The 288,358-nt window shown below is 38.1% G+C and overlaps 1 protein-coding gene across 1 annotated transcript; it reads left to right on the top strand.

The window, feature by feature from the left end:
* The first annotated feature begins 110,917 nt into the window (after positions 1 to 110,917).
* On the top strand, positions 110,918 to 278,094 carry LOC306865625 (ciliary neurotrophic factor receptor subunit alpha-like). The gene is made up of 9 exons (XM_079410346.1): positions 110,918 to 111,128; positions 167,467 to 167,548; positions 201,916 to 202,149; positions 236,100 to 236,217; positions 240,843 to 241,009; positions 243,831 to 243,994; positions 268,224 to 268,413; positions 272,354 to 272,471; positions 276,950 to 278,094. Coding segments are annotated over exons 2-9 (1,074 nt in total). The 5' UTR covers positions 110,918 to 111,128; the 3' UTR covers positions 276,951 to 278,094.
* Positions 278,095 to 288,358: the final 10,264 nt, after the last annotated feature.

Raw genomic sequence — 288,358 nt, 5'->3', positions numbered from 1 at the left:
ACCGTCAACGAAAAAGACATGTTTTAAGCTTATGCAGACATTTTAGCGAGTACGCGGCCAGAAAAACAAAAATACAACATCATTATTTTAAAGGCTACATTACTTTAAAGGTAATTTATACTGTCAAAACAATGTTTCCAATACTTGCAAACGTGGATAATAAAATCATTTCTTGAAAATATGCATTTTACCTGCTTATTTTCGCTCCGATTGGTCCTCTGTGAACTGATAAAAGTGACTCTGGTCGTGCTGTCGCTCCACTGTGCTTAGAAGAGACTGTATCCTTGCGCCAGAGCGGGAATTATTTTCTAATATTTAAAATCTTTACAGTTATAAATTTAAATGTACGCTTATTTTCAGTAAAGATCAATGACATATATTATGATATGATACTATGTGAAAAAAAAAATCCAAACTAAAAACTGAATGTAACAGGACTACTTTGTCAAGCGGAAGGTGTTGTCAGAAGATCATTTGAGAGTGTAGGTCCTGTTTGAGACCGATATAAGTCCAGAGTTTGGAATTTGTAAAAACAAATAATAAAAAAATTTCTAGAGTTTGTGTTTGTAATTGTCCCTGCTAAAATGTGCGCAGTAAAAGAAAAGTGCATTTTGATTATGCACAGGGTACATTGTAATATTGATAATTCACACATTTTCATTTGAAAAAATGATTTTGATCAGATCCATAAAATATTAAACAGTTATATTTCTTGTTTAAAAAGTGACCATTAACCAAAAGTTTAGAGGTGTAAAGATGTTTTTAAGTGTGAAATCATTTTGCCCAGATAGATCCCACGATGGTCCCATATGTTCAAATCTATATGGGTCCCACATTGTGAAAAACATATGGGACCCACATAAATTGCCCATTTTCAGCCCATGCCCACATAGATCCCATGAAGGTCCCATATGTCCAAACCTATATGGGTCCCACATTGTGAAAAACATATGGGACCCACATAAATTGCCCATTTTCAGCCCATGCCCACATGGAACCCATGCTGCCCGGGTATAACCTACATGGGGCCCACATATCAATGTTGGCTGGGGTGTTGCTAGCTTGTGTTAGTATGTTTCTAGCATGTTGCCAGCATATTTAACACTTGCTGATATTTTTAAATATGTGCCTAGGAGTCCATAAGAGTGTTATACAGGTCACTTCCTGTTGCCAGCAGGTGGCGCTATGACTATAACTAAATATGGGCATGGGTATGTGTTCAGAACTGAACTCCTATCAAACGTGTGACGTTTAGGACAGATCGGACATTGCTTGCCTGATTTATAGCAACTTCCTGTTTCATGGCGAAATATCAAATTTTGTCAGGCAGCCAGGGACACGCCCCTTGACAAAAACTCAAGATCTTCGCAATTTAGCATCGCAAAGGCCTTATGATTACACTCAGCAAATTTGAAGATGATCCGATTAAAACTGCAGGAGTTCGTCAAAGTACGAGGCCTGGAAATTGCAAAAACTGCTCAAAAATCGTACAGGACATTCAAAATAATGTACTTCCTGTTGGGTTTTGGATTTTGTTCCAAAATACTTTTTTGTAGGTAATGGTGTGTTACACGTGTGTACCGATTTCCGTGCATGTACGTAAAACATAGCTCGAAGCGCACTCTTTTGAAATTTTACAGGTGGCGCTATCGAGCCATTTTGCCACACCCACTTCTGAAACCCATATCAGATGTACATTTTCGCCAGTTCTGACCATGTTTCATGAGTTTTGAGCATGTTTAGGCCCTCAAAAATGCGATTCACTTTGGAGAAGAAGAAGAAGAAGAAGAAGAAGAAGAAGAAGAAGAAGAAGAGCAATTCCAATAGGGTCCTCACACCATCGGTGCTCGGGCCCTAATTAAATGCACAGAAATTCCTTCATGCAAAAGGGCAGTTATGTGAGGGAATGACTTGTATTATTAAGTTGGCTCAGACATTTGTATTGGGTTTGAGAACAAAGTGGTTGACGATCTTCATGATTTTGTTGAATAGATGCAGGACGTGAGGTCACGTTTCATTTGAAAGAGTGCACAGTGGGTGGATTAGGTTGTTAATGAGGCCTTTGCAAGCAGAACAAAGGAAGCAAATTGCTGCTCTAAAACACTGAGTGTTTTGTACTTTGCAGACACGTCTGTCTTTTGCTAACAAAGGAAGTGCCTAAGCCTGTGACTTTTATTCATCAATTATTTATAAGCTTACAAAACACAGGATTTATGAGTATTCCCAGAATTAAACCAAGGCTTCCATAACTATTCATTTTGAGTCAACGACATGATGCTTAGTTTTTTATTTATTTATTTTTTGTCTGGATTTATTAATTTATTAAAACACACATCAAAGAAGCAATTCAACCAACAAAGTCATGTGGTATGACCAACATGTCAACATATGCATTGCAGAAACAAAACACAAGGAAACCATAGAACCATCCTGCAGACCATCAAAACTGTTTACCAAGGTCTCATAAAATATCACAAAATTTGACATATTTATGACAAACCAAGGTTATAAAATGTCATGTGGTGTGACTCCCAAAAACATAATCCTTATGAATTAATAATAATTACCTTGAAAATGTACTTATTTATTATTTATTACACTCATATGTACTGGTACTTGTATTTTTTGCTTGATGGTTACACCACATTTTCCCCCGGTTTCACAGACAAGGCTTAAACCTAGTCCTAGACTAAAATGTAAATCTGAGCTGTTTCAACTGAAAGAAACTTGCACTGACTGATCTTAAAACACGTCAGTGCCTTTGTTTTGTCTTAACATGCACACCACTAATGCTTTTTTCTAAGGCATGTTTATAAAAATGACTTAAATGTCCTAATTAAACTATGGCCTAATCCTGGTTTAGGCTAAGCCCTGTCTATGAAACCGGGCCTTGGAGTCTTTCATTTAAACTTTTCTTTAAATGGTATACTGTATATCTAAAACATCAAAACTATATAAAACCTACATGAATATACAGAGTAGGCCTGAAATAAGGTCTGTGGTGAACATAAGATCAGTATATTTGTATGTTTTATTCTGCTACAAAAAAATCCATCAATAATACCCCTTTGTTATTTTTTAAGCTTTTACTTGTCTTGTGAAAGGCACTACAGAGCTTGTTGGGTCATTAAACGCCATAACACAGAACAGATAAACTCATTTACTCACTATAGTCACTTTCACAGTCTCACTGTGCTCATAATCACGCTTTTGCAAAGTATTCTGACTCAAATATTCAGATTATATGTTTTTGAAATAAAATTCCTTTTGGGTTTTTGTCAAGGGAATCATAGTAATGCTAACTTCCGATCAGCCTACACAAAATTCATCATCCCTACAGTGTACACTGTACATATGTACACAAGATAATGAGCACCTTATGAAACACATGTGCATGATCAGTAACCAAATAAACAAACAAGAACATTTTAGAAACTTAGGAAAACTAGAAACAGAAACTAAACACAGGATCTGTGAACAGGGATGCAAACAAATTATACTTCAAAATAAGGGTCTACATACATAAGTGAGACATGACATCCTAGAAATGCACCAACCGTTTTACATTTTTGACCCATCCAATTCAGGTTTTGGAGTCTGATGAGTTGAATCAGGTGTGACTAGAAAGACTTTGAAAAGGAACAGGGTTGGGAAACACAACATTATAGTGTACAGCTTTCCACAAACTGAAGCAGTACCTGAAACGATTGTCTTTCTTAAATAATTGTGTTCCCATGTTCTTCAATGAAATACTAGTTATTTATTTAATAGATTTATCTTTGCTTGTTTGTTACCCCTCTCTCTCATCCCATGTGGCAGATCGAAGGAGGGAGATATTTGTACCGTGCAGATTAAATTGAGATCAATGTGGACTAGCCAAGCATGCCCTTTCTTTTTGTTTGTTTATATCTTTTTATAATTGCATATTTCTGCCAATACAACTTCCACCAAGAAGCAGCTCACTTTCAATTATTTTGCAGTGGCCCTTAATGTTTCATCATCAAATGATATTGGGAATGATAGTGGCTTCGTGTTTCTGGTCTCTTTGTTCCTACTCATATGTATTGTCTATATTCGGAGGGCTCTCATTCAATTTCTCTGTTTCTTGCTGAATATTGTGGTCTCTCGCTGTCAAACACGATTGGTAACAAACTTCAGTGTGAAGATGCTTCAGATTTAAAGGGTTAGTTCACCCAAAAATTGCATCATTTATTCACCCTCAAGATATTTTAATGGTTTTGAAAGAAGTCTCTTATGCTCACATAATAAAAATACAGAAAAACAGTAATACTGTGAAATGTTACAGTTCTCTTTTAATGTATTTTAAAATATAATTTATTCTTGCAATGGCAGAGTTAAGGGTAGTGATGTGTTTAGAAACACTAGTAATATTACATTATATGTTTCCTCTCTTCTTTTTGCGGTTTAAAATATTGAGTCTGTCCAACAGCTAGCAATGTTTGACTTCCTCTAAAGCTTTAAAGTAGAAAATCCCAGTTAAAGCTCCAATCTACAGGCTCTGTAGCACCAGTTTGGTGGTCTGTGCCACGCTGTCTGGTGGCTCTTTCAATAGCTCGCTCGCTCAAATCTTATCTGGACTCTGGAAGACGGTGGTGTGCATCCACAACATCTAACGCCTTGCACAACATCTGCTGCTTTGCACAGTACAAGGCTTCAGTCACCCTGAACAGATAATCTTCCGTGTAGCTCGTTTCAGATCTTCATAAAAGCGGCAGATGTGAGGTGAATATAAATACATTTACATCAGCAGGCAGAACATTCACTTTAAATGCCAAAAAACCTGAATATGGAATATACTGTATAACTCAAAAGTCAAAGTTTTATGCAACTTCATTTTTTTTTTTTAAACATAAGTACCCTTGTGTCTTAATTGTATTGAACATAAACAGCAGGAGTTGTCTCCGTCAGCTTCTCCGATTAAGAAGGAATCCAAGCCACCGACCGCGAGCGATATGGTGGACAAGATGGTGAACACTGTTACACACTTTGAGGACATTCTAAGAACCGAGTTGACAGCGATGCGGAATGAGTTCGCTTCTCACATGTCAGTTGTTCGGTCGCTATGCTCTAAACGGGATCTTCTTACAGGGGAGATGAGAGAACAAAAGAAAGTTGTCGCAGATCAGGATAGATGCATTGCCGCGCTCGAGCAACAGATTGTGAACTTACACGATTACAATAGGCGCAGCAATTTGCGTCTGGTTAGATTGCCTGAAGGTTGCGAAAAGGACGATCCTCTGGGCTTTTTGAAAAGAATCGCTACTGAAGTGGCTGCCGTCTCTGGTGGGAAAAGAGATTGAAGTGGAGCGAGCGCATCGCGTGTACACAAGGCTCTCCTCAGATCACGCTAAACCACGGGTTTTCATCTTTAAACTGCTGCGGTACATTGACAGGGAGCTCATTCTGCAGGCCGCCAGACTTCATGCCCCAGTAAAAACTTCCGACGGAGCAACGCTGTCTTTCTTTCCAGAATTTTCTCCGGTCACCACAAAAAGAAGTTAGGAAGGAGTTGAAAAACACTGGCATCCAGAATTTTCTCCTTTATCCTGCAACGCTGAAGGTCATTCTCGGTCAAGGTGAACCTAAAATGATAAACTCCCCAGAAGAATCAAGAGTTTTTCTCAGATCCTTTTCATCTACCAACTCCCAGTGAACTTCAGCTGGGCATTTGCTGTCTAATAGGAGAAAAGATGCTCTAAATCAGGGGTGCCCAACCCTGTTCCTCGCGATCGATTGTCCAGCAAAGTTCATCTCCAACTCTAATCAAGGGCAATGTGTAACCTCATCCTCGTTGGTGGATAGTCGGCGTTTATTAAACCCTTCTGCTAAGTCTTTCACTTTCTTTTCTGCTACTCATAAATCCTATTCGCAAATTTACTATATTTTAATTGCTACTTCTTTATCTTCACCTGTTCGTGATGCCGATATCTGTTCCTTCTCTTTGTTGGATCATGATGGAAATTTGTACAGATTTGTGCAAATTTGTCTCTTTTGCATCGTTTCTGTCCAACCTTGATTCACCTAGGCTGTCAGATTCAGATTCGGAATACCTGGCTGAATCGATCACTCTTCAGGGGCTGGAGTCAGCAATTCGATCTATGAACAAGGGGAAATCCCCAGGAATAGATGCCATTCCAATCGAATTGTATACTACTTTTTGGCCGGATGTAGGCCCCCTCATGTTACATATGATACATTTTTCAGTTACTTGAGGCTCATTTCACCCATCTATTAATATAGCTGTTAATTCTCTTTTGTTAAAAAAAGATAAAGATCCGACTTCCTGTTCTAGTTACCGGCCACTTTCTTTGATAGGGACTGATGTTAAATTATATGCTAAAGTACTATCTCGTTGTCTAGAGAAATTTATGAATAGACTAGTTCATCATGACCAAACAGGATTCGTTAAATCTCGCTCAGCTTCGGATAACTCACGCAGGTTATATCATATTATTAATTCAAATAATAGTTTATCCTCCCCTTGCGCAGTATTATCTCTAGATGCGATGAAAGCTTTCGACCAGCTAGAATAGAACTGTTTATGGGCGGTTCTACAGCATCTGGGTCTGGGATCGAGTTTCATAAATATGATAAAAGTTCTGTATGCCAATCCAGCAGCCACTGTTCTCATAGGTGCTGTTCGCTCGAACCCATTCTTTATACATCGAGGTACTCATCAGGGTTGCCTGATTTCTCCTTTGTTATTTGCCCTATCCTTGGAACCCTTAGCTCAAGCGGTCCGACAATCTGAAACTATTTCTCCCATAATTATACGGAATACTCATCATCATATTTCTTTGTTTGTTGATGATATCTTATTGTTTTTGGAGAAGCCGTCACATTCTATTCCTCATGTGTTGAATTTATTTGACCATTTTGGATCTCTCTCTGGGTTTAAAATTAATTGGAGTAAGTCATGTTTACTTCCCCTCAATTCTAAAATCGATTCCATGTCCCTCTCTATATCTATTCCATTGGTTCAAAACTTTAAGTACTTGGGGATAGATGTTTTTCCTTCCCTGCAGGAAATTGTCTCAAAAAACTATAATGGTATTCTAGCCAAAGTATCCTCAGATTTGGAAAATTGGTCTCGTCTTCCTACTTCTTTTCAGGCCCATATATCGGTGATTAAAATGAACGTTCTCCCCGGTTTTCTTCCATGATTCCTCTCACTCCACCGGTTGGCTACTGGAATAAACTACATGCATTTTTTTCACGGTATATAGGGGATGGGAAACATCCTCTTATTAAATTGACTACCTTACAACAATATAGATTACATGGAGGTCTTTCTTTCCCTAATTTTATACTGTATGCTCAAGTCTTTTCCCTCCGCCCTTTAGCAGTTTGGTTTGATCCTGACGCTTCTGTGTCTTGGAGAGCATTGAGGAATCTATTGTTTATCCGTATAAATTGAAGCATCTTGTTTTTTCAGGAGTTCCGCTTAGGCAGAGTAAATCTTGGTTTGGTCCCATTGTAACCCATCTCCTCTCCACATGGAGGGATGTTGAAAGACGTTCATAACTATTTACAAAATGGCATAGGCATTCGCCTATTTTCCACAATAATAACCTTTTGTCAGGTAGTACTCCATTTCATTGTCCGCAATGGACTCATAATAAAGTAAACACTCTGGGAGATATCTATGATTATAGTGGTTTAAAACCCTTCCAGAATCTAATCTTAAAACTCAATATAATCTGCCAGGCACCTCCTTTTTTATGTATTTGCGCATTCGATCGGCCCTACGGGCATATGGGGTGCCTTGGAACTATCAACTGCCTGTTCACCCTTTGCGCAAACTAATCCTTCCTTCTGAGGAATCTCCCTCCTCTGCTTCAGTCATCTATCTCTTTCTTCTTGAGCATTCATACAAGCCTTTATCTATTACAACTGTTTGGGCTAAGGATCTTACTGAGGATGTCTTCTAAAAACCCGAATCACCAAATGATTAATTGGAAATTGCTGCATTGGGTGACTCCAATGAAAGTTTTTTATGAATCTGTCGTCTTTTCCTAAGTGTTATAAGTAGCCTACTATTTTTCCCAAGGGTAGTTTCTCTATGTCCAATTGTGTTCCAATAATGACATACTTTTCATTTTTCTGTGAGCCATGGCTTTAATGAAAAGGTTTTCCTAAAGTCTCATTCTAAAGAAATGTCCTGATTTTCCAAGTCAGTATTCAAGTTATTCCTCTGATGAACTCTGTGTTCTAAGAGTTTACATTATTATAGTAAGTGTCAGTAATTTACCTATCATCTGTGTATATATGCTGAGACAACTTGCATTCATTTACAGAAGTGACATGCAGATGAAACGTAGGAGGAAATGACATGTTTCTTGCATATTCATGTGTCAGATGCTGAATAATTAGTTCCTAGAAAGTGCTCAACAATTTCAGCACAAAATTAAGTGAACAATTTCTTAGTTGATTTCTGCATAAAATATCTTAATCAAAGGTCGTATGATTTTGAAGTCTAGCAAACATCATATTGTTTTGCATGTTTTTGGCTGTTCTCCAGCATTCAACATACTTCAGGGCAGATTATGTAAATCTGTTGACTGCGGCCTGTGGAGTTTAATTTGACGCTTGGAAATGGTAGTATATAGCTTCCTTCTGAAGTGTCAGACACTGATTTGGACATGGCCTATTACTGTCAGACAGACATATTTTAGATGAAGCGAGGCACTGATCAAAGTAAAAACAAATGTGCATGTTCATTATGCAGCAGTTTACATGTTGTGTTTAGAAAAAAGACTTTTGATACCTCCCAAGAGAAAACTACTTAAAGGGATAGTTCACCCAAAAATGAAAATTCTTCAAATTAAGAACACAAATTAAGATATTTTTTGATGAAATCTGAGAGCTTTCTAACGCTTAGACAGCAAGATAACTGACACATTCAAGGCCCAGAAAGGTAGTAAGGGCATCATTAAAATAGTAGTAGCAAATTGTAGGGAAAAAAACAACAAAAAAACAACAACAAACAAACAATAATAACAACTTTAGGCAAGGCAAGTTTATTTGTATAGCACATTTCATACACAGTGGTAATTCAAAGTGCTTTACATAAAAGGAAATAACATAGTCATTAAAAAAAATAATCACAACAATAAAAACAAGGAATTTAAAAACAAACATTCTCAAGCTTTATTCAAACTCTTCCGCACTAAGTGAAAAAACCTTCCAAAACACCTAACTATTCCACTACTTCACCCCTACTTACTCTGACCATCATAAACCAACAAACAGAACTCAGAGGCCCTTCTTTCAACTGATTTACCAACACACTTGTCTTTCTTTGACCACATTTTTCTTCACCATCACAGCACTTACTTTAGCCTTCTGTTTAAACTTTTAAAATTATATAAAATATTATTTAAAATGAAATTAAAACAGTTAAGAATATAAAATTATTATACATAAAATACAATGCAATCAGTTCAGATGTAGCACAGTGTCCATTCAACAAATGCACAGCTAAACAGATGAGTTTTGAGTCTGGATTTAAATATGGCTAATGTTTTAGCACATCTGATCTCTTCTGGAAGCAGGTTCCAACTGCGGGCGGCATAAGCTAAAAGCAGACTCCCCTTGTTTTGTGTGGACCCTTGGTATTTGTAACTGACTCGATCCTAATGAGCTGAGTGGTCTGTTAGGTTTATATTCAGTGAGCATATCTGCAATGTATTTAGGTCCTAGGCCATTGAGTGATTTATAAATGAGTAAAACTACTTTAAGATCAATCCTAAATGTAACTGGAAGCCAGTGTAAGGACCTGAGGACTGGTGTGATATGCTCAGATGTTCTGGTTCTAGTCAGAATCCTGGCAGCAGCATTCTTAATGAGCTGCAACTGTCTAATTGTCTTCTTTGGAAGGCCGGTGAGGAGAACATTACAATAATCCACCCTGCTTGTGATAAAGGCATAAACAAGTTTCTCCCAAGTCTTGACTGGAAACAAAACATCTAATTCTTGCAATGTTTTTGAGATGATAATATGCTGATTTAGTTACTGCTTTGACGTGACTACTGAAACTAAGGTCTGTCTCCAGAATCATCCCAAGATTTTTGACGTGATTTCTAGTTGCTTGACCCCTAGAGTCAAGGTATGCATTCACCTTGAGAACTTCATCTTTGTTTCCAAATTCAATGACTTCAGTTTTCTCCTTGTTTAACTGAAGAAAGTTCTGGCACATCAAACTGTTAATTTCATCAATGCATTGGCAGAGGGAGACAGGTCTATAGACATTTGGAGATAAGGCTAGGTAAATCTGGGTATCATCAGCATAGCTGTGATGAGCAATTTCTTTTTGTTTTTTTCTCATTATTTGACTTAGTGGGAGCATATACAGGCTAAACAAGAGCGGTGCAAGAATTGAGCCTTGTGGGACTCCACATGTCATGGACGGCCACCTAGACTTATGCTCTCCTATACTCACATAATAACCTCTCCCTTCTAAGTATGACCTGAACCATTTGAGTACCATTCCAGAAAGCCCGACCCAGTTTTCCAGTCTCTGTAGAAGTAAGATATGATCGACAGTGTCAAACGCAGCACAAAGTAGTAGTACCAGCACTGATATTTTGCCAGAATCAGAATTAAAGTGAATATAATTTATTATCTTAATGAGTGCTGTCTCTGTGCTGTGACGTGCTCGGAAACCAGATTGAAAATTGTCCAGGTATCCATTTGAGTTTAAATAGCTGTTCGGCTGATTAAAAATGACCTTTTCATTAATCTTACCTATGAAGGGAAGATTTGATATTGGTCTATAGTTGCTCAATATGGTGTTATCAAGATTGTGCTTTTTCAGAAGAGGCTTAACAACTGCAATTTTCAGGGAGTTTGGAAAAGTCCCAGAAAGAAGTGAGGCATTCACCACTTCTAAGAGATCTGCTTCTAAACAGCTAAGCAAACTTTTGAAATAAGATGTGGGAAGTGTGTCAAGTTAGCAGGTTGACGATTTAAGGTGCTGTAATTTTCTTCCAAAATGTTGCTATCAATTGCTTCAAAAACAGACATATTTACTTATTTTTGAAATTGTGATCAAATCTGTGTGGCCTCTGCATAACTTGAAGATGTGCCAATCACCTTTCTGATATTATTGATCTTCTCAGAAAAGAAGGAAGCAAACTCATTGCATTTGCTATGCATTTCACTGAAGCATTTCACTGGTAATTTGACTTGTGGAGTTTGTTAGTGTCTCAACAGTAGCAAAAAGAGTGCGAGTGTTGTTTAAGTCACTCTTAAGTTACTCTTATAAGGTTTGAGAAGAAGGTCTGTCTAGCTGTGGCTAGTTCCACATTGAAAGCATGAAGGCTGTATTTGTAGATGCTATAGTGAATATCAAGTTTTGTCTTCCACCACATCCGCTCAGCTTTTCTGCATTGTCTTTTCATACTCTGAACTGTTGTTGATTTTCTCCAAGGTGATTTCTGTCTGCCAGTCTTATTACTGACTTTTTCAGGAGCAATATCATCAATAACATTCTTAACTTTTGAGTTAAAGGAATCAAGGAGAAGATCAACAGAGTCTGGAAAAATGCTTGGTGTTAAAGATATAGCCTCCATAATTAGTGCACTAATGTTCTCGTTAATGAACCTGTTTCTTACAGAGACAGATCTAGATTCAGTGGTAGCAGATATCATTATATCAAAGAAAATACATAAGTGATCAGATAGTGCTACATCCTTAATAACAATGGATGAAATGTTTAGACCTCTACTGATGAGTAAATCTAGAGTGTGTCCAACTTTAGTCAATAATCTCTTCCGGTCTGTCTCTGTCACCATTCACAGAATTTGTGTGAACTTTTACTTTAAGACAGGATATTGAAAAAGTTAAGTCAGGTCACAAAAAAACTGATGATTAAAATAGTTCATTCCCCTTATCTGCCTTAATGGCGCAGTCTATTTAATTTGCCTCAAAAGAGCAACGCACCAGCAATGCGCCTTAACATACCTCGTTCTCATGAGCTCACAAATTTTTTTTTATTTATTAAACCGTGCAAACGTAAGACATGACAATTGTACACACAAAAGTTTGCCATGATCCTGCTGTCAAGGTCTCACAGCTTAAGATGTTCTCAAAGCTTGTCAGGGAGGAATTGTAGTTTTTGCATGTGCTGTCCTGGAATAATACGTGTGCGAGTGTTTTATATTCAGAAGAATCCAAAAATATCTTAACACCCACTTGACAGATAAAAATTTTTCAGAGCAGTGTGTGAACAATGTTTGCATTGAAGAAAAACGGTATTGAAGGATACAGTTCCTCCTCTCCCATTCCCCATCCTCTGTTATTTCCTGTTGTATCTTCAGCCAGTCAAAATTCACACTGAGTCTTTCATGTAGGGCATGGACATTTCTCCGTTTGTGCAAATAACCGGCCATATCCCTGTATCAATGAATAATGTTGCTCTTTCCGCCAGAACAGAGGTCTCAGACCTTCCAAAATGTTCTTTGTTCTCCTCCTTTTTCTATCTTCTCTCTCTTCCCCTTCCTACTTCTCCCATATGATGAATACTTCCCCTCAGTGAGTGTTTAAAGAAAACACCTGATTGGAAAACAGCCACCAGGCCGCCAGGGAAAAAATTAATTTTGAGAGAGAGTGAGTGAGATTTGCACATCATAAAAGCATACGGCGGTAATGAGGCCAGAGGCAGAGCAGGATTTCAGACGTCAGATCACTGGCTCACACAAAGCCAAAACAAATATCAATCTCCGCTTGACATTAATGTTCCTTGTCATAATGGTATTTAGAATATTCAGTCAAAACTCTTTTTTTTTTCTCCGTGTGCTCAATCAATATTCATCCTGACATAAAGATAATGCTTTCATATGTGTAACATTTAATCAATGTTAGTTTCAGCTATAAGTGAATTACAATCGGTCACAGCTGCAAATAAACATTTTCAATCAAAATATAATCTTCTCCAACTGCACAGGGGAAGTTACTTTTAAAAGTAATGCATTACAATATTGCGTTACTCCCTAAAAAAGTAACTAATTATGTTAGTTACTTTTTTATGGAAAGTAATGCATTACATTACTTTTACGTTACTTTTGCGTTACTTTTTAAATATGAGCAGGGCTTGATTGTTTTTACTACAAGACGTTCTAATTATAGCAAATGTAAAAGCCCTTTCACACCAAAAAGTGTAATGAATAAACCTCAGGCTGAAGGAAAAGTAAATTCATGTCTGTAAAGTAGAACACAGGAGAAGAAGGTTTAACACTCTTCAGCAATAAAAAAAACAATGAAGCACAATTGTTAGTTTATCTAAAGTCATTTTTGCTTTTTTGCTAGTATGGTTGAACTGGATCATCAAAAGGTCAGCAGCAAAGACATTGATTAATAAAATGGGATTAGATACATTTGTGTTGTTTAACATATTTAATTATTGCAGTTTGCGTCATATTCTGAGTTTTGCATTTCACTGTTTTAATTCATTTTGATGAATACTAAATCTGTTTTTTTTTGCGAGTGAGATGAATTAATGCACATTCACATTTAGTCTAGAACTACAGTAACAGCATGTTCACACAGCACACTGTCAGTCAATAAATGGGAAAAAAGTAACTGCCGTTACTTTTTTGAAAAAAATAACTCATATACTTTCTTGTAAATTAAAAAGTAATGCGTTACTTTACTAGTTACTTCAAAAAAGTAATATTATTACATAACTCACGTTACTTGTAATGTGTTACCCCCAACACTGGCTATTGTTGTCATTACATTTTTACATTTTCTATAATGCTGTTTGTGTAAAGGTTGCCACCATGATTCAGGGTTGCTAGGATGTTCTGAGTGGAACTTTAGTAGAAAGTCTCTTATTGTTTCTAGGGAAATGCTATTTGGTTGATAAAGTAAGTAATGCTGCCTTCTAGGGCTGGGTAAAAATATTGATTTCTCAATTTTAATCGATTCTCATTTTTAAGAAATGATTCAGTTTCTTAAATCCCAAGAATCTCAAGAAGGATTAGCCCGTTTTCAGTTAATGGATGGAACATTGTAGCGCACCTTCCATCTTAATAAATCACAGTAAGCTTTATGCTTCGTTACTTTTGATAACGAAACAAGCGGGTCCGACCGGCGCCGAGAATGGCTGCAGGACCGGATGGCTGCTTGCCGGAACTGGATTACCTTCCCTGTTGGAGTCGTGTGATTGACTATGTGCTTTTTGTTGCTGAGGTGTTTTTCCTGTTCTCACACTGTACTCCCATACGAGCATAGTCTGTGAATATTTTTTTTTCTCCCTGCTTTCCTCATGTCATGCTGTATCTCTTCCTCACTCTAAAACAAATTCCTCGTATGTGTAAACATAATTGGCTAATAAAGCTCATTCTGATTCTGATTCTGAAAATAACAATATTTTTGATATCGAAAAAGTCTTCGATTTCAAATTCTGTCCATTTTATTACAGTAGTCAAAGAATAAATGCCATTTTAAATGACATAATTTAATATGAAGTGACAGATTGCTATGGCGCCTCAGTTCAAGAGAAGTGGCAATACGAAGAGCACAGGGACTGATTGTCTCCTCCGCTTCAAAAGAAAAATGAACTGTAGAGAGGAACATTTTGCTAAATATATGCACCCTATAATGTATTCATTATCATTTTTTACTGTTCTTCAATATTTAATTTATGTTTGAATTAATCCGTAAATGTTTTTTGACACCCATAATTTAAATGTGTGTATATATATATATATATATATATATATATATAAAACAATGAATTGGAGTAGAAACATAATTAATATGCAATTGTAAAGTTAGTATTATAATTTTAGTATTATAAAAAAATAATAATTGCGTGTAATTTAAGAGTTTGTATAGAATTCAGTTATTTTTGTCTATGCATTTTTGCCTTTATTAGGATAGGATAGTTTAAAGCTGACAGGAAGCAAAGTGGAAGAGAGATGGGGCAGTATCGGGAAAGGTCCTCAAGCCGGGAATCAAACTCGGGACACACAAGGCTATCAGCACTGACATATAAATCAGTACATTTTAAACTTCAATATTATAGTAATGTTGTACCAACTGACTCTCATGTGTGTTTTACAGCATTAGTTGAGAGATTTTTTTTTTCTTTGAGAAAATTTGCCATGCCCTGTACCTGGTATATACCTGCTATATATATTCAAAACGCAAGCTTGCGACTCAAAAGCGAATCAAATTGTGAAATTTGTGTCAGAGGCCAGAGGCAGAGCACCTAAATGTGCTATCAGAAATTTCCTACTACCCGCTTGTGAACTTGTACAAGATTGTCACATTCAGTGCTTTGTTGTTGGAAAGAACAGGAATTATTGAGGACAGCACATTCCTGAGTTCATTCTTATTGGGGAAATCTTATTAACTCCAAAAGATATAGGAGACATTTAGTCAAAAGATTTTCATCCAAATGTAGCTTGCCATTCACTGGTAACCATGTACACACTCAAAGCGCAGTCTAGCGCAGTGCTTCAAAGTCGCATGCTTTGTACTATAAAATTGTATACTTTGTACTATGAAAAGGATATTTTATATCTGAGAACTAATTGTTATCGTTTAGCACGCTATTAAAATCTATTTGTGAACAGAATATTAACAATAAACATGGTCTAAACATCTTAGATGCGTAGCTTTCATCGTGTTGTAGTTTGGGAACAACCCAACTAGTAATGTGTTCAAGTTTATGTCACAATAACAGTTAACTAATGCAAAAAAGAAACATTACTTACTCATCAGATGGATCTTCTCTTCTGGATAAAATATTGTTCTTCTTTTGAGGGAAATCCAGCCTTTACTCAGCGCGTCTAACTCCCAGAAATGAACAGTAGCCGCGATGAACGACTCCTCGATCTTTGTTTATGTTTGAGTTTACGACTCGCCCAATTTGGAAACGCAGATATCAAAATCATCTTAGAGTTTCCCATTTGTAAATACGACTTGTGTTCATGTCCAATTTCCAACTGGAAACTTATATTTACTATAATTCCGATAGCATGTGAAGGTCATCTGCTAAGGTCTTAAAGGTAGGAAATTGCTTTGTATTTTAACATGTTGCTTTGTGGTTGTCGGGACGTTACTATTTGGTTGCTAGGGTTTGGTTCCCTCCTTCAATTTGAGTCTATAGGATTTTTATGACCATTTTGTCACCAGATGATATTACAAATCTGATCTAATTGCATACTTCTCCTTAACAAGCTGCATAGTTCGTGTTTGTAGAACAAATGTAGTAGGATGGGTCAAAGTTTATGAGCAGCAACCACCACCAATTAGATGAAAACCACCTTTGTAACTTCATGAAATCTGCACAAAGCATGAAACAAATACAGTCAACGAAACTTTTTAATCAAGGTCAGGTGAAGGTAACTTTGCGGAGTAGATCAGGCAGCTCTCCACTGCTTATCTGGCACTACATTTCTGTATTTTCTCTCCTACAGTCAGAGCAAACCCTGAAACGGCAACAACAACAGCCGTCCTCATTGTTGGCTTGGCTTATCTCTGCCTGTCCTTGCCACTTGCACAAAAAACCCAGTGTTTACAGTGCACTGGATTGAGCTGTCAGCTTTCCTAATTTAGTCATTTACCCAGCGTGCTTGCTGACTTTTCTAGACTGAGGTGGACGTTCGGTTTATACAAAGACACATGTGGCTTTATGTACCATGCCGTGTTGCGACATTCATGAGAATAAAATGGAATCAAAATATAGATGCGTAAACTGCACGTGTGAGCTCTGCCATTCACGACAGACACAAACACGAGGCTCTGGGATTTGAGCGTATCCTTGTGGGGTTTGCACTCATTCTTTTACACTTTTATTCAGCACCAAACAATGGAAATTCAGGCAGTCGTTTTGTTTACATAGAGTATTTATTTATTTTACTTTCAAAACCGCTCCTTCAAACTTGTTGAGAACCTTTTTGTGCTCTGTGTTCACTGAAAAAAAAAAAAAAAAAAAACTTTTATCTCAGCATTCACAGCCCCCTTGGATTCTTCAAAATACCAAGTAACTGACCGCTGAATGAGATATTGCAAACATTCGGGTTTGCAAGCATTCAAGGAGTAATTGTAGCCAAGAAGTTGGCCCTCATAATGGAACTACGGGATGGAAATTACAAAGATATGATTTCATAATACAGCAAATGTCAAGCTCTATAAAATTTGCAGTGAATTTGAAAAGCAACATATGGTCATCTTGAGAAACAGGCCATGTATGGATTCAGACCACATTACTTGTAAATTCTGTATGATTTCACTTTTGCGTGCTGTGCATGGAAATAAATTCTAAACAATTCTTTTCATCCAAGTTGTTACTCAGTGCTTCAAAAAAAAAGAAGAAAAAAAAAAAAACACCCTTAAACTTAGATGGTTAGAATGTTTCAGTGCTTTGTGTTAAGCAGTGTTTTTGTTGTTACCTTAAATTACAAATTATTTTCATTAATCCAAATAAAGCTGAAATAAGATTTTTTCTGAAAATTCAAGTGCTAAAATTATGAAAACTAAAACTAAAACAAAAAACAAAAAAACAAACAAAAAACATAATAATAACAAGCACATAAAATATAATTTAAAATATTAATACATTTTTAAATAGTGTATAAATAATAATAAAATAACACTGTTTTAAAGCATTTGCACTGAATTGTAACTTTTGGGAAGTAACTTGGTGTTTAAGTCCAGAACTGTATTTTCCATAAGTATGCACACATTTTTGTGTTCGGTTGCATAGCAACACATTTTGCAATGATGGATATTGTCAATATTACGTACTGTAGATTTAAGGAAATAACAAATGCAAATATGGGTGCTGGCCAATCACTCACGGTTGCATTTGTGAACTTGCATAAATTATGCCTACAGTATGTTTCTTACCTAACTTGTGTTTTTGGACACGAATGAATCCTCAAAGCTGAGCTGTTTTTAGAATTTTGCTATGCAGTTGCTCAAGTGATCTGGATGGTTGCTTACTGGCACAAATCAGAAGGCCTCACCATCAAACTACTGTGCTATTCTGATCCCTGTAAAGTCTAAGCATTTATTTCTTGTTTTATCATCTACCAGGTAAAAAATTATTTGCTTAGGAAGCAATAGCACACTTTACTTCAACAGGCCACACAATTTGAGGTCCCTTCATTCAGGTTGTATCAAACACAGCTAATAAAAGTATCAGTGAAAGTCTGTAATGCCAACTGTTTCCTTCAATCCTCGGTACAGCTTGAGATATTTGGTCTGATGGTGTTCGACTCCTCAGAATGAGGCCTCAACGGTGGCTCAATCAGGCAAGACCGCATAATTACTGAAATGTAAGACGGTTGGCGATCGATTAGACCCATGCTATCAGAAAAGATCAGCAGTCTGGAGCAAAAATCATCAGATGCTATTCGGAGAGACAGGCACCAGGAGTGCAGTTGCATGGCTCAACTCCATTGATCTCACTGCACCCGTGCTGTTACTACAACAAGATCTTACTGATTGTAAGAGCTGTGGGTGAAACTGATCGAAGTGTAATGATCAATTGATCAGAGTGCTCCATTTTTATGTTTTTTTAAATCTGAAACGAAATTGTGTAAGTGTAGTTAGAATGTGCCACCTTAATTACAGTGCTTGTAAGGGTATTGATTTTTCTCAAACATTCTGGTAGGCTTTGTTCTAAACCTTTAATCGTAATTATTAACCCCCTGCAATAAATTCAGCCTGAACCACTGAACTAAACTCCATTTAATCTTTTCTGTTAAACCTTTCCATCCTTTAAAAAAAATAAAAATAAAATAAAATAAAAAAAAGGTTAGCTTTGAAAAGTTTGAAAATCTCTCACGCTCTTATTTGTCAGGGTGTAAAACAGTTGAGTATTTTTGCTTAAATATGACTTAATATTTTTTTTTTACCCAGTTTCTTTTCATATGGAATGCACCAAGTAAAAATCAATAACTATATTTTGTTGTTATTTAACCTATAGTGTGAGCGATATTGCAGTAGATTGCAGCAATATGGTTTGGAAGTAAAAATACAATAAAAAAATAAATTTATAAAGAAAAGGAATTAAATAACGTGTCAGACCTTTTATGAGCTCTGAGGCTGAGAGATATACTTATGTATTAATCAGTGGGATCTATTTTTTAACATCAAAATCATTTGGTTAGCAGTTACTGTCAAAACACTGTGAATTAATTAATATAATTACAGTTTAATTATAAAATGTTAAATCCTTTGTAAATAATTATTGATGTTCTTATAAGGGAGTGGATTTGTAATATTGTAGTTATAAAATGAGTAATATTTAATCAAATTAATCAAATAATTTGATAATTAAACATATAAATGTCTGATTATTTTTTGCAGACACAAGCACTGAATACATATCAGAAAAATAAAATAATATTTTCATATATTAAAATAATATATTAATAATATTTTATATAAAATGATTAGAACACTAGTATTTTCACCAGCTAAAAATGGTTTTAAGTCATTAAGTTAGTTATTTCTATCTTTTGCTGTTGTGTCAGTTTACATTTCCAAACATTCATGTTGACATTAATTGTATTAATCCAGTGAGATTTGTGTTTGCACAAGGAGTCTGACAACGGCCAGTGCTCCACACAGAGATCTGATCTGATCATCATCCAGTCTGTCTGGAATGACATGAAGAAACAGAACAAACTGAGACAGACTAAATCCAGAAAAACTGTGGCAACGTCTCCAAGATGCTTCAAGAGAATTCCAGAGTTTGCCATTTGTAATTATGACTTTGGTGTTTATGTGCACCAACATACCTCTTTGTCACGCACCATAGCTAAATTCATTACATTAAAACTCTATCCCCCTGTTTCACAGACAAGGCTTAAGCTAGTCCCAGACTAAAATGCATGTTTGAGCTGTCTCAACTGAAAATATCTTACTCTGACATGTCTTAAAATATGTCAGTTTCATTGTTCTGTGTCAAGATGCACACCTTAATGTTTTATTCTAAGGCATTTTTGTAAAAGTTGCTTAAATATCTTAATTTAACTAAGGCCTAGTCCTGGCTTAAGCTAAGCCCCATTTGCGAAACCGGGCCATTATCACTTCACTTTTAGAATCATACACTTAAAAACTGCTTCAGACATGTTTCTTAGCATTTCATTAGAGAAATGAATGAATGGTCCCTCAGATTGCGCAGTTTGTTGACAAAGTGTGCTCTTTATTTCTAAATTAATTGATTTTCACCTGGTAGATGATAAAACAATAAAACAAATGCTTAGACTTTAGCCATATCTAGAGACCAGAATATCCTAGAGACTTGGCAATGAGCCCATAGATGGGTACTCTTATTTATCAATAAATAACTATTATACTGTTTGAAATAGACCTTTCAGTATCAAATGCATGTGCGTGTGTATATAGCATTCAAGTAAATAAAGCTGCACTCTTCTTGTGGCTTAATTTAATGTACCTAAATGCTTTAGAAGCTTTTCATATGTATGTATAAGTGTACCATAAATTAAAGGATTACATGAGAGCCACACCTTGTGTATGAACACTTGTATACTACTCATATCATGCTAATGTTCTACATAGAACCCTTATGTTTTCCCTGTCATTGTTAAATGTATGCATACCCCAGATTTTGTGACCTTGATCAAACCACTTAACCCCAGGCTGTTCAAGGGTCATTATATGTAACACAGGTACAGTAAGTCACTCTAGATAAAAGCATCTTATAAAAGACCACCTACTTAGTATGACAATCGAGCGCTCGAGCGCTTTCTACTATAAATAAGTCAAGAAAATTCAGGTAAGAGCGCTGCATGGTTTGTAATACCAATATGTCTGCGCAAGGACACAGCACCCTTTCCCAACTTTGATTCAAACAGCTTTAAGCTAATATGAAATGGTAATATTGCCATAATTACTCTGACCTACATAAGGCATAATTCATATTCACTGTATCAAAGTGCTCTTTTGACCTGTCTCATATTCCCTCCTGCTGTAGAAGGTCAGGTAATATAGCAGCCCACCGCTGCCAAGCTATTGCAATATGTCTCTAAAACATAATATTGAGCTCATTACATCACAAATGTCAGGTGTAACATTTGAGTCATTAATTCAACAAGGGATCAAAAATAAAGTATGGATTTAATGAGTGAAACCACTGAAAAGGACAGTGCAGTAAAGCTATACGTACAATCATCTGACGCTACAACCCTTACAAACTTCTCAAACTCCTCTAAAGCACTTGCTATAGCAATTTGTTACTTTGTAAACACTCTGACTTTAGGAAGTTGTGCAGCAATCAGATTATAACTGGTGATTCCAATCAACTCTTGCCATTTTTGTGCACAGTATGCATTAAACGGTCAGTGAATGAACTGTAGGCAGCCTGTGGACTGAGTCTAAAATGACTGTAGAGCTAAAACAGAAACAAGGGCCATTAAAAGCATAGTAGAGGACACAGACTGCTGTGGATCAAAGGAAACAATCTGCAATCTGGATGCAAGGCAGACCTTGATCAAATACCACAAGCGGGGGTTTCTGATATTCAAAGACTTGAAAAGCAATTGGACCTAATACTGGTACTTGTGGCACTCCATGCAAGTTTGTGTTCTGCAATTAATGCAACAACAATAAAATATTATACATCATACAAAAATACAAGTGCATGTTTAAGTTAAAAACTAAATTGTGAATATTTCATACCTTTGAATATTTTTATGTATAATACATACAGTATATACATGTATAAACATATTCATATAGACATGTATAAACCTATTAAATAAACAACACCTCCTTACCTCAGTTCTCTACAAATCCTACAAGTCTATGCTCCATCCGACCAGCTAAGATCATTGAAGGAGTGATGCCTTGTTTTACCTTCACACCAAGGTAAAACGTAAATTTCCAAAACCTTCATCCTCTCTCTTCCTCTCTGGTGAAATGAGCTGCCAACCTCCACCTGAACTGCTGAGACTACATTTTATTATAATTAATTATTTATTTTTGTGAATACACCTATAATCATCATTATTTTACCGTGACGTTTGTAATTTTGCTGTTTGGTAAATGGGTAGCTGACAGTTACATTAGAAAATCTATTGCAGCACCTGTGTAGGCTACGTCTTACGATGTCACCAGAGAAAAGGATGTTAGAAAAGAATGAGAATGGCTTCAAACACCTTTACAATACTGAAAACAAAATATAGATGAAATATAGCTAAATAGAGTGGTTTATTTGAATAAGACCAGATCTCATATATGTCTGACAGAAATCACCTGAAGTGATATTAATATTGTAGGTTATTTATATAATATTAAACAAGACTGTATAGCAAACACTTTCCATAATTCTCCCCTTAAGCAAAGCACACAGATATTACCTCTGTGAGAATAAATTGCATGTGTGTGTTTTTCTGCACTAGGCAAAACCTGAAGCCATATGGCTGATAGTAATATGAATGATACGGTTAAGCTGAGAAACCTGTGATTTTCAGCAAAATAGGATGCCTTGTTAAATTTGCGGTCTGATAACTAATGACCTGTAATAGTCACTAGATTAATGACCTGTACCTAAGAGCATGTCAGCAGAAAAATGTGAATTTAAATGACATTTAATGTGATATGCATCATTTCATATCCATAATATACAGCATCATTCAGCACTTGATTAATGATCTCAACATATGGAGTAAAAAGCCTCAAAGCAGATGTCTGTGCTGCTACAAAGGTCACATGCTATGCTCTCAACCAGAAATATCCAATGGTTGCAGGAAAGTTGCTTTTATAGTGTTCCTGATAGTATAGATCCACAGACGTGTATTTGTGAGTGATGAGTCATGAGTGCTATTCAATGGATTTTTTGCTGTATTGTAGAAAATATAAGTAAGATTGGGGCTAGTTGTCACACTTTTTTACTGAAGTGAATATTTTCTTAGAATAGATTTATTTTTGAAAGCCAAATTCTGTAAATTTAAACAGAAGAAACAAACAATAAATAAATACATAAATAAAACTGAAATATGTTCCACTCATTTGAAATAAAGAAGAAAAATAAAATATTATGCCACAAAATATGTAAATATAATATACACTATTTAATGCCTTGTCAAATGTAGAAGGTTAAACAATTGTGAAAACAAACTATTCATGAAAGTGATGAATAGTTGAGGACAAAAATATTTTTAAAGGTATAGTTTTACTTACTGTATGAATGTCAGAGAAAGCTGACAGGATAAAGGTTCAAGAATGTAAATTAAAATGATGCAAGGTTGTTTGCTTCCATCCAAACTGCGGCCAAAAAACAAAAGAGACTAAATAAGGGTTTAATTCCTTATTCCTTAAGAGCATTCCTATGCCCTGTTTACTTCAGAGGGGCAGAGCTCTAGAATTCTGGAGGGAGCAATTGCCTCATAATGTGATCATTTGGAACACACTTGGCGAAGAGACCAAATGAAAGACACTGTCATTATGTTCTCTTTATCTCCACCCGAAATGTTACTATGACAACACAGTGTGACATCCATCACCCCATTAATTAGCTATCTGTATGACAGAAATCTCTTATTTATTGCTGTTACTTTAATTGCTGTTAAATTGTGCCCTCTTTTCATGCCCTATGCTGAAGGCAATCACAAAGTTATGTTATCTACTATTAAACACATTTTCTACCCATGAAACAATTATTACAACTACAACTTAAAATGTTTTTCATGTTGGTCTAAAATGTAATATATGACAATAAATCAAACTATTCCACTTACATTTCTAGGTAAACTCGAACTCTCCCACCATCCAACTCAAATGAATCAAGAGGGCTTTCTGTCTGGGTCACGTGATCTTAAACGCTAAAAATCTTTCCAAGTTCTATCAGCTGTATCCATTTGAACCAGTCAGCTTTCAGAAAATAATTTAAATAATTAAACAAATTAATTATGTACACCCTGCATCCCCATATTTTCTCACTGGCAAGTCCCCAACTGAGAAACTCGGAGAAAGCTCTGAATTTCCCGCTCTTGATTACGTCTTTGCAGTGGGAGTCATGTGCTTTCAATTCATAAATACGATCTTTCCGACGTGACTTTCTGAACCCACCCTGGACAACATCTAAAGAAAAATTTTAATTTTGAGAAATAACTTGCTAAAATATCAATGGAGTGCAAATTAGTGATAGAGCTGCAGGCATGGCCATATAGGTATAGTTGAGTTGAAGTGGTGGTGGTTGAGGAGAGGCCCCCCAGATTATTGTAAAGTGCTTTGGGTGTACAGAAATACACAATAAAGCGGTATATTCATTCATTCATTCATTCTTTTTTTTTTTTTTTAAATTCTGTTTATTGGGTTTTTCCAAGTTAAACACAACATACAAGATACAGAATAATCCAAATATATAATTCCCATATAGACTACCCTATAACATACCCCAGACCTCCATCCCATAGTGCCACAAATAAACCACAAGTAAAATCAAACAAGAAAACAGAGATAATTAGATAGTATCTAGTCATTCTGTCCTGTTATGCCCAAATAAGAAAGGAAACTACCCCAGAATTTGACAAACAAATCTTGCCTTTTTTTCAAACGAAATGAAATTTTTTCCAAAGGTATATAAGATGATACTTCTTTGATCCACATAGAAGAAGAAGGTGGTTTGGAATCTTTCCATCTCAAAGTTATACATTTTATGGCCGCTAAGAGGGCAAGCCTAACAAATCTCAAATTAAGCCCTTGTTGATCGAGTAATGTGATGTCCCCTAAAAGAGTAAGTCTAGGCTCTCTAGGCACATCAGTGCCAGCAACTGTGGCAATTATCTCTAAGACCTCTTTCCAATATACTTCCAAGTCAGGACAAGACCACAGCATATGTAGGAGAGTCCCTCTATCTGCTTTACATCTAGGACAAAGCTCTGAATAGGAGCTTTTAAAGGAGTGCAGTCTAACTGGGGTATAATAAACTCTATGTATCACATTAAACTGAATCAGTTTATGACGAGTGTTAATAGATAGTGTCTGAGCATCCTTACATATTGTTTCCCATTCATCATCAATGAATGAGCACTCCAAGTCTTTTTCCCACTTAGATTTGACATCACAGATATTACCAGCCATCAACTGCAACAACTTGCCATAGAAAAATGAAATAAGACACTTAGGACCTTTTTTCTCAGACAAGATAGCCTCAAGAGGTGAAAAAGGGAGCTTGGATAAACGGCCACCTTGCTGGGTCTGAATGTAATGTCTAACTTGTAGGTATTTAAAAAAAAATTTAGAGGGAAGGTTAAATTTCTGTTGTAGCTTCTCGAAAGACATGAGAGTGTCCTCCTCATAAAGTTTGTCGAAGGTTTGAATGCCTCGATCGTACCACTGTTTGGCTATGCCATCTTTAAGAGCAGGGGGTAGAAAAAGATTGTAATAAAAAACAGTGGATCTGAAGAGAGTCTGCTTGCAGTTCATCTTTTTTCTGAGGTCTGTAACAATTTTAGAGGTACCAACGATTTGTGGATTAGAGGTCAATTTCTTTAAACAGTTTATAGAAATAAAAGGTATTGCAGCAAGAGTTATACCCTGTACCTGGACCTCTTCTAATTGCCGCCATGCAGGGGGGGAAACAGATTTTGATTGCCAAATCCAGACTATGCGCAGCTGAGCTGCACAATAATATAAATAAAAATCAGGCAATTTGAGTCCACCATTCTGAAAAGGCATACACAGTGAGCTCAATTTTACCCGCGGAACTTTCCCTTTCCATAAGAACCTAGAAATACTTCTGTGAAGATCTTTAAAGAAAGACTTTGGTAACACAGGAGGGAGCGCCTGAAACAAATATAAAAATTTGGGCAGCACATTCATTTTTATAGAGTTTACCCGGCCAATTAATGAAATAGGAAGAGATTTCCATCTAAGTCCTTTTCTACTCTTTTAAGCAGGGGGGCATACTTTAAGTTATATTCATTCATTCATTCAAGTTAGATGTGAATCTCCATTCATATAACGTTATTTATAACGGAGTCTATAGAATTGATTCTATTCTTGATTTGTTCTGTTTGTTTACGGTATTGACAAGTGTTGTGTTGGCAAATTATCAAAGATTACATTTCATAATCAGCATACATTTTGTAATTTGGGTAACACTTTATTTTGATGGTCCCTTTTGAACATTCTGTTGACACTAAGTAATGTTGCAACTATGTGTCAACAAAATCTCATTAGAGTATTAGTAGACTGTCTGCTTCATATCTGCTAATTCTTTATTGTGAGGGTCTCCCAACAGACACTCTACTGTACATGTCAACTTATTCTAACCCTAACCCTATCAATCTACTAATACAGTACTAACATTCTAATGAGTGTTAGTAGAAATGTGGGTGCAATGTTACTTATAGTCAACAGAATGTGTTAAAGGGACCATCAAAATAAAGTGAAACCGTAATTTGTGTACATGAGCATACTGTGCCCTATATTTAATATCACTGATAAATTATTTATTGACAAGGGAAGTTAACGTACACCAATTTGAAAATCATATTTCCCCTCATATAATTTTAGCAGTCAAGTGGGGTATTAATATCAGCTGTTTATAATCAGAACTATCTAGATCAGATTTGCTGATGATTCAGTCTTTTGAATCGGTTCTTTCTAATCTAATTGTTCAGAACTGGTGTGCAAAATGTTTTGAAATCGGCCGCAATTTAGTTTGATTCTTTCAGACAGTTCACTGAGGCGCTGAACTCTCACACCAACATAGTAATGGGATACCAGTGGTGGAAAGAGTACGAAGAAATTGTAAAAGTATTGCTACTTAAGGGATAATTTACTTAAGTACAAGTAAAAGTACTGAAAAATAATATGACTCAAGTAAGAGTAAACAAGTAGTTTGCTGAAAAACTACTCAAGTTACTGCATTACAAAGTACTTTAGTATTATTTTTCTATTTTACCCAAAATAAGACGATGTGAGCATTATGCAGCAGGGTTAACCCTAACCCTAACACCTAGGAAATCCCTTATATGGAAAAATGCATCAGATAAATAACATGCAGAGATGCTTTGACTGATGAAACATAGAAGACAATAAACACACAACGGCAATACAATGCTAATTGACATAGCTTGTATCACAATATAGAATTGTATAAAATATATTTTCCATCTCACTGTGATAAGAAGCAACCACAGAAGCTAATTGTATCAAACAAAACTGATGTTATATAGTGATTTTGGAGCAAAACATTATATTAGTTATGTTTGACGCTATGTTAAGCAAACATACTATCTATTCCTGTTGCCAGGAACAAATGTTTTATAACTAATTTTGAAAAGTACATTCACATATAAGATTATGTGGTTGTTTTTCAGAAGGGCAAAAGCAAAGAAGGGTAAGTGAAGGTTTAAAAGAAAATAAATGGTTTAAAACAGTGGGAATTGAAAGGTGCCAGTAAAAAAAAAATTATGTGGGGTATGGATAAGGTTGGTCATCGTTAAAATTTTAGTGATTCCGATTCTTGTCAATTCCATTTTAAATTCCAAGGTAAAAAAAAAAATAAAAAAAAAAATAAAAATCTTAGACATCATCTTATTGCAAAATATTTAATTGTTAGCTGAATACTATGAATGAAAATCAAAAGGCGATACAACACTTACACAAGGATCTGTGTGCAGCAGACAAAACAGCCCATGAGTCTTCTTGACTTGAATGGTTTAAAATCACATTGAAAGTGTAGTTTGTTATAATAACAAAGGTGGACTCCAGGTATATTTTTCGGTAGGATGAAAAAAAAAAAGATTAGATTCTGGATTAGGATCCTTAAGGTCAGGAATCGTCTACTTGTTATAGAATTTAAATTTTGATTCATCTAATTGATTCTTGTGTGCACATTTTAATATGGCTTTAAACCATTCAAGTTTTCTATCATTCTATAATTTATATAATTTAAATCATTCTGTTTTCTGTACTGCACACATAGGGGCGTAGCCATAATTTCAGAATTGAGGGGGACAGAAATGTAAAAAAACAACAAAAAACAAAAACAAAACAACTTTTGTCTAATTGAAAGGCTTTATATTTTTTTCCTTATGTATTTTAATTGGCTAATAAATCAAATACACTGCTGGAGGATAACCGATAATTTGTATTCTATAATTTTTTTTTTTTTTTTCTGTATTTTCCAAATGAATACAAACATAATAAGGCAGAGCAGTTTTTATACTGTAATAAGTGTTTTTAGCACTGTATTATTCATATACTATATTAATTACCTGTCACAGAACGGCCAGGCTCCAACGTCACCCTGATCACTTGCACCTGAACTCTGATCACCTGTGAACTTGCCTCTTGTTCTCTCTCTCTCTGAGTGTTGTCATCTGTGTCCTGGATCCCTGTTTGTCCTTCCTGGAACTTCACGATGAAGCGTCGAGGTGTGTGGTTCCCATTCATCCACGAGCTCCTGTCAGAAAACACCACGGTTCAGTGAAAGTCTCATCCCCATCATTCTACATCTCTGCATCTGATACTTACCGTTGATATCTCCTGCCTTTGCTCATCTGTCCAATAAACCTTACCTTTTTTATATCCCAAGTGTACAGTCTGCTTCTGTAATATTACCTGAAATTACCTTTTTTTTTTTTTTTTTTTTTTTTTTTGCTTCAGCGAGATCGGGATGCCTTTTGTCCATATTAGGGATTTCCTGCACATCATAAGGTATTATGTATTACGACCTACAAGGCCGTTTTGGACTTGAGAGTTAACTCCACCTGACTGAGGTTAGGTGGTAACCTCCTGCGCTCACATTGCTGTCTTTTTGCTGGACCTATGATGTTTTGGTTAGGTTCTATGTTTATAGAAACTACCTTACTGATGGTACACTGAGTACACTCTTTCCCCGAGGCATGAGTGAGAGGTGTTTTTTTGCATGTCCTAAGTGCTTCTAGCTCTGAGGAGCAACATCTCTATGCGTGACCTAGGCCCCATCATTCTAGAACGAGGGCCGGGGTGCCACTGCTTGCTATGCAGCCATATTGAGTTGTACTAAACTCCTCTCTATTGGAATGTCTGATCCCCCTCTTTGGGCTGGATCCCATTTCCCCTTGAGCCCTACCTACACAGTGCTGTCTCCCCTGCTAGGGTTTAAGTAGACAGCCCACTCTCTGTGGTCTGGGTAGTCTCAGTCGGTCCCTCTCTGGTAACTTTCCTAGGTGCATGGCTATCTGAGGATATCTATGTGCTAGCTCAGGGACTTCTTCTCTCCCTGAGGTTTTTAAGTAGTGGTCTCCCTGAGCCCTTGCCTAGAGTGTGCTTCTCCCCTGCTAGGGTGTAAGTAAATAGCCCGGTCTTGTGGCAGCTATTCCTAGAGCTCTGTGATTCAGCAGCCTCAGGTTGTTAGGCCTCTATGCCTCCCTATTAGGTTGCTCTGCTTGTTGGTCGAGCTAGCATTGCTCCCCTCCCCATAGAGGGTCACCTATGAGCATGCTGCTCTGTTCCGAGCATCTGAGTTTCTCTCTCATCCTGAGAATTGGATGCTCTGCTCTGTGGGATCGACCGTCCAATCATACCAACGGGTAAGGCCCTTTCTCCATCTTCCCCTTAGGCTGATCTCATGGTGTGTTCGGCAGTGCTCCCCTCACTCCGCCGAGGGTCTCTTACGAGCACACTACCCCTCCCTGAGCGTTGGAGTTTCCCTCTCATCCTGAGAGTTGAGTTCTCCACTCCCCAGAGCTCCGTGAGTCAGTAACTTCAGATTGTTAGACCTCTCTCTGCCTCCCTGTTAACTCTCTGGGGTCTAAGGGTGTTTTGGGGGCCTGGAGAAGTTTTGACATACCCTGACATTTTTGCTTTTTTCAGTTGCTTATAAACATATAAATGGATAAAGTCTAATAACACTGTAAACAGCACAAAGTGGGCTACAATAATATGTTTGCAGCATTTATGTACATGATTGTGTTTTTGAGAAAGCAACGTTTATGCGTGTTTAGTGAAAAACTACATTTTTTAAGTCACTGAAATAAGGCCATAAAAAACATACAGAAAATTTGTTTACAAGACTTTTGAGAACTGGATCTTGTAGTCTAGAGTTTTTGCTTCAAAATAATGTGAAAATCATCTTGTTTTGTTGCTCACAGAAAACAATATATTGATTTAAATTGTCACTTAAAAGTCACTTAAGGTTAAAGTCACTTTTTGAGTAAAAAAGGTCTATGCGAGAAGGCGTCAACCTTCACATTCACACCTGCGAAGACAAAGGCCCTCATAATGAGCTTCATAATGAGCCATTTAGTCAAGTATGTGACTGAGAGGGAAGAGTTACAAGAAAGAATATGAGGACAAAATAAATTTATATATTTTTTGTTTGTAGTTTATTTAGAATATATTTAGCTATCACTCAAAATAACTTGAGATTCACTTGCGAGTGCAGAACATTTTATTAGGAACAATCAAATCTGACTTTCAAAGCTGACTTTTTAGCATCATTATTCACACAGTCACACAATCCTTCAGAAATCATTCTAATATTCTGATTTGCTGCTCAAAAAAAAATATATATATTATTATTATCATCATTATTGAAACAGCTGAGAATATATATATATATATTTTTTTTTTTATTAATAGAAAGTTCAGAAGAACAGCATCATTTGTAACATGATAAATGTCTTTATCATCACTTGTATGCTAAATAAAAGTTTTAATTCGTATATATACTGACTCCAAGCTTTTGAAACTGGCATTTTCATAGTGTTTATTGTTTATGTACTCTGAAGAAAAATCTTCCAGAAACAGAAAATAGCCGGGATGAACTTGTTTGTTTACGGCGTGGAGGCGATGTGGGCGTTTACATTCGCAAGCGCCTCACGTGGATGTTTGAATCTGAAAGGCGCGAACGGCGCGTGGGCGTGACCGCATTAGTTATAATGAGTTGACACGGGAAAACTGGACACCACGTTGGTTTCATACGGATTGCTTTAACAAAGAATATATGTTTTGGACGTGACTTACTTCATTTAAAAGTAGACATTTCAAGCTTTCTATACATTTATTTCTCATGTATTTGAGGCGAGTATTCGCGGAGATTCATGTTGTTTTATTTACGTGTCTGTGAAGAGAGGTGACAGAGACAGAGCCAGCAGAGAACGCACCCTGTTTATTTTCTCTATTTTTTAAAAGCATATTGTTTTGTTGTTATTATGACTATACTCAAATAAAAGTAGACCCTTTGCAGTTTCAAAGGATACCTTGTTCTTATCTGTACGATCAAAACTCGTGGAGTATTTTTAATTCTTTTCACGTCATAAAGAAAATACGAGACAGCCGGCTTCGACCCCAGGGGGTTAAATTGCTCGCTTTGCTCCCTAAAACGGTGTTTACAAATCCATGTTATGGTAAGTGCGCATGCTAGGCTCTGTGCACTTTCTGAAAGCCACGTTGTGGTAAGATCGCACATCAAGTGTTTTGCGTTCTTTCTAAAATCCTGTACAGTATGGATTACGCGCTGCGGCATCGTGCCCTTTCACTGGGTTGGTTAGGCCCCGGTTTCGCCTTGGGCTCCACTCTACCTATTTTTCTCAGTGTTTCTGGGCTTGAACAGTGGGTTATTACCAAGGGTCTGTTGAGACAGTTCCCTCAGAGAGCTCGTGCAGAGCAAGCGGTAGCCCCTGGGTGACAGGCCATGACCTAGTTACTATCTTAGGTGCTTGGCCGTATCCCCTTAAAGGAATCTTTCTCTGATTCTAAGCCTTCAAGCTCTACCCTGGGTCCGGGAGTCTCGGCCCCTAACAGGTAAGTTTAGGGTATGCAGCTCGGGTCTTTGGCCGAAGGGGGTAATGTCACTGACAGCTGTCAAACCGTCCCAGGAGCAACTCCCTTAGCTTGGTAGAGTTGGTACTTAGTGCTCGCCCTTGTGCTTGGCTTGCACTCCCCTCAGCATGGTGGCGTGGGTATTCCGTTCCCCATAGCGACCCCTAGAGGACGCAGTTCGAAGTTCCCTTGAAAGGGAACGTCTCAGGTTACGTATGTAACCATGGTTCCCTGAGTAGGGAACAGGACACTGCATCCTCTAGGCTTTGTGCCATGCTTCGGACACAAGCTTCAGATGAAGAAGTGGATGATGTATTTTCCAGGCGCCCTTTATACTGTGGTCGCGCCGGTAGTGATGTCATAGGCTGTCGCCGGCCAACATGTGGTGTTTTTGTATGTATGCTTCAGACACGGGTCACGCTGACAGCATTCCCCATAGCGACCCCTAGAGGACGCAGTGTCTCATTCCCTACTCAGGGAACCATGGTTACATACGTAACCTGAGACATTTTGATTGGTTTTGCACCCGAATCAGACCTGTCTGTTATTGGCTGAATCGCAGGGCTCCACCCCAGGAGTTTGAAAAGTGCCCGTCAAACGCCGGCTCACTCTTTTTCCCCATTGGCGCCTTTTTTTGTCTATTTTTTTGTCGGGTTTTTTTTTTGTACTTTGTAATTTTAGAGAAAAATTAATGTAGCGAAGCTGAATACTTTAGTTTTATTCTACTCAAGTAAAAGTACCACAATTTAACTATACTCAAGAAAGTAGAAAACATGTCAAAATGTACTCAAGTACTGTAACAAAAGTATTTGTAATTAATTACTTTCCACCTCTGCGGGATACTTTATAAGACAGAAAACAAAAAGAGCACCGGATGAGGTAAATAACTTATCTACAATACACTGTAGGAAATAAAACTTACAAACGCAGCTCACTGCTCACTTTTATAATTACTGTAGATACCATGTTCTGAACATCACATCCTTTCTTTTTCCCTCAGATGTAATCTATCTAGTTGGTTGAATGAAAATGTTTGGACTTCATATCTAAAAATTTCCACCAGCAAGTTTGTTAGCTAGACAGTTAGCATCAGCTAACAATATTTACTTATTTTCAGTATGGTTATGAATAAACATTCATATCTGTCTACTCGGTTAGTTGATCTAAACAATATAAAAATGTATACTGTTGATAAACAATATAAAAACACACGTCACATAGGGCTAAATGCGTAGCATTTAAAAAAAAAAAACTGCTAAATTACAGCAGCGGGGAATATGAATGTGCATGACTTTTTTTTATTTAATCTGTGTTATTTTAATGTTTTGTTTTTTGACCTAAAACATAGAGACACTGACATTGATCTGTCTGCATTCAAGCATTTCAATGGGCTTAAATAGATTACCCTTTACAGCCGATTTAACTGACAATTTTGACCTAAATATGATTTTCAGTTACAATAATTAATCCTAAAATTCGACATTAGTAACTTACTTTTAGCAGCATCAGTTGCACGCGCACGCGCACTCACAAGCTCTCCCAGTTCTTACTTGTGAGTTCAGTTCACTACAGACTCACTCCAAATGGATCATTTGAATCAGTGAGTTGTCGACTCGAGAACAGCTGCAATCGGATCATTCCAATTCGTATCGATATGTTTTATGAAATGTAGTGAAGTAAAAGTAAAAGTCACTCAAAATAAAACTACTCCAGTAAGGTACAGATACTTGAAAAATGTACTTAAGTACAGTAACGAAGTAACCACCACTGTGCAAAACTCACTTATACATGTGGTGTGAACATAAATGTGTGTTGGCAGTGTGTGTACACAACCACTCTATAATGATAAAAATCCACCCAGTGGTATTTTTTTCATCCTTATAAGTAATATCCCCATTTTCAAATCAGGCCATTCTCAGCATCTTGTCGGTGTGACGTCACACCGACCAAGGCCACTCCCACGATAGTTGATTGACACGGTCGTCTTACCTTAGACCTGCCCTAAATGAGTTGAGTGAGCTAAGTAAACTGTAAACAGTCTGACCACCATTGTGTCGACTCTGGTGCAGGGGAAGACAAGAATGTCTCCTAAGCAATTGAGGTGTTTTGTTGTTGGATGTAATAATGAACATAGCAGTCATCATTTACTCCCGACATCTGAGCCGCTGAAGATGCAGAGGATTAACATTTCTATTGTTTTTGAAGGAAATACGCAAGGAGATCTACATAAATGTGTCTATGTTCGCACAAATCATTCTTGATCCAGCTTCACCTACAGCAGAAGAGAGTATAAGGGTTTTGTATGCATCTTTGCAAATCGCCTTTCTTAATAATGTGGTAGTTAGCAACTTTCACGGCTAAATGCAGCTAAAGTAAACTTTACGGCTGGTCAAACCACAGAAGAGAGGGGTGGGGTGAGCAGAGCTCATTAGCATTTAAAGGTAAATGCAACAGAACAGTTCGCTCTAAAAAGCGCTGATTTTGACAGGGTGAAAAGGGTGGGTTTTTTACACCACCACTGATAAATTTTAACCAAAGTATGTTATAGACTTCTCATTAAGACCATATCAACTTGTGTATGTTTTTTTTTTTTTTTCTAGGTAATTTTAAGAAATTTAAGCTAGACAAAAAGCCAGCATTTTGTACTCGACAAGAGTAAGTCTAAAGCTCACTAAATGTGAACAAATCTAGTGCTATGGATGCAATACTGAGGTTATCTGAGGTTTACAATCAATAATTAAAAACCAATGAGGAAGCTGAGATTAGTGACATCTGACTTCTTATTTCTATTGATGACAGGTCCTCATGGCAGTAACAAGAATTCTTCAGATCAGATAACCAAGTACACACACAAAAGGTGTACTCTACACTTTGATGATCACTCTGCGTCTCAGGTACGAGTCTCTTTGAAGTTCTGCAGATGAAAGTTTGAAGACAGGAGGAGCTTTTTGTTGTCTTACCTCTAGATAAATGGGAGGCAGGACGTACAAAGGCGATGCTTGTGGAGACCCAAAGTCAAGAGATTTGCGTTCGTAGGGAATAATATAAGTGTCTCATCCAAGGTAACTTTCAAGGATTGTGCATATCAAAGTCGTCTCTTGACATCAAAGCCACTCCTTTGACATGTCTAACTAAACACCGCAGATTTGTGTGTGTTAATGTTCCTTGCTAGCGCAGAGAAAATAATAATGCAGATTGATGTATTACATCACAGACACTCTTAGAAGATATCACCAAGCTTCAAGGTAGGAAAAAAATCATAGCACTCTGCAAACTGAAGATGTTCTTTCTTTGCCTAAGGATGATTTATGGAATGGGTTGCTTATTTAGCCTATGAAAGGTATAATGGATGGACTGTTTTTTTATTTTTTTTTATTACATTCTGTATGGTATGACAGCTTTTAAGACTGAAATGGTGACTTAGTTGTCTTAGTAGCCATTGAGGTATTTAACAACATTAAGATACTTAAACTATAACAACAACAACAACAATAATAATAATTTAACTGCATCGTGGTGTATATATAGTGTACACAGACTTTGTTTTTAATGTCATTTTAATATGGTTTGTACTTGCACAGTACAACTGTTGTACCCTTGCTTTATATATATATTTTTACTTAATGCTTTATGATTATTATTAATAAATGAAATGAATAAATACGATTTTTTTGTAATTATGGAAAATAAAAGAAATGTTGTTTTCCTATGCATTGTAAACATAATGAATGAATGGTTGTTGTTTTTGTTTTTATTTTCATTACTATTTTGCAATACTGACCAGTAAAAACTAATAGGCCCTACAGCTAATATAAGTAAAAAGTTCTCAAGAGTCTCAAGCTTGCTGAAGACGTGTAAATAGAACAATAGAAGAAAAATACTATGTTCCCTATCAGTCGGTCACTCCGAGTCACGTCGGTGACCGACGAATTGGGATCTCGCTTAGAGAGACCAATCCCCTACGAGAGTATCTAAACAAGCCAATGGATATTGGCATGCGATTATTGCATCCAGCTGCCGCTAATCACAATGTGAGTATAAGTAGGCAGCGGGTGCAGCGCATATTCAGCTTTTCGCTTCGGAGCCGAGCGTTCTTCGTTCTGCTCCTGACCAACTCTGCATAGGTGTCTGCAAGTCAGTGTGTTGGTGTGACGGCGCGTCAGCGGCGGTGGTCTCCTTCTGTCGAGTGGGTTGCACACATCGGATTGCACTACCCTCTGAAAGTGTTGCAAGCGGCCATCTCCCCTGTGCGCTTCAGCACACTAAAAGAGTACTTTTCTCTGAAAGAGCATTCACGGGTGGAACGTCTTTTTAAAGACGCGTCTTTTTCAAGATGCCTTTCCACCCGTGCGTTTCTGGATGCGGTCGTTACCTGGCGCCGGGTGATGGTCACGATCGTTGCCTCTCGTGTCTGGGCCTTGATCACGCTGAGGCAGCTTTCGTGGATGAGTCATGCTCTCACTGCGGGAGTATGAACATCGCGGAGTTGCGGACCAGGCTCCGTTTCCTGCAAAGGGGCGGAGTGCCCGTGCCCCTGCCTAGATCTAGGGCTCCCCCTGGCGGCAGCCGAGGGACCACTATCTCTGACAGTGGCCGGACTGGTCTTACGGTGACAGTGAGGAATTCCCCTCAGGGGGGGGTTCTTTTTGCCACCGGCACTTCGCAGCCTGTGGAGCTGCCAAGGGAGCATGCTGGACCCTCTCATGGAGTACCAGCTGTATCCTTTGGTGCTCCCCTCAGTGACCAGATGTCAATCGCTGCATCGGAGGGTGAGTCTGCCCTCTCTGGAGATGATGATTCGGCACCGTTGCCACCCTCTGGGCGGTCAGCGGTTCCGGATTCGGATCCAGAGATGGTGGCTATGCTTGCCCGGGCCGCCGAAAGGGTCGGGCTCGAGTGGAATCCTCCACCGCGTCCCGAACCCTCTAGGTTGGACGATTGGTTTCTCGGGGTGGCTCGCGCTGGTTCTCAGGGCCCCACCCCGGTGCCTTTCTTCCCGGAGGTGCATGATGAGCTCACTAGATCATGGAAGGCACCTTTTACTGCCCGAAACCGGTCTGGTGGTTCGTCCTCCCTCACCACCCTTGATGGTGGGGTAGCGCGGGGGTATACGGGCATCCCGCCGGTGGAGCGGTCAGTTGCGATGCAATTGTGTCCGACTACTGCTACCACTTGGCGTGGGGTTCCGTTGCTCCCCTCCCAGGCCTGTAGGCACTCGTCGGCCCTGACCGGCAGTGCGTATACGGCTTGTGGCGAAGCTGCTTCCGCCTTACACGCTATGGCGTTGTTGCAGGTTCATCAGGCTAAGGCACTGAGAGACCTGCACGAGGGTGGTCACGACCCAGAAGTTCTCAGAGAACTTCGTACCGCCACGGACCTCGCGCTACGGGCGACGAAGGTTACGGCGCGGTCTCTGGGCCGTGCGATGTCCACTATGGTGGTCCAGGAGCGCCATCTCTGGCTGTGTCTGGCGGACATGAGGGATGCGGAAAAGAGACAGTTCTTGAACGCCCCTGTGTCCCAGGCCGGCCTTTTCGGCGACACAGTGGAGAACTTTGCCCAGCAGTTCTCCGCTGCACAGAGACAGACTGAGGCCATCAGGCACATCCTGCCCCGGCGTGCAGCTGCTGCCTCCACCCGGCCGCCGGTGGCAGCGCCTCAGCCTGCTCGTCGCCGAGGGCGGCCACCTGCCGCCGCCCCCGCTCCCGCGCAGCAAACGCAGCAGCCTCCAGCTAAGCAGCGCCGTGGAGCCGGCCGCAGGGCAACCGCCCCGCCCGTCCAGGCCCCCGCCAAACCTGGTGGCAAGCGTAAGAGCAAGCGGCCCTGAGACGGGCGACCCAGAGATGGGGGGTGGATGCTCTTCGGGAGATGGTGAACGCACCACTCCCTCCCCCGGAGGAGGGCCGGGCGGAGAATCTTTTGTTTCTTTTTTCCCCGCCACTGACCTCTCGGTCAGTGGCACCCAAAAACTCGACAAAAGAGCAGTTTCCTCTATCTCTGGGTCCCCCGAGGGGACGGGGAGTTGTGGACGAGTCAGTCTTGATCCACACTACCCCACCTCTCTCGCCAGTGAGCAGCTGCGGGCGGTTCGGGAGTGCGGTCAACCGTACTACCCACGCACCCTCTGCCAAAACGCAGGTTGGTGTTCCACACACGCTGACCCTGCTTCGGACCGGCAAAGAGACGCCCGAGCACGGTCCCTGCGTTTCTCCTCGCTGCCCCGCCGCGGGTACGTCAGTGGTTCCGCTGGTGCCACTTGTACGGTTTCTGGGGGCCTGGTTAGGGCTTCCCAGTCTGTCTCGTTGGCTCCGCCAGACCATCAGACTCGGCTATGCGATTCAGTTCGCCCGGCGTCCTCCCAAGTTCAGGGGCGTCCACTTCACTTCAGTGGAAGCGTTAGATGCTCCTGTCTTGCGCGCAGAGATCGCAGTCTTACTGGCGAAGGATGCGATAGAGCCGGTCCCTCCAGCCGATATGAGGTCGGGGTTTTACAGCCCCTACTTCATTGTACCCAAGAAAGGCGGTGGGTTGAGACCGATCTTGGATCTGCGTCTCTTGAACCGGGCTCTTCACAAGCTTCCGTTCAAGATGCTCACGCAGAAACGCATCTTCGGGTGCATCCGTCCCCGAGATTGGTTTGCAGCGATCGACCTGAAGGACGCGTACTTTCATGTGTCGATCCTTCCGCGCCACAGGCCATTCCTGCGGTTTGCGTTCGAAGGACGGGCATATCAGTACAAGGTCCTGCCCTTCGGGCTGTCCCTGTCGCCCCGTGTCTTCACGAAAGTTGCGGAGGCAGCCCTAGTTCCCATGAGAGAACAGGGCATTCGTATTCTCAACTACCTCGACGACTGGCTCATACTGGCTCAGTCTCAGGACCAGTTGTGCGAACACAGGGATTTGGTGCTCTCACACCTCAGCCAGTTGGGCCTTCGGGTCAACTGGGAAAAGAGCAAACTCTCCCCGACGCAGAGGATCTCTTTTCTCGGTATGGAGTTGGATTCGGTCAGTCAGACAGCACGCCTCACGCAGGAACGTGCTCAGTCGGTGTTGAACTGCTTGAATGCGTTCAAGAGCAGGACAGCGGCCCCACTGAAACACTTTCAGAGGCTCCTGGGGCATATGGCAGCTGCAGCGGCAGTCACGCCGCTGGGGCTGCTTCATATGAGGCCGCTTCAACACTGGCTCCATGGCCGAGTCCCGAGGTGGGCGTGGCAACGCGGCACTCACCGGGTCCAAGTCACACCGGCCTGCCGCCGAACCCTCACCCCGTGGTCAGACCTTTCGTTTCTGCGGGCAGGAGTGCCCCTGGAACAGGTCTCCAGGCATGCTGTGATTTTCACGGATGCCTCCACCACCGGCTGGGGTGCCACGTTCGACGGGCTTGTGGTGTCGGGGGTTTGGACGGGCCCCCAACTGCACTGGCACATCAATTGCCTAGAGTTGCTAGTGGTACGTCTGGCCTTGATCCGTCTCAGAAGGCGGTTACGAGGCAAACACGTACTGGTCCGCACGGACAACACTGCGACCGTTGCGTACATCAACCGACAAGGTGGTCTGCGCTCCCGTCGCATGTCGCAACTCGCCCGCCACCTCCTCCTCTGGAGTCAGAAGCATCTGAGGTCGCTTCGTGCCATTCATATTCCGGGCTTGCTCAACCGGGCAGCCGACGAGCTGTCACGAGCTGCGCTCCCCGGAGAGTGGAGACTCCATCCCCAGACGGTCCAGCTGATTTGGAGACGTTTCGGACCCGCTCAGGTAGACCTGTTTGCTTCTCTAGAAACCTCTCATTGCCAGATGTTTTACTCCCTGACCGAGGGAACACTCGGCACGGATGCACTGGCACACAGCTGGCCGCGGGGCCTTCGCAAGTATGCATTTCCCCCAGTGAGCCTTCTCGCACAAACAATATGCAAGATCAGGGAGGACGAGGAGCAGGTCCTGCTCGTGGCGCCGTACTGGCCCACTCGGACTTGGTTCTCAGAACTAGTGCTCCTCGTGACAGCCCCTCCTTGGCAGATTCCTCTGAGGAAGGATCTACTGACTCAGAGACGGGGCACCTTATGGCACCCGCGTCCAGACCTCTGGAAGCTACACGTCTGGTCCCTGGACGGGACGCGGAGGTTCTAGGTGACCTACCCCAAGGGGTAGTTGACACCATCACTTCGGCTAGAGCGCCGTCCACGAGACAGGCCTACGCCTTGAAATGGAACCTGTTCGTCGAGTGGTGTTCTTCTCACCGAGAAGACCCCCGAAACTGCCCGATCAGAGTCGTGCTTTCCTTTTTGCAGCAGGGGTTGGAGCGAAGGCTGTCTCCCTCCACCCTTAAAGTCTATGTGGCTGCGATTGCTGCCAACCATGACCCCGTGGAAGGGAAGTCGGTGGGTAAGCATGACTTGGTCATCAGGTTCCTTAGGGGGGCGAGAAGGTTAAATCCTCCACGGCCCCCTTCTATACCCTCTTGGGACCTGTCTCTGGTGCTCAAAGCACTACAGCAGGCCCCATTTGAGCCTTTGCAGTCAGTTGAGCTGCAGTTTCTTTCAATGAAGACTCTGCTCCTGCTTGCATTGGCCTCCATCAAGAGGGTAGGGGACCTGCACGCATTTTCGGTCGACGATTCGTGCCTAGAGTTTGGGCCGGCTGACTCCCAGGTAATCCTGAGGCCCCGGCCTGGCTACGTGCCCAAGGTTCCCACTACTCCCTTCAGGGACCAGGTGGTGAGCCTGCGAGCGCTGCCCTCGGAGGAGGCAGACCCAGCCCTTGCTTTGCTTTGTCCCATCCGAGCGCTAAGATGCTACGTTGACAGGACACAAAGCTTCAGGACCTCAGACCAGCTCTTTGTCTGTCACGGAGGCCGGCAGAAGGGGAAGGCCGTCTCCAAGCAGAGGATGGCCCACTGGATAGTGGACGCCATCACCCTGGCTTATCAGGTACAGGGTGTGCCCTGCCCGTTCAGGTTGAGAGCTCACTCTACTAGAGCTGTTGCATCCTCCTGGGCGTTGGCTCGTGGCGCCTCGCTGGCAGATATTTGTAGAGCTGCGGGCTGGGCGACCCCTAACACGTTCGCTAGGTTCTATAGCCGTCGTGTGGAACCGGTTTCCTCCTGTGTTCTCACCTCAAACGGGTAGAAGCACTGAGAGGTTCCGTTTTCGGGTCGGCTTGCTAAAACTGCTCCAGAGAGTCCGTACTGTAGACCCTGTCGAGTTCCTCCGTCCCCTCGGCAGTCAGATGTGGCGGAGCATCTGACGCCAGGCCCTCACTCGCTGAATCCATGAGAACCGGTAGAGGGCTGGGTTCCATATGAAAGGCCTTTTTGGACCCCATATGTGTATAGTCCACGGTATAGCCTGAGAGCCCGTGTTTCCCCGGCAGGTCTTCTGCCAATCTCCATGAGGTACAATTCCTCTAATTCTCCATATGCGCCTAAGGTTGATATGCGTAATTGCTCCGAACCTCCTACGGGAAGGGCGAGCTTCCGTAGCGTCCGGTTCCAACTAGAACGGGTACGTTTTCCCAGTGTTATCCAGTCTTACTGAGTGGGTAGTGCCATGGCAGCAGTAGCTGGTCTTCTGCGGTAGCCCTGACCTGCGCCAAAAAATAGGGGCTCAGGAGGCTTCCACAGGACACTGGAAGGGGCAGTACCCGTGGCCTTTTGGTAGGGATCCCAATTCGTCGGTCACCGACGTGACTCGGAGTGACCGACTGATAGGGAACGTCTCAGTTACGTATGTAACCCTCGTTCCCTGAAGAAGGGAACGGAGACGTCACGTCCCGTCGCCACGGCTGCTGTACCACCGCTGAGCGGCCGGGTCACCGGCTCGGCTCCTCAGCGAAAACCTGAATATGCGCTGCACCCGCTGCCTACTTATACTCACATTGTGATTAGCGGCAGCTGGATGCAATAATCGCATGCCAATATCCATTGGCTTGTTTAGATACTCTCGTAGGGGATTGGTCTCTCTAAGCGAGATCCCAATTCGTCGGTCACCGACGTGACGTCTCCGTTCCCTTCTTCAGGGAACGAGGGTTACATACGTAACCGAGACGTTTTGTATACAATGCCAAATGCTCTAATTTGTTGTCAGGTAAGTCTGCCCAAAAATATTCAGGTAGGAAATACTACACAAAGTGAATAATCACAAATATAAAATGCAACACTGTATAAATTAAATACACATGGCTTTTTATTAAATAAAAAAAATATATTGTCATGAGCGGTGAGTAATTTTCCCATTTGTTGATTGATTACTAATAATGACAAGTATATAAGGCTGCTATTACTTTAAGACCTAATGTCAGCCACAATATTAAAACCATATGCCTAATATTATGTAGGCCCAAACCATATAACAAAACAGCTCTAATGCGGTGAGGCATGAACTCCACAAGAGTGTGTCCTGTGGTCTCTGGCACCAATTCATTATCAGCAGATCTTTTAAGTCCTGCAAGTTGTGAAGTGAGGCCTCCATGGATTAGATGTGTTGGTCCAGCACATCCCATAGATGCTCAGCCAGATTGAGATCTGGGGAATTTGGAGGATAAGGCAACACCTTGAACCCTTGTTATGTTCCTCAAACCATTCCTGAAGGATGTGTGGAGTGTGGCAGGTGCATTATCCTACTGAAAGAGGCCGCTACCATCAGATCATCAATGAGCCTTAAATTCCCATGACCCTGATGCCAGTTCACAAGTTGCACCAATTCTGGTAAATACTGACACCGGGAGCTCCATACAAGACATGCCGTTCTCGAGATGCTTTGAACCAGTCGTCAAAGTCACTCATACCTTTTTGCTTGCTCATTTTTCCTGCTTCCAGCACATGAACTTCAAGAACTGACTGTTCACTTGCTGCCTAATATAGGTGCCATATAATCAGTGATATTCACGTCACCTTTCTGTGGTTTTAATGTTGTGGCTGATCAGTTTGCACATCAATTGAGGTGAAAGAGGTATAAAAACAGAAATAATTTCAAAACATACATTATATGTTTCCATAAGGTCACTTTTTTTTCAGAATTTTCTAACATTTATACTAGATTTAATTTTTAAGTGCTGAGAGGTGTCCCCGTATTCAAGTCTGTTCCTGCAGGAAATATTCTGTATTCAGTGGCAAAAGAAAGTGTTTTCTTCAAGGTCTCAGCAAGAACAAAACATTGTATATAATAATAACTTTTTCATATTAAAGGCTAAAAGGTTGTCTGATAGGGATGTAACAATTCACTCAACTCACAATGCGATACGATTTGATTTTCTCACAATAATTTTTTTTCAACAAAATGAGATTAAAGACAAATTTTAAATGAAAAGGTGCCCTTTTATTATTTCTAAGACAAAATGCTGCACATTTCTTTGTGAAATTGAAATATGCCAAATATTAACATTTAACTGAAATTTTAAAACAAACCCCAAATCAAATAATAATACAATAAAATAAATCTCTTTCCATTTAAAATGAGGCAACCACTGGATTTTTATCATGATTCGAGCAAAGATGCTGCATGCATGCAACAGGAGCAGTTTTCGATTTAAATTAGATTGTATAATTTCAAACTTTGAAGCAAAACAGAATGATCCGACTTTAGCTTAGTGAAACTATTCTACAGAAAACATATCTAAATGAAACAAAAACAGCAGATGAGTGAAAATGCAAATTCACTTTCTGACAGCAGGTGGCGATGCGGCAACGGCAATACAGCGCTGCACTTATAAGCACTACTTTAATATGCATTATACAAATAAAATAAACTGCCATCTAAACTTGTCTGAAAACAGTCAGTTCCCCTCAGAGATACATTCACATAAACCCAATTTCAGCTTACTTGAATCGTCACATTTTTATTGATTTTCAACTGGCTGGGTGTATCGTTACAGCAATATTGTCTGAAAATGGATCCTTTGAGTTTATTTAATTTTAAGAAATGGAATTTTACTGTAAAAACTGACATTTGAAGTGGCGTAAATTATTTTTCAACAATGAATTCAAGCAACTGAGAAAAAAATATCTCTAATTAGTCTCTAATTAGTCAGGACAATTTCTATCTAGATTCAAGATTCAAGATTTTTATTCGTCACATACACAATTATACAGAGTATAACCAGCAGTGAAATGTACAAAGAAATCTAAATGATTGGATGTAAATGATTGAACAATTCGACTGAATTATGTTTGTATTCAGCTTGTTTAATTAAAGCTAATTTGTGTAGACTTCATGAGAGTTGAAATGAACTCGCACTGAATGAACAATGCAAGGTAGGTCAAGCTTAAATGAAATTCTGTCAGTGTTCTGTCACGACAGACTTGATGTGTCAACTTATATTTAATTGCCAGTTTCGGACTTACTTTGGGAAATGTTTTCTTAGTCTTCGCTTGGCAGTCTTTGCTACAGTTAGAACTGAATATCTCTGTGGTTTGGTGAACATGCCTGTTGCATGAAGAGTGGGAAACAGATCATGCTATAGCACTAAAAAGCAGCCTGGCTTTTTTTTAACGACAGCATGAAAAAAGAAACCGCCTTGAGAGTTAAAGTCACTAAATTTCAGTGGTAACAAATTACAGGATTTCTGTAAGCTGTATCGTTTAAAAAAGGATGAAAGTTCCGTCTTTGGCAAACCACCACTCTTAACGGACCTCCCATTGAGTCTACTTCTGAGATGACTTGCATGTGAGTCACATGTAAAGAGAATAGTGTAAGAAATGATCATATGATTTATTAAAATCTTCGGTAAATACATATAAATAACAGTTTATTAGTGGCAAATATCACAGTTCATTTGAGGAAATATCCAAGTACATGAACCATATTCATAGAATATTTGGATAACCTACTACACTGCTTTTGCAGTGTGAGAAATGTTTGTAAAGTAGTGTAGTGAACACTGACCTCATACTTTTGGCAGTTTTGTCCAGTGTTCTTATTAAACCAAGATGCTTGATGCTTCCATAATTTACGCTTCATACTGCTAATTAGCTTTTTTCACTCGTCCAGCAACTTGTCCCTAATTGTACTTATACATAGTACAATACTGTCACCTTTAAAATGAATTACCCACAAATGTAATTACACAGCTGATAATACAGTTGATAGCATTTAATTTTATAGCTCCATCTGAGGAAGCAGGCCGTCCCCACTTCCATTTTTGTATTTATGCATATGAATTTCAAAACTTGAAATTCAAAAGCATAGCGATGAGGTAGTTCATTCATCAAGTGTGTTGTGCTGAAATCATCAACACATCAGGAAAGTGCAATATATACTTATAATATGCATTTATATTGAAGCTAACCGTAATCTATGTAATGTAACACATTTTTAAGGCAATTCGAAGTGTAAATATATGCATTGTATTTAACTGTACTTATAAATTAAACTATTTAAAAGTCAAGGAAAAACTTAAATTTAAGCAGCAACTTTAACCATGAAAAAATGAAAATAATGCATATGTTGTGTAATTAAGAAGATGCAATTAAGATGCTCTTTATGAATTATTTACATTTTAAATCCAATAGAATTATTAAACTAATAATAAATAATTGTGGACAATTTGAGCATTGCTTGTCTGTGCAAAACTGATTCTTGGCTGTGGTTTGTACAATATTTGCAAGGGCAAATATTAGGCCTGGTTGCTAGGTTATTGCCAGACTGATGCTAAGGTGTCCTGGGTGGTTATTAGGAGGCTGTTACTTACTACCCCAAGGCAGAGGAACCCAGCCTCAAGTCTCTATGATATTAGTCCATAAATATTTTCTATGGAATAAAGGGATTTCTGAACCTTAGCAAGCATCACTAATACATGATATTTTCTCGGATTATTTGATCTCTAGTCAGACACCCGCTGATGTACATCACAGCGATATCACTCTAGATTTCATCTCTTTGAAAAAGATAAAACTGGACATTTTTCCACATTTGTTTGTGCTTGATTTGTCTTGTCTTGTACTCTGTTATTATCAGCTCTGATCAAACTCCTCTCATGTCAGAACACATCATGTATTACAGGAGATAGTATCAACAAAACGTTTGAATTAGTATTTCCCTGGTTGCTGAAAATATCTATAGAACTGGATGGGTGGCTGGTAATTTCATAATGCGCATCGAAAAATGTACAGTTCTTTTCTCTCAGCTCTCTGACTATTAATTCATAAGTGGCTCCATATAAAGAAATTAGCGGGAGCCGTCCTTTCATTTCCTTACCCGAGGCTTACAATTACATCTTTATTTTTATATCCAGATTATAGAGATGGACAATTATTCGTGGCATAAAAATTCACCAAATCCACAGACATTCTTAGCTGCCCCGAAGAATTAATTTCACACGTTGAGGCAAACATTCTCTTCTGGAGTATAGCTTGCCAGTATACATTCTCGCAGGCTGTAAAGTAATGAAAATGAATTGGAAACCATATTATAACGCTGAGATTCAGATCCAGCTCTCTCTGTCTGTTACTGAGGCTATAAAGAATCCAATTTGCTGAAGGGCTAATAGAGAGCACGGCACAATGGGGTATCTGTGTGTTCATTCATATCTATCAGCTGTCACTGTATTGGTCTCGCTCTGTCAAAACCGCAGACGACTGCAAAACACCCTGCTGTGCAGTATAAACCTCTGCAAATAAACACAAAACACAAATGTCTGTAATTTTCTGTGCTTAATGTCAAAGTGGCTATGTGTAATTTTATGATCTTATCTCTGTTTAATATGCATGAGGCCTGGTTCACACCGTGGCCAAACAGTGCTAAAAGATGCATCGGCGTACCTACAACAGCATGCTGGTGTCACACTGACAGTGTTTCTGCTTTGCTGCAAATAATTATATTAATTATTTCTTTTAACAGCTACCATAAATTGTAAAATGGTTATTGTAAATGTCCCTTTGAGAATTATTCCAAACTCGATCATGGGGAAATCAAATTTGCATGAGAAGAAAGACCATGTTTACTTCCAAATGGTAATTGATCTATATGGAACTTATTCCCAATCCCCAAATGTCATTTTAAACTGCTTAAATCATCTGGATTCCATCACTTTGTGTGGAACCAAGTACTCCAGATGTCTTATTTCAAACAATGAGTGGTTTGCTCCAGTGTTTTGTGTCTCTATTGTGAAATATTGTGTTGATAAATAGGTTTTTAGTGTGTTTTCACATAGTTCAACATGTAGATTAACAGAACTGTATATTCTGCTTTATGTCTGTGAAATACAAATGACTTTTGAAAGAATTCTGATCTCAAAGTCTTTGGACGTTCTCTTGCACCACTTTGAACTCATCAATCAGTTTTGTTCAGTTCTTTCAGATTAAAGTTATAGTTCACCCAAAAATGAAAATTTGTAGATGTCCGAGATGTAGGTGACTCTTTTTCTTCAGTAGAACAATAAAGAAGATTTTAAGATGAAACCGTGCTCCTTTGTGATTCATAAAATGCAAGTCAACAGCTACTGGCATTTTGAGAGCCATAAAAAGGATTTCAAAGATCACAAAATTAATACCTATGTCTCCCTGACAATATATTGAGGTATTATGAAGCGAAACAATCGGTCTGTGCAAGAAACGGAACATTATTTACTACATTATTACCTGTAATCCATAGCCTTCTGTTCAATTCACTAGTTTCAATAATCATGCAATTATATTATTAAAGCACCCCATAATGATGCGAAATGTGAATGTTTTACCTGTCTAACACTGAATATACTTGTTTTCATCAGCTCTCCTTTTTACATAAACGTTGATAAACCATAAAAATGTTCATTTCACCCCTTCTTTCATGTTCTCGGTTCACACATGCGCATATCAGCGGCTCATCTGTCTTCGGTCCGAGTCAGAACTGTTTCCTCGGTTCAGTGACTGTTGGAGGAGTTTATTCATCATAGGATCAGATACACCGATATTTTGGTTTGATTCGGAGTGACTGTCAGGTGTCCAAAAAGTATATTTTTATTAACTTGTAGATCTGTGCAACCTTTGAGCCTTGAACTGTTTCAGATGGTTCAGTCCAATTTTCACCAAAAAGAACCAAAATAATGATTCAGTTTGTGAATCGGACATCACTCCATTTGCCTGTGGCTCTGGATTACAGGTAATAATGTCGTAAATAATGTTAAATTTCTTGCACAGACGATCGTTTTATTTTATGAGACCACTATATATCAGGAGCCACTGGTAGTAATTTAGTGTACCTTGATATGCTTTTCTCAAGGAAAGAGTCACCTACATCTTGGATGGCCTGAGTGTAAATAAATTAGCAGCAAATTTTCATTTTTGGGTGTTCCTTAACTATCCCTTAAACTTTGCCCTAAACGGCACGTACTAAGAAATCGTCAGACAGGTGGTGTCTCTCTTAGTGGGCAGTTCTTGGCCAGGATCATCTGATATTTGGACCCTTCTTTATGCCGCAAGTCAGAAGTCTGGCTATGTGAAATGCGACTCTGTTGATGACGTTAGGCATGCAGAAGTGACGCATTTCACCTCCTACATCCACAACATAAATTACTAGCTTTTTGTGCTATCAATTTTTCTAAGTTCCAAGCTATCCATCAAATTGAATCGTGCTTTCCGGTCTGTTTGTGGCTTATTTGTTTAGGAAATAAAGAATGGAATTGGCAGTCTGTCACACCAGCCTGCAGTGGCAGCAGCTGAAGTTTTTAGAGCCGGTAATGATGTCGGCTCATCAGTCTTTGAGGAGTTGGAAGCGCTGATCCAATTGACTGATTGTAATAGGCCCTGACTTACGGCGGCCAACACTGTCCTGGCGGCACAATTTATATTCCCGCACGTCAGAATAGAGCTCTGCAAAAAACTCTGTGACCACAAATGGGCCATGATCAAACAACCTTGCCCACGTTTGGCCCTAATAGGAGGCCTTAACTGTCCCTGAAACTAGGACAATAACTTTAAATATTTTATTTGGTCTTCTGGAAAGGACTGACGCATTAAAGCTAGAACATCCTGTCAGACTGACACTGATGAAAGGAGAGAGAAAGAAAGAATAAAGACGTGAGAATGGGAGAGAAAATTTCTCATTCACATTTACCCAGTTTTTGCGCTTCAGAAGAATCTTTAAGTGTATGGAAGATCAAAGAGACACCAAGAACTCGCCGTACCCAAGCATGTCCGAAACTAGCTTCTAACAATGGAAACACTGGAGAAGCTGATGCATCACAAAAGATGGAAAGATGCTTAAATAAACAAGACGACAGAACAAAGACATTCTCTTAATCCCCAAAAGTGAAATTGACTGACATTTTATTCATGAACTACGACTGCATAAAATAGCAATTCTGTGTCTTAACCAGATTTTTCATGTCCTGAACAAGTTTCCAGCAACAGGAAATTTGTGAAGGCCAAGTAATCAAATTTTTATTTTTCTTCCCACTTGGTCAGGAAGACTTGTCTAGTTAGCATGCAGCAATTAATCCCAGTTGCCTTGTAATGTGACTTTTAGGTGTGGGTAAATCCCAAGGGATCAGACTGCTATAATAACATTTTCTTTTTCAATACTTTTTTTTTTTTTTGTCTTGATTATTGTATCAGGATATAGCACTTGTAGCTCCCAGACAATTTTGACTTCATGCCTCCAGACAAATATGAAAATGTATTTTAATTAATTAAATAAAATGAAATGCTTATAATAGAATACATGTATTCAAGTTCTAGTATTTAACATGGATTGTAGTTTTTGTATGAATCATTAGGATAAAATATCAGCTACATGTCATTGACCCATATCGCTAATATTTTATTATAGTACACCAGACGACTCTTAAAATGTGAAATAGACATATACATGTCTACTGCCTTTGATGTCACAACTCAGAATAGGCACTAGTAAAGTGCTTAGGATTATGCATGTTCTTGTGGTGCCATTGACATTGCATGATGATATTTTCGCTCCATTGAATTTCATGTGTATGGGAATGTGGGAGACTGGAAAATGAAAGTCAAAATGCATTTTTCTGAATTCAATAATTCAAGTTTTGCAGGGAGGTGGAGTACATTGTATATATTGTTTTACATTTTGTATTTATTATTTGATATATGATGATTTTTTTGTTTGTTTGTTTTTTTTTGTTTTTTTAAAAAGACGCCAGTGAGTCTAAAGAAGTGTCTCATGCTCAAAGTCTACTGTGGCTTTAAGTGATTGCCTAAAACGTTCTGCAGTCCAGTGAACAATGCTGGCAGAAATGAAACAAATAGCTTTATTATAGACCTCCTTTATTGATCTGAAATTAATGACATCACAATAATGGACCAACATGCACAAAATTGGCAACTCATTTAAATAATAGTGCAGCAGTCTGGAGACAACATCTGTTGGACAAAAAAAAAAAAAAAAAAAACCTGTGTAGACTTTGTGGTCAGAATTTCTGTACATCCATATTTGTGTAGACATTGTGGTCAATGTCAGACCATCCAAGAGTAATGTTGATTATATCATGTTAACTCTGAAAACAAAGAGGAATATGTAATTGTCCTCAAGGATATATGTGAGAGAAAAATGCTCACAATTGCTTCTACAAGGCTTTGAAGTGTTTTATTGTCACTCGTATCTGAATGTTTTTTATTGCAAGTGCAATGCTGTATCAGATGCGCTACCAAGCAAGTTTTCTACATCAGAAAAGCCAAACATATGGGGTTGAAAATGCGTTAGTTTACAAATCATGCACTGTGGCAAAAGTGTGTTGGGTCGTAATATAGAATTTTGCAAGGAACCACACAAATGTCTTTATAAATCAACATCAATGCCCCTGAAAGTTGGTGTTTTGCTGCCACTAGTATTTGCTTCAGCTAGAAAATTCAGTGAAATGTATTAGTATGCTTTTGAAGTTTTGCACCAAAAAAAAACAACAACAATACAACAAAAAAAACTTATAGGTAAGTAGAACATTAATGGGTAGTTTCTAGGGTGGTCTAAGTTATTGTTAATTGGTTGCTTAGTGATACAAGTCAAAAGAGCCCACCCACAGGCATCTATTGTGGTCTGTATGACCACTGAACCATTTTACCTTGTAAACTGATTTTTTAAACTGATAAACACCTGCATATCCTGAATGAAGTTGTGTAGACTTCAGCTAATCGGAATCACATTGCAGCTGGTGATCTCAGCCAGTTCTTGGCAATTTTGTGTGTAATATACATAAAGTGGTCTGTGAAACATCCATGCATGTGCTGTTGAGACGACGTGGATATAATGGCTCATACTGTCATAACATGCATCCCGTCAACCTTTTGCTCATCCTGCTGTGATTTAGCAGCATAATCAACACAGCATTTCAATGTATGATATTGCTCTTGTGTGTGTTGAAGAGGGTTCAAGGACCTTAAAGCTCTTTGAGATAAATCATGTTGAAAATTATCAGTGAGTCTCTTCATAAATATTAGTGTTCCTTCTTCATCTATGGGCACTTTTGGCCTGTGGATAAACTTGCTAAATCACACTTTTCATCCTTGTTAGTTAATTGTCTAGTAATAATTTCTAACATACGTATGCTTTGTAAAGTATTTTTTTTTTTCATTTCAAACTATTTTCAGATGAATTGGCCTTAGAGTAAATTACATTTGAAACCTTATATAAAATACAATTAAAATGGATCATATGTTTCTAATTCCATAGCTAACATTTCATGCCCTAAATACATTTTGCTAAATACATATCCACAAATACATATGTATATATACATACAGATACAACCCGTATTCCGGAAATGTTGGGACTTTTTAAAATTTGAAATGAAAAATTAAAATGAAAACTTTAAGACTTTCAAATCACATGAGCCAATAGTTTATTCACAATATAATGTAGAGAACATAACAAATGTTTAAACTGAGAAATTGTACACTTTTATCCACTAAATGAGTTCATTTCAAATTTGATGCCTGCTACGGGTCTCAAAAAAGTTGGGACGGGGACAACAAAGGGCTGAAAAAGCAAAACATTTAATATAGATTCACCTGGGAGAACATTTAGCAACTAATTAAGTTAATTGACATCAGGTCTGTAACATGATTTGCTATAAAAGGGATGTCTTAGAGAGGCAGAGTCTCTCAGAAGTAAAGATGGGCAGAGGCTCTCCAATCTGTGAAAGAGTGCGTAAAAAGATTGTGGAATATTTTAAAAACAACATTCCTCAATGTCAAATTTGCAAATCTAATCTAAACTAAAGCTCTATCATGAAAAAAGGAAGCCATACGTGAACATGGTCCAGAAGCGCCGGCATGTCCTGTGGGCAAAGGCTCATTTAAAATGGACTGTTTCAAAGTGGAAAAGTGTTCTATGGTCGGTCAGACGAGTCCAAATTTGACATTCTAGTTGGAAATCACGTCACCGTGTCCTCCGGGCTAAAGAGGAGGGAGACATTCCAGCGTGTCATCAGCGTTCAGTTCAAAAGCCAGCATTTCTGATGGTATGGGGGTGCATTAGTGCATACGGTATGGGGTGCTTGCATGTTTTGGAAGGCACTATGAATGCTGAAAGGCATATAAAGGTTTTAGAGCAACATATGCTCCCCTCCAGATGACGTGCATTTCAGGGAAGGCATTGTGTATTTCTTCCTCCTTGAACTGCCACCTTAACGTGGTGGAGGGGTTTGAGTACCTGAATGAACCTAGGAGCTATGTTGTCCGGGGCTATATGCCCCAGGTCGGGTCTCCCAAGGCAAACAGGTCCTAGGCGACGGGTCAGACTAAGAGCGGTTCAAAAACCCCTTACGATGGAGAAAAATCAGAGGACCGTGACGTCGCCCGGTATGGCGCAGCCGGGGCCCCACCCTGGAGCCAGGCCCGGGGTTGGGGCTCGTATGCGAGCGCCTGGTGGCCGGGCCTCCCCCCATGGGGTCCGGCCGGGCTCAGCCCGAAGGAGCGACGTGGGGCCACCTTCCCGTGGGCTCACCACCTACAGGAGGGACCGTAAGGGGCCGGTGCAAAGAGGATTGGGCAGCAGTCGAAGGCGGGGGCCTCGACGACCCGATCCCTGGACACAGAAGCTAGCTCTAGGGACGTGGAATGTCACCTCGCTGGCGAGGAAGGAGCCTGAGATTGTGCGTGAGGTTGAGAGGTTCCGACTAGAGATAGTCGGGATCACCTCTACGCACGGCTTGGGCTCTGGAACCACACTCCTCGCCCATGGTGAGAGGCGGCGGGCTGGTGTGGGTTTGCTTATAGCCCCCCAGCTCAGCCGCCATGTGTTGGAGTTCACCCCGGTGAACGAGAGGGTCGTTTTCCTGCGCCTACGGGTAGGGGATAGGTCTCTCACTGTCGTGTGTGCCTACGGGCCGAACGGCAGTGCAGAGTACCCGGCCTTCTTGGGGTCTCTGGGAGGGGTGCTGGAAAGTGCTCCAACCAGGGACTCCGTCGTTCTACTGTGGGACTTCAATGCCCACGTGGGTAGCGACAGTGACACCTGGAGGGGCGTGATTGGGAGGAACGGCCCCCCTGATCTGAACCCGAGTGGTGTTCAGTTATTGGACTTCTGTGCTAGTTACAGTTTGTCCATAACGAACACCATGTTCAAGCATAAGGGTTTCCATCAGTGCACGTGGCACCAGGACACCCTAGGCCGTAGGTCGATGATCGACTTTGTGGTCGTTTCATCTGACCTGCGGCCGTATGTCTTGGACACTCGGGTAAAGAGAGGGGCGGAGCTGTCAACTGATCACCACCTGGTGGTGAGTTGGATCCGATGGCGGGGGAGGAAGCTGGACAGACTCGGCAGACCCAAGCGTACTGTGAGGGTCTGCTGGGAACGTTTGGCCGAGTCTCCTGTCAGAGAGATCTTCAACTCCCACCTCCGGCGGAGCTTCGACCGGATCCCGAGGGAGGCTGGAGATATTGAGTCCGAGTGGACCATGTTCTCCACCTCCATTGTCGAAGCGGCCGCTCGGAGCTGTGGCCGTAAGGTCTCCGGTGCCTGTCGAGGCGGCAATCCCCGAACCAGGTGGTGGACACCGGAAGTAAGGGATGCCGTCAAGCTGAAGAAAGAGTCCTATCAGGCCTGGCTGGCTTGTGGGACTCCTGAGGCAGCTGACGGGTACCGACAGGCCAAGCGAACTGCAGCCCGGGTGGTTGTGGAGACAAAAACTCGGGCCTGGGAGGAGTTCGGTGAGGCCATGGAGAAGGACTATCGGCTGGCCTCGAAGAGATTCTGGCAAACCGTCCGGCGCCTCAGGAGAGGGAAGCAGTGCCCTACCAACGCTGTTTACAGTAGAGGTGGGGAGCTGCTGACCTCGACTGGGGATATCGTTGGACGGTGGAAGGAATACTTCGAGGATCTCCTCAATCCCGCCGTCACGTCTTCCATTGAGGAAGCAGAGGCTGAGGGCTCAGAGGTGGACTCGTCCATCACCCAAGCTGAAGTCACAGAGGTAGTCAAGAAACTCCTTGGTGGCAGGGCACCGGGGGTGGATGAGATCCGCCCTGAGTACCTAAAGTCTCTGGATGTTGTGGGGCTGTCTTGGCTGACACGCCTCTGCAGCATCGCGTGGCGGTCGGGGACAGTGCCTCTGGGGTGGCAGACCGGGGTGGTAGTCCCTCTTTTCAAGAAGGGGGACCGGAGGGTGTGTTCCAACTACAGGGGGATCACACTTCTCAGCCTCCCTGGGAAAGTCTATGCCAGGGTACTGGAGAGGAGAATACGGCCGATAGTAGAACCTCGGATTCAGGAGGAACAGTGTGGTTTTCGTCCGGGCCGTGGAACACTGGACCAGCTCTATACCCTCTACAGGGTGCTGGAGGGTTCATGGGAGTTTGCCCAACCAGTCCACATGTGTTTTGTGGATTTGGAGAAGGCATTCGACTGTGTCCCTCGCGGCGGCCTGTGGAGGGTGCTCCGGGAGTATGGGGTCCGGGGTCCTTTACTAAGGGCTGTCCGGTCCCTGTATGACCGAAGCAGGAGCTTGGTTCGCATTGCCGGCAGTAAGTCAGACTTGTTCCCGGTGCATGTTGGACTCCGGCATGGTCCTCAGCCGGTTCTGGGGAAGTCGTGGCCTAATGGTTAGAGAGTTGGACTCGTAATCGAAAGGTTGCGAGTTCGAGTCCCCAGCCGGCAGGAATTGTAGGTGGGGGGAGTGAATGTACAGCGCTCTCTCCACCCTCAATACCACGACTGAGGTGCCCTTGAGCAAGGCACCGAACCCCCAACTGCTCCCCGGGCGCTGCAGCATGGCTGCCCACTGCTCCGGGTGTGTGTTCACGGTGTGTGTGTGTGTGTGTGCATTTGTTCACTACTGTGTGTGCGCACTTGGATGGGTTAAACGCAGAGCACCAATTTCGAGTATGGGTCACCATACTTGACAATACGTCACGACTTTACTTTTTTTCATAAGTTTTATGGACAGAATTTCTAGGCGCAGCCAGGGGCCGGAGGGTGTCAGGTTTGGTGACCACACGATTTCGTCTCTGCTTTTTGCAGATGACGTTGTCGTGTTGGCTTCATCAAGCCAGGACCTTCAGCAGGCACTGGGACGGTTTGCAGCCGAGTGTGAAGTGGCTGGGATGAGAATCAGCACCTCCAAATCCGAGGCCATGGTCCTCAGTCGGAAAAGGGTGGTTTGCCCACTTCAGGTTGGTGGAGAGTTCCTGCCTCAAGTGGAGGAGTTTAAGTATCTTGGGGTTTTGTTCACGAGTGAGGGAAGGATGGAACGGGAGATTGACAGACGGATTGGTGCATCTTCTGCAGTAATGCGGTCGATGTACCGGTCTGTCGTGGTGAAGAAAGAGCTGAGCCGCAAGGTGAAGCTCTCGATTTACCGGTCAATCTACGTTCCTACTCTCACCTATGGTCATGAGCTTTGGGTCATGACCGAAAGGACAAGATCCCGGATACAGGCGGCTGAAATGAGCTTTCTCCGCAGGGTGGCTGGGCGATCCCTTAGAGATAGGGTGAGAAGCTCGGTCACTCGGGAGGAGCTCAGAGTAGAGCCGCTGCTCCTTCACATTGAGAGGGGTCAGCTGAGGTGGCTCGGGCATCTGTTCCGGATGCCTCCTGGACGCCTTCCCGGGAAGGTGTTCCAGGTGCGTCCCACTGGGAGGAGACCCCGGGGAAGACCTAGGACACGCTGGAGAGACTATGTCTCCCGGCTGGCCTGGGAACGCCTCGGTGTCCCCCCGGAAGAGCTGGAGGAAGTGTCTAGGGAGAGGGAAGTCTGGGCATCTCTGCTTAGACTGCTGCCCCCGCGACCCGGCCCCGGATAAGCGGAAGAAGATGGATGGATGGATGGATGGCATTGTGTATTTCAGCAGGACAATACAAAACCACATACTGCAGCTATTACAACAGCATGGCTTCGTAGCAGAAGAGTGTGGGTGCTGAATTGGCCTGCCTGCAGTCCAGATCTTTCACCTATAGAGAACATTTGGCTCATCACTAAACGATAAATACGTCAAAGACGACCACAAACTCTTCAGCAGCTGGAAACCTATATCAGGCAAGAATGAGACCAAATTCCAACACCAAAACTCCAGGAACTCATAGCCTCGATGCCCAGACGTCTTCAAACTGTTTTGAAAAGAAGAGGAGATGCTACACCATGGTAAACATGCCCCTGTCCCAACTATTTTGAGACTTGTGGTAGGCATCAAATTTGAAATGAGCAAATTTTGTGCAAAAAAAATTCAAATTTCTCAGTTTAAACATTTTGTTATGTTATCTATGTTCTATTGTGAAAAAAAATATTGGCTCATGTTATTTGAAATTCTTTTACTTTTCATTTTATAAAAAAAAAAAAAAATTAAAATTGTTCCAACATTTCCGGAATTCGGGTATACTATATGCTTCCCGTCATAATTTTGCTCATCCTGCTGTGATTTAGCAGCATAATCAACAAAATAATGCCTTTGAATATTAGACAAAATAAAGAAAGAAAGAAAGAAAGAAAGAAAGAAAGAAAGAGAGAGAGAGAAAGAAAGAAAGAAAGAAAGAAAGAAAGAGAGAGAAAGAAAGAAAGAAAGAAAGAAAGAAAAAGAAAGAAAGAAAGAAAGAAAGAAAGAAAGAAAGAAAGAAAGAAAGAAAGAAAGAAAGAAAGAAAGAAAGAAAGAAAAAGAAAGAAAGAAAGAAAGAAAGAAAGAAACTCATGGGACATAAAAATGCAACAGTTACAAAAACAGCAGTCACATGTTGCTCATTTCTTAACTCCACTCAGCATAATGACATATTATTACTCTTAAACAGTACCTATGCTGCTGTGCTTCATACTCTATCTGGAAAGTAACTAAACAGGAATGTAGTTCTTGAATGCAGACATGTGTTTTCCACCCTGTCGTGAAAAACATAATTGATGCGTATGAAAAATTGGATATGTTGTTTATTTATGAGAAAGGTAACACAACCCAAGGTCTAAACTCAGCATAACTCATTCCATCAGAATGCGGCCGGGATTTTTTTTCCCTCCATAATTACTTCCTTGGCAAAAACAAGTTGTTGAAATGTAATGAAATTTGACGTGTCATCTCTAACTGCACTTCCTTCAGCTCACCCACTTACATAATTCTCTGTTAAAAAGAGTTAAATTGCATACACTCTTCTTCAAAAACTACATTAAAAATGCAATTTACAGATGATAACTTGAATACGCTTGTTGTATAATTATAATTATAGTTTTCAGTATTTTATTTTCTTTTTTAATTTGTCATTGACCCATTTATGGTCATAATGAAAGTGGATAATCTTTGAGATTTTATTTTTAATTTTTTTTTGGGTAATGATGTCATACTACATCATTAATTTAGTCACTCCCATGATATACGTTTTAATTAAAAATGTAATTGTTAATATTTCACTTGATTACAATTAAAAAGATTAATTAAATTGGTTAAAGTTTTATGCATTAAGTTATTTAACAGAGTGTTTGATAATAAATTTGCATTAAATCACACAACAGATTCCATAAAAATTAAAACAAAACATTTCTGATAAAGGAAAACACATTTTTGTTGGACACTATTATCTTAAAAATGCAAATATCTTTTTAAATAGTTAAAGTTTTATGAATTGTATTGTTTAATTAATTGTTTTTCATTTGAATTGTTTGTTTAATTATTCAAATTTAATTAAACCATTACAAAGAAAATTCCTTTTTTAATTGGACACAGAGGTTGAGTCAATAATGAAGAATTATGGGATGGAGGTGACGTATTTATAAACAATCCAGAACTGTAATTACTGTGGTGGTGCTTTGGCAAAACATAGACGAGCACTTGTGCTGATTTTGGTCTGTGACATCTTTAGAATGCCCTTGGGTTTAGCAAAGGCTGCGGAAAGGGTTTTGGATCACATTCAGAGGTTTGGAGTGATTTGTAGGTTTGATGCTGGACCACATACTGAGATCAGCCGTTTACTTTGAGGAAGAGTGTGTGTGTGTGTGTTTGGGCACAGCAAATACACTTGGTTACATTCTGAAATAAAACACATTCTGTGTAGATTTCTCATTCTGTCAACAGACAAGGCATTCTCTGTATACAGAACCACAAACAAGAGGACATTTTAATTGGCTTTCGTATTATTGAATCTAAGAACTTTTTGTCAATTCTGTACAGGAGCAATGATCTCATTAACCTTCAATCATTCAAGTTTAAGTACCTTTATGCAAGAAATGTGTGAAAAAAGCATCAGATGAATTTTGTTACAACGCTTAGAAAACTCATTATTGTAGAAGAAGAATGGGGGGAAATGTCCTTTTTGCCATTGAACAACTTACATTTGTGAAGCTTGGGTGTTGGGTAGTTGGCAGAATGCTGTAATGTGGTTATTAAGGCATTACTAGATAGATGCTATGGTGTTCTGGATGGATGCTAGGTAGTTACTTAATGGCCAAAGTATGGCCACAAGCAAGCTCAAAAAACTATTTAAACATAAAAACAGCAAGCGTTTAAAAGATGCTGATGAAGTTGACCAGACACATTTAGAAATAATAAAATATGCTTTCAGAATCTCTTTTTTATGATCTTCTCTAGTCATAGTCACACATGCTCTGTATTTCTGCATGTTTTCGCTTTTAATCAGAGTGTATGAGAGTTTGTGAGTCAGAAAGAGAAAGGCATTGCTGTAGCTTGAACATATGATGATGCTTATTGAATTTGAATGCTGAGAAGTCTTAAACAAATTAGACAAATCAATGATCGTGCCATGTGGCTTGCATTCAAATTCATTTAGTTTTTTTCCAAATGAGCTCCATAATGTCCTTGAATAAAAATGCTTGTACATATACGTGTGTATAGTACTTTAAAAGCTTAACTCTCTTTTTTTAAAGGCCCCTTTAAAGTAATTCACAGACACATCAGTATTTGTTCGTTCATTCGTCAATTCATTCATTCGGTCACTCACTCACTTACTCACTCATATTTATTTATTTATTTATGCCGGGCAACGATTAATCGTGATTAATTGCATCCAAAATAAATGTTTTTGAATAGGGAACACACATTTACTATTAACTATGACTTTTCCCTCAATAAACTTTGATGCTTATAGTTAGTAAGGTAGCTGTTAAGTTTAAGTATGGGGTAGGATTAAGGGATCTAAAATATGGTCATGCAGAATAAAGCATTACTATGTGGTTTATAAATACTAATAAACAGTCAGTATGCTATTAATATGCATGCTAATCTATCTATCTATCTATCTATCTATCTATCTATCTATCTATCTATCTATCTATCTATCTATCTATCTATCTATTTAAAATTGATTCTAGATTCAGCCACAAAAAGCTCTTTTTTCACTTATTGAAAAATATATGCAGTATAAAGTGCAAAGTGGTGTGCAATGCTATAAAAAAACAGCATGGAAGACTTCATTTGGATTTAAATATAATCAAATAGTTCTGTATTTGCATGCATGCAAAAATAAATGGATAGATAGTCAAAAAAAGAGGTACAAATCATTAATCAAATTGGTTTGGGATAAACTCAAAGAATCACAGCTCTATTCTCCTTCATATCGTCAAAGATACGTCAAGGATCATTTTGGATTTGAATCATACATTGGATTTGAATCACACTTTAATATTCACACCTCCATCCCTTTCCCTTTCCACTCACACAGTTGTTCTCTCCGTGACGCTATCTGCAACGCTTTTCACATGGAGGTCAAATCGGTGAATGATGCTAGTGTTGAAAGGTGCATTGAAGCTCTGACGTGAATCACAGGAAAGGGCCTTAAACACTCCAAGAATAGATTTACAATTCCCTTCAATTTCAAACTTTTTAGAACTTTGTTACTTTGAAATGAGAGTTATTTGAACTTAACAAGATTCAGGTACCTTTTTGAAAATCTCATTAAATGCAATTAAGCTGTCAGACTTAAGGGGAGCTTTGAACAGGCCTTCTATAGTCAAGAGAAACAACATGACTCACCTGCACACCAATTAATGAAACAATTCAGAAGACGTTCATTTATCTCATCTGAAATAAGACCAAAGGGCTTCAAGGAGCTGGTATTTTAAGTCTTAATATAATTAGATGAATTAAAAGCTAATATGTTAAAAGTAATTTGATATGCCGTGCCACTGGAGAAATGGAATATTAATGGAACAAAAATTGGACTGTGTCTAAATCAGACAAAATATTTAAATGATTAGTTCACCCAAAAAGGATTAACCCCATTGTATCATATTTGATACGCTAATTTATAATGTCTCTGAATGATAAACATGATTAAAACTTTACTGAAAAGCCTCTTATACACAATCTACAGCATGCCTTCTGTCATCTGGTCGGTAGTTTATTTTATTAGTAAGAAAAAGGCCTTTTAGTATAATTCTAAAAATGTTCACGTTTCCTTTTGCTTTGAAATCTTTACAGCTTTTTATAAAGTATGTGACTAATGCATATTGTTAGTGATATATCAAGATAAACACTTACTTGACTGAAGCAACTTACCTTTACTTAATTATCCATACAAATTTTTTTTTAGAAAAAAAAAATATATATTTTTTTAAATGTATCAAATATGATCATCAGGCTGTTGAGGATTGTTTATTCTTATTTTTTTTTTCATCTCTCAATCATCATTGTATTGTTGCATCATGTTTTGCTCTACCACAATAAAATCTGCAGAGCTTTGATCATAAAACTAAACGTTTAAATACCATCACACCAAGACATTATTTTGTGGTATAAAATAAATTATATTTATATGCATTTCATATAAGTAGCTTGTTATAAAATCTCATTGATTTGCATTTCAAGCTGTCAGAATTTCATTTTACTTCTTGGTCATATAAATATCAGCATTTGCACCAAATTGCATGTTTTTGCTCAGCTTGGGCCACTGAATAAAACTATTTTTTTTTTTCCTTCTTAAGTATAGCTATAATATTATGTTGGTGCCAAAATCTTTGTAGGGAGCGTGCCGACATGTAGCACCATTGCGCTTCGGGCGTCCCAAGTTCGTGTCCCGGCTTGCGGACCTTTCCTGCTCTGTGTTTATGTCTAGCTCTGAGTCTGGTTCTGCGTTTAGCACTCTCCAAGTGTTAGCTGCCTTACCGAACCATTCAGTGTTTATGTTTAGCTCCGAGTATTGTTCTGCGTTTAGCACTCTCCAAGTGTTATCTGCTTTACCGAGCCATTCTGTGTTTGTTTAGTTCCAGTATTGTCTATAGCATTTATCGCTCTCCTAGTGATAGCTACATTACGGAGCCCTTCCGTGTTTTCTGAGTTTTAGTTTAGTTTATTTAGTTTATAGCCTCGTTTCCTGATTCCAGCCCAGGTATCTTGGATTAACCCTTGTCTTGCCGTTCAGACTCTGTTTATACCTCATTTGGATCATTGCTCAGGTTATCGGACTACCACTCTTCTCAAGCCCCCTGGATATCGTTCGCCAATCATAGACCCACGCTTGCCCTAGGATTACTCTGTGTCATGCCATACTTGTTTGATGTTGTACGACCCTGCGTGTGTTTCTGACCACGTCTCTAAATAAAAGCCTTGCAAATGGATCCGCATGTCTCGTCGGCTCCGTAACAGTCCTACCCTAATAAAAGCAAAAAAAAAAGGCCAAATATTTTAAAAAAGTATATAATACTGTAAATATAGATATAAAGTAAGTCAATCAGTAGAGATTTTGGACTATTGTCTCTATCGCGGTTACATGCTCACGTGACGCTGCTGTTCCATGTGGTCATGAAAATGTATTGTTTGCATGCATTTTTTTTAACATTGCAGTTTAACAACAAGCGTTTAATCAATTCAAATGCAATCAGCAGCGAAAGTGAACTCATTTTGCTGTATGTGCGCCCTATTTGAGAGCACTGTCAGTTATTTTTGCCACTTTATAGGGCTTGAACAGTTAAATACACACAGTTGTTTGTGTCAAAATGCCCATCTTTGCAAGTGTCCTTGTAAACACAATACTTTAGGTCTTAAGTGAAAGCAAACAGCTGAGCTGAGAAAACATCTGAGAAAGCACATGTGTAACGGTATATTGGATCCGGGTAGCTCTTAAAATGACAGCAGTCTTATATTCCTGCTGCCATGCCAGTTTCATATTCCTGCTTCCATTATCCTATGGTGTTATTTATTTAAATATAATTTTAATTTAAAGTCTGCATGAAATGAAATTTCACCCTATCTGTTCTAAAATTATTATATCTGTTAAAAAATATTTTAATATGAATCTGATTTTTTCATGTTATACTTTTTTTTTGACCTCGTAATTCCCATCATCCATTGCACTGACGACACACAGCTGATTGCACTCACCCTACATAAACCATGGACTTCCTCTTCCTCTCTGCCGAGTATTGTATTGTGTTTATCACTCCCCTAGTGTTAGCTGCCTTACCGAGCCATTCTGTGTTTTTCTGTTTAGTTCCAGTATTGTTCTGCATTTATAACTCTCCTAGTTTAAGCTGTGATACGGAACCCACTTTGTTGTCATAGTCTTGCCTTGTGTGTTGTTCTAGTGTTTTGATTCTTGCCCGTGTTTCCTGGATTTACCCTTTGCCTTGCCGTTTGTACTCTATTTGCACCTCTCTTGGACTACTGCTCGTATACCTGGATTATCTCTCTGCCTTGCCCTGTTGGATATTGTTCGCAGATCGTCGACGCCCGCTAGCCCTAGGATTTCTCTGTGTCTTGCCCGTACCATATCAGTTTGTCGTTGTTTGACCCTGCCTGTTTATTGACTATGTTTATAAATAAAAGCTTGCACTTGGATAAGCATGTCTCACGTCTCGTTCACCCTGTTACAGGTTAAATAAATGATGATAGAATAACTTTTTTATATACATTTTTAGCAACATCCTCTAAAATGACACGTGATGTTCTTCAAACTGTTTCAAACATTTGCAGAGTGTATATATTTGCGGACTTAATCTTTACACTAATATGCCAAGTTCAGATTAATCCACTTTGACTCCCAGCAGTGCGAGACCGGGACGTTTATATAAATGTTTGCAAACCATTAACTGCTTAGCTGACCTGCTAAATGACTTTGACAGAGGGAGAGGCGGCTAATGTAAATGGCACAGTTTATTTACCCAGCAAACACACCACTTTACCGCAGCAGCTAATTAACAACAGCTAATGGTAAATGAGTTTGGGGTGTCTGTGTTAGCTTTCAAAGTCAACCTTACGCTCACCCATGTTGATTAAGACCAAATGGATTGTGCTACATTCGGTTAATGTCCTCTCGGTTGTTAATAGTTGTACTGGACGAATTTCAGCCAAGAGGTAATGATGCTGTCCTTGGAGACTGGATGCGTATTTTAAGTCAGTGTTTCTTTTGCTGGCAGAAGGCATAGCCTTTTGGGCTATGGTGATCATTTATAGACAATGCATGTTTAAAACAGGTGTGTGTTGTTTAGTTTTTAGTTTGGTAATGATTTGCTTGATTGGGGTGTTTGTGAAAACTGGATGAAAATATGAGATTACCATATTTGCTACATCTAAAAGTTTGATTTTGATCTAAAATGCAGTAAAACCCAATAGTGTTTACTCACCGTGTTCCATTGATTTTTACTGGTGTAAATGCTGTGTAGTTTTATCTGTTTGTGAACTGTCAGAATGCTCATTTATCTGTTACTGAGATGCAGTCACAGACAAATGTTCTATTAATTTGATTTGTTTTCAGTACCATGGACAGCAGATATAACTGCTGTATCTAAAAACCAAATTAAATGATTTCCACATTCTAGTTCATGTCTTTTAATAAGTACTTTATTTAGCAACATGTCACCAATTCACACTTGTGCAGCCGTTCACATGAGTTGTACACAGAATTACCTAAATTGGGGGACTTTTCAACTATTATTGATATATATATTATTAGTTGGGATAAAGCATTTTTAGCATATTATGCAATTAATTTGATTACCTTTTTATTGACTGGCAGCCCTATGTCTTATTAAAACAAAAGGAACACTATTATTTGACTATTATGTTTCGTCTCAGACTTCCATTGCTGATTCTGCTTCACTATCAAAGCATTAGATAACTATCTTTCCCTCAGGCCCTGGTATATGTTCAAATGGCATTGACACAATAATGCATAATCCAAGCTGAGCGGCAGTTTACAGCTGAAGGCTTTATCAGTCTGCAATTATAGGCTCTGTGACCTTTTCCGCTGTAATTTAGACACAAACAAAGGCTGCGCATATCTGACTCTGGAAATAAACGGAGTGGTACCATCCCTATTAATTAAGTGTGGGTTCAATTCAATTAGGTTGAAATCCTGGCACATTTGTGACAGTGAATGATGTGTGTAGTTATTATTCAGTGACAGAACTTTCTGAGGATTATCTGAGATTATAAATGCATTTTACTTGTGCCTTAATGGGCTATTCCCCTCGTTTCGATAGTTTTCTCTTCCACATGGATGTGAGTGATATATGCAGGTGATGTCTCTTATAGCATCCATGCCACATGGAATAAAATTGCCCTTGACCTTTAGAGATGAAAGAATGCTGTGATGTACAATAAAAATGCTGTAACATAACTCAAACCTTCTTCACCAGTCCAGAATAAGAATTTATTAAAACTAAACTGCAAATTGACTTTATCTGAACGTCTTCTCCTCTTTGACATAACACAGATTAATATATCAGTACATAAACACTTACGTTTACACTTCAAATATACATTTTGAGTGTTCAGAGTACTATAGTAATAGAAACTAACAGTAAAATAGTAAGTCAATATTTTTAAGTCAAAATTAGTAAGTCAAACATCTGAGGAATTAATAATAAGAGGAACATGCAGTAAATGTAAAACTTTGTGGTGTTGTGTGGGTATGTGTAGCACCTACAGCTCTGTCATTTTTAAAACCCAATGTTACCCGTCAAAAAAAAAAATTTAATTAAATAAAATAAACAAATACATACTAAAACACATGATTGCTTTGGGCACAAAACAAATCTTTACTAACAACTTTACTTACATAAATTCATAAAATGTGAATTATTCTGTATCGTGGAGTTGAATGTGTTGAGACATGTATGGAGCGTTTTCATTCCTGTTCTCAATGAAGAAAAGAAATGTAAAAATAATTAGATGTTTCCAGTGATGGTATTTGTACTTGGTTACTGGACTAAGAGATTTCATATTTCTCTGGAAAAACAACTCATGGTTCAAGGACGACACGCTCCACAGCACATAATTTAAAGTATTTTAAGTGCGTGAAGTATGTGTGTGAGTTTGAGATTTGAAATATATTCATTTCCTCCCACATAGCTGTTTAAAATACTAAGCATTGTTTTTATAACATGTAAGTATAGCTTTTTGCCAAACCAGTTTTATTAGTGTGCCTCCACCAACCATATAGTTTTGTAGTAATTCTAGTGTTAATAATTATTATACATATTGTGTTAATACTGTATATTAATATATAAATGCATTTTTGTAGGGATATTAATATATAAATGCATATTAATATATAAATGCATTGGTTTTTTATTTTCAATAAATTTGGTTTGTGTGTGAATTGAAAGTGATGTTGTTAGTGTCTGTATGTATTTGTTTGTAAAATATTGATCAGTTGTTTTGTCTCCTGTGCATGTTTGCACCATGACAACACTTTTATCACTTGCATATTTAGATTTATTACTATAATAATAGCCTAGTGCACTCTATTAGTTAAAATATCGTATTGCATTCGAAAATCCTCTCATGCCTGAATGTGTTAATGTCAGCTGTGTTGTGAATATTTGTAAATGTGATTATTTGTTAAATATTCAAAAGCCAAGAATGAATTGGCTACCAGCTGTGCTTGTCTAAGCCCATTTCAGATGATTTGTAAATTGTCTTTCTGAATGTCCATCATCTCCGGTGTTTGGTATTTCTGTGCAGTCATGCAGAAAACCTCTCTAAAAATGTGTGATTATCTGAACTTGTATGCATCACATCTGCATTTGGTGATATTTGGTGATGTGATCACTGAAAAGAACGTGTCAGTGACCTCCACTCATTATTATTCTGAGATTAAATTATTTTACAGAGCTTGGTGAGTCTACATAATGTTTGTGCTAGCATAACACAATAACATGTAAGACCTTTAGTGATGTAGTACTGTTGCTACACAAAATCCTACATGCTAAAGCAGTAAATCTTACATTGCCACTGTATGGTGTAGTGGTTAAAGATCTGGGTTAGAGATAGATTGCAGGTTAGATGTTGGAGCTGACAACATCATTCTCTTGAGTAAGGCAATTTACCCCTGGTTGTTCCAAGAAGGCTGTTTCTGTAACTTGACAGCCTGAGGCATGTGGAAATAAATACGATGTATACACATTATAATGTATAGCATGTGAATACATTAAAAATTGTGAAGTGTACCATGGATAAAATAGGTTTTAAAGCAACCCCCTACAATGTTGCATATGCGACTAAATTTCACGCTCAATTTCAATGTCATTAGCCATTAGCTAAGAAATTGTTAGATTTAGGTTGAGTTAGAGGTTAGGAATAAGTTTAGCACATATATAGTTTATTTTTTATTTTGTTTTACACGTCTACACTTGAGCACTCTTTTGAGTGTTTGAGACTTTCACTGTCTGTGTCTTTACAGCGCGTTGAGTTGATATCTATTCATGTTGATATCAATGGATGTATAGTGCATTTGAGTCACAATAAACTCTAGTGTGAAGGCGCCTGGTCCACCATCACTTGGCTGAGAGATAATGCAGCACGCAGCAAGAGAGATAACCAGTCTTACATACCACGTAGTATTGACATGCCTTCTCATCTTGATTTTTTTTTTACTATATCTATAACTATATCGATGACCAGGTTACATCATCTTTTAAAAGTGACCCATATCCGATATCTGCATTTACACTATACTAGGGCTGAAATGTTTATTCGCCATTATTGAGAACGTCGACAATACCGAATTGTCAACAAATATTTTTGTTGTCGAATTAACGTTTGATCTCATATGACCTAATGTAAGGACCTGCAATAACGGGGTTAATTCAGCTCTTCCGGCTACAATCTAAAAGATGAAGACACACACAGCCGACCAGACTCACCTAAGAGCGGCAATTGGACTCCGAGAAATATGTAAATTCATGCTTTCTTCTTTTCTCTTAATAATGAAATAAACACAACAAAAAATGAAAGTGGTGAGAAAACAGCAGTTAAAAAAGCATCTGATCATAGACATGTGAATATGTTTGCATTAGCTCTGCAATCGGCACTCCAGTAAAGTCACGTCATGTTTACTTATATAGTGCTTTAAACATGAGACTGATTTAAAGCAAACTGCTTTACAATAGTTAACATGGAAAAAAAAAATGATTTTCTGTTATAAAACAGCTCTCCAGTGTGGAGCTAGCTAATGAAAAAAATATTTGTATTAGTGAGTGAAGAAACAAAAAATTACATACATACAGTTTGATTATTGTAACACTATAAGAGCTGTTACGCAACACTATAAACTGTTGCGTAACAGTCGGTGTTATGTTCTGATTCTCCTGTTTTTCAGTGGTCTTTTTTAATCACGAGATTAAAACTGTACTGACACCGAAGTAGGGTTGCCAGGTCGGCAAAAGAAAACCAGCGTAACTGCTAATCAAATCTAACCCAATCAATTTTTTTTCCCAAAATGACTGAGTTTGTTTGGAATTATTCGGCCTTGAAGAAGAAAAAAACATTTGCCCATTGCTTTATTTGGTTGTGGGAATAATGTGAAAGTCACAATCCCATTGGCTAGCATTTACCTATTATCATCCATGTTTTGATAGCAGCAAATCAGTTCGAGTGAACACAAAACAATGTCATTAATATTCATGAGCCCAGCAGCTTATCAGACATTAAAGCATTTATATTATTATTAGTAGCAGAATTGGTAGCAGTTTTATTATTACTCTTAGCTAAAAAATATTACTAGCCAATAGGCAAACCAACAAGCTTAGCAGGTGAGTTGGATTAATGCTAATACTTCAGTAATTGTGCATATGATTCAGTCCTATTTACCCAAGTCCCAGCATTCATTGGGGCAAAATTAACATGGTCGCATTGTTTGACCATTTTGCACTGTTGTTGTTGTTTCTGTTGACAGCTTGACATTTTACAAGTATACTATACATTTATACAAGTTGGGAGGAAGAAAACAAACTGAAATAGCTTTCATTTTTTAAAGTGAAGGTTTGTCACTCTGTCTTGGTTTCCTTAAAGTGTTTAGACTTGTTTAGTAGTGTTTATGGGATATTGTAACATCAAAGGAGAACAGCGTGGTCCTGTAACACAGCCTGATATTCCTCAGGGCGTCTTGCGACCGTGCAAAGCAAACGTCAGACATAATGAGTCCCATGAGGTGGCTGCCAGTACCATTACAGATTCCCCACCATGATTAAAAACTTACAACACACATCGGTTGAAGGAATTCTGCGGCTTTCAAATGTAAACCAATCTGGATGCTAGAAATAAAGTGAAAGATGACACATAAAACCACATCAAAATTGCTTTGCCTCATGGTTTAAACGTCGAGGTTTTGTGCTTCTAATTTCATGTTGTGTGTCATTGTGTATTGGGCCTTGATATACAGTATTAGTAGGGCACTTTCACAGAATATAGTGCGTATTTGTGTCCTTTGTGTGACTTTTTTAAAAGCATTCAACAAGCAGTGTTTTTGACTAACTAAATGACCAAAATACTGAATATTTAGCTGTCACTCATTTTATTCACAATTTGTAAATGTTTCACGTTACAAAAATAACTTAAAATTGCAAAACACATTTTTTAAATACATAATTGCAGCATTTCATTTTTGTCTTCACTGTATCTTCATCTGAGGGCTTTACTTTTTCAAATATTGATTAGTGATGAATTGCAATAGCTTGATTAAATGCATGACCATATCTTGCAATAACTATTTTTTAAAATAATAATAATAATATATTATAAAATAATATATTTATAAAAATCAGCGATGAACAAAAAAAAAATTATTTACGACAATTCTCATACTGCTCCTCAGTTGGCATGACCGTAAATCTATCAAGCTCAAATTTTTATGTCATGCCAATCTCTATAATTCATCCCTTATCAAAAGAAAAACCCCAGGCAAACACTAACAAAAATAAATGGGCAAAATAAATTCGGCTAACAGAATATTTAGCCATCCCGGCCGAGCCCCCAATTTCATTTTATGCCCTGTTAAGGGAAGAAGCGCAATATGAAAAGACTAGCACGAACAAAAGATTTTCAACAACAATACATTTATTGGGAGTTTAAAGGTGCCATAGAATGCATTGATACAGTATTTTAAATTGTTCTCTGATATCTACATAGAAGGTATGTAGCTGAGGTAAGGGCATAAAATCTCCAGAAACGATTTTACTTGTCCATTTACAACCCTAGGATTTCTCCCTAGAATGAAACGGTCTGTTATTGGCTTATTTGGCAGGGTCATGAATAATAATGAGCTCTGCTCTGATTGGCGGTTTCACAGTGTGGCTTATCAGCAAGAAGGAAACACAGGGAGGAATATATATATATTTAAATACTTTCTCTTGCAGTTATATCATCGGCTAATTATACTGTATATAAAATGCGGGCATCAGGGAGCAGTTATTAATACGCGAGGCATTGAAACTGTTTTTGAACGATCATTCGATCGCGTTATATTTTCATTTTCAAGATACGCAATCGCACAAACTATGTTTATATTATGGAGCAACAGTACTTACCACACATTTTACAAGATCAGATGCTTGTCAGTGGTGGTCAGGTTCTGTAAATCATTCACCGTCATCCTCATCTCTCCTTACTCTGTTTATGTGGTAAGTGAAATCTTATGTAGCCTACCGCAGTGTAACAGGCTATAGCTAGCAAGGAGCTAACCATGTCCCTTTAGTGGCTCACGTTATTTTAGTAGAATGCGTTATTTGCTTTCCGTGCCTTTCTGAATAAAGACACCAACCCATCCCTGCTCTTCACACCCCCGCCTGCACAGCCTGGAACATAACATTTATTTCCACGGTCTGCCATTTTCGCTGTTGTCCACACTTGTTTATTTACAATACCTGCAGAACTTCTGATGGTTCAGCTGGCGGCTGGCCTAGAACATGGGCGAGTTTATGCAAATGTTCGGGGTGTAGAGATCCCGACTGTTGCGTAACAGTCAGTGTTATGTTCTGATTCGTATCTTCTTTTTTAATCACGAGATTTACATAAGATGGAGGGAACTATTGTGTTTGAGGCTCACTAAATGTCATTTCCATGTACAGAACTGTTATTATTTAACTATGCCAAGATAAAGACAGTTTTTCATTCTATGGCACCTTTAATTCAGGAGCCAACAAGGCCAAAATAACAAACAAAATGCAATTTTTTTTCAAACCTCTACCATGCCTAACCAAAATAAAAGAAAATAAAGTACAATTCACTACCCTAACTTCCTAATACCAAAACAGAGAACAAAAGAATTCACAAACAGAAATAGCATCAGACTCCCTACTATCCCAATTTATTATTTACAATATTTACAAAACTATTTACAAATTTAGAGGGCAATCCAAAAATCAGTGTCAAACAGGCAAATGGGTCAAATAAACCAGTATATCTTTGATACAACACTGGCAACCAAACACAAAACAAACAAAGCAAACAGCACTCACAATCTCAGAACTCTCTTAATAAAAACTCTCACACAAAAACTATGCACTATACAAAAAACAAAACTCCTCAAATCAAAAAATGGCAACAAAATGGCAAAAGATTGCAGCTTAGGAAGTGATGTCGTGACTTTTATACTTCTGTAGACCACACAGGAGACAGCAAAAATAACCCTGCAGGAGACAATCGGATGGCTTTCCCTAGGAAGAGTAGAAACACAGACAGCCCCAACACAGGAGAGAAATATATATATATATATATATATATATATATATATATATTAGGGATGCCACAATTCTCAATATAATATTGAACCGTTCGGTACGACATCCACGGTTCAATACGCGCTTGTGAAATGTGTTTTTTTTCGGTTTTACGTTTAAATAATTTATGTGCCTTTTATTTCTCTCCGAATTGACTGTTTGTGTGTGCCTGTAAGTCTACGAGCTGAGATGAGGAAACTCCTTCCCGCGAGTAAATATTCAATCACTATGCTCTAAAGTTAGGGGGCACTTAACCATCATTCCACACTTTAACATGGCGAGCGGCGGGGAAGTGAGGCAACAGTACGAGGAAGCGCCGGCGTCTTTCAAATCCGCGGTGTGGAGACATTTCGGTTTTGCCGTTGAGTATAATGCAGAGGAAGAAAAAACGGTGAACAAAAAAATGACTGTGTGCAAGCATTGTTTTACACGTATAGCCTACTCAAACGGAAATACTTCCAACTGTTAAGTTTAATTAAGATGGTTTATTTATGTTTACTGAAGTACAAATATGTTTATTTGAAATGGTCAATTTATGTTTATTAACTTCACATGTATGTTTATTTTCAAAATGTAGGAATTTATGTGTTCCCCAGTTTGAACATGGGCTACCAGCAGCTCTAAGATTTCAGTGTTATTTTTTTTTATTATACAATACACTAGGAACTAGTGTACTTTTCTTGGCTTTTAAGTAAAATAAAGGAGTATTGCAATAAATCGTTTTTATTTTTTTCTCCTTAACCTCTTACTGTTCCTATTGCCTAAGCATAGAATAACAAAAAAAACACTTATGTGTCAAGCCATCAGAACCAAACCGAACCGAAAACCGTGTTAAAAAACCGAGGTATGTATTGAACCGTAGGCTAACTGTATTGTTGCATCCCTAATATATATATATTAATATAATTCAGTACTTATATATATATATATATATATATATATATATAAGTAAATACGTACTAATTAATTATCAACATATAGTTATTATAAGTTAAGTAAATAGCTTGTAATTGTAAATAATTTACTGTTATTACTATAGTAAATGCATGCAATGTACAGTGTTACAAGGACACTTTCAAATAAATTGGGCAGCACTTTATTTTAAGCTGTCCTTGATACATGCACTTACTATTATAATAACAATAAATTATGCATAATTACATGCAAGTAACCCTAAACCAATCCCTAATCCTAACCCTAACCATATAGTAAGTACATGTGGTTAATTAATATTACTCAGTACTTAAATATATAATTACACTGTAACAAGGACACCTTAAAATAAAGTGGGAAACACTTTATTTTAAGGTATCCATAATACAGAGTAATTTCTAAGTATTTAGTAGTAGCCGTTGTACTTACATTAAACAAAATGTACTTACCATGTAACTAAATTATGGAACAGCCTATACTTACAGTTACATGTAATAGGCAGCTACTGTTACACATATGTAACAGACTGAGTCTGTTACACAGATACTTATGTAACCAAAAGATTGTTGCAGATGTGCTGCAGACTTTATACAACGCAATTATAAATGTAAATACACATACATAAGCTACTTAAAATAAAGTGCATCAAGATTGTACTTAAGTGTACTTCATGTGTTTCTACACTGTACACCTTATCCAGCTGCACCTTAGTTTGATTTATCCCACCAGTACACAGTACACAGCTTAAATACATGTAATACATGTCTAATTACATTAAAATTACAGAATATTACACAGGCATAAGCTATTTAAAATAAAGTGTATCAAAATTGTACAGTTATAAAGTTGTGTAACAGACTCAGCCTGTTACATATGCTCTGTCAACATGATTACAAACTGTAATTACAGGCTGTTCCATAACTTTACTTTATAGTACACTTAATAGTACATTTTGTTTCATGCAAGTACAACGGCTATTACTAAGTACTTAATTAAGTTATTACTCTGTATTATGACAACTTAAAATAAAAGTGTCACCATAAAGGGTAACAATAAAGTGCTACCTATATTGCACATTATTTCAAAGACAATGATTCTGTCATTGACTTTATTTAAACTCAAATGTCATTGATTTGTTTCAAATAATGTTGCCCATTGGTTCATTATGGACATTCTTGGAAAGGCTTAGATGTTTATTAATTCACAGTATAAGAACATGTTAAATACGCATTGTGTCCCAATGTACCTATAATGCCCAAAAATGCTGTCTTAGGTACCTATAGCGGTTGCCTTCATCTTTGCACTGATTTAACCTGTAGCAGCCTTCATCTTTGATCTTATGAAACTTATAGACCTAAAGAAATTATATGAAATATGCAATTATTTTTCCAATTTCCCCAACTTCAAATAAGTCAAGTGTAAGTGAGGGTCTGGAAAGACCCTAATAAATGCAACGTGGTCAGACTATCCCCTGCAAAAATAAATGTCAGACTTTCCATAGTAATATATGTCTGGAACATCATAAATCAAAATAATCTTGTGCAGTGGCGAGGCCACTTTGGGGGTAAATGCAAACCAGACTGGTCTGCAAAACAAAGGCACCTTGACTGGACCACTGCATAGTGCAGGGAGGACTTAATTTATATGAGCTAAAAATAGAAATGACGTACCTCTAGTGACATCATGAAGTACTATTTCAGTACTTAATGGCAAGTATGAAGACTTTGAAAGAGGGTACCTATTTGAGCATTCACCATAGAGCATGCATGCAAAAATGCAGTTTTCTTTCGAAAACAGTGTGTCAATATCGTATTGAGTTGGCAGGCTGTACGACCAAACACGGGGGGGGCAAACTGTTCCCATAATTGCACAAATGTTGTTTAACAAATGTGCCTGTTTTCAGCAAAGACATAAGCAATTCTAGATGAATACGCTATCTACATATGAACATCTATTGAAAAGCTTTGAAGTTGTTATTAATGATCCTGATTTAACCTTGTGAGAACGGCATTGTTCCGGTTAGCCGGAAGATGGTTCAGTTAGTGCTCCTGAGATTGCTTACAAGTCCGTTTTTGACAGCATAATTTGTGGTCATTTGTATTTCAATGGAGTGCAATTTTCTTTTGTTCCAGCTAAAGAACAAATTATGGTATTTAACATCTTGAAAATCCTATTTGAACACTCACATTTGGGTTCTTTTTATTGTTGTGATATTCTTTTTACTTCAGCTACTGCTGTGATGTTTGATAGTGCCGGTTGATGTCAATGCTACTTATTTTTCCACCTTTTCACCAATCAGAGAAGGTTTCCTTTTAGAATCATGTAAAGGCTGCTCAGTCATATCTTATGTAATCAAAACAGCTTAAACCAAGTGTTTCTACTGAAGTGATTCTAGTGATCTATTTCACAAAACCCTTTTTATTTAAACTGCATCTGCTGTAGTAATAATGCATGTCTATTAGGAAGAATCATCTACCACAGGTTACACACATACCACTAAAATACCGCTCTGCTAATGTATTTATATTGTTCAAAGGATTCTCTGAAGTCTTGTTTGTGCTTGGACCTTGTTTCAGAAAATTTTGTAAATTCTTACCTATATATTGTTTTCTTGTTTTCTTTTCTTCTTTATTCATCTTTGTTTTTTTATTAATATACTTTAAGTGTTATTTAAAATTAGTTAAAGTTCAAATGGCTTAGCCAGTCACATTACTGTTTTATGCGGAAGTCGTGGCCTAATGGTTAGAGAGTCGGACTTGTAATCCAAAGGTTGCGGGTTCGAGTCTCGGGCCGGCAGGAATTGTAGGTGGGGGAGTGAATGTCCAGCGCTCTCTCCACCCTCAATACCACGACTGAGGTGTCCTTGAGCAAGACACCGAACCCCCAACTGCTCCCCGGGCGCCGCAGCATAAATGGCTGCCCACTGCTCCGGGTGTGTGTTCACGGTGTGTGTGTGTTCACTGCTGTGTGTGTTCACTGCTGTGTGTGTGCACGTTGGATGGGTTAAATGCAGAGCACAAATTCAGAGTATGGGTCACCATACTTGGCTGAATGTCACTTCACTCACTTAGAAGCTAAAGGTATATATATAACTTTATGTAACGCAATTTAGTGGTTACCTGTATATTGCACAAGTGAAGTCAAGGAAATTAAAAAATGTAATTGCGATTTTGTTAGAATTCATGTTCGTAAACAATGTAAAATTGACTCATAAACAACCGAAAACACGTTCAAACATTGCATTATTGAGAATATTACAGTTTTTTTTCAACAGATTCCACACATTTTCGAAACTTTGCCTCTTTTAAAAAAAAAAAAAAACTTTACACACAAACCCAAGAATTGCACACACACAATGCAAAATGCCTCATGCACATCTCTTGCAAAATGAGCTACTGCATTCAAAATATCACAAACACATCTCAAAAGCAAACATTTGCAAACACCTTTGGCATAATATTAATTCCTGTTAGATTTTTTTGTGCGTTACACAGAGAATTGTGATTTATGTTTTATGCAAGTGTTTTATGAAATGGAAAACTGAGTCGAAGGCCGATAATTAGTGTATGGTTTTGCTGATTTGGTGTGTGCTTCAGGTGTTTGAGTGTCAGATTTCAGAAATTGTGTGACAAGTAAAGATTTTGTATGCAAGCAGTTGAAAAAAACTGTAATTCAAACTCACTTTTATCTGAGAAATCCAACATACACACATATTCAGTTTTTAGAGGTGTAATAATGGAGGTTTGTAGTTAAACAGCTTTAAGACTTCTTTGACCAACATTGAAAACTGTAAACATGTTTTATTACTTGGAAGAGCACCTCATCTGTCCTGTGATCACACTTGTGATTAGAGCATGTTGGAGTATAATGACGTGACACAGCAAGTGTGATCTGTGATCTCAGATGAGCGCTGTGATGAATGACTGTAACCTTCAGTCAAAGACACCAATTCAGCTCTCAGCTCACAGCTTTATCACTGGAGTAAACAGCCCCTGTAATTGGCTGGTAATATGTAAGGGTCACCCCAATCAAATCACAAAGACGCAAGACTTAAATATTTATTTATATCACATAATAAATATAAGAATTGTATTGTAATGGCTACCTTTGTGATCACCAGTTGTTTTTTTCTTCTATAGAGAAGGAATGTAAGTACTCTTCTAGAAACAGACTTTTGACTGTCAGCATTGCCTGGTCCACTGCACAGCATTATTCTGTTCAACAAGTGGTCATTTTAAGTAATAGCTCACCCCAAAATGGAAAATCATGTAGTTACCAATGTGTCAATGCAAACTCTTACAACTTCCTTCTGTTCTCCGAACACAAAAATGAGATGTTTTGAAGAATGCAGTCACTCTTTCCCATACAGTTACAAATAATGGAGGCTAATTTTGTCATCATCTGTTAAATTGATTCTCAAACTTTTGTAGAAAATCAATTTATTTTAAAAATGAAATACATATTTACCTGTGTCCCATTTTTCCATCTTTCTACAGCATGAAGGGAATACTGTAGATTGTACAACAAGTGACAATTGATTGAAGTTTTTTTGTGGGGGAAAAATATCATTAGTTTTATTCATTTATGGAAAATAGACTTATTAATAACTACAAGCCGATATGTAAACCTAATTTAGTTAGCCCCAATATTAAGGTTAGGAAGTTTTGTTTTTATTTTGTATATGTATTTTGTATTTATTCATTTTTTTAAACTAAATTAGTACTTTTATTCAGCAAGGATGCATAAAAAATGACAGTAAATACATTTATTATATTACAAATGATTTGTTCTTTTGAACTTTCTAAAAAAGCATTACAGTTTCCACAAAAATAAGCAGTACTGTTTTTAACATTGATAATAATCAGAAAAGAATGATTTCTGAAGGATCATGTGAGTAGACTGGAGTAATTTTGCTGAAAATTCAGCTTTGCATAACAGGAATTAATTACATTTGTAAAATTATTCAAATTGAAAAATAGTTATTTTAAACTGTAATAACGTTTTACAGTATTTCAGATTTTACTGTATTTTTCATCAAATAAATTCAATCCGTATACAAACTGTATCAACTATTCAAAAATTAGTAACAGGGTTACAAAAAAAAAAGCAAAATCCTCACAGAAGTTAAATAGAAAATATATTAAACTGTATAATATACTTGAATTTGTTGATCAAGAGTTCTTGATGGTTAAGCAAGCGTCATTTTGTAGCCTTTTCATGGCAAGTGTCAAACAACTTCACCATAGGCCCTAAACGTCCTCTTGAACATTTTACTCTGCCACATTGCCAAACCAAACAATTAATCAATTTTGTTCCCATAAACAAAAGGCTGAATTTTTTCAATTACCTGGAGAGCATCTGGGAGAGCTAATCATACAAGGTGATGCATAATTCAGAAAGCTGACTCTGTGTCTCACGCTGCAAAGATGATCTGTTGACACAGGAACTAAAATTTACATGTCAAAGAATGTTTGTACAGGTTCTGCGTTGTAGCTCACGTTTGAGAGGTAAGAAGCTCTGCTGCCGTGTTGCAGGTCTCATGGTGAATGTAAATGTGACATTGCTAATTTCTAAAGAGAGCTTCGGTTATATTTAGTGATTCTTGTTTTGACAGCACAACCTTTAGATAAACAAAGTTAAAGGAATTATTCATTTTCATCTTTTACACAAACTGTGTCGATCCAAAACGTTGTGACTTCTTCAGTACGATGCGAAAGGAGATATTTTGAAGAATGATCATGCTGCTCTTTTCCAAATTTCCTTAAAAACGTACAGTGGAAATCTTTATACGTTGAGCCGATAACTTGAAGCAATAGCTGTAAATGTCAAAGCTGGATTAGCCCTTGATTAGCTGATTAAGAACTAGCCAGATTTTGACTTTACAAATTGTACATTTCAGTACCGTCTGCAGGAAACAGTTGGCATGATAGTTGTGATTGATATTTGCTCACTGCAAGCTGTTGTAGTTTTGGTTTTGATCTAATCATACTATATCGCATTAACAGCCGCAATCTCTTTTGTACAAATAAAACCAATGAAGCCGGAATGATCGACCAAGATGTCCTGCTTTGCTAAACCATCCGCCAGATAAGCTTTCTACATCTGACTACTAACTTAATTAAATCAGATGACTGCCTTTCTGGGTGGAAGCTTCAAATGTTTAAATTACACGAGTAAGTAAGCAAGATTAATTAATATGATAATCAAAAAGGTGAATGTGCCTCACTGTTTGCACAAGTTTAGCAACTTCCCCGAAATTAAAGCAGATCTTGCGCATCTTTTCTTCTGCAGGAATTGACTAATTAACTAAAGTAACGCAAGTATGGCAAATTAATTTCGCCTCCAGGACTGAATAGGGCTGGTGGTGTATGCTTAATGTAAATGAGTCAAGAAGAACAGTAAATAGCACTTTACGCATTAACAACCAGGTCGCATGCAACAAACAAAACTCCATCTCACAAAAACAAATATGAAATTGCTTATACTTTAGATTTTCTTGGGTAGTTTCAAGAAACTGATTTATTCTGAAATAAAGATGCTCTGACAGTGATAAATACGTGCTGTTCCAAACTGCGCTATTCCGGCAATAGGAGGCCATCCGAAGTTAAACAGCTGTTAAACAAGACTTTTTTTTTTTCAGACAGGCAAACAGCAAACACACCCATTACAGAGATGTACGAGTTTGGTTCAAGAACTTTTGCAGCATTAAAAATGAAGACAAGAAAAAAAAAAAACGAAGAAGAAGAGAACTGCACTGAAGTAGGGAGCCAATTATGTGTAGTTTGTTTGTTGTTTGCGTCTCCATCTATGAATATTAATGAAAATGAATATTTAATGTTATACTGTTGTACGATTACAGTAATGCATCTTCTGATTAGCTAACTGGTAACTTAATTTTTGTGTAGGCTTAATATTTAATTCAACACATTCAGTTTGGAGACTTTTGTCCTGCATCACCAAAATGCATCAGTCACAAGGAACTAATTTCAAAGGATTGTAAACCTGTTGGTATGGAAACCCGTTTCTGCCGCTGAATAAAAAATAATTAAAAAAAGGTTATTGCGAAGTTTTATCTCACAATTATTACTTTTTTTTCTCACAATTGCAATTCTGACAACGGTCTTTTTTTCTTGTCAGATCTAGACTTTATAACTCATAATTGCGAGTTTAAAGGTGCTGTATGTAGGATTGAACTAGGTTTTTCCAAATTCAAAATATTGGAGAGGGTTTTTTTCACCCGGCCCCTCCTCCTCAGACTTGATGCACACGCACATTGCTAGATTAACGACACCAACGGAAACGAGCACACATGACGATGAATGAAATTAAATACGCTGTGGTTTCCGGCGTGCCGAAATACAATTGGGTAAACTGGCAGTGGGCGGGCTTCACAAACCAAAACACAAACCGACATTCTGGCCCAGAACGCACATTTTCAAAGGAGAATAACTGACTGTAGCATTGTTTTTCAGATAAACAAGTATGTTAACTTAGCATGTTTCTGATCTGCACACATATTATGGTATTTTCATGCTTTAGAAGAGTCAAAATCCTACATACAGCACCTTTAAATCTCACAATTCTGAACAAAAAAATTAAAATCTGAATTGTGAGTTTGTCTGAATTGTGAGTTTTGCCTGACACAAGTTTATCCCATGAGTTCCCAAAGAAAGCAAGTTTTGTCATTTAAGAAAGTTTATAGTGTTCTAAATACAGTTTTTCAGCATGACTTGAGTAAACAAAAACAGAAACTCATTCAGATGTGTGTTTAACCTTTCAAAGTTGTTTGAAATTGATGGTCGTAGAGGCAAACTAGGCTCTAAATGTAGACCCACATTCCTCTGAGAATTAATAAGTTACCCACAATTACCCCAAGCATTAACATTTGGAGTTAAGTCGCAGCTCAACAGGCCTCCCAGAAGAGCTGCTGATGAGCGCCAATATTAATGCTAATGGTTGATATTTTGTGATGATGGCACTCCATCAAAGTCAGTTCATACTGAAGACCTGAAGTGGTGCTTTAGTCTCATTTCCATGCTTCATTTATCAGTAATTAACATAATTCATGTGTGGACATTTAACCAGCCAATTATTTGCAGAATCACTTGGACATTTTCGTCAAGGGTCAGTTCTGAGTTTATCTGAACATAATATATATATATTTTTTTACATTTTTCAGCATGCTAATCAAGCAGGTACATGATTGGAAAATGTTGCCTGGTTACAGATATTTAAATAGCTAATTAGTTGTCATTCACGTCTACTGCTTAAAATCAGCATGAAATGGCATTCACAACCAATTTTACTGTGCCATATTAGTTATTTAGCTACTGGTTTTCATTAACCAATAGCCTACATGGCCTAGATGATGTCAGCAGAAATGGAAAGTTGTTTTATTGGTTTTATTTATGTATTTATTTATTTAGAATAATGTGTGCTGATAAGTCATGCATAATAAGACCAGATATGTGCATTTAAAAAAAACAAATGGGGTAATATTTTATTATTATTATTATTTATTTATTTTTTTAGTGTTGACTTAAAAGTAAAACCGTGATTATAATATTCATGAAAAGGCCCAGCTGAGAACAGAGAAGGTTTGTCATGTATTCGCAAACAACTCTTTTTGTTCTCTCATGTCACCTACAAATAATAAAAATATATTATGGATCAAAGACACTGAACTGCAGTGGGGCACATTCTGCCTCTGTTTGCCTGCATGGTGATGAGATGGTAAGTTGCACAAACTAACAGCAGCTGCACACAATAATCTCAGTTGTTCCATTTTCCACCTGCCTGTAAATCTGACATTTGAGCATATAAATAAACCGGAAAAGAAAAAGGCCATAGTGGGTTATTGTCTACAGAGGTGCAATATAAATAACAGTGGATTTTGTCAACAGGATATTGTCAAAGCAAATAGAAATGTCATAATGAAGCCATAGAAAGCGAAGCTTTATTGCTGTATTTTTGTCGTTTTATGAGTTTGAGTTTTTGTGGCCAAATAATATTGGTTTAGTAAAATTACAGGCAAAGATAATGTTGTTTTCCCCACTGTAAGCAACAAAATGATAACTAGTGCAGTAATTACAGACTTTAGCTGTCCATCATGTTGGCAGTATCGTTGCAATGGCAACAGATCTGTTTGTAAGCAAGGAGCAGACAGCTTGTGTCCCACATGGTATGTAAATCGTTTGGGTCCACGACCAAAACGACTGTTATTACACTTGACCTTTATAGTAAATTGCTCTAGGGTTCTGTTTGTGACAACCGTGGCTTACCATTGGCTGTGTCTTGCTCTGTTTATATGGCATGAGTGTCTCCTAAAGTTGGGTGATGTCAAGGATGTGGTCTGATATCTGCAGCTTTTCTCAAAACTCATACCCACCACAGTGATAAAAGTTCACAGGTGCACAACAACGGTTGAAACGTCCTAAACATGAACATGGAAAAAAAGCAAAAGCAAAATACATTATTCGAAACTTTAAAAGGTCTACACTCACTGTCTGAATTCTCACTTGTTTTCATTCACCCATTCAGTAGACTATATTAGTAGAAGTGATGTAGGGAATAGTGAAAAATATTGTTAGTATAGGATATTGTTAATTATATGGCTTAACTAACAAAGCTTTTACGGGTTTGGAACAATATGGGTGTAAGTGATTAATGGCAACAACTTCATTTTGGGATAGAATAACCCTTTAAGAGGGGTGTTGATCTTCAGTTTATATTCAAGATTCAAGATTTTTATTTGTCACATACACAATTATACAGAGTATAACCAGCAGTGAAATGTAGGTCAGGTCCGCTCCAAGGACAGTGCAATTATATAGAATACAAATATTAAGAAAAAGAAAAGTAGAATAAAATAAAATAAAATAAAATAAAAGATAAAAAATATAAATATAAATATAAATGTGCAGGTCAGTATGTTGTTGACTTAAATAGTAATAAAGAGGAATGTGCAAAAGATTAGCAAAAAAGTTGTACAGGGTATTTAAATAGCAACAATATGAGGTAGAGAAAAAATATGAATAGCTTATTGATATGGTGATATTTACAAGGAGTCAAGTTATGACACAGAGTTAGAGTTTAGGAGCCTGATGGCCTGGGGGAAGAAGCTCCTCCTAAGTCTCTCAGTTTTTGCCATCAGGCTACGGAAGCACTTACCAGATGGAAGCAAAGTAAATAGATGGTTACCAGGGTGATTTGAGTCCTTGATGATTTTGACAGCTCTATTTTTGCAGCGTTTGAGGTAGATGTCCTGCAGAGAGGGGAGAGCAGACCCTGAGATTCGCTCAGCTAAGCGCACAACTCTCTGTATTGCTTTGCAGTCCAGCTGTTTCCATACCACACTGAGATGCACTGAGTCAATACACTTTATATGGTCCCTGAATAGAAAGTTTACAAAGCTTAAGGCTACATCCGTGAACTCGCTGACGTCAGAAGAACTCGCCCGGAACATGTCCCAGTCATCGTCATCAAGAGCCACCTGCAGCATAGCCTGTGAGTGGGAGGACCAGCACGTCACTACTCTCTGCACCGGAGGATCCTGAACGAGCCTTTGTTTATATTCTAGTGTGAGGAAAATGGTTTGCCGATTTGCCAAAAGCCGGTAGTGAGCGGGCTTTGTAGGCATTCTTGAACTGAATGTAGCAATGATCCAGTGTGTTTGGTCCTCTAGTTGGACAGGATACATGTTGATAAAAGTTCGGCATGACCTGCCTGAGGTTGGCTTTGTTAAAGTCCCCCGCGATGATAAAGGCAGCGTCAGGATGTTTGCTAGTGTAGCCGCTGAGCACATCGTGAAGTTTAGACAAAGCCAAGCCAGTGTCTGCCTGTGGTGAATGTACACAGCAGTGAATGTACATAGTAGTGACAATGATCGATGAAAACTCCCGGGGCAGATAAAATGGGCGGAAAATAATGGAAAGGTGTTCCAGATGAGGCGAGCAGGAACCCAACAGAATGGAGATATTCCTGGGATCACACCATTTCTTGTTAATCATGAAACACACTCCTCCACCCCTGCATTTACCGGCCTCTGCTGTTCTGTCCATCCGAAAAACAGAGAAGTTATCACTTGGCATAACAGCAGTGTCCGGGACAAACAAACAGAGGATGTTAGAGTTCCTTATGTCCCGTTGGAAACTAATCCTGGCTCTAAGATCGTCCATTTTATTCTCCAAGGATTGGACATTTGCGAGCAGAATGCTCGGAAGAGAAGGACTGTGAGCCCTTTTCCTGAGTCTATCTCGAATCCTAGCGCATTTCACGCGGTGTTTCTTGATCCGTCGCCTTGGGGGGTTATTGTTTATCTTCGCGTTCGGAAGAATCTCCAGAGTCCATGCTGGATTCGTGGCTAAAGTGTCCTGGAACAGGTTAGTGTAGCGGTTCCCAATGTCCAAAAGTGTTTCTATGTTATAGGTGATCAGTGCCGACGTGAAATGTGTAAAAAGAGAAAGTAAAAGTAAGTAAAAAAGTAAATTAAAGCAAAATCTACGCGGAGCGACCTGGATGGCGTCCGAACACAGTGGTGCCATTATTCAGTGACTTTTGTGCACTTTGGCTGAAGATGATCTGAGCCAATTTTGGTGAAAGTGTAGCTTAGCTTGCTTAACATATTCCTCTTGGTCCGGGTTAGAACATGGGGCTTTGAATTCAAATCTTCATCTCTCTGTCTGTCTTGGGCTGCCTGCTGTGCATCTTCTCGAGATATATTGATGGTCTCAAGCTCTGCTTGCATGATTTTTCTCTAGGTTAGAGATCCTCTTTTTCTCTTGTGGATTTCATTCCAGAGCATGGCATGCAAATACTGGATTTCCCAATCCACTTGTTGTTTACGATGGACTTCTGGGTTGGTGTGATGCCAGAGTTCCTGATTTTAAATACACTCTGGTCATCTAAAATGTACCTGTAGGATTTGTTGTAAGCAAGTGTTGTTTAAGATTTGCAGCTTGTGGTCCAGGCTCTTGGTGTGTCTCCAGGTTTCTGCACAGAGATTCTTTTTCCTCCACGTTGGCTTCAGGATGCTGAAGACATGGCCATCTTTAGCTGGACCACACCTGTTATTCTGTTGCCCTTTTTTAGTGATGATGCTACTAGGGTAGATTAACTGGTTGACATCTACAATTGCCTGGCCAGTTATAGTGATGGTAGCTTTCTGATTGGTGTTAAACCACAGACTCTGGGTACTGATCTCAAGGCCTGTAGACGCCGTGACATCCTGCAGTTCTTTCTCTGGATATGTTTTTGGAAGTGAGACAGCAGGGTGATACTAAATACTATGTGTACTGATTTATGGTGTAATCATACAGTAGCTTCAAGTAATATTATTACAGAAAACCAAGCTATTGAATAAGTTTAAATGTATAAGTATTTAGGTTCAATAAGTGATTAGTTTAATTATGAAATTAATACAGATAGACTACAGTTAATCAACAAATATTCTTTTTCCTCTAAGTTTGACAATTGACAAGCCATTGATGACTGTTTCTTATAGAGCTTACATTGCATCTGTTCTTGTGTTTTCATTTATTTGTTGGTTTGCTTCTCTAAAAGTAAAAAAAAACAAAAAAAAAAAAACATCACTGCCAAAAGTTGTTAATAACTGCAGCAAAGTGCAAGGGGTGAAAATCCCTGGGCTGTCAGACATATTTACAACTCGGGTGCTTAGGAAAGCAATCAAATTATATCTGATCAATCTCATTGTCTTCAAAACACATTCCAAACTTTGCCTTCAGGGTCCTTGTACAGAGTCCCCTTAGCTAAGACAAACATAATGAAATGCTCATTTGTATCATGTGCTATTACTTTGCTCAATTTTAATAGGAGCAGGTAGCTTTTTAGACTTTATTATTATAACATATTTACTGACAGATAACTCAAGGCTTACTGATATAAAAATTATAATGATACTTTACTTAGCATACTACTTGTGCACAATGCACTTTTCTTAATATTAAGTCTAAAATATATTTCAATGTATGATCCTGCACAATAAAAGTTAAGTTGTTCCATTTTAGTAGACTTTAGGTATACCAGCTTAGTATACTAAAAGTACAATTACAGAACATTTTATTAAGTACATAAATATGAAAATGTATTTGTAGTATACTTAACATGAAATTAATGTATTTCAAATACATTTAAGTATATTTATTTTTCCCTAGGGATGTATGTGACTGTAATCCATGGTGCAGAACAAATTATCCCCAAAGTGTAATCTTTCAGTTTCAGGGTGAGGGTCCACTGCATTGCCCTTGGTTGACCCGTGGTTGCCTTAATCACACAGTCAGTCACAAGGGTGAAGATTATCAGTGACTGGAGACACTCTTGCCTGACTCCTTTCTTGACTGCAAATGATGCCGATGTCCATGCAGAAGCTTTGGATACGACTGATTAACTTCTGCTGCATATCGTTGTTTCTTAGGATTCTCCAAATTGGTGTCCTGTCTTCCATTTCATAAGCATATTTGAAGTCTATGAAGCAGATGTACAATGGTGATTGCCACTCTAGTGACTGCTCAATGATAATATGTAGAGTTGCTTTCTGGCCTGGGTATCTTCCAGCTCAGAATCCTGCTTGCTCTTCCTCTCCAGCATCACCTTGCTTGGGAGGAACAGGTGCTGGATTCATCTCCAGTTCAGTCCAGGAAGCTTGTCCATGTATCCCGTATTCCATTCTGCTCCTCCTTCTCCTGTGCCTCTTCCAGCAAGTCCACCATGATGCCTGTTGCCAGGTTTTTTTCCATACTTGATCTTCCAGGCAGTTTTTTTTTTAATAATTATTATTATTATTATTTCTTATTTGGTAGTGGATTCCAGATTCACATGCAGGTCTTTCACTGGGTGGTTCTCCATGTGGAACCCATTCAGCAGATTGCTGAAATTTTGGTGAATGCCAGACAACAGTAAACTGAGATGGCAATCATTCAACTTGGCATATATATTTTAATGTAATCAACTTGACCAACTAAATAAGAAGAAAAAAATGCATTTGTAGTCCAAAGGGTTCAAGAATTTTACGCTGATGAATCTGCGACATTTGATCAGTTGGTGGTGCTGTAAAATTGGAGTGCCAGAGCTCAAAAAGTCAGCCAAATATCAGTAAGAGTTTTCTATTTATTTCCTTGTGGAGTTAAACAGGAAATAAGTAGTATGTAAATATTTAGAGTACTTCCCTGAATTTTACGCTCTCTCCCGTAGATGCCTCTAGACGCCCATTGTTTTGTTCTCAAGGCTAAATTAGTATTGTTGTGTATCTGAAATATTTTGATAACGCACACATCTGTTTCTTGCTAGTAACCCTGTTCCTCAGTGCGAACATAAAGCTGCTGTAATTTATTATTCATAACTGCACACTAAACCTGTTGGCCTCTTAAAATCTAAAGCCTTTTCGACATCTCAGGAGGAACTGTTTTATTATCTTTAAATAGCAAACTTGGAGATCTCTGCACAAAGAAAACTGCCATGATTTAGCGGTGCCCCAGAACACCCGGGAAGAGGTTTCCAAGATATTTGTTCACCTCATAAGAGTGAAAACAAATGTAAATTAATTTGGAAGGCGATAACAGGTTGATTTATAATTGTTCCTAACACTGGGCCACACTGTTAATTTGCTCAGCACTGGAAAATGTCTTCAAAGAGATTGAAACGACTCTACAGGATGAGTATATTTTTAGACAACGAATAATCTTCGCTTAATTGTGTTCCAAGAAATATCCTTGGCATAACAATGTTGTTCTGCTCTCTGAATGGTTGTGCTTCTTCACAGCAGCCCGACTAAATGTTAAAAAGTCACATTTTTGATTTGAACACAGTGGGCTGTGTTTTCCAAAGGCCAAGAGAGGCCAGCGTCATACGCAGGCACTAGAAAAAGACGCCTCACATGACTGCCTAATCCTTAACATGCACAAAAAAATGTGTGTTGCTCCTGAAGGCAATTATGCACATGTGTGAATTCCCGAGGCAAAACGTATCTTTCTGCCATGCAGACGAGCCAATGAATGTAGACCAGCTTTTCTCAGATAGTAGTGTTTTATCTCTAGTGGTTGCTGAATAACAAACCAATAATACAGAAATATACTGTATATGGAGCTGCTCCTTTACATTTATTTTGTTAGGCTATGCTATTTGAATATGCAGGAATAGTCATTAATATTTGAAGATTTAAGATTTGTCCAAAGACAGTGCTGTTCTAAGCTTACACTGTAATAAAGAAGGGAAAAAAGGATATTTTAATAACCTTCTAAGAATCTAGCTAGGGCTTGGGGTACCTGCAGAACCAACTACCAACTCAGTTCGGTACCTGGAGAGTGATTCATGCGTTTTAAGTTGTGTAATGCAAACTGTCAAACAGTACTTCAGTGTTTAATGTTCTGTGAAGTGGACCAAAGTCAAGTTTAACATGACAAGTACAAACTTTATTATAAGAGAGCTCCCACTTAGGGCTAAAATGCCACACACACACATATACATATATATATATATATATATATACTTTTTTTTTTTTTTTTTTTTAGACTGAAATGACCAACCAATAGGTTTAAAACCCAGAAAGTGCCATCCAGTCATCCAGTTTAAAAGTCATCCAGTTTAAATAATCTATTTGGATAAAAGTCATCCAGTTTAAATAATCCATATTTAATTTTTAGAAAATAATGTGAACCATAGTGTAACCTTGTAATAATAAAAACAATATGTATATTGTACGCATATTTGTACAAGTTTCACTGCTGAAATATAGTGCTATGGATCATATAAATAACTGGCAAACAATTCATGTGATTACAGGAATTATTCAGCTGATTACAATCATATGCACAGAATGTACAATGTATTCTGTGTGAAATGTCTACTCTGGAATCTTTTGTAAATTAATCAAAGTAACAAAACTATTGATTATGTTTTGATCAGTTAAAAGAAAGAAAGAAAAAAAAAATCCTGGTATATTTATTATGAATGACAAACCCCATGATTCACTCGAGTAGCAGTGCGCAGATTTATGTGACCATACCGAGAATAAAACATGCATTTGCACGCTCTGTCACTCTGTATTAACTCACTGTTGCCCTGTCTAGGACATTTATTTTATTTGTGACTACAAAATATGTGTGTAATGTGACATCGATCCCCATAAATAGTGCATGTATGATATTGAACTGTGAGTTTAAACTGAGAGTTGCTCAAGGTTATATATCTCGTTCAAATACAGGTGACTGTACATTTAATGCTTAACGTTCTTAGTTCTTTATAATATCTTCTTAAAGTTATTGAAAACAGATAAAAGTTTAAACCCAAGGGCATTGTTTGTTATGGACCCACAGAAAAGGAAGATGTATGACCGCTTTCAAATGTAATCAATCTTCTTATATTTCTGCATCCTCTTATCTCTTAAAGCGTTTCCCTTGAATTAAACTGAAAATGAGTTCATGGCAGTCTTACAACAGAGTACTTTCTAGGCCATGGAATGGTGTTTAAAAAGATTTGAGGTGCCAACTGTCTACACTTAAGCCTGAATATAGCCCGAAATTTCACTTCAGCTCAATTGAATGCTTTCCCATTCTTTGTAAATAAATAGCATCCAGATGGGATGTCTTTTCTTCCTTTAAAAAAGTTGGGTTTATAAATATCTGACCTCAATGTGAAGAGAAAAGCAACTCGAGTGAATGACTTTGCTTTTTGACTGTATCCACACAGCATTTTAATTAACTAATCATGCAGTTTATATGTATTAAGATAGATTTATTCTGTCAGTCGTCATGTTTTGAGGTGCCAAAACCCACAAAACTCAACATTTCACTTAATTCCAGAGCACATACAGTAGAAGTGGCCACAGATAAACCTGGCAAGAGACCGATCTTATTTTCCCAGCCAAAAATGGTCATAACGGCCTCTAACCCTACACTTAGTTTAATTGCAAAATTAGAGAGCACTCCTGTTTTTTTTTTAATAATGTTCTTCCCTATGAGTTTCCTTTGTACGACCACTGCTGCACACATGGTTTTACTCATAAAACATGGCTAACGGAGGACAGCACAATACTTTTATTGAGGGTTTGGTGTGAAATTTAAGATGTGCATGTGTAGGATCTTGACCCTTGTCCTTGCCACCCACAACCAAAGCATTGCATTAAGAGACATTTTCACTATCTGGAACTGAACTAAAATCTGGCACTGAACCGAAATGTAGAACGCAATCTCAATTCACTTCTCAGTGACGCACAACCCTGCTTCAAAAGAACCTTGTTGTATCCAGTCATAGCTACCCAAATATTGACGTTCATAAGACAAATTCAAGTCAAAGAACTCTGAGATTGGATTCATATGCTATTGCGAGCTGTAGTAAGGGAAGTCAGTCTGCTAATAAAAAATGTGGCTCAAGTCTTTGGTAGATCTGATCTTCAAGAGCAGTTTGTATGCATTTATCTCTCCCTCCTGTCCGCCCCCTGCTGTTCTGTTGAGGTTAGGCCTGTGTTTTATCTCGGACCAAACTTTAAATATTTTCAGACACAACTCTCTTCCTTAGCCGTCTTCCTTTCAGCAGACGCATGCTACATAATGTGTGAAGTTCAGCAGTTGCAGACGGCAAGTGTATATATTTGTATTCCACTAAGCCTCTTCAAAGATATATTCTGTCCACATCCGCTTCTGATATTTCTTCATTGTTTGCATGTAATGCATGACCTTCCGAGATCCTAGTTCATCCTGGGGAAAAGTGATGCAGTCCGGTTAGTGTGTCACCAATAGAAGAACAGTTCCAGCTAATATATTCCATTTATTTCAAACAGCCAAGCGTGAAGTTGTGTGCTATTATCACGATGACAGCAAAATTCTCCCTTTTTGGCTGTCTGAGATGAAGACATGCAATTAAAACAAAGGAGAAAACCAATTAGCGAGCAGACACCTTCAGGGGTGTGATGACCTTCAGAATCGTACGGAGCAGGAACGATGTAATGAAATGTTCAGAGTGCACTTTAAAAAAGAATAAACAACAATAACAACTAAACACTTTAGCGGCATCACTGTTAGTCTTGCAGACCCACAGTCAACTTGCTCTTGAGAGTATGTGGATCTGCTTTGACCATTCCAAATAGAGCAGCTGGATTACATACAGCAGCCCATAGAAACAGCTGCTAATGAAGCATGTATGTATTTAACATGTATGTTACAAACCTTTAGCAACCACCTCATAGCACCCTAGCAATTACCTCAAATATTCTAGCAACTTTCTAGGAAATCTTCTAGCTTGGTGTAGTCACCAGCTAGAATAGTCTAGCAACTGTCTAGTAATGCATTAGTAAACACTACCAGAAAATCCAGGGCAATCTAGTGACCTCCTAACAACACTCTACCAACCACCCTTAAAATACTACCAACGCCATAGCCACTATCCTTAAAATTTCAGAATAATTAAAATTCTTGAAAACACTTACACTTATCTTAAAGGGATAGTTCACCAAAAAAATTTAAATTGTATCATCATTCACTCATTCACTCACCCTCAAGTTGTTCCAAACCTGCATGAATTTCTTTGTTCTTCTCAAAACAAGAGGATGTTTTGAAGAATGTTTGTTTCTGGTCTCTATTGACCTCCTGTGATGTATGTATGTGTATGTATGCATGTGTATGTGTGTGTGTGTATATATATATATATATATATATATATATATATATATATATATATATACTTTTTTTCATAATGTGCAATGTCAATGAGGCCCAGCAACTGTTTGGTTAACCAACATTCTTCAAAATTTCTTCTTTTGTGTTGAGAAGAACAAATAAATCCATGCAGGTTTGGAAAAACTTGAGGGAGTGAATGATGATGATATAATTTTAATTTCTGGTTGAACCATCCCTTGGAATCCCCAAAGGTCAGAATGATTTGATTAATTTATTGGGTTATTTCAAATTAATTGTTGTATGTTACAGCATAACACTAGCTACATGTAACACATAGAAGGACTATTAATAGGTGCATGAGTTTTCTGAAGTGACACCAATGACTGACTATATAAACATTGATTGGTCATAATAATATGAAGCATGACGTTTGCTTAATTCGAAAATTCAGTAACACAAAAAAACGAATCAGATAGGAAGCTTGTTTTCAATTCTAGCCAATAAATACAGCACTCTTAAACAGGACATGCTTACAGCAGCACGCACAAACATATGCAGGACTCCTTCACTGTAGAGAGAGTGCAAAATGAATGAAGCCGAGTGCTCCATATTGAAACAGGCTCTTTAAAAGTAACTATTCAAAAACACGACACATTGAAAACGTGAAGCTGAATGCCCTTCAAGCTGGTTGCGATAAAAATAGTGCACATTTATGATTATTACAGTAATCTGCAGGCAGTACAAAAAAAACAACCTTTTTTTACATTTAGTTAATCAGTGAGTTTTCAGCAAGAGCCACCATTTACTCAGTCAGATAAAGACTGTAATTTTCTTCTTAGAAAAAAAGGTGACACTTTAGTATAGGGACCAATTCTCTCTATTAACTAGTTACTTATTAACAAACATTAATTACAATTAAATTAAAATTTAATTAAATTTGTTAATTAAATTAACAAAATTATTAACATTTTGGTTGTTTATTAGTACTTATAAAGCACATGTTCGGTATGACAGTATTCTACATCCATAATTCTACCCAATACCTAAACTTAACAACTACTGTACCTTATTAGCTGTTAATAAGCAGCAAAATAGGAGTTTATTGGGGCAAAATTCATAGATAATGGTTTGTTAATAGTGGGAATTGGACCATAAAATAAAGTGTGATCGTGTATAAAGAAAAGTTCTGCTATGAGGCAGGACCATTTGGGGAGAGTTATAATTTATATTTCCAAGTGATCACTTCAGTTAATTTATTCAGGACCTACACTTACATGAGATGTGTTACGTAAAACATATTTAAGAACTTTTCAGGAATTATTTACACTTATGAACCTTCTTATCATCTTCTTGCAATTTAGCTTAAGGAATGTCTTATTTCTTATGAAGATTGTCATGAATCCGGACCCTAGTTCACATGTTTAAATGGGGTTGGATCTAAACAGGATTGGACTCCCCTGGCCTAGTACCACCCTGCTAACAACTTAGCAGCTACCCAGAAAAACTTTGCAACCACCAAACAAAACTCAAGCAACTACCATGAATACCATAACAACCTCATAGATACCATGACAATCGCTCTTGCAACAGGCAAGCAATACCTTAACAGCCACTCAGAAAATGTTTAGCAATTACCCAGAAGATCCATCTACACCCTATCAATCATCCAGAACAATCTAGTGACCGTCTACGCCACACATTATCAACGCCTTTTCAACTACCCAGAACACCTTAGCGACTGTGTTGCAATTTCCCAGAAAGCAATCAGTCAATACTTGGTGGACACTCAGAAAACCTTGCGTGTCTTTTTTCTTCCTCACCTGCAAGCACCACTTGCATTGTCTTCAGAAAATGCAAACTCTGTTTAATCTGTTACAATTGCTGTTATCTGGATTTGTGACAAAATGTCTGTGTAATTAACAAAAACCTTAAACAATACCTTGTGAAAGTTGTGGAACAGTTACTCTTTTTTTCCTCCACTAATGAATGTCAGCGTATATAGTTAATTATTTTTTCCCCATTCTAATTGGAAACTTAATTGACAAAGGATTAGCCATGAGAGGGAATTAATTGCCTTAGCAGACACATACAGACGTTTGTCTGAAAGCAATTCTGTTCAGTGTCAGCCCCTGACAAAGATTTATTTCATATTCGGTGTTAACAAGAATTTAATCTTTTACAGCAGCTTCTCGAGATGGGCTCAGCGCTATTAAAAATACTCCACAAAACATAATTATTTCCCATCAAAACCGCAGCCGAATATTATCAGCAAAATGAGAGCGACCACTAAAAAAGATCAAGAGCAAGATATCACCACGTTCAGACATATCACAAGCAAGAAATTCTCTGAAATTTTCTTCAAAGTTCTTAGACTGATCTATCACGTCAAAAGTGGTGTGATGTTTCATAATGTGTCCATACATTCACATAAATGATTTGCAGATTATAAAAGCATACAGAATATGTAGCACATATGGAAAACAGACCGTGCTGCCCCACCAAGTGTGTATGTAGGCCACCCTTTGTGTCCCGTGACTGGTTTGAAATGCACTTTAAGTGTCAACTAACCCTGAAGCAAGTGATTACCCCGTCTAAAGTTTCATCACCAACCCGTGGTCTGGTTGTGCTTACCACAGAGTTTCATAAGTCGTCATTTCATCAAGAGATCCACCTGAGGTGTTTGGTGCAGCTCATTTGGGACGTTGAGTTTGTCCTACATGTCATGCAGACATGATAAAGATACTTGTCAAATGTTTGTGTTCCACAGTTTCTTCACTGTAAGATCTCATCATCAAATGCTTTCATGTGTCTCCATTTGATTGTGTAACTTTGACTTTTGCCTCAATAAACTCCTAATTTGCTGTCCATTATTTAGTAAGGTAGTTGTAAAGTTTTGGTATTGGGATGTAGAACATGGTCATGCAGAATATGTGCCTTATAAGTACTAATAAACAACCAATATGTTAAAAGTGTCATTGGATGCCCATTTACCACAAGTTGATATGATTCTTTAGGGTCTTAATGAAGAGTCTATAACATACTTTAGTTAATATTTCTCAATAGTAGTGTAAAACAACACCCTTTTTGCCTTGTCAAAATCAGCTCTGTTTTCAGCAACCCGTTTTAGTGCATGTTTCTTTAAATGCTAATGAGCTCTGCTGGCCCCACCCCTCTCTTTTATGCGGTGACAAGCTGTTCTCATGATACTGTTTACTTTAGCCATGGGACTTGCTAACTAGCACGTTATTAGGAAAGGTGATTTGCAAAGATTCATAAAAGAAACTTATACTCACTTCTGTAGATAAGGCTGGATCACGAATGATTCACACAAACATAAATGCATTTATGCAGATCGGAGGATGTCAGTAGTAAATGACGACTGCTATGTTCATTATTACATCCAACAACAAAAAGGTTGCAAAGAGGTGGAGAAGTTCCTGTTTCCAGAAACTTTCCCGATTTTTTTTTTTAAACCTTTGGAAAATTTTGGCTAGGCAGTTGCTAATAAGAGGCTAAATGGGACTACAGAGGTTGTTGGGAACATTCGATGTCAGTGAACAAGAAAACGTGTCTGCTTATTTGCCGCTTTCACAGCTGCATTATGTTTATACCTGTGCTCCTGCAAACTATTCTAACGTTCCAGCTTGTAGATTTCAAATAAAGACTGAAAGTGTGGCCATGTGACCATGGTGTAGTTCATTTATACCTTCAATTTAGCTTTTTACTTTGTATTTAGGCTTCATTATTCATAAAATTTGCATTCATTTGTATAGATCATCTTGAACAAAATGTATAAGACTCATAATATTTTGTTGGTCACAGAGCTTGTTTTCTGCAAAAAAATTCAAGCCAAAGAAAAATTCCTATTTGGTGAGGAAACCACGGTGATGCTTGGGTTGACCAATAAAAATATTTAATCACTGCAGCACTTTATTAAGGTTGACATCTCGCGGGTGTTAAAGTCTTGGTGGTTCGGTCTGATTTTAATTAGCTAAAATTGCTTAATTTGGTCAACTCTGATGATCTCCTTTATATTTTCAAAAACCTCATCTAGGCACTTTTGAGATTCTAGCAGACTGAGTTTCTGATCTCCTGACCTCTTCTCTGAATCTGGTCAAATGACCCTCTCTCTCAGAGCATGCTGGCTTCTCTTTCATTTCTTCCTGATTTACAGACTTTGAAAACTCAATGACAACTATGTTTCCATTTTCAACAATTTAAAGGTCGAAATCTTCAGTGATTAAATCCATGTTCAGCACCTAACTCAGAGCTAATACTTTCAAGCAGCAGATCTGAAGAGCTGAATTTCCACAAAATCTGCACCCTTTGCATTGAAGGTCAGGTGCCCCAAAGCGATGGTCTGCTTTGTAGCACCATAATCTATGGTCTTAATACAGCGCATTCAGTGAAGTTTTCATGTATTGTTCACCTTGTCTTGGTGTCAAGTTTTTAGACATGATGTAAGAATCTCATGATGACTCTAATCCAAACCTGTCATGCTGTAAACGCACTTACCTGCAAGCCAGAAAGTCAATAAATCTGCCGAAGACATTTGCATGCATTAATCTTTCTCTCTCATCATCCAAGGACATGGTGCATAAACATAATTTTGAGTGATTTCCACTGGGTAAAACATCATTGTCTCTGTCTGACATTGTATGAGTGTGGTTTTGTTGTTATTTATTGTTGTTGTTTCTCAGTTCCTCTTGGAATGAACAAGAGCAGCGTCTGTCACATACAGAGTTATTGGATGCCAAGAAAAGCTTTTCGGTGTGTTTGGACGTGAGATTTCTCCAATGACTTGCCTTTTATACTAGTGCAGACATGTAAAGATGCTGTCAAATGTCAAAAAATGTCTTACACCTATGATGTAATCAATGCTTTTAAAGTGTTAAAACATATTGTATATGTTTCCTATGTCCACTGCTGCTACTGTCAAGAGTGAAAGTATTTTATATCCCAAATATTTATTTTTTATCTTATTATCTGATTTTTAATTTAATTTAATTTAATTTAATTTTTTTTTGCTTTGCTTTGTTTTGTTTTATTTATATTGAATGAATGATACCTAAACTTGTCCAGTTAAATGTTAAAAGGATTGTAGGATTGTTTCTTTTTGTTTTTTTTCAGCAACTGGGAATACAATTCTTATCTGATAGATGATAAAATGCATAAAACATTGAGGACCTGAGCCAGAATATCATAGATACTCTAAGACTTTTGTGCTCTGTTTAGGCCAATAAGCAACCACCCAAATCAGCCTAGCAACTGCATAACAACGAATTGAAGTCCACTCTGAACAGCCTAGCAACTGCATAGCAATGAAACAATCTCTAGCATAGTGTTTTGCATGGACAAGATCCACTCATTTTCTTCAGAAAAGTAAAAAGACTTGTTATTTAACAATCTCCTAGAAACTTTCAAATGGCAAAGAGGAACATGTGGTTTATGAAGCAAATTATAATGCTCAATCTGGACAATCCTAACACATTTCCTATGGTTCTGATGCACATGAAAGCTATTTATATGGTATTTGATAATATTCTTCCTGTAAAAATGGCTTCAGTGCCCAGCTCTGTTTAACTAGATTGGAATTTGTAATGATCACTCAATTCATAGCCAGACGTTATTGAGCCGTCACCAGATGGTGCAGGGAATCAAGGTGAAGTGGCCGCATGCCCAGCCATATTCAGGCAAGTCTGTTCTAGCCTTCGGTCATAATATGGCTCACATAAAGAGGAAGTTGGATAAAGTCCTGTTCATGGATGAAACCTAATCCATGACTAAATTATACCCTGCCATCGGTGACTATCCATTGAACACATTATTGCTCCGAGTTCTCGTTTAATCTTCGTCTGGGAAACAGGCCTGAAAGTAAGATGAACTGCCTCATTCTGTAGATACCGTTACATCTAAAAGTTTTCATCTCGATCCAAGGTCACCAAAAACAGCCCTTTATTTAGATAAAGCTGTTTTTCCCCTGAGAATGACTGCAGTGTTGCCTACACCAGTGCTGAGATTACCCATCAATCATCACTATCTTAATATATAATGTATGCTTTGTTCTGCTCATATGACAGTCAAGCATACTGTCAGATTCAAGGCTGGGTAATGTGTTTCCCTGTGTTCTTCATTGTTCAAAGACTAGCCAGACTGTCCGATACCTAACACAGCAACTAAACTAGAGGTCTCAAACTGCTCTAGCCGCTCATGTTTCAAGACTTATCTTATATTGATTAAGCGACTGTTTTCTGTTTCATTATATTTGAAAATATATTTTATATCTCTGATGCAAAGCTGAATTTTCAGCATCATTACTTCAGTTTTTTGTGTCTCATGATCCTTCAATAACCGTATATATATATTGATAGAAGGATTTTTTGATGAATAGAAAGCTCAAAAGTATATACTTTTTTTATACATTTCATAATTTGATTTTAAAACACATCCACCACAAAATCAGACCTCTTTTCCTCTTTTTACTTTGAGATCATTCTGAGATTAAATACAGATTTAATATCATAACAATAGGTATTGTTTTTCAAATCAAACATTTGCATATTATATGACAGGAAACACTGGCATCTAAAAATGCTTTGAAAAAAAAAGTGAATCTTAATAATAATAATAATAAAGCAAATAGGAAATAAATCAGCTATTAAATAAGCATGTGTCCTATTCTGTGTCCGAAACTCATGAAACATTGGTGTCTCATGTTTTAGAGCAGTCAATGCAAGTTTGGAAAGAAATCAATAAAATCTGTATGTTTGTGAAAATATTCAAATGTAGCCCCTAGTAATTTAATTACGCATTTTTTTCTCTGTAACTGTAATAGATTATAGTTACATTTATTATTTAAAGTATGTAATTCCGTAACGTAACTTATGTTGATGCCAAGGCTATCTAACTGTTTGAGATGTCTGACCTCTTCTATAGCACTTTAAAGCAGAATATTATATGTCGAATTGTGCCAGATACATTTTGTGATCTGCTTTGCCTTGTTGACTCATACAATTGACCTGCTCTGCACTGTCCTGTATCCTGCAGTTCTTGAGGAACACAATCTCAGGCGTCAGTAGTTCACTAAACATGCAGAGCGGTACGCTGGCTATGAGTCGTTCTGAAACTTTGAAAAGGCCTGTCATGCATCAGTAACTGTTTATAGTCAAAATATATGGCTGCAAAATCCATTTGACGTAATTGATGAAGTGCACCACCCGACTAGTAGCCCTCAGGTTAGATTTTGAGATCCGTGAAGCAGACAAACCAGACTCTCAGTGGATATTGTATTTAACATACCAGTCTGCAATTTTCCTGAACTACATGCAAAAAGCTATAGTTTTCTCTTGTGGTGAAGATTTTTGATGATGCAACACTGCTGAAATACCAGCGAGGGTTTGAGCGTATTAAGGTGCACTCTATCAAAGTTGTGGATAACGGCCAAGAGTGTTTGCTGAATGATGCTCTTGTCATAACAAGCTGGCAACGTGAACCGAAATGTGGTGTGATGTGCCCTGTGCGATTACACAAGGCTTTTAAGGAAAAGTTCAAAGCGTTCACCTTGACATAGACACTAGCTTTGACAGACAGCGCATACTATAAAAGTGACTGCTGTCAAAATGACAGTTTCATCTGAAAGTTTAGTTGCGACGTTCTTTAGTGAAGTGTCATAATTCATTCGGTGTTGGCGTTGTCGGTTTAGAGGAAAATAAATGTTAATGACAATGCAAGAAATCAATGCCTTAAATCACATTTGAAGATTGCATGACATGACATTGGCAAAATTGGACCCATCTTATATTAAGTGTCTCGAACAGCTATGCACTAACATTCAGATACAATGCATAATACACCCATAAAATCCATAAAATCAGAGATGGGAAGTAACAAAGTACAAATACTTTGTTACTGTACTTAAGTGGATTTTTCTAGTATCTGTACTTTACTTCACTATTTAATTTTCTGACTACTTTTTACTTTTACTCCTTACATTTTTACACAAATATCTGTACTTTCTACTTACATTTTCAAACCAGACTCGTTACTTTAGTTTTGATGGATCACCATTCGATAACAAATCTATAATCTATCATGAATCGGTTAGTCTTGACTGGCAACGCGATTCGGCTCGCGTGCGCTCCGCCAAAAGGTTTCTACCAGAGTAATCAATGCAAGAGACTTGAGAATGGAGTGGATCAGAGAGGCAAAACTACTGCCCTGTTCATGACTTCAAGTGCAGGTCAGTTTCATTTGTAAATAGGCTGTAGTTTTGTGTTTGTTTACTTAGTTAAGAATTAAACAGCTAGCAACTCTTAGCAGTAGCAGCCAGATGATTAATAATACTCTACTGTAAACTAAACTAAACTAAATTACTATAATCACTCAAAATACTGTATGATAAAGAACATCATTATTATCTACTGGAAAGTTACAGTAATAATTTAGAAGACGGTATAATACGGTAAAATGGTATAAAACATAATTTTATAATACATTCAGAGGGAGCCAGGACAGATAACAACACAACCCTTACAAAAATTCAAACCAAAAACCACAGTTACTAGTTAAACCATGGTAACAACAAATTAACCATGGTTTCAATACACTAACCATAGTCTAACCATGAAATGTGTAGTACAACTATGATTGTGAATTAAAACTGATTGTAATCAATCAGAAAAAAAACAAAAAAAAAATGTTTACTGTAATAAACCATGGTTCATTTTGGTAAGAGAAAGAAATATGACTCCTGATAATCCAATAACATATATATATATATATATATATATATGTATATATATATATGTATAATGGAAAATAAAAAGACTGAAAAGGAAAATGGAAGTGAAGGTGCAGTTCAATAGAGAACCTTTAATTATTTTTCATGGCCCCAGACTAAGGTTTTAAACCTTTTATTAGATGCGATGGCCATACAAAAAAAAAAAAAAAAAAAAAAAAGCCTTATCCGTGGTTTCAGAATTTGTTGTGGGTGTATGGGATGGCCTGGATGAGTGTGAGATTTCCTTGCTTGAAATTTTGTCCCAGTCCTGCCCTGTTCTACCTGGTGGTTGTTCAGTCATGATACATTCATTAGCTAACAATATTAAATGTAATATTAAATATAAGTCATTTTGTATTAATGTGTCAATATGACGTGAGGTCCAGTTATCAGCATGACACTAAAACAGGTTGTAGAAATGGGTACTTTTTGCGTAAAGTACATGTCAGAGTTCGTATTTCTTTACTTTAACTTGAGTAAAAGTTCAATATGGGACTGCATTACATCCTGCAACACCTCGACAAACCTGGGAATTATGCAAGGATCTTATTTGTGGACTTCAGCTCGGCCTTCAATACCATCATACCTGACCTTCTCTCAGACAAACTGAGACAGCTCTCTGTGCCCTCCTCCATCTGTCAGTGGATCACCAGCTTCCTGACAGACAGGCAGCAGCTAGTGAGGCTGGGCAAACTCACATCCAGGACTCTCACCATCAGCACTGGCGCCCCTCAGGGTTGCGTTCTCTCCCCACTGCTCTTCTCCCTCTACACGAATGACTGCACATCAAAGGACCCCTCTGTCAAGCTCCTGAAGTTTACGGACGACACTACAGTCATAGGCCTCATCAAGGACGGTGACGAGTCTGCTTACAGACAGGAGGTTAAGGAGCTGGCTGTATGGTGCAGTCTTAACAACCTGGAGCTGAACACGCTCAAAACTGTGGAGATGATAGTGGACTTCAGGAGAAACCCCCCTGCTCTCCCCCCACTCACCATCATGAACAGCACTGTGACTTCAGTAGAGTCATTCAGATTCCTGGGCACCACCATCTCCCAGGACCTGAAGTGGGACAATCACATTGACTCTATTGCGAAAAAGGCCCAGCAGAGGCTGTATTTCCTCCGCCAGCTAAGGAAGTTCAACCTGCCTCAGGAGCTGCTGAAACAGTTCTACTCTGCAATCATCGAGTCTGTCCTATGTTCTTCTATAACTGTTTGGTTTGGTTCAGCTACCAAAACAGACATCAGAAGACTACAACGGACAGTTAGGACTGCTGAGAGAATTATCGGTGCCCCTCTGCCCAGCCTCCAAGAACTTTATACCTCCAGAGTGAGGAAAAGGGCTAAGAAAGTCACTCTGGACCCCTCACACCCAGCTCACTCTCTCTTTGTACTGTTGCCCTCTGGCCGGTGCTACAGATCACTGAGCACCAGAACAGCCAGACACAAGAACAGTTTTTTCCCCCAGGCCGTATCCCACCTTAACAACACATAACACACTGTACTGTACATCTGTAAATAACCCATCAAACCTTCATCTGTACATAGGACACATGCACATTCACAGTTCTGTCTATGGTCATGTCTCTTTTCTGTATATTTTTATTTTTATTACTATTGTTATTCTTAATTATTGTATATTCTCTTCATTAGTGTTCTTTATCACCTTAATTATATGTTGTCTGCACTATGTTGTACTTTCTGTACTGGAAGCTCATAACACCAAGACAAATTCCTTGTGTGTGCAAACACACTTGGCAATAAAGCTCTTTCTGATTCTGATTCTGATTCTGAGTAAACAAGTGTAGTCAGTACTTCTGTCACGGTCCTACTTCGCCCCGCTCCGAGCGGGATTCGAACCGCGGTGACCGGCATGGGAGGCGGGCGCTTAACAAGGAGGCTAAAGGCCACGGCCCTCTAGTGTCAGTCGCTAGAGCACCACTTGAGGTCGGGGAGTCAGGTTTAACCTGCACAGCTCTTACCCGCTGGCCTCTGCTACACTTCTACTTTTACCAGAGTATTTTTAAACACAAGTATCTATACTTCTATTTGGATTTGTGTACTTTTGCCATCTCTGCATAAAATATGAAATAAAATTCAGAAAACAGTCAGAATAAAACAATTAAAAGAGTGTTTTTGTTTAGTAATATTTGGCTATTATGGCTCAAATAGTGTGATAAAAGAAAATATGGAGCTCAAACTCAACAACAACAAAAATAACAGTTATAAAGTGGGACCTCAACATTTTAAACCTTTTTTATGACATACAGTGAGCCTAAAAAAATATTTTTTGCTGGGTAGATTACTTACAAATTGTAGTTTGTTTACAAATGATAAATTGCATTTAAAATTTTAGGTGATGGCTCCTTTTGGATTACCTTTAGATTTATTTTTACCTAACTTGTTTATATTGTATTTTTTTTTTTTTTTTTTTTTTAAATCAACTTCATGAAATGCCTGAAACATTACATTACTCTACAGTTTTCCAAACTGGGGTAAATTAAAAACAAAAAACTGCAGGGGGTTTATAAATTGAAAAAAAGATAATAATTACATATAAAATGAAAAGTTAAAATTACTAAATTGTTTATAAATAAATACATATATACACACATACATAACTCCCAAGTGTTCCAGGTTTTAAATATTTTTGTCAGATCTACTTTGGCAGTGTTTAGAAACTTGCATAATTATTCATCTCAAACTTGGTATAATGGAGAGGTGTTTATCCCCAAATTCAGAAGTATGGATTGCAAATTAATTTGCATGGTCGTTCTATATTGTGAATACTTACTGTATTCAATATGACACACAGTAGAATTTGTAGAAAGGAAAAAAATAATCGATACATTATAAATGAATTAACATGAATAATCTGTAATGCTGTAATCCATAAAAAGTAACTGTAATCTGATTATTTTATTGATTTATTTTGGAATCTCAAGTCTCAGCAACAAGTCTCATGGTTAAATAACATCAGTGTAGTTTCAAAAAGTTTGATAGATACAATTTCTATTCAATTTCAATTCTATTCAATGCCTTAATTGATTCATATCATGGAACCAAACCAATTTAATTTATATTATTATATTATATATATATATATATATATATATATATATATATATATATATATATATATATATATATATATATATATATATATATATATATATATATATGTAACATGTCAGTTTTGGTTTTGTTCTGTTCCTACCTTATTTGGTTCTTCCTGTTTTAGTTCCTGTCCTAGTTCTGTTAATTAATGATCCCCATCACCTGTGTTTGATTTAATCAGCTTGTTTCCTCGTTTGTTCCTCTCCCTTTATAAGTCCTCAGTTCTGCCTTTATGTTTGTCGGATCTTAAGTTTACAAAGGTATAAGTGTGTTGATGCTAATAAATGCAGCTTTTATTATTCATCGTTGTGAGAGACTACTTCTACAACCACCAACCGTGACAGAAGATCCGACCGCCACATCAAAGGACAGGATTATAGAGATGTTTACGGTGGAGAGCAAGCTGTGGGGTTTGCGGCAGGCTGGTCAGAAGTTGGAGCGGTATGTGGAAGATTTCATTGAGCTTGTTCACCAACTGAGCTGGCCTGACGCTTCTTTGGGTGCGTGCTTTCTGCTGGGGCTGGACAGCGAAACTATCAGATGCGAACTTCCTCATTCCGACTTTTCCCTGGTCGAATTAATTAATCTTATTTTATTTTTGAATGGCTCTATCTTCGAAGTGGAAGAAGTGAAGAGTTTTCAGTCTCGCTGCCCAGTCTCCACGGAGTCACGTCACGCCAGCTTACCTTCCGCCAAGGACCTCCACATACCGTTCCAACGGTCCGAGCCGCCTGCCCAGTTCCAACCGTCCCATTACCATCTATGTCACTGGAGATGCGCTCAGTCCAGTTCCGCCCGCGGCGAAGAGGATGCCGTCGAAAAGGGCGACGAACGTTGCGATGGAAAGGGTTCCACCGCCTACGCCTCTGAGGAGTCCTCCGATTCAGGACAGGGGGCTACTGGATGAGGCTCTTCCCCCGGGGTTCTCGGCTCCCATGCTCACGCCGGTGACTGCTCCTCGCCAGTGCCATCCAGTGCCTGCTCCTCGTCTGTGTCCTCCTATCCCTACACCTCGCAAGAGGGTCCCGTCCAGCCCACCTGAGTTCCCGCTGGTCCCGTCCAGCCCACCTGAGTTCCCGCTGGTCCCGTCCAGCCCACCTGAGTTCCCGCTGGTCCCGTCCAGCCCACCTGAGTTCCCGCTGGTTCTATCCAGCTTCGCGCCTCCCGTGCGCCCTCAAGTGTCTGCGCTGCAAGAGCGCCCTCAAGTGTCTGCGCTGCAAGAGCGCCCTCAAGTGTCTGCGCTGCAAGAGCGCCCTCAGGAGTCCGCGCTGCAAGAGCGCCCTCCTGCATCTACGCTGGTCCCGTCCAGCTCTCCTTCGTCTCCGCTGGTTCCGTCCAGCTCCGCGCCCCCCAGTGCCCGCTCCTCCAGAGCGCCCCCCAGTGCCCGCTCCTCCAGAGCGCCCCCAAGTGCCCGCTCCTCCAGAGCGCCCCCAAGTGCCCGCTCCTCCAGAGCGCCCTCAAGTGCCCGCTCCTCCAGAGCGCCCTCAAGTGCCCGCTCCTCCAGAGCGCCCTCAGGTTACCGCTCCTCCCGAGCGCCCCCAAGAGCCCTCTCCTCCAATGTGGCCCCCAGAGGGGAACTTTCCCAAAGAAATTTTGGGGGGGGCCATATAGTCCCAGTCTGTGTGGCCAGGCCAAAGGCCAAGGCCACAAAGGACCCCGATCCGCCAAGGCCGCCCAAGGACTCTGATCCACCATGGACTCCTGAGTCTCCAGATCCGCCATGGCCTCCCGAATCTCCAGTCCTGCCATGGCCTCCCAAGGCTCCAGATCCGCCATGGCCTCCCAAGGCTCCAGATCCGCCATGGCCTCCCGAATCTCCAGTCCTGCCATGGCCTCCCAAGGCTCCAGATCCGCCATGGCCTCCCGAATCTCCAGTCCTGCCATGGCCTCCCAAGGCTCCAGATCCGCCATGGCCTCCCAAGGCTCCAGATCCGCCATGGCCTCCCGAATCTCCAGTCCTGCCATGGCCTCCCAAGGCTCCAGATCCGCCATGGCCTCCCGAATCTCCAGTCCTGCCATGGTCTCCCAAGGCTCCTGATCCGTCCTGGAGGCTTCCCTGTCCTGTCCAGGTTCTGCTCCAGCCTCCAGGACGCCCGCCCCCCCCTCCCCGATGTTACTGTTACGTTGCGGGACGCACCTTCCGGGGGGGGGAGATACTGTAACATGTCAGTTTTGGTTTTGTTCTGTTCCTACCTTATTTGGTTCTTCCTGTTTTAGTTCCTGTCCTAGTTCTGTTAATTAATGATCCTCATCACCTGTGTTTGATTTAATCAGCTTGTTTCCTCGTTTGTTCCTCTCCCTTTATAAGTCCTCAGTTCTGCCTTTATGTTTGTCGGATCTTAAGTTTACAAAGGTATAAGTGTGTTGATGCTAATAAGTGCAGCTTTTATTATTCATCGTTGTGAGAGACTACTTCTACAACCACCAACCGTGACAATATATATATGTATATTTTTTATTTTTTTTTTGTGCTGATTTAACATACATGCTACTTTGTGTTGTTTTGTAATAAATTGTAAATACATTCCTACATTTTTAATTGAGGCTTATGTGTCCAAATACTGATTTTAAAGCTGCTGTACTATATCTGAGCAAAACAACATTCCCTTTTAGTCCTAAGTATTAAGCTTTCGTGTTTAAGTTGTTCTGCACCTTTTGTGCACTAAAATTGCCTTGGCACTGAATCACAGCCCCCTAGAAACTGCATATCAGTGTACTAACAACACACAAGTTTCAAATTGATTACATTTTAATGAAACGGAAATGTTATATGATTTGATTCGCAGTATAACTACCAGCATTTTAAAGAAGTAATTAGCGTCTGTTTTAATTTAATTTTTTTCTTTAAAAGTAGTCTCCTGTTTGGTAAACACACATATTCAGCATTCCCAAATTGGTTGACTATTTCGGTCGTCTGAAACATGCCTCAGGGACTACGTCGGCCTGTGATCTTACTCCTCTCAGAAGTTCTTCTGAGTAACAAACAGCCTCAGACAGTTTTCACTCCATTCAGTGTCCATGAACCCGAGACGAGCCTCTACAGGATTTCACACTCATATTAGCATTTTCATATCGTAAATACAATATGCTATGATGAGACATGCATAAAAATAGCACTAATCAAACTAGCACTCACACTCACGGTGGGGAAGGCGAGAACATTCACAGCCAGTTACTTCCTGCATGTTCAGGGTTCCTCTGGGAGCTTTTAGAAGACTAGCTTTTAAAACAAGTAAAAGACCAGTTGAAAGTCGGTCTGCAAATACTACTATGGTTTCATTGCTGTTAGTTACATTTTAAATGTAAAATTAGGCAAAAAAAAAAGGCTGAAATTATCTGCAAAACAAAGTTTGCATGTTAAACGATTTGGACGAAACTAACTGCCGAGGTTTATTATTTCAGGTTAGATGTTTAGAACAAACCCGAAACATTGGAGAAATATCAATTCAGTGCTGCCTTGCAAGCATTGTAATTACCTCCAGAGAAGTTCGCCAAGTTCTATTATCAAATGAACAAAAAAATAAACTGATTATGATTATTGTGTCTCATTCTTTAGTCATTTCGCAAAAACTTGGTATAATGAGCAAATATTGAAAGTAGAGATCCGAAGCTGGGCGAACAAAGAACAAGTACATGAATCACTTGTGCTTAATTGACCAGATGCGGTGCAGCTTTGGCACAAGCTGCAGGGAGATAGTTTTAAAACTCACACACATTAACACACAACAAGGGTTTGAACTAATCAGCGAGAACGCCTGTGACTTTTTACCATTAAAGTGTTTGTAGATTGAAACCAGTAGGTGTAACACTTCATAACTTATTAATTAAAGTGCTGCGCCTGGTTCTACCTTAGATGATTATACAGTGTGTGATACTTTGAAATATGATACTCTATGATTATCATTTTCATATACCATGATTTATTCCGTAAGGGGAAAAAATAAACTAATTTATTGTGTGCTAAGGCAACTAGTGAAACATTTTTTCTGTTTTAAATGAAAGTTTTGTTTCACTTTTATTTTTAACGTTTATGAAGTTTGACACGCTGAATATGAAAATCACATTACTTTTTATATATCAATAACAGTGTTCATGGAAGCATAAAATATATTGTGACGAGTCGGCTGCCTCCCCCCTGTCCATCATCACCACCCCGTCCCGTATTCGCCGCCCTTCACCAGGCTCCCGACGGGAGTGGGTGTGTGAGAGAGGAGGGGCGCTGAACACGCAGGGCTGGCGGCGTGTGATGAGGCGCACCTGACGTGAATGGAGCCTCATCACCGCCGCCGTTTAAACGCCGAGCGCGCCTCTCCTCGACAGACCGGTCTCTTCCCGTGCATGCACGCTGGTGTCCTCGTGGGTCCAGGAAGGGAGCGTCGAGCAGGACTGCCGCACCCGTGAGACGGCTGACGGGCCAGGATGCCGGGCCGTCGAATCCCCCAGAAGCGCCGGGAACCGAAGAGATGGACGAAGCCGCGCAAGAGACGCCGCCGCCACTCGCTCCCGGCCCCGAGAGGGGAGCGCGTGCGGCCACCGGACTCCGCCCCTTCCCTGGACCCTTCCCTCCTGAACACTGCCCTCCTGCACAGCCCCGCAGCACGACGAGGACACCAGATCCCTGTTTATTTTGGACACTTTTCCCCCTTTGGACACTTTATTTTAAATATTGTTTAATAAAAACCTCTCCGAGGCTTGACGCCACGCCCACTGTGTCTGTCGTTGGCTCCTCCCGCCACAGTGGTGGAGAATGCGGGCAGGCGGAGCCTAGACAGCACAGTTGGGCAACATCTGATGACGTCATCCCCTCTCGCTCGCAAGAAGCCGTAGAGCCCGTACGGGGACGGAGGAAGGACGGGGACAGCCTCCCAGCCACCAATGGGGTAAGTGACATTCTGTCTATTTGTCATCATTACCCCGTGGTTGGTTGAGGCTGTCAACTAAAACCCGCTTTCTCTGTCCCGGCTCCGGCGCGGTGCGAGAGGGAGCGTTGCCCGGAGAGGAATCCCTGCCCCGCCCACTCCGACCGCTGGAGCCTGGTTGAGGAAGGTAGCACTCCTGCGTGGGCGGCGACCCTCGGACGGGGATGTCGCTTGGGGGGGGGAATGTGACGAGTCGGCTGCCTCCCCCCTGTCCATCATCACCACCCCGTCCCGTATTCGCCGCCCTTCACCAGGCTCCCGACGGGAGTGGGTGTGTGAGAGAGGAGGGGCGCTGAACACGCAGGGCTGGCGGCGTGTGATGAGGCGCACCTGACGTGAATGGAGCCTCATCACCGCCGCCGTTTAAACGCCGAGCGCGCCTCTCCTCGACAGACCGGTCTCTTCCCGTGCATGCACGCTGGTGTCCTCGTGGGTCCAGGAAGGGAGCGTCGAGCAGGACTGCCGCACCCGTGAGACGGCTGACGGGCCAGGATGCCGGGCCGTCGAATCCCCCAGAAGCGCCGGGAACCGAAGAGATGGACGAAGCCGCGCAAGAGACGCCGCCGCCACTCGCTCCCGGCCCCGAGAGGGGAGCGCGTGCGGCCACCGGACTCCGCCCCTTCCCTGGACCCTTCCCTCCTGAACACTGCCCTCCTGCACAGCCCCGCAGCACGACGAGGACACCAGATCCCTGTTTATTTTGGACACTTTTCCCCCTTTGGACACTTTATTTTAAATATTGTTTAATAAAAACCTCTCCGAGGCTTGACGCCACGCCCACTGTGTCTGTCGTTGGCTCCTCCCGCCACAATATATTGATAACTTATACAAGCTAATCTCTTATTACTCATGCATACAAATGACATTGTCCATGCATAATACTAAGCTAACATCAACAGTCTGACATAGACAGTTAACACAAGTGTTTAGAAGTGTGTGTTGGATGATTCATGTATTTATTTTTTTATTAGTCCCACAATGTTCTGGAATGTTCCAGAAAGCACTATAATATTCCAGAATATTCCAAAATATTACAGAAACTTCTAAAATGTTCCCATCCTTGCAAAATAAAAATATCTTAATGAATAAACAAACAGACATATATACTGTATATACAACATAATTACAGGAGAACATAAAAAAAAAATGAGGCTAATTTTGTTACATTATGATATAGGTTCTTTATTGACATTGATGGTTTCATTAAGAACCTCCATCCATGCAATCTTTAAATCGGACAAAATGTTTTATAAAGTGGACAAAGGTTCTTTAGAGTTTATTTTGAGTTCCTTAAAGAACCTTTTAACACATGGACCCTTTCCAAAGTCCCTTGCAAACTGTTCACTGAAAGGTTCCATGTGTTGAAAGGTCTTTGAGGAACCATTGATGCCAATAAAGAACCTTTATTTTTAAGAGTTTAACTTTAAGTGTAAGCATGGTGACTATGAGTCAAGCACCATTTTCTTTTAAAAATGTAAAAATGTAGTTATATTATACGGTGCATAAAAGATCACAAGTTCATTTACATTCAAATAGTTTTATAAAACTTTAACTCTGAATTTTTCATACCCATCCATATATGAATATATAACTACTGATCTGGTATGCATTGTATAATGTTCATTAATGACTTAATGGTATTCGGTCTAAAGAAACTCACCGCCATTTCTTCTTTTTTATGCTATTTCAGTATTGATGCTACTGCATCCGAAACCATTTTGTCCTCTAAACCAAAATGCCAGTCATTTCTGTAATCACTTAACAGTATCACTGTCGATCCCAGCTCATCTTGTAACTTTACAGTGTGTTCCTGCAGTGCATCGTGGGTAGTCTCCCCCACTGGCTGAACGGTGAGCAGACTGATAGGAGGACTAGTTGTGACTTTGCTTTTCTGTGGAGCAGCTCATGTTTAATGCACAGCCCTGCTGAGCTCTGAGTATTGATTTGTAAATGCACGCCATGTGTGTTTATCCGGCTAAGATTCTCACCATTGTTTCAGGAGGCACATTTGCATAGAAGCAAGAGCCCAGAAGAGAGAGAGAGAGAGAGAGAGAGAGAGAGAGAGAGGAGGGGGCATAAAGTGGTGATGAGCTGTAATTCAGATGTGCTTTAAAGAAAAAATAATAATAAAAATAAACGGAGAGAGACAGATAAAGGAAGTGGGCTGCAAGTTTCAGCTGCTGATTATTGTGATTGGTGGAAAGACCATTTTGTAACATTCATTCATTCATTCATTCATTCACTGTTGTACATTGTTTATTATTTGATTTTGGGGTTGTCTGTTTATTATTTATGGTGTGCATTTTCCATTGTGATTGGTTTGCACTGTTATTTTTTATGTTTGGTGTGTGTTAATTGTTGCATTTCAAATGCATTCATTGATTGTTTATTATGTTGAACCTGTGGTTTGTTGTTATGTTTGGTGTACTATATGATGTTTGTTGTGCATTGTTTGTTGTGTTTGGTGTGCACTGTTTATTATATTTTGTTTAGGGTGTGTTGTTTTTATGTTTGTTGATTGTTGCGTTTTATGTGTTGTTTATTATGTTAAATCTGAGTTTTTTTTGTTGTTGTTTTTTTGGTGTATAGGCTGTTTATGTGTATGTTTGATGTGCACTTTTTATTATATTTAGTTTAATGTGCATTGTTTGTTATATTTGTTGTTCGGTTTTAGTTATTTGCTTTATCTCAAGTTCCCTTTGATTTTAAATTTATAGATAAACATCAAACGGAAAAAAGGTGATCTTACAAATCTTTACAATTATCACTATTTATATTAATATATATTTTTATACATTTATATTATTTAGCACCTATATTTTATTCTTTTAGGTGACACTTTAAATGCATGCAGCAAGCGATTCATCTTAACAACCCAAATTCCAATCGGGAGAGTTCAGATATTGTGCATTTTAAAATGCAGTAACCACAAACCTATGCCAAAATGTTCCCAGTAAGTGAGGAAATATGGCTAATGAGATCTCTTTTGCTTCTCAGTTTTTTCTCCTAGACAATTTTATTAAAGGGAGATAAATATATATATATAGAGAGATTTCAACATTGTCTCAAATTGTGCTCATTCTGCATTTTTTTTTTTAAATCAAATTGTTCCAAAGGTCTAATTTTTGCCTATCTTCAACACGAACATCTGAGAAAAAGCAGACACTTAAATAAGGCATGACTGAAAACCCCGTTAAGTCTCCTGAGCAATGAAAGAGCAAACTCCGAGCAATAGAAATTTCTCTTTGGGTGGTTGCATTTGTGTTTTTGTTAATCGTGCCCTGGGTATTGCAAGCATATGTCACTGTGCGCGCATCTCTCTGGCAGCGCACACTTCCTGCAACAGTGGCTAGGGGGTGCATGTGGACAGAGGAAGCCACACTAATATATTCCTCACTGGCTGCTGTGAGCTGGTCACATGGGGAGCCAGTGCGAGTTTAAAAGTGCTTTGGTTTCCCTTCAGCCAGTGTAGTGTGAGCCTTTGCTTGAGACGCGCACACATACACACACACCACACGCCTTTGCCTACAGAACAGCAACTTTCTGTACTGGAGCTCCTCTGATCTACCCAAACACACGCATACACTTTCACATCTGTGTGCAGCTATAGAGGACAAGACACAGGCATTAAGGAGCGGAGGAAGATAAGGCAAGAGACGGAAGCAAACACTTTTAAGTAAGTACCTTGATTCTATCTCTTCTTTATAAACTGTCAGTCATTTTTAACAGGAATGTTTTGTTGCATGTGATGCCATTTGGTTTTGTGCTTTGAGGGACATGCAAAGATGGACAGATTTTTTTTGGAGCTCCTATTTTGGAAGCTGTTGGGTTCAACAAATGATTGGCAAATGTCACCTAATGGATTATTTCCTGTTTGCTTGAGGTTGAACCCGGTGTCACAGTGTTCACGTAGCCGCAGCGTCTCCCGGCTCTCCGCTGCCTGTTATGCACGTGTTAGAAGGATGCGAGCGAGTGTGTTAGACAGCCACGCACCATCCGAGAAATGTGATTCACGCAGCCTCGCTCCGGGAAGAGGAGGCAAACAAAGTGGCCAGTTCGCCGGAGAGAGGAGAGACGGGGGTGAGGATGAGGGTACGGAGGAATGGGAGAGAAAGACGGGCGACCGAGAGAAAGTGGAGAGGCTTTGAAAAGCCCTGACACTAGGCAGACAATTAGCCCCAGCTTCTGTTATCTGTGCCTTTTCTGTAGCCGCTGCCCTGAAGGCGCGGGTCAAGGGAAGAGCTGACCCAGTGTCAACACTCCTGCATGGAAGCCATTATCAGGACCTGATTGATTAGTTTTAGCGGAAATCTCCTCATCTCCTCCTCCTTCTCTATAGCTCGGGCTGCCGCTTTTTGTTCTTTGGCTGGGCTTGTATGTTGCCGGTTTCCCTGCCTTTACTTTCTTCATCTGTCTCTTGGACTTTCGTTGTGGGTGTACATCTCAAGGAAACATGTCTGAGTCACATTTAAAAAAAAATATATATATATATATATTTTGCATGAAGAAAACATCAGATATTAATATTATTATTATGCCTATTTATTTATTTATTTATTTATCTATTTATTTATACAAATTAAATCACCATAATGCATGCCGGTTGAATTATAGAATGTTTATTTATTATTTTAAGTATTGTTTTAGTTTTATTAAAATTTTAAGGATAAGAAATAAAAAGTAAGACATATCAGCAAATTTATTAACAAACATTAACGAATGTATTTTAAAGTAAACAAAATCAAATAAACAAAAATCTATCTTGTCTGCTTTATTTATTTATGGAAATTGTCATGTCATAATGCAATGAGTCTTACAATGAAAAAATATCAATGTTTCATTAAGCAAAGTATACACATATTTTTATTACTTCCTCTTGATTGCGCGTCATATTTTAATGCGCAATCAAGAGGAAGTAATAAAAATATGTAATAATAAATACATCCATTTATTGGTGGGCTAAAACTCTTTATCTGCAACACAGGGACATGCTGCGGGGGTAAAGCTTTTTCTCTTTGGTTTTAAAGACTCTGCCCTCCTCACATTAGCCCAAAGGGGGGTCAGCTTAACTCTGGCAGGGTTGACACTGCCTTAATGACGCCCTTTTTCATGCCTTATTGAGAGCGGTGACTGAATGGCTGCCGGACTCCTACTTTACTTTTTAAATGAGGGTCTCTGCTTTCTCTGTGCAGCGTTTCAGTTCGTAAAGCCTTCACCGAAGGGGCTCTCGCTGTCATCTGAGCAGCCTGTAGCTTGGCACCTGGTTTTAGTTTGACTCCGTCCACACAAACGCAGTAAAAGAGCTCGTGTGGATGTAAATAAAATGTTGCAGGCTCAATAAAAGAGCTAAAGTGCGGTGCATGTGCTACTTTAGACTTAATGAAATGAATACACTCTTATTGGCAGATTAAGCAGGACGTCTTTAGGTCTGGAATCACGGTAGGGATTCGTCTCGCAGGGTGTGATTCGAGACCCCATGCTCGTGTTTTTTTGCTCTAATCTCTCCGTCCTGCCCCGGAGCCGTGTTTATGATTCAAACAGTAGAAAAGTAAAATAACACCAGCATAATATTTCCCTTAACATACTTACCCCTTGGATAAACATCCTTAAACAGATGTCAGAACGCAGGCTGATCACAGACAACAGGGGCTGCCGATGCTTTCTTCCCCAACATACACAAATTCTACAAATTAGAAGCTGGTGCTTGAGGAATCCGCCAGGAAAACTCTTCCCACTGCTCTCATTTTCAGAGCCAGGGCCACACTGAGATGAAATAGTCTGTGATCTTTATGAACTGAGTTGTTAAAGCTGTTGTGATGTGTTGGTAATCTGCTGCTTATTCAATTATCATTTGAATTTGAAGCCTGTCTTTTATGCAGTAAATAAGAATTTTCAAGATGAGCAGTTATGCTATTTTCTTGACTCTTCCAATTTAGCCCTTCACTGAGCTAACTAATGTGATGTTGCCACCGTTTGATATTGAGATTGGGAATGCCGCCATCCCCATGCGCTGTATTAGTATTCATTAAAATGCATTTAAATGCGAGAAGTCTAGTTTTGACTTCCACATGGGTCTTTATGTGGTAATAAATATTTATATCACTTTTATATATAGAAAGACAGTATGTAGTATATTTGCATTCCCTGAGGTGTGCCTTCCCTTTGCATTCCCTTTAAGTGTGTGCGTACAGTGTGTGGTGCAAATTTTGTCATCAGCATTGTATTGTACGCAGTCTAATTTTTAACTACTTTTTTCTCAGTTCACATATGCTTCTTGAATTTTTTCATTCATTCATTCAAAAAGCAAAAAACAACAAAAACAAAACTGTGGACCAATTCTCACTATTTACTTACTGTTACAGTAACTATGACTTTTGCCTCAATAAACACCTTATTATGCTGCTTATTAATAGTTAGTAAGACTGTTTAGGTATGTGGTAGGACTTAGGGATCTGAAATATGCTCATGCAGAATAAGGCATTAATAAATAATACCGCTTTATAAGTTCTAATAAACATCCAATAACCAATATCCAGTAACAATTGATGGTAGCCTTAAAAAGCTTATGAGATAGATACAGCTCTAGTAACGTACATGTATATCTTTATCAGCCATAACATCTGGAGAGAAATAGCACAGACACTAGACAAAGATGAAAATTTATTGTGTGCATGTGTCTATGTTCGTGCACACTATCAAGAACCAAAGAACGTTACCAAATTGGGCTACCTAGATCATAACAAACCTGTTTAACTCAAACATGTGACTTAACCTTCGTCCCTCTGCTGTTCATTATAATACCAGATCCAGGTCCTCCACCCCAAACTCTATTTAAAGACGCATCTTGACCCTTGCCAAAGTAAACACAGAGTACACATGCTTATTTATAGGCTGAAGGCCATAAGAGCACCAACATGTCTTCGAAAGGTCAATGAGTTGACGCTTTTGCCATTGCCTTGGAGTTAAATTTGGTTCCTGAACTATCGAGTGTCATTTACTGACCACCTCTATCGCTTTTGCACCTGTAGATAAAGATTTAAGCCAGGAAAGGCGGTCCAAGGTCAGGGCACAAGGGTGACCCGTATCTCTAGGCACAGTGCAAAATACAGGACGACCAGAAAATAGTAACACAAACAACAACGCTATAAGTATAGCAAAGAGCAACCCAGAAAAATGCTAGAGCTCTTCTCTGGCCACGTCGCAAGCTTTTAATCTATTAACTGCTGATCCTTAAACTCTAATCAATGCAGGCTTTTATATTTCCATTAAACGAGAAAGGGAAATGAATAAATAAATCATGCCGTCAGAGTGGCCAGCCTCCTTCACTTGGAAAACCATCCCAGACAGACCTCTTCTTAGCGTGTGCATTGCAAATCGCGTTAGTGCTCTGAGGCAGAGTTATTTGCCCAATTTCTCTCCATCCCCTTGGCTTTTTATGGCATGTCTGCATTATTAGTGCCACTGCTTTTGATAGCCAGCATGCTCGGTTATTAAGGGAAGGGGGGTTTGCAGAATTCAGACGAGGGGGGAGGCGTTGTGTTGACTGGGAAACGTTAATTGCATTAGCATTCCCCATTTGGCCTCTGATTGGAGTGGACTGGGGAAAATGCCAGGGTACATTTCTCTGTTTACGCCCCGGCATGGGCTACTATGAACCCTGGCAGATATTCAAGGTTGAGGGCCCCTGGACATGCCGCATTTGTGGCGCCTTAGTCCTGCACAAGCTGCCTGGTTCCTCTTGCGAATTCAACATCTTGTTCCTCTTTCGTAACCTGTTGATAGCATTGTGAACATTTGAAAGTGAAACATGGAGAAATGCTAAAATGCAGAGGTTAAACTGTGTCAAACAAATCAAGATAAAGCTGAGATTGTTCTAAAGTAGGATCAACATGAAGCAGAATTTACATTGTTTCTCAGATGTGACTTGTTGCATTAATATAGCTTTCAGTTGATGTATTGCATATGCTAGCTATTTTACAGTGTCTTCAATGGAGTTTTATGTTTTATGATATTATTTGTACTATTTTGAGTATTGGTTTGCATCATTAAAAACATTCTAAAAATAAATAAATAATGCTGTTCTTTGGAAGAATAAAAAAAGTATCAGTTTCCATGAAAATATATAACAGCACAAATGCTTTCACAATGATAAAGAAAAAACCCTTTCTTGAGCAGCAAATCAGCACATTAGAATTATTTCTGAAGGATCATGTGACTCTGTAATGATGCTGAAAATTCAGCTTTGCATCTCAGAAATAAATTGCATTTTAACATACGTTCACATAGAAAACAGTTAATTTAAGTTGTATTAATATTGCACAATATTACTGTTATTACTGTATTTTTTATCAAATAAATAAAGCCTTGGTGAGCAGACGAAAGACAAAGAAAACAAATTAAAAAAATCTTACCAACCCTGATATACTGTATATGAACAATGAATGTTTCCATGTATCATGACTTTGCTTTTACTGCCCACCATTACATACAGAACTACCGTGCACAAGGTTGTAAATTGTGTTTTTAAAATGCAGCTCAAGTACCGCCATGCATCTTCACATTGAACAACACTATTAAACCATCTTAATGGCGAGAAAAGACTGTTGAATATTGCATAAGTCTACCCTTTCACTCAGCAGCTATTCAATCGGCAAACCCGGGTGATTAGATATTGTGAAATCCGTTTAAAATAATCTTCTCTTCTTATTCTTAACTTAATGTGCCAAGTTAACTTGTATTGTCACCTGCAAGCATGATTAGATTTAGAGTGTTTAAAAGGCTTTTAATTGAAAACAGTGGCTTTATTAACAGTGATGTGAAGCCCTGCAAGTGGACTCGATCTGCCCTGTGATCCTAGCAGTCTGGGTGTGATACGATTGTTTTCACTAAGCATACTGAATTAGCTGTGCTCCCTGCTGCCCACAGCTGCTAGTGCCTCCGTCGAGGAGCTGTTTCCTTCAAGAGAAATACTATCATCTCATTAATGTGGCTTAATAGATACGGCTGCTTTGGAAAATTGTGTGAATTCATCGAATGACCTTTTGAAGGGGTCATATCATAAGGAGTCAAATTTGGGAAAACATATGCTAACATATGCTTGTTCAAAACAAAACAAAACAAACCCTGTCCATTCCAAAATACCATTATGCTTATGTGCAAGTTAAAGGTACAGTTAAATAAATAAATAATAAAAAACATGATTTTTTTGTTTGTTTGTTTTGCTTTTTGCTTAGTAGTTTCATCACAATCATTTAATTTAATGTTTTTTATTATTGAAAATAACGATTCACAAATATTGATTAATTGCTCTGAAAGCAATGGATTTTGACTCGTCTGGCACAAGTAAAATTAATGTCATCAAAACACAACATATGGATGCAACATACAGTATTGTGTTAAAAATAAATAAATAAATATATAAACAAACAAAAATAAATGATTTTTTTGCAATTAATAAAATAAAATAAAATGTTCCCTTTCATCAAAAGTAATAATTTTGCAACTCTAGCAGTTGCAACTTTACCAATAAAATAAAATAAAAATTAATACTAACATTCAATTTTATGACTTCTTTACGGGGGAGGGAAAGACATGAAAGTTAATGTTAGTAACACTTTAAAGGGACTAATTCTTACTATTAACTAGCTGCTTATTAGCATGTCTATTATCAACATATTGGCTGTTTATTAGTACGTATAAAGCACACATTCTGCATGACCATATTCTACATCCATAATCCTATCCAATACCTGAATTTAACAACTACCTTACTAACTATTAATAAACAGCAAATTAAGAGTTTATTGAGGCAAAAATCATGGTTAATGGTTTGTTAATGGTGAGAATTGGACCTTAAAATAAAGTGTGACATTAATGTTCTTTCATGTGGTAATTACAGTTTACACTTTTTTTTTTTTTTACTGTTTTCTTAATAGTTTCATCATGATATGCTGGCAATATGAAGATCCACAGATACATACTGAAATTCTAATTGCTCTGAAAGCAATGGATTTTGACTCGTCAGGCCTGAGACGAATCAATGCCATCAAAACACAACATATGGGTGATATATAGTGCTGCCGATATGTTGGTCATGTAAGGATGTCTCTGAGTGAGCCGGTGTCCAGGTGGCTTAACTGCCTACTTAATGAGCACCAAATGACTGTATCTCGTCACCAGATGGCAAATGTTAAAAGAAAGTAATTTACTTTGAATCTGTCTTTGCTGCATTTTTAGAAATAATTGGACTGTGATTACAGTGAAATGTCATGCTGAGCACCCTGACATCATCAGCTGACGATATTTTCAAAATGAGGACCCCCTGCCGTTTGCTCATTAGGGGTTTATCTGACTAACATGGCTTCACTCGGTAAGCGTCATTTTTAAAAAGAAAAATGTGCACATAAATTAATTTTAATATTGCATATATATTATGTATTACATAATTTGCATTACTGACAGAATGCCATGCACGTTACATCTTATTCCTCATTGTTTGAGTGAAAGAGCAGCTATTGACACTCCACAAGGTTGATTTTTTTTTTAACACACTTTTAGTTCAGTGAAACATATACTGAGTCTTAGTCACACTCAGTCTTTTTTATTATTATTTTAGAATAGTAGTCCAAATGAAAATTATGAAAACATGCAGATATGAAAAATAATATATGAAACGAATAGAAATGAATAGCATCGAAACACATAGAAATGAATAGAAATGAAACTAATAGAAACGAACAGAAAGACACATTTTGGTTTGATTATTTCAGATTTTCTAAAGATCATCTTGAGTGCTTCAGATGAGATCTTAAATTGTAATGCTAGATGAAAACGTCAAATATGTAAATATCAAAAAATGTTGACTTTTTTATTTTTTACTCATCATGGAACAGGTGCAGTCTCAAAACAAATATTCATTTTCTCCATAGGGACAATGGTATTTAGTTATAATGTCTAAATCTTTCCAGTCAGACCTACCATGATCTATGAGATCCACCAATCAGAGAAGATGCAGCTATACCATGGGAAAAAAAAAAAAAAAAAAAAATTGTCTTCAAACTCCTGTGAAGCTTTGCACATTTCATGATCAGGTGTGTGTCCTTGTACGCTCTCTCTCTCTCTCTCTCTCTCTCTCTCAAATAAAAAAATACTGTAAATAAATAAAAATGAAAAAGTAGCTGGTCAGTACTGAGATCAGTCTTCATCATCTTTTACAATAGTTATTGTGTCTTTCACTGTCTGTTTTCTATTGATTCTTAGCCTCTGTGAACTTTGCAGTGAACAAAATAAATGATTATTTACTGTTTCATCTGATCTTAATCACCATAATGAAGTAGGGCAATATGATTGGAAGCAGTTAATCTGCTTAGAGAAATGGCCTCCTCTCCGTCTCTATAGTCATAATTATTCCTCCTTCACTCCATATGGAAGCAGTCTCCTTAAGATGTTCATTAATTACAACAAAAACCATAACTCTTATCTCGCAAATAGTTTCCCTACATATTCCTGCTGATTTCCTGTTTCCAAAATGAGCCGGTTTTGACAAATGCTTAACTCAGGTGGGGGTGCGAATCTGGGCTGAATTTATAGCCGTCTTGCAAAACCTGCACTTGTCCTTTTTATGTCTCCCAAAATAATAAGACATCCTGATTAAGTAGCGAGTGGCGAAGATAGCGAGGAACAAATGCGCTAATGCTCGCTGAAAATAAAACGGATGCAATGGCTGCATTAAAGCGTGTGTAATTTAAGCGCTTTGACAGCTTAGGTGCTGGTGTTGTGGAAAATATAACCGCGTGTATTTTACCTGAGAGAGAGTGCAGCCAAGATTTAAACCTTGTGTAAACCATTAAAAGTGGATTTTAACAAAAACCATCAGTCTTTGTCACCAGATATTATGTGATCTGCATTTAGCTGATTTTAGTCTTAAAATTGTAAGACAGTTCATATAATATAATATAATGGTAACACTTTAGAATAAGGAACACTTATTCACTATTAACTCTGATTTTCCCTCAATAATTCCTAATTTTCTGCTTATTAATAGTTAGTAAGGTAGTTGTTAAGTTGTAGATGTAAGATGTAGAATAAGGCATTAATATGTGCTTAATTACTATTAATAAATGGCTAATATTCTAGTAATATGCATGCTAATAAGCAACTAGTTAAGAGACCCAAAAAAAAAGTGTTACCATATAATATAATATAACTTTCTTTCTTTCTTTTGAATCAATTACCAGCTGAATAGCTTCACAGCAAAACAAAACAAACAAAAAATAAACACTTATTCCAGTAAAAATATGTATTTGTCATGTTTACTTGTCCATAAACCTCACTAAAACTGTAAATGAAAATTTAAAATTTAATGTAATTTATTTATTTATTAATAATAATAATATATGTTATTTTTAATCATGATACTCAAATGCATTAATACTGGACAAACTGCATCCATTTGAATACAAAAAAAAATCTAATCAGATTTGCCTTGATTTCCCTTCAAAAGCCTTAAAACAACAACAACAACAATTAAGACTTTATTTATATATTATTTTATTTTTTCATAAACTTCCCACAATTTCTTTCTTTTTTTCCCCCTTTCTTCCTTCCTTCGTAGTGTATATTTTCTTCTCCAGCAAAATATCAAATATTTGCTTTCCAACTAGTTTGCTTCAGAAATGTTTCTTTAATTGATACAACCTGCAAATTCTCAAAAATCCAGTACTTAACATTCCAATGCCGCTCATTTTCATTGATCTCATTAATAATCTTTCCAACATGATTTGACGGCAGCAAGAGTCTGGCCATGCAGAGCTAGTGAAAATGAACCTCAATGTGAAATGGCACACACGTATATAAACAAGGAATCACACTAACGCTGAGGGAACAGTTGGTTAGTGCGCCACATTTGAAAAACCTGTAGTAACTTAATTGGTAAGAGCTTGATTTTTCCCACTCAACATCTTGGGCTCTCAGGTAATCAAGCGCACATTCAACACATGCAAGTTATGATGCAAAAGTGATTAGACTAATTAAGACTAACAACTGTTCTATCAAAGATTTTTTTTTCTTCCAGTCCCTTGGCTGATTTGTTAAGGTAATGCTCACTTTGCAGGCTTTGTTTAAAAACCAAGTATGCTACCTACATAAACAGCATAGACACACATCCAATCTAAAGTCTATTTCAAAAGGTAGGCAGCAGCTTGTGTTTTTGAACAGACTTTACATCAGGAGAGAAAGTCAAATGTGGGAAGATGATGATTAGATCACTCCACAAAATTAAAATTAGAATGGAAAATGCATCCCACATGGTGTTTGTCCAATTTGCATTGCCTTAAAATCATAAAAATAGCTGTTCTCAATCAGATTTTGAGGTTAAAAGATGCATTTTATAGAAACTATGCATTTTTGTGTTTAAAGTATTAGTTAAGCAACATGCTAACCCTTAATGAAGTCTATGATGCTGATTTTGTCCAAATCAGTCACTTATAAGGTTCAGTTATCATGTTGCCTACGTAGGCAATAAACATCATCAAACATAACTCATTGTGCTAAGCTGTCATGTTAATATGCATTGTGGCACTCGGATTGTCTCTGACATGCCATACACCTGTCAGATGCATTAGTCTAAAGCATTAATACTGCTCTACTAAAATCAGCTTAAAACAAAGTTGAGGGCATTTAAATGCCAAGTTTGTTCTAGTTAAGAGTTAACAGCGGTGCTCTTAGCATGGAGGAGGTGCAGACAAGGACTTTACACTTAAGCTTGCTTCACCTGCGTGGTGCTGGAGAGACATCAATACACTTTTGAAGATGGGATTGAGGGATTTTGTTAACCTGTGACACAGCCTTTGAAGATTTGTTTGACAGCAAATTTTGGTGTATGTTCTAATCAGATGGATAAACCTACAGCTGTTGAAAAATATATCCGTAGATTGATTCTCTTAGCTATATAGGAGCATGTTCATGAATCTTGTTAGTCACTAGGGATGCAAGCCTCAACAAAAAATAAGAGACACTAAAAATAACAGGACACCAAATTTCTCCATTGAAAAAAGGTACTCATAAATTGCTAGTAAAATTCACAAAGCAAATAAACTTGAAATTTTGAAGTGTGTAAAGTATATTCAAATAATATTTGTTTAATTTAATTTAATTTTATCAGTGTGCATGTCACATATTTGAGAATTAAAGGGACAGTTTGTGAAAAAGTTTGATATGTTTAGGAAAAAAAAAAAATTCTAGACTAAATTGTGTTGAAACAAAATATATGAGATGTGATCACTTTGTTTTATTTATACAACTTTATTGCATCTTTTGTAAAGAAATATATTTTAATGCCATGATGTCGACCACAGTTACTCATACTGTACATCACGTTAGCTTCTATCTACACAAATTACAACAGAGAATATATGAATATTTCAAGATCAACAGGCTCACAGTTAAACATTCAAGTGCTCTGGCTTTATTTTCTACATTTTTTTAAAAACAACAAATCCGATTAAAAACATATGATTGAATTAAATGTGCAAAAACTGACTGAAAATTGGATTATATGTTTTTCATTTGTTTGTTTATTCATCAGAAGCAAATGTTACAGCTCTCATAAAACTCATGCACAAAACGCATTGCCATTTTTCAGAAGCATTTATTTATTTATGTATTTCCCAGACTAATCTGTATTTTGTAACCAAAACACCTGTATGTAAAACTGATTCAAATGCCTTTATACTGGAAAAATTTGCATCCATTTGGATTAAATCCCAAACATAATTATGTGCCCTTAAATACAAAATGATATGGAACACTTGGCAACCCTAATTACAGCCTTAAACTTGAACATAAAGTGCTGCTTACTTTAGCTCACCCCGACAATCCATCTAGCGTCGCTCCCGAAACCTCAATCTCCATTTTCTCTGCTGCTGTGTCAAAGAAGACGCTTTGAACTTCAATTGCATCTAATGCAGGGACCTTCTATTACCGACGGCAAGCCAAACCTGTTTCTCGCTTTCCACATCACATGTGAACTCTTGAAGCAAGGTTAGATGTTCTCAGCAGAGCAGGAGGCAGCGCTGACAAACTATGATAAATTAGTTGTTTACTGACATTTTATGCTGGCTGAGGATGGTGGTTAGGGAGGAGATGTGTGTTAATGAGAGGAAAATAAGTCATGGAGATATGCTCACATTTATAAGAGAGAGTCAAAAAATGGCGATTAGGTCGCGCCACAAACTGGAATATGCAAGGTGCAATCTATATGATGTTTATTCATGTGATGCTAATCTTGTCCTGGATTGCATACGATTTAACAGTTAAAAACTAAATCAGTCAAATGGATGTCATTTTCAGTTTTAGTAGTTAATTAAAAAAAGGACATATTGGATAAATAATGTTTAAAGTGATAGTTCACCTAAAATGAAAATTCTGTAATTTACTTACCCTCAAGTCGTTCCAAACCTGCATGAGTTTCTTTTTTCTGTTGAACATAAAATAAAAAAAATTGAAGAATGTTGATAACCAAACAGTTGACGGTACCCACTGACTTCCATATAATTTACTTCTTATACTGTAGAAGCCAATGGCTACCGGCAAATGTGTGGTTACCAACATTCTTAAAAATATATATATATTTTATTGAGTAAATAATGACAATTGAATTTTTGTGTGAATTATCCCTTGAAGTAAAAAAGAAGTGCATCCAGAAATGTGACATGCTTGATGGTAACAATTGATTTAGCATATTTACTAGCCTTTTCCTCATTTTTATGTAAAAATGTAATATAAAATGATGTTAATGTGGTTTTGGAGGTTGCTTATGTAATTTAAATGTGTAATAATTATTTGATATTACATATATATTCTATTAAAAATAGAATGGTAACAGGGTTGATGCTTAACATTATGCCAGATCCATTTAATAAAAATAATAGTGTAATATAATTAGTGTAATATTTGAGTTGTTTAAATCATTTATACAGTCATTTGTGTTGCAAAATTGGATATAACTTCACACATAAAAGATGCATTTTGAATGCTTCAAAGCTTCGGAGTCTGAGGTGCAGGTGTAGATTTGGACTTGACCGATGGACACCACTTTAGAGAATGCAGTGCTAGCAGATTAAATAGCATTTTAATGCACTTTGTAATGATCTTATATGGGCACCTCCTGTGCCTACCTCTCATATGCCCTTAAAATCCCCTTACTGAGCAGATCCTCCGCTGTCTGAGTCTTCATTTGTGCAGCAACCATACAGAGGATGGGGAATGCTTTGTCTAGATGAAGGACATTGCTGACAGCCTCGTATTTTGGTGTCCTTGTAAACACTGACCAATCGAAAAACAACAGAGCATGACACCTTTATCAAGCCAATAGCGCAACTACAGAAAACCACTAAAAACATGTGATGGCAACACACATATAGCACTTAAGGCATAATGGTATATAGTCAAAATGGCCATATTAAAAGAGAACCAATCAGACTCTTTTTCATGGTGCCAATGTAATTAATGTGCCAGCACCAGGATAAAGTTGTAACTGAAGATTAGTATTAGCTGTCTCATTAGCATTTTAAATAAGATTGAGATTAGTTACATTGGCAAAATAATGAGGCAACCAGCGCAAGTTTGGGGCCAATTTGGGCATTTTCCCGTCTCCATCCATTTAGATCTTTGACACTCACATTTCACCTCTATTTCACAGAGAGCAATTAAATGTTGAGTTGATGCTTTAGAGAAGAATGAGGAAAAGAGAACGGAGCTTATTTAGCTTGCACAAAGAACGACACAGTAGTTAATGAAGAAGAGAATAAGAGACGACAGAGATGAGCAGCTAAATAGTTTGGACTGAAAAGGTGTCACTGAATATCACTGAACAAGCCATTAGCTTCCCCTTCCAGTTAGCTTCCCAGATTTACTTCCTATGTTTGGATGCAAAATTGAGCGAAGAGGGAATATATGTTGCCATATATCACGAGAAATTAATTTGAACCTGCAGTTGACCCTTAAAATGTTGCTGATCAATCCTACCTTAGCAACTGTTGCTATCTGCCATGTCACAAGCTTATGTTCTTTTCAAATACATGATTAAATGGATAGTTGTAAAATGAATTTTTATGTTTTCTAAAGCAATAAAGGACATATTTCAGAACAACCTTGTATGCTATAATGTTGACTACACAGTAATAAAAAAAATCTGTTAAATTTACGGTAAAATACTGGCAGCTGTGGTTGCCAGAATTTTAGCGTGAAAAATACGGTAGCAACATTTAAGGATTTACAGAACTGTTTAAATTTACAGTGAAAACCCGTTTTTCCTTAACTGATACAATGTTAATATACAAACCTTTCAATTAACTCATTTTATTTGCAGAAACCGACTGCACTTAAATTGTCCAACTGTCATTTACTTTTTACTAACCAATTACTTTTCTGGATTGCTCCAGGACTTACTTCATGTATTTATACATGAAATTAAAAAACATTCAGTGTGGTAAAACATTTTTCAAGGCACTTCAGTGTCTATAACATTTTATCTTTTTGAGCATTATCAACTCTGGATGATGGATAGTAAAGCCTAGAGTGTTTCCTTCCCAAGGATACCTAAATTGTGTGTGTAGCACATTATTGTCAGCAACTGTTACCATTTTAATTTAGGTAAGTCATTTTCAGATGTGAGGCCCAAAATGGGGGGTGACGAGCTTCACATAAACTTTTTTTTTTTTTTTTTCAAACAAAACATTTGTCATTATTAACATGGTGTTCATTGAACTTCTTAATGTGTTCTGAACCTGAAATATTCCTTTAACTTCCCAATATGCCCATCTAAATATGATGTGATCAACTAAAAATAACTTGACAATTTTACTCTGATCTCACGATTTGCAGCAGATGACTAAAATGTCAAAATAAATGTCTTATCTGAAGCAAATCATCAAAGCAACCAATATTGGCGGTGAGACATCAATCCAGCAACATATGAGGTATATATCACAGCATCAAAAACAAACCACTTCAAACTCAGGATCAAAAACAGCCAGACTTGGCATAATTTCCATCATCGGGTTTCTTGCTGAAAACAACTTAAAACTTTAATCAGAATCAAAAACATCACTGAGTTAACATACAGCATGGGAAAGGTCAAATGCCCCCAGCATCCCACAGTGCACAGATGTTTAGCGCAATAGCATTTTTCACCCTCCGTGGCTGCATAATCTCTGCTGATTATAGACTTGGCATCTACCTGTATACTCATTAATTGATTCCCACCAGTTCGCCTCAACAGCCGTGACCTAACTGACATTGCATCACCCCATAAATGGTCCTATTAAATCAGGGTATCTCGTAAACTTGCCGAGCAGGGATGTCTTGCGCAGGGCAGGTCAGTGTTGGCTATCAGTTATATGTCCATGATGACCTTCATTGGCCTCACAGCGGGCGACTGCTGACCAGACAGTCACTTGCAAGTGTCTGGATCAGAGCGCTCTTTATGTTCGCAGTGTTTTCCTGTTTAACAGAATGGATTTATTAATCTGCTTGTGTTTAGCCTTGCACAGGTCATATATGGATCCAACTGATCCCATGCTCTTTCTTTCTTGTGGCCTTGGATGATGGTGTATGAAATACTCAACATGTCAGCCTATTCCTGAGTATTAAATGTCTGTGCTATGGACATGACCGATACATAAAATCATGTGTCTTGTTGAGGGACTATTGCTTTTCAAGGGTGATTGGACAATTAGTCTCTGGTAGACAAAAAAAAAAAAAAAAAAAAACTTCCCAGAGACAAGAGGAATGAGTTATAAAGCAAGCAACCACACAGAATACCATATCAATCAGTAAAACATTAGTAACACTGTACATTGTAGCACTGTATATAGCAACACCTAGTTACACTGTAAGAACCACCTGGAAAAACCTGTTATGAGTGAAACAACACTCATAACACAATATTAACCACATAGCAGCCCCCTAGCAACTAACAATAATACCCTCACAATCACATAAGAATGCCTAGCAACCGCCTAGCTACACCCTAAAAACCAACCAGAACTTCATATCAATGCCCCGGCAGGTTGCATTCCTACAGTAGCATAGAATGTACGGGACCACCTAGCTACACCAAAACACCCCAGAAGCTACCTAGCAACCACCTAGAACACTATAGCAACCACATAGCATTGCCCAAGCAATCACCTCAAAACACCTTACCAAATGTTTAGCAACCACCCAGAGTACCCCGGTAACCACCTAGTTACACTGTAAGAACCAACTAGAACACCTTAGAAAATGCTTTACAATATTTGTAACACAATATAAACTGCATAGCAGTCCCCTAGCAACCAACTAAAACATCCTAGCAATCACCCTAGTTACACTGTAGGAACCATGGTAACCACCTAGTTACAGAGAATGAACAAACCAGAACACCCCAAAAATGTATTTGCAACCATCAATTACACCAAATAAACCACAAAGCAATCCCTTAACAACCACCTGCAATATCATAGTAACCACATATGTAGGAACACCTAGCAACCAATTATCTACACCATAGCAACAATCCGGAACACCCCAATAATTATCTAGACCAATATAGCAACTGCATAATAATGCCTTAGCAACCACCTACCCAACACCCTACCATCTGCTTAGCAACCACAAAGAGCACCCTGATAAACACCTAGTTGAACCACCTGTTACGCAATATCAACACCATAGAAATCCCCTAGCAACCACATAGACCACCTTAGCAATCAAATATGTTGGAATGCCTAACAACCACCTAGCTACACCCTGGGTACCACACAGAACACCATAGCAATCACATAGAAACCACCCAAAACCCAATTGCAACCACATAACAACACCCTGCCAACTGCTAGAACACCCTGTAACCACCTACAGTAGTTACACTGCAAGAACCACCCAGACTAGCAAATGCCTGGAAACCACCAAGAAAACATATCAACCGCATAACAATCCCCTAACAACCACCCACAACACCCTAGTAACCACGTACAAAGGAATAACTAACAAACACTTGTCTACAACCTGGGAACCACACAGAGCACTGTAGCAATGCCTCAGCAACCACACAAAATACCCTAGAAACCACTTAGAACATTAATAGCAACAACATAGCAATACCCTAACAACCACATAGAATTCCCTAGCAACCACATACAAAGGAAAACCTAGCAAACATTTGTCTACAACCTAGGGACCACCCAGAACACTGAATACCTCAGCAAACACCTTAGAAACCACCTAGCAACCACTTAAAGCACTATAGCAACTGCATAGAAATGCCCTAGCAACAACTCAGCACACCCTAGCAACCTAATTAAGTATGTAGATCCTGTGTGAAATGTGCTGATTGGAATAATAACCCACAGCACTTTCTGCTTTGATTGGTTCGGTAGTTTTTCTTTTTTGATTTTACTAAATTCTGTGTATAGCAAGAAAACACCAAACCTCAACTGTCGGCCAGTCTCCTTGCATATTTGGCATTTATCACAGAGTAACACTGTTGTGTGTCACACAGATGCTGAGCTGTCAAAAGGCAGCGTAAAAAGTGTTTGTCTTGTTCAGGTGTGAACTCTTCCAATTCTGTTTGCGTTGTTGTTTGTAGACAAGCGACTTACATTGCATTCAAGTTACAGTTTTTACATTTTATCAGCTCTTGCTTTCCCTGGGAATCGAACCCATGACCTTGGCGTTGCTAGCGCCATGCTCTACTATTTGAGCTACAGGAAAGCTTAGTGAAATAGTGTCTGTATCCAAAAAGCAAAAAAAAAAAAAAGCAAATGATTTTTGAAATGTTTGCAGAAGCACTCGCGCGGAAAAGCACAGCTGGTAACACCCGCAAGGTGAGTGTCTGCTCGCGTCTCGGCAGAGCTGAGTGTTCCAGAAAGCCGGACGTATCAGCACCTCCCTCCCAGTCTTTCCGCACTAAGCACTTTCACCTGCTTTACAGTTCTATCAGCGGCAGTGACACACTGATACATGCGGTCCAACAGCCATTAAAATGTGTTTGCTTCAATGTCAAACAAAAAATGTAACATGCCCAGGAAGAAATGCGCTTTGAGCTGTTTCTGTCCCTCTCTCTTGCCAAACATGAGCAGGCAGGGACAAATGCATTTCCTGCCCGATGCTCAGTGCATACTGAATGACCGCAGCTGATCAAATAAATAAATAAATGGTATTTTGCCAGAGTAATAAGATCCTCGAAACATCTAGATTATGTTCAGTTGGTTAAACATAGCAGACAAATAAAATGTGTGTACATAATATCTATAGCATCAGTAATATATAATATTATTGACAATATATTAATTTTATATATTATTATCAGTAATATATAGATCACTGAAGACTGGAGTAATGAGGCTGAACATTCAGCTCTGCTTTATAGGAATAAATTGCATTTTAAAATATATTGAAATAGAAAACTTTGTAATTTGTAATAATATTAATTTGTAATAATAGAAATTGTAATATATAGTACGCACAAGTCAGTAGTAAGGTTCTAATCATACCACCCAGCACTAGTTGCTAGGTAAGACAAAATCTTAGACCTTGTTATGTCTTTTGAAACATAAGTATGCCAACATATTTCCAAAACATGTTCTCAAAATATGATGGCATTAACATAAACTGAACTCTGCCGGGCCGTTTTGCTCACGGACCACCAGACAGTGTTGATATTTGCAGCTGGTGGTGAGAGGAAGATTGTCGTTACATGGTTGTCTACAAGCCAACATCATGTGATGTCATGCTCACATTTGTTTGGCTGTGTTTCTATGTCTGTTGCCTTGGCAAGTGATGAAAGCACTTAAACAGAGTATTGCGTTTCCTGAAATGAGAGGAATGACAGTGACGGCCGGCTGCCACGAGAGCTGCTCTGTGTGCTCGCTTTGTAACCAGAGCAGACCGCATGTAGCCGACGCTAAACGTGTTTTTCTGGGATGGGTAAGGCTTGGTGTCATTTGTACACATTTTTGAGATGGTTGTGTCGGATTCAAGGTCGTAGCTTGTGAAATTACTTTGGTCATTGAAAATTTAAACCAGCAGAAAGTGCTTACTCTGCAGAAAAAAACAAAAAATAAAATAAAAACCTTAAACTAGCCAACACCATCTCGCGACCAATTCGTATGTATTTTACAAGGTGGATAATTCGTATGACCTCACTTGTTCGACTTGTACGTTTTAGGTTTAGGGGCGGGGATAGTGGTGGTCATTCATACGAATTCCTACAAATTTGCGACCATTTTTCTCAAAACATTCAAATTCGTACAACCTGGCTTGTACGAATCGTGGCCTAACCCCGCCACTAAACCTACCTCTGTAACCTACCACAGAACTAATGAAAGTCAATAGATCATTTGTGACATCATAGTGATTGAATATTCAAATGTTGCATTGTATCATTTGACTATTCAAACACTATGATGAGAAAATGACTAGTTGTGTTAGCTGGGAACGTCTGATGGACTGTTTTTACTGCCTACGTGATTCATTTCTTTGAGTCCATCTGGCTCTGCTGGTTTACGGTGTTCTAGCATGTAATCTACAACATCCCTGGCCAGATAGCTCTTCTGTCCTGAGCGCTGATACATGGTGTAATCCATCCTCCTGCTCTTGCCCCGCTCGCTTCAGCAAAACTCAGTTAAGGCACTTTCCCTGCCTCCGTGACTAATTGTCCCGAATGCCGTGGCAAAGTTCGCCGGGGGTCTTTGTAGTTGCCAGACGTGTTGGGGGACGGGAGTATCAGAGAAAACGGTCTAATATTGTGTCTGATAAACTGTTAGAATGCTGTGCTGCACCTCGGATAATCAAAGCTTGTCTGATTGTATCCAGGTTTCTACTTTACATCACCCATTTCTGCACATACCTATCCCTATTCCCTGTCCTAAATAAATAAATAAAAATATATTAAAAGTATAAAATAATAAAACAACACCAAAAAAAAAAAAAAGAAAAGAAACAATAGTGACATTAAATTAATAAAGCCAGGTTTGTTTGTTAGGTTGTTTATTTATTTGTTTAAAATGAAATTAAAATAAAATTTAATAATATAAAATTAAATTAAATAAAATAACAGGCTAACTTTTTTACTGAAGATGTCAACGTGGAGGGAAAGAAAAAAAGAAGAAATAAATTACAAATAAATTACAAACAAACAGACAGAGAGACAGAGACAGAGATAGATAGGTGAGAGTGCAAAAAAATGAATAAAAAATAAAATAAATAAAACATAAAATAAATAAAGTGACAGTCCAATGAGACATTTTAGAAGGTCAATGTGGAAAAAAATATATAATAAATGAATAATAAACATTTATATAAAAAAAAATAAAAATACAAAAAAATTTACTGAATAAAAACCTACTATTAACACTCACAGTTTGAATATAGAGCAGAGTTTAGGATATGCATTAAGAATTTATGAGCATGTGTAATGAGAAATGCTCAGTGTGGTGGGTATAGTTACGAATATTGAGTCTCCGTTACAAAGCGAGATCTTATACGCACTGCAGTCCGTCACACATAAATAAAGAGCTAAATATACCTCCTGGAAATAATGCAAATACGGTTGGATTTATTTAAACATAATCCTTCGTCTTGTGCGGTCATGCTGCGTTGACCGTTTGAGTAGTCTTTCGGACCATCTGCTCTGCAGTATGCTAACAGTTGTATGTCTGCTGTTGTACACGGCAGTGCTACTGCACTGTCATTGATAATGCACTGTCCCTGTCTCACGTTTAAAAGTGCTCACTAATCTCTCAAGGCCGTGGCCATCTCTTGGGCTCTTTTTAGCGGGGTAAGAATCACTCATGCCACATCAGAGCTCGTGCGATAAGCAGAAAATGTCACTGTATGATACCTGATCTATTGAGCACTTACATGCATCAGTCATAGTAAAAGTGCATCTGAGATTCAAGCTTAAAAGTGTTTTAGGCTGGGCAGATTAGGGTGGAAAATTCTGGCTGCAAGGTCTATATTCCTGAAAAGATATGTTTTATTAATGGATAGTTCAGACTATAGGAAGTTCTGATTGTTTTTTTTTATGTCGCACTAATTAGTTTTAGCTTCGCAGCAATATTAGATGTTTCTTCAGCCAGGTGGACGGCTGTGATTTTGCCGTTGCGGACACAGCCGTCGCCATTTAAATAACACATAACCTCTATCCTTCAGGCAAAGCTGGTTCACAGCAGATAAACTGAATAACCAAACGCTGGTCAGACATGCCAGTCTATTTGTGCTGACAGGCTGTTTATTATTCTGCGACCTGTTTTAATACTAACCGCGGTCACATTGAGAATCATCAAGGAAAATGGTTACAATTTTAAAACTCTGATTACTGAGCTGTCAGGGTTGGACCGCGGAGAGACGAAGAACTTGAGACGAATATCAACGCGCCATGAATTTCAATAATAAAGTGGCATTCTGAGGCATTGGTTAGGGTGTCAAGGAGGCGCTTTGTCTTTCTTGTTTCCTTCCTCCGTCTGCCCGCCCTCTCTTTGTCCATCTATCCCAACGATCCTGCACTTATTCTTTTGTCGGTTAATATTACAGGCGCAAGGTCAGGTCTGTTTGTAAGCACGTTCCTGCTGGAGTTTGATATTGATTTTAATCAAAGCTGCGCGGCTCGTCACCTCGGCCTGCTTCAGAACGTCCTGTGTCAGGGTTCGTATTTCACGCTTGGAAAGTTTTTTTAATTGATTGCAATTAAAACCAGCGGGATGGTGCAGTTGTGTCCTGAGCCCTCGTGACTTGTCAAGGTGGAGGAGAGAGAAAGTAGAACATCACTTCATTTTACCTGTGCTTTTGCACAGTTATTAGTATTTCTGCAATTATATGGTATATACTGCACATATTGATAGGAAGAAACTAATTAAATGAGCATAAAATAGTGTATATATATATATATATATCACAAAGGCTGCATTTATTTGATCAAAAATACAGTAAGAACTGTAATATTACATCATTACAGCTTAAAATGGCTATTTATCTATTTGAATAATTTATAAAAAAATTAATTTATTAAATATTCAGTGTCATATGATCCTTCAGAAATCATTCTAATATGCTGATTTGCTGCTCAAGAAGCATTTCTGATTATTACCAATTATTGAAAAGGTTTTGCTGCTTAATGTATGTTGTTAAAACCTAGATATAATACAATTTAAATATTCAGGACAAGTAAGATTAAAAAGAAATAAAATAATACATTAAACAACACATTAAATTGACATTTTGTAATATTTTGACAGTTTATAATATTACAACATATTTCTGTTTCTAATAAATTGTTCTTTTGAACTATACATTCATCAAAAAATGTATCAGTTTCCAAAAAATAATAAAAAATCAAACAAAAAACAACAAACAGTTTTCAACGTTAAAAAGAATAAGAACTAATGTTGATAATTAAGCAGCAATAATAATTGTTAGTAACTGAGCAGCTAATCAGGATTTAGGATTTACTGTATTTTGATCATACAAATGCGGCCTTGGAGAGCATAACAGTCTTCTTTCAAAAAAAAAATAAAATAAATAAAATCTTTATTATTCCAAAGTTGATTGGTTGTATACACACATACAATCTTTTTATTACAGACAGTTGGTGAAAATAATGTGGCAGGAATAGCTGAGCAGTGTGTCAGAGAACTTCCACAATGGGTACTTTACATAGACGTATAGCAACTAAAAAGAGATTGGATTGGATTTTTTTATTTGTTTTACCCCCAACCCTAAGGGTTCTTTTATTTTGTCACCAGCACTCTGCGATCAATGCGGCCGACGTCAGTAGGTCTGCTTCTCCGATGAGAAATAGAACCAGACACCAGATATGGAGCGAGAGAGAGAGAGAAAGAGGAAAAGCACTCACTACCATTTCCATTATCTCAGTCTACTCCTTTGAACAATGATTCCATTCCCTTGATAACGGATGCTGCCAATTCCCAAGGGACATCCTGGCAAACAAAGGATCCCCAGTGCTTCACCAGATCTTCCATAATGTTAATAATTACATGACTAGCGCGCCTGGCTGGAACCATCCTCTCTCTGCATGCCACCCAGCTGCCTATACCATTTATTTGACAGACATATAATATTTAAATAAAAACAGTCAAAGTTTTTGCAATGTAAATAAATGCCACTAAACTCGAAAAAAAAACTGACATTCAAGGGGAAAGGGGAAAACTGTGGATTTTTTTTTTTTTAGTGAGTAAGATGTAATGAGATACTTTTATAATAGATGCATTTATAATCATTTATAATGCCCATTACAGTAAACAAGTATTTTGCTTTTAAATACATTAATTACAGTTCTCCATACATTACTATATATATATATATATATGTGTGTGTGTGCATGTGTGTTTAATATTGTTTTAATATTTTGCTGATTTTATGCTAAAAACAGCATTGATGACGGTTATAATTCTAAATATATATTTCAAATATATTTACACATTCAAAATAAATTCACCAATAATAGCAACAGTTATAAATAAATATATCTGTCCAAAACATTTACTTTTTTTTTTTTTTTTTAAGACAACATTGATGTCAGGTGTATTTCCAAAGATGTTTTTCAAATAAATACATATTTTGATAATAATAACATACTAGTATTTTTATTTATTATAATATGTTTCATTTTCAGATTTTAAAAAATACAATATTAATGTTAGTTGTAATTCTAATTTATCATATAAATATATATTTACTTTTAAAATAAATATGTAATGTAAATACATATTTTGAGCAAATTTACTACTACTACTAATATGAGTACAAAAAATACTGTGCACTGCTTCCAATAACAATACCAAAATGAAACTCCTAAGAATTGTAATTTGGCAATAATAAAAATCCATTTCTTGCTAACATCACTGGTCTTGCTCTGTCACAACCTCTGTCTTGCTTTAATGATATCCAGTGGAGTCTCAGCAGTCATGTGTCCTCTGGCTGTTGGGGATTTGAAACGCTTCACATTTATTGATCAGAAACGTCCCCTCTGTCCACAGGTCTAGACTACAGTCATTTTATTTCCCCTTGGGGGTGAAAAGGAAATATCAATTCAAGGACTGAAAAGGGTTTAAAGCTACCTATTTGCACATTGTATGCAAGTTCTACATGGTTTTGTTGGTCTTGTATTGATCCGTTGACCCCTGAAAGTATTGGGAAACATTCAATTGCATTCTATAAAATGATCTCAATATTTTGTTATTTAATGTAGCAGCGGGATGAAAACCAGCGGGATGGTGCAGTTGTGTCCTGAGCCCTCGTGACTTGTCAAGGTGGAGGAGAGAGAAAATAGAGCATCACTTCATTTTAACTGTGCTTTTGCAATTGTATATTTAACACAACTGTAGTATTAATGTACTGAAAATGCAGTGAGTGACGTAAATATGGAAACATGTAGTATAACCAGCTGATTGACCGCTCACTTTCTGAACATCTCTTTCTCTTTATGAAAGAAAAGCTGATTGTAAAGGAAATGCCAAGCGGTCACCTCCTCTCCATATTCTCCTCGGAGGACAGCTAGTCTCTGCTCTCTTCCTTTCACCCAGCTCAGTACATCACAAACACCATGAGCAGCGGCAACGTGATCCTACGCATTATTTTTTAAAAATACATACCAGAGAGTAGAGCGCACAAGGAAGTCATTTACTCTGAGCGTCTGAGCTGGACTCACTGATGTCTGCTGGACCCCTCGAGTGATTTGCTTTCTCCAATTTCTCTCTCTCTTTCTTTCACTCTCATTCTTTCTTTCGCTCTGTCTCCATTTCGTTTGATTCTTGCCATGTGTGAGCTCTGACACCTTCCTACATGAGAACAGCTGGAGAAAAACCGAAGCCTCCCTTTTCAGATGCTGTGATTTACAGTCACAAGTGCTGGAAAAATTGCAAAACAACATTTGCGCAACATGTCATATCGTCTACGGAAGACGTGATGAAATTCGAATGGAGGTGTCGATGATTGTCTAGCAGGTTTAATCTTGTCATCTTTCAGTGGATATGTAGTTGAGATAAATAGTCTAGCAGTTTTATCGGTGCTCGCTGAGGCAAACATCACTTTCTTTCACTCGTACTTAGAGTAGGTATTTGAACAAAACTCCAGCCATAAGAAATTAAACTTCAATCCTGCAATGTTTGTGTTACGGATATGACATGATACCTCAAACCACACCACTTACCAACCGGGATAGGAGACAGGTAGCTAGTGAGAATTCAAATGAATGCAGCCTCTAGTGTGCTTACTGAGGCAAGAAAGTGGAGGTTTACTAGCACAGTTCTTACTACCTGGCCTCCATTACACTCACCCCTTAAAACCTTACTCCCATCCGGGTCACGGCACCAATTTAACTAGTCTTTCTCACATTTTTCGAAGTGGGATTCAACTGAGAATTTACTGTTCCTAGCATGGACTGGAATAAGAGACAAATGGCTAAAAAGAACACAAATTCCTGCAGTTTCTGGTGTGCCGCTTGAAGCCAGGGAAGTGAAGTCTTACTAGGTGGCCTCCTTTAAAGTACCTGCCTCCTATACCAGTTGACACTGGTTTGAATCCTAAAGTACTTGTTAGCATGCCTGCCTCCTATATCCTTGTCAGTGCGTCTGCCTTTCATGCTTGTTGACGCTGGTTCAAGTCCCCCTTGGAGTGGAGTAGGACCAGTTAAATTGGTGTCAGGATCTAGCTGAAAGTGAGGTTTGGGGGGGTGAGTATAACAGAGGCCAGCTACTAAGGGCTGTGCGGGTAAACCTCACTTACCTGACCTCAAGAGGCACACTAGAGGCTGCAGTCTTTAAAGTACTTGTTAGCATGCCTGCCTCCTATGCCAGTTGATGCTGGTTTGAATCCTACTCAGAATCATGCAAATAGGACTAGTTACATTAATGCCGTGACCCGGATGGTAGCGAAGCTTAGGGATTGAGTGTAAAACAAGTGAGGTCAGATAAGTGTTGATGAGTTGATGAGTGTTGATGGGTCAGATGAATTTTACACTCAATCCCTAAACTTCGCTATCATCCGGTCACGGCACCAATGTAACTAGTCCTATTTGCATGATTTTGAGTAGGATTCAAACCAGCGTCAACTGGCATAGGAGGCAGGCATGCTAACAAGTACTTTAAAGACTGCAGCCTCTAGTGTGCCTCTTGAGGTCAGGTAAGTGAGGTTTACCCACACAGCCCTTAATAGCTGGCCTCTGTTATACTCACCCCCCAAAACCTCACTTTCAGCTAGATCCTGACACCAATTTAACTGGTCCTACTCCACTCCAAGGGGGACTTGAACCAGCGTCAACAAGCATGAAAGGCAGATGCACTAACAAGGACTCTAAAGACCATAGCCACTACCATGGGGGTCTCCAGCTCTGCTTCTGGAGAGCTACCGTCCTGCAGATTTTAACTCCAATCTCAATCAAATACACCTGAACCAGCTAATCAATGTCTGCAGGTCGGTAGCTCTCCAGGAGAAGGGTTAGAGACCCCTGCACTTGGCTCATTTGCTAGATCTTTATTTAATTAGTTATAGTTATTATAGTAATTAGTTAGAGTTATTTAATATTTAATGGCCTTTTTTGACACTTTTTTTGAAGCGGATAGTAGCAAGAGGCAGGAAATAAGTTTGGGAAATGTGACTGGATTTGTCCTTGTGACACCCACAAAAACACCACAGCTCATATATTGTAGCTGCTAGGCCACAACATAATCAAGCTGTTGTGTAAGGGTATTCAAAATGAAATGAAAGTCCTTCTGCTCATTTGCGGTTTTAATTAGCATTAAGTAAAACAAATAGATCAAGTCTTATTCAATAATAACCCTCATCCTTTTGGGACTGATGAGACCAGATCTGCTTAAAACTGCCTCGCTGCCATCTTTTGTTCCCTCAGGACAGTAATTGTCTGTGTTGTCCTAAGGGACTGTATTTATCTGAGCTCTTAAAATTCAGTCAATGACTGATTCTCAGTTCCACTGAAAAATGAGCTATGACGTTGTGACGATGGACGTTCCACCTCAATTTATCTTTAAGAGAAGGGACAGTGAGAGAAGAGTCAGGTTTCAGGCATGTCTGGCTGGAGGCTGCACCTAGCTTAGTGGCCATGCTTAAGCTGAAAATGTGAAAGAAATCCATTACGGCAAGGTTTAGGAACAGTAAGATGTGTGGCATTACCGCTGACAGTTTGAAGAGTCCCTTCAGTCTCATTTGAGAGGGTTCAAAGACTACAGCCAGGCGTTTCTAAAGCTCTTGATGATAAAGACAAGAGTTTAGAGTGCTCATTAAACCTGTAACAAGAACCAATTAAATGACAAAATGAAATGGATGATCCCATTTGTCTTGCTGTGTGTGTACTTGTGACAGTGTTCATTTGAGGCCTGACCAAGTTTGGACAAGGATTTTTATTATATTTATTTGTCTGACCAGATTAAGGGAATTCTTCATGAGACCTGCTAAAGAAAACATATCTTTTCAGCTACTATGTAGTGTAGTAACTAGTAAAATTTAGTCACTTCCCAATTTTGAGGGGAATTCTTATAAAATGAAATTTATTTATTTGACCTGTTTAGCATTATCAATAATAATAATAACAATAAAAAGTTATTTTTGTATATGTAATAACTGTGTAATTACTCATTAATAAAGCATTAATAAACTATGAAATCCTAAAAAAAGTTGCTGACTCAAATATGAATATATATATATATATATATATATATATATATATATATATATATATATATATATATATATTAAAATATCAATCAATAGACATGTGAATATAAGTTTTTCTGACCTTTCTATTTGTATACACAAGAACAAACCCCCTAATATTTAATATTGTCTGTTAATTAGTAATAAACATGTTACAAAAAAGTTCTTAATTAGAAACAACAACAAAAGCGACGATTTTAGGAACTTCACGTTAGATACATTTTATAAGTGTATTGATCACAATTTGATTGTCTTAAAATGTACTGCAAGAAAACAATTGGATAATGCAAATCTAGCAGATATCGTATGATGAATAGAACTGGTCTCCTCTTTTCTCACCTCCTTTCTGTGTGGTTTGCATGTGTGTGTGTGTGTGTGTGTGTGTGTGTGTGTGTGTGTGACTGATACTGACTCTCTTGGGAGTCTCTGTGTTGAACTTGAGCAATTTCAAACATTAATTACTTAAGTGCTACTCCCTAAGGGCTGGAGTCTCACTCCACTATTTGTTTTCCTTTCCAATGCTCTCTCTGTCTCTTTCTCTCTCTCTCTCTTTCTCTGTGTGTGTGTGTAACTCCCGTTCAATATTTCTGACGTTTGGTGCCACCATGACCTGTGGTATGCCCACAATCCTATACAAAAGAGGCATTGGTAACACTTTATTTTAGGGTCTCTTGACTAGTTGCTTATTAGCATGCATATTACTATAATATTAGCCATTTATTAGTAGTAATTAAGCACACGTTAATGCCTTATTCTACATGACCTTATTCTACATACCTAATCCTACCCAATACCTAAAATGAACAACTACCTTACTAACTATAAATAAGCAGCAAATTAGGAATTTATTGATGGAAAAGTCGTAGTTAATAATGAATAAGTGTTCCCTATTCTGAAGTGTTACCGAGGCATTTAAAAGGGGTAGTTCACCTGAAAACATTACCTTACTGTCATCTTTAACTGACCCTTAAGTCGTTCCGAAGCTGTATAATATGACATACTTCCTCTTTAGTATACAAAATGAGACATATACATTGTTCAGGCTACATTTCTATACTTCTTTGACATTTTTACAGCTTGACAGCACTCATCTACATGCACTTTCATTATGCATATGAGCACTCAGGGAAATCTGAAAATTTACTGATGTGTTCTATGAAATAAGTAGTCATAGGAGTGTGGAACACCATCAGATGTAGCAACAGGGTGAGATGAAGCACTTGACATTCTCTCCACTGAAATAACTTTCTCTTTGTGAAACACAAAGCAGTAAGATGCATTGTGAATGTGTAATAGCTTTGGTCATCGCTCAGTTTTTACAGTTCTGATTGTATTTAGGTAATCATGCTGAACATTACGAAATTAGACAAATTCTAACAAGGGCTTCAATAATATTAGGAGCCATAAAAGCCACATATTAAAGATAATACAAAAATATGGCATTTCCCATGACTGAACATGAGGAGTTACGGGAAATAATCTTGCGTTTGTTGCATTAATAACCAAAAATCAGGTTACGCTGACAAGCCAGTGGGCAGGGATAGTTGAATACTGATGGATTTGACCATTTCAGTCATGTGGTTAAGGGTGATTTGTAATCATTCAATTATTTCAATACATTCAATTAATCTTTGCCTTATGAAATTAAATGTGCTGTACTGCAGGAAACCACATCATGTGTTATCTGAGACTTCTCTGACAGCAAAGGACAAATCTCTAAAGGATTTGGAAGACAATGCATTTGAGGAGACAATTTATAGGTTGCCATCAGCATTTTGGTTGTATCCATCATATCTGTCCAAAATGTCTTCTATTTAGAGAACTGGAATCGCAGCAGAAACAGTTGTGAATGGGTTTCTTTGAGGATATAAGAGGTCAGAAATGTGCTTGTGGAGAGAGAGGCTTTTTCTGATGTCCTTTGTCTGAAAGTCTCTGATCCTCTGGCGATGTGTCCGGACATTAGTGCCGTGACCCCCCTCATCCTCTCTCAATCCTGTTGCTACGCGTCATTAAACTTGAGAGGCAGCCTGTGAACTCTGCAGCAAATCTGAACACGCGTGGAGGGCGTGATGTAGATGGTCGCTAAAATGGCTGTTTGTATGTGTACTAGCAATGTGAGTATGTGTATGTGTGTACATGACTGTGTGTGTTTGCTTGTGAAGCAGAGAGTAACATTAGCATGATAACTAGACATGAGCTGGAGACTTGTTGAAGTATGAAGAGGGGGAATTGCAACACTCAACATAGGCACTGTAGGGAACGCTTTTCAATTAAAAAAAGTCAATCATCTTTACGACCTTAAAATAGAGATTAGCATGGGTCAGTTAGCCCCTGCTGGTAGAGGTTGTAATTATCATCTGACAGCAAATATCTTATTTTCTATGACAGCCATTTAAAAGGGGCTGTTTTTATTTATTTATTTTTATTTTATATTTATTTTATCAACGTACAGTCATGTTCAAACATTTTTCGTTGATAACATTTTTAATGTTTTTGTGGAGACTGTGATTTATTTATTTATTTGATGTAATCTGGATCCCTTGATAAATAGAAAGATCAAAAGAATGACATTGATTTGAAATGTATATTTGTTTATTGTTTGTGTTTATTGTTTACAATTTATTAGTCAATTACTGTCACATTTGATCATTTTAATGCAACCTTGCTGAATTAAAGGAATTAAAAAAAAATAAAAAAAAACTTTAGTAGTGTATATACATATATAAGTTTTTTTTCAGGTATTATAGATACCCTTCAACAAATCTAAAACAAAAAAAAATAGAATTAGAATTATTATGCATAGAATGTACATTTTATGGGTAAATTTTATGGAGCAGATATTGGTAGAAATAAGAAAGTAGGGTTCTAGAAGAAGAAAAAAAACATCTACAATACCTTCTCTGTAGAAGAAAAACAGACGTGTTTCAAGACAGACAAAAGTTTCAGGATTGTTAAGTGTATTACATAATGAATTATTATGGATAAAATAATTAAGACGATTTTCATACAGATCTCAAACTGATTACAACTACTTAAACATTATCCATCTATTTTTTGCGGCACACAACAAAATTGAATTCATTTATTTTTTAAATATATCTCTCTATCCCAAGTGTCTCTCCATCTCTTTCTGTGAACCTCAACATGACCACCGTCTCCCTTCACTGTACTTGTGTTTGTTCCAGTCCGCCTCCACCTCTGGAACTTCCAAATTCCAACACTATCAATAATCGATTCCAAAGCAGTGTAAAAACTGTCTCACCCTGCAGACATGATAGGATCTGCCGTGTAGATGAGTCGGTGTGGGAGAAGGTGTAAGAAAGAGTCTGTGTTGCATTGCAATCAGCTTTTCATTTTGTGATACAAGTGTTTACAATGGAAAACAGAGCCATGGATTTTTTTCATAATTTAAACAGGATAACCCTGAGATCTCTTTTGGGAAAATAACACATCAGTCATTCTGCCAGTTGTCATTTGACATGAAGAGGAATGTACCAATTGCTTATTTAGATTGTTAAGACATCCTACTAATGTTGTCCGCACCCAAAAAGAGCACAACAAACTACAGTATGCCGCAACATAAAGTCATCCTAATGTAATGACCCCCTCAGTTTGAGCCTTGATTTCGATTTTGTGCCTACATGATTAAGATATCCCTCCTACTGCCGCAGATGCTGGACGCCTGCCTCGGCTCAACAGCATCAGCCGTTAAGACAGCTCCACGTGCCAACCAGTAAACAAGTCTGACACACACGTCCGTCAACCAGATAGGGCACGACAGCTCCTTCAAATCGAGACTGAGCTGGCTCGTGAAAAATGCTGTACAGTTTAGCAATCCACTTTGTACATCAGCAGTTCCTTTACATCGCATTTGCATTAGGGTTGGCATGAATTAAAAGTGGAGAGTTGATAATAGGAACAGGGTTAAACCAAGGAGGTTATTATACCTGGAGAAAGACATCCATTACCATTCCCATTCATCTCGATGACAGCTACTCTGGACCCACTGGAAGTACGCGACCTGCTTGCTGCCGTCTTTGCTCATGGGCAAATCACTCACAGGTGAATTACGACGTGAAAAGGCAGTCATTGAAGAAATACTGAAGTCCATTTTGCGCTTTCAAGAGCTCTCCAATTAAAATCGATCGTTGGCAAAACATCTACTATAATGTAATTAAATATTTGCGATTTACACCGGAACTTTAGAATGGCTATTAATGGATCCTTTTTAGAGAGTGTGATCATATGTTTCTACAGTTATTAACATTGTAAATCCAAAGTTCTAAGGGTTTAAAAAGAATGGTGCTTTTATCCTCAAGAATGGTGTACTTACGGCATCTATCGGCAAGGACTAGTTAGCCTATATGCTAAGCCGCCAAACCCTCACCCCTTGAGTTAAACTAGATCTCAATGTTGTCTTAAGTGGTTAATATGGTAAATATGCTTAGATACTAATCCAACAAGCAGATAGATAAGAAACCTTATATGTGTCTCTGCTGGTTTAAATGTGCAATAATGAGTCTGCTTTATCCAGCCACCCCCTTCAAATGATTAAATCCCTGCTGATAAAAAGAAAACACCAAAATGTGAAATCAATTAAACAGCCTTTGGAACAATTCTAATTAACTGTGTCAGAGACTTTCCCTCATCCATACAAGGTGGACCGTCCTTGAGAGTTTACAACAGCTACTACAACATTCCACTGCTGATAATAAACATTTTTTTTTGTTTTTTATTGCAGGAAAATGTTAAGGAAATGTTCAGTTTCTAATGAAATTGAAAAGTAACCTTTGTCTCCACGTTGTTTGGTTCAATTCGCCACGTTTTGTGACTTGGCATCACATCCAACCAGAAATGTCACTTCTTGGCATTGTTTTAATATGCAGTATATCGGCGTAATCACAAGAACCCAGAATGCGCGAAAGCGGTACCCTTTCCACCAGATGCCTGGTTTTAATGTCTCATGGCTCGCTCTATTGTAAAAGGTCATCGGGCCCTTCAGCTGAATTCATTTCTGGAAAAGGTCTCGGTTAGGGCCAAACACTGTGGAGAAAATCCAAGGGATAAGGTTAGCACAAAGGCAGCCAAAAGTGGAATGACATATCCACAGCGTTATTCCTCCAGAAGTAGAACCATATTTGGAAGGGAATATAATGGAACTTTGCTTATGAGGAAATGAACCCAACCTGTGTGAGAGATCAAGCTTAAAACAGTTTAGGAATATTTGTCCTGTAAATATGTGCTACTCTATTTTAAGTCGTTTACTTAAAGCAAGTATTATAAAGTTCTGACTGTGGACACTTCAGATTACCATAGTAAGTTTGGTTAAAGGTCACAATATGTCAAGAAGTGAAGAAATCTGAATAAAATTAATGAGTGCATGAAAAAGTCTCTTGTTAATCTCACTTGTTGAATAGGTCTACATTATGGGCCAAGTTATTGTCCGGGGCCTCAAGCTACCTGGGGCATATAAATGGGGCATATACAGTACTTTGGGTCCTTTGGCATATCAAATATAGGATGACCATTAGGGCTGGGCACATACAATATTAGTTCTTCACTAGGGCCATCACGGGTGTCAAGAGACCATGATCCAGCCTTGTGAAGCAAATACTTAGACCAGGGACATCCAGTCTTGGTGGGTTACCTTCTCGCAGAGTGTACAACCTGCTTCAACGCACCTGCCTGGAAGTTTTTAGAGTTGCATCCGAAATAGCATACTGTCAGAATGTCTTTAAAAAAGTATGTTCTCTACACCGTCAGCCAAAAATGAGCAAAAATTGTTCCCTTAGGTTTAAAACAGCTTGTCACTGGGACAGTACCCCTATTTAACCCTAAAGCATAAGTGGTATATGCATATTACCACTTTCAGGCACCAATGTGCACCTTTTAGGCAAGGTACAAAGTTATCCTTTTGAGGGTACTGCCAGCGTTTTCTGACAGTGTACTATTCACAAATTTTCTTATCTGGCCTCATAGGCCAGGCAGCAGAAAAGGTGGGCCAACTGGACCTTTTGTTGTCTTTGGATGTCCTAGACAATTGCTTGCTGTGGCCCTGCTCATGGGATAGAAAGGGATCTATCAGATGCACACTTCAGAATTTCAGTGGTTATTTAACTGGTTCAGTGTGTTTAATTAAGGCTGGAAGTAAACTCTACAGGAAGATTGAACACTTGTGGGATAGATTAAAGAAAAGTCACCGCTTCACAGCTTTTAGAGATACAGGTTTTATTGTTTAAGGCACTGGGCATTTTATCTCACACTGCCGCATCAAACTACACCGAGTTCAAGGATCAGAGTTATCAGATCAAGCCTCTGTGTAGAAGAAATGTTCAATATCAAACAGCAAGAAAAACCCCAAAGATAAGGTGAGGTGCACTGCATCATGATCAGCTTCGACAGAGAGCTGATGAAATTGTTCCGACTTGCATTAAGACTGGCAACTGATTTTTGGAGGGAAAAGGAGCATTTGGTTGTGGTACCCTTGATCGGCTTACTACCTGACAGGCTACTTAATCTGAGATGTACAACTCGCCCACTCAACTGTAAAATAGGGGGGGGGGGGGGGGGCAGAGTCGACTGACGCCCAGTTTAAACTATCACACTTCAGGGACGGTAATTAAAATCACATTATCACAAACAAAACATCTGGAATCCGACCGCCTATGAGTGCTAAGAGCCTGGATTCGGCATCAGTATTATTTCAAAGTCAAAGCTTACATTGTTGAAAGTAGCTGCCACTAATAACACACTACCCTTAATGTTGACAGTTGGAGGTTTTCATCCTTTGAAGACAATGTTAAAGGTGTAGTTGAAAAGTTTATTTTGCAATTGGAAACAGGGTATGCTTCACATATCCTGTCTGTTGTTTTGTGCATTGGTGTAAGTCTACCTTCAAAGCTACTGTAAAACAAGACAGCTGCATGAAAGGGGATTTTATTCTGTTTTGTACACAAATATAGTAGTTTTATGCCATTAAGTTCAAAGGCAAGCAAGCCTAGAGAAGAGAGTGCCATCAATCAGTCTAATGCATCTGGGAGACAATGTGTATCCAGACAATGCACAAGATGCTAAATTTGATCTGAAATGGTTGTCTTAGACTTTTGCTCTCTCGCAAGGTCTTGTGTGGATTTCATCAGCCTTACTTTCAAGTTTGTTGTAAGGGCTGAGTGCACTGTTCTATTCTAGAGTAATTCTTATTCTCAGAAGCCTTGCATATGTTGTTTCCTCTTAATTCGTGCCAGCTGCTTGCATGTGGCTGTTTATATCTGCAAATATTCTGTGCATCCCATTGCATAATTCAGGGTTAATGTGTCGATTGCCATGTCACGCATGCCAGGTGTGCCTTGCCAATTTCCAATTCAACTCAGGCAGTTGTTGTGGAATATTCTGCATTATCTCTTCACCGCAAAATATCCCAATACATTTTAACAAGCAAGCGAATTATGGTGGTTAAACGAATGAACGATCTGAAGTCTATCACTGCACAACGGAATAGTTTAGTCCAGATGGGTTGCTTGTGGATTCCTCTGGCATGGGGACGAATGGATGGCTGCCTATTTCCTGCCAAACACGGTGCTGCCATTGCTTCCATGGCTCTCCTTTCCAGAATGTTCTCTGTGACATTACTTCCTAATGAGCGTGTCAATTAGACTTAGGCAAAAGCTCCAGATGGCTGTTGTATGGTCAAGACTGTGTCTTGATACAATGGCAGTCCAGATGCATGGGCTCATGGAGCAAAGTACAGGAGATGAGAGATGCCAGGACTGTAAGTTGTTTGCATCCCCGTAGATGTATATCTTGTGTGAAGTGTACCATCGTCATTATCAGCTGAGATATATACATTTTGTAATTTGAAGGGTTGGGAATTGAGAAAAGGTTATCTGGTTCTTGAACATCTGCATTTTTCCACCATTGAAATACATGTTTTAACTGAGTTGTACTTGAATGTGATGAGAGAGAAAGACTGGCTGCTGTGAAATAATGCAGAGACAACGAATAGACATCTTTTTATTGCATTGATCTATCTGGTCTCGCAGTGACCAGTAGAGTCCGATGGACTAGCAGAATCATTTTAATAAATGACTCTCAATCTAATCTGTCTGAAGCAAATCAGTCTTACCCAATGAATCAATCAGAAGTTACTTAATTAATTGACCCTGACTCAGTCTTGACTTTTGGTTATATCCAAATTGGTACAAGTACTAAAATAATATTTTATTGGAATCTAAAAATATATGGAATCGTTAAACTGAATTGTTAATTTCTTTCCCTAAGGTGTAATTAGTCATTCAGCTGATGTGTTTAACCAAGTAAATGCTTATTATTTATCAAAGGGACAGTCCCTCAGGAGTGACCTGAGGTTAAGTATCTTGATCTAGGACATCACGACAATTCTTCTGGAGTTTGAATCTTCTACTTGTCAGTTACAAGGCCAGATATTTATCTTCTACATGTGCGGCTGGCATGTGGTCACTTTTAATTGTAGAAACTTGACTTTTTTTTTCTGATGATAATGACTTTAGGGAGTGTTGATAAGTGTTATAGTCAGGTTGACTTGGTAATTATGTGGTGGTAGATGCTAATGCACTATTGTGCTGTTAAGTTGGCTAATTATCTAAGCAGAGCTCAAATAGTCATCAGTACAAATGCATGAGTGGGTTTCATCTGACTTGTGATTTTATTTGCCTCTCTGGCAGAGCGTGAAGACAATGCTCAAGGAAAAGTAATTTTGTTGCATTTTTTACTCCTCTTCTACAGTGATATCTCAAATGACCCCAGATTAAACTGCAGAACATGGCCTCCAGTTGCCAGAAATAATACATTAGAGGACATCTGGGCTCAGTGTGTGTTGTTGTGGTTTCTATACAATTTCCCATAGCATTTAGTGAAACCAAAGACGATAACTGAACCAAAACATACATATAGAATATTTTGTTTTAATGGATAAAGAAATGAATGCCATTACTTGGAATGTTATAATGACGTAATGTAACAAGCTTTCAGGGACACGGGAAGATAAATATAGCATATTAGCTAATGATGTTCTACATAAAACACTGAATAATAGAAGTAATCATTTTCAAAATCTTTTTTTTTTTCTTGAAAAGCAAAAGCAGAGAGCTCAATGTTTTGAGTTTTGTACACCTAGCAATTATTGTATGGAATATGGGTCAATTATATATAAAAAAATGTTTTATGACAAGGTTCAGTCCCCCAAATTGCTTAAATATGCATGACTCAGAAATTCTACACACACACACACACATATATATATATATATATATATATTTTTTTTTTTTTTTTTTTTTCTGTATTTTGATCATACAAATATTGTATGGTGAACATAACAGATTTCTTTCAAAAAATGTTTATTATTCCAAAGTTTTGACTGGTTGTATATAACAAATAAAATCAATAGCAATCAGTTCCCACACATACAATCTTTTTATTACAGACAGTTGGTGAAAATAATGTGGCAGGAATAGCTGAGCAGTGTGTCAGAGAACTTCCACAATGGGTACTTTACGTTATACTTTTATAGTTTTCTTTCTTTCTTTCGTAAAAAAAAAAAAATACTGGACAGGACAAATATAAAAATATGCAATTTTATATGAGTGTTATTCAGTTTAAGAGCATATTTCAATGTAAGCCTCTCTTAGACCTTTATGGTTCATGAATAGACCATATAGATATACAACAAATTGCTCTGTTGTGACACCATATTCATAATTGGGAGGTTTTTAGTGCTCATTGTGTCCCTGTGAACAATGCAAATTTTGTCTTGCTTTCATTATGTGCTTGTTTGGAAGAGAAACAAGACAATTTAAGTGTAGGGAAGCCAATATATTTCTCACAAAGATTGTCTTTGCCATATTATACAACTTTTTTATTCCACTTGCTAGAATAATGGGGATTCGGTTTACTGGCATTAGCTTGAAATATCAGTGCCCTCTCTCTCTTTTCAGACTGCTCACGCAATCTTGACATTTTTAAAGCAATTTCTTTCTTTCTCTCGCCCTCTCTCTCTATTTCAGGCAAATCGCATTGCTTTTCAAGAACACCCCATGTATTCCACACTCAAATTGGTTGAATGGCTCTCAATCGAGTAATTTATTTATTTCTCCCCCCTACTTTTAACTTAATTAGTTTGGTCAAACGGTTTCCTTCCAAAGGCATTTTTTCCCCAGTTAATCCCCTGCAGTTATTGTTCCAGACTGCTAGTCCCGCCTGAAGTTTGTGGGCTGTTCACGACTCATATTAATAAAAGTCCCCCATGTCTTTAATCCACTGCTTCCCATGCTCCTTTGTTGCAAACATTTATTTAATGCCTACCATTACGCTAGGGCTGGGAAAGAGCGGTCTAGCCACAGCGGCGCTTTGGTTGTTTTGTAAATCTAGAAAGCACGGCCCAGTGTGGCTGTAAATATGTTTCTCGTGCTGCCTCGTCACGTGCTACAGTACCTTCCATCGCAGGTCATCTTCCCTCACCTCACCTCATCTTTCCTCCCTCCCCAGCATTAACTTACAATGACTTGCAGAATATCAGCGCTGTAAACCTGTAATTGCTTTCCTTGTCTCTGGTCCCAAGTGGTCCTTTATGCCGAAGGATCCATCTCACTCCCATTTAAAGGAGGGTTCCCTTTCATCCGTGCCTGGGATGTGTAATGATAATATGAAACCGGATTTAGCCTCAGTCTTTCTGAGTGCTGTCTTGACAGCGGTTGCCTGCCTTACTGTTTTTATTGATGATGCTCTCTATGTATCATGGGTCTCATATCACCCATGGGCTGTCCTCTAATATGCCTGAGTGTAAACCAAGCCCCATGTGAGAGTAAAGGTCATAGCTCAAAGGGTTATTTAATAATGCAACAAAGGGACATGCATTTACCAAGGCACAGCTATAAGAAACTTCACTGGGCTGCGTTCAGGGTCATTTCTTTGATGGGAATGTGTCTGTTGTTTGAAAAACCTGCTTAAAAACTAATAATATTAAGTGTAAATTAATGTATTGTTATCATACACTTAATTGGATGTTGTTGAAATAAAAATGAAAATGCATTACATTTATATTAAATGCAATTAGTTAAACTTAAGAGTGTTTTTTCACTTAATTACATAGGACTTAAATACAGTTGTGGTCAGAATTATTGGAACCCTTGGTAAATATGATCAAAGAAGACTGTGAAAATTAACCTGCTTTGTTAATCCTTTTGATCTTTTATTTAAAAAATTCACAAAAAGCTAACCTTTCATTGGATAATAAGAATTTAAAATGGGGGGAAATATCATTATGAAATAAATGTTTTTCTCAAACACACGTTGGACACAATTATTGGCACCCCTAGAAATTCTTAAGAGTAAAATATCTCTGAAGTATACTCCCATTCATATTCACAATTTTGAGCACTCTAGGGTGATTATGAACATGAAATTATCCAGCCATGGCTTCCTGTTTCACAGAAATATAAATAGGAGGGAAAACAAAGCCCAAATTCCCTTAATCATCCATCACAATGAGAAAATACAAAGAATATATTTCTGATGTGCAGCAAAAGATAATTGAGCTTCACAAATTAGTGAAGTGGCTTTAAGAAAAGAGCTAGAGCAGTGAAAATCCCCATTTCCACCATCAGGGCAATAATTAAGAATTTCCAATCAACAGAAAATGTAATGAAACTGCCTGGAAGAGGACGTGTGTCTATATCGTCCTAATGCACGGTGAGAAGGAGAGTTTTAGTGGCTAAAGACTCTTCAAGGATCACAGCTGGAGAATTGCAGAAAATAGTTGAGTCTCGGGGTCAGAAAACCTTAAAAAAAATTGTCAAACAGCCCCTACATCACCACATGTTGTTTGGGAGGATTTCAAGAAAAATTCTCCTAGCTCATCCAAAAACAAACTCCAGCATATTCAGTTATCAGACAGGACTGGCACTTCAAATGGGACTGGCTTCTATGGTCAGATGAAACTAAAAAATGAGCTTTTTAGCAGCAAACACTCAAGATGGGTTTGGTGAACACAGGGATAAAAAGTACCCCATGTGTACAATGAAATATACTGCTGTATTTGTGATGTTGTGGGCCTATATTTCTGCTGGAGGTCCTGGACATCTTGTTCAGACACATGGCATCATGGATTCTATCAAATACCAACAGATAAAAAATCAATAAGTGACTGATTCTATTAGAAATCTTATAATGGGCCATGTTTGGATCTTCCAACCGTACAATAATCCAAACACAAACCTCAAAATCAACACAAAAAATGGGTCACTGAGCACAAAACCAAGCTTCTGCTGGCCATTCCAGTCCTCTGACCTGAACCCTGTAGAACATGAGTGAGGTGAACTGAAGAGAAGAAGCACCATCATGGAGCTGGGAATCTAAAGGATCTGGAGTGATTCTGGATGAAGGAATGGTCTCTGATCTCTTGTCAGGTGTTCTCTAACCTCATCAGGCATTATAGGAGAAAATATAGAGCTGTTAAACTGACAAATGGAGGTTTCAAAAAGTATTGAATAAAAAGGTGCCGTTAATTGTGACCAATGTGTATCAGAGAAAAACATTTATTTCATAATGATATTTCCCCCCATTTTAAATTCTTATTATCCAATGAAAGGTTAGCTTTTTGTGATTTTTTAAAATAAAAGATCAAAAGGATTAACAAAGCAGGTTAATTTTCACAGTCTTCTTTGATCATATTTACCAAGGGTTCCAATAATTCTGACCACAACTGTACATATGTATATATAATTTTATTATTACTTGTATTGTATTTGAAATCTGGTTAAAGCAGACTGTTATATGTACTGACAAACAATTATGGTAAAATATATTAATGCAATTTATATTGAAAATTACACATTTAACATACTATTATCAATAAAATAATATAAAATATCAATAAAATATTTATGGAATATTAATATTTAACATCAAATATCACAGTGCAGATAAAATTATAATCAAGTACCTTATATATGCTTTATGTTAGTCAACACATCAAAATAAGTATGATAGAATATTAAAACAATGAAAAAAAAAACATTTGAGATGTTTGTACTTTAAAATAAGTCTTTTAATCTGACATGATTACAAAATGCATTTTAAAATTATACTTAAGTGAGTTAATAAACATAGTCATGAAAGTGTCTATCTTTAAGTGCACTTAAGTGGCATTTTATTTCAGATTCATATTGAATATTATATTATCTGTATGTACACTTTTAAAAAAAATCTGCAGTCCACTACAATCAGTCCAATTAGAGTTATTTTTCACAAATGTTTACTTCCTTAATGCACGTTCTTGGCCTTATCATGGATTTATTGTGGCACATTATTTTAACTAAAATTCTGTATAATCTTTCATCAAAATAATTTCCTCCTCTTATTGCATCACTTTTTTGGATGATGTTGTGAATCTCTCTTGCTTTTCAACCCATTTCCTCCAACCATCTGGCTCCATTCTGGTCATCCCGCCCTACGTTTGTCCCATTTCATGCCTTGATTTCCTTCAGTTAAAATGGGTTGCAAACAGCATTTCATGTTGACTTTAAACCAAAAACCATCTTATAAACAATCAGGCTATTTTGAGGCGAGTTTCATTCATGCAAAGATGTGTACCGTTGCGGCACATTGAACTGATTTGTACGAATTAGAAAATGACTCATGTGCCAATAGCAGAAAATCATTTAGCTTTTTTTGAAAGGCAGACATCTTCAGCTCACAGGGTCTTAATTTGGTGTACATAGTAAAGGCCATTATTGTGTCTGCTCCAATATACGCTTCCATTTAACAAAAGAAACTTTGCAAGTGGTGACCTTTCTCTGAAACTTGTCAGAATGATGAATGGTGCGCGACATGATCTGAAAAAGATCAAGGGCTTCGTTTGTCTGAAAGGCAGGGATGCAAAAGGCAGGGCTTGCTGTCTAATCCTTCAAAAGCCGCCATGAAATCTGGATCTCGATTGGCTTCGCCTGCCTTTATTCTAAATGCACAGAGGAAAGTTGACAGTTCCATGTTTATAATCCACTCACAGATCACACAAGCGAGAACTTCCCTTGCCATTCATCAAATATCATTTTTTGAAAGCAACAACTGAGAATTAAAATCCTTTTTTTTTGCATAATTAGACTGTACATTAGTTGTTTTAAAGGAAAATTACTTATTTGGCTGCTTAATGAGTTGTATGCTAATCTTCTGCAGTGCATTATGGAATACCGCTGAGTAAATAGAACAGGGACAGATTAATCTCAAATTGATTAAAATGTCATTTAAATTCCTCATCATTTAGGCTTACATCTGAGCCAAGTTCAATCAACTCTGCGTGAGAGATGTGTGGTTAAAAACTAATGTTGTAGATAGATCTACCTGTGTTGAAACTGATGTCATACTTTGCCCAAAGTCTCTCAGGATGTTGGTGAAAGAGTAATTAAGGACTGAATTACCCACAAATCCCTCTTAAAGAATCTTCTTCTCCATCTGTAATGGCTTTTTGTTTTTTTGTTTGGCATAATGTATGATCTGTCACTGATTTAGTTTCTAGTGTTATTAAACAGATATTAAATCCTTAAGGAGGGGGAAAGCATGCTTTTTGATAAACAGACAACTGCCACAATTGCTACAGCGAATTGATTTATTATTCATAGCATTGTTCTCAATTACCCCACAACATTTTTTTTTCAGAATGAACCAACCTGACCACATATGCACTCATATGCATCAAAGAGCACTGATTTGAATAGACTAGCTTTAGCAAGTTTGTGCAACTTGTTTGCATTTTGTAAAAGATAGCTCTATGTATGCAGTTAGCAACATAGACATAGTCAACATGAATGCAAAATCAACCTCTTTTTGCTTTGTAAATACACATATTTTAGTATTAATTTTAATATTTTTTTAAATAAATGTAATATTTTAACATCATTTTAATTTTAGCTTAAGCTTTAGAGTTAAGACAATAGTAACACTTACAACAATTTCATTAGGTCCCGTTATTCCAAAGGAGAGAGAGAGAAAAAACTAAAACAAAATAATAATAATAAAATACATCCAATCAATTGCACATGGATAAAGTCAAGTCCCAACCTCATTTGCACTCTTTTAATGCTATGTCGCACTAGGAAATTTGTCACATCACTTAAGTAAATTGCTTGCTCCATGCTGAATGCATGCATGGCAATAATGCGCATTTCAGCACAATGTCCTCATGAGAGAGTGCAAACACAAAAACATAATATTTCCTTTGTTGAATCTTTGAACGATTATTTCCCCACTATTTGGCATCGATCAAAGTCACAACGGGACTCAAAACGCTAACATTTCCTTCTAGACCGAACTCAATGTGCAAATGTTACAAGTCTCAACAGGCAAAGATACAGTGAAAGTCAGGGTGAGAGACCTGTGCTCACCTGTCTCTCTCTCTCTATTCCCTAAGCTCACTCCTTTGGAACAATCCAGAATCCACATGACAGGAGCATTCGATCCATGTTTGAGTTCAGCGAGCACACCTTACATCCCAGGCCTTGATAAAAACATAACTTCCAGCCTTATAAAGCAGAAAGTATGTTTGCTTACTTCCATCACACCTCAGTTTTAGTTTGTATTGTATCGATCAGTTTTATGCCAAGGGTGTGTTTTTTTTTTCTCATAATATCATAATATCCTACATATCCTACTTCCACTGAAAAGTAATGCAAAAATAAAAGAAGAACCATTGTCACCAACTTATGTACTCAGTTTTTAAGACTTCATCATGTTGCTGCCTCTGGCATTGAGCAGTTGTGAAGATAATTTGCAAAGTGAATAAATAAATACATAGTTAATGCTATGTCAATAATGATTACAGAAGTAATCTCTGGTGAGAGTATTACTTTAATATATTTCCTTTCTTAGCATATCGCTTCCTGTGCATTATACCATCCACCAAAAAACTTAATGAAAATAAGCCCCAGATTTGTGCACATTTTAATCTGATTTTATCTGCCAATAATCTTTATTTTGTCATTGTCCACAAGCCTGATTATTAACATATTGCTCTGTAAGACTGAATATGTGTAGACTTGCAGTAACTAAATGTAATGTAAAAGCAATATTTTTACTACTATTTTTTTTTACTATTTTTACTTTTAATATTTTAAAATGCATTTATGTATTTATTGCATAGCAATATTTTAAGTTACCTGGGAAAAAAAAAAAAAAAAAAGATTTACAGTGTGGTCATAAAACACCACAAAGAATAAACAGCCAATCAAATAAAAACACTCAGTTTGCTACGTAGCTCTGCACTCACAGAAATTGCAATTCTCTTTATAAAGAAATGTTTATAGTTATGCAATACAGCCAAGCCGAGTCATCGTCTCTAAGCCAAGATATGAAGCAAAATGCATGCATTCCCTCTTCCTCTCTCTGTAGCTGTAAACCATGTTCGGAGGGATCGATACTCTCTCCGATAGAGCAGCTAATGCACTGTGAGCTGATTTTGCTCAACATGACAGCAGCGGCTCTGCTTGTGTGTGGTGTTTATTACTGACCAAACAGGAAGAACGAGGGGAAAAGGGTTATTCAGATATTCTTGGCTTTCTGTCAGTAATGGCTAAAATGTTAGACAATCAGGGTAAACAAATATAACAGAGCTGTTCGGTTATTATAATATTTACATACCTTGTAATCAATGTCATTTCTGCATGGTTGCTAATTGCATCAAAAAAGGCATTTAAAAAGCATTATTCAGAACGGAGTTATTTTGTGCTTCGAACACACGTCCGTCTTTCGCGGCGAATGATATAAGCGATATCTAATCTATGCCTTTTGGATTTCTCTTAAAGAAATAACTAATCCTCACCTCAAACCATCAAAATGCTAATATCCTTTCTGTTTGAAATGCTAGGAGCTTTCGCTCCATCTAATTTTCCTATTCTGAAAAAGACCTTTCTGAGTAACGTGAGAGAGTGAGAGAGATCAATAACTCGCTGAAGCTCATTATTTATTAGCAGACTGAAGGCGGCCGAGGAGAGGTGGTGTAAGGATAAGCTAGCATGGCTATCCCTGCCAAACATACTCAATAGATGCACAAAAGCGGCCCCAGAAATAAACTCCATTATCCCTCCCTATTAGCATGATATTAGCAATTATAGATTTTGCTGAGTTGCATCCCTCTGGGTTGAATGCAAACATGCCAGGCGCCTTGTCTAAGTTCAGTCATAATATATGTGGCAGAACGTGATCACAGAAGTGGCCTGAAACTCCCCAAAGTCAACAGAGCTTTGTGGCGAAAATATCAAATTTGAATGATCTCTCACTTATTTACTGATGCATGTCGTCATTTCGGATTTTGGTCGTGGTGTTCCATTCCATGATATGGCTATTAATGAATGGGAGACTACACCACCGGCTTGACTTTGAGAGCAATGACAATAAGAGTCAGTGGATCAATAACCTAATTCTAAGTTTTTTAGACAGGCCTTCTCCAATATGTGTGAAATGTAATTGTCAATTGCACTCTGGTGAGCCAGAGCTCAGCTGGAGTGGGCATACTAAGTCAAACACCTGTCACTTGGGAAGGCTTTGTATTCAAAAAGAGGGAGGTTATTATGCAGCATGACTGAGCCAAAGGGACGGGTGGACTACGAGACATGATCTGGGTCTCTTTTTCTCAGAGGAAGAACTGTCAGTGTCTATTGAATCAACTTGTAATATGTGCCAGTGACTGAATTTAAGGTTCCTTTGAGCCGAAGTGGCCTTTACTTTCAGAATATGCCTGCACTATGGCCTCCTGTCTTCCAGAAGCAAGACTGCTCAATACATTTCTCATGCTTCAGACCCATTGTTCGTTACAGCAACAGTTTCATTGACGGCAGACTCGGTAGTTCACTCTACTGTACCATCCAACACAGCAAAGAGGTTGCTGATGAATATCATTGTGATGTCGAGTCAGAAGTTCCCCATCAAGCTGAACAGACCCACAGCAGTTGCACTCAGTGATTCAAGAGAGTTGTCTGTCTCTGTCAGCACAAATCGATGGACTCTGTCAGAGCCAAAAGTGCACACACACCAATTTCCAGGTTGGTGGTGTAATTGCGTTGAATTGGGATGTTGTTTGTGATTTCGGGTCTGTGCGAAAATTAAATCTGAAATGAAACTCCAAATGGCACCTTTGGAAGAAGACATTGTTCTATTACTGTCCACAAAGACCAAATACAGTGGCTTGAAAACCTATTTGTATTTATTTTACATCAGCAAACTTTGCCTCTGTTCCAAATGGTGACCACGGCTTTTGTGGGCCTCATTGACTCCACTATGACGTAATGTTGCATGGACTGTTGGGTATCACCATGATGTCCACAACAGTGTAATCTTCACAAAAGTGCTCATTGTGAGTGCATCAACCGAGACACCGGTAGTCACCCTTTTGAGCCGCAAATTGCCAATTTGGACACCCAGTGGTCTTTGTAACCCTATGGACACACACAAACAGCCTTTGTTAGCGTGTGTCCATGAGGTCATGAAGACCACTGGGTTTCCCAATTGGCATATTATGGCCATGAGACTGTAAGTTCACATCAAGCGCATCATTTTGGTCATGGCGTTTATCTGAGGTATCATTTGACCAACTATATTAATGGTTTTACTGAACTTCATCAAGTTTTAGTCAAAAGTAGTCTCACGTAGCCAGACCTTTAGACTCGTGGCAGGAGGGCTGGGAACCTTAGCTGCTTTGAATGGCCAAGGCCCCCCAAGAGGTCATATGACTGACAGGTAAAGCAACCAATCACATTTTCTTTGTGCCGCATCGAAACATCCCCACAATAACAGACCAGTGTGTAAAACCCACTTTACAGAGTCTATGCTGTGAACTTTACATATTTCACATACTTTTGAAAATCCAGCATTTAGTTGATCATAAATGTTCATCGTAACAGTTGTAAACAACAGCTTTTTCCTTCTACGAGGGGGTTTGGCATCATGGTATCTTTGTTTCCAGTTGAAATGTTAAAGATCGTGACACTCTTCTCCCGGAAATCTTGTATATTTCAACCAATCAGATGACGACTTCGAAGCCCCTTTCATCTCAAACAAATCATCCTTATTATATTGGATCCGCTCACCTTTTCTTCATCTCATGAAGCTCAAACTTTTTCGGAGTGTGGGAAAGTGACCAACCACCTCAGTGGAATATTCTCCCACATGTGTAATTTAGGTATCTGGCAAGGAAAGACGATGTGAGTGTGGACTGGCTTTAATTGATTGTATGGCTAATGAGCACTGAGAGGAGAAGGAAGCTGGGAATAGAATCCTAATGACTCTGTCAGAGTGGTGATGAGAGGAGCACCTCACCAGAGCCCTGCCTTAGAGCTCACACAAGGCCCCTGGGCAAATTTCCAATGGTTTCAGCTAGCTGTAGGACACCAGCCTCTGGGGTGTGAACACGAAGGTGTGAAAGGAGAGAGTTCACCAAACAGATTCTGGTACATCCTAGTACAGATGATACCAGAGTGTCCACACAGTCACCTAATATTCTTAAATGTATTTAGTGACAGTAATTTGCCCATGAGCACAGTGGCAGAAAGAGTGGCATGAGAGGTGATGTTTCCGATCAAACTCTGTTATATTTTTGTGCAAATTCATTTGTGCCTTGAGGGAAATTGCAAAAATAGGTAGAGGCCATGTTGTGTGACATACCCTCATCCTTAAAAACCTCTAAAAAAAAAAATACAACCCAGATTGCACTAAATATGGGTTCGCTTGCAATAAACATGACTTGTGCTAACCATAATGTTGGGTCACCACTTGATGTCCAGTGTAAAATTTGACTTCATTTTAGAGCAACTGATTTAGCAAATAATGTCTTTGAGGCTATTTTAATGCATGTATTAAAGAGTTAGTTCACCTCAAAATGAAAATTACCCCATGATTTACTCACACTCAAGTCATCCTAAGTGTATATGGCTCTTTCAAGCTTTATAATGACAGTGAATAGTGGTCAAGATTTTGAAGCCAAACAAAATGCGTCCATCCATGGCCCAGCGCTGAAAATCTTGACCACTATTTGCTGCCATTACAAAGCTTGGAAGAGCCAGTACATATTTTGGTCACACTTTATATTAGGTGGCCTTAGCTACTATGTACATACATCATAAAATAAGTACACTGTACTTATTGTGGTCATATTGTATTGTAAAATACTTTTGCTGCTATTGAGGTGGGATGCGGGTAAGTTTAGGGACAGGTTCGGTGGTATGGGTAGGTTTAAGGGTGGGTTGAGGTATAAGAGATAGGTCAACAGTGTAATTATAAATGTAATTACAGAAATTAATTACAGATGTAACTACATATAGGTCTTTTTAAAAATAAAGTACAATGTAAAAACATGTATGTACACAATAAGAGCTTTGTATCAAATGATTAATTTCAATGTAAGTACATAGTAGTTTAGGCCACCTAATATAAAGTGGGACCCATATTTTTTAATACAACTCCGATTGTATTTGTCTGAAAGAAGAAAGTCAAATACACCTAGGATGGCTTAATGGTGAGTAAATAATGGAGTAATTTTCGTTTTTGGTTAACTTTAGCTTTAAGGGGACAGTTCTTCTTATGTGAACTAGGGTCAAGTTTGTTGATGATGGATACAATCATAATAGAACCATGCAGGGTTTGATCTGTCAACATTTAAAGGGGTCATATGGCGTTGCAATAAGAACATTATTTTGTGTATTTGGTGTAATGAAATGTGTTTATGTGGTTTAAGGTTAAATAAAAACATTATTTTCCTACTTTATACTCCGCCTTTCTGAAACGAGTAGATTTTTACAAAGCTCATAGTTCTGAGAAGTGAGGTGTGCTCTGATTGGCCAGCTATCCACTGCATTGTGATTGGCCGAATACCTCAAGCGTGTACCTTACCATATTGTGATGCCGTGTCCCGGGGCTACGAGACCAAAACAATAAAATCCATTATAAACGAGGCATTTGTTGCATCCAGTGGGGACATAATTACTGATTATAATGACTTATACTGTCTTTTTACGCGTCACGTTGCATCGCGCCGCGTAAACATGACCATGTCTGCATTTGTGATCGGAGAAAAAATAAACAACAAGTGCTACTCTACACTGCTCAAAACGTTCGCATTTGAATAGTCAGTGGCAAATTCTTTTAATATGAAAACATACTTACAGGCTGTGAGTCAGAAGCGCCAGACTGTCCTTGCAAAGTTGGAATTGCCCCACTTTATAGAAACAGCCTTTGTGCAAGCCAGCATTGTAGGCTACTCTCCCAGGTTCAGGAAATTGTCCTCCGTAAAATGCGCTGCACACACTCTAATATTTGAATTGAACTGTTCTGGAACAGTGTTGTAAATACAACTTAACCACTGATTTCTAGTTGTGTCCTCTTTTGGAAGTCCAAACAAAGTACTTTCACTTTCACAACGAAACACAGCATCTCCAGGACATGGCACCGGCGGCAGCATCAATACTACATCGAGAATATAAACCACACCCTCTTCTTGGCGTATTAATTTATAAGATTTTATGCAAATCTTCCCGCACAGTGACATAGACATGCGGGGGAGTGTTTAAATGAGCCGTAGAGGGCGTAGACAAGTCTTAACTTTAATAAAGAATATATCTTTGGGTTTGAGACTTTAGTCTTTAGGGATCTTATCTAAGCATGAACAGCTTGTAACACTTCAAAGAGAAAGGAAAACTTGAAATCGTATCATATGACCACTTTAAGTTCCCACCTCAGATCACAACTCTTCCCATCATTCTTTGTAAATTGTACCTACACTAACGTTTTAGTCATTGGCAGTTTTTGGCCTCTTTGGTCCTCTGAACAAAAAAAAAAAAACTTACACTGCCTGAGAACTGAGTAAGTGGTGAGGTTTCACGGTTGACATCTGCCAGACCCATGGACAGAAATGATCAGAGAATCAGAGAAAGACAGAGCCACTGTGGTATTTCAGTTTGAAGGACACTTGGAGGCAAATAATTAGTTTGCAAGTGGGCAGAAAACGCCCTGGCTTCAGGGCTAACCACATGTCAGTTTCTTGATGCTCTCTTCTCCCTCTCTTATTTCTGTGTTTCTGTATTTCTTTCTCCTGGCCTTTCTCGACTTCCCTTTAAAGCTCTTTTAAGAGATCCTCACATTGTAACTTTTCCATGTTTCTTGCTCGGTGTCTCACATCAGAATAGCATCATAAAAAGTTGGCTTCAGTTTCAGTAGTTTGTCTGAGGAACAGATGTTGCTTTTGCACAGAGGTGGCAGAGGTAGACCCCTGTACCACCACAGGGCATTCTGCCCGCCAATTGCCAGCTGGAACTTTTGAACCCGAACTATCTGAATGGCTGACTCTGTCAAACATCTGTTTCCCTTCCAAGCACTGTTATTTTTATTTATAGACTTTGTTACATTGACAAATTAACCTTTTCACCTGTGGCCATTTGTGATGTGGTTAAGTATAAATACCATCCAGTCAGAACCATGAGGTGCCAAGGACAGGTGGAGCAATAGAAGGCATTCTACTTTTTCATTGGACAGCCAGTTGGCTGATAATGAGCTGTGATCCCCCACATAGCAAATGGACTTGGCCCAAATGTGGCCTCAAGCTGGCACTGCTGGCCTCCTGTCGGCAATGGCATGTACCCATTCAGCTTGAGCTGGGCCATGTATGGCAATGATGGCATGGATCACGGCAAACAATATGAAGGCTGATTGTTGGTGGGAGGAGTGTGGCCCAGATCAGTCCAGTGATCATGTGGGCCAGATCAGGCAGTGACCTGACAGCATATTATGAGACCCATGAAAAACAAGATAAATAAAAGGATCACAGAAATTTTAATTAAATGTAGTATTGTTTAAATGTATTCTTTAAAATAGCAAGTCAAAACAGCAACGTAGTGTTGGCCCAGATTCGGCCGACATCTGGCCCGCTTGAAATCCATGGCTGGATCTGGGCCAACACTGCTTGCTGTCAACATTATCATTCCAAAACAAACCAAATCAGTAAATCAGTCAACTTCATTAAATGGCACTTAATTATAATTTGATTATATATTATTATTCTCAGTACAAATAATCTTAGAATCTTTACATAAAGAGAGAGAGAGAGAGAGAGAGAGAGAGAGAGATCATTTAATAATTATCATGTAATATTTATTTGGTTTACCAGGTTTGGTTTATTATATTCCACCAGACAGGACCGCGACTGCAAAGCAATATGCAATAATATCAAATATAAGATTCTGTATTGGATCTGGGCTATATAAGGCTCAGGTGTGGCCCAGATTTGGGGATTCTGGTTTACTTAAGGCTGAAAATTGGTACCAATAATAAAACCTGTTTTGGCCCAGTTCAGGGCCAGTTAAGGGTGATTGCTGGTTGAGATTCGGGCCGGTTATGGCCCACGTGTGGCCCTTGTCTTTAATCCAGTTCTGGGCTATGTGGGCCATGGATCTTCCCAAAGCCTTTGGAGATTGAAAGTGCTGCCTTGGTCTGTGATTCTTAAGGGAGAAAGGGAGAAACAAAGTGTCCTAGACCATTAGCCTGGGCTTTGCATGACAGATGTGCTCTTTAGGCCAGTAAACCGATAGAAAAAGGATAATTACATCACAAGTCACAGATCACTGAGTCACTGTCAAGAGACTCGTACCGCTCCTTCTTAGCGAAGACTTTCTAAAGACTGATGCATTTTGGGCCCACAGACATTAGCAAGAGTAATGCCTGCAGAACTTATTCATTCCCAAAAATGAGATGAGAGTTTATGACTTCACTCAATGATATCAAAATTCTTTTTATAGCCAGTCCACTTGGTGGCCACCAAGGTACATTTTAGTCTTTCCGGTCCAGCTGCTTCAAAGAAAAAGACTGAGATTTCCAGAGTTCTATGTCTAAATGCCTAATCTCAAAATTCCCAATAAAACCAGCATGTTTGCTTCTCGCAATGCTTAATTCACCCCTTAAAATATATTTTAAGTATTGAGTGCTAGTATCTTAGCACTTGCTCTTTTGTTTATCTTTTGGTTGAATGATGTAAACAACGCTATCCTTATCCAGTACTTCACAAACGCACACAGTAAAGTCAGTACACACACACATAGACCTCTTACAGAGGGTAAAAGCATCCTGTGTGCATTCCGCTATAGGGTGACTGCTTATTTAGTCTCCCCGTAATGTCCCAGTTGGCTCAGTGTGGTTAGCACACAGGGTGGCCAGGGTAAGGAGCAGGCCCAAAGCAGGAAGAGTCTATTCATGGGTGCTGCATTTTAAGGTCCTTGTGGAAAAAAAGTAAATAGAGTGTTTTTAGCTCCTACATAGAGCTCTGTTTATAGCTAGATGAGTCTCTTCAATAACTCATTTAGAATATGAACTACATATTTACTGCAAAGTGGGATTGTGGGTAAATACCAGCAGCACACTGTTTGCAGTGGGAATTTCTACTTGCATTTGCACAAGGGCTGATACAAGTCATGAAGATGAGTAATGGCAGAGAACAACAGTGTAAAATCACATCTAACAATCTGTATTACAGCCTATAAACCAATTGTGTTGATGGCCTGCGTATTCACATTGGGTAATACAGCGCTTCTTTAATGGCATTGACAGATGAATATTCATTGCATAGGTCCATCTGCACTATTTTATCATAAAATTGTTAAAGGTGCCATATGCATGATAAACTCTTTACGCCACATGCTTTAAAATACAGCTGTGCTAACTTGGCACGGAGAACACAATGGGTTCGTAATTAGATTGCAAAAAGAGAATGGCCCAGCATAAATTAACACTGCATTGCATAGATGCTGTAAGTAGATCAGTGATAATTAAGTGTGTCCAAGATAAGGAAAAGGAAAATTATATTAAAAATCTAGTTTAAATCATATATGCCACTAGGAAATGTTCGTGTTGTTTTTATGTTTATTTATTAATTTGTTTGTTTGTTTATTTATTTACCAGTATAATATGGGTCCCACATTGCCTCAATAAACTCATAATTTGCTGCTTATTAACAGTTAGTAAAGGTAGTTGTTAAGTTTAGGTATTCAGTAAGATTATATGGTCATGCAGAATATGCATGCTAATAAGCAACTAAGTAATAGTTAGAATTTGTCTGTATAATAAAGTGTTACCGAATAATTCTTTGTATGAATTGTATTTCTAATATACTTTTAAACAAACTAGTACATTTAAAACTGGTCAATGAGCTGTCTTCTACCTTCATCTAAACACACTCCCCATACACATTTTCAGTGAATACAAGTTCCAACCAACCAACTAAACAAGATGTGATTTAGCATAGTGCTAAATCCTGTTTTTTTAAATAACACCAGCACAGCAGCCTGCAGATCACAGCCCCAGGCTTTGACAGGATTGACATTGCATTTTGCATGCGATTAGGGGTGATGTGACAGGTTGAAATGTCAGGGCTATTGGCTGTATGTGTGCATGGCCGGGTGCCATGTGCGCTGTTGCATGGGTGCTAATCTGAGAGATCTCTGATACGACTGGATTGATGGAGGGAATTTGTGTCAGGAGGGGTCGTGGATGCAAGAGTTTAATTACAGGATGTGACCTCAGAGTTTGTGTGTGTGTGTAATAAGAAGACTGGAGCTTTTGTCAAAAATTGATTGAGATTTTTTCTTTGAATGTTCAGCCACATTTAGGGCTGAATATTGAATATTCATGATATATTTGGAATGATTTTGCCGGAAATTCAAAATTAGGAATCATCATGAATATCACAATGATTTGAATGCAAGCTTTTTATTTGGCCATTAACATTCTTCAAGCTGTGTCATTAGACTAGTTTCGCAATCCTTTCTCGCATCATGACTATGATTAAGACTGAGATGCTATAACACGGCATCTGATTTGAACTACATTAGTAAAAAGGGCATTAAGGTTGGTAAAACTCATACTTTTCTTTTTTATTTATTTTTAATTGATGCAAATGTAAAAATGCTTTTATTTTGTTTCCTATGTATCAGTAGTGATATTGGGATTCAAAAACTGATTTGCAAGTGCAATGTGTGTTAGTGCAGGTATAAGAATCTAACTGCATGCATGTAATGGTGAGCATTTAAGCTAAATGCTTAATGTCTCGTCTTTGCAACTCTAGGGAGACAGCATTCGCTGTTAGAAAGCATTGATATGCTACTGAATATATTCAGAGTACACTGCCATTGGCAGTGCTATTTGCATTCAACATGTAGACCAATCTCCATATCCTTTAGGCCACATTGATTCATATCGGAGAATGCCTTGGCAAGTTGAAAGATTTTCCTGAAGGGACAGTAAAAAAAAAAAAAAAAAAAAAAACAGGTAATAAAAAGTCTTTGCGATTTCCGTCCATCTGTCAGTCAAAGTTGTAGCGGGATTTTCCTGGCTGGTACTGTTTTGTGATACTTCATACCTTCTTTGCGAGTATTCAGTTCAGGCTTTCCAATTTAAATGCAAATTTTACAGGACATCACAAGGAACCTGAGAGGGGTGCAAAAAATCATTCGGCACCGACGATGAATTATATATTTTAATTAACCATTGAGGGAAATGCGTCTATTCAGCAGCAATGGCCATAAATAAGAAATGAATAAATAAATAAGACAGGAGATAAAGACGAGCAAAATAGGTCTCATTGAGCAGCGTTATTATAAAATCTGCAGTGCCATGGGATGTCATTAAGAAAAGAACCCTGAGCTGTCAGATATCAAATGTATTGTTCTCTAGTTTGATGGGCTAAATGCTACTTATGGCCACCAGAAAGAGGAGGATTTTTGAAGAACTGACAGAGAGATACAATTTTAATTTCATTCCTGTCAGTCCATTTTTTTTTCTCGAGTGCTGGAATAAATATGAAGTGTCAGTCAACAGACTAAAGTATTTCTCTGCTTTACTCAAGAATCTCAACGGAAAAGAGGAAAGCTTTGGTTTTATAAGTGGTGATAATTGAAAAATGGAAAAGTCCACTTCAAAATACTGAAAGTAATTTTGAACATACATTAAATTTGGATATACTTATGAATTAATTTAACATTAAATATTTGTCAACTGTACCCTCTAAAGATATTATGCTGTGCAACAATATATGAATAATAGCCAGACATATGCTTGATTTCAGAGGGTTTATTGTCATCTAAATTATGACCTCATGCAATGTTTATGATGGATTTTTGATGAACGACACAGAGACAAACAAATGAAAATACGTTATTCAGCGAGAATGTACAATATTGACTTTAGTCTGCGACATTGATCAAACAAAGAAAATAGTTTGCTCTCTCGTCTTCACACTTGTGTGTATGTGATACTTTTGTTTAGTGAGTGACGAATGCTGGGTAAATACAGCATGCTGATAAAAGACACCCTAAGTATGCAGACCCATGAATCAGAACATAATAAGTAGCTGACAAAAGCTAAATATCCACAATATTAAACACCCACATCAATAAAATTATTGTGCAAATATTATATGTACATCACTCCCACTTACGTCTTCGACGCCCGCCAAGACAAGGACGTTCTTGCCAGCAAAAACAATCAAGAACTTTTGCTGCAAGTGTGAGCTAGCTTCTCCACAATTAGTGAGATGGTGTTGTGATTGCGATGTTAAATATATAAATAAAGTGTGTATACATTTCCTTTAGCAAGTTAACCATCCTGATAATGGGGCGTGTTATAATTTCCTGTTTAGCTGTAATGAATAACTACTGTTGGGATCATGGGAGACAATTAAAGAAGTGAGCATACAAAAAAACAAATGCCTGTATTCTATCCGTGGCTTTATGTGTGCATTCATCTAGAAGAAAGTGTTTTATTCTTCGGTTATGAATATTCCCTGTCTCTCTCTGACGAATGCCTCTCTTTGTGTTTGTTTTAACTGGGGGCTCTTTTTAATGTTTTACATTCTGGTGTGCTTAGGGAGACAAATTGATTTCCTGACCCTACAATGTGTTGTTTTTGGTCTGGATTTCAAATGTTTCACTCTGAAGTCTTCCCATAGGAAAGAGAATCACCAAAGGGATCCTTTTAATATATCAATTATTTCTCCTCAACGTTATGACAACGTTCTGCTACTCACATATTCCTAGATTCAGATTTCCCAGTAATCTCACAAATATCGCCACTACAGTTTTAGAAGTGATCTTAGCAATGTCTCAAACCGTGGTAAGATTAGCTAATTTATGAAAGTCTTTAATCAGAGATCTTATGATGAACTCAATTCTCCAGTTTTTTTCCAAAACCAAACTTCAGCTACACATTCTGCACCTAACAGCAGGCAAGGGAGTTTTTGAAACTCGATTGGAAATGGTAATTATTTTTGCAATTCCGTTCGGTGCCACTTGTGGTGCAGAAATTACACACGGCACATTTAAATGAAACTGGAACTCTATTAAAGTTGCTGTAAGCGATTTCAGCAAACTTCCAATGTTTTGCTTACTCCAACCACATGCCCTCTCTCCAAAACTTTGCCCTCCAAAGGCAAAGGCGGCTTGATGTCTCTCAAAAACGCATGAACACTCAAAATGATTGGCAGGCCTAGAGTATTTCCAATTATGGAAGTGTAGGCTGTTTTGCTGTTCACAGTCTAGGGCTGTCACAGAATCAGTTCAATTGATTGATCAAGACACATATTTCAGTGATATATGTAAGGTAGTGGGAATATGTTGGCTGTTTGTTTGAGTGGCCAACGACATTGGCTCAACCAGTGAGTTTGGAATTAAACTACCTGTCAGGTCTTGAAATGTGTGTATCACATAAGAAAGACATACAAACGCATAGGGCCTACAATTGGAGGTACTCCAGGAACCAGGTTAGGAAACATTGTCCCAAGTTGTGAAATAGCAATCATTTATCAAAGGAATTTGTGTGTGGAAAGGGTGAGAAATAGAGAAAAAAAAGAGAGATAGAAGGCCAGATGGAGAGAGACTGTGAAGGACTTTATTATGGTCAAGTCTGGATCCAAACAGTCTGGCATTGTCTTTCCTTCCTCCTATTTCTCATCTAGGTCTGTCTATCCCGTAGCCAGTTGGGCAGAGAGAATATCAGTCCCTGAGGACATTGATTCCACTGATGAGATGCTATGAAGTAGGGAAGCGAGAGAGAAAGAGAGAAGTGGGGCGGGGAATCAGGAGGCAGAGACACTGGAAGAAAGAAAACAAGCGAGTGAGAGAGAGAGAGGGAGGGAAGGAGGAAACTGTCCTCATGCCGTCTTGGCATCGGTGCCACCCAGTTTCTCTCGGGCAGGCCAGAAGCCTTACGATCTACCTCTGTGTGTGTCTCCGCAGATGGCCAACATTGTGACGTCCTTCTGCTGTGTGGTGCTTGCAGCCGTGGTGGTGGTTTATGCCCAAAGGCGTAGCCAGCAAGGTAAGTCTACATTTTGGATACTTTCTCCATTTTATGTGTTTGTACAGGAGCAAGACAATTTCCTAATGAGATCAGTTAGATCTTTTGTAGATGAGGGATCAGTTTGTTCTTTTCTTGGTTATTTGTCCTGTCTTCTTTCTTTTTTTTTGTCACTTTCTTTGCGTCCCTCCTTCAATCTGTCTGTCAGAGTGGAACAGATAAGTCACATTGTGAGCGGAGGGTCAGTATCACCTGACTGTGGGGAGGGGTGTGTGAATGTGAATGCTGTTTAACGCAAGGCCTGGCTGCCCGGAGACACAGAGACTAGCCTGTCACTGGGTCAAAAACTAGAGCTCCAGAACAAAGCAATCCTCGGAGTGCGTATGAATGTGTTTAAGTTTGGACCAGACATGTTATCTTGCTGGCTGTGATGGGTTCGCTCATGCTTGGGTGAATAAGCAGCTATGTTGTTTCTGCATTCCAATTGAGTGTCATTTTGTGAGACAGCGGGGTGGAAGTGCTATCGAGACATCCTTGTTTCGTTGGAAGCTACTATAAAGCTATTGTCATTTTCTTAGTTATTATTCAAGCTGGGTACAACAGCATATTACGCCGTTTCCTAACCAGGTGCAACTCAAGTTTCCATCAACAAGTAATTTGTCTGTCCATGGTGAAGGCAAAATGCCACACAATCACAGCCAATCAGAACATATTTTATGGCGCTTGCACGCTGGAGAAAGTGTTTGATGGAAAGGAATGCATACAATACATTTTAAGGGTTTGGAAAGAGTGAGAGAGTTTCAAATGAAGAAGGAACGGCTAATTGGATGAACTGACTACATCATAGTGCATTGCAGCAAAAGGGTTTGGTCGCATGGCAAAAGATAATACTTATGTAGACTTTAGTGTTTAGTCCTGCTCCTGGATTGCTACCTTCCAGCAGAGCTCATCTCCAGCCGCGGAACCTGATTTTAACAAGTGCGACATGCTTCTGGATCTACATCTTTGTTGACCCTGGAACAACTTTGTGATTAACCAATCAGATCTGAAGAACCAGTTTATAGTTTTTGTGATGTTTAGCCTTACAATCAGTGTTTGGTCCTTGTACATCAGCGTCATTCATCTATCATTTCGTCTGATTTTAGGGATTACTCATGGTTAAGGTTAGGTTTAGGTGTAGGGATATGGTCAAGACTAAATTTTTTTATTAAAATGTTGTTCCAGGTTCAACAAAATGTGTTGAACTAGAAACACATCTAACTCAGCAAAATCAGGATGTGCATCTGCAGCCCCAGTTAAATTCACCTTAATGAGCTAATTAACTTAGAAACTTCCTGGCATGTGTGTTGGAGTTAAACCCTTTATGGATACTTGCCCTTTAAGATCAAGATTTGGCACCCCTGATTTATGTCCTTATGATGCCCTATCTCTTTTGAAATCAATGGATTCAAAGCATTCTCTGACGCAGTGTAAAAAAAAAAAAAAACTTGACTCTAGCTTTGGGTAAAATGAAAAGGAAAAAAAAAAGTGAAACAACCTTACTTTTGGACTGCCGATGAACATACTTCTACTGAACCTTTAACGAGAACTTGGAATGGGATGAGAATGGAATGAGGTGTAGTGGTTAAAGACCTGGTCTCGTAACGGAAAGCTTGTACCATCATTGTGACTCTGATCTAGACCAGGAGACCAGCTAATCAAGGCCCTCCAGGCAGGTGTGTTGGAGCAGGTTAAAGCTAAACTCAAATGATGTTTGCCCTCTGAGAGCAGGACTGGGCATTCAGAACCTTAGTGTTTTTTTTACAGAGGGACTAATTTGTACTATATATTGTACTTGAAGTCACTTTCAATAGAACTGTCAGCTAAATGACTGCTTACTAAAGAAAGATTGTCGACCCTACGCCAGCTAAAACTGCAGATGTAGCTTCAGTTGGGAACACTGTTTGAGAGTGATAAAGCATATTCTTGGATGTCTCATGCTGTTGTCATCCCCCCGCACCCCTGCGGCGGCCCACGTTTTGTTGAAGCGAGGCTCTCACTAAAGCTGATTACATCGCTATAATGCCTAGTCATTGGCATGGGTTTCTTTGGCAGGGCAGTTTGATACGATGATGTCATGGTGGGATGACATCACCACGTCATCCATCAGCAGTGCTGCTTATCTGCTTCCACATGTGTTCTGATTGGTCAGCTGAGCGTTTAATTCAGCAGTCATCACAAACACAAACCATGCAATGCCATTTAAGCCTTTTGCATACGCACACACACTTAAAAGTGGCCTTAGTGAACGCTAGTATATAGATAGATGGAAATACAGATGGGCAAACAAAAACTACGCAAAAACAGAAAAGATAACTGTTATATTACAGTACACAAACAAGATGTATGCTTAATGCATCATTAGGATAGGCATAGTTGTTGATGAATATGTTGTGAAATTAACCAAGACACATGCAGTCAGTGACTTAATGAAAAATGTTACTTGCTGACTAATTATAACAAAATTCTATTTGACTTCTTGGAAAGTCTTTATTTGTATTCTGCCATCAATTTACTAATTATAGATTTCATAGCATGCCACTTCTTCGTAGAAGTAATTCTGGAATATCTGTGTTTATTTTTATTTATTTATTTTCTTTTTGGGCCAAGCTTGATACTGCACCATGTTTCAGTGACAAACTGTCAAAGCATCCTAATTCAGATTCAGGTGGCTCTCTTTTCATGATCGTGCAAATGTGAGTAATTGCATTAGAGCTTTGTAAACCTTGCAAGTTGGGTTAGTGTACAATAGGGGCTTTTACAAGTAAAGTTGAAGACCAAATGTCATTCCAAACAAATATTTCAGGTTCATATAATCTTGTCAATCACAAGGATAAGGGTGTAAACCCCAAGAATGAAGTGTTCCTGCATCAACATCTTTTGTTAGTCCCGGAAAAACATTCCAGGCAAACAAACATAGTTTTAACCCTATCTATAACCCATGCCTAGACAATACCTACCTAACCTAAAAGCAGATTGAAATGATAGGTTAAGAATGTCATTCAAGCTCCATCACCTCCTTCTAAATACGGATGTGGGATATTCCTAAAATGTCTGACTTCCGACATTACACTTACTGGATGCTCATGAATGACATGCTATTGTTAGCTTTACAGGTGTTTCAACAAAAAAGCCTCCTGCCATTCTAATTGCACAAGATAAACGATGCTATATAATGTTAGCATATGTTCTGCAGGTGTATGATTATAAACATAGCGGATCATTTACAGTGTTTAACCCACCTGTCTCCGCAAACATTTGCTAAGTAGGTTTAATAATCACACCGTGTTGGAGCTTATTGATTGGTACCATACACCCACATATCACAAATTTTTCAAGTTTAATTTTAAGTGGTTTTCTATTTTATTCCTTAAAGAAAATTCCTGCCGAGTTGAATGGAACTCAACATTAGCATAAACCTTATCTGATTGGTTGACCCAAGATGTTGACCCAAGACTATTAACAGTAAACATAGTGCTTCGTTTTCCATCTTGTACATAGTTGTTGTACATAGTTTAATGTTTATGAGTACACTTCACTGACCATGAACTTATGTGTATGATCCCTGTACACTGCTGCTGTGGACACCACAATGATGAAATTAATGTAACACACAGTATGTGCTAGATATAGCGGCACACGTACGGACAACTGAAGTGCAGTACACTTTTGACTTTGCGCATTCTTGCGCTTCTTGTACATCATGCACCCCAGACCGAAATGTAATTCATTTTGTATAGTTAAAATATAAAATAACTTAAAATATTACAAAACAGAAAAAGTTCATTTGAAATATAAATGGCTTTGCACATGCTGTACACACTAACTACGTACACTGGAAAGTTCAATGCTATGTAATTTTAAAGTTTTTTGATTGGTTATTTGTCCTTCAATCTCTCTAAGTTTGCCTGAAGGGGACGGGGCTTATCATCAGTGCGCAATTTGCACAGGGGAGTAATGAGAGTTATAAGAGCTCACGCTTAATTTCCAAACAACTAAAATACAGTGAAATGCACAACTGACCACTGCTTCTGCATTTTTTTATGCACTCTAACAAGTATTTTTTTGTTTATTTGTACAGTGTGTTTAAGATCTCTGTGTGAAACCAATGTTAAGTGCTAATTGCGATTAGCATATTAGCATGCTCAAACCCTTTGTGGAAGTATCTTTTTTCATGTTGAATTTAATTATTATGTGAAATTAACACTGTATATGGATTATATTAAGCCATTGTATACAGAAAAAAAAAAAATAATAAAGTTGAGCAATCCTTTAATTTTTGCTATCTATTCTGTAAATACAAAAAACCTGTTTAGACATTTAGCTCATTTATATTTTGAGTATATTCAAATAAATATATTTAGTAGGTAAATCACCATAAACTATATTCTTACTTGGCAGTATCGATGAACGTAATTTTACAATTTGACACTTTGCACCTGTGTTGATGTCAATGTATATCATTGTTACATGAGTTTCTTACGCATATCATATCAGAACAAATATTATGATATATGAGGATGTAAACTAACAAAATAACATATGTGGTGTCAGTACACATTTGGTGCAGTTTTTGTGTAAGATTTATGTAAATGGAATGTTAATAATAATGTGAAGTACTGAGAAGTAGTTTTCATTTCTATATGAAAGATACTGATTTGGTTATTTTGCTATAATGGGTTCGTGATTACATTGATTTCTCTCTCTCTCTCTCTCTATCTCGCTCTCTCTCTCTTCTAAATCTGACACCTTTCATTTCTGACACCTTATTTAATTGGTTAATATCTGATTTCAGTGAGAAAGCCATATGGCTACCTGCATTATATTCAATATTTGTCCTAATTAAACACAAGATTTAGATGTTTTACACATTTAATAGAAATAAATGGTAGAAATGTAAACCGTATCCTTTTGAACAAAAATGAGGACGAAGTCTAGAGATATTTTTAAACTGGAACTAAGAACACAACCCCATCCCTCCATCCGAAAAAGACAGACAACGCCTTGCTTTATGTCATCAGTCAGTGGGATTGAGTCCAGATAAGCCCATCTCTGACAGTTTAATTATTCATGAGACCCTAAGTGAGAATGAGACCAAATATATTTCAGAACATCCATTGTCCTGGTCACTTCCAATCCGGCTCAGTGTGGAGAGTCTGTTGAATTCAATCTATCACTTGTTTGTCTCTAGTGGCCTAAAGGGCCTCAAAATACACAAGTACCCTGTTTGATGATGAAACTCGAACGAGTGAGTGATGTGTCTCATGTCCAGACTTGCTGGATTATGAAGCTAGCACACAAATCTAAGGCAAATGGACGATTTTCAGATATTTGCATTTCAAATGCATGATTTTAAAACCAGGATTAAGACATTGTCTTCGGTTGGTAATCTGTGATTATGGATCATGCAAATGGATGAATAATTTGGAAGCTGTCTAGCTGTCCTCCTTAAATAGAGAAAACCAGACTCCCTTTGGAGTGCAAGTGTGAATTTCATCAACAACTTTGGCTTTGTTAGAGGTGTGAGAGTGTGTGAGCATTGCCTCCCTAGAGAATTTGCTTGGATTTTGCGGTGCAATTGCGCATTTATGTTTTCTTCAGAAGTGTGAACCATCTCACATGCTCATACCTTGAATTGGCAGGGGGTGAAGAGACAATAAAAGTGAATGTGGTGGCGATTTTCAAGCACAAAAAGAAGCTTGTGAAAGAAGCCAGGTGCATGAACTGCTAACACCATCAGCACCCTTCGAAATACATATCTCTTTCACTAGCATTTTCAAGGTGCTCTAGCACCAATTCAAAGATTTAAGCTAAACACAGCTTACATTGGGTGTCAGACAAGGAAACGAGCTTCAGCATTTCAACATTTGCTTGTTGAACGTCTAAAGGACTGTTTACCTCAGAAGATGTGCAAAAATAAACCTCTCACAACAGTGTATAAATCATTCAAACTTCCGCCTGTCAATAAAGTTCCTTTTCCCAGCATCAATCAATGCTTAAGATGTTCTCCTTGGAAATCCCAACACGGAAAGCATAAAATTGGCATGGCTACACACGGCGCTGAGGAAACAGCTGTTTTGTGTGAAGCTACAGATGTAGGCCGTGTACTTCCCTTTCGTAGTTATCCTCCTTTAATTAAACTGTGGAAATGAGGCAATAAAGGGGAATCTTATGAATCCTGTCAAGGGCTGTCCAGAAACAAAGTATGTTTTTAATAAGTAAAATGCATATTTATTCATCAGATTTTGGGGTGAAATATGAGTGAGGAAATATGCATGAATCTCTTCAATAATTTGAATATTTTTTTCTTTTTTTACCAAGATTTGACCAAGATTTGGACCAAAATTCTTCAAGAAATTTTTAAATTCAAGATTTTATTTTATTTTATTTCCCCCACAACAGATTCAAAAAAGATTGGAAAGTCATGAGTCTCTATATACCTTTCAGTACAATAAACAATTTGATCTTTCTTGTATGAAGAGAACAGAAAATAATCTGTGAATCAATTTATAATGTGACAATGTTATATTAACCATGATCTCTGTGGGAGACAGGAAGTTATTTGTCTTTACTTCCTGTCTGATTGCATCTCTGTACCCCTGGGAACTTGATTTTATAAATCCCATTATTGTTCTTTAGTGTCCATAAGTATGAGGTCATATATTGATTATTTTTTTTTATTAAAAATGAACATTTTAGACATTAAACCATAAGACAGCATTCTAATGTGAAATTAATAGCACATCATGTTGCTGAGATAACAGCTTGAAACCCTATTGAGTAAAAAAAAAAAAGCTTCAAATTGCTCTCTGGGATTGCTGTACTTTGCAAGTAATGTTAACTTACAGTTTGGCCAAAATTAGGCTGTTAGGCTAAAATTATGCCCCCTACCATTTTTCTTTTTGTCCAGGGCATGTCTAAAATGCCTTAAAATACTGTTTTGGTTGGCCGCTCACTAGGTTTTGGAACAGAACTTAAGTGTCCATCCCCTTGGTCATGAGCCAAATAGCATAGCCATTCTAGGATTTTGTGAGCTTGCTAATGGGAAATGTTTACTCATGGAGGTCAGCGCAGTTCGTAATATGTATTCGGGCACTGGGCTGGAAGTCTTAATGGAGCTGCACAATGCATTGCAGTCTCAGCACTCTGCTGTGTCTAAATTAATCTAATTGGCGAGGCAGAGTTGAACTGCGAATCAGACTGCTGGATTTGTGAGAGTTCATGCGTAGTATTCTTGTTCAGTACAGTGAACACTGCTTGACAAGTGAGAGTCTAGTATTATTTCTCCTTAGTGAGATCAAGAGAGTTTCCAAGAGGAATTCAGTTTGCAGTATTCTGTAAATTATCTAGCAAAGACTTAAAATCCCTAAGTGTATCTCCTAGTTATGCTGCTTGTTAGTAGTAGAACTGGAAAAAAAAATAGTGATAAACTTAAGATGTTAGTCCGTATATAGGAATTAATTTATTTATCATTGATGACCAAGACAACCATCAGTCATATAAACAATCCTACGAAATGGTGGGGTGGGGGTTACTAAAAGTTTTGTGGTCTTCCAAGGACATCCTTTTTTTTATATTCTCCATGTGGGTTTAGCCTTTAAATTGTATTCAAAATTTAGAATTCCCTGTGCTAAGACCATCTAACTGCCCAACTGGCAAAATGATCAAAGCTCTAATGGATAAAAAAAAAGTTCTGCAATTTTAATGAACTTCATAAAGTAAAGCTAGCCTAATGCTGGGCTAGCAGTGATCATGTTTGATTCAGATGGCTGTTAGTGATTGTGCCTGGAGAACAAGTGATACATGACTTGATTAGACTATGCAATGAACTACTTTTGCCCATTCCTTTAGGCAAATTTGCTTAGCTGCCATCAAGACGGTTTGTGAACAGCAGTTTTTGAGTAATTTCGCACTTGTTTAAATGGACTGAAGTCTTTCACTGCTGTTAAGCCACACCACATCAGCTTTTTCCCAATGTTTTGGGTCATGACCCTGTTGGAAAATGGATTGTCTTTTATCCCGAAGAGCTCATCTGCTGATGGCGACACATTGTTAGCTGAAAGTTCTTATTTGGATCTCAAAGAACATGTAATATTCCTCCAAATTGTTGAGACAAATCATTGCATGACAATTAACCAACCTAGCTAAAGTAAAAAATATATATATTACTGTGCTGGCCAATCAAGCACAGTAATATCATGGTCAGCAAACCACTTGAAAGTGGTTTTGTCACTGTGGGAAGGTACAAATTGTCATCGCAGCATCCTGCCTGTGTGATTTTTCTCTCTCCCTTAAAACAGTGTCTATAGCAGCACATCGGGTGAATCTCCCAAGGCTACTTCACAGACTATCCAGACAGCTGTTTAAATCACCCACACTTCCACACAGATGTTTTTGTTTGTAAATAGAAACTAATGCGGAGGACATGAGCAATACATTTCTGGTGTGGACAGTGTGTTATTTCCCTGTTGCCGGTTAACTGTGGATGCACCTTTAGTGGGAAATTAAATGCCTAACAGATGCAAATGTGGAAATCAAATGTGGGGTCTGTATTGCGTTAGTAAAAAGGTGTGTGAAGGTGCACATGCAGTGTTTGAAATTGTGTCCATTTACAATACTGGGACAATCACTCGCATATGAAATAATGTGCTGGCAGCCCCTTTCATCCTCTGTTTACTAATTTGTATGTATTTGTATTTGTACTTTATTTTATTTTATTTTATTTTACCAGTTGTAACAAACTAAAATTGTAAAAGTAGAAATTGTTCCCCAAATATTGCTACAGCCCCTTTTGTCCTGCCACAAACATGTACTTTGTTACTACGGATATTATTATTATTATTATTATTTAATTATTTTTTCACAGCCTGTATTTTAAATTACACATTGAATTGTGTTACATTTTAGGGTTAAAGGAAATGTCTGTAAACTCAGTGGATAATGTCCTGGCCTTTTCTCCAGATTTTTTCCTTACAGTGCATTTGGTAGAGCTAGACGTCGACTAGCCAGACCGCTCAGATAAACAGAGTAATGTTTTGAAAGTTTGTTAGTGTTTACACTCTTTGGGGAAATCATCGGATGAATGGCTTACTCATAGTTGTCTCTGCACATTACACAGAGAGAAGAGAGAGTATTTTAAGACCGAAAATATTACACACTTCACCTTAAAGGTGCAAATCCGCCTAAACCTTTTGATCCCTTATTGTTAAAGTGCATTACTGCTTCACTGCATGCACACATACCCAAACAAAACATTTATAAGCAGGTCCCCAGATGCCAAAAAGTGAGTATTAAAAAGGATTTTTTAAATTTAATCCCTAGTGTCTTGAATAATCTACCAGGTATTTTTCAACCTCTGGCCGTGCAGACATTTTCCATATGCGTTTTTGTAATTGCATGATTAACTTTCCTTTGCCCTGCTTGAATTTGAGTGTTTTTCCTGCTGTTGTTCTCAGAGCACCACTTTAAAATATGCAGATTAACTACCTGTCAGATGTCAGGTGGTATTACAGAAATGATATATATTTGCAGCACAGGGCCACATTTACAGTACTGTACTATAAATCTTAAAAGTTGCAATTCCAGTGCATTATGTGCATGGTATGAATGAAGAGACACTGACTGGAACTTGAACCCGAGCCATATATAAAATAGAAATACTGCAAAGCGCTGGGAGCTCTTGCACAAGGAGTGGAGCTCTTTAAGATTTGCTGCAATTGATTTGCTGTGATATTCTCTGTCCTCTCTGTTAGCTATCAGAGTAAGAAAAACACCCCCATGCTCTGTCTGTAACCTTTTCAGCCAAACTGGCAAAAGTGATTCAAGCTAGGAAATTGGTTCAAAGGAAGGTGGAATTGGATTTCAAACTACAGCACCCTGGATGGATACTTAAACATGCTTGTTGGGCTAAAGAGATTTCTGAGACACTCGGGCAAGACCTCTAGCAGGAGAATAAAGCTAGTTCAGCTCAGACACTGAGCATTTCAACAATAAGCTATCTGCTATCAGCACAGCTAAACCGAAATATTAGTTACAGTTAACCAGCAAGACTTTCTTGGTCAATAAGCTTTTCAAGAGATACAGTGCTGGTTGACCAGCCTCAGTATTGTGAACAGCATTGCTGGGCTAGTCCCAGGCCTCAATAATAAGGCCAGCCCGTTGGCCTGAGACCAGCGTGAGAGAGTTTAGGACCATTTGACGGAACAGTGATTTTCTCTTGTTGGGCCGGTGCTTCATTGTTAGTAAATCTTACATTTACTGATCTTGCTACTATGGTTCAAAACTTTGGGGTCAGTAAGGTGTTTTTGTTTTTTATATTTAATCACCAAGGACACAGTAGCAGTAAAGGCATTTATAATGTCATAATAGACTTCTGTTTCTGTTTCTATCATGACAACTCTCAGAAGATTTTAGCATGGTAGTGGATATGACAATGTTGATGGATTTGGTCTTAGTGGAATAAATCTGCTACGCTGCTGCTGTTGGTTATTGCTGTTGTTGTAGAAAATTGGTGCTGCAAGCAAGCAAGTACAGGGACTTGCTACTGCCAATACATATGCTGATATGATGCTGTGAGTATTTAAGACATATTGCCGCTGCACAAATAGCATATATAATAACCATAGCAATCTATACAGGTGGAGCTGGGGAGGTGGAGGGTTTCAGAGTATCTCTGAAAGAGTGCTGCGAAATTCTCTAGTGAATGCTAACCAGCCATTTAAATGTAAAGCAGAAAGCTCATTGTCTGTGCATGCAACATGAACAGATCAGCTTGTGCAAAGTAGTTTAACGCTGTGAATATCATCAGTTTGCGTCATGGTGCATCAGCCTGCACCATCTAGTGTTTCATGGCAGAACTTAGCATTTCTATATATCAAACAGTCCTGAAAAAAAAAAGTGTCATTCATCCACAAATTTATTCAAATATTTCAAAACTGATAAAAAAAAAATAGTAGCAAATCAGTATATTATAATGATTTCTGAAGGATCATGTGACACTCATGACTGGAGTAATTATGCTGAAAATTCAGCTTTGCTCACAGGGAAAAAATACATTTTAAAATATATTCAAATAGAAAACTGCTATTTTAAATGGTCATAATATTTCACAATATTTCTGTTTTGCTGTGTTTTTTTTATCCATTAATTGAGCAGAATAGACTTCCTTCAAAAACAAGTACAACAATCTTACCTTAAACTTGTGAATGATAATGTACCTGTATTTCATGCCTTGCATTTGGTTTTAATTTAGTTTCACAAATGGAAAAATGGTCTAGTTTGTCAGCATGAAAATACAATAATTAATTTTGATAGCCTAGGATGCAACAGTATGAATCGGACGAAAATTAATAAACAATTGAGATGTGCCATGTATTCCATCAGTTTCCAGCAAAATAGTGTATGCATTTATAAGTATGTACAGTATGTGAAAACTACATTCCTCTAAACTATAATGTTTTGTTGTGATATAGTGAAAAAAATTACAAAACTGAACTAGGGTTTTAATATATGTTAAATTGTTGAGCCTTATGGACCTCAGCTAGACCAGCAAAAAAGTAATAATAGTCCAATTCCCTTAATGATTTAAACCGTCAGGACAGATATTTAAAATCCTGCACCATCCATTGTGAGAAGCTCCACTAAGTGAAATTAGAGATTGAGATTGTTCAGCAGTCATAGTGTTCAGGTAACTTTCTTTGTTTGGGAATCTGGATTCCATTCGATTGTAGGTATAATTAACTTTTAGCCAATCCATTAGTTTATAACAGGGAATGAACATTTCCTGTCCACTGGGCAGTCTTGAGGTGTGCTCAGAGCTTTGTTGGGTACTCCATGTTTTAGTTTGCTTGCTTGACCTGATGGGACTCTGCCCTGTTCTGGTGTCTTCTGTACTGCAAAAATACATTCATTAGCTCAGCATACCGATATCGTTTTATCCTAATTAATTAGTTAAATCATGTCTTGAGGGGCAGCTTAGGTAGCCCATTCAGTCACCAGTAGGGATGGGTACCGAAACTCGGTATTAAATCGGTCTCGGGGCTAAATTATGAAAGACCGGAGTATCGATAAGCTCTGACGTTATCGGTACTTCTGTCGGTATTGGAGAAATTAAGAAAACACACATACATTTATTGTTGCTCTCTCTCTCTCTCTCTCTCTCTCTCTCTCTATATATATATATATATATAATGTCGCCAGCTGTTTTTATGTGCAATAATATTCAAACATTTGTCTATGATGCATTTTTGCTATGCGCAATTCAGAAGCGAGATCGCGCTCACACGGAGGAGCTTCAGCACACGCAACATGAAAGTCCTGTTTAATTATGATAGAAGAGAGAACCAACTATTCAAACATCTGCTCACACTTTAGGCCTGTAGCTGTTATATTAAGCTAAGTATTTTTTTTTTTTTTCGATTTTGGCTTCCAAGGATTATAGCCGCATTTCTTCTAGCACAACTCCCTTCCCTTCATAGCGGCGCGGATTCGTTCCTCCGAACCAAAACTTAACATCTGAATCAGCTCAATCAGTGATTGTTATAAAATGCTGTCTTTGCTGTTGCTACATTGCAGGACATATTTGATAGTAAAACGTTGAAAGTACAATCTGCACAAGTGATGCTGTTCCCCAGGCTGAAATGTGTGTGCGCGCGTGTGCCTGCGCGGCGGCGTGCTCCAAAATGGACAAGCAAAGTACACTTGGAGCTTTGGGCGCGTCGAAATAACACACAAAATATGCCAAAAAATACACACACAATGTGTCAAAATGGCCGGTTATGAGAGTCTTCACTTTTATGTTTTAAGTGGACGAGAACAGTTGGGAGAAAATCCGATGCGTGTCAGTATATTGTCTTAAAGTGTCAGACTGGAGCTTGAGCCATCAATGTTAATCAAAGAACAAAATGCAAAGAGAAAATCACCCACAGCTCTTAATCTGAACAACGTTATAGCTTTAATAAACATAAATCTATCAGTACGTACAGTGAAAACTATGCAGTGCTCATTTACATTTGATTACTTTTGTAACTATTACTTACCTGAACATTAATATTAGTAGACCTTTATGGAAAAATGAAAGCACTGTTTATTTCATTTCGTTTGTGTGTTTGTTTTATTGTATTTGTCAGTTTGTTTCTTTGTTCATGTTGTTACTGTATCTTATCTTATGTATATAAAACACTAAAAATACCTGCACACTGGTGCATTTACAAATTGATGAAGTGCAGGCATTTTTAGTGTTTTATATACACAAGATAAGATACTGTAAGAATATGAACAAAGAAACAAAGTAAAACAAAAAGTACCGATAAGAATACCGTTAAAGTACCGGATCGATAAGCAGTATCGGTAAGAGTAGTAATACCGTTAAAACCTTAACGATACCCATCCCTAGTCACCAGACTGTGATTTCTACCCCTGGGCCACACTTTACTTCAGGATCCTCCTGACCGTGTGATGATCCCCATTCCAGTTGACTTCTAGACGGCTTGACCTGTCTTCAACTCGTCACCCAGCTCCTCAAACTCTCTGTCCATGCTTTATAGAATGGGACTTCTTAACTCCTGCCCACACCTCCAGCTGTGCTATATCAGCTTGGTCTGTTTGGGACTGTTGCTTTTCCAAGACCTTAATGACTTGAAGGTTAATTACATGTCAATCTTTCTGCAAGAGCAGAGGCACATTTCCTTCAGCAGCTTCTGCTTGTGGATTCCTCCTTTCAGGATTTTTTTTTTTAACCAAGGATGTAACGAGGAGTCAGTGACGTTAGGATCTATGTGCAGCTTTATTAAAACAGAATGCAAGTCAAACAGGCAGAGTTCAATCACGGGCTTCAAACACAACGTAGATAAGGTAGAATCAAAGTCAGAGTTCAGGCTAGAGATCAGGGCAGGCGGCAAAAACACAGGATAATCAAATGACAAGGCAGATGGAATCAGAATAGGCAGGCGGCAGAGAATCAGAGTCCAGTAAACAGTCCAGGTCATACACGGGGAATCACACACAGAATAAACGCTCGGAAATGTTTGCATTACAAGACAAGACTTCGCAATGAGGAAGCTGGGAGAACAGTTTAAGTAGTTGAGAGTCAATGGGAAATACCTGTGAGTGAAATCAGCCACAGGTATGGGGCATGTGGGAAATGAAGTCCAGTGATGGTTAGTACTCAGGTGACGGTGCCCTCTGGTGGTGAGCGGAGGGAGCCACAGAGGCTGAATTTGTGACAGAGCCCCTCCCCTGTGAGCGGCTCCTGACGTGAGGCGGCAAACAACGCCGGGGTCTTCCTCGAGGTCTTGGGGCAGGCCTGTCTGGGTGGTCTCTATGGAAATCAGTAGGGAGTGAAGGGTCGACACTATCATCAGCATTGATCCAGGACCGCTCCTCCGGACCGTATCCCTCCCAGTCCACGAGATACTGGAGGTACCTGCCCCGACGACGAGATTCCAGGATTTCATGGACCTGGTAAGCCTCCTGGCCGTCGATGATGGGAGGAGCTCTCTGGTCACCAGCCTCCTCTAGGACCTCCTGTCCTCTTGGACCACCAGTGGGCTTGAGCAAGGAGACATGAAAAGTGGGTGAGATACGATAATGGGCAGGTAAGGCTAATCTAAAGAAACTGGAGTGATTTGTCTAATGATCTTGAAAGGACCCACGTACCAGGGACTGAGCTTCCTGCAGGGTAACCGGAGCCGTATGTCACGGGTGGACAACCAAACCCATTGCCCTGATTGGTAGTTGGGATTGGCTCGTCGATGACGATTGGCCTGTTCTCTGGTGCGACGAACTGCTCTTTGTAGATGGACATGAGCATTGTTCCACGTCTCCACACTGCGCTGTAACCATGAGTTCACTGCAGGTAAGTCCGAGGGTTCTCCAGACCACGGGAACAATGGGGTTGGGAGCCTAGGATGCATTGGAAGGGGGGGAGACCTGTAGATGGCTTGCGGAGTGAATTTTGAGCATACTCGGCCCATAGCAGATAGCGACTCCAGTCGGAGGGAGCCACAGAGGCTGAATTCGTGACAAAGGATCGTCTCATATCCCAAAACAGTTTTGCCATATATGTTGCCCTTGGCCTGCCCTTAAAGGTTTAAGCCCAAGGCTTTCGGGAAAACATTGATACCATTGTTAAAAGGATTGAATTGAAGTGGAAAAAAGACCTTTCCTAGTGCAATAAAACTTTCTGTTTTTTTTTTCTTTATATTTATATACATGAAAAGATTCCATGCATCTTAAAGGTTCTTCTTGGAACCATCATTGCCAATAAAGAATCTTTATTTGTAATGGAAAGCTTTGAAACAAAATGTAAGATTACTTGCATCTTAATGGAAAAGCTTCTGTTTGCACTATATTTAGTGCTATTACTCACTTTGAAAAACTCTCTTCTTTGGTTAAGACTCAAATACAAATGAAGCATTTCCTAAGCACGAACACGACAACACAAGCAAACCAGGCACAACACCAGCAACCCAAAGGTTTAAGGGACCTAACAGGGATACATCTTCACCTGGCGTAATACGAGTGCAGGATGAGTTGAGTGTGAAGTGCACTGTTTCCTGAAGTCCTGAGTGGATCTCATGTTCAGTGTTTCAGTGTTTGATTTCAGGTGATGGGGACTTATTATCTGAAACAGTGCAGGTTGGCTGCTTATCCTCTGGGGTGTATCGATCCAGCAAGCTCTCTGGGACAGCTAGACCATTCTATTCTTACTGATGCATTTACTCTATCTCCCTCTCGTCCTCCAGCCCTGCATGTTCTGCCTTTGTGCCATCTTCATCCTCGAGAGCATTATGTTACCAACATTGACTGTGGAAACCAGCACTGTGACAGCTCTTACTGTCAAGTCCTGAAGAACAATGAATACATTACACTTCTTTTAAGAATGTCTTATTTTCCGAGTCAGTTTTTTTGATTAATGTGTTATTAGAAATAGGGATTGATGATATGCTGATTAATTATTAAAAAGAGAAAGTAAAGATAATTCAAGAGCACCTCCTGCTTGTTCTTGGTAAAAGGGTTGCGCTGACTGCTGATTGGCAAAAACAAGGACATTTCTTATTTCAGAATGTCCATGTAGGTCTTTTTTTTTTTTTAAATAATCACATTAAAATAATTGCCCAAAGTATACATAACTGTTGGAAACTAGATATCATGCTGGCAAACATGTAAAAGAGGGGGGGAAATGGGCCGATACTCTTTACACCTGCTAATGCAGTCCTTGCACTTTAATTGTAACTAGCGGCAAAACACATGTAACTTAGATTCATTAGCAAGCTAACTATATCACACATAGCATAACACTTTCATATCTTATATGAAAAATTAATAGCTTCTTAAAAACGCCCTGGTTTAAATTATGCTTAACTCATAACATATTCATCGGCCTAGCTGATCATAATTTTATCAAACTCGATAACAACAGACAGTAGAAAGTAGAGTAAATGAAAATCATTAAATAAAGTCTAGTTAGATACTGTATATAAAGAAAACAAAACTGCATTATATCAGGAAAGATGGTAAAAAATGGTTTCTTTCACCACTTTTGTTTTACATGACCAATTTTCATCATCTTTCTGGTTTATTTAATCTAATTGAATTATAGCTGTTTTGATTACTTTGTTTAATAAATTTTGAGTAATTATGTATTTTACACTGATTATATATTTTTATCAGATGGTCATTGAAATATAAACATGATATGTTAATGTTGTCGTGGTTGTGATATCAATGCCATGATTTCTGAATGGCCTATATTTGCTATTTAAAATAAAAAAGTCTGTGTGGACTTTGGAGGAGTTATTACAATACTTACATATGTACAGTGCATACTTTAAATATAAATTTAGTCAGTCACCCCTAACAAAGACTTCAGAAAAGACTTCAGCAATGCCCCAAGCTGGGCATCATGATGTGAATCATGCTGTGATTTTGATTTCCTGAATTTTTAAGTTGCACAGTTTCAACAAGTATCGTTCCACTCATTCCGTCAGCAGATGGAAAACAAAGAAACAATACCTGTTCAATATGCATTTCAATATTCATTCATTATCAAAGGTGACACTGTACCAGCCATATTTGTAAGCAGATCAGACTGAAAGCAATTTCACTCTGCAGCTTTTGATGTGGGCCCAAGCCTTTTTCATGTGAGATATTTGTTCAGTTGCTTGGTGTGAACAGATTTTTTGAAACTCCAGCAAACTGCAACCAAATCCAATTGAAAACAGTGGTATATAAAATCAATATATATATATATATATATATATAGGAACTGTATATGTATATTAGTTGTGTCAAATGATTAATCGGGATTAATCGCATCCAAAATAAAAGTTTTTGTTTACATACTATATGTATGTACATATATATATACACACACACACACACACACATACACATACAGTATATATTTTGAAAATATTTACATGCATTTACATGTATATATTTATATTCATATAATTTGTACTATAAATAAATATATTTGATATATATAAACTTTTTTGTCTGAAAGATACATGTGTGTTTATTATATATACACATAATAAATATACATACATATATTATGTAAACAAACACTAATTGCGATTAATCGTTTCACAGCACTATAGTAACTTATAACTTACATTTATAACTTACTCAAAGCCATTGTTAATGAGATATTTCCCTGTTATGTATTTCTCATGGCAACTGATCTTTGGTGAGTATAGCTCACATTCTTCACATTTCTGCGAATGTATCCACAGCCGACTGATACGATTGTGTGTGTGTGTGTGTGTGTAGGTCAGAAAAGCAAAGGGACAAAACATGAATAAAACAGTGCAGATGGCATCATCTCCTTCTGAATCGTTACTTCCATGCAGTGGTGTACAGCTGACACTATTCATGACGGTCCTCACGATGATGATGCAAACATACTGTAAAGACGGAAACAAACAATCAAACCAAGTGCGAAAATAGCTGAAGATACCCTGTGAGTGACTCTAACTGTTACTTCTGTTTTTCACACATTTTCATTGCTTCCGTCTCTGCTGTTGACTCTCTATGAGCTCATTAAGCCGAACACATTAAATGAAGCATTTGTGATCCGTCTGGTGATACTTTCTATTTCTGCCCTTCATTAATCCTTCAGAAGATGTTGATGGTGACAAAAACATTCCCCAAACGACTTTGAGCTTTGCGCTCTGTTCCCCAAGTATATCATCGAATTAGTTATGCAAGAGAGGCGTAACTCGATGCTGAACTTGATGAAAGTGCTAGACTTTCATTGTCTTATGATGCATTATTAAGAAAAAAATGCTATTTGTGGTCCGTTGAGGATAAAAGCTGCTGACAAGTGGACTCATTGGAGAATAAAATGTGGGTTGCAGCTTGCAGATTGTGCATGAGGTGTAAACGTGAGCATTCTTGCAGAGTTGATTCTGAAAGCGTATGCAGGTGTGCTAATGTCTCAATGACACAATGCATTGTTTTGCCTTAATTGCCTTAATGTATTTTAAAATGCATACATTGACTTAAACACACCTTTTCTATTAAGAGCATGTTTTAAGTCGGAGTGTCTATTTACACTATAAGTACACCAACGCGTGATTGGGGTAGTCAACAAAAGACAATAATTTAACAACAGCGTATTGGCGTTGATGCCGTGGCGTTGATGCCGATGCCATGCATTTCAAAACGCCATATTGAAATGCATGCCATTGTCTTTTTTGTCTTTTTGATGCTGAGGTTCGAATCCACCTTTTGCCAATTATTTTTTTTTTTTTTCATTTTCAGATCTCATATCACATCGGAAAGGCATGTATTTTCAGTGAAAATGAAGGAAATAATCGAAAAGTTGAAAATCAAGTATCGGGTAGGGTTAGGGTGGGTGTAGGGAGGGCTTTATTGTCCCAGTAGGATGGCATCCATTTAATAATTTGAATTCAAATTATAACTTACTTACACTCAAAAAGTTACTATTGCATGTTGTTTTATAATGCACTACAATACTGAGGTGCAGATAATTGCCAGTAGGTAGTATAATGCATAGTGTAAATAAAATCTATTGCTATTTGCACTTAGTGTAAATAGCCTCTATCTCTATGCCTTTTAATTGCAGTACTACAAACCAGCCTAAAGTTGTAGTAGTACTTATCTTGAAAAATTCTTTACTTCTACTGAAAATGTCATTACTTTTAAACTTGTTTGTTTGATTGACTGATGTACCACTAAAGTTGTTTTAGAGTGTTTCAAGTGGCTCTTTTCAGTAAACTTTCAACTTTTATTTATTTATTTATTTTGCATAATCAAACTCCTGAAGTTGGTTACCTCAAGGTTTTGAGTTTGCTCAAATTCAGTTTTTTTTTGTTTGTTTGTTTTGTTTAAACAGTGAGATATTCCTTCTCTATTCAACTGAGTGCATCTGCTTGTTCAGCATTAGCTGCCCCTATACCAGTGATTAAGGCACTCCAACTGAACCCATTGACCCAAATGATGACAACAAAAGTATGCATGCCATTTGTTTCAGACTCCATTTGATGTATCATGCCCCATTCACTACACCCACATGCATAGCAACCCAGAGTAGCTCATCAGATTCTGTGTTGATAGTTGTACAATACACCCTTGTCGTCTTTGTAACTCACTTTTTCTCATCACTTGCAGTTATAGGTGCATTCTCCTCTAAAGACACTAAAGAGCAGTCCCCTTACCTCAACGTTTGTTTTTCATTTCCATCTAGCCATGCTAATTCATCAAAGTGAAGCTAGCATTGTGCTTGCATGAGGCCTAGCTTGAAAATAGGATATAGGCGTACGCAAAGCAACAGAGAGCCCACATATGTCAAACGGCAAAGTCTGGGCATTAATCTTCACGCCTCCATCTGCACGCATTTTCGGAGAGGTGTGTGTTGGAGCATTTGGGTCAGGAAATTCACGGTTGTTAGTATTAACCTTTGTTATCGGCTCTTGCCACTCTTACAACTCAGAGTCGCCAATATACAACTAATAGCTTTTTTCAGTGGTTATGATAATGCAAAACTTGTTTTGTAATGCACACTGCCATAGAAAAGCACCAGTTTAGATGTTGATAGCTGTCCTCCAGCCTGATAGATGATATGGCATTTGCTAAGTATACACAATTAGCAGCTTCTAAATGAGCCTTTGAAGGTTACATTCCATGTCAAGTGCATATTAATATGTTTTATGTTGTATTTATGAATGTCATCACAATTAATGAATGTTACTTGACTTATGCTCATCAGGAGATGCTCCATGCATAAAAAACATCCGTGTTGTTTAAACATATCGTCATTCTGAGCCTCCGCTCCTTGAGCCGCAATTTAGTATGGAAATAAAATATACTTTGAGATAAATTGTGCAAATATAATTATATTTTAATATCACCATAAATGCCACGACTGTATATGTAGCCATAATATTAGTGCAATTACTGTACATGATCTAATTTTTCTGTTTGCATGTGTGGCAGTGGCGGTAAATCTGCTGATAGATTGCTCTCTTAGATTCCGAGCTTCAGTGTGTATGTGCTCGGGTTGTGGTGAAGAAGCAAACATTGGAGTAGAATGGTTGTTTCAAAAAACTAATGCTTGCAATAAGTTTTAATTTCCTGCGTGATTTAGCAGCTGTCTGGTGGCCCTTAAAACAGAAACTCAAAACAAAACTTAAAATGTAATGATTACCAAAAGAAGAGAGAAGTCAACTTAGACATTTTTGAAAATGTGAAGGGCATTTATCCCCATGAGGTTCTGATGCCCCTGGTGCACATCATAAAATGTGACTCATGTGTTGCATATTGCCACGGGTGTTCATTCCTGCTTCTCGAGGGTAGTGTTCATTTTTTCAGCCATTTTTAATTTAGTCTTAGTCTTTTAAATTAGTCTTAGACCTGTGTCAAATTGCAAAATTGTGCCAGATTGCAAAAAAAAATAAATGTATCCTTTTAACAGAGAAGCTCTGATTTGGGGATTTGAACCTTCAGAATATTTTCTGCTATGAATATATGAACATATTATATATCAAAATAAAGAACCAAGCCTCTGCCTTTAATTGAAAAAAAACTATTTTATTCTTTCTTCATGTGTTCATGTTTTATCACCACTTGAATGCACATAGGTTTCATCATACATATTAATATACTGTATATATATATAACATTTTGGACAAAAAAACTTTGATAAAATTGTTTTATCAAAGTAGTGCATTTTCAAGCAAAATTAGCATGGGTTTAGACACCCATGCTAAAGTTGACTAAAAAGAGAAATATTTTATTTTTTATTTTTAAAGGCCAGTTACTTCATGGATCCAGGATACTATGCATCCTGATAAAGTTCCCTTGGCCTTTGGAATTAAAATAGCCCCACATCATCACATAGCCTTCACCATACCTAGAGATTGGCATGGAGTACTTTCCATAAGATCATCTCACAATGCAAATCAAACCAGCTATTAGGCTAACTGAAATAAAACCATGCCAATCTCTAGGTATGGTGAAGGCTATGTGATGATGTGGGGCTATTTTAATTCCAAAAGCCAAGGGAACTTTATGAGGATGCATAGTATCCTGGATCCATGAAGTAACTGGCCTTTAAAAATAAAAATCTGCCTCCCTCTATGGGAATTTAACATAGGGGTGCCCAGACTTATGCACCCTGTATTTTAAGGAAGAACATTTATTTATTTACGATACATTATTCATTCACAAAGAAAATTGGTGTCCTTAAAGGTTGGATTTTTCCAATTTTTTTAAATTAAGGCATTAACTTCAATTTCCAAAAGATGATTTTTTATTTCTCTTTTTAGTCAACTTTAGCATGGCTGTCTAAACGTATGCATAGCACTGTATAGGCTACATACATACATATACATACTGTACACAAACACACACACAAACACACACACATTCAGATTGACGGGTTATCGGTCCATACACAACTAGAGATGTTTCTGTGCCTGTAAAAGGCATCTCTCTCACTGACTACTTCGTCCCAATCAGATTCAAAATGGTCAAAACATGATCTACATATATGATCCACATTTTCTCTGATCCTTCCATTTATGCCGATCGTCTTGTATTCGGACCCGTAAGACCTGTAAGTCCCGTAACTCATTCAGGACATGCGCTAGGGCTTTCCTTACCATAATAAACCTAGAACATGGATTGCCGTAAAAACTTGTCAATGGCGGTGAAGCGTTGTCTCTTAATTGACGAGATATCTCGTCAATGGCGGGGAACGAGTTAATGAAATTAACACTACCGGAGGTCCACTGTCCTGTAGAATTAGGTCCAACCCCAATTAAACACACTTGAACCAGCCAATCAATGATTCTGAGAATTAAATAAATAGCATGCACTTTGTTGAATTTATAAAGTTGTACCATACAACACTTCTCAGTATTAGTAAAAACCTCCAGACAAGTGTGTTAGGGTAAGTTGGAACTAAATTCTGAAAGACCTTCAGGTCCAAGATTGGACACCCATGCACTTGGTCGTCCTTGAATTTCTCTTGACACACAGAAAAGGCGAGGTGGAGACTGTCCTCACATTCAGAACCCATCAAGATCAGAGTAGAAGCATGAGGAACTCAAAACTCAGGGGACTTAGTCATGTGTTTTTGATGACGTGGTTGAACTTGCTGCAACGGTGGCTACAAGATCATGCAAGGTCTAACATCAATGGAAGGTCAGCACAATCCATCACACGTTCTGCCTCTATAACAGGAGTGTCAAACTTAGTTCCTGGAGGGCCACAGCCCTGCAGAGTTTAGATTAAACCCATATTATTAAATGCACCTGATCCATCTAATTAAGTCCTTCAGGCTTATTTGAAAACGACATGGTTTGTGTGTTGGGACAGGGTTGGAACTAAACTCTGCAGGGCTGTGGCCCTCCAGGAACTGAGTTTGACACGCCTGCTCTACAAAGACCTGACACCACTGGTAACATTCTCTGGTGTTATGTTCCTAGTAGCTGGAGGAACCACCCAAATGTTATTTTCTTCAAACGGACCTGTTATTCCAGTGACACTCACAAACAGACCCTCCCTTTCCGGACAGATTATCCTAGAGTGTTATCCAAACAAGACTTGCACGTTGTTTTCCTCGCAAGTGACAGTGTCTGGTGAGTAGCGTGCCACCTGTGGGAGCAAGAAGGGCCACTAAGCGAGGCAATCACACTGGGATTACCCTGAGGTAACAAGAGAATTTGGATAAAGTCATTGCAGCTTTTAGTTGCCCTGCAGTGAGAGGCTCCAACCCAGGGTGTGAGTTTAGGGAGTTTAGGCTGTTAAGAGAAAGGAATGAGAGAGATGGATACAACTGAGGAAAAGTAGACGGGAAAGGAGGTAGGACAGATCAGGATGAAGCATAAGATGGTGTTATGAAAGGTTTTCTCATGGGGAGTAATAGTGTGGAATACAAAGCAGGCTTGTCAGAGAAGAGCCTGTTGGCCTGCCAGAACGTGTACCCTTCGTAAACGAGAGCGTCCCGTAGCCAACAACTGCAGTTTCCTGTCTGCTGTCAATCCGCAAGCCCTGTTACCTCAACTACTCTCTCTCGAGAATCTGTAGTAGAGATGCTGTGATGAAGGTATGAGGTTTTAAGATGGCTTTTCATCAAAAATGAATTGTAAACTCAACAGGTAATGCAATATTGCCAAAACCGTAAATCAAGAAATTGGACAGCGGTTCTGACAGCAATTGATTAATGAGGTCAATTGTTAAAGCTATATTTTGCAAGAATTTTGAGATAAAATTTTCTAAGAAGATTTTGGGTAGTGTGCTTTTTGTGAGCATGTGAGCAACCTAATCATAATTGGTAAGATGTGTATACAGTAAGTGAGCAAAACTAGATCTCTTCAATTATAATCTAAGTTGCTCAAACATCCAGTGTTGCTGCATTTGCAGCATAGACATGCTGTGAAACTGTCAGCATCGTACAACTCCCTCTGAGAAGTTGGGCTTTTAATTCTATTCCCTTTAAAACTTCTGCGTCATCAAAGCAGTGCTTTTGTTACAAATTCACCATTTTCCACCAAACATTTAAGACAGTTACTATCGGACTTCACATCACCTCCCCTGAACCATGTTCTTATTATTATGCATAAACCATTTTTGGTGGTCTATGACAGCGCGATAAATATATCAGAGTTTGGTTATACTGCCCATTCACTTAGCTCTTCTGAAGGTGTTTAATAAACATGACCCTAATTATACAAGTTGTACTTAAGATTGACTAGTGAACTAGCTGTTCACACAACCTAGAGACTACTCAGCTTTGAAAATGTTTAGTTTAGTCATCCCCTGCTGTTCCCACTTTTATAGGGAATATGTAGGAAAATACTTGATTGCAGTTCACCAGAGGCCATTCCATCCTCTGGTCCAGAGAGATCTTGTAAACCCTGGTCAAAGTGATTTTTCTCATCAGAAGAATGATTTATCTTTCTTGCGGAGACATGCCTAGGCCTGACATGATGAATGATCTAAAAGTGCTCCTCTAGCCGAGACACTGGTATCCTCTCAGAAATGCTTTGTGTTCCCTTCAGCATAGCAACATTTTCAAATCGGAGTACATGCTTTGCACCAATCATCAAATTCCAGTCACAAGAATTTCCCCTTTCAACATAAACACATCAGCATCTCAAAAGACCCTTTGCATTGGGATTGATTGGGGGAAACGATAACAATGGCTGAGCAAATGGAGACAAATTACGCCAAGCGTTGTTGGTGCTCTGAGTGGCTGTCAAAACAGACATAAAAAATGAACGGCAGGATTCTTTTTGACCCCTACCGGAGCTCGTTCCTTTCCTCTCCCTCCTGCTGCCACCCTATGAGGAGAATGGGAAGAGGGAAGGAGCGATTGTTGGTTTTAGGCCTCAGTGTACTTCCTGTAAACGATGGGAGTGCTTTGTAATGACATCCAGGTATGTTTGCTCTTCATTTTGCACGGCTCATCTGTGATCAGTGCTGGAGGACATGTGTGCCGGTGGAGATGTAATAAGAGAGGAAGGCGTAGAGCAGGCAGATTTCCATTCCTCCTTCTGATGAGGAAAGGGGGCTGCAGACACAGGCCTGCCACGGGATGTTTACATTCCACCAGCAAGGCCACGCAATTCTCTCATTCAAAGCAGAGCTGAGGTAGAGCGGCGGAATAAATGTGTAAGTAATCTGGGTATAACGGCATGTTTTCTCCAAGGGCCTGGGGCCAACGCAGCAGGTTCATGCCATCTACTTCATACTAAGAATGAATTAGAAACTAATTGCGGTCACCAGGCAGCAAAGTACAATTTTACAATCAGTTTATTTCTGCAACGCTTTATTTTTTTCAGCCACATCAGTTGTTGGTCCAAGTATACAAATATTTATAAGCTAGAGGACTTTATAACATGCCTGTGGCACTGCAAGAAAACTTCAATGACTTACCTGAAGACTCCAGAACACTGTCAGTTGATTTTTTTTGTTTTTTTTTTATCTGGCTTGTTACTAGTGAACATTTCACCCTGGAATATCTTGGCCCATGGTCATCCTTCAAATATAAATGAAACATTCTTTGGAAACTGATATGTTTTAAGCATTAAACTTACTGTATACTGTGCTTATTTAGTTGGATGGAATAATAGGCTTGCAGGAGAACCCATCCCTTTGAAATCTTAGCTACACTGCAGTGTCCAATGCATTTTTTTTCTTCTTCTTCTTCCAAAAGGCCAAGCCATGATCTTTACAGAAGTTATATTGGAGTTCCCTGACACAAAGCAATGTAATGAAGCAACAAGAAATTAATCACATTTCTCAGGTTATGTCTGCAACAAATGGAATTTACCATCTGCTTGCTACCGAGTTTCTGCAAAGCATCATTGGTTCAAAATCCCCAAAAAAAACCCTGGAAAGACATTTTTTAACTTCCCACTTGATAAAATACCAAAGAACCTCACTTAACCCCTTCTCAAGAACCACCTTGTTTTGGACTTTTGGAAAAGGATTGGGAAATCCATACATATTTTTAGCAAATAAAATGCATCCATTGGTCTTTTATTTGCAAATGTTTGTTGTTGTTAGGGTTTTTTTTTCAGTTTGTAAAATTTTCTACATGTAAATCAAATGTTTGAGTTTGGTTGCTGGTAAACTTCCAACACATTCTAAGCTGGAATATTGGTAACTCAAATTCCATCTTGTCAACAGTTAATGATAACCATACACTTTTTTAGCAAACCAAATATATCCCTGAGGTTGTTTAGCCAAATATTTGCAGATACCGGTGTGTAAAACACACCAAATGTAGAACAAATGCTGGTTGGTTACTGGAAAATGTAAAACATGCTAAGCTAATAGTAGCTTTGACCTCCATCAGTCACTGGAATGCCTGTATGATTGGAAGTAGGTGAGGAGAGATATCTCACATCCAACTTTGAATGAAACGCAACATTAAACATTAAGTATGTTCTAATTCACTTTTGCATAAAAGCATAAATAGCTGACACTGGAAACGCCCGTTTGTTGGGACATGGTGAAAGATTAAACCAGCGCCCTGCATACTTCGCAATCACGATAATCACAGCATGGCACCACCCCCACCATGGTAACATTCTGTATGGACCAGTTGCCGGAATAGTCTGATGCTGCCAGAGCCATGCTCTAACAGTGTAGCTGAGACCTGAGATACACAACCTACCCACTTGATAGGCCATCTTACGTGATTCCCAAAATTGCACCAAATCAATGACACAAACACAGCGAGCCCAGCTCTATATATCTACACAGCCTGTCTGCAGCAGCTCCACATGTGGAATGCCAAGGATGTATGTTACTGTGTATTAGCAAATGAAGAGAGGGTGTGCTATTGCTGTGGAGTGCATTTCTGAGATTAGGATCCAGTTCAATCAGGGTTGCCTTTGTGTATTAGGGCTTTGGGTGGGAGTGGGATGGGGTGCTTTAATCTGCTCTGGTGCCGATTTGCATTGGAGCATTGCCTCACGCTGCTCTCCATCACAAGGGGCTGTTGAGTTGTACATCCTGTTTCATCTCCTCTGGCAGGCTCCTCATTTGTCTGGGGAAACAAAGTGAGACTGAGTTTTTATCAAAAGTTCCATTGTGCAATGAATGGGGAAAATATTAAGCCATTTTTTAAAAAGAAATCATAGAATGATGCAAGGAATCTGGTAATATGGCTATTTTAAAGGTATGAATCATTAATCTATAAACACACACCTGCACAGGGCAGTACATTGCCCACATCATTATATCCTACTCAGTTTTCCTTCTGACTATTAAAGTTATTATATAAATGTTATGTAAAGGGGTATTATGTAAACGTTACAAATAAATCAGAGCTGTACAAATTTGAATCCATGGAACAGATATTATGATTTTACTGCAGTTGAAGGACATTGTTAGACATGACACTAAGCAGAAAGATTGTGACCAATGTTCAAGAAGGAATACACAGGGTTGAGGAATTATGAAATTTAATTACAAAATAAATGTAACTTTTTAATCTGTTACAGTTAAAAAAAATGTAATTAAATTACAATTACTTCTGAAAATGTTAACGATTATAGAGGGGGTTTCATCTGAATATTCTCAGTACCCCCATATTCTCAGTATATGAGACACCAATGTTTCATGAGTGTAGGACACAGAATAAACACATGCTTATTCGATAGCTGTTTTATTTCCTATTTGGGTTTATGTATATGCCTTTTGTTAAGATTTACATTTTTTTTTTCTTTTTCTTTTCACTTAGCTCAAGGCATTGATTTCAGAAACAATACCATAACTATTAAACAATTTCTTGTTAAGACACTTAAATATGTATTTACCTCAGAATGATCTGAAAGTAATAAGAATTGTTAAAGTCGGATTTTGTGGTGGCTGTGCTTTACAATTTAATTATTATTATTCATATTAATACAGTATTGCTATTTATTATTATTTTGAAAGTCTGACAGTAATCAGTGTGGAGTACTACTGTAAGGTTAACCCTGCCTGCTTTAAATGTTTTGTTAGAAAAGTAATCTAAAAGCAATCAAATGTAATCAGTTACATTACTTTAATAAATTAATTGAAATAGTTACACTACCTATTACATTTTAAATAGAGAAACTTGTAATCTGTAGCCTATTACATTTCCAAAATAGCCTTCCCAGCACTGATTATAGACAGTCCCTATAGTTTTATATTGCATTAACACATAGTGGCATCCCTGTATGCATTCATAATAATAGTTTTTGTGGGCTGTTTATGATTTGTTCTCAAGAAATGCAACCATCAAAGATCATTTTATGATCTTGGTATGAAAATCAACTGGTGGGTGTAAAGCAGCAATTTTACAAGGACATTAAACATGGCTCCAGTAATAATTCTGCAAATTGTGGGCAAGGATCGAACATTGGCTTTGAAAATGGTTTGAGCAATCCATCTCTAAATATAAATTTGATAATAATTCATTGTAGTTAGTATGCGAAGCATACACTCATTAGGGGTTTCCTTAGGTCACAAGCTAAAGCGAAACTTGTAGAAAGAGTGTTGGTCTTCAGCAAGAGTCTTTGAAGCATGTGGTGCATCACGGGAGGTCTGGGAGGAGAGAGAATGAGGAACAGCGCCAGTGGCTACGAGTAAGCAAGCATCCCCCCAACAAGTATAAAAAAATAAACCAAGTAGCCGAACCCACATTCCCAATGTAGAGCGTCTAAGCCCAGGAGCCCGATGATGAAGCTGTCTGATCCATGTAGTATCAATCTGATGCTTTCTAATCCTATTGACCTTTCTAGACTATGTAGCATTTCATGACCTTTGTTTGTGTGAAAATCCTTCTGTGTTACAATACAATATCAACCAGGGAGGGAAAACTTCCATATGCCGCAGTTCTGCCCAGCCCACCCGCAGCCTGGAGGCATGGCTACTGTGCGATGAGTCCTTGTAAACTCTGGCAGCTCTGAGTGCATGCTAATGCCATGAAATCAAGGATGGAACCACATTTTAAGAATCGGTCACTGAAAAACCTTTACTAATTGAACTTTTTGTATAATGGTGGTGTTAAGGTCTATTTTGAAGCCAGTTTAAGCAGGTTTGGAGCTGGTAAAGCTGGCTGGTGACGTTTTGCTGGTGAAGTTAGTTCATAATCATCTTGGGACAGCAAGCATACAAGCAGCCCATACTGGGCACCAGTATCCCAAACATGAGAGTATTGCTACCATAGGGCTTTCAGCAGGCAATGTCTGGCATGAAATATTTGGTTGCACTGTGCATTTTCACAAAGCACTTTTCTGATAAATTGTAAGTTTCATTCATTGCTTTAACTACGGTTTGAAAATGAGTGAGGTTTGGGTTGGGGTTAAGAATTGTACTGTAATAACCCCTACAAATACAACTCATTATATACACTAAACACTTAAAAAGAGACAGACATGTAGATGTTTGTGAAATAAGTTAAGAGGTTAGGGGTTGATAGTTCAGTTAAATAAGTAGTTTATTATTCATGCAACAATGCATATCACTGTTATAGTTTTTATTAACCATTGCTCTATAGATACTAACTTTGTCTAGTGTTCTTATCAATGTTTTTAGCACAAGTTTGTGAAAATTTAACTATTGTATTGAATATAGCATAGAATTCTTCATGGCTAGTTTTTGCAAATTTAATTTCATTACGTAACCTACTTGTTCTACAGATCTGTGCACTTGTGTTAAATGCTACTCTTTTTGATGGCATCAATAATGTTTCTGACAGATGTTTTTATTTATTTATTTTTTTGCATTTTGCTTTGTCAAATGTGGTACTCTATTAGCAATAACCTGTCCGTGCATTTTTTTTTTTGTATTATTGTATTTTTTTATTATTATTGTCAGTTTTATAATATGCAGTGTTGCCAGATATTGCTATGAAAATAAATAAAAACCGTGTTGGGTTGCAACAGGACCAGGGTTGGGAACCACTGTTTTAAAGTCTCAAATTATATGGAACAGACTGAGGCAGAGGCTTTGCCCATGCTCTCACTCACAACTAAATATGTACTCTGAAAGTTTGAAAACAAAGGACACTCAATTACACAGACAGCTTCTGTTTGCGCAGCCAATTAATTGCTTTGTGCTCTTGCTGCATGTTTCAGAAGGACAGCTGTTCCTCATCTAGCCAGGACTGCTAGTTCTAGTCCATCCGGTCCTCTGTTGGCCGGTCTAGAATTCCCTCCACAAGCAACACTGCATATGTCCTGCTCATAAACCTTTAGCACTTCCATGTGGGTGTAAAGTCCCTCTCCTCTCATCTCTACATGACGCCTCCGCTAACCTCTGCGGCCAGTTTACATCTACATTATCAAGTGTCAGTTTGACTACTTCTTTAAACCCAACCATATTCCCCTTCCATCCAATTCCTAATAGGATCTTCAAACTCATTGCCCTTGAAACTCTACACATCCCACGTTCATAGTACATTTGCATGTGTTGCAAGTTTTTGGCTTGCGGAATCAAACTTGATGCCCTAATTTCCTGTCCTAAAGATAATATTGAGTTGCGAAGCATTAGCTATTCCACCATGTGGTAACACTTGGAAAGAAAGCAAGCCTAAAATCTGATATGGCCATAAAAGAAGTACCTGCTAATTACATAATGGGAATTAGGTATTCTGAGCTATCGAAAGGTAACAGATATGAGCAATTGTTCCTGGGCTTTGTTGTGTTGTGCCAATGCGCCACTGTTTACTCGCCCTATCGCCACCTCCCCAACCCCTCAACAGATAAGCAGGCAGGAAACAAGAAATGGATTTATTTGATGCTCCATAACAACACGGTCTGGCAAAAGTGGGCCGACAAGTGAGAGACAACCCCTTAATGAGAATCCTCAAAGGGAACAAGGCAGAGGGCAAAGCAATGACTCCCATGCTAAGGATATTTGGAGAGGAGATATTTCACAGGCTTACACAACTGAGATGCCCACAAAGAACTGTCTTCAGAGGGTTTCTCGAAAGAAAAAAAAAATAGAGCTATACAATGAGCTTTTGAGAAGTTAAGCCTGAATTCAGGCATTTAACCTCCTTGCAATTATTCTTTTTTGATATCTAACGTGTTTGAGAATGATAATTATGTTTGGTCAATGGACACAATTAAATTGGTTCAAAGAAATGATAGTGTGTAGGGGGAGTTGTGTTGAATACAAAACAGTATGATTGCATGCAATGAATTACATGTTAGTTTAAGGCAAAGAGAATATTGGGGAAGTCGTGGCCTAATGGTTAGAGAGTTGGACTTGTAATCCAAAGGTTGCGGGTTCGAGTCTCCGGCCGGCAGGAATTGTAGGTGGAGGGAGTGAATGTCCAGCGCTCTCTCCACCCTCAATACCACGACTGAGGTGCCCTTGAGCAAGGCACCGAACCCCCAACTGCTCCCCGGGCGCTGCAGCATAAATGGCTGCCCACTGCTCCGGGTGTGTGTTCACGGTGTGTGTGTGTTCACTGCTGTGTGTGTGCACGTTGGATGGGTTAAATGCAGAGCACAAATTCCGAATATGGGTCACCATACTTGGCTGAATGTCACTTCACTTCACTTCATATAATTACCCTTAATTTTAAAGTATATTTTAAATGTATAGAATGATAGTCAGTGTCAGGAATCCTGGCCATGAACTTCCATTAACTCGCCACCAGAGGTCATTCGCTCACCACATGAACTCTTGCACTACACTAACTGTTGCACGCCACCTCAGACTACAATTCCCATCATGCCTCATACCTGGGACTGATTGCACTCCACACCTGCATCTCATTAACTCACACACAGCACCTCATTGCGAAGTCGTGATTTGCCCTGGCTGTCATTTCTGAGCGTTATTAACCGTGTTTGTTTTTATACCTCTCGACCCTGGACTGTGTATCGTTGCTGATTGTTCTCTGCCTGCCCCGACTTGGATTTGTTTACTGGACTTTTGATTCTCGCTGCCTGCCTCGTCCTTCCGCCTGTTTTCTGGACTCTGTCTCTGCCTCGCCTCTATTGCTCAGTTTGCTGGTGATTGACCCTGCCTGTTTGACCAATCTTAATAAAAGCTGCAAATGGATCCAACCCAGTCTAGTCTATCGCAACAGACAGGATGATGAAATCAACAGACATTCAAGTTAGTTCGCAGTACAAGGTGACCTGAGATTTTTCTTTGAGCTAAAAGGAACACAGAACTTATTCAAAAATATATTATATTCCCATTCTGTCATTTTGAATTGATAGATCACATTATAAAAATGTCCTGTTTGGATTCAAAGACAAGTTTTTTTTTTTGTTGCTATAGCAGATATCAAATCAACTTATTGTATAGTGAAAGTTTCCCTTTATCAATACTGGCACTGCGTTCCTATCTCAAAGATATTAATATCATTTTTTACAATTTTGTCTTTGCTTTTAGGTTAATATCTGAAAAGATAGAAACATGTTTGCTTTAAGCAGAACATTTGCAGCCAAATTTATAACTGCATGTGATGTTATCTGAACTTAACCAGCCCTAATGGGCATTTCTTTGACAGTCGCCTCTCTTGCCATCCTCCTCTTTTGAACGCAACAGCCTTTCGCTTTCTGTTCTACTCAATACTGTGGTATCACAGGCTTTGACATCAGAGTAAATGTAAAATTCATGGATTTGGTTTGCCCAGAGCATGTGGATTAAGCTACAGGGGTAGTTAGTCAGGTTAGTGGAAGAAAGAGAAATTGCTTTTTCCGACCTCTGTGCATTGTGGGAGTCACGACGGCATAATGAAAGTCAAAGAAGAGCATTGATGTGTTCTCCGAGTTTTGTTTGTTTACCTGATTGTGCATTCTGAACCTACTTTTTTTCTTATGTTTCTTTCATTGTTGAAGCTGTCGCATGACAGCGGACATCTATAGGGTATTGCTCGTAGTTGCGACATGAAGAAATATATTTTCGTTTGATGTCAAAGCCCATAACACGCCTTGGGGGGTAAAAAAGATTCTGTAAGAAAACAACCACATCTTCCTTTTTCCTGTGAAAAACAGTAATGACTGAACTGATTGTAAGTAGAAAAATAAACAGCCCTGCTATTTTCTCATCACAGAAAGCCAATTGTATTCCATATTTGACTTGATATTCATAGCCAATTCATTTATAGATTTTTTTTTTTTTCTCATATAATCCAATGTGACAGAAACAAGCTTTTAAAAGAACCTTGTTCTCCTCACATTCTGTCACACGCTGCCTTCAAGTCATCAAAGAAATGATCATGTTTGAGACGAGCACACATGAACACCACCAAAATGTCCTAAATACCAATGCGAAACACTGGATTATCTGTGAGCCCAGGGTTTTGAGTGGGAGTGGTGATGATTGAAAGACTGGCTGAATCAGAGTTGGGGGCCAAAAAAAAGTCTTGAGACATTATCTTGAGCACCTCATTTTATGTGCAAAGCAGCACAAAAGGTCAAAGGTGTCCTTCTAGAGCATGTTTTAAAAACTATGGAAAACAGAAATGCAATCCGTATTGGTCTTAAAAGTATATTGCACGGCTCGAAAGTGTGCGCATTTAACACGCATTTACAAATAACAGTAGATGTGTGCAAACAAGAATTCCTGGGAGGTCTGTAAAAAGTCTTAAATGGTCTAAAATAGTCTAAAAAGTCGTAATATTTTATGACATTGTAAATTTTGGATGGAATAAAAGGAATCATGAAACAGCCTATAATGTGATTATTAAGCTTGAAAAGGAGCCCAGCCTCATGAAAATGCATATCAATAGCACATTTGTTTTTTTATTTATTATTATTATAATTTTTTTTTAACTGACTTTGGCATGCATGCGTTTCACACGTTTGATGTGCATGTAATATGCATTTTTGTGTACATATAATACGCACCTATCCCAAACCCCTAAACCTACCAACTGCGTATCATATGCACATTTCTGTGTACATTTCTGCATATAGTACACCAAATAGAAACGTAAATTGTGCCATTGAAACACACTTTTATGAGATCGGTTTAGGTTTTAGAGCATTTATGATGATTAAGTTGTAGAAGTAGTGCATGTTTTTATCCTTGGTGATTTAGAATGAGCAGCCAGCAATTGTAAAGCATAGACATTTCAAAATAAGTGTCCCTTTGTTTTTCATGCTTGTTTCTAATTAAAAGTCCCACATTATGCTTCTCTCTCTCTCTCTCTCTGTGTCTGTCTGTCTGTTATTGGTATTTTGGTTACACAATAAACCAACAAAACTATTCTGTCCTGGACACGAATGTCTTATTGTATGCTTTAGGAAAGACAAAAACACGTTGTTTGATACTTTTTCACTGCGCCTGAAACGAGGCTGAATTTTTCACCTTAGGAAAAAAGTAAGTGTTGTAATTGAATTCGATCATCTGTTATATTTCCTCAGGTGCTAGGATTCAGTATGAAAGGATAGGAAGTGATGTCACTATGCAGTGCGGCTCGCTGGACAACGATGCCTCGGTAACATGGAAGGTGAACGGTACGGACGTGAAGGCCCGTCGGCGGGAAGAAGGACCGCGGCTCATCCTGATGGAAGTGAACATGAGTAGCAACGGCCTGTACAGCTGCTTCCAGAACCCCGACGGCCAGCGCCGTGACCAGATCAATCTCCGCGTTGGACGTAAGTTGTGTCTGTTTATCCCGCTTTCCTCTTCCTCATATTCACTACATCCTTCCCAGAACTCGGAATAACCCTGCACAGTGTTTACACCGACACTTATTTTTCTAAACAAGCACTGCGCTCGTTTCCACCACTTGCTACCCGGTCATCTCTTAGAGGCCGGTGACCTCTTGTTTGGATGTCTCCTCTGTGTATTTGAAGAGTGTAATTATTAACAACAAACGTCATTGTTTGACCCTGACTGCTCCTCGGTTCTCCTCCAGCCCCTGATCCCAAGCCTTGTCTTCTCCAGCAAACAGCTGCTTCTTTCTGTGTGGGAGTCACTGGGGTGCAAGTTTTATGTCTTATCTATTTGTCAACTGGATTAATTTGTCATGCTAGATTTTTTTTATGAGGACACACAACTCGATGGGAGAGGAGATGGTAGACGTCCAGATGTGCGCAATACAACAGGGTCCTTTGGTAGAGTGCCCCCCCCCCCCCCCAAAACTATTAAATCATAAAAATGTTGACCATTCAAAATAAGTCAATTGTAAATCAGACAGCAGTCGAGTACTGAAATGAGACTGTACTACTGGTACGGTAGAATCGTTACCAGGTCTTAAAAATAAGAGTTTCTGGCCAGTTTACAAATCAGTTACATGCCTCTTCAGGCCTGTGTTGACATTGTATAGTTTTGTCCAACAAATGTAAGATTATAAGTGTCAATGTCAAAGTATGAATTTTTGGGAAAAAATTGCAACTGTATAAATTATTATTATTTTTTAAACTGTATAATTCAGCTTTTTTATTATTATTATTAAGTATGATTTTTTTTATTTTTCTTGGGGGGGAGGAACCCTCAAAAAATGCTGCTTTTTATTATTATTTATACTTTTTTTTTTTTTTTTTTTTTTTTTTTTTTAAGTACACATTTTTGGAACTTTTTTGGAACTGTATGAATTCCATTTATTTATTTGTTTGTTTGTAAAGAAAAGCGTTTGTAAAGAAAACCCAATGTTTTGAGCTTGGATTATACTTTATTATTTTAGTATAAACTTGGTGCCGAAGTACCAATAAATAAATAAATTGAATATTAAAAATATTAAATATCTGATATAGCTGCATATTAAACATCAAATGTCTTCGGATAGGCTGTGCACTTCATGAACATGCATAACAGAAGTGGGCGACGTGGTTTATGTGATCTTACCCTTAAATTCGTTTCCTCAACTCTCTGATAACCCCAAAGCTAAATTATGAACTGCTACGCTGCAAAGCGCCGTAATCAATATTATGTGACAAGATGCTACCCGTAATGCCGCCTGACAGCAATTTCATTGACTAATCAAATTAGACGAATGAAGAGGGGAAAAGTGGAGATGAGTCCTCTTATGAGAACATGATGAGTAATGTGCTTCATCACCCGCCTCTGCATGCTTCCACGGCTCCTGAAAATAGCTTGTACGAAATGTAAGCGAGATCGCATGATTACTAAAAATTCCTCTAAAGGAAATTCATTTTACAAGTTTCAATAATACATGGTTTCAAAGAGCATGCAGATTTTCTTGGCAAAAACTACAGCAAATTTCCGCTTTGTTTCTTTTATTCTGTCTCTGCAAGCTAAATGTCTTTAATATCTTGATTGTTTCTCATAAGATAACATAGAGAGCAAATTAAGACTTTTGTTAAAGGGATAGGGATAGTCGTTCCAAGCCCGAATCACTTTCACACAGGGTTGAAAAGATGCGATGGTGAGTAAATGACAGAATTTATATCCCTTTAAGACATTAATCCTACATGTGTCTCCTCTGTTTACTTCTGGAATTAACATCTGTTCCAGGTGATCTAAACACAAGCGATCAGCCGAGACAGATTGCCATTTACACCTGGTAGTAACATCCTAAATGCATCTCCTGTTACCTCAGATTTCGTAACCACATACTTCACCTGCTACATCAGTGTGTTACTGCATGTCGATGAAGCACAAAAAGTTTAAAACGTCAGCACAGTTTAGCATATGGTTCCATTTTGGAATCTTTTAACCAAGCAAAGGTGAGAACGGTATTTCATTGTGTGACTTTGCTGCACATAAAACCGATTGTGAGCTTAGCCTGATGGTCTGGTGATCCTGTGGCCGCAGTTTATCTCTCACAGCGGCTGGGTCATGGGCAAGCCGGCTCAGCTAACAAGATAAATTCTGCAGCTAAGTGCCTGAATGAGAATGGCATGGTCCCAATCCCACAGACAGGGAGAGGCCCCTTCGCAAGTACGTCAAACGCTCTGCATATCTGTGACAGGAACGCTTGCCAGGAATTAGAGGGGAAGAATCGGCTCTGGCCATTTGCAAGGATTCCTGTAGTTCCTCTAAACAGTCTTTAGTGGTCTGTCATAACCAAAACAGCTTGTAGGTCAACTTTCACAGACAAACCATAGGAAATAAGTTATGGTTTCCTTGAAAATTATGATGTTTTGTTTGCGCCCATGGATGATTCAAGATAGCAGGATCCAGTTGCTGTGAACATTCTAGTCTTTCTTCAGCATTGTACTAGATAGCCTCACCCCCCAGTGAAATCCTAATGGTTCCAGTGTATAAATATCAACTATGTTAGGTATTGGATGGGATTAGGGATGTAGAATAAGGTCATGCATTTCTGGTTTTTATGTGGACTTGTAGCTGGAAACAGGACATTTTGAGAAATTCTACGAAGAGTGAAGAGGAGTCGAATCAGTAAACATCACAACTGGACTCAAATAAAAAAATGTGTGTATATATATATATATATATATATATATATATGTATATGTATGTATATGTATGTGTGTATTTGGCCATACATTTTTTTTTTTAAGGTCCCATTGTGACTATTAAAAAACCATTATCTATGACTTTTGCCTCAATAAACTCCTGGTTTGCTGTTTATTAGTAGTTAGTAAGGTAGTTGTTAAGTTTAGGTATTGGATAGGATTAGGGATGTAGAATAAGGTCATGCAGAATATGTGCTTTATAAGTACTAATAAACAGCCAATAATAAGCAACTAGTTAATAGTGAGAATTTTCAGTCGATTCGGGGGTGGAGGGTTGGGGCATGTTTCAAGGAGACAAAATGATTAGAAAACTATGGTATACATCCTGTACGTTTTGTTTAAAAATGAGACTATTTAAGCAATTCGGCTAAAATAAAAATATTGCTCAAAATAGATGAATGATAATCATCAAGGAGTATTTGTGGGGGGTTATTGCATATTCCTGCCTTGCAAAATAGTGGCAGTAAATTTAGTGAAAAATCTTCAAGAATTCAACATTTAACAAGATCCACAACTAAACCGTTTAAATGTGACTGGATTTTCTTGAAGTTATATTGCATGTGCGTCTTAGATTCAAACTTGTTTTAATCAATGGGTGCTTGCAACCCCATGATTTTGGGATAAATAATGACCTCATCTATCATACTTTCATAGCACTGTCTTGAAACACTCAGTAAGATTAATACAGTCCTCGGTACCATTATTGGTTGGCATGAAATATGATGCATAAGCAAAGAAAAGTTTACTAATAATGCTTACCTCTTGTGAGCGCTGTTTGCTACTTAAACGTTGGACTTTCATTTATTATTTCTGAAAGTTACCTTTCCCAAATGTCACAATGGATGTGTCCATGGATTGAAATCCATGACAGGTCAAATCCTGCACAAACGTAATGACTACCTGCCAAAGCGTTGTCTTTTAAAAGATGAAGAAACAGACAGTATCGGCCTTAAGTGCCATGCCAAGATAACAACTAAAGCATACAATCACACAGAAAGTAATGCCAGACTGAAAAGAATGTTCATAAGAAGTATAAGGACATGAAAAAAACATATTCACCAGCAAGTTACCTCTTGTAAATTTCAAAACTTGCCCCATCCTTTTCACTACTATGGCTTTTCTGTTGCTTGTGGTCTGTCTCCATTTAGCTGTGAGAAACAAGAGAAAGCCATTAAAGTGGCATGTTTTGCCTGCCCTGGGATAGAGCTGCTTTCCTGCAGGACAAAGTGCTGGGTCTACAGTAAGCAATGCTGAGGGTTCAGGCAGGACCACAAAGTATGCGAGGGGAAGCGAGCGGAGCCGTTGTCAGAGATAGCAAGCTCGTGTTGGGCTGCTTTACGGCGGTTGTCAGGGAAGAGGTTGGAGAGAAGACATATGTCAAGGTCATCACTGCTTTACTTAAGTGCACATGATGCCGTGACAATTAAACATTCATTACCTTACAGCAAACCGAGGCAAACAAAAGCTTTAAAGTACTCGCTATAGTGACTTTTTTTTTTTTTTTTTTACTTTACTCCACTTTTTTATGACACCTTGAGTTAAGTTCTCATCCTCATGTCGTTCCAATCTGTATGAAACACAAAAGGGAATATTTTGAAGAATGTCAGAGCTGCTCTTTTCCATACAGTGAATGCATATTGTCTTTTTAGGCTTTCAAGCCTAGAAGAAAAAGAAAACCGCATCGAAGACGATAACTGGAATGGTAACTATAAATATCACAGCTATAATGATAACGGGACATAATTAAATGCACAGACAAAACTAAAGCTGAAGAAGGGTGAAACCAATGACAGCCAATCAGAATCCACATTCCATTGATGTGGTGTTAATATAGTTATCTCTATAGTTTAAAAACCATTGACGTGCTGTATATAACTCACTGTATACACTGTATTCTAAGACATATGATGGAACTGTGTAAGAAATGAACCAAAAATGCCGTTTTAATATCCTATTAATATTAATCATGCTGTGAAACAATTCTGTCACAATTAATGCATTTCAGCAAAGTGTAAACATTTTTTTTTATTATTATTCTGTGTCATTAGCAGAACATGAAATGTGGATTTGCTCTTCCTCCCATGGGACAGGAAAGGAAAATTGCTTTCAACTACACGCCCTATTAAAAAGTCTGTAATGCCATGTGCTGGCCACTTTTGATCATTGCTTTGGTCCAAAAAATTTTTTGGTTAATTTCTTTGAGAGATGGCCCTAATTCTTGTTTGTATTTTGTTAAGGCAGAGCTCCTTTCCCCTGCCAGCTTTATTGTCTGTGATTGATATTTTGTTTACCATTGGGATCCTCTGGGATTGTGGAGAACGGGTCGGCCAAATGTAGAATACAGTAATTACATCAGAGCGGGAGAGAAAAGCTCTGTGAGACAAACCTAGACAAGACTCACCAGCATAAAAGGCAAAGATTTAATTCTGTTTTAAAGGGTCTGCTTATCTCCAATTCTCTCTGCAGAACTTTCTCAGTAAAAAGAAAAACAACTTGTTTTGACGAGCATTTGGAAACTGTGTCTATTATGTTGACATAAAACTTGCATTATTATTAATAGATAGTTATTTTGGAATTGTGTCGATTGTAAAATGTATAGATATCATTTACTAAAAGATATTAATCTACAAATACAGAAGACAGACAGGTATAACATTTTGACGAGAATTCTGTTGCTACGATCCTATAACGACTAAATCATTAAAGTTTCTGGGTAAATGGAGAACATGTCCTGATCAGATTTGCAGCTGAAGTTTTCCATGCTGATCAATTATACTGCGCAGGACTGAGAGGAAAAGGAAAGAGAATTATAGAGACATGACATGCTGAAGTTCTCCACAGCAGATTTATGGCTTTTAGCAGCTTGTCTCATCCTTTGGGAGGAAGGATTGCTGAACTTTAGCTGTAATTTACAAGCTTTCTCCAGGATTTCCTCTCTAATCAAATGTTCCCCATTATTTCCATACTGTCTGCGTGTTCTCAAAGAGAAAGACAGATGCAGAAAGAAAAGGGAAAAAAGAACACAGTGCTAAATACTTACCCATTCCAGACCATAGGTAATTTCTAGCAAAGCTTTTCTATGTTATTCAGCTTGAATATGGTTACTGTCAAACATATTTTCAAGCCTAAGATGGATGTGGGTCTGAAAAGCAAGAACATCAATAAGTAATTAAATTTTTTTGTGGTTCATTTCCTCAGGCATAACCTTATTCCCTAGTAGCAGAATAGCGTTGTTATTTATAGCTGAAATAGACACTGTCAATACAGACCAAACATGGCCGTGACATCTGGAGATTTCTGTATACCTTGAAGTTCAGAATCTATGTTTTTAATCAGGCTTTTGATTGTACTGGGGCATTGCGGCAGAACGTCTAAAGGAAATTCACTGGATAATGCATTGCAAAAGACATAGCTGGCATAAAGTGTGACAAAAAGAATTCGACAACCATCTGCAAGCCCTCCACCAAAACATCTGCATCCACTCAACCCATCAGAACATTTTCAGGACTGGATCGAAAACAGTAGCTGAGCTTTAAACATTACATAACGCACCCCGTGTGCCACCAAGATGAACCATGTCGGATTAGCAACCGCTTTAAGAGGGTCTGCGTAATCTTAACAGAGAAACAATGGGAGCCGTTGGACTTCTACCCTCTTCCTCTCCAAACAAACAACAAGAACTTGCCCTCTCAGAACCCACGCAGAAGTACTCCGGCGAGATGAAATAAATCAAACATGACAAAACACAAGAGCAGCTTCTTTCCGATGAGCCTGTTTTATTGCGGAATAACACATCAATATTGATCTTGACTCGATTGGAAATTCTAAGTGGTGGGCGCTCGCTTTTTTCCATCCACCGTCAGCACGGAGTGTGCCCCACGTTGAGTTGCTCATCACGCTGAAAACCTGCTGAGGCTGTTTATCTGTGAAGGCTTAACTTTATGAAGGGGTTATATATGTATGTGTGTGTGTTTATATGTAGTGGAAGCTTCGGATACCTTAGGCACCTGTCACAGCTGAACATCTGGGAAATGTAAATAAACATACTACAGCTCGTTCAGTGAAAAGCAGATAACATTCTTTATAAATTTATTACAAAATTAATGACATTTTCAAGGCAGAATTTCTGGATTCTGTCTTGACTCAAAACAGTTTCAGTTTAAAAGGCCATCAGGACAAACACACACCAGCAAGATCAAACTATATTTGTTTGGCGCTTTTCACAATAGCTTTGCAGCTTTATAGAAAACAGACTCTTACAAATTCTCCAGTGAGCAAGCCAAAGAAAACCTTATTAATATCCACAGAAGCTAAACTTTCCAACCCATCCACAGATCTACCTAACCTAATTTAATGTCTACCAACCGATCTACCGACCTACTCTACCCCAACTACTGTACTGAGCTATCTGTGATGCACACCCACGCACCCATACTTAAAGGGATAGTTTCTTTAACACTTTCTTCTTACAGATGAATACAATAAAAAAAAGCTCTTCCAAGCTTTATAATGGCAGTGAATAGTGTTCTCTCTTCTGCTCACCTAATCTTCTGAAATATTTTTACTATGTGGGTGAAGGGATTGAGCGAGGTCTCAATTGCTGGAGGAAAATAGGGCTTTATTAATTATAAAATAAAATAAACAAACAAAAACTACCCCGTAGGGGAAAACAGACTGGCAAGGCTGGACAAGGCAAGACAAGGCTGGACTTCACAAGGGTAAGGTCGACAACAAGCCGGCACAGGACTGCAAACACAAGGAGATTATAAAGGGAGCAAATGAGGAGAGTAATGAGGTAACAGGTGGGGCAAATCAACCAATAACAAGGAAACAAGGTGGGTGGGGTCAAGACAATTGACATTAGAGCACATGGCACATAGAACTAAACAAGACCAGCCATGTGCTCAAACAAAACAAAAACACAAGCACATGGCCAGCAAAACAAATCACTAGCCATGTGCAAAACAGGACACGAACACGCAGCTAATGAGAAGACTCATAAGCCGCATGTTCACAAAAAACAAACATGAAAGCAGCAGCCAGTGAAAAAACACCAGCTGCGTGCAACACAGAGCAAAACAAAACGAGAGAAAGCATGCGGCCGAAACCGAACCGCATGCCGAACAAAACACACACACACACAGAGGACAGAGGAGCGCACGGCCCGAGTGAACTCGAAATCGCACGCTCCCCAGCAAGAACAAACCTGGAGCGTGAGTGTCCGAACCCCGACACAAAACCAGAACAGAGTCTGAACAAAACAGGAGTGCCGGGATCCGAACACCACGCCCCAACATGAAACAGAGCGCGCAGCTCGAGCACACTCGAAGCCGTGCACTCACCAGAAAACAAGACAAGGGAGTGTCAGGGCTCCGTCACAAAACCATGAATAAACTAGACCGAAGTGACAGAACCCTGACAATATAAAATAACTGATCTATTTGAATATATTTAAATAAAATTTTATTTATTCCTGTGATTTCAAAGCTGAATTTTTACTCCACATCTACTCTACATTACTCCACTCACATGATCCTTCAGAAATCATTATAATATACTGATTTGCTGCTCAAAAAACATTTATTAATAGTATTATTATTATTAGTAGTAGTAGTAGTAGTATTGTTGTTGCTGTTGTTATTATTAAAACAGCTGAGTAGAATTTTTCAGGTGTCTTTGATGAATAGAAAGTTCAGAAGAACAGTATTTATCTAAAATAGAGTTTTTTGTAACATTACAAATGTCTTTATCATCACTTTTGATCAATTTAAAGCATCCTTGCTAAATAAAAGTATTAATTTCTATAACCCCCCCCCCCCCCCCCCCCCACTGACTCCAAGCTGTTGAATGGTATAGTGTATAATGTTACAAAAGCTTATTATTTCAGATAAATGGTGATCTTTGGATCTTTCTATTCATTAAAGAATCATTAATAATCATTAATTTCATTTTTCGGTGAACTAACCCTTTAACCTAATCTAGAAACCCCCCTACCCAACCACCTATCTATTTACACTCTAAAAGAAGGTGGGTTGTTTCAACCCAACTTTGGGTAAAATATGGACTAACCCAATTTTTGAGTTAAAAATGTAACCCAACACCATTTTGAAAGTGTATCTACCTGCTCCACTTTAAACCAACTTGCACTTCACCCTTCCACTTTCTACCCACCCTATCAATTCACCCTCCTACCGACCCTACATAGCCTAACCTAATCCAATCCCCACCCCACCTATCCACACATCTACCTACCCTACCACACACACTTAACCTAGCTTGCAGCCATGCAATCACCCACCTACCTACCAGCCCAACACTGCCACCCACCTTCCCATCTACTCTATACCTCTATACCACTTCTTATTTTTCTAACCCACCAATCTACCTACCTAACTTAAGTTAACCATCCCCTTACCAGTCATCACACTGTATGCACCAACCCCTCTATCTACCCAACCTACCAAACACCCAAATTACTTAATGGCCTCACCCACCCAAACTATGCTTGTATTCTCTAAAATGATATTTGTTCCTCAGTTGAGAAAGGCCGTTGTGCAATTGCTTGGAATTGCAGCTTGTTCAGCCATGATGAATGGGCACGGGATAACCTTTCTCACACCCAGCAGAACCTTAAGCCAAATAACTCAAAAGCCTTTTCATTATTCAGCTGCCTCTAACTCGATCATATGTTCTTTGAGACTGCTGCTTGTCAACATTTTTGCTCTGATTAATTAAGAATTTCAGAAAGAGCCTGAACACACACCACCTGCTTGCATTTAAATTGACAACAGAATGCGGCCTCTACAGAGGAAACAACTCACTCTGAGCAAGATGTGAGTGCCAACACTCATTTCCTGTTCCCTGCAGTATGGCACATGCCTTGGGTGTGCCCTCTCCACAAATCGGGAATTAAACAGCTGTAAAGTGTGTGAGGAGTAAGTTTGATAATAAGATATGGAAGGTCTAACAACTCCCACGCTGTGAAACACTCTTGAAATTCTTTTGAAGTTCAACTAGATAAAAGCAAGCTGTGTGAACTGTTTTCTCTGCGTAGATTTTTCTTTTTCAACTCAAATCTTTAAAGACCCCATGAAATGCCTCGGTGAACAATGAGCCAATAAACAATAAGAATATATATTTTTCCTGTTATGATTTTATTAAGACAGTTGAGGCAGATGCCATTGGATATAAACAGCACAAAATACGCACCTGGGCGCTCAGTTAAATCATCAATATGTTTGGTTTATTTTCCTGTTTTAGCTTTATTAGTGTTTAGCCATATACCATCATATACAGTAGATGCTATTAAAGTGAACAGACACACTCTAAAGATTCAGAGGTTCTCTGTTTGCTTTCTCTTTCACTGAATATGGAGAACGGCTGGATTAAATTATGAATAATTCAATTACTAGAGCTGCCCACAAAAAAAAAAGAAGTACAGGTGTGGCAGCTAAGGCTCTTAGTGTTATTGCGTTTCCAAAAGGAAAAATGATTTCAGAGCATTTCCACTGGGAATCTCTCTCTTCTCGCCTCATCAGAGATGGAATAATGGAACGCAGTGTCACACTCTGGCGATTCGCTATACAACACCTCATTCACACACAAAAGATTAATCATGTGCTGAATACTAAACCCTTCAACAAATATAGTCTCTACAAACCCAAAATCTGGATTTAAGCCATTTTCAAGGGCCATCATAGTAACGATAACCTAGTATTAACTACACTCTCTAGCAATTCAATTGTCGTTTGAGTTTTGAGGGCATTGTTTTCATCCTGATAAAAGGGGCCTTCATTTAGAGATTAAAAATAAATGCTGTTCATTATGATTAGGATCTTAGCCAAGAGTATAAATAATGTAGGAATAATGCTGTACAGTCTATCACTACTCCCCCTAGAGGTCCTTCACCTCAGTTGTAATGAGGGCAGCGCTGGCCTCATACTGTGAATTATTAAAACCCTGAGCAATTACAAAAATTACACTACATGCCTTAGAATGGCTATTAACATAAGCTGTGTTGGCTCTGAGTGAGTTTGAAATGTGCCGAGGTTGGGTCGTTTCTGCACTTAAATTGGATCGCCAGTTAACTTTTGATTTCTTAGCATGAATTATTCTTGTTTACTGAATGGTGGACTTATGAACTCATGCATTTTGAACATTCCCTATTCTTGTTAATCAGGTCATATGAGAGGCACACGTTAATTTGAAGTTCCATTTAGGTTGAAGATGGTTCTTGGTTTTGGAATGGCATTGTATATACTGTTTGCATCCATGCAACTTTTTAAGTGCAGGAAGAGTTTGATGTTTTATGTTTGTCCCAATGGTTGCCATTTTCCAATGTCAAGACTTCCATGCCTTGCAGCTAGATTTGCACATTCTGTGGTTTGACCTAACAGGTCTGGGTTACTTTGTTGGAGTTGGATTTCCAATGAAATTCTTGGTAGAGGCTTGCAGAATGAGGAAAGAATGTCTCTAATTTGTGTACAGTAACGGCATGAGGTTAGAGTTCCCTCTCTTCTGACACACAGACGTACACAAGCTCACTTTATATGCTTACGGAAAGCTTTAACGCAAGATTGGCAATTTTGATGAGTTGCTTCTACTTGATGCCCAAAATGAGGGCTCAGAATTGGCCGAGCTCTTAAAACGCTGAGTTCAAAGTACAGACACCCTCTTCAACTTTTGAGAGAATTACCCCAACATCCCACTCTGTAGTTAAACATCTTCAGCTTGTTATTTTTCATGCTAAACACCAGTATGCAGCTCCGAACAAGCAATAATAAGTAGTTAGACGTTTCCTGCGTCTGTCTGGCTCCATGTGATCCAACCTCATAAACCAGCATGAAAGTCAAATCAGGTCTGGATGAAATATGATAAACGCAGAGTGAGCCAACATGTAAGTGATCTGTCTGAAATCACGCCATATCCACAAAGCGTGTGCGGAAAGCCACCACCATACAAGAGCAAGATTACTTTCTTTCAGAGCAGAGAAGCCAAACTATTGTAATTGCTATATTTAGGGCACTTTGTTAAGATATATAATTTTCAAAATCACAATCGTTTAAAACAAGTCAATTGATTCATCAATTAGCAGACAGTTGAAAATCATTGCATTTTTGTGGCAGACAACCACACAATATAGACATTGCAAAAAATAAATAAATAAATAAATAAAACACTGGCCTGCAGCCTGCTATCCATTTTGCAGCATTCAAGTAGTTCAGAGGCCTTGAGACCCTTGTGTTCCTCATTTGAGCTCATTTTATCTCAATTTTATGAATATCATATTTTATGAATATATATATATATATATATATATATATATATATATATATATATATATATATATATATATATATATATATATATATATATATATATATATATATATATAATCTTTGGAAAACTACCCTTACAAGATTATATATTCTCACACGTGTGTCTCGTTGAATTGATTTTTTAGCTCCAGAACAAGCACGCTCTACTCCGTGATATTCACAAGTGACTCAGTAGGACATTTGATTAATTGCTCTCAATAAATCAATCAATGCATGGCTGTGTGCTAAAGTTCAGTGTGCAAGTAAAACACACACAGGGCAGTGACAATTCATTGTTATTTGTAACCGTGAGTGCTGTGCTGTGTGTGTGTGTGTGTGTGTGTGTGTGTGCGCTTTTAATTACTCTAAATTTTGGTTGTATATATATACAGCTGACTGTAAATTAGATCTATGAGGTTACACGAGATACAAATTGGCTCAGTCTAAACAAACAGGACTGGCAGGTTTGATTGGCAGCCGAGAACATAATTATGTGAAGGAGAAAAAACAGAAGAGCAGTCGGCTGTCCTCTGCACACGAGCAATTCAATTAGTGGCCTTGTAGCCAGAAGACAGTCCTAGAGTGTGAAGCAGTGAATGAATATTCATTATGTGAACGTTCATTACGAACACAATTATGAGGCAAGGACCTTGAAATAGAGTCTTTGTTTACCCAAATTATCAAATATACTGTACTGGATTTAAAAAAAATAATAATCCTGTTAGTGTAAGCCAGTTTAGTTTACTTACACTGCATAAAAATGCAGAAAATAAGCATCTGTTTTGAATGCATGAGAACTTAATGTGTCACATGCTTTGATATTGACAGACAGAGTAATTACTGAGATCGAGCAGTAAATGCAATGTTGTCAGCAGTGACAATTTAGAAAGTCAGTCAAATCGACCGGAGGTTCCTTGAGATTTTATCTCTTCGGCTGCCCTCAGTTTGATTTCAAGGAGTTGTGGTTTAATAACTGAACTCTTAGATAAAGGTTGACTTCATTTTAAAGTTTCTAGGCTATAAAGGAGGGTTTGACATGTTAAGTAAATGACAAGGTTAGAAATAAAAGATTTAATTGCCAGGCACTGAATATGAAAGAGTTTTAATGTTGCTCAAATTGCCTGTTTAAGTAATATTATACTTGAAGTTTTATGTTGAATTGAGAACTAGGAATAGAGCATAACTTATTCAGAAAATGACTATTTTCTCTTCATTTACTCACCCTTAGATTTGATGCTTTTATATCCTTTATAATCCACTGTCAACTTTTGTTGTATGAAAAAGCTTGAACATTCTGCCTAAACATTACATTTTCACAGAAGAAAGAAAATAAAATGAGTTTGGAACGACGCAAGGATGAGAAAATGTTGACACGATTTTCAATTATGCATGGAATATTCCTTTAAAATCTTGTTCTATCTCCATTTAAGGGGAGTTTTAATATCATTCCTTTGTTTTTATACAATACGTTGCAAAGAAGAAAGCCAGAAATGCTTCTGTATAGATGCAGTTTCCGTTGAAGCTCGGCACTTTTAGGATAAATTGAGGAGAGGTTATCTAGGTGTACCACTTTTACGATTAAATGACTTTTGATGAGTAAACCAGTTCTTTGGGAAGCACTGACGTACTAAATATATAGAATCCAAAAACACATGGCCATTAAATAAGCAAATATTTCTCAGTTTAACCTAATTACAAATCCTATTGCTCAGACTAATGTTTATTCAGATGTAACCCTCACTATTGGGTATATTCTGTTTCTCATTAGGGTTTGGCAGTGATCTAGCAGAGGAGTGATGATTATGTGGTCAGATTGTTTTCTCAATAGATCCTTGATGGTGCTTTAATGGGGAAATTGTTCGTTGTGCTCATAATGTCTGTGATTAGGGAAATGGCAATAGACCCTTGACAATGGAGGAGTGAGGAAGCCATTCAAGTATTGATCACGCTGATGACATCATCAGGCAAAACACAAAGCACACACACATGCAAACATTCGTCGGTTAGTGACCTTGGTGCTTGCTGTTTAGCAAATGCTGTTCATCCGGAGTGACAGTTTCATCTATCAAGGAATGTTTCCCGGGGTTAAGTGGCGGCTCGATGGTAATAAAGCAGATTTGTGATTTCAATAATTCTTCACCGCTGCATCACGTAATTGTCGATAAACTCAAAACTGTTGTGTTGGCAGCGCCGATCTAAAACTATTAGCTCACTGACCTTTGGACAGGAGCAAAAACAACCTTCCTTTTTTAATCAGTTTTCCTTTGTTCCGTTAAAAAGATTTGAACACACATGATTATGATATTGAAATGTTAATTATAATAACAATTAATGAATTTTATGCTTTAAAATAAATTTTTATTATTATTAATATATAATAATCTCTGAAAACAAGTCTAAATAGTTGATGCTGCTCAAGGAATTTTGTCTTGTTTTATCTTGTAATCTTGTTAACTTGATAATGCTGCAATACAAAACAAAAATATTATGATTTATTATCAATTTATTTATTTATTGTTTGTTTGTTTGGTAGTCTAACTGTATTAAACTTTATTACATGCATGCAATTACATTATGTGTATGTATCTGTCTTCAAAGGCTTTATTTGGATGTTTACCAAAATATTTGATATAGTGTTTTTTTTTTTGTTTTTTTATCAAATATCACAAAAATGAGTGGATCGCATGCTTAGAAATGAACCTTAATTTATTAGAATGTTATATTCTCTGAAAACAAGTCTTGATATTTAATGCTGTAATACAAGACACAAATATTGATTAAGATGTTTTGTTTTGGCAGTCTTATTTTATTAAACTTTATTGCATGCGCTTCTGCATATAATTATGTATATTTGAAGGGTCTATTGGGTGTTTAGCAAACTATCTTGTACTTTGTTGTATTCTCTGAGAACAAGTCTTTATATTTAATGCTGCTCAAGTGATTTTATCTTGGCTTAAGTATATCTGGTGTTATACAAGACATGTTGTCATGGTGCACACACGAAGAGGATACAAGAACACGCAGACGAGGAGGTAAACTCAAACAACAGTCTTTAATGACTCCAAACAAGGCAGGGCAAGGCTGCCACAGACAGGAACACCGGGGAGTAACGAGTAGACCAGACCACACGAAACTGAACAGGCAAGAACTTAGGCTTAGTTCACACTGCAGACTAAAGTGGTCCAAATCCGATTTTCTTATGACAGTCTGAACAGCACAAATCCGATTTTTTCAAATCAGGCCCAGGCCACTTTCATATGTGGTCCTAAATCGGATACATATCCGATATTTTGCAATGAGACTTTGCAAACACACGCTAACACGAGCAGCATCCATTTTTATTTCCGCAAACACAGTGCGCTGCGTCTGACGTCCCGTCTTCTTCTGCGCATGCGGGTCACTTCAGGGCCGTATACGATTCACACATGAGACTGATGGCAGTCGCATTTAAATAATAATGTAACCAACAGTGCAAAAAAATAGGATTTCAGCAAAAAATCTGATCTGAGCATTAAGGCCTGCAGTGTGAACTAAGTCTTAAATACACAGGCTAATTACAAAAACACAGCTGGACAAGTATTAACTAATAATCACATTCAACAAGGACAGGAAACAAACCAAATAAGGACACAAGAGGCGGGAACACATGACACGCACAACAGAGGACTGACACATGTCTTCAAAGTAGTGCTGTAAAAGTAGTTAAAAACACATGCGTGTATATATTTAAGAAAAATATGTTTATATATTAAATATATAATATAAAATATAATAATATAAATGTATACACATGTAAATATTTTCAAAATATATACTGAATGTGTGTGTGTATTTATATATACATAATAAATATGTAAACAAAAACTTTATTTTGGATGCGATTAATCACGATTAATTGTTTGACAGCGCTACTTCAAAGACTTGGGTCTTTAGCAAAATATTATAAATAGATTTTACATAAAATATCACAATTTTATTTTATGCTTAAAAATGAACCTTAATTTATTACATTCTCTGAAAATAATGATTTAATAATATTTGATGCTGTTTTGCTGCTCTGTTAATGTTATTTTGTTTTAAACAAGACTGTATATATCTTCAAAGTCTTTACTGGTGTGTTTAGCTAAATGTGCATACACATGTGGAAAGCATACAGTGTGTTATCAGGCAAACGCACGAATGATGAATATTTCATAAGAAGAGGGTTTTTTCTTCCGTTTTCAAGATCTAATGTTACCCCACTCACAGCAATAACCCAGAATATGGAAACTATGGAAGATGGTGGTAGATAGCAACATCTGCATGAAAGATGACTCATAAAGTCCCAGCGGTTTAAGTAGTATTTGATCATCGATCAATTTAAGACCTTAATTTAAGCTTTAATTTAAACCCGGGATGACTTAATTAGTATAATAACAAGGGAACTAGATTCTCTTAACAACACCAATTGGCAAACCAAAGTATTTCTTGTCTTGAATACAGTTAGGTCACATGAGGACACAGGTCTTTTTAATTCATCATGTCTATGTAAAACTGAAGCACGACTTTTCTGTGCTTGGCATGCAAAATCAGCCATCAGTGGCTACAATGATCATAGGAAGCATTAAAATGAGTGGTTCACCAAATGGATTTATTTATTATACTTTATATTATATTATTTTATTTTAAGTTTGTTTGTTCATTCGTTCATTTGGTTGTTCGTTCATTCATGCGTTTTTTCATTTATTCATTCATCACCATGTTGTTCTAAACCTGTATGCTGATGCTTTCTTTTCTTTTTCTTTTTCTTTTTCTTTACTAAACTTTTCCACAGTAACAGGTGCCATGTCTGTCAAGCTTCAAAAAAAAAAAAGAAGTAAATAAATAAATGAAACAAATGCCATAAAAGTAGACATTATTGCTTATGTGCTGTATTGCATTAAACTATCAAATGGTTTTAGGAAAAAAAAAAAAAAAAACACATATGGTTTAGAATGACATTTGGTTGAATGAATAATGCCCGAGTATTAAATTTTTTGGTGAACTGTTCTTTTTACATAAATCTTTTCATGTGTGAACAAGTCTATAGCCTTTCCAAAACGTTTGTGGTCATTGTAGCCAACTCTGTGGCAAAACCTGTCCTTTCAGACTCAATGCTCAGGCAAATGATGGCGATTCCTGGCTGTAGCGCACATTCATGTCCTTTGATTATGCACCACAAAGGCATGGTGATGTGCGCTGAAAGACTTCAGTCAGTGGCTGTCTTTTAGTGTCAAATGAAAAGAAGAGCAACCAGAGGAGCCACAGCATGGAAGAGCAGCGAGTGAATAAATCTGGCTCTGCAGGACATCATTCATGACTCCATCCCAACAGATCAGTACGCTTCATGTAGAGGTTCTCCAACATGTTGGTGATCATCTCCCTCTGCTCTTGTACCTCATTTTCTTTCTGTATATATGGTGCCATTGATTTGGCTCTTTCAGCTTTCTCACTGTATCTTTCTGTACATTCCAACTGCGAAGCCTTCAAAAAACTTTTGTTTCTTTCAGAGGATTATGTTGGTCGCCCTTTCTCTTGCTGTTCCTTTTGCTTAATGTCAAACCCAGTCTCATTGGAAAAACAGGCAATCTACCTACTCCAAAAATGTACCTATAAATGCAACCCATTGCCGTTTTTAGCTGAAAGGGCGACTAGTAACAGTAAAACATCAAGCATTTTTATTCTTTTCCACACAAATTATGAATATAGGGGCAGATTATAGATTAGCAAAGACTTATTTTCAGGCATGACTTGCAAACTAATACATTATGATGTTTGTATCACAGCTCCATATGTATGGCTTTTCTGATGTAGTAAACTTGCTTGGTAGAGCACCTGGTACATTGCACTTATGATACAAACCGCTACGAGTTCTGTGAAACACAAATCATGATACAAGTGCTCAAATGATTGTAAAAGCAAGCTAAAATGACATGACTGCTTCAGCAAATCTATTTTTTTTATTTATTTCAAATTTGCTTTTGTAAACAATGTAAGTTAGGTAAACTAAAAATGCTTTTAGAACCACGCACTGGGTATTTCACTTTGAAAGTGTCTTGAAACATGAAAGAAGCAACATTAATACCATTTTTTGCAGAACGTTCGCCACAGATAGGCTACATTTTTCCAGAGATCTTTAAAATATGCCTATTATGAAGATATAATGTCAAATAAAAATATCTAAATGTCTTTAAAACTGGTGTATTGTTTAACAAATATCACCTCTTTACAGAAAAAATATATATATATATATCGTGTTCAATGGTGAAATGTTACATTGATGAACAAATAAATGAATGAATATTTAGTTTAAGGAAATGCATACATAGATACTATTTATATTTGTGTAAAACACTTATTTCAAGCCTTCTGATTAAAGATGATAATAAATATATAAGGACAACATGGCAAGAAATTGAATCCGCTGTAGCTAGTGTACTCAACCATAAACTGCAATTTTAATACAAATCATGTATATCTTTGAACTGTTTTGTTTTTATTTTTTGTAAAGTATTATTGGACTAACCTGCCATCATGACTAACATTTTAAACATATTCTTATAGTTTGTTTGACATTGCTTGAACAATACTTTTGCTTTACAAACAAAGAAAAAAGTATCCAATGAAAGGAATGTGGGAGTGATTTTCACACTGAAGTGAAGTGAAGTGACATACTGCCAAGTATGGTGACCCATACTCGGAATTCGTGCTCTGCATTTAACCCATCCAGCGTGCACACACACAGCAGTGAACACACACACACCGTGAACACACACCCGGAGCAGTGGGCAGCCAATTATGCTGCGGCGCCTGGGGAGCAGTTGGGGGTTCGGTGCCTTGCTCAAGGGCACCTCAGTCGTGGTATTGAGGGTGGAGAGAGCGCTGGACATTCACTCCCCCCACCTACAATCCCTGCCGGCCCGAGACTCGAACCCACAACCTTTGGATTACGAGTCTGACTCTCTAACCATTAGGCCACGACTTCCCTGAAGACAGGAAAAAGGAAAAAGTCTTCCATTATCAGGTGGAATTGTGGTTTGTGTAGCTTTGCAGGCAATAATTAGCATTGTCACATCCCATCGCTATCCACAAACCAGAGCGGCGTCTTTTGATTCCTCCTTTCCCTGGCCGAAATTAGAATAGTAACACACATTGAGAAGTTGCTTTTATGTGTGTGGAAAAGTAACAGAAGAAATGTGGTGAGGTAATCCCCTTTGTGCCTCATTAATTTAAGAGATGTCCGGCTACATTTAGTGCTTTCAGACAGACTTTTTCCACCCTTTCTGTGCCTATTAGCATGCTAGTGCATAGCACTACGACAAACTGGCTTTTCTATGGCTGTATTTTTTTGTCCTTGACTTCTTTTTAACATATTCTCTGGGGTTTACATTTGAGAGCTCTCTGCATTAATTAAAAACCATCAGTAATAGCGGAAGTGTTTCTTTCAGTGTCCCGATCTATGGGAAATTATTGTATTCATTTGGTAGAATTTTAACCATTAGCCTACCACAATGTAATTTTTTAGTGTTTGCAGTATACACTATCATTCACTGGGGTATGTACGATTTGAAATGTTCATGAAAGAAGCATTTTATTCTCATCAAGGGTGCATTTACAGTATGTGATCAAAACTATAGTAAAAATAATTCATATATCACAATTTCAAACATACAATTCTATTTGAGTTTCAAAATCTGCGATCAAAGCTGAATTTACAGCATCATTTTTTAAACACACACACACTTTTCATGACCATACAAAACCAGCAATCTCAGTAACTTTCACATGATTTATGCAAGAATGCCAGAAAACACATTTTTAATTGGAGCAAAAATAAACAGAAATACTGTCGCTGATGAATAACTTGAAGTTCAGACTGAACATTTAGACATTTTAGAAGTTCGCAGCTCAAATATTTCACATTTTAAATGAGGTCAAGTGCTTCAGTTATCTCTGTTAATTGACTTTATGCCACGAGTACTGTCGATAGAGCTTAACTCATATTAAACCCTGAACATCCATTAAAACAGTGCAGAATGGGTTTCCAGATGATGCACTCGTCTTGAATGTATCCTAGTTGCTAGTTATTATAAGCTTCCCTTATTGCATCTGTCCAAGATATTTGGAATTGATTGCATCATATTGAAAATGCTTTCTGATCAGCTGCTGCATTAATAAAACACAATCTGCCCCAATCTTTTTCCATCTGATGTGTAATTACTGCTCTTAAATTGGCTCCATGTGTTTTTTCCAGTAAGACATCATGCTAAAAAAATATGTTAAGGTTATACAAACGGGAGCAATGATTTCTGTTGAATCGTTTATCCCTTATTTCCCGTCTGTTAGAGTTCCTTGTATTTGAAGACTGGCGCCTGTTGCCCAGAATAAGACGTTGCTGTAACACATGAGCACGCAGCGCTGAGATCATGCCATCAGATAAATGTAGAGATAGTGCAGGCGGTATGGCCTTGGGTGCAGATTGGAAGAACCGCTATGTAATCTTCTAATCCCATTAATTATTACACACAGTCATTATGGGGAGCAACGTAATCCCCCCGCAAGACCCAATCCGTTCAGAGACACAACAACGCTGGAACAGAAGCCACCCTTTCCTTCTTTTCTTTTTGTGATCTTGTGTAAAAAACAAATAATAGACTGTTTTTCTGAGGTGTTCCACTTCTCTGAAGCTATTTCTAGATGTTTAGTTCAAGAATCAACATCTTAGGACTGGAAAAACAGCTCTGTTTTTGTTAGTCTGACCTTTTATGAACCGCAGAAGACTAATAAAATTCAAGGAACTAATGTACATAGCCTGAGGGCAACATAACTAGAAATTGTAGCAGTTGTAGTGAATGTACTTAAAAAATAAAGAACAGTTTTGATAGGAGATGTAACATTTAGGTGGTTTTGTTTGTTTGTGTGTGTGTGTGTGTGTGTGTGTGTGTGTGCGTGCGTGTGTGTGCGTGTGCGTGCGTGCGCGTGTGTGTGTGTGTGTGTGTGTGTGTGTGTGTGTGTGTGTGTGTGTTTTGACCAGCCCGATCTCACGGCAATTCGTACATATTTTACGAGGTGGCTAATTCGTACGAATTCGTACGACCTCACTCGTACAAATTCATACGATTTTTACTAAGTCGTACGTATTTTACGAGTTGCCAATTCGTATGAATTTGTACGAATGACCTACACCTAACCCCGCCCCTAAACCTACCCATCACTGGGGTTTAGACAAATCGTACTAAATCGTACGAGTGAGGTCGTACGAATTCATACGAATTAGCCACCTCGTAAAATACGTACGAATTGCCGTGAGATAGCGTTGGTTTTGACTGGCTATGTCACCAACAATAATATGAGTATACCAAAATTTTAAAGGCATTTCTGTTTTGTTTTTGACTGTAATTACTTTGATGACATCACTATTTGAAATGAATGGCTTCTTGAATGAAAAAAAAGTGGGTTGGGAAAATAGTTTATTATAAACACTGCAACATTCCATTTTTAAAAAAAGAATAATAATAATTGTCAGTTTTAATATCATGGAGACTTTAATGGGATAGTTTACCCCAAAATGATATTTTTGCCATATTCCGCCATTAATATTCATTCCAAACCAGTTTGACCCAAAAATATATTTTGAAAAATGTCTGTGTTATGTATGTATTTATTTATTTAGATCCAGTTGACTTTCAAAATGTATTCTTTCTTTTGTGTTCTGCAGAAAAAAAATGTTCATACAGATTAGAAATGGCATGAGGGTGAGTTAAATAATGACATATTTTTATATTTAAATAAATGATCTCTAAGACAGTTTAAAAAAAATGTGCATGAACAAAAATCATATTGGCAAATATTGGGAAAATCTATGAAGCTTAAATTATGATGTTACAGTTGGTTTAGTCTTCTCTCCGGAGCCTGATTAATTTAAAACTTTATGGTCCAGCTTTATGTGAAGGCTGTTTTTATTTACTCTCAGAATAAAGGCAGCTCTTTGAAACAAAGCTTTGTTACATGGGGAAGGGGTAATTGAAATAGCGATGCAACATTTAATAAAAGAAGCAAAATGTAGCTCAAAATAAGCTTTTATTTTATAGATTATTTCCTACTGTCTTCCTCTCTTGCTTCTGGTAAACTGTATTAATTACGGGCCAGATGCACAAATGTGCAGTGGGGAATTCGGTTTGATTCCTGCAGAATCTTCAGTCTGCGCAAAATTCTCTCTTGATGTTTTTTTTGTTTTTTTCTCCCGTTCCTTAAATTGCATTTTCCAATTTGTAAATGGACCAGATGTCTGCAAGTGAATCTGTCCGACTCTCTGGAGATGGAGAAGCCGACTGTCTGGAGAGCTCAGGTGATTTGTTCTCATTGCGGACATCGCTGCCATTAATTGAGACAGAGGACTGTGGGTCTGGCTAGCCCATTACTCCAGACCCTAATGAGAATTGCATGTTTTGTCCAAATCGCATGCTGCCTTGCTGATCCAGACAGTCCTGAGCTTTGTGCAGGGTGAGGCAACCTGTAGTGTGTTTAGTGAAATGTGTTGGAGCATGTATACAGATAATGAGCTGTTGGTTGAAGCATTAATAGCCAGTGATTGTGCTTGTATGCATCTGTTTGACTTCAGGGGTTGAAGTTTCAAGTTTCTATATTGACAAATAAAACAGATACGGTATTGTTCTCAACCTAATATGCACTATGCTACACAAGTAACAGTGTATAGCAAATTGGATTGCAATTTTAATGCAGACATTGAACAGAAAAACAAAATGTTGACCAACCATTTGGACTTTTCTAAAACATACTCTTCTCCTTAAGATCCCTGGCAACCTCTCATCAGTATAAGAATGCCTGTATTTGTGAGGATAACATGCCTCGAATACAGATACAAGATGCCATAATCCATTTTTTTATGTCTTTAGCATGTTACCTACATTTTATGTTCATCTTATGAACGCGACTGCTTTACTTCCCCTCGCATTCAAAAATATTTTTTAGCCCCCTCTGAAATGACTGTTTCATAACTTTTTCAATCATGTTTGTGGTTATGTCAGTTTGCGGCCATTACTTAAAAGCTTTTCCGTTTGCATCAGTCTTATAAAATGCAATTTTCCTGCAAAAACAGGGACAAGGGACGAGGTGCATGGAAGAAAGAGTGTTTAGCTCAAAGGGAAGTTTGGGTGCAAGGAGGCTGTGGTGGGGGTAAAACACTCTGAAGTCCATTCATGGTCCAGTGAATCAATGGAATTCCTTCTTTCTTATGTCTGAAGCACCCAGAGCAACCCTGAGCAACACATTCCCAAATGGCCACTGTCTCCCGGCTAAGTGTGTGATTTGTCATTTGGGACGAACCCCGGAGTTCTTTGAGATCGGGAATGTAGACTAAGCACAGCGTCCTCCGCTTTTGGGCCTTTGTGGGAGAGAATGTTTACGTTGGGTTTGAAGCTGGCTTGAAAACCTTTACTTAACTTCATATCCTTTTTACAGAAATTACAGACATCTGTTGAACTGTGACTAATTTTCACTTGGCCCGAGCGTGTTCCAAAGTTACAACAGAGTCCCGATATCTAATTATAAGCAGAGGGATCGTTTATGCTGTCGTTGCGGTGTAGAAATTAAGTCCCCAATGTGATCCCTGCAGGGATTCTTGGCTTACCCATCAGAAATGTTAATCTGCCTGATATTTTCACAAGAACACGGCGGAGCAAAATGTCAGGAGAAACGGTAAATATTATGGGGAACCATTCAACTTAACTTGTCATTTTCCACTCAAAGAAAATTAGACTGAAATTAGAGAGCACTTTGTGCTCCTGCTGCCCCCATTAGAACAATTTCCACCCATTTTTTAACCCTTGTATTACTATTCATCTGGCAAGTGTTTCTTGGTTGAAGCCGTTTTTCTTAGACAAACCACAACTCTGGGGTTGCCCTTGTAGTAATAGAATCTTTATCCCACAGGTCAAAAGCCCTGGAGCAGGCAGGCCTATTAAAATTCTAGGTGAAATCGAGGCATTCCACCTTTGGGGAGCAGTGTTCATCTAACAGATTGATAAATTAAGCTGTCAGGCAATGCTTGGAATCTGACTGACAAATGCAACCGTGAGGTTTGCACTTGCCAACATCTGTAAGAACCGCCCAACCAAAACTTTTCCACGTCGAGATAAACTCTGCCATGCATTTAAAGCCTCGAATATATTCTCGAAACCCAGACTGGTATTTTGGACTAATCCTCTCACTAGGACTGCTAATCCTCGGTTTAAACTTTAAACTTTAACAGTCACTAATTAAACACCGAGTGCTAAATCCCGAGACCAACCTTGTGCCAGGATTAAATTTGCCAGACAGGAACTGAGCTGTCTACAAATACCAACGTGTCGTTGGGCTCCTTTTGGCCAAATTACTTTCCTGACATGCATATTAGAGGCCATTACTTCACCTTACCTCTCTGAAGATACATCTTAGCAACCTTCTCCATTATCTAGCCGACTGATGGACCACAACAGGATGAAAACAATCCTGCATACTCATGGGCTCCCGAAGCACCCATGTGGCGTTAAATTCCAATTGCGTTTGGGCCTGTCAGAGTAGATTACCTTAGTATTTTAAGCTGATTCACTCTCATCTCTGCTCGACCCACATGGCTTTAGACTCTCTCGGCATACCAATTTTCAGCTCAATTGCTCAGGCTACTCGCATAATAAGAAGGCAGCGGCCACACTGTACACATCTGCAGGTGTCTACTGCAGACCTAGGTGGCTAAAAATCTGCGGGTTCATCGCCCTAAGGCCAGAGTGAGTCAAAGAAAAATTGCTGCTGTCATTTTCAATGGATCAAACTTAACGGTCTGCACTTCCACCGCCAGTCCCCAGCTTACATATTGAACTGTCTTCCTCTTTTTCAGTTAAAGAGGGCTTTGCATGAGCAAATTCCTGACTGATCAGAAACAATGGTGATCAGCAGGGGTAGAGTGAATGTGGGCCAGCGTTCGAGCTTAGTGGTCTCAGGCAGAAATCCACCATCCTCCCCCTCACAATACCCGCTTTTCTTAGTCTTTAACCCCCCAACCGCTGCCCCTCCTAACTCAAACCCTAATAGCTGGGAAGGCTGTATGACAAAGGGAACAAACAGGCATGTAATACCACCTGTTCCTTGCGGATGACACGGGGGACAGGAATGTGAAGGGGCTGGAGGTGGGGGGGGGGGGGGGGGGGGGGGGGCGTCAGGAAAAGGCAAGGAGCAAAGAGCCGACTGCCAGAGCCCACTGTCAGATTAGAGCCATTAGCATGACTGTGGAAAGACAGGGAGCTCCATCCACACAATGAACATCATTTATCCCCTGCCTCTCTGTAGAATATTAGACTGGCTGTCCACCATCACACACCCTACTGTAGACGGGACCAAACTTCCCAGCTGTTCACAGACATTCATAAAAAAAAATAAAAAATGAAGCACCATTCTGAGGGACTTAGAGGAATATTGCTTGATATTTCATTGAGACCTGTCCATCCTCGCCACTAGTTAATCCTTGACTAATTGGAGAGCTGTGAGACATTGGAGATGATATGGTCTGTGAGCTACAACCTGATGCTTTCCTCTCTCAATGCTTAAACCCATCTTCGCTCCCCCAGCCTGGTCGACTTGTGATGGTTTTAGAGGGCTTTTTTGGTAATTGCTTGGCAGGCCAATCAGCAAAACCAGTTGAATAATAACTTAGCCAGGTTGGGAGTTGACCTAGATTGATAACCAGCTTGCTCTGATTAAAAGACCAGACAAACCATCTGAAAGCAAGATTGGCCAAGCTGGGACGCAAATGAAAATGTGCTGGTGTTAGCTAAATTTCTTCATCTAATGGGAATTTGTTAAATGCATATGTGATATTTCTATAATTGCACCATTGACTCTATTGTTAGAGGCCCTTTACACCACATGAGGAATGTTAGAGCTTCTCATTAGTGTTAACTTTCATACTTTTGCATAATATGCAATACTTTTTTTGACACAGAGACATCAAAGTTTGGCATTTGAATTGCTAATAAATGTGAGTAAGTGCAAACACATTGCCCAGTGTTCTCGGTTAAAAACACCCCTGCCAAGGCCCATCTATTCCGAATACAGACACTCTTGTTTCCCAGTAAGGCATGCATGATAATGATTGAACTCTACAAAATATGGACACACACACTCATTTACATATACAGTAAGAGACAATTTTCTTGTCTTTCAGGGTATTGTTAAGGTAGAGCACAAAAAAGCTCACAGAAAGACACTTTTCTCATGGGTGTCCACAGTTGCTCTAAGACCACCCAAACATAGTTCAGGCTTTACTTCGTCCATGCAGTTGTCTACAAGGGCAGTCCATTTACCTCTTCCACTCCTCCTTCATCCATCAGCCCCTCCCTCTTTGTTTTTCAACCACATGCTCAGTCTTCCTTCCTTCATTTCTGTCAAATTAGCCCATCATGATGGCCCACTTCAGAGGCTAACTCCCCCTGATGACTTACCCCCCTCCCTGTTCCCATCAGATATTTGTCTGAAGCATTTTGTTCTTTGTGATTTCATTTCAAATTTGTGACTGAATGGGTGGAAGAGACAAAAAGATTTACCGGTCTAGATCTGTGGATCTAAGGGGATGTAAACCTTCCAAGTTTAAGAAAACAAAATCATCATAAATATCACAAAGAATAGTTAAACTATCTCATGTGCTATAATACTTTTAATACAAGCTTATTTTCATACAATCATACAATATCATATGATAGGTTTATATGAGGAAAACAAAAGAGTAAGTTATTATTGACAGAGAGTATTCCCATTTACTTGGCTATTAAACTAGGTAACTGGATCAAGTCAGTGAGTTGATCTTTCTGTCTGGTTTATGAACAAATCATTCTCTGAAAATATTGGATCAACTGATTTATTGAAAAGATTTGTTTCAAAAGAACAGTTCTCACATAAACTCGCCAAGCAGAGCTCGAGTGAATGCCAAGGTTTTTAGTGCATGATATCTTACAGTTCTGTTTGTTCCTGACACAAGCTATCATATGGTTTTAGAAAGTGTATGAATCACTTATATGATATTTTTGGACTTTTTTGGGTTCATTTTAAAGCTCTGGTCCTACCTAAGCTGCCAGGATATCGTCCATAAATTATCCTTTTGTATTCTATTGCAGAAAGTTACACAACAGTCCATTTAAGCAGGGGTGTCCAGTCCTGTTCCCGAAGGCCACCTTCCAGCAGAGTTTTGCTCTAATCCTAATTATACACACCTGATCCAGCTAATCAAAGTCTCCGGGTTCCTTGGAGATCAACTCTGTAGGAAAGGTGCCTTCATAAGCAGGATTGAGGACCCCTGCCTTTAAGGAAGACACAGATTTCATAATACATTTTGAATAAAATCTACCCAGAAGGCTGTAAACCATGATTAAAGCTGTTTAAGTCTAAAATGTTGACTGGTAAAATTCAGTGGCTGAAAAATGTTCATGACTTGCAAATGCAAAGATGCGGTCACAGGATAGACTAGTCTACTTTGTCAACTCCGACTTGTGTCCATTTTCCAATACTACGCTGTGAAATATTCCTAAATCCCAAGACGGGATTCACTCTAGAGCTAGGTCACAGAACCAAACCCTATCCGAGGAATTCCCTCGGGAGAGACTAGAACTTTTTACGTCCTCAAAATCTCTCAAACATCCCTTTGTCTCGATGATAACCGGATGGTTAAGGGACAGTGCAGGAGAGGGCCTGTGGAAACAGAACTGCTATTTTTTTCCACCGCATGCTAATGGCTTCAATATAAAATTACTGCTTTGAGGTTTAGAGTCTCGGAGTATTATTCATGTATTCCGCCCCTCTACAGATGGTCTCTGCTCTAGTCACTGCATATGTACAACTTATGTTGCTACCTTTGAAATTCACCTCAGAGAATAAAGGAGTACTTTCAGTGAAGTGGATAATATCTTATACTGGCTGGATTGGTCACAGAGGGCTAAAAAGGGATGACTGGTGATAATGTAGACCCAGATGTGATGTGGATTTCTGGGAATGCTCTGATTGGTCTGGAAAGGTTGTAGAAGCATCACACAGCTCAGCTGTTAACAAGAGACAATTATAGCAACCTGTTTGAAAAGCTGGGGGGAATGTTACATATTAAACTAATTGCTTGTTGTTATACGTTTAACCTGTAGCAACTTTATTACTTAATTACTACATTTAGCCTTTAAAGGAATGGGAACATGTCATCCTAAATTATTTTCATAGGTAAGAAATTGGTATTAATCTAGTGATATAAAGCTGTCGAGAGCTGGTTTACATTACTAGACCACCCTGACTGAGCACACGTTGAGTGAAAACAACAGCACCTACCCTGTCAAAGCCACTGAGACCAGGGTTTTTAAAAACAAAGTATATCCCATGTTTTCTACAGCCTTCACTGTTAAACGGATTGTTAATGCCATGGACTGTTAAGGCTCCACAGTATATTACTTTTAGATTTATTGTCACAATACAGCGGTGGATTTCACTCGTGCAATGCTTTGAAATTGTTTTGTTAAAGATCGCTGACTGGCTTTTGCCTGTCCCATTTGCTCAGCTCAGTCTGTCTCTACAGCTTGCCGAAACATATGGTCAAGAGGAAAAATGTTTTACTGACAAAACACAGCGTGAGTAAAGTGCCGCCTTTTTGTTCGTGAAAGGGGGAACTGGACAGACTCTGCAGCTAACGCTCAGTTTCTGTACATCCATGATGCAGTACATACTCAGAGGAGATTGATGATTTATTGGCACTCATAAGAGTACAATTCATTTAGCTGGTCTATAGTAGTGATCTTCTATAGGCCAGAATAACCCTCACTCCGATTCATGCACCTCTGTCTAGGATTTATGGGGCTTTTTTTTATATTGGACTTTCGATTAGGATCCGAGGCATAAGATGAATTTGCATGCATGCACAGACTGAGCAAAGCTGCTCCTTGAAAAGATGCCAGCCAGGCACTTTCTGCACAGGACAAGCACTGTGACTAATTTATGATGATGGTTTCGCCTGTTTGAAGACCCTACCCCCCCAAACCCTGGTCTTCTAGACACGATGCAATAATAAAAGCACAATTTGGGGTAACCAAATAATAGAAAAAAAATTGGATTTTGTAGTTAAATGTGAGCACATCTTTAAAACCTTAAAACCTACAAAAAGTAGGTGAATATAGCACTTAAAAAGTTGTCTTTGTTAAACAGCAATGTTGGGAAGGTTACTTTGGAAATGTAATCGGCTACAGATTACAAGTTTCCCTATTTAAAATGTAGGGATGACCTGCTGGACATTCGGCAGAACACACCACAAAATCTTTTACCAGATTTAGATTTAGTGTTTAGTGTTTTTGCTGCTTTGTACATTGCCTTTTGGTTAGTTGTTGTTATTCTTTTATTATCTGTGTCCTGTCCTGTTGCTGTCTTTTTGTTGCACTGTGGAGCTTCTGTCACTACAACAAATTCCTTGTATGTGTAAACATACTTGGCCAATAAAGCTCATTCTGATTCTGAATGTTTTCAACTGTTAATCATTTTCAAACATTTAAAGCAGGCATGGTTAAACTTACAGTAACACTGATTACTGTCAGACTTTCAAAATCCGTCATCACTTGAATTAAGATTATAATAATTTAATATTAATCAAACAAAATCAGCACCTGTTTTTACTTTGAGATCATTCTGAGGTTAAATACAGATTTGAAATTATAACAAGAAACCGTTTAATAGCTATGATACTGTTTCTTTTAAACAGCAAATGTGGCAATAATTGCTTTATAACACGGTAATAATACAGTAATATAATGCACAAATAAGATTCTTAATAATTTATTTAAAAAGATACTTTTAGATGGACCAGATATCATGATTCATTTATATTTGGCTGCCCAGTGAACCAAAATGTATTTAAAATCTTGCATGTGTCATGTTGATTTCACAGGTCAGGTGTTTTATAGAGCACCCTATGTTTAAAAATGATGTGTGATCACTGCAAAAGCAGCTGCATTAGACCACGCGTCTTTGTTTCAAGGAATTGTATTCAAATTAAATAATTATGGCTGTACAAGCTTTCAAACGCCCACAGCATGCTTCCAGATTAAGAACCACTTGTCAGCTGTCAGATGGCGCATTAGCTTCCAGTCCAGACAACATTAGGTGTTTCCCGCAACTGATCTCCAATTTTTCTGCAGGTAGAGGCCTTCCATGCAACTTGACCCCCGTTCCCCTCCCCGCACTGCTTCCAATTTCCAAGCACATAGTCCACATTCCAGACGAGTCATGGAGGGGGGCTCCGACCCAGCTTTGACAGATCAGCAGTTAGTGATGATAGTGGTGGTCGCCTGGGATTCGCTTTCTCGCCTTTCATACGGCCCGGCGGCTTGACGTTTGTCAACTGACCCCTGAAACCACGTCTTTCATTGTGCTGGCCTTTTAATGGCCTCAGATTAGGGAGCAGACAGCCGGCAACGCATGGGAGCCAATAGCGCAGCCTTATCTTTAGTATTTTGTATGACCAGCTGGATTTGTTGAAAGTGTGAAAAGAGTTTACCTGATGACTCTGGGGTCGAAGACTTGGTCAGAATCACACATGATGTTTTTTAGCGCCTTGAGTGACAAGTAGGATTCAGATTTAAAGTGGGGTTAAAGAATAAGTAGCCAAGGTCAAAGGCAAATGTTTTCGTATGTTTCATTTAAATTGCATCAGTATAGAAAAACAGGACTCCGGAAGGCTGAGAGGGCCTTTTTTTCCACCAGTAAGTGTACTTGGTCTGACAGCTAAATTGCACCTCTTCATTGACTTCTGCAATTATCAGCTTTTATTACAAATAGTATACTGAAGTTTCTCTTTTTGTACCAGGAGTTTGGAAGCTATCATTTGCTACTCCTGCATATGCTATGACAGCACTCTGAAGGGGTATGGCTACGTAAAGTGAGGTCTTGCAGACCATTTTGAAATCACAGAGGTTGGGACATTTTTGGGGGATCTACTCTCATGCTTATTCACTTTCACTTTCTTTCATTCAAGTGCATTGCAAATGCAATCATATACTCTAAATCAATCAATCCACATTTGATTAATGCAGATGATGTAACTGATCACTTTTTGAATTTCTCAATAATGAGGCAAACAGTTCAACACTGTTAACTTTACATAAAGCATTATTGGTTTTAGTTAGAGTGTGAGAACGTAATGTTCCAACAAGGGAAATAAGAGGAAAAAGCAAACTTATAAAAAACCACAATTGTCAAGAAAAGTGCCAGTTTATAACCAACCACTAAATCAAGAGAGATAAATGAGAAATTATGTGTTGCATAAAGAACATAAATTCCATCTTTTGATGTCATTGTGACATAATTACCTTGATAATAAATACTGTATAATGTTAAGTAAAGTTGTAAATAATTCATCTTGTCAGTACTGTTTTTTTTATTTAATATATGCTGGTTTATTAATTCTTAAATTAATGTATGCACATTTTAAGTTAAAATTGTGTTCAAATTACTGTATTTTTATATTCTTTATAGAAAATGTATTTTTATAATGAAAACAATATAAAAATGATGTATTTACATGTTAAGGTTTGTTTGTTTTTTAATAATTTCTAGAATCATCTATATAATCATCTATATTTTTATTAAATTAAATTAAATTAAATTAACCCAGATGTTCCTTTGTGAGATTCACCCTCCTAACTAAGCAATTTGAATAACTTTCCCATTCGTTTCATTCAATGCTAGTGTGATCAAAATGGCTTAAGTGACACTTTTGTTTAGCTTCTCCCCATCTCCGGCTAACGCTGTTCCTTTGGCACCGGTAGCTTAGATGAAATCACTCGTAAGGAAGAACGCTAAGATATGTCTTTTGTCACAACATTCTGTCCTACAAAAAAGGGGGGAAAGAAAGCAAAAAAAAAAACATAAAGGAAACAATAGAGGTGTTGCTAGGTTGCAAATTCTCTCCGAAAAGCAACCTTCTTTTGTTGTGCCGCTTTTGCCTCTTTGGAGAATGTCTTTGAGATCTTCCACTGTGTGGATGGCCATGCACTTTCTTTGGGGTAGGGTGGGGAAGTGAAAGGGGAGGGTTCCGGTGTTGTTAGTAGCCGGGATGAGGGTCCGTGAGCTGTCAGTGTGCCCATTTGGCCTGATGGTGAGGAAGGCCTCCTGCAGGTCCAACTCTATGGAGGAATGCACCTCCTGAGGAGAAACTGTCTAAGCTCTGAGCTCGCGGCTCACGGATGGAATGTCAGGTCAAACGCATCATCCTCCTCTCCTCTAGCAAGTCTTCTTCTATCTCTTGCATTCGTGTTTCCCCACACAGCTAAATTCATCTCACTGTTTTAGTCTAGCAATGATCTATGCAACACCATTCTGTTAATGTGTGGTTTGCAGTTACTCATTTTTTTGATCAGTATTCTTGTGTATTTCCTAACAGAAGAGTAAAACTCTGTTGGACTGGTAATTGATTCTGCATTGCTGAGTAATGGATTGAACAAGATGTTTCCCCAAAGGCTATTTTCTATAATTCTATTCTGCTGTAAAATAAAATGAATTAAATGTATTAGACTTAAAAATGTGGAGGGTCAATTGAGAGGTTATTGAAGGAGGGATTATTAAGTTATATTTGTTTCTACACTTCAGAAAATAATATTCTTTATAGTAAAATATTTTTTTATAATTAAAAAATCTAAAAAAAAAATATTTATATGTCAAGGCTTGTTTTTTGATAATTTCTAAATTCATCTATAATTATCTTTTTTTCCCCCACTTGTTTATTTGTAAACCACACTGCAAAATTTAATTAGATTAAATAAAAAAAAAATAATAGTAAAAGTTGTGGTGACAAAATCTGGTTGCAAGGGTGTTCTTGGTGATTGTTAGGTTGTTGCAACATGGGTTGCCAGGGTATTCAGGTGGTTGCTGATTGGTCTAAAGTTCCGACACTCAAGTTTTATTCTGTATATTTGACTGTATATGTATATGTTTTATTATCCACCAAGTTGATTGTCTAAATAACAGTACATAATTTGTGGTATCATTTATGTCAATTTACACAAAAAGGGAGAAAGTTTCACATAGGTTAGGTTATTTGCCATAGTTATGGTGTTTATCTTAGCAATCACCACTACTCAGATGGCTCAGAAAAGGCTTACAGTCACTTACAAATGTTCTTTAGACTGTGCCTTTTATATCAGGCCTTAAGAGCACCGCGAGTTCCCACAAGTGCACAGATACTTTGGCGAAATCTCCATCAAAAATATCAAAGCCTGTTTCATCGCAATCACGTAAGGAAAGAGCGTGTGTAATCTGGCAGTTTAGTGCAATCAAAGCTCAAAGGGGAGCCCAGAGGTGAGCTTTAGACGCGGTTTTGTTTCTTGCGGGCTCTAGTTTGTCAGGCCCCCGGGGGCCGATGGAGATGAGGAAGGAGAAGGCGGCGCTCGGCAGCCAATGGAGCTTAAATCACTCTCCATTTCACACAGGAACACATGGGAAGGGGTAATATTATGCGTAACCCTGGCAACCGGTCCAAGTCATCAGTTTCAATTCTGGCAGTGGTAGGCACGGTCCAGTGGTGCTGTAAGAAAGGCCCCTAATCTGGAAGGAGGGCATGGGCGGTTATTACATTTCCTTTCCCACTTGATGCTTGGAATGGGGAGGTTCAAGGGGTTACGCAGCCACGGAAGCAGGGGATATCGTAAAAAAAAAAAAAAAAAAAAAGCCTCCTGGGACTTGTATTTTGGGCCGTTGATGGATTTCCGAAGGTGTTGTTGCTGACAAAGTACTTACATTTCCACCCTTCTGCTTTCTTCACAGTTCCTCCGAAGGAACCGCAGGTGACGTGTCGATCAAACACCTATCCCAAAGGCTTCTACTGCAGTTGGCACCTTCAGCATCCCACGTACATCCCTACGGACTTCGAAGTCGATGTCCAGTAAGATGTTTACTTGTCTGCTTTTATCTTTATTTGCAACTCCATCTGTCAAGCCGCTCTTCCTTCTGCTCTCCTCTCGCTCCGTCTGTCATGTCATGCCCTCTCGTGTTCGGCGGAGGCTTTGAGACACACTGAGCTCATCTGAATCAGTGATCTGTGCGGTCAGACGCTGTCTGCTGAGAGCTGATTAGGCCTGTCTGACTCTGAGTGCTGGAACTCAAGACAGTATAAGTGGACTCTCCGTCGAAAGTCCCTGCGGAGCAACCCTGAACACACTAGAGCTCCATCTCTCTTTCTCTCTATCCCTCATCTGTCCATATCTGTCTGGACAACCATAGAGTGGCTTTATCCTCATCAGTCACCAAATGGAAGCACACTAGTACTTACAAACACTAACACGATCACACTGAATACTGCATGTTAAAAGGCTAAAGACATTAATTCAATAAATAAATGGAAATTTGGAGCACATGAAATGTGATATTGTAATATATGAATATATAAATCATCTGAATCGAATGTATGAAGTAGTGCTTTCAAACGATTAATCGTGATTAATCGCATCCAAAATAAAAGTATGTTGACATAATATATTTACGTGTACTGTGTATATTTATAATGTATAATTAAATACACACACATACAGTATATGTTTTGATAATATTTACATGTATATATTTATATTCATATAATGTATATTATATATATGTTATATATTTAATATATAAACAACATATTTTTCTTAAATATATACATGCATGTGTGTGTATTTATATGTATATAATAAATATACACAGTACACATACATATATTATGCCAAAAAATATATATGTTTAAATGTATTTTAACCTATTCATCAAACAAACCAATTTTTTTTTTCAAAGCTTCCACAAAAATATGAAGCAGAGCAGCATTGATAATAATCAGACATGTTTGTTGAGCAGAAAATCAGTATAGTCGAATGATTTCTGAAGGATCATGTGACACTGAAGACTGGAGGAATGATGCTGGAAATTCAAATGCATTTTTAAAAGTATAAAAAAATAGAAATTTTAAACTAATTATATTTCAAAATGTTACTGTATTTTGATCAAATAAATACAACATGACAAATGTCTTAAAGATACCAAACTTGCGATTGAACAGTAAGATACTTGAATACATGTTCAGTACAACATATCTTCAATCAAAATTGTTCATTCTCCTCATATTTTATAAAAGTAACATTTTATAATGATGCGTAAAAGAGTATGTATTTTTGAGCTAAAAAGACAGAATCACTCAGCTCAAAATATTAGCAGGCGATGTCACAGCATGCACTTTTTTAAATGAGTTTTTAATGGCAAATTTGTCGATTTTTTTTATAGAATTACAAATAACCGTTGCGCCAAAGGAACTAATTAGTTGACTAAACTATATATAAAGTTGACTTTAATCATATAACATTGACTTTGATTAACCTCTATTCTTAACAACTTTAGAAGAATTAATAATCCATTAAGTTTTGTACATTGTGCAGTTTAGGTCATTATACATAATTATGCAAGAGCATAATGTCAGAACTAGACATTATCTACATGACAAGTGATTTATGTATGAAAATGTGCCACAAGGTGTTTGAAGTATAACCCCAATAAAGCTTCATCAAAACCTAATAAATGAATTTGCAGTGCACACGCAGAGCTGATATCAGGAGGTTTAAAGGTCAGCTACAAGGCCTCGGCCCAGATGTACCCGGAGGCGAGCAAATAGCAGCCCCTAATTGAACATATCTACCGCTCTTATGCCACATGGTACCACTGCAGAACATCAGAATGGAGAAATAATGTTTGCTTCTTCCAGAAATTAAGTACATTTATTCCATACAACAATAACCTGTGCTGGGTAGATTACTTACAAATTGTAGTTCGTTACTGATTTTAAATTACCTGACAAAAATTATAGTTAGTAACACAATCCATTACATTCCACATTTTATGATTAGACTATGATCAGGTAATATGATCAGACTACTTTTTGATTACTTTTAGATTACTTTTAACTAGTGCTGTCAATCGATAAAAAAAAAAAAAAGTTCTTAATTATACTTTTATATTGCAATAATTTTAAATTAAATCTTCAAATTAATGTAGAAACAGCATAAAGAAAGTATATTTTTAATATTTGTTTAATGCCATCTTTTTTATGACTGAAGGCCAGTATCACTTATACCAACTGATGTCTCTATGAATTTTTTCCTAATATTTAACCATTGACTATAGCCATTCAACTATTAATTTAACATTTATCAGACTTTAAAAAATAACTTCTAATTTAAGTGAACTTAAAACAATCTTCACATAAACCCCTTATAATAACTGTCATATAGCTATCGGTCCGCTTCAGCAAGAAAATATAGCCTCATTTAATAAAGTTATCAAACACTAAATTCTAAATTAAATAAAGATAAAGCTTAAAACTACAGAAGTTAATGATTTCCTCTTTTGTTCTTTGATTAACAGACATCACAGCAGCTGGCTATTAGGATATTTCGGCTGCTACTTTAAGAGCTGCCGCTGCTGAACTTGACACTGATACTGCTTTAAATGTGACTCATAAATAATAAATACTTACAGTTTTAAGGCAGCTTTAATTGACTTTTTTTGTAACTTCACGGCATTGCATACCTGTAGTTTCATTAGGTTTGGACCAATTCTCACTATTAACTAGTTGCTTATTAGCATACCTGTTATTATTGGCTGTTAATTAGTCCATATAAAGCACAAATTCTGCATGACCATATTCTACATCCCTAATCCTATCCACTACTTAAACTTAACAACTACCTTACTTACTATTAATAAGCAGCAAATTAGGAGTTTACCTTAAAATAAAGTGTGACCGAAAACATATTCCATTCTTTGTTATTAACATAAGTGCATTAAACAGTACGTCAAGGTTTCTTAAAGGAACTCAAGGGGGTTTGTGAGTTTAATGAAAAGCTAATAATCAATTAAATCATGAAAATGTCAAATTAAAATAAGTCATCAAAAGCATCGATCAAAATAAAACATTTACTAAAAAGATTTAATTTGTTTACCTGCATGTGACCATTAACCAAAACTCAAAAACGCAAAGAATTTCTGAATATCCGTACTTAAGCAATAGCTATTTTAGAAAATGTAAAAAATAAAAAACGAAGAATTAGTGAGAATCAATAAATGTAGAATTATTTATTGCTATTGTGTGAATATGTAATCATGTAATCAATTGTGGTCTAATTACGAGTATTTTAAAGGGGTCATATGACGTTGCTAAAAAGAACATTATTTTGTGTATTTGGTGTAATGCAATGTGTTTATGCAGTTTAAGGTTCAAAACACACATTATTTTCCACACATTATTGTTGCTTCTCTATGCCCCGCCTTTCTGAAATGCATAGATTTTTACAAAGCTCATCGTTCTGAGAAGCGAGGCATGCTCTGATTGGCCAGCCATCCAGTGTATTGTGATTAGCCGTGAGGCGGAAATGTTACGCCCCTCACCGTATTGTGATGCCGTGTCCCGGCGCAACGAGACAAAAACAATAAAACCCATTATAAACAAGGCATTTGTTGCATCCAGTGGGGACATAATTACTGATTATAATGGCTTATACTGTATTTTTACGCGTCACGTTGCATCGCGCCGCATAAACATTACCATGTCTGCATTTGTGATCGGAGAAACGAACCAACAATCACTGCTCAAAGCTCGCGTTTGAATAGTCAGTAGCAGAAATGTACTTACAGGCTGAGTCAGAAGCGCCAGACTGTCCTTGCAAAGTTGGAATTGCCCCACTTTATAGAAACAGCCTTTGTGCAAGCCAGCATTGTAGGCTACTCTCCCAGGTTCAGGAAATAGTCCTCCGTAAAATGCGCTGCACACACTCTAATATTTGGGTTGAACTGTTCTGGAACAGTGTTGTAAATACAACTTAACCACTGATTTCTAGTTGTGTCCTCTTTTGGAAGCCCAAACAAAGTACTTTTACTTTCACAACGAAACACAGCGTCTCCAGGACATGACGCCGGTGGCAGCAACAATACTACATGGAAAATAATATTTCCGCCTTCTTTGATTGCGTATACGTTTGGGCGGTGGTATGCAAATCCTCCCACACCGTGACGTAGACATGTGGGGGCGTGTTTAAAGCCATTTTAGGGGGGCGTGCTAGAGTCTTAACTTTGATAAAGAATATCTCTTTGGTTTTGAGACTTTAGTCTTTGCAACTTCAGGGATCTTATCTGAGCATGAACAGCTTGTAACACCCCAAAGAGAAAGGAAAACTTGAAATCGCATCATATGACCCCTATGTAATATAATCTATATTATATTAAATAATAAAATTACAAGCACTTAATTTTTGGAATCTGATTACTTAATCCAGATTGCATGTAATCAGTTACTAGCCAGCAATAACTTAGTGCAGCCGTATAAGGACTAATTCATCCAAGAATTTAAAATCTGTGGTCTTTTACTTTTCCATGGCATTGAAAAGTAGAGAAATCATTTTTAGGTTAAATATTCTGTTAAAGATTAAAGTACTAATGTCATGATGCTTCAGAAGATAAAGTTTTAGATCTTTTTCTTAATTTTTTCTTCAGACACAACCAGAGGCCCTTGGAGGTGACGAGGGATGAAGTTCATAAGAACAGATGCCATGTGAAGTTTCCAGAACTTTTCTCCAGCTTTCCTTACCGGGTCAACGTCACGGCAGTGAACTCACTGGGTCGAGCTTCCAATGCCATCAGCTTCGAGGAGTCTTCAATAGGTACAGTGTATATACTATACTAAAAAAAAAACACATTGGGAAATTGCTATTAAATTTCACAAATAACTACAAAGAAAAACAAAGTAATTTTGAAATTTTGAAGTAGCAAAACTGAAATAGTATTTTCTTGTAAAATATACTGCAATAATTGATATATATGGCTTCATTGCAGACACATAAAATATAATTTAAATTTAATTTTGATGCGACCACATTGAATTGCTTGAGTGAAAATAAGCCTCATTCCCAGAGTCATTTAGAAATTCCTTTTATGATATACTTGGGTTGCGCAAACAGACCTTGCAAAAACATCTAGCTCATATTTGCCAGATACTCTTGAAACTTACAATCATCTCTTTTTTTTGAAAGAACAAAACCCATGCTGGCAAACAGAAGTGAAGAAAATAACTCCAATATATCGTCTGGTTGATGGAGGTGGTGTTGTTGAAGTGGCATCTGGCAACTAAATAGAATGCTTACATGCATGGCTACATGTGTGCTTGATAGTAATAAAAATGCTAATGCAGTCTGGATCACTGCATTGACAACAGAAATATTTTCCCTCTGGTTCTAGTGTATATTTTATAGAAAATGGATTCCTTTTAAAATGCATTTCATATGTAACAGCTATTTGATTTCATTTTTTTTTTGGTGACAAGTAGGGAACATATCGATGAAAGTACATCAAAGAAGTAAATTGTCTTAACGCATGCAGACTATTGCATTTTGACCACAACTTCAAGATGCATGGGAACTAAATTAAAATTAAGTCTATTTTTTCAGCAAAACTGCAAAAGTAATTTTATTTATCAGAATTTTTTTCTTTTTTTTTTCAATAAAAATTAGTGCTGTCAAACGATTAATTACGATTAATGGCATGCAAAATAAAAGTTTTTTGTTTACATAATAAATGTGTGTTTACTGTGTATATTTATTAGGCATATATATGTATACATTTCAGAAAAAGTATGTTATTTTTATATATTAAATATATTTATACTATAAATTATATGAATATAAATATAGACATGTAAATACATGTAAATCGTTTAACAGCACTATTAAAAATATTGAAATGCATGACACTTATTTTTCTTACCTCTTTTTTCCCGCTTGTCTTAAGCAGAAATCTAACCAAATTTAGAGAGGTTTATGCTTAAAACAAGGTCAAAACAATCTTCCAATGAGGTATAAAAAATATTTTGCTTTTAATGTAAGCAATTTGTCATGTCTACAGGATGTTAAGATATTTCACTGGAGAAAAAAAAAAAAAAAAAAGCCAAAATACTGATTAGGAAAATGATTTTTTTGCAGTCAAGCCCTTCCTCTCAGCATGCCCAGACATAAAAATTAGCATCCAAATAGCCAACATCTAAACAATATCAACAGTGTTTGAAAGTCGTAAAGAGTGTTTCGCTCAAGCCAGGTCAAGGCCTGAGCTATAAATCCTGAAGCCACTATGTGTCTGCTATGAATAGTAAAGGGAACGGGGCTCAGAAACATCTCTTTGTCCTCGTGTGTATGTGTTTGTGTGCGAGTGAAACTAAAACCCCAGAGCAAACAGAATGATCCTTGGACACCGCAGCTCGAGAAGAAGAGAAAGGCCACTCTGTTGCACTCTGCTTATTTCCCATAAACCTTAGCTCCAAAAGGCTTTCCCAATATTCAGGAGACGCCGCTGCTCAAAAGACATCTCGAGAAATGTCACAGTGTGGCTTCTTTAGAAGACGTGTGTGTTATGTCAAAATGATTTTCTGCTCAGAGGGACGAGCTGCGGATCATAAAGAGGAGATCTCAGCACTATTCATCATTCATCTTTTTTTCCATTATAGTCTTTCGCTAGTGGCATTTGTCATGAGTGATTCTTTCTGCGTAGCCAAAAAAACTGTGTTCTTTTTGTACTGAGCCTTGTCACAACTCGTATACCATTAGCATCTCAACTCTCATACTTCCTAGCTATGTTAGAGGAATAGTTTACCCAAAAATATCTCATGACTATTATGACATTACTAAACCTGTATGGCTTACTTTTTTTTTTCTGAGAAAAACTAAATGAGAAATTTAGAAGAATGTTCAAGTTGCTCTTTTCCATTTAGTGAAAGCAAGTTTCATATGAATGCAAGCGTCAAGCTTTAAAAAGACAAAGTACCTTAAAGATAACCCAAAAGTCTTCCCAATCCCAAAAACCTTTGTTTTTCCATGCACTTGTCAAATCTTAACTTTTGAGATTTTAGACTATTTTGCTTCAATAACATGTCTTCTTGAAGATTAGTTGAAACAAAACATCCAAAATGCACATTTAAGATACTTTATCTATTTGCATCTGTAGATTTCAATTACAAACCACATTATGCAAACTTTTGAATATGTAAATATATCATGTATAATTTGCATATTTAAACAAAATGTTAGAAAACTATAAATACCAAACAATTGTCTTAAAGTATTGTGATTTAATGAAGTATGGAAAGTATGGTGTTACCCTATTATTATTATTTATTACCCTATTTACCTGTAGTATCTTGCTTTTAAGCCATGTGCAAGAACCAGACTTTTTTTTTTTTTTTTGCATATTAAAACATACCAGACACATTCTGTTATGAGATACATGAGAAAAAAATGTAATTTGGTGTCAATTACGTCAAACCTGACGTGACCATTTGAATATGGCCATGTGTGGATACGATTTGAGGACTTTTCTCCATCTGTTTTCCACAGAAGAAAGCAATGAAATTCTGATGACAGAATTAATTTGGGAGGGATTTATTCCTTTGAATACTATTGGCCATGAGCTTACATCAAGGTCTCTTCGGTCCAACAGTGAAACCTGACCCCCCTGAGAAGGTGGTGGCCAAACCCGTAGCCAACAATGCAAGAAGACTAGAGGTGACCTGGAACAGTCCCAGTACGTGGCCCGATGTGGACACCTTCCCGCTGAAGTACTTCCTGCGCTACCGGCCGCTCATCCGAGACCAGTGGCAGCACGTAAGTGTGGATCATCACTTTTCTAGCTTCTTGTCATATTTAACATTTATGTAAAGTGCATATGCTATGTGGCCTCAAACTATTAATGACACAATTTTCATAAACACAACCAGCTAGGTACAAGCTCAAACTGCTTGAAATTTTTCAATAAGCCAGTTATCTGTGGCTCAACAATCTGGTGAGGATAAATCCAACTGTCTATTGCACAAAACATAGCATGTTCTGGCAACCAGCTATATTAGTCATGTCTGCAGAGTTTCAACCACGTCTCATTTTTTACAAGAATGCAGGGGTCAAAGTGGGCTGCTGTGATTTGGTTCCTTTGTCAGCTGTCCTCATGAGTCCATTTGTGTCCCTCAGCTTTACAGAATGAGACCAGACATGTTCTTTGGAAACTAATTTGCTCACCAATATGTCAATCAGAGTTTTGGGCAGTTGAAAATAGGTGATTTATATCCCATATTCTTAGCTCATATATGTTGCCATACTACTGAATGAGCGCACCAGCCAGTCAGTCAGAGAAGATTTCTTAAGGAGCCTCTTGGGATTAGTGAATTTTTCCTCTTACATATCAAGGCTGAAAGTAGATGTTGTGTCATGGTTATTTCCATTAACTCTTTAAGTAGATGAGCACATCTCACTCTATAATCTAGTTACAGTCTGGCACTAAGAATATTAAGTGTTTGAGAAATACTTCAATTCTGTTCTGGAATTTTGAAATTAGACTACCTTCTCCGGATGAATGCAGTATAGAGTTGTTTTGCCATGATACTGGAACTTCTAACTTCAATGTAATGGCTTATACAGATAGATACTTATTTAATTAAAATATACATTTAATTCAACTTTTGAGTGTGCAGGTGGTATAATTTTATTGATACTGGTGAAAATGAGTATTGAAGTCATGATATGTATCAAAAAGTCAATATTGTTGGCAACACTAGCACTATTGGGAAAAAATGGAACATTAAAGTTGAGATGAAACTGAACTAGCAACTAGTGTTAGTTACTGAAATTTTAAACCAGTCGGTACTGAAATTTAAAAAAATGTCCATTTCCCGCTAACATTTGAGTGAATTCTTAAAAAGCGCTGATTGGCCATTGTGTTCACGGTGCTCGACAGATATGACGGTGATTGTTCTTCCATATTGTGATGTACATCAGTGTAAATTATCGAGAGAAAAAAAAAAAAAGTAGGGCGGGCACTTGGTTCCATCAGCTGGTTGTTAATTGGATTTTAAAAAGTGGGTGTGGCATTAAAGATTAATGCGATCTTGCAGTTGGTTGTAGAGGGGGCGGGGTTTAAGTGGACTAAATGATTGGAGAATTTCTGCTTGCGTTACTAGAGAGAAATTTGTTGGAAGATCATGCTACAACATTTCGATACAGTGTCAATTAAGAAAAATCATATATGTATGAATTGTTCGCAATGACATCTACAACAGTCGTTTACAAAAGAAATGTTCATTGCATGCCAACGTTAACTGCACCAGGATAATACCGTAACAACAGGTTTGTGAATATGTTGCATTTTATAATAAGGCTTATTTGCATAAAATAGCATCTGTGCACTGAAAAGAATGTATTTCAAGTAAAACAACTAAACTTAAAGTTGTCAATCAGTCTACATGCAAACACCTTCAGCTGTTATGTAGCTGAAGTCATGATGCCATACTTCACTACAGAGCACATCTCATCCCTCCTTACAAAAATCCAACTCAATTTCCAAAACAACTATTACTCAGTGCCATACGAATCCTATTTGAGTTCTCTGAGACCACTACTCCTCTGAAACAAACCATAACAGCCCGAACACTAGCTCATATCAACTTGCAGCAAAGACCATATTGAGCTCCATCACGACAAGGTGGAAACCTCATCAGTCTTCGGCAGGGCCGCGTTTCAGCTGCGCCTCACATGTGCACTCACGTAGTGTATCACGGCGAGAGGGCTTCAGAGAGATGAAAGAGCCAGCTCGGCACGGGGAGCGTGGTGTAGGGAAGCTATTCATTCTGCTGAGGAATGAGGGGATGGCAGCTGGAACAGTCCTCGCTGAGCGATGGATGCCTCAAAGCTGGGATCAGACGGCAAAATGTGGCATGGAAACAATCAAGTACTCGCGGCTAGCCGACGGTGTCCCTGGGTTTAAGAAGTGGACATGTTTAATATTTGCTTTTTTAATATTAATAACATCAATTCCAGGTGATTTGAGGTGTGGGTATGCAAACATGGCTCAGATTTTAGTACCTCTGATTCCTGTTCCCAAAATTGTCTAAATAGACACAATTTTTCTATTCTGTGCAGTGCATTTTTTTTTCTTTGAGATTTACAATTCTAACACAAAAATACAGTTTAACAGAACTGTTAGAGGCTTTTCATCATTGAGGAATGGGTGGACAGATCGATAGGTAGTCAGACAGGCACAAATTCAAAGTATAGACAAGTATACAAAAGTATGTGTTTGTAATTACATTTATAATTACACTGTTGGCACATCCCTTACACCTTAACCCACCCTTAAACCTACCCGTCCCACCAAACCTGTCCCTAACCTTACCCGTATCCCACCTCAATAGCAGCAAAAGTGTTTTGCATTACAATATGACCACAATAAGTACATTGTACTTATTTTTGATGTAAATGCATAGTAGTTAAGGCCACCTAATATAAAGTGTGACCCAAAGTTACTTATAGTTAGTAGAATTTCCAAAGTGGACTAACGTGTCAGCCACTGCATGCAGGTTTGGAATGACATTACAATTTTAAGATGAACTTTCCTTTTAATATATCAAAGGCATATTTCAAGATCAGAGAGACAAACGTTAAATATGTACCATAAGTAATAGTTCAGTCTTGATTTACTATTGAAACCTAACATTAGAAATAACCTGGTTAAAAGGAAAATGTGTGGCCTCACATTGACATTTACATGTTTATAAAGTAGAAATGTCATTTTTGTTGAGCGGCTCAGATAAATGAGTGGACTGAGAAATTCAATGGATCAATGTTTCTGCTCAGTTGTAATTGATGGAGCTGAGCTGAAGAGACATATGGTGCAGTTGAGCTTTAAAAAGCACTGACATTTAACAGACGACTCGAAGAGCAATGGAAGTGTGGAGTAATTATAAGAAAGATATGCATACATTCACACCCACTGAGTGATGAACTTTGAAACTTTTCATTCACTCGAAGGTGTGAAGAAGAGATTATAAAACGTCTATTTGAAGTGGGAATATATATGCTGCAAATATAGTGCCAAATTCACTAACAATAAATAATGCCGCTGTTATTAAATAGCAGTGTTTGCTTGCATGTTCTGTATGGATTGTTTTAGTATTGTCTGTGATCATTTTTTATGAGAAAAATTACAAATTATTCATGATGTTATTTCTCTTTGGATAAAAGTATTGCCGTTATGTTGTGTCAACCTTATCAATGGTGTCAATTATGTAAATGCATCGTTTTGCATGTAATGCATGAATACATCCAAATCTTTATGTTCACTCTAATGATGCCAGATCTCGGGCATGATGGAAATCTTCAGAACTCAGAACTGCATTCTCTGCAAATTCACACTGTTTGAGTGAAACATGGATAGATGAATGGCAGAAGTTCTGGTGTGTATTGTTTGGTAAGTTGAACAAAGAACAAATGAACTAATCAGAAAATAATCAATAGATTTATTAGATGGTTTGTGGCGAATAATCGTTAGATTAATCGATTAATCGGAAAAATAATCGAAAGATTAATTGAAAAAAAAAAAAAACAATTGCAGCCTTACCTAAAAAGTTGCTGCTAAAGAATACATTTTATTTTATTATTTTTTTTATTTTTATTATTTTTTATGGTTATTATTGTTTGGAAAGTTAAACAAAGGATAAATGGACTAATCAGAAAATAATCAACAGATTTATCAGAGGGTTTGCCAATAAAAAAAAATTGTTAGATTAATCAACTAATCGAAAAAAGAAATAATCGAAAGATTAATTGATTGCTAAAAGAAAAGAAAAAAATCCTTAGCTAAAAGTTGCTGCTAAAGGAATAAATCTTAATTTTATGTATGTATGCATGTATGCTTGCATGTATGTAATCATTTATTTAATTCATTTTATTTTATTATTTTTAAAAAATGATGTAGATATAACATCTACCAGCAGAGGCTAAAGGCCTATGCTAAACAGCAAAACTGGTTACCATGTTAAATATGCACATTTAGTGCCTGGCTTGCCAGTGGTTAATGTATAAATGGAAGGTTTTTGTATTTCATTTTCCTACATAAAAAAAAGCAAAAAAAAAAAAAAAAAAATCAGTTGCAATATTAAGGTTGCACATGCATTTCATTAGCACATGTATTTAAAGAACAGGTGAAATCCTGTTAATTGCAAGTTATTCTGGAGAGAGATGTGAATGATGGATTGAAATAGATGGGAGCGGCTAAAAGACACGAGACAGCTGTGAAATGACTGCATATGTTTCATGTTTAATATATTTAATGGGGTTTGGCTCACTGTTGCTTCGGGTGATCGTAATGATGGATAAAATTAAAGCTACAGAAGGAGTACACAATGCCAAAATGGAGTAATTTTAAATGTAGTTTTAGAATGTTCTTTTGTTAAATTGTGTAGTTGGATAGCAAACATTTTGACTGTCAACAAAGTCTGGTCCACATTGTAGATCAATCTAGACAAGTGTCGCTTGTTTTGTTGGTTAGCATGGCCTTGTTAAAACCTCTGCTAATAGATGTCTGTTTTTTAGAACGCAAATGTGTCCATAGCACCCATTCAAAACAAATAGTGTAAAGAAAATTTAAAGATGTCAAGTATAAAGAATTATACTACGGGGCCGTTGAATGCTTGAATCTGATTGGCTGACGAACGTTCTGAGGTGTGCAATTATTTTCAGGGAAACGCACGGCGAACGTAGTTCCAGGCAGCTTTCTTGACCGCATTACAGTTCCATATCACTTCGCATCGTTGTCAGCGCTGCCCTGACGAATTTATCAGTTAGCCTAGTGTAGCAACTTAAAGGCTACACATGACATTTCTCACTAGCGAGGTAATAACAGCGCTGCATCTTAAAGCAGACTTACAGTTTAGAGACGGTGCTTCAGAACACTGTTGAGGGACACACAGAGGTAGCCTAATTCATACAAGCTCTCTCTCTCTCTCTCTCTCTCTCTCTCTCTCTCTCTCTCTCTCTCTCTCTCTGTTTCTCTTTCTCTGTGTCTCTGTCTCTCTCGCTCTCTTTCTAATAACTTCATTATTAACTGCATTAGTCTGCTATCAACGGCTCAAGCCTCCATTGCAAGCTTTAAAATGACGTTTTGGAACTAGCAAAAGAGTCGTTGGATGAGATGCGGAAGAAATAATCCTACTCTCAATAGCGATTTAAGTAGAAAAACCGGACGAATCCCTTGAAATATATAATCTGATCGATGTCTTGAGGTGTGGCAACCGTAGTATAAGCGGAATAATTGACTTCGGACCGTTGAATTATTAGAAAAATAATGCACACCCGAGGTGTAACGGCCACTCCGCTTCGCGTCGTGGCCGCATCACCACCTCGGGTGTGCATTATTTTTCTAATAATTCAACGGCCCGTCGTCAATTATTCCTTACATATATTGGGCACGGGAAAAAAATGATTTACCATATAGCAGATATTTAACGTCTGGGTTTTTGGAAGCCCCTTAAAAGTGGAAAATGTTAAATTTATTTTATTGTATTTTTTATTTTTATACTGACACCTGTTGGTGTGGATGTAGCATTACAAGCATTACAAGTATTTTGGTTATTGTTTTTTAGAACAGAGTGAAGTGAAGTGAAGTGAAGTGAAGTGAAGTGAAGTGAAGTGAAGTGACATACTGCCAAGTATGGTGACCCATACTCGGAATTCGTGCTCTGCATTTAACCCATCCAACGTGCACACACACAGCAGTGAACACACACACACACCGTGAACACACACCCGGAGCAGTGGGCAGCCATTTATGCTGCGGCGCCCGGGGAGCAGTTGGGGGTTCGGTGCCTTGCTCAAGGGCACCTCAGTCGTGGTATTGAGGGTGGAGAGAGCGCTGGACATTCACTCCCCCCACCTACAATCCCTGCCGGCCCGAGACTCGAACCCGCAACCTTCGGATTACAAGTCCGACTCTCTAACCATTAGGCCACGACTTCCCCTAAACAGTACAGTAAGTGATGTGCAGCTGTTAATTGCATCCAAAATAAAAGCATGTAATATGCATGTATATATTTAAGAAAAATATGTTGTTTATATATTAAATATATTTATATATAATATATATATATATATATATATATATATATATGTAAATATTTTCAAAACACATACTGTATGTGTGTGCTTTTATATATACATAATAAATAAACACAGTACACATACATATATTATGTAAACAAAAACTTTTATTTTGGATATGATTAATTGCGATTGATCGTTTGACACCACTACTTTTTATTATTTTAGTTTTCATTTTTTTTTGTTTCATGAATTTTATTGCGCAATGATTCAGTCAATTTATTTAAAGACATTTAGAATGTTACAAAATAATTCAGGTTTCAAATGAATGCAGTTCAATAAACCTTCTATTCATCAAATAATGTATGTCCATTCATAATAAATAACTTACTATTATTGTATGGACATTAACTAAATAATCTTGCTTATCTGCTACTAAACAAAAAATGTTAAAACACTCATTGTATCAGCCTGGTTTCTTGTAAACAAACCATTGTTTGGTTTCAAACTGCAATATGCATGGGTCCTTGAATAGTGCAAATAACACTCCTTTTTATATCTTCCCATTTCAAAAGTTTTAGTTTACATTTATGAATAAAATGCAGTTTTGCAAAACAGCCTTTTCTTTAATATCTAATTTCATGAAGAAACTGCAAGCACAACAGCATAGCACAATAATTGCCTTGTCCTTATTTTTCCTTTGTTGTTCTTTTTTTTTTTTTTTTTAATGGAGAGACAGGTTCAAATAACAGTGCACTTATGCTGATTTATTGACTACTAGACTGTGTTTCATAGGACCCATTAGCCATTAGCGTGTGATGTCAGTTAGCAGTCACAGTTATGATATCATCCATGGCTGCCCGTGCTGCAGATATCAAACGGCAGTGAACCGGGGGAAATCAGATGCCTGCTTTGTTGTTTTGTGCGTTTGGGTTTGCGTATGTATATGTGCGAGCCATTATGAACTTCCAGAACACCTGGCTGTGGCTTAATAACAGCTCAGAGGCGGCTTACAGCAAATGAAACAGCAGTATGGAGGGGGGGTCATATACAAAATGTGTGTGTATTTGGAGACTCTGAGATGTGTAAGTCTTATGAAAGTATGCTTAGTCACGCTGTGGTGCGGCCCAGGGGCCGGCGTTTTGTTTGAACACTATCATGACCGGTCCCTTCTCACGGTCCCGTCGGCCGCAGCCTCCATTCCCCTTCTTATTTATGGATCTCATCAGAATTCAGGGTTTATAAAGCCTGAAGATGCTCCCTGGAAGAGACACAAGTACTTCTAGCACTGAGCTTTACTTCATGTCAACAAAAACATTCACTTCTGCTGAGCTTATGACGTTATTTTCTGTCTTTTTTTGTTTGTTTGTTTGATTTGTTTCAAACTGCTATTTTACAGTTCTCACTTGAAATAGATACCACAACAGATTTGTTGAATGCTGTTTTAATTGCTGTGTAATGTGTTTGTTGAGTGGAGACCGCAGCCTGAACCTGTCTGTCACCTTTCATATTAGAGTTAATTGACAATTTTGCACTAGGTGACATTTTATTTATTTATTTGTTTAATTATTTATTTATTTGTTTTTTTTATTATTTAATTAATTAATTTAGTTTATTATTTATTATTTAGTTTATTCTTTATTTATTCTGTTTTTTTTATTATTATTTTTTTTTAGCAGAAAGGATATACACACACACACACACACACACACACACACATATATATATATATATATATATATAGTATAAAGAAAGTAAATTTTGGGGACCATTAAGACCTTATCATTAAGCAGCAAATTAGGAGTTTATTAGGACTAAAGGCATAGTTAATAACTAGTGAGAACTGGACCTTAAAGTGTGACCAGATTTTTGTGTTTTGACATTGTTTTGTGACAATCAAGCACATTTTTCATTACTGTAAAATGTAATTGATATATTACTTAAATGTATGTGTAAATTGATATATTGTTTGCAATACTGTTTAAAAAGTATCTTCTGCTCAAGGTTGCATTTATTTGATTTAAATACAATGAAATGGTATTATTGTGAACTATTATTACAACTTAAATTAACGGTTTTCTATTTTTATATTTTGTGAATATCAAAGTTGAAAACAGTTGTACTGCTGCATATTTTTGTCGAAACTATGATACATTTTCAATATTGTTTTTATTAATAGAATGTTAAAAACAACAGCATTTATTTGAAATATATTTTTGTAACATTATACATGTCTTTACTGATCACTTTAATGTGTCCTTGATCAATTAAAAAAATAATAATCTTAAATATCCCCAAGGTTTTGAACAGTAATGTAAATAATATGTAATAACATGGTTTGCATAATTGTAAAAATAGATTATGTCCAAAAAGACAATGACAATCTAATAAACAATCACTAAATAATAAAGATACACATAATAATTTGCTATAAAGAATTGTGGAAATTCCAACCAGAAGAATGTGCTAGTCTCTGTTTTCCATGTAATTGCAATAAAGATTATTTCTAGCTTCAAAAGAGATGAAATAAATAATAATAATTAAAATAGAATAAAATATGAACTATATTCTAAGTCCTAATTTTAAATCACATCTTTTTCTTCATTGGTTAATTCACAAAACCTTTCTGAAAGAATCATTCACAAATTAGATCTGCTCAAAACAGTTAACTGCACGCTGGAGCCAAGATTATAAATGAATAACAACCTTCAGTCTGTTTTAGACACAGATCTATCATATGACTCCAGAAAACTTGGACTGTAGTTCACAAGTCAGATGTTACTGTCCTTTCTGAAGTTCAAAGTCTTTCGATTTTGTTTATGTTCCACTGAAGAAAGAATGGTGTAGGATTCAGAACGACATGAGGGTGAATAAATGATGACTGAATTTACATTTTTGTGTGAACGATCCCTTCAAACCCGCTTTGTGTTTTCACACCAGTTTCAATTCACTTGTCGATTGTCAGATTCACTCTTACACAGAAGGACCAGAAGTCATCATCGTCTCACTTACCATGTGTTTATTTCCCCACAATTCCCTTCTTTGATTGGTTCAGCCCTTGATTTGCCGTTCCCCGTCTCCCCCGGTTGCCCCGCGTTTAATGGCCTTTTGTGCATCTGCCAGCAGAGCCTCTCATCCTCCAACCGCACTTAGATTAATCAATAGCACCGGCATTGCAGCACCATTAGCACGGTAAAGGAAATTAGAGGGAGAAAGAGGGGTATTCAGCCATCTTTGGTGAACGTCCCGTGCTCCACCCCAGCCGGCCCCCGTCTGCTCCAAACACACTCTGGCCAAACATCTACATGCTGCTGCTCTTTTTGTGCAACGAGACTAGAACACTTCTGTTAGAATACACAGGGCTACATTGCAAGTGTACAAGTAATGAGGGAAATTCATGTGATTTTGTCACTCAAAGTATTATTGTTTATGGGTGTTATGTCTGCTGGATATCTAATAATAACTGAACATCTGACTCTTTTTTAGGTTTAGGATGGACCTTCATGCATACTTTTAAAGAAAGAATTGTACTTTCTTTTTTCTTTTTTTTGTCAAAATGGTACATTTTCATACGAATCACATCTTACAAATGTATACACTAATGACAAGTAGTAGTTTGGCAATTTTTAATAATTTGTGATTTTTCACAACTTTCATCTGGAATTCCATGTGAGAGCAAAAAGCTTCAAAATCTGAAATTCCGCTTAAGTGTTTGCTGTCTGAAATCCAGTTCCCTGTAATCACCAACTCACCTTTATCAGGTTCTATCCAGTGTCTCATCAGAGTCTTTCTGTCATGTATTTAGTGTAATCATCACAGGTCTGGTTCAGTGAATGGTGTAGATGGATTGTGTGTCACAGATCCTCACGTGTGTAACGCTCTGGGCTCTGCTGAACAGATGCTCCTCTCATTGGCTGTAATTGCCCCATTGCAGGTCTGTCATCAGAGATGCTGGACTTCTGATTATTTCAGAGACAAGTGATATTACGCATCATTATCTGTCATCAGGATGGTGATGCCACTAGCGTGCAAATGGAGACACATTCATGTACACACACACACACGAGTAAGTGCTGATGGGTCTGGCTCTCAAGCTGTTTCTCCACAATGCTGAGTTTAATACATTTGCGCCGAAAACCATTATTCCCTCTCCACAAATATCCTCTCCTTGTACCTTTTTCCCCTCTATAGCAGAGAGAACATGAAATTACTACTTCAAAGAATTGTGAAAATACTTTATTACTTTATTTAATAAAGGGGGGGTGAATAAATTAATTTATTAATAATAATAATAATAATAATAATAAATTGGCTAATAATAATAATTATTATTATTATTATTATATTACATTTGTTTTGAGGCTCTTAACCAGCTCTTTCAGTGTTAGACTAAAAATTATTTTTTTAAAATTATTTTTCACACGATTTGTAGAAAAGTAATAGCATAACTGCTTGTTGCAGGATTGGCATGCCATTTATGTCCATATCACAAATTGTGCAGTAAATGTATGTAACATGTAAGGAAGGAAAGAAGGAAGACACATCAGAAGCATGAAAGCCTCTCTTTATTCTTCATTAATCTCATTTCTGTCCAGGAGAAAAAAATTGAGATATTAAAGAGATTACACTTTTGATTTTTCATTCCTATGGGATTCAGTGCAGGCCTTAGGTTAAGAAATCGATTTGATCATTAATAATAAATGAAAGCCCTGAATAACTCATAACCAGGATTTTACAGTGTTACCTATATTACAGATTGATCAGATGCTTGTATGTCAACGATTCACACGCATGCATGAGCCAATGGCTGAATCAGAGCTCTTCAGTCATCTCTCCTACTGCATTATAGTGCATTATACATTAACATTCACCTCTGACAGCTTCAACAGTATGATGAAGTAGTTTGTTCAGCTCTAAGGTTATTTTTCCTCGGGGCGCTGTAAGCTGTTTCTTGACGCTCAGAGCGTAGAGATTGAAAAATGCACCTTGGCTCCGTCTCTGCCGCCCAGATTGATTCTGGAATCAGCAGGGGCATCCTTGAGATGTCGATGGATAAAGGCTTGTGTATTCACCCGCCTTATTCAGTGTCACAACCCCCTAAGGGCTGGTGTCTTATGATCTGACTCTGCACTGCGAGGGGTGCATCTGTCTGGAGCACTGGATCAGTGTGTGTGGGACACACATTTGTAAATATTTTCTGTAATATTTATTCAGTATTTCAGTCTGCAGTCTTTATCACAATCATTCAATGCTTTATCTACTTATGGTAGATTATCACAATAATGTAGTGTCTTTAGTTCATTGGGATTCATTTGATTAATTAACCAGCATATAAGTTAAGGTAATTAGATGATATGTTGCTACCACATTTTTTAAATCATTTAACAACCCTAAGTAATTTAGTGTTTAAATACATTTTGATACATAAGCAATCATTCAATAATAAAATGAACCGACACCGATTTTTAACATAATTTAAAATGTAATAATTGCAATAAAACAGTAGCATGTTTAGTGTATCTTTATGTATAACTATTTCCTGGACAGTGATATTTTATTTTTAATTTCATTTTATTATTTTTTAGCTTTACTCTAATGAAAAAATTCCAAACAACTGTTAATGTAATGATGGTCAAAAAACTGAGAGGAAACTGTTATGCAAGCAGTAGTCAAAAACCAGCTCCTTGAAAGGCTTTTGGGTCTTATTACTTCTGACTAAATGTTCTAACCAAAATTGTTTATTTAATATTTAATCTGACCGATTCCACTTGAGATTCTGATTCATCTCAAAAATTATGTACACATTAATATTTAATGTAATATTTGTTTTCTCATCCCCTTTTTTTTTATTTTTTATGATGTGGCACTACGTCCAGTGCCTCTTTGAGGTACACGCACCTAAAGGATTATTAGGAACACCTGTTCAATTTCTCATTAATGCAATTATCTAATCAACCAATCACATGGCAGTTGCTTCAATGCATTTAGGGGTGTGGTCCTGGTCAAGACAATCTCCTGAACTCCAAACTGAACGTCAGAATGGGAAAGAAAGGTGATTTAAGCAATTTTGAGCGTGGCATGGTTGTTGGTGCCAGACGGGCCGGTCTGAGTATTTCACAATCTGCTCAGTTACTGGGATTTTCACGCACAACCATTTCTAGGGTTTACAAAGAATGGTGTGAAAAGGGAAAAACATCCAGTACGCGGCAGTCCTGTGGGCGAAAATGCCTTGTTGATGCTAGAGGTCAGAGGAGAATGGGCCGACTGATTCAAGCTGATAGAAGAGCAACTTTGACTGAAATAACCACTCGTTACAACCGAGGTATGCAGCAAAGCATTTGTGAAGCCACAACACGCACAACCTTGAGGCGGATGGGCTACAACAGCAGAAGACCCCACCGGGTACCACTCATCTCCACTACAAATAGGAAAAAGAGGCTACAATTTGCACGAGCTCACCAAAATTGGACGGTTGAAGACTGGAAAAATGTTGCCTGGTCTGATGAGTCTCGATTTCTGTTGAGACATTCAGATGGTAGAGTCAGAATTTGGCGTAAACAGAATGAGAACATGGATCCATCGTGCCTTGTTACCACTATGCAGGCTGGTGGTGGTGGTGTAATGGTGTGGGGGATGTTTTCTTGGCACACTTTAGGCCCCTTAGTGCCAATTGGGCATCGTTTAAATGCCACGGCCTACCTGAGCATTGTTTCTGACCATGTCCATCCCTTTATGACCACCATGTACCCATCCTCTGATGGCTACTTCCAGCAGGATAATGCACCATGTCACAAAGCTCAAATCATTTCAAATTGGTTTCTTGAACATGACAATGAGTTCACTGTACTAAAATGGCCCCCACAGTCACCAGATCTCAACCCAATAGAGCATCTTTGGGATGTGGTGGAACGGGAGCTTTGTGCCCTGGATGTGCATCCCACAAATCTCCATCAACTGCAAGATGCTATCCTATCAATATGGGCCAACATTTCTAAAGAATGCCACGTAGAATTAAGGCAGTTCTGAAGGCGAAAGGGGGTCAAACACAGTATTAGTATGGTGTTCCTAATAATCCTTTAGGTGAGTGTATGTGTTTATGTGTATGTATTTTTCTAAGGTGGTCCATCTTCTTTGTTGATATTCAACCCATTACTGAGACACATCTCATTAGTGCCTGCTTGCATGGGTTCCTCTTAAATAGCATAAAACGGTTCGTGCACTCAACACAGGAGCGCTGAAGAAATTGCTGTAGTTTCACGCAGTCAGTTCTCTTTGATAAGCGCTAAGGTGTTCCCGCTACCCTTGATAGTAATTGCACCGATGTTGGTTGGGCATCAAAGGGGGTCTGGAACCGTGAACAATTATCTATTAAACCTGTTGGTCAGCAGTAGCGATCTCACAGAAGGGGGACTGAGGGAATAGCTCTCATTAGCTTGAGTGACAGAACCTGCGCTGGCCTGCTTCTTTTATCCCGTCAGTAGAAAGTCAAATGTGAATTTTGGAAGTGGCACTTAATTGCTTTTTCTCTCCACAACAGTAGACACGCTCTCCACCTGGGCGTATTTATATTCCCTGATGGGAGGGCGAGGAGGAGTATACGGCACTATATGCTCAAATGAGAGCTTTCTTATCTACTGTAGCCTTAAGTATGCTAATGGTCCTGTGCATGCTTCAGGACCCAGATTTTTTTTTATTGGAAATCAAGTGGCAACCCATAAATTATGCAAAATTATTAACATCACAGAGTACACTGCATAGGGAAGTTGACCAATTTGGTTTCTAACAAAAACAGAAGACATCGTAAGTATTTTTCTATGAAAGTCCATTTTGTGCAATTGCAAATTTATTTCTCAGTATAACATTTTCTTCTCATCTGTGACTTACTTTCTCACAATGTGATTGTATGTGTTGCACTGACTTCATATTTGGGAGTTGTGGCTTTCTCACAGTGTGATTTCATATCGCTTAATATTATTTTATGTCTCACAATGTGATTTCTTGCCATGTGAATCTATATCTCAAAACTGTGACTTTATATTCTACAATGTGACTCTATAACATAACTGTGACTTTATATCTTACAGTGTGACTTTATATTTCTTAATACGAGTTTGTGTAGTGTGGCTTTATATCTCATAATTGTGTGGGTTTTTTTCTAACAATGTGACTCAGTCATATAGTCAGTATCTCAGTCACACTACAATAAATCACATTATGAGATATAAAGTCACAGTGTAGGATATAAAGTCACAATTATGAGATATAAAGTCACATTGTATGATATAAAGTCACAATTATGAGATATAACGTCACATTGTATGATATAAAGTCGCAATTATGAGATATAAAGTTACACTATAAGAACTCTTATTAAAGTCACAGTTGTGCAATAAAAAGTCACACTACACATAATCACGACTTCATATCCTACACTGTGACTTTATATCTCATAATTGTGACTTTATATCCTACACTGGGACTTTATATCTCATAATTGTGACTTTATATCCTACACTGTGACTTTATATCTCATAATTGTGACTTTATATCCTACACTGTGACTTTATATCTCATAATTGTGACTTTATATCCTACACTGTGACTTTATATCTCATAATTGTGACTTCATATCCTACACCGTGACTTTATATCTCATAATTGTGACTTCATATCCTACACTGTGACTTTATATCTCGTAATTGTGACTTCATATCCTACACCGTGACTTTATATCTCATAATTGTGACTTCATATCCTACACTGTGACTTTATATCTCGTAATTGTGACTTTATATCCTACACTGTGACTTTATATCTCATAATTGTGACTTTATATCCTACTATTTATCACAGCTGCGACTTTATATTTTACAATGTGGTTTTATTTCTCATCATATGACTTTATATCTAACCGTTTTATATTTCAATGTGCCTTTTTTAAACTTTATCCCACAATTACGTTTTTATTTTTCACTCTAAGGTAAAAACAGGCTTCCATTATTTTCTCCATTCTTTTTTAGAAGTTGATAAATCAATGCATTGTGCAATCCTATCTATGCACATTTTACATATCTATTTTATTATTTGTCATTAGTTGCCCCCCCCCCCCCCCCAACCCTGCTGTTTTTGACCCTATCGGAATAGTCTTGCAACACTGATTCTAAATATGAAAAAAAAAAGTTAAATAAAAGTTGTCTTTCTTCTTGCTAGGATACTTATATGGAATTGTCCTTGGATACACAACGGCAAATAAAAAGCCCAAGAATTTAAGGCCCCGATAAAAGAATTCACATCCCTTAAAGCCATGATTTCCATACCAAAAGCCTTAAGTAAGGCCGGGGTGCTATAGTTAAATGGGACAGGATACTGAGGGGAGAAAGGGGTCACCATGCCCTCCCTTATATAATCTCTCAAGAATGTAGAAATCTCCCATTCCTCCGGGCCTCCCCTCCGCTCACGGTATAGGTAAAGCTGTTTTCAACAGTCATCTTTGATGCTAAACTGAAAATACAGACTGTAGATATAATACACAATGAGCGGCAGATCTGAGCGCCGCTGCTTTGAACACCTTTTTGCACTTTTTAGAAATGGGATGAATTTATAATGTCCCCGCTGATATAGCTCAACAGATGAGGAAGGTGCTATTGTGTAGCTTTCAATGCAGAGGGGAACATGAAAGCTGGAGCTATCACATGCAATTAATAGATCAAGAGATTATGTTATGAATTATCAAGCTCAGGCTTTATCCAGGCTTGAGGAGTAACAGAATACCTGTAACTATAACAAGGCTGTCAGTTTAAAGGGACGGGTGCCAAATTCTGTCATCATTTGCTGTTTTTATATCTTACAACATATATTGTTTTTACATCTTCTTTTGTGTTCCACAGAAGACAGAATGTCATATTGAATCAGTGTGTACTATACTAAAATACAATTTTAAAATAACCTTTCCATCTGCTTTTAGCTATGCTTTATAGCTACAGACGCGAGAGCAGATTTATAACATTTCTTTCACAGTTTATAAGTGCATTCACATAAGATTATTTTAATTAAGCTTATAGTGAAAATCTTTCAGAGCGAAAATACATGAAAACATGAAAAGTAGCATTGGATAATGAAACCAGACACAAAGTAAACAGACATTAGATTTTTATTTATTTTTTTATGTGAACTGCATGTATATTAGAGGAACAGTCTTGCTGAAATTTACTGAAAATTATCCAAGATGTAGATGAGTTTGTTTCTTTATTGGAAGAGTTTTGGAGAAATGTAGCATTGCATCAGTGTCTCAGCAATGGATGCTCTGCAGTGAATGGGTGCCGTCAGAGATGAGAACAGCTGATAAAAACAACACAATAATCCATACCACTCCAGACCATCCATTAATGACTTGTGTAGTGAAAAACTGCATGTTTGTAAGAAACAAATCCATCATTAAGATGATGTTAACTTTAAACCATGCTTTAAACGTTAGTTAGTTGTTAAGTTTAGGTATTGGGTAGGATTAGGGATGTAGACTATGGTCATGCAGAATATCTGCTTTATAAGCACTAATTAACAGCTAATATGTTAACAACAGGCATGCTAATAAGCAACTAGTTAATAATGAGAATTGGTCCCTATAAGTGTTACCTCTTTAGGATATTAAAGATGCCATTACATAAATATTAGATATTTAGGATAGTATTATGAGTCACAGTACACATGGAAAAATAAATAAATCACCAAACAAATTGCTTTTCAGGATATTTTAGCCCTTCTGTCTGCTAAACCACAACATCTACACTGACATATTTCAGCATAAAGCTCTCATAAGCAATTCCAACAAAGATACAGAAAATAACTCAAGATTTCTGACTTGCATGTCGGCAAATGAGCAGCAAATGGAGCTGCCAGACTCCCAGCAGTCACTGTTGGCTGATTACTGTCACCGTGCTGTGATATTTTCTAAATTCTGCCCACCTCCCCGCATTCATGCCTCCAGCCCAGCTGTGCTTAAAGCTGCCGGCAGTGGAGTGCGGCTCACCCCACCTGATGCCTGCTTGACCAAACATGAAAGACTGTAAACAGCTTCTGTTGATAATATAGCAGTGAAAGAGGACTAGGCCAAACAGGTTTAAGAAGGATTTTGCACAGTTTTCTTTCAAAGTGACTTTCAGCACATTGTGAACACGGAATGGAAATGACTGCGAAAGAGTTGTGTGCAATGGACATACAGTAGGTCAGGGTGGGAACTTCTCTTATTCTTTTAACTCTCTTTTATCTCTCATGTTTTGCTGTGATTTCATCAGTTATTTATTTCCAACTCGATTACTGACAATTGAAACCTTGACGTTGCACAATGTTCGAGACTGAAACTGTACTCACAAGTATTCACATTAGTATGCACTCAAAATATTTAGACCTAACCTCAAGATGTATATTTTTGAAATTCATATAAAATGTCGGTACATTTCTTGTACAGTTAAAAAAAAAAAAAAAAAAAAAAAACACTTCATAGGATGCATATTTGAAACAAATAAGATTTTTGTAATAGTACTAAAAAACAGTTTCACTGTAATAACCAAGTTTACATATCGATCATCAATATAGGTCAATCGAATTGAATATTACGTGTTCCATAGCTAGCCATATTTTAACTCCGTTGATACTGTATGCATTTATTTATTGAAGTGCAAATCTTATTTTTTTAAATGTGTGTGTTAAACCTGTGCAATCTAAATGGATGGACATTCTATATTCAATTTAAAACTATTTTAAATCTTTATTCATTTATTTGTTTGTTTGCTTATTTATGTATGCTATGTTCTTGTAAGTACACTGCAGCTGATTGTTTTTCTAATAACTTGGAAATTGTCTCAGCTGAAATACTATCGAAAAATGAAATACTATCGACTCCATAGCACCAGATTTTAAAAAAATACAAAAAAAAAAATCAATTTTCTGAACCAAAACCTAGTGTGCTGTGGCTCATTCCTGCACTCTAATTCAGCTTTTTATCTTCAAAGGCTGAACTCTTGAAAAGGAAGTGTGTGGCTGTATCTGGACACTTGAGCTTTACATTTGCAGGACTAATTTCATTTGCACTTAGCACTAACAACTTCCCTCATTTTGTCAGTTCGCCTTCCTTTTTTCTTGATGTGTCCGTTCCTATTACTACAGGAAGTCTAGCAGAACAGGAACTGTTCAAAATTAGCATCACAGATCATTGACGACTAATTCCAGCTGATGGTTTACAGCTCCCATGCCCATCTTCTGCTAACGGCGAGAGTGCAAACAAACACAGTTAATTCTCAAAGTAACTGATTTAGAATTTGTGGTTCGCCGAGTATGTGCATTAACCTGAATTGCATGGAATGATGGTTTGTGAAAGAAGTGTTTGTGTTGTTCCAGGAATACACACGGGTGCGTTCTGCATGTTAGAGGAACAGATGGGAATAAACTAACTAACTGATTAAAGTCATTCCATAAAAGTTTTTTTTCTACTGGATTTGAACACAAAGACTATGCAGTTTTCTATAAGGGAGGGATGTAATCCGTAAACAAAGAAATAGCAAAGAATTAGGGGATGGCAAGCAAAAAGCTACAAAAAAACAGTTAAGACATGCCGAATAAAAGAAGTGCTAATGTGGTCCAATTCAGTTTAATCCCCAAGTAAACATAAGCTTTCCTCCGAGGTTCAAATCCAGTTCCAACTTACAAAATTCAGGCAAAATACCAGCTCAGAGACCCATTTGTCTGTACTATTCATGCAACATGAGCACTAATGAAATATGCACGAGATCTGAATAGCATCTCAATAAATAAATAATTGATATCATCCCCTGAATGGGTAGGAAAAAAAGAGACCAAAAACGAGTTTGTTTAATAGATTCTAATGTCTGTTTACTTGTGTCTGGTTTTATTATGCAGTGCTATTTTTTACATACATTACTCTAAAAGAGCTCATTTTATTTAAATATAAATTAATGCACTTGAAAGACCGCTTGGTATATTGTATAATCCGTTCCCATATCTGTAATAGCTTAAAGCAAATGGGAAGGCTATTTTAAATTTGTATTCAAAATTACTAATTGTTTGGAAATTGTGTTAAATTAAAGGAATGGCTCACCCAAAAATGAAAATTTGCCGAAGATGTACAAACCTCCAGGCTATCCAGCATCTAGATGAGTTTGTTTCTTCATCAGATTTGGAGAAATGTAGCATTACATCACTTCCTCACCAATGAATCCTCTGCAGTGAATGGGTGCCGTCAGAATGAGAGTCCAAACAGCTGATAAAAACATCACAATAATACACAAGTAATTATATATTATCCTCCATCCATAATATTGCTTTCTCCGGTGAAAAAAATAAATATAAATTTGTCTGAATCAGCAGAGAAATATGCACAGACCAAGCACCGTTTACAAGTCAAAACAGTCTAAAAGAGCGCTAAACAAATACAGTATGTTGGTGGATTCTGATGTGAAGGACAGGATGGACTTTTTATAAGCAGCAAATTAGGAGTTTATTGAGGCAAAGATCATAGTTAATGGTTTCCTTATAGTGAGAATTGGGCTTTAAAATAAAGTTTTACCCCTAAATATGGAAGTAATGATAATTTCTCTAAACTGTAACATTTTCTGTGTAGATTTATACAGTATGTAATTTATTATAAATGTCTTGCATTATAATGTCTTATAAGTTATCTGTTCTAATAAATACTGTAATCACATTTGTAATATATTTCAATAGTTATACCCATTTACTTTTAAAGTAAGGTGTGTTAAAACACTACCACACCACAACATGTCCAACAGTAAGTCATTTGCCTCTCCTTATCGCAGTGTTATTCCAATATTATTTGATATATTGTACTAATCTAATAATACTAGAGCTAGATTTTATTTTTATATTTTCATTTGTTTTAGTAATTTTATGTGCTTTTGTCAGTTTGTTTTTATATTTCTATATAGCTTTAATTTTTATTTCAGGTTTATTGTAGTGATTTTAGCATTCAAGACAACATTTCTATTTTTTTTTAATCTAGTATTTATAGTTTATTTTATTTCAAATACAGATTTAATTTTTTAATTACCCCCCCCCCCCCCAATAGTTTTACTTTTAGCCAACAATAACAACACTGCCTAGTCGAAATCAATAATCTACACAGAAATCATAGCCAATCAGAGCTTGCTTAAAGGGACAGTTCACCCAAAAAAAATTATAATTTTGTAAATAATGTTCAGTTTTCACTTCATAAGACCTTGATATATCTTCAGAAACCACAAGTATTTAATTTTGTAATTTAGCCTTAATTTTTTTTTTTTTTTTTTTTGGGACTCTCAAAGTGCCATTGATTTGCATTTCAGCGAAAAATCTTCCTTACTGTTCCACTAAAAAAAGAAAGAAAAAAAAGTCACCTACATTTTGGATGAATGAATGATGCATTTATATAGCGCATTTATTGTGTATTGCCGTACACCCAAAGCGCTTTACAATCATGTGGGGGTCTCTCCTCAACCCCCACCAGTGTGCAGCATCCACTTGGATGATGCGACGGCAGCCACAGGACAACGGCGCCAGTGCGCTCACCACACACCAGCTACAGGTGGAGAGGAGAGAGAGTCATAGAGCCAAACAAGTGTATGGGGATTACTAGGAGGCCATGATTGATAAGGGCCAGTGGAGGGAATTTGGCCAGGATATATACCCCTACTCTTTACGAGAAGTACCATGGGATTTTTAGTGACCACAGAGAGGATGGCTGTATGTAGATGGATTTTGGACCAATAAAATGTCATTATGGGTGTAACACTACAGAAATAGAAACCAATCAACTGGTTGGGACAAAAGCTCAGATTTACATGGAAAAGACAGCTTTTATCTTGTCTCATGAAGACCTAGTGATATTGTGTGCAGCTGTTTCATTGTTTCACTCACTGCAGTATGTGATGCAGGACAGAAATCCTCTCCTCGCTGTTTCAAAGACAAGACGTACACCTAATCTTATTTATAGGCTTTGGCCGCACTGAACGAAGCCCAGGATGCAGCGAGGCGCCTGGGATTGTCAAGGTGTAGCTCTGCATGAGGGTCAGAGCGTGTTTGGTGAATAATGATACGGCTATATAAATAGCTCTCTCTAATAGTTCATCTCAGACATCAGATGCATACTGTCTTGTTTGTCTCGATTCTTTATATCTGTCTTCCTCTCGGCACTGTGCAGTGTTACCTGATCCAAAAGTAGACAACAGGAAGCTAAAGATCAAATTTCTAGCTTTTAAAGCTCATCTTTGGCTAGGTTTTTACACCAGCTAGTTTTTCTAACTGATGGTTGTGTTTTATTTGAGGGTTTACAGTATGTATCCTAAAATTACAGGCCTTACGAAGGACATTTTGACTCCCACTACCAGTTCTGGTGTTGACAGCTTTCACAAAATGACAGTAACTGGGAAATGGTTTGTGGAAGAAAATTGCAGGTGGAACAAACATTAAATGTCCATTGGCATTTCTCTGAATGGCTACAGAAAATCTGATTTGTTTCGTCCAACTCCTTATTGTTTCAAATCATTTATTTCCAATGAACCTGGGTAGTACATTTCACAAACACTCCCCATCTGCCATTGTTTAGTCAAACGAATGCCATTGGTTGAGGGTTCAGCGGGTCAATGCCATATCTATACCGTTCTTTCTCCAATAACATCCATTTAGAAATAGCCATGCCAACTGAGAAACTGTCACTGAGGTGAATGGGAATTTGAGAATGAAAAGCACACATTTACAATTCAAAGCCACTTTAGTTTATTTCAGCTGGAAAAATATAGTACAATAGATGGACGAAACATTGCAGTATGATAATAATCGAATCAAACACTTGACAGCCCAGGTGCTCAGTGGCCACTGTGGGGAGAGCACGGAGAACGTGGTTTAATCTGAAATGAAAAGGATGCAGCTTTTGTTTTGTGGGTTTTGAGGTGCGCTTGGGAAATGAGCAATGCTCTCTTTTCCAATTATGAAAGATAAAGTTAAATTAAAATATAAAAGTGGAGACTAACCACCACACATGCTGCGTTTGTCTGCGCACACTAGATATATGTATGTGTGTGTGTGTGCGCGTGTGATTGTATATGTATATATGTATTCCACAATATCTGTTACAATTACATATTTGCATATAATGCCACTTTATAATTATGTAAACATTTTTGTGTATGTTGCATTGCTCTGTGGATAAATATGTATATGATATGTACACATCAAGAGAAAAAAAAAAACAATTAGACAAAATAATGAAAACTAGTCACATTCTATCAAAAAAATAAATAAATAGTGTTGTACTCATGCAACTCTTAAATTTACAACTTTCATTCAAAATTCCTCTTCCTGTCATTCCAGTTCAACATTCTGTGGTCGATGCCAATTAAATTCCCATTCCAACTCATAAATTTAAAAAGAAAGCTCAGAATTTTCCGCAGTCCTGCTGTGTGACCGATAAAGAGTGAGAAAAGTGCAGATTGAGCAACTGCGACTGAGTGCCGCACATGATGTTGAGTTCCAGACCGGAGCTTCAGCATTGCAGGACAGGCCAGTGATGGATGCGCGGGATGAGTCATAGATGCTGGGCCGTCTCTACCATCACTCATCTCCCTCCACAGGCCTCAGCTGCAGTGCATTAGTCAAATTTCCCCCTCCTCAAAGCGGCCAAGACATGCACGGGACTTCCCAGCCTCTTTGTGCCCCTTCCTCTGTTGTGGTCAAGTGACCCTCATTACCCACAGGCACCAAAGAGTCCACAGGTGGTCCTCAGGTGTGTGCAAATCCACCGCAGCACACAAACAGGAAGTGGACTATCAACAGACTTGAGGACTCTGACATGTTGTTTGGTCATATTGCATTTTCTATGAGATTATCTATGAGAATGAGCAAAACAATTTGGTCCCACTTTATATTAAGTGGCCTTAACTACAATGTACTTACCTTTAAATTAAATATTTGGTACAATGCACTTATTGTGTACATACATGTTTTTACATTGTACTTATATTTTAACAATACCTGCATGTAATTGCATCAGGTAATTAATTTATATAATTACATTTGTAATTACACTTTTGGCCCATCCCTTACACCTTAACCCACCCTTAAACCTACCCATACCACCAAACCTGACCCTAACCTTACCCGTATCCACCTCAATAGCAGCAGAAGTGTTTTGCAATACAATATGAACACAAGAAGTACATTGTACTTATTTTTTGATGTAAGTATATAGTAGTTAAGGCCACTTAATATAAATGTTTTATTTTTACTGAAATGAAGTGTCATTTTACAAATGCAAGTACAAATGCAAATCTAGTGGTAAGACATAATAATAATAATAATAATAATAATAATTATTATTATTATTATACTTAATTGAAGTCAATTCATTCAAATAGTTTAAAATCCAATTATTTAAAATGATTGTTATTATTTTTATTATACAAAAACAAATATATTTATATTAAATATATTATTATATATATTAAATAAATGATCAATACAGCAAAATCACAAAAGATATAAATGTTTTATTTCATATATTATAATTTCAATATAATTTTAATAGATATTTGCTGTACTGATAATTTTATAAAAATGTGAAAATATAAATAATTTATTTATTGATCTTTTATACCAGATTAATGTTTGGTTTCATGTAATCTCCTAAATTCCTGTTATTGAAATTTAATTTTGTTTATGTGGAAGATGCATATTCAAATCCAGCCTGCATCATGATCTCAACACACCCCTGCATCCACCACTTCCTGTTATCTATGGCAAGAAGCCCCCCTCACCCACCCAAAAACCGCTGATCAACCCTTTCCCCACAAACACCACTAATGAAACATTCTTCATGGCGTGCATCTCGTATGTAATCATCTCAACAGCACGCATCTTTCCCATAAGTTCCATATCCCTGATTGGCTCTATTGTTATTGATTGACAGGTGGAGCTCTCTGACAGCACCTCCCACACCATCACTGACGCCTACCCGGGGAAAGAGTACATCATCCAACTGGCGGCCAAGGACATGGAGATCGGCACTTGGAGCGACTGGAGCGTGGCAGTCCACGCCACCCCCTGGATGGAGGAACCCAAGCCCATCACCTCCACCACTGAGAGTGACATTATCCTAGGTATGCACGAGCTACTAACCGTATGCACACTACTCTCCTATTCACTGTAATGGTGGATCCGTCTGCCCCCGTGATCTCTGTTCTCTCATAAAACAATAATAGTGGCTAATAATGAAGAGACGGCGTCTGGAGCTCTGCATCTCAAAGTCACGCTGCCCTCTGCTGTCAGAGAGGTTCAACAACAAATTAATAGTTGATGCGCTCCGAGGTTAATGAGGAGTTGACATCAGGTTCTGTTGAGTTTAAGGATGAAAATTATAAAGGAGATGCCGTATTTAATCTGACACCAGAAATGGCCATGTATAGTCTGTTCAGTCAGTATGAACTCAAATCATGTTCCTGGTTAAATTGTGCTCAGTTCTTCAGTTCATTTATCCAAGAGAAAACAGACTGAGATTCTCTTGGTAGCTTGGCCTTCAGCCTCCAGTCACAAAGTCTCTGAGAACTGAGAGTTGTCCTTCACAATCCACTTCAAAGGTCTGGATTCTGCTCTGACTCCATTCTACAGCCACTTTTCACCATCCAATCAATTCTTGGACTAAAATTACAATGCTTTTGTTTTTTTTTTACTCCATTTTTTCCCCTCACTGACAATTCTGTTTTCCTGAAATGCATCATATGATGGAAGTAAAAGGCTTTCGAATGCCACTTCATTTTTTTTTGTTTTATCTCCTCAATCACAGAATCCTTCGAAGTCACATCTCTTCAGTTTATCGATCAATGCACATGTTCTCAGCTGTACAACATATTTTATGAACTGTACCTCTACCCCATCATTCAAATTATACAATTTTGTTAAGCGTGTGCTCCGACTGTGTTCTGCGTTCTTGCAAATTCATCATAAACCGAGCATATAAAATGTAAAAGATATTTATTTTGCTGTGTAGAAAACATCACAGATTATATTGTGAGTTTTTGCAGGAGTGTGTAACTTGCGCTAGACTGAAGTCATGGACCGCTTCAATGATGAGGAACATTCTTTGCATGGTTTTAGTATGTAATTTATAATTAATTTGAAGAACCAGTTTGTTTTTTTATCCTGCTAAGATAACCAATGTGAAATATTTCTCAAAAATATTTAATCTTAAAAAAGAAAAAAAAAGAAATAAACAAAAATTAATGGTCACACTTTATTTTAAGGTCCAATTCTTGCTATGAACAAACCATCAACTAAGACTTTTTGTCATAAAATTTGCTGCTTATTATTCACAGTAAAAAATGACCATGATTTTAATGGTAAAAAACTGAAAATGCTACAGTAAAAACCTGTTTTTTGGTTAACGGTAAGTTCCCCCGTTATATAGGTGAAAAATTGTAATAGACATTTCAGACAATTTTACAGTAAAATATCATTTTTGGAAGTGAAAAAAAAAAAGTATAATTTACAGGGGAAAAGATGCTTTTTCTTTGAAATAACTTCATTATTATTTTTTCTTTTCAGTTATGTTTATTAGGGTTGTAAGTTACATCTAATGTTGTTAAAGTAATATTTATTGCATATTTCAGTTTCATGCATAGTCACCATGATGGTATTTAGTGTTTGTGTGAACGGCATTGTGCATCTTCTATATATATTAGTATTGCCCTTCTCAGCTTGTTGAAAAGTTGCTTGTGGTGAGTTTTGGTCCATCATGTGACTTTCTCATCACCACATGATTTTGATGGTTATCAGTGTAGGTACAAAACAGATTTCAGAACTTCAGTAGGTTTGTATATTAACATTATATCAGTTAAATAAATAGTTTTTAATTGTAAATCCGTTAACCCTGAAACGTTGCTATTTTTATCACTGCTGCCGGTTTTTGTACCGTAAATTTGACTTTTTTTTTTTTTTACAGTGTAGTTAGTAAGGTAGTTGTTAAGTTTTGATATTAGGTGCAGATTATCTGCTTTATAATTATTAATGCACAGCCAATATGTTAATAATAGGCATGCTAATAAGCAACTAGATGATAGTGAGAATTGGTCCCTAAATTAATGTGTTACCAGATAAATAAACTTTCTCCACATAGCCAGAATATGATGCATTATTTCCCCCCCCCAAATTTAAATTGACTACATACAGTATATGTCACTTTTGTTCCACCTTTGCGGTGTAAATATGTTTTTTTTAGTAAAAGACTATTGAAACAGTTGATTAAATTTGAATATTAAATATCAAATTAAATGTGTCAAAAGACAACACAGATACATAGGAGGTGGTAAAACATTTAAACATTTTACTTACAAAGGTAAAACATGCTCATGGATGAAAGATGAAAACAAAACACTCTTTAAAAAAATTATGTTAATAAATTACAAGCAATTTTTTTGGACTCCAAAGCATTAGTCAACCCAATATGCAGTAAGTGCAGATCAACAGTAAGTCATTTCGGTATGCTTTTGTACAGTTTTGGTTACAAACTCTCTTTATGCTCGTATTTTGAGTGATTCAGTGGCCAAAAAGAGAAAACAATAAATAAAGCTGAGGTTCTGATGGCCTATATGCAATATTAGTATCACTGCATCCCAGTTTGGGATTTAAGAGTACTGATACTGTGGTCCTTTTGCGGCAGACAAAGAGAATCTTGACTTGAAAACACTAGTGATAGCCTATGTACATTTTGTTTTATAAATAGTACTGACAACTTGATGACTGTTATTAGCAGTAATATCTAGTGACGGCTGCCCTGCTCGGTTTGATCAAGCAGACGGTATTGAGTTTCTACCCCCTTCATGCACTCAGCGTATTTAATCCACGCTATACTTGGAACGAAGGAAAGAATCAAATAGTCAGCAGAATTGCACGCTAGTTTTGTGAGCTGTGTGTCATAACACTCTCTCTAAAAGCTTTTATTTCTTTTCTCCTGGGTAAAACAGGAGAACGTCCTTGTAATAATTCCTCCTTTGCCTGTTATTTCAGCATTTTGTTTGCTTAATTTGAGATGAGAGTCATTGCACGAGACAGCTCTTTCTACTTTATCTGCAGTGTTTTACAGGGAGTCATTTCACACATTGTCATACTGCACAAAAAAATACAATAAACGAGCTATATAAAAACAATAACTAATATCTACTTACAGTTGTGAAGTCAATTGCATTTAAAATTGCACAGCATGAAAATGTTCAGATGGCAGTGGAGCAGTTTAGTTAACTCAAAATATTGTTCTAATGGTATGTATTATGAGTTACAGATATAAAGTTTATTTTATTACAATGAATGTCTCATGTAACCAGACTTTTGACACTTGGTTTAAAATCTGGTCCAATAATTGGGCCAAGACCCACTCACTTACACAGGAAGAGACTGTCTAACTGATATATAAAGTGACCAATCACAGCTCATTTTGTTTTTATGTATCGTTAGGCGTGAGTAAATATATCTTATTAATGTTTTTCAAAATCTATCCATTCATTTTTAATGGCTTTTTTATCACATAATATCTATACACCATCAAACTAAAGTGGTATAATCAAAGTAAAAAGCAATATGATATTTTTTCTTACACTATGAAAATATATGAATATATACTGTATCTTATTATTATTTTGTTGTGGATGCACCACCATGCATGACATTTAATAACCTGAAATTACCTAGCCTGGTCATAATAAAAGTCAAATTATTCGATATTGTAAGTGATTTATTCACCTTGTCTGTTGGGAGTTAGTGGTGGTTGCACCGCATGACTTTTTTTTTTTTTGGGGGGGGAATTATAGCCAGAATGTAAAAAAAATGTTAAAAACACATTTAAAAGCATGTTATTTGTCTTCAAGTCATTAAATGTATTGCTTTTTAATGTATTTTTGAAAGAATTAACAAGTCATTTTGACAAAAATTGAGAACAATAAAATGTCATTTTGTGTCATTCATCCATATTTTGTACAAGAAGCATGGATTTACAAACCCGTACCTGGTAAAATACTTAGAAATAATGACCATTGTCTTCTCCCCTGGCAGAAACCACCCCTGGACCGCCTTCAGCCGCACCACGAGTGGGTGAACCCACAGCGGCCTGCTCCACCCTTCTCTGGTCAACCCACCTGCTCCTGGCCTGCGTCCTGCTGTCCATCATGTGGTACGTGACCTCACTGAAATGCTATTTCCATGCATCTCATTCGCTGTTTTTATGTGAGAAAGGATCTTGAGCTTTCAATGAAACAATGCGAACAATGCATGAGGTATGAACAATGAGCAATGTACGAGAATAATCTCTGAAATAGCATTTATAAATCATAAGAGGCTTACCGCATTATTCATGCAGCTGGACTACACTTTTCCTAATTATGTACAATATAAGCTCACAATACACTTGAGGCACCAATAACTAACCAATAGTCAGAACTTATGCACATCGTTTATTAAAGAGATACTGTAACACAGTGAGTAACCAAAGCTGTGTCATGTTTGTTCCCCTCATTATCAGAGTTGGAATCTTGATTTTGTGGTTTTGGTCTTCAGACCTCTATAGACCACATAAAATATGCCTTGGTCTGGGTCTTAAAACTTGAAGTAGTTCACTGAAAGTTCACCAAACTTATAAATGTTCAATTATTCTTAAGTCTTAAGTCAAAAAGGTTCATTGTCAATAGTGTAGTGAGGCATGAAGCACAGCTCACACAAAAATCATACAAGCAGGTTTCTGTTGGTCAACGTAGCGAATCCACATGACTAACTTGAACCCGTTGTGAAATCTGAATGGGAAAAACTTTCGCCTTCATGAAAAATTTCCAATCGTTTGGATTTCAATTGAAATGACTGCAGTTTATAAAAGGTAAATGTGATGGCACCTCTAGTCGGGGTCTGGGTCTCAGACAAAACACAATTATCTATTTCCAAGGTACTAATGGTTATAATTAACTCAACCACTACTTGGCACCAAATTGCCATACCCTTATGAAGAATTCAGAAGAATGGCTACACAGTCCATTTACAAAATGTCTTTATATTAGTAAATGAGTGCTGCAATACATTTACCAATTTCTCAGTTCAGTTCATTGAAATAGACAAACTTTTGTCTCATGTCTTGAAGTAGTTCACCAAAAAAAAAAAAATTCTGCCATTAATTACTCCCTAATTCCTCCATTAATGACCCTCATGTCGTTCCAAACTCGTAAGACCTTTGTTCATCTTCGGAACACAAATTAAGATATTTTTTATGAAATCTGAGAGCTTTCTGACCCTGCATAGACAGGAATGCAATTTTCATTTTTAGGTGAACTATCCCTTTAAGGCATTGGTCTCAAACTCAATTCCTGGAGGGCCACAGCTCTGCACAGTTTAGCTCCAACCCTAATCAAACACACCTGATCCAACTAATCAAGCTCTTCAGGATCACTAGAAACTTCCAAGCAGGTGTGATTTGGAGCTGGTTGGAGCTAAACTGCAGAGCTGTGGTCCTCCAGGAACTGAGTTTGAGACCAATGCTTTAAGGTATGTTTACACAACAACAATGTACTAAAAAATTGAAAAGTTTTACCTTTGCATTTTTGAAAAGTTTCACATACAGATAATGTTGTCAAAATGGTGTGCGTTCACACGGATTAGCAAAACCGACCAAAAAAACCGCTGTATTATACAATCCAGGCCAGTAGTTGGCGATGTAAAGAAACATTATGTGCATATATGCATTTTATGCATTCCTATATACTGAATATGTAATAAGCATGCACATGGCATCATTGTTTTCATAAATTCGCAATTTTGTAGTTTACATGGAGACGATAATCGTATCCTTTACAAAAACGTGCACTTTGAAAGCCATTTTCAAAAGTTTACATTTTCAGGCCCCAAAAATGCTGTTGTTATGTAAATGAACAGACAAAGCGCATCAACTAAAAAATTAAAAATTTTGTTGAAAACCATGTTGTGTAAATGCCTCTTAGTCTGGATGCAGGCCTTTAGAGGTCTAGTCTTAGCGTAGATCTGGATCTTATTGGTTCTGGTATTGATCTGGATCTTAGTGGGTCTGGTATTTGTCTAGGTTTGGATCTTAGGGTTCTGGTTTTCGTCTGGACCACAGTGGGCTGGTATTTCTTTAGGGGGGTGTGGTCTGGGTCTTAAAGCTCCATCTTGTAGACCATTCTTTTCAAGGGCCAAAATCACTCCCACATGCGATGTTGTCTGTGCAAGTCCACACAGACACAAAAACTAGGACGTGTACACAGACATCAACAGACAGAACTGATGACAAAATTTATGTCACGCAAACAGTCCGTGAGCCTGAGCGGAATGCGAACAAGGGAAGTATATTTTCGGCTTTAGTGGTTCTGTTATTGATCTGGATCTTAGGAGGTCTGGTCTGGTTAATTGGGGGTGTGCTAGTGATGTAGGTATTAAAGTGGTCTGGTATTGTTCTGGGTCTTAAGAAGTCTGGTATTGATCGTAGTCTCACAGGTCTGGTATTGATCTTGGTCTCAGGGGGTCTGTTTTTGATTTAGGTCTTAGTGGATCTGGATTTGAGTCTTGAAGGTGGTGATCTTAACTCCACTCAGACTTATGCATCTTCCAAACTTATGCATTTTGTATCGCTCTTGACAGGCATAAGTACTACACCTAATGGACTAGATATCGGCAGACTACTGGAAGAGTTTCCCTCTCAAAAGAAAGACTACTGGGCTTTCTGGTAATTATGTGAAATGAACACTCTTAGACAACATTACAGTGTGGCTTCCATCCTTAAAAACTGTAGAGATTGTTGACAGTGGGTTACAATACAGGACACCCAATCAGAGACCATCGGCTCATTAGACCGGCACAATCCACCCAGATCCCATGAGAAACTGAGGGACAGACCCGGTCACTGGTACTCACAGCCACATAAACCTCATCGATCCCCTGTACGAGTCAGAAAGCAGGAGGAGATAGTCGAGTAACAAGCCTGAGATTCATTAGCGCTCGGGCCATATGTTTACAGCATGCCTGCTATCTCCAACTCAGCAACACGGCATAATGAGCCTATCTCTAATTAAAGCAAGCTCATGCATGGAGCTGGAAGGCAGGAGGAAGTGTATGATAGCGCCTCAGGGGTAGGATGTGATTGCCCTCCCGAGACGGCCACGTACACGCAAAAAATACCTTCACCTTATGCCTCTGCACCCAGCCGTTCTGAGCAAAATTTAATTGGTCAGCCCGTACAGGCCAAGACAAAATTAAAGGCAACATCACGGGTGGCTGCTCACCAATTACATCTTCCCACTGGCATGAAGTTGGAGCCATTTGTATATTGCTCTCATTGGCCCCTGTTTGTTCTCATTTGCAATACTGTGTTGGTAATAAAAGTGCTCTGTTGGGGAATGCTTTCAGAATCATTTAAGGAGTTGACTATGTTATTTATTTGAATTTACACTTACACAGCGATTAAATCTAGCAGCCATTCCAAGGTTCAGAAGTTATGTAAAATGCAAAATCTGTCAAGTTCACAACCAGGTTGTATTTCACATCAAATCTTAAAGAAATATGAGTAACGCCTTATTTTGATGTTCCTTTTTGAACAGTCTGTTAACACTAAGTAATGTTGCATCTACATGTCAACAAACTCTCATTAGAGTATTAGTAGACTGTCTGCTGCATATCTGCTAACTCTCTTTTGTGATGGTCTTCTAACAGACACTCTACTGACTGTAAGTAACTTTGCAAGTACATGTAAACTTATTCTAACCCTACCAGTCTACTAATACTCTACTAACACTCTAATGAGAGTTAGTAGATATGTAGGTGCAATGCTACTTATAGTCAACAGAAAGTGTTAAAGGGACCATCAAAATAAAGTGAAACCGAAATATGAAATTATTATGTGGAAAGAAAACAAAACTTACTTTAGGGTCATTCTAATTTTGTATTATAACAAGTATTTTCATGACAATTAAGCACATATTTCTCCACTCCATTTTTCATTACAATTATGCCACAAATATAATTGTCGTTATCTTAACATGAAAAAAGGTGTATTATTTAAATTGTATATTATTTATACACTTTGTTTGTTGTATTGACTATAATTTATGCAAACAAACAAACAAATAAATAAACTTAGTTAGTTAAAATTACTTTAAAATAAGAATATTATGACAATCGCTACTGGGATTAATATAAATGACCAAAAAACAAACAAAAAAGTAATGCGAAACGCAATATTGTGAGTATAATCAGTTTGGGGGAAGATGTGCGTAATTGTCATGAAATGATCTAAAAATAAACTTTCTTTACACAAATATTTACTATAGTAAGGAGTACAAACAAGTACACAATGCTGGGTAGATTACTGGCAAATTGTAGTCTGTTACTAATTACAGATATGATGAAAATTTTAGTAACGTAATCTAGGTTGCTAATTTTAGGTAATGTATTCTGACTACTTTTTAGATTTTTTTATGTAAATTGTTTTAAACTTACCATTCATAATCAATAATAAATTTCAAAAATATTTGTTTTATGCATTTGGAGGATGATATGGTTATCATTGAACTTTTTTGCCAGATGTATTTTTGCCCTTGAGGTAAAGATATGAATGAGAGCAAAAAGCTAACATATATGTTCTTTTCTTCATTTTTCCAGATGTGTAAGCGTCATTCCTGTGGAAAAAAATGAGGAGTCTTCTATTTCTATTTTGCACATGTTAATAGATATCGTGCATTGATAATTTAAGTTCTTTTTCTCACGAAAGAAAAAAGACCTAGAAAGATTAATAAACGCTGACATTTACAAAAGGAAGACAAAAGAACAATAAAACATTTCAACATCTCTGACGAAGACAGACCAGACGCAGACACAGGAACCGAACCCCAGGGGAGCAAAAGATTTGGGGACATGAGACTGCCTGGAAACACAAGAAGAAAACAAACAAAACAAAATGCATCCACCTCATTTTCATTTGTCACAAGGTTTTTCAGCACCTTTTGATCCTTTAAACTGTTCCAAGGACAGAAAAAGCTCATTTTGTGTAACATCGATTTCCACGACATACAGCTAACTCATCATGCCAAAGACTTGGACTGTTTTTCTTTTTTCCCATGATCCCTAGCTTCCCCAAGCCTGTGTCTGTAAGGGATTGAAACTGGCAGTACGGAATCTTCACAAGCTCCAAAGACTGAGGAGTAACACATTTATTTTGAAGGTCATCATTTGATATCTTTTGTGTCCTTTTGGTTTACCGCGTTTTCTTTTATCGTTTTTTTTGGCCCCTGAACACAGAGAAGTTGAAACTGTAAATAACAAATTGGTTTGGACTGTTCTGGACCACCTTTTGTAACAGGAAGAACAACGTGTCGTGTCAGACCATCTGAAGATTAAGCACCGTTCGGAAACATCTTTTCATTCTTTGCCTATCTGCCTTTCACCATCTGTTTTTGAAGACTTTTCTAGTCAATATCACAGTTTAATGCTACCTTCTTCAAAAAATATTGTTTTGCTTTGTTTTTGGTTATCATTGAATAAAATATAATTTTAGAGCCTTAGAACCTTTTTGTTTATTTGTTTGTGGTTTGCTTTTTTTCTTCCTCTTTATTTTCAAACCTCCATAATTGCTTAATTCTCCTTCATCATATTTTGTAAACTATGATATGTATCTTTAACATGAGAAAAGTTTATTATTTAATAATGTATGTATTAGCTTTAGATTCTTGTAACCTGTATCTGGGTTCTTTTTATAGATGTATATAAAATGAGAAGTTGTTCATTAAATGTGACCATTTCACAATGAGTAGAAACTGTCAGTCTTTTTGTTCATGAATGTTTTGTATTTCTCAACTGGTTTTAAATTGGCAATCTCTAACACAGTACCACAATTCTTCACAAAATAGTCCGTAAAACCTGTATTTAACAAAGTCTTAAAGGAACACTCCGCTTTATTTGAAAATAGGCTCATTTTCCAACATGGCTAGCTAGGTAACTAGTTATGATATAGCTGGGGACTACTTTCAGGTGCTGCGTCATATCACTGCGCCTGCTGCACCCATGGTACGGCAGCAAAGTTCCTTGATTATTACGCAGGAATGAGAGTATAGTTCCTAGCCATATCGGCCTAGAAAATCGCAACTTTTCATTTTCCGTCAGTCAAGTTTTAAATAGGAAAAACTCTTTGGTCATTTTTGAGAGAGATGCTAACAGTCTAATCAGATTCAATGATCTATGCTAAGCTAAGCTAAAAGTACTACTGCCAGACCCGGAGATTGGTCGAAAACGGTAAAGCTCAACTGTTTAACTCTTGGGGAGTTGGAAAATGAGCCTATTTTCCAAAAAAGTGGAGTGTTCCTTTAAGCCCGAAATACACTGCAAGATTTTTGCAGTCCCAGACGAAAGACTGGCATCGTGAAGCAATTGCAGCGATTTCCGATTGGCCAGGATTGTTTCATGATGCCAATCTTTCGTCTGGGACAGCCAACAATCGTGCAGTGTGTTTAGGGCTTTAGTCATATTTATTTTACTTTGCATAGTTTGTCTGTTTGCTCGTTTGTTTTTTTAAGGATGTTGACCAATGTTACCTAACTTTTATCAAGTGACAAATTAATTTCTTGAAAAATAGAGTAACATTTAGCATTTTTTCACCACCGCAACCCTACCAGAACCAACTCGATCACACGAGAAAACAACTATTTTACAAGGTACCGATTTCATATGGATTCAATCTTTTGAATAACAGTAAGCATGAAGGTCCACTCCTAAACCCAACCGTCAGTTGATGCAAGCAAAACATCAAAATGTACGAGTAAGGCTATACCAATTTGCCAAAATGTAAAATATTAACAAACTGTCATAAGTGTTTTGAAAAGAACTGACCTGCGAACCAATTTTGGGCCATGACCCCCAAGTCGAGAAGCACTGATCTAATATGAGCCACCCTTCTGACTATTACAGAGTGTGGATAACGTCTCTTGATAAATGTTTTCCTTTGACTGTGAGCTAACACTGGAACATGAGGTTGAAGAAGATTACAGATGATGGCATTCGAAACGTTCAATTAAAGCATCCTGTGTCTCATCCATAAACCATAAAATGCTCTGCAGTAATTTATATAAATGGCTCATGGCACTTTTTGTTCTTCATATCTTTTTTGTAGGCTGTAATTTGTGTTTATACACTCTTGCAAATACCATTCTGTTAAAGTAGTTTAGCACAAAAAGAAAATTTGAATCATTTCAAACCCATGACCTTTCTTCTAATAACACAAGAGCACCATTAGGGAAGTAAAATAAAAGTTTTGCGCTATATTCCAAGTCTTCTGAAGCCATACAAGATATTTTTTGTAAGGAACCAAATATCTCTTGCCAGCTCTAAAAAGAACTACTAGCTACATTCAGACTGCCAATGTTTGGGATTGACGACCACATTTACTTACAGCTGTGAGTATTGAAATGTCCTGTTCACAAGTATTGTCTGCATGAAGTCGAGCCTGACTATCGCATGCAACCATTGTGATAGTTTACTAAAGTAATATCAGAGATGGTTGACCCCCCATTAAACTGTAATGTCTCATCACATTTCACTCAACAAGTGTCCAATTGAGATGTAAGTTCATTGGTCAAAACATGACCGAGAGCAGCTTTTATATTACAGTAGACTTCCGACCACAAAACTGACGGAAGCAGCTTCAGTGGAAACAGTGACTCCTTGGACTGCATGCAGCTCAATTCTACAAAGCCTGTTTCCACCTAGTCTCAGCCTCAGACGTCACGCCCATGGAACGTTGTCTGAACGTCTGATGTATATGGCACACTTATCTGGAAACACTTCAGGAGTTTCGAAGTTGTCGTTGGATTGGTTCGATTATACAGGATTTCTGGGAGACGTGTGTGTCGCGTTCTTTAACGTTCCACCTGGAAACAAAGATGCTGTGACGCCAAACCCCCTCACGAAAGAAGAAAGCCATTGTGTTTACAACTGTGACGACAAACACTTATCAGGATCAAATAAACGCTGGATTTTCAAAAGTATGTGAAATATAAGTTGGTTGGCAAAGTGATTGGTTGTTTGAAATGTCGGTCAAATGGACTCATGGGCGGGCCTTGGCCAATGAAAGCTGCCATGGATTCCAGACCTTCAGACGGCAGTAATAATAATTGTCATTTTTCTTCAGTTTGACTAAAATTTCCAGTTTATAGCTCACAATTTTGTGTTAACATTTTACAATTCTGCTTGTTTTCTGCTTGAGTCAATGTCTCACCAATTTAAGTGAGCAGTTTAAAAATATAAAGAGGACACCTTTGTGACTTTAGAAGATATAGTAGCTTATATCTCTAAGGTGATATATGACGTGTCATGCAGGCACAATAATGAGCATGATGATTGATAACCTATCACGCTGCTGTGTGGATCCGTCGGATTAACATCACGTAAATTCACCTATTTCTCCCGAAATACATGAAAGTAAGTGGTCAGTTAGCTGGGAGAAAAACAGAGTAAACTTTATGGTAACCTACACAATATGTAGACTATTTGATAGGAATAAAACATGTCGTAATAATTGAAAGGATTATTATTGCTTTCCACAGAAATCAGCGCGTAGCCTATTTAACAAATTAAATGTATTTTTTTTTTTTTTCACTTAACTGAAGTGTATTTAAATGTCTTAAACCTAAAATAAACTGTATTTGGTTGAAAACACTGAACAGTTATGAAATATGAAAAGCACAGAGCGCGTCTTTTTATTTTTTTCTGAGCTCGTCTTTCTCAGGCTCAGCGCCAGCCAAAGCGATCGCGTTTTGGGGGGGGGGGGGGGGATTCAACACGGCACAAATTTGTGGCACACATCAGAGATACGTTTCTCAAAACCATTGTTAGCTAACTGTGGTCGTTATTTCCACTGAACTCTATTTGTAACGACAGAACTTGCGACCATAGTTGCTTTTGGAAAATGCACACCTGGTCAGATCAGTAAAAATTGCCATAACTTTCCTGGGTATATATTTTTGTAATAACAATAAGCTTCTGTTTCATAAACTGATAACAGCTTAACATTATTTACCTCAGCCTACATTTTGCGTCTTTGCTATTATATTCCAATATCATTATGCCTGAATTAGCTAGATATAAATTAAGAGTTGTTGTTTTATATAGATGCTCTCTGTTGTGTTTAATATTTATTATAAAAAGTATGACTTGTAATAAAAGTACAACTTCGATTAATATTTATGTTGTTAAAATAACATTCTGTTCTGTAAATGCATTGTCTGCTGGTTTATTTAGCTACTTTTCAGCACATTAAGTATGCCACTTAATACTTTACCTCCGGTTTCTTGTTTCACAGACAAGGCTTAAGCCTATTCCTAGACTAAAATGTAAATATGAGCTATTTCAGCTGAAAGAAACTTGCACTGACTGATCTTAAAACATGTCAGTGCTTTTGTTTTGTCTTATGATGAACACCTGTAATGATTTTTTTTCTAAGGCATGTTTATAAACATCACTTAAATGTCCTAATTGAACTATGGTTTAATCCTGGTTTAGTCTGTCTGTGAAACTTTGACCTAAGACTTTGAATGTTAAAGTGAAAATTAACACTTGACCACTGTTGTAAGTTTGCAACTATTACAATTATAAAATCACAGAAGGGTAAAAACATGCAGTATGATGTAAAAGGAAAGGGAAGTGGTCTGTGGCCAAGTATGGGGACCCATACTCGGAATTTGTGCTCTGCATTTAACCCATTCAAGTGTACACACAGTAGTGAACATACACCCGGAGCAGTGGGCAGCCAATGCTGCAGCGCCCGTGGAGCAGTTGGGGGTCCGGTGCCTTGCTCAAGGGTCTCACCTCAGTCGTGGTATTGAAGGTGGAGAGAGTGTTGAGTATTCACTCTCATCCCCTACAATCCCTGCTGGACCCGAGACTCAAACCCACGACCTTCAGGTTATAAGGCCAACTCTCTATCCATTAGGCCACAACTGCCCCCTAAGCAACACAGCTACAACAAACACTGATAATGGGTGTGTTAGATTTATAGTGTTTGAATAATCAAGCTTTGACAATAACCAGTCATATTGGCGGCACCAAGGGGCCCCCAAATAAAATTCTGCTTAGGGCCCCATAAAGGCTTGGGCCGGCCCTGCATCTCTGTTACAGCTAACGCAGCTATATGCATATAATGCACATATTACGCCGCACACAGGCTCTCAACAAACAATAATGGCTGATCAACTATTTTAATAGTAGGCTAGATTGGGGTGAGTTAAATGCAGAGTAAATTTCCCAACATGGTCAGTAAAAGTAATCCGCCAATACACAGGTCACTATGCACATTCATGTCACTCTAAAATGACGATGTGCCCAAAGCAGCAAAACTGTACAAATGCTGGACATCCACACACCGCACCATGTATACCTCCATAACAATGTGCATGAGACAATACTCATCAAATAATAAAGCAGTCACCTGTCACTTGTAAATAAAGTCCATGGACCTGTCATTCCATGCCCCTTTACTCGGATTTAAAAGTAAACAAAAAGCAACACTACTCCAGACCCAGTGCCCAGCACAACGTCTCCCCACTCTGCGGAGCGCATGCCCGAGCCCACCGCTGACGGAGAGCCGAACCCTGCCGCGACGAACGAGCCATCGCCGCACGGAGCGACAGTGCTGAGGATCGCCATGGATCCAGAGCCGCTGATGACGTCAGTCAAGGTGCGAAAGCTGGCAACAGAGCCTGCCACGTGGGAGAATGCCGCGGACAGTGAGAGCGCGGAGAGGAGCTGCATTGTGGCTGAGGGTGAGCTGATTATACAGCTGGGGCTGCTGGACATGGAGGGGGATCTGATAGACTGGGAGACTGATCTGGAGATCGAACTGCCCCCTCTCCTCTCTCCGTTGTCCCCGCTGGTTCCGTCCAGCCCTCCTTCGTCTCTGGTTCTCTTGTCCAGCCCTGAGGGGGCTCCCGATTCTCCAGAGCCCACTCCTTGAAAATGCCCTCCAGTACCTGCACCTCGAAAATGCCCTCCAGTTCACGCTCCTCGAAAGCATCCTCCAGAGCCCGCGCCTCCAGAGCGCCCTCCTGTGCCTGCTCCCCGTAAGTTTCCTTCAGAGCCTGCGCCTCCAGAACACCTTCCAATTGGCTCCCGTTCCTGAGGTCAGCCTTGGTAGTCTGGAGGCTCTCAAATGCCTCCCTGGTCTCTGTCTGCCGGCCCCCTCCCGGGTGTCCGTCCTCCTCCTGAGCCTCCTCCTTAGTTCCCACCCACCCCTCCCATTTGGATGTTTCTACGGTGCGAGGACGCACCTTTCGGGAGGGGGCGTGATGTCAGGATCATGGACAATTTTGTTGTTTTTTGCTCCCCATGTGTTCCCTGTGACCCAGTTTCTCCCTCTCGTTGATTGTTTAATTTGATTCCAAGTGTGTATCCTTTGGAAGCTACGAGGACTTTGTTTACTGCTGGAGCCGGACCTCGAGACCGCGGCCTCGCCTACTGACGCTACCCGCACAAGGCAGCGTCGCAAGCGGTGTGAGAGAGGACGGAAGCGCGGTAAGTGCGGAGGTATACGAGCTAGGCTAAGAGCTAACCCCACAAGACCGGCTCTTCCAACACTCATGCTCTCAAACGTTCGCTCTCTGGAAAACAAACTGGACCTAATTCAACTCAGTCGGTCTACACAGCATGAGGCAAGGGATTGTTGTGTGTTTGTTTTCACCGAAACATGGCTAAACGACAACATCACGGACTCCGCCATTCAGCAGCACATTCTAAACAGCTACCGAGCGGATAGAGATTCATCACTGTCTGTAAGACCCGCAGAGGTGGCTTGTGTGTGTATATATCAACAAAGACTGGTTTAACAATGCTGCAATATCAAAACACTGTTCATCGCTGGTGGTTTATGTTTGTGAAATGTCGACCGTTCTATCTGCCGCGGGAGTTCATGGCCATTGTTATTGTTGCAGTTTACATACCCTTGTGTGCAAACGCTAAGGACGCGCTTCGTGAACTGTATAGTGCCATCAGTGAACAACAAACAAATAACCCAGACGGCTTTTTCATCATAGCCGGTGACTTCAACCGCACAAACTTAAAGACAGTTTTGCCAAACTTCTACCAACATGTGAACTTTGCAACAAGGGGAAACAACACACTGGACTTTGTTTACACAACAGTAAAGAATGCTTACAAGGCTGTACCCCGCCCCCCACCTCGGGTACTCGGACCACATCACTGTTATGCTAATCCCAGCATACAAACCACTTCTCAAACTCGCCAAACCGGTTCAAAAGCAGATCACAGTATGGCCAGACAATGCTACCTCAACACTACAGGGCTGCTTTCCGTGCACAGACTGGAACATGTTTAAAGAGGCAGCCACCTAGAACAACCACACAGACCTGCATGAGTACACTGAAACTGTGACTGCTTACATCAAAAAGTGCACTGATGATGTGACAGTCACCAAGACCATCACCACACGTGCAAACCAGAAGCCATGGATGACAGCAGAGGATAGTGGGCTGCTAAAGACCAGAGATGAAGCATTCAGATCAGGAGATAAAGCAGCCCTCAAAACAGCAAGAGCCAATTTGTCCGGTGGCATTAAAAATGCAAAACGGTCATATGCTCAAAAAATCAACAATCACTTCACAGACAGCAGAGACACACAGAGCCTGTAGCAAGCCATGCATACGATCACTGACTACAAGCCCCCGCCACAGGCCTGTGAAGACACATCCCTCCCCGATGCACTCAACCACTTTTATTCACGGTTTGAAATGCAGAATGACACACCTGCACAAAAACTGCCCACACCTCCCAACGACCGGGCGCTCTGTCTGTCTCCAGCCGACATAAGGAAGACCTTATCTAGGATTAACCCACGCAAGGCTGTGGGTCTTGACAACATACCTGGCCATGTTCTGAGAGACTGTGCTGCACAGCTGACAGATGTGCTTACAGATATCTTCAACACCTCGCTGAACCAGGCAGTCGTCCCCACATGTCTCAAATCCACAACAATCATACCGGTACCAAAGAAATCACCTGTGTCCTGTCTAAATGACTACCGTCCCATAGCACTGACTCCAATCATGATGAAGTGCTTTGAGAGGTTAGTCATGCACAACATCAAAATCAGCCTCCCCAACACACTCGTCCCGCTCCAGTTTACGTACCGTCCAAACCGCTCTATGGACGATGCAATTTCCTCCACCTGGCTCTTACCCACCTAGAAAATAAAGACTCCTATGTTAGAATGCTGTTAATTGACTTCAGCTCTGCATTCAACACAATAATCCCACAACAGCTCATAAATAAACCTGCTGGGCCTTAACAATTCCCTGTGTAATTGGATCCTGGATTTTCTAACTGGAAGACCTCAGTCAGTCCGTGTCGGCCACAACACCTCGAGCACTACCACGCTGAGCACAGGTACCCCACAAGGCTGTGTGCTCAGCCCGCTGCTCTTCACGCTGCTGACCCATGACTGCACTGCCAAGTTCAGCTCCAACCACATCATCAAGTTTGCTGATGACACAACAGTGGTAGGTCTCATCCTGGATATTTTCCTTACACGATGCTCCAGCAAAACCAACAGCATCCTGAAAGACTCCACCCATCCCTCCCACAGTCTCTTCCAGCTCCTACCATCAGGAAGACGGTACCGGAGCATCAGAGCCCGCTCCGCCAGACTGCTCAACAGCTTTTTCCCCCAGGCTGTGAGAGCCCTGAACTCAAACCACCCCACCCCCTTCTGAAACTCCATGCTACCTCCTGAAACATGGACCACCCCCCACCCCAAACCTTACCACACCAAAGAAAAAAACTGTATGGAACTTTTTTGTGCAATTCGAAGTGTGCTACACACAGGTGAGTGGGCCTGTACAAACCACCTGTAGTAACGCTCTCCTCTATGTGCAGTAGACACTTTACACACAATGCTGCGTGTACACAATCCCACAAAAGACTCAGCAATACATGTATGATTACATGCTCATGCACTACAAATCATCCTGCACTGTTCCCCAACCAGCTGCTTGACTCAAAATGTTTCTCTTTGCACATGTACAGTATTTATGTGAAGCATTCATATAGTTTGTATTTTTTCATCTTTAATTTTTTTAAAGGGTTAATATTTATATATAGTATACTTATAGTTAAAATCTGTCAGTAGGTTAGTTGTGTATAGGTTTATAGTGTTTTTTATAGGTTTATAGGTTTAAGTGTTTTTCTTTTATTCATTGTTGTACATCTGTATTTATGTAGCACCGTGTTCCTGCGAGGCATGACATTTCGTACCACTGTATGTTTCCACATGTAGCGGAATGACAATAAAGCTCAACTTGAACTTGAACTTGTCCCTCGTTATCCTGTCTTTATAAGCCCCAGTCCTTTCAGTTAGTGTTTGTTGGTTCTAAACGTCTATCCATGTATTCCGTCTATCCATGTATTCCTGTGTCTCCTACGTTCCCGGTTTATCCCGTGTTGGAAAGATTAAAAGACTGTGACTTGTATTTACTCCTCGTCTCCTCATTCCTTGCTCAGCTCCGTAGGCAAGTGTGACACCCGCACTGTATGATGTAACAGAAAGCTAGTTGTCCAGTCTGCTTCAGTTCACACAGCAGGGCTTCGCTGAAAAGACGGTTACGAGCCCTGGTGCGAGTTTGATTATAGAATGTGGTCATTAATCCCATAAAATGTGTGAATTTAACCATATGTTGGACTCAAATACAGGACTGATGACCATATCCAGCTGTGCCATATTTCCTTCAAGTTCGTCCAAGAATGACTGAGATGTGAGTTACTACAGTATGTCTGGGAGAACCTTAACTCTCCTTCAAACATCAATCTCTCTGTCTGTACACCCGGAGGCACACTGTTGACTTACCCTTCACTTAAAGTCTTCTAAAGTCCAGACTCAAGAACCCTTATTAGCTGGTAAGGGAGAGGAGAAACTTACAGGAAAATCAATGGCTCGCGGTCTCCAACGGCCGTCTAGCCAGGCATTACAATGACTGATAAGCCGTGCAAGGCCTGTAGCGTTCAGGGGAAGCGAGAGAGGCTGGGTTAGTTATGGGGGCTAGATTTGAGTTTTCTGATGGAGGGCAGCCAGTCTGGGATATTAGGGAGCTTTTTTGGCTTTTTTAAGCACGCACATCGGTTCGCACAGAAGCACGTCTTTGACACAGCTGGTGCTCGTGGGGCTCGCTGTTGGCATCTTGATTGGCAGATGAAATAGCACTGATTCGTTGTAAACGAGTTGAATCAAGATGTCTGTGAAGTGAATAGAAATCATTTATATTTTTAGAGAGAGGTTGCGCAGAGGCTGTACACAAAACGTTGCAATTTTAACGTTTTCACTCTCCACAAAGAAGCATTTTCATCATCGCAGACCTGCCTGTTTCAGTTTTAATATTAAATCCGAGTCAGTTTTCAGGTTTTCATAAATTTTGCAAACGGGGCATGTAATTACAAGTTATTCCTACAGTGTTACACATATTGTAATTAGTTAATTATTTAATCATTATGTAATTATTATTTAAAAACACACAACTGATGTTATATAGTACATTGCATATAGTCTGTTAACATGAAACTGAATTCTTCAACGGTTTGTGAATCTGGATATCTAATGGGATATAAAAGTATAGTGCGGTACTTTATTTTATTTATCTGGAATTGACTGGATTGTGAAAAATGGATGTTGGAAGCTGAAGGCAAAGATCACTCTTGAGAACATGGAAACCTCTGTGAGAAACCAAGCAAAGATGTTTCAATAGCAAAGACTGATCAAACTAAATTTTTGATGAAAGGTATTAAAAACAAACATCTTTTTTTATTTTAAAAGAACTTTCACTTAAAAGCACAACCATGTATATGCATTACAAGATGTTATATGTGTTAAAATTAATTGAGGACACACGATTGATCAGTCCTCTGATGCATTAAATATTAAATTACACAGGAAAGAAATACACTCCATTGTTCTTTTTTACTTCAAATCCAGATATATTAATTAAAAATATATCATCTTTTTCTAGTTCATTTTATTCAGTATAC

The sequence above is a fragment of the Barbus barbus genome (assembly GCF_936440315.1).
Source record: "Barbus barbus genome assembly, chromosome: 47".
NCBI lineage: Eukaryota > Metazoa > Chordata > Actinopteri > Cypriniformes > Cyprinidae > Barbus > Barbus barbus.
The sequence above is the reverse complement of the archived record's forward strand: the minus strand, read 5'-3'. Positions and strand labels throughout refer to the sequence as shown.

Excerpts from the sequence above, each read along its gene's own strand:
- LOC306865625 (XM_079410346.1), top strand. The coding sequence starts at position 167,467 with ATGGCCAACATTGTGACGTCCTTCTGCTGTGTGGTGCTTGCAGCCGTG. Across the intron at positions 241,010-243,830 it reads CTTCGAGGAGTCTTCAATAG|TGAAACCTGACCCCCCTGAG; the intron begins GTACAGTGTATA and ends TCGGTCCAACAG. Across the intron at positions 268,414-272,353 it reads TGAGAGTGACATTATCCTAG|AAACCACCCCTGGACCGCCT; the intron begins GTATGCACGAGC and ends CTCCCCTGGCAG.